Raw genomic sequence first — 288358 nt, forward strand, 5'->3', positions numbered from 1 at the left:
CAACTACAACTAATGAGAAGTGATTTCTTTCTAGCCCGGATGCTGTCAAACTAAGTTTTCTTTAACCATCTTTATCTGGTGGTGATGGGCACTCTCAGGACAGGATTGTATTCCTACCAGCCCAGTAGCACCTTATTTCAGTGTGACTGGTTTGGAATGTGAGGATGTGACCCTTTGCTTCCCTTACGGCTGCCCCTGCTGCTTAGCCAAAGGCCTTAGCCTAAGAACAGGGCCTCAGATTGTCATAGTGAGAGAAGGCCTTTTACGCAGGCAGATAGTGATTTTGATTCTTTCTTTTACACCTCTATAACTAGCTAAATGATTAACATATACCTCAATTCTTAAAGTATAGGCCTTTACAAGCAGGCCTGCATATCTATATCCTAACCATGTGCACCCACTTGTAATCAATTGCAGGATTGGGGCCATATGGCAGACACCTGGCTGCATACATAGGACTGAAAGAGACCTCTGGGGTCAAGACCAGCCCCCTGCTAATGCCACTGAAAGCAACACCCTCATATAATCCCATTCATAAACTGATCAAGCTTCTTATTACAACTAGTTTGGTTTCTTGCCCTCACTTCTGCAACTGGGAGGCTGCTCCAGAACCTCACTCTTCTGATGGTTAGAAACCTTCAAGTTTCCAGCCTAAATTGATTGATGGTCATTTTATCCCCATTTGTTCTTAAGAGCACCTCTGAGAGTTGAATCCAGAGCCATGTAGTCCGCCCTCTACCCCAACACATGAAAGTTCACTCAAGTAAATTGCTGCATTAATTTGTATAGGGCTGCTCACATGAGTCAAGTTACCCATGTGCCCAAGTGTTTGCGGGACTTGGCCCTGATGGCAACAGAAGTTGAGAGGAGCTGTGCCCCCAGTTTCATATGGACCAGTAGTGGGCTCTACAATAATAGACTGTCTGAGCTTTATGGGGTAACATTCTCCCCAGAGCAGTTTTCCCCTTGTTTCCTGGTCTTTCCCTTCTTCTCCCACCCATGATGCCAAGTGTCAGCCATCTTGTGTGAAACACATACCCAAGCCACAGTAGTGTTCACAGAACAGAAAGCTTCCCTGCTGGAGCCAAATACGGAAGGGCCAGGAGTGGCAAACAGCGTTGGTGGCCATTGGGACAAGATGAAGAGGTACTTTTCCTGCACCCCGGGCCTCAAGCACTTCCTGCAGTGTCCTAGGCAACCCCAACACCATGTTTTAGCCCTAGCTACTCCCCCCCAGCCACTCCCACCAGCCACCCCTCACCCAACTTCTTCCAAGAGACTGCCACCCTCCCCACCAGGATCCCCAGTTTCCCCAGCCTCCCATCCTGCTTCCCCAAAGACACTGCCTCCCTGACACCATTCTTGCCCCGCCACCCCATCACACTTCCCCCGCCAGCCCCCCTAAATACCCAGCAATAGTCTTCTTCTTCACCACAATCTACCTAATACTTCCAGACACGCTCCAGCATGTCTCCCCCAAGATGCCAAGTTTTGTACACTTCTGTGTCCTACCCCTGGCACCGCTTCAGGTCAGGGTTTATTGACCATACGCTGAAGTTTAGGGTTCTATGAATAATTGTTTGCATCTATGCAAACTGCCTTAATATATAATTTGCATCAATTATCACACCTGGATCAGTGCAAAACTTGCCCCTGACTGCGTTAACATCTGTGTGACAAATCAGGGAGCAGAGATTAGCCTATGATTTGAATGGCTGCTGGTCCCTTTTTCACTAATGACATGAAAATATTGGGAGTGGGGGGGACATAAAGTGCCATATCAGAGCCTGAACAATGTAAACAGGTTTTTCACAGAGGCTAACACTGAATCATAGAATCATAGAATATCAGGGTTGGAAGGGACCTCAGGAGATCATCTAGTCCAACCTCTTGCTCAAAGCAGGACCAATTCCCAACTAAATCATCCTGAAATGTGGTTCCTGTGTGTGAGGAGGTGCTACCACCTTGTGGTGTATGATTGTAAGCAATTCTATAATATGCAAAATTACCAGAGACCAATACACCAAGCTAGGTAGTCAGCCACATTTGGAGTGCCTAAATACAGATCGTGCCTAAATGGCAACAGAACATCCATTTGGAGTGCCTAAATACAGATCGTGCCTAAATGGCAACAGAACATCGGCCTTGGCCTACAGCTGATACTTCAGCAGGAGGGATGCTCACATTTCTCCCACCTGGCTTAAATAAAATTTAAACACTTTCTTACTGTCAGTCTGTCAGCTGGTGGGTTGTGACTCCTGGGGCAGACCCTAAAATGCAACCCGGCAGATCACAGTGTTGAAAAATCTAAAGCAAAGAAACTGTTGCTCCTCCCAGGGCCGGCTCTAGTTTTTTTGCTGCCTCAAGCAAAAAAAAAAAAAAAAATTTGGCTGCCCCCTCCGCCCTCTTTTTGGTGGCTTTTACACGTTTGCACGGTTGCCTTGTTTTCCACTCTGCTCAGCAATGGCTGCCGATGGCTCTTTAACCTCATTCCAAGGTATCATAACCTTAGTCCCAGATTTGGACCTTAGCGTCCAAAATATGGGGGTTAGCATGAAAACCTCCAAGCTTAGTTACCAGCTTGGACCTGGTACTTGCTGCCACCACCCAAAAAATTAGAGTGTTTTGGGGCACTCTGGTCCCCCTGAAAAACCTTCCCTGGGGACCCCAAGACCCAAATTCCTTGAGTCTCACAACAAAGGGAAATAATCCTTTTTCCCTTCCCCCCTCCAGGTGCTCCTGGAGAGATACACAGACACAAGCTCTGTGAATCCAAACAGAGTGACTCCCCCTCTCCGTTCCCAGTCCTGGAAACCAAAAAAACACTTTCCTCTTCACCCAGAGGAAATGCAAAATCAGGCTAGCAAATTCAACACGCACACAGATCTCCCCCTGATTTCTTCCTCCCACCAATTCCCTGGTGAGTATAGACTCAATTTCCCTGAAGTAAAGAAAAACTCCAACAGGTCTTAAAAGAAAGCTTTATATAAAAAAGAAAGAAAAAATACATACAAATGGTCTCTCTGTATTAAGGTGACGAAATACAGGGTCAATTGCTTAAAAGAATATTGAATAAACAGCCTTATTCAAAAAGAATACAAATCAAAGCACTCCAGCACTTATATTCATGCAAATACCAAAGAAAAGAAACCATATAACTTACTATCTGATCTCTTTGTCCTTACACTTAGAAACAGAAGATTAGAAAACAGAAACTACTTTTCCAAAGCTCAGAGAAAGCAGGCAGCCAGAAAACAAAGACTCAGACACCAACTTCCCTCCACCTAGAGTTGAAAAAATCCGGTTTCCTGATGGTCCTCTGGTCAGGTGCTTCAGGTGAAAGAGATATTAACCCTTAGCTATCACCCTTAGCTATCTGTTTATGACACAAGGGTATCTCTTAGACTCAAAAGAAAGATGGGGCTTGTAATCGTTGCTTGGTTTATTGGGGGCAACTTGCCTTATTAAAGGGGAATCTCTTTTGCATTTGCTCTTCTTTCAGTGCAGAACTTCACTTCCCACCCAGACTGGAAGCAAGATCATAGAGTTTCACTCCTTAAAGTCTAAAAACCACCAGTGTTTCCTTCCCTGCTTCTCTCTCCTTTAAGTAAAAGGCTCCTGGTGTCTTTCCCTTTCACCTTAATTGGAAGAAATGTCCCCTGATCCCCCCAAGTACCCGCTTTCCCATTACCACCTTCCTTCCAGTGACCTGCTCCTGTAGCAAATGCCTCACATGTCTAGAGTCGGGAAATATCCTACAGATCAAAAGGGAAGTGTGTGTGTGTGTGGGCGGATCAGGACAACAGGGTCTGGGGGTGCCACTCAGTCTGTCCCAGAGCCATGAAAAACCCTTACCTGGACAGTTCAGCTCCCAAATCTCTCTCTCCTCTTCCCCAACACTAGCAGGGTTTGCATCCAAGTAGCTGTGAATTACACTTACTGTTGGGATGTTTTTCTGTTTGTTGTTTTACCGCAGCTAGACAATAATCCGCACGAGTTACTGGATGCTCCTTGCTAGCAGGGCAGCACTTAAAGGCACCTGGGTTTGGGATCCCCCTCCCCACTTTGCAGCTCAGATCGCTCTGCAAAAAGACCAAAGCAGCGGCCGATCCTCAGCTGGTGTGAATTGACATTGACTTCAGCTGAACATTCCCACCATCTGAGGAGCTGCCCCCAAAGGTGTTTCTCAGCTACACCTAGCATGTGTGACACGGGTCCGGGACTCTTTCCGCCACCCGAGGCCCAGATCCTGCTCTCGTGAGAGAAAAGTCAGCACAGATCCTTGTTGCTCCCTCCATGACACTATCTGATTATGACAAGGGCAGCACCTGCCAGTCTCTCTGGGCCACTGCTTGGCAGAGGGGCTGTGTTCGGGGGGGGAGCACGTGTGGGTCCGTGGGTGCAAGCCAGCGCCACGGACAGCAGCTCAGGAAAGCGCTTGGTTCTCAGACAAGCAAAGAACACGCGGAGGAGTTAGCCTGGCCTGGCCTTGACTTGCCTCCTCATTTCCAGAGTAGCGCGGAATGAGCCCGGGATGGCGTCTGGGGTCACCTTTGTTAGGAGTGTGTTTGAGTCTGACAGTTACGTTCATATGAGTCTTTGCTTCTCCCAAAGCTGGCTGGGTGGAAGCAGCAGGGTGCTGCAGAAATACAGAGACACAGAGAGCGGAGATCGCCTCTCCTGGAAAAGTGCCTCTAACCAGTCCTCGTTTCATTAGAGTCAGGTCTGCTTTTGACACTGCTCCATCAGACCAGGTGCCTTTGGCTGGGGCAGCCTGCTGCAGCCATAGAGAGTGATTGTGGGAATTGGACTCCAGTGGTGATGGTGGGGCAGAAATGGGGCTGGCTGCATCAGCCTGACCCCCTGTGTCTGCTGCCTATTTGTACAGACAGGTCCCCTCTAGGTCTGGAATCTCTCTCTCCATCCAGACACACGAGTGTGAAAGCTCTTGAACTCTGTGTCAGCCTTGCCAAGGTCCAGTCCACGTTTGCTTAGAGGACAGCGGTGATGCACGTGGGATCCAGCTGTCAGGATAAACTTCACTCTGGAGATCCATAAACCAGGTGTTTGATCTCTCCCCTCAGGTGCCTCACTGCGTTCTGACATTATAAACCATTGTGGTTACAAGGTATCCCAGTGAAGGGATACGTCTGTGCTAGCCCCTATGTGATCTCCTCTTTCCAGATGTGATGGCCCCTTGCACAGCCCTGAAATTCAGGATTGAGGGCTTCTGAGTTTGAGGCAAACTGGTTAGCTTGGAAACAGTACCGATTTCCATTTAAACCCTACATGGATTTGAGCCCAGAGAGGCAAACCTGATTGGAAACAGTGAGGTCTGTGCTCCGAGAGATTCTTGGGGATTTTGAAAGTGGCTCTACAAACCCTTCCTAGCCTGAGTAATCCTTACCGCACAAATTGTTCCAGTGGAGCCGGTGGGTCAGTCCCATTAGTAAGTATGTCAAGATCTTAAAGAGAGCTAGACCCTGCAGACATTTGTCTGGTCCAGCCCCAGGCTCTGTTCCCAGCACCTAAGCTCCTTTTAGCTTTCCATGCGCCCAGCTTCTCTTTTCTAGCGGGAAACTGTACAGTAAATCCCCTGAATCTCGAGTAAGCACATGGGCCGGTGCTCTTTTCCTTGCAACACACGAAAGCCTCAACCCCTGGGAAGAGGATGGCCAGAATGCCGCCCCTGGAAATATGCCGCCCCAAGCATGTGCTTGTTTTGCTGGTGCCTAGAGCTGGTCCTGGCTCCTCCAGGCCTTCAAGGTCAAGCATGTTCTGTCAAGCTCTCCAATCTCTCTTGCGCACACCCACCCACCTCTCAATTACATAGGGCTAGCATTGTTAACATGGAGCATTTTCATTTTCATCTTACTTTGATCACAACTGTAAGAGGGACATGGTGATTTTTGACAGCGTAAGGGTGTGCCCAGCTGAACTGGTTGAATAACAGTTTGACCTAGGTCTTGTGCTGTCCCCAACCCAACCTCCATGGGGTGAATTTTGCCCCTAGCCTGGTGGGCAAGCCCTCCTGTCTGACCCAACAGCATTTTCACGTTGAGACGAGGAGTAATATGTTACAAAACTGGTCCCTTTCCATCATGCTTCAAGATATAGCCTGGTGTGTAGCTAAAATATAGCACTCATGGATCTATGGCTGGGCTGTGCTAAGACAACTTTGCCCAACTCTTGCCAATTCAAAGCTTCTGTGAAGTTGGCTTACCCAGCCACTGGTGCCTGACCCTTAAGAGAGGGGTCCTCAAGCTGTGTGCATATTCAGCCCTCCTCCCTGCCACCACACATAATCCCGATACCCATGCCCTACCTGTAGCCAGCAACTGAGGCAGAAGGATGTGGCTGAGGCACCCTGTGACCTGGCAATGACCAGTTGTCATAAAAACATGTGGGACCCTAGATCAAAGCCCAGGCTGTGGGCAGGCTGCCTAGTGGTTAGAGTCAGATGCCAGGAAATTTCGCACGCCCATTTCTCCCCGAGCTGAGACGACACCCCTTCAGCCATAGCAGAGGCTTTGGGCGTGCTGCTAGATTATTAATGCAGCCAAAAGCATAATCAGGGAGTGGCTTTGTGGTTTCTTCTACTGAGCATTACTCACCTGAATTAGATAATACTGGTCTAGATAATACCTAGTCCTGCCATGTGTGCAGGGGGCTGCACTAGATGACCTCTCGAGGTCCCTTCCAGTCCTATGATTCTATGAATTAGATACTGCAATATTGGAGCCTGGCCCCATTCAGGCCTCGTTTAACGTAGCAATACTTTGTAGTTCTCCCACATGGTGACTGATAAACAGCCCTAGCTAGCTGCATGACCCGGTATAGGATTTCTTTGTGATGCGCAGAGCACAGGCAAAGCTTGTGCTTTTTCGCTTTCTTGTCTGTCATAAGAGTTGTCTGTTCTGTCAAGAAAAATTCACCCCTGAGCAGGGAGCCACTGTAGCTCCGCCCATTGGGAAGCAGATTTTCTCCTGACCTCGGCTAGCTAGCTTGCACAAAACCTAGCCAGTCAATCGCATTATTCTACTTCAACTGCTATGGCACTGCATCCGAATCTACACCCTTTGGTTTAATTTACGGCTTTTGCTTTGTCATCGCTGAAGTCATTCTGCTGATTGTTTAACCAACACTACAGCCTTTGCCATCCTCAGCAGCTGCCCCAGCTACCAGACGCTGCCCCTTTGAGAGATGGAGGTTGACAAATGCAACTCACAGATTATGCCGGGGAGACAACGTTGGTGATTTGGGTCGAGATCTTCAAATATATTTAGGCACCTACCACCAGTATTATTCTGTTCATAGGATGGACTGGGACAACTGCCCCAGGCCCCGCACTTTGTGGGGAGCATGTGCTGGGGCCGCCTTGCGCTTTGGGGGTCCCCGTTCTTCATGATGCAGGGTCCAGGGTGGCCTGGGGGGTGACCAAAACCAGGACAGTTCATTTATATTCAATTTATATTATTGAAGGTCGCCTCATCCAGGGGGCAGAAAAGAACTGCCTTGGCTTTGGTCACCCTCCCCCGCCCCACAACTGTAAGTGAAATTAACAAGGATGTCGGAAATAGCCCCGAATCCCACATTCAGACCACAGAGTGAACAGCTAAGTTTAAACTGTTCCTATGCAGGCAGCAGGCTACCTGGGGAGGCTTCTCCCTTAAAAAGTCCCCCTGCTCCCTGCTATGTACTAGAGGAGAGCCTCTGCAGCCCCTGCTGAGTCGGGGGGCTGGGGGAACAGGGAGCCTAGCCCTGTCTGCAGCCTGGCTGGAGGAAGAGAAGGAGGGAGGACATGGAGAAAAATGTGACAGTGAGTTTTCAGTTTTTCAGGCTTATTCCAATAGTAAAGTTTTATTGCAGACAGTACTGGTAGAAGTAATAGTTTTATTTTCTATATCTAAGTCATGCAATGGGAGGGATCCATGAAGTATGTAGGAAAGGTGGGTTGCTTGTGTTTGGACTGTACGGGTAAGAAATGTAACTTACTTCCACCCCTGGCCCCACCCCTTCTGTCTGAGGCCCCACCTCTTCCAGAGAGGGGAGCAGAGTGGGACCCATACCGGTAAGAGCTGTATTTTACTTTCACCCCTGAACAGTAGTTTTTAAACCTGTGATCAGGATCTGCAGACTATGTTTAAGCGTTCCAAAGGGGTCCGCACCTCCACTCGAAATTTTTAGGAGTCCACAAATGAAAAAAGGTTGAAAACCACTGATGTACTGGACCACAATTGCAGGCCTATTTGTATACTGAGTCACAGGCAAAATAAGAGCGTGTGAAATCGACAAGAGGGGAAGTCTGCAGGATGAACCAAACAGCGAGGGGTGTCCTGTCCATGCATAAAGACAAAGGATGAAACCGATATATCTTTAGGGGCAAAGAAACACACTGGATCCTTCACCTGGGAGACAAACTAACAGTGTGTCTGTCTCATGAAAGGAGGATCACAGTCAAGTCTGGCGGTAAAATGCTGCAAGGATTCAGGCAAGCATTTCTCTACCAGACATGAAATCTAGGCTGTAGAATGCATGCTCTGGTTTTGTTTTATAGGCAAGCATGTATTTCCAATCCTTCTGCTGGCTATCACTTGAATCACTGTGCTTTGTTAAATAAACTGACACTAGATTTCATAATACACGTATCTGAGTGCTGTGTGTTAAGCCAAGCGGTGATCTGAGGTGGAACTGGTATGCTGGGATATGCTGTCCTTTGGAAGCAGAGACTCTGTGAATCCTGAGTATGACCAATGGCCACGGTGCTTGAAAAACTTGGGGGTGGGAGTGTGTCTATCACTAACAGGTGGAGAGACAGAAGGGCCTCAGAAACCTAGAGGGGAATGTTTGTGTTGCTGGTGGCATAGGGGAGCTGACCCCGAACAGGCACAGACAAGGCCCTCCTGCTAAGAGCAGGTGGTAGCCTTACAACCCTGGTACCCCCGGGAAGTATCGCTCAGAGGCAGTGCAGAGAATTCCCCTTCTCAGCATCTTGGCAAGTGGGGCTCACCCAGGGTCATATTAATCACCATTTTCAGGACTGGGAAGGAATTTTCCCCTCAGGTCAAACTGGCAGGGACTGAGGGGTTGTGTTGGGTTTTTTGCTTTCCCGTGAAGCATGGAACCTGAGTCCCTGGCTAGGGTCACATGGACCTATCTCACCAAGTCATTCTTTGCCATTACAGGGGCCTGAGGCACTGATGCACTGCGGTGTCTCCTATTCTCACCTGTGGCACACACTGCCTTAGGCTCCTGAGAGCTGTAATATTTTAGCCTAATCCAGGTAATTTGGCTCAATGAAGGGGTAACTGGCTGGGGTTCAGTGGTTTGTATTATATGGGAAATCAAATTACATGATCCCTTCTGGCCTTAAACTGTGTGCTTCCCAGCAAACAAACCACCTTCAGTTCCCAAAAAGGTAACTCTGCAGTGTTGGATCAGCCCAAGAGTTCAGTTTCATAGCAGAACAGACGTGCAAAAATGATAATACATTTATTGTGTCATCTACAGCAGTATACATGTTAAAATCTAGTACTGTTTCTCAGAACACACAAAAAGATTAGTCCAGTAAGCAGCAGCTGACATCTGTGCATTTCCACTTAACAAAATGTAATAACCCCAGATCCTGTTACTAATAACGATAAAAAGGCCAGTATTAGACCCAGAGGGCCAGTAAATTCATCCCTTGATACCTTCAAAAGTCAAAATACAGCTTTACATACATTAACTTGGCACATCTCTTCTCGGGAGCTATTGCATGTTGCATTGCTACTATAAAGGCAAGAAGTTGGGAGAGAGAATAGAGACACGAACAGGTGTTTTTACAGATTATGCAGGTACCTTGAGACCTCTGGAGACTCCTGTACAGTGATAAGGTCCATTGGTAAAGGTGTATGCAGAGGTCTAGGTTACTTCAGCTACTGAAAGACACTGCAAGGTTCATACCACACATTAACTCTTCACATGGATGAATTCCCCACAAAGAAAGAAAATGTGGAACAATAATAATATCCAGGTGAAAGGACCACCGGGGTTAAAACAGGGAACTTTGTTCAAGCTCTATAGAGGTTGAACCAGGTACAAGACACATTTAGCTGAATGTCGCTCTCTACCACAAAACCACACAGAGCTTAACATCAGAGCATCATTAGATATTACTGCATGCTTCGCACTCCACCGCTCTGATAGTAGATGCAATCCGTAGCTGGCTGTGCCTGTCTGACATCTTTAATGATATTGAGTAAATCCTGCCCTAACTCACTAAAGGTGCCCCCAGGTATAATGCCCCTGGTTTGGTAATGAGGCAGTTAACAAAGAGGCATAACCCAGGAGGTTGCAAACAGAGATCTCAACTGTAGCTGACTCAATGATGGCTCTGCACGCACCACATGTGAATCCAGCTGGTGGCATGTTTGGGGGCGTGCCCAGGGGAATCATGGTTGATAGCATCCTTTCCTCACTGCTACTAGTAGAATCACTGTAAGTCATCGTGTCTACTGCTGAAAGTAGCATCTACCCTAAAGGACTTGGAGACATGACACCAGTGGGTTTGCAGCTCCTCAAGAGAGTGATTGGCTGGAATCCTCTTGGGCTGTTTTACAGATACCTTTGGTGAGTTACAGGCTCCTGTGCTACTTTTCTCTCCCCCTCCCCACACTCAGGCAAGACAAGCAGGACTTTGCTCACATTAACTAGGGATGGGTACATTTAAAAAACGCGGCAGTCAGAACCCAGCAAACACAGAAATGTTCAGAAGTTTCTCTGAACTGCCCCAGCTTCTGCAGTCTGCAAGCACAGAACTGTGAATCTCCCGGGAAAACACTATCTCAGTGCATTTCTGATACTCCTGGGCATGGCTAGAAATACCATGAGACCAGCCTTTCCTGCGGTGCTTTGGCACCATTTGATTTTGGTTGGGAGCAGGAAGTGCAGTGTCAGCAAAATTGAAAGGATGATGGGAGGGGAAAAACCCAGCTAATGAAATGTTTCAAAGCCAAGTCTTGAAGAAAATGCAACTGGGTTTGGGTCTAAAAATGAGAAAAGGGTCCAGGAGGGTCAGATGTTTTCCAGAAACGATTTAAATAGCCCTAATATGGCAGCATCACTGCAACTGAAAAGCCCCCCTATCTGAAACCCCATCATTCAGGCCATAATTCTTATTGCTCCTTTGGACAAATCACCTTGGGAACATTTTCATTTCAATGCTGTCTTCATGCAGTAACAAACTTCTCTTAATAAAGTGATTCAAAGGAAGGAAGAGGAAATAGCCACCATATAATTGTTGACTTGAAAGACTTATCTAACAAAGGACAAATGCTGTCCTTTCTGACTGGACAATTGGAGAAGTCTAGGAATTGTAACTTCTCATTTCTTTTCTTCTTGAGAGAACCCAATCTATCTAAAACAGCCCAACGAAGCCATGATCTCAGTCGTGGCCTCTCAGCACGACTGTACTACAGCTAACGGCTACTATTAACATATAGGAATGATAGCATGAGCTACCCACAAACAAAGAGCATGATGTATATAATAAGTGAACTGCATAACTTTAGAATGTTTGGCTAATTTTGGGGCAGCATAGAGAAAGCTCTGAATTGTATCAAACACTTTTCTGAACCTGGAAATCTTCTGTGAGCAGATATTGAATAGGAAGTGGTATTTTAGAGTACACGGAGTAATGGCTATTAGCTCAGATGTTCGAATGAGTGATATGTCAAAACATCCATATTTTTCCTGGTGGTCAAAATTCAAAATTTTCACTGACAAATCAAATTTTGGAAAATGTTGACCAGCTCCAATATACAGGAACAGCCTCCATAGAGTGAGTCAGAGCCCACTGACAGCCTTTGTTACTACAAACAGAGCTTCTAGGCTTCAGAGCTGGACAGTCACAGGGTTTGGAAACCAAGAAGATGGTCACTGAGTGGAGGACTGGCATTGCTAACTGTGAAGTTTAATGTCATCGTAGGCATTGGCAGTGGGAAGATCATCCTCAAAAGAGGAGATGAAAAGAACAGTGAACTACAAATAATAGTAGCAGTATGACGGGCCAGAGTTCAATATCTGGCAATGTAAGTTAGAGCGTATCCAACTAGATAGAGGAAAAGCTTGGAAATTCCATCAGGGAATACTGAACCTGTCAAAAGGTTTATAAAACCACTGGACCACATTTCATTATATTTTGTGTGGACAAGATTTTTAAGACTGCCAAAAATACGACCGAAAGTAAGTTTCCTCTCTTATTAATGTAGTAAGCAAAGTATATGATCAAATTCTCTTCTTAGAAGTGTGTGAGAAGTTACAAAATGCCTCAAATTCAACAAGCAGCCTTGAAAAAGTAGCCACTGTGGCAGGCTATGGTGAAATCTGTGCAGGCCATCCGATTGCCCATGGTGGGACTTTTCGAAGTGTGTCAGTTCTACTGATAAGACTGTTCTGTAATGACATGTAAACAGATGCTGTTAAACATTCTTCAAAGCCTTATGTACATGAAGGCTTGGCATGTCAAATATACAACAATGTATGGAGGGTGGGGGGGGAAGAAATCTCTAGTCCTGCTGAAACATAAATGAAACGGGGAAAAATAAAACCTCTTTATACTGCTCTCATTTACAAGCATGTAAATTGAACATGGTGTGGGGGGAAGTTACCATTTGGTTTGTCTTCTAAGCAGCTCACTGGCACGTAGCAAAAAGCTACAGAACTATGTTGTGGCTGTCAAATCCCAGTATGTTTGTGTGTGTTGGGAGGTTGCTCAAGGAGCACACACCAGTGCTGGTGCTGCAACTTCCTCTAATGGATGCAGCCTGTGCTTTGCCCTGCACTATTGCAGCTCCATTGGCTACAGCGGAAAGGAGAGGGGCATGGTCACTGCCCTGCCTTTGTCCTGACCCTGATGAAGAATCTAGCACTGCTGACCAAGAGGAGCACCTAGTCTGATTGTAGCAGGTTAGTCTACTTTGATCTTCCCCATCCCCAGAGCAAGCCACCATAATGTACATTGGGCACTTTCAGACTGTTCTGTTGTGTTAACTAAAGATCATCTGAAGCCATGGAAAACTCCATCAAAAGTTCTACTTAGAGACAGTTTTGCTGATTCGAGGACTTCATGGTGAAGGCATTAACCAGAACTGCGGTTCCACGCTGACCCTTTCAGCTCTGAGATATTGCCTCTGGCATCTTGGAAATAAATACTTTTTTAAGCGGTGAAGAATAAAAAGCAGAACATGTAAGAGATTCTCAGGAGAAGTGACAATTCAAAGCTTCCAGAAGGTGAACATTTTGAACATTACACCTTCCTAGCAGGAACAAGAGACAGCAGCGCGTGCATTGTGGTGATGTGAGTTAAACAAGGAACATTTATCTGTGTTGAGACTAGACTCTGTCCAGATGTGACTCTATCTAGTTCCCTCTATTATTTTTGCTGTTACAATGTCGTTAAATCATGTGAATGGCTTTGCTGGATTCCCTACGCTGTCGGCATCTATTTTCTGGCACGTATGGGCCCGGGAGATAAAGTTAAGATCTGGACTCATACTAGTCAGAGGCCAGTTCACTTTGGAATCTAAATCATGGCTGAGAGTCAACTTCAGATGCGACACTGCTGAAATCTCATCAGCTGATCCCGTGACATTTCTGCCAACTCAAATGCTGGAGATTCCATGAGACCTGTGGAACTAATGAGATTCCACCACCTTGTTACAAGGTTTCAAGGCAGCCATGTGCCAGTTCCGACCTCACATCAGCATAAGTAAAGTCAACAGAATTGTGCCAGATTTACACCAATGGTGCTGAGACCAGAATCCAGATTAGGGCCTATAATGTGGGCCTGTTAAAAAGCTCACTGAAGTTAGTGTCATGACTCCCTTTGATTTCAGTGAGCTTCAGATCTGATTCCACAATCATAAAGAGCCTAATTCCATTCCCATTTCAAGGGCAAAACTCCCATAGACTCTAAGCAGAAGGATACTATCATGGTCCAGGTAGGCTTGCTCTTATAATTCCAGCATATTATTATTTACTGTGTCATAGTATGAGGTCATACTGATCATGAATTTATATATTAGAAGAGATAACGTGCTTGCTGCAGTTAAAAATAATCTTAAATTGATTTCACCCCCTTTGACACCTCCCTCCCGCCCCAAACTGCTGTCTGGTCCTAAAAGGCACTTGAGGAACCTCTATTCTGATAACTGCCACAAAAATATAATTTGTCTAGCCCTCTTAATGTAACAACCAGCAATGTAAGCAACATAGACATATCTTGTCACCTTTGGGAATACACAGAAAGAGAGTTTGAATTCTAAGTTTTACATCCAGGAGAACTTTAGCTTTGATTAACTGATGTTCACATTCAATGGGAATCATGGCATGGATCTTCCAAGCAAATCCTAGCCTACTTCATGTTGTCCATTGGTTTTAGTGTTCTGGTAAAGCCCTTGTAGAAAAAAATAAATACTAGGATCCTGCAAACTGATGACCTCAGCACCTTTGAAGACTGGTGCCTTAGAAAATAATGGCCCATAACACTGTATTAACAGTGCTGCACACATGCAGTTCTTTGTGCCAGTACTGTAGGGACATGGTTTCTCATATTGTATCACAGAAACAACTTCAGGTCTGATCTACTTCTTCTCTGAACCTACTACAGTAACTAGGTAACTTCCATTAGACCTCCATATCCAATGGGAATCATCTGTCACAGACTAAAAAGAGAAGTGAGAGTCTTTCCTGAAGGTCACTGAGATTGTGCCATTAAAATCTTAAGCCCAATTTTTTCAAACATGAGTACTTAAGTTATGCAAAGCGGCCGTATTTTTCAACCTTAGTGCTTCTGAAATTCAGGCTTCTTTTATTGAGGTACCTAGATTTTGGCACCCAGGGTCTCATTTTCAGAAGTGCTGAGCACCCACAAATCCAAATAAAGTCCAAGGGAGATAAGGTTGCCCAACACCACTGAAAAATCACACCTCTCTTACACAGTATGTCTTTCAGGATTTTAAAATACATCTCATAGCAGATCTCCCCATTCAACAGCAGACAACAAAACAGTAGCTCTATGCACTACAGACCTACAAAAGCTGCAGTACAGAAGATTTTGTACATTTACAAAAGCCAAATAAGAAAATTAGACAGGAAACGTATTATTGGCATATTATAAAAATGGCTCAAGGAGCATAGCACACATTTTTTTAAATTACATTTTGTTTTAATAACATGTACTTTCTAACCCTAAAATATATTTCACAGTAGAAATAAAACAAACACTGTTACACATGAATAGATATTTACACAGGCTTTGAAGCAATTCTTCCTTTTGGTTCCTTCTATCTTGATGCTTAGTTATGATGGTCACCAGAAGTGGTGACATACATCTAGCATCTTCAATTTACATTTGACATAAAAATACCCCAAGAGCATATTTTGTGCAATGGCATTAGAATCTTTGTTTAGGTAACTACTGGTTTCTCTATATATACCTGAAGTATGATCTTTCGAGTAACACTGAACAATAGAGTGGCCACATGAATGCCACCACTGTAAGAGTGGTCAGCACTTCCAGTAAAAAATCCCACTAGAAGGGATTTGCCTGAACTTTGTAGAATATATTAAGTATATAGAGAGCTACAACTTCTAGTAAATTCATTGCTGGTGAACGATACTGGATGGAAAATCTCAAAGATTGAAGTCCTCTCTCGGTCTACTGCAGTGGTTCTCAACCTATTTGCCATTGTAGGCCGCATATGAAGCTCTCTGTGTGTTATGTGGGCCGCAGCCACACAATATATATACTGCCTGCACGGCCCTGAGCATGTCACATGAGCAGCCGCTGTGTGCTGATTGGGCCGCAAGCAGCCCGCAGGTTGAGAACTACTAGTCTATTGAACAAGTACAGCATATAGTGTGGAAGCTTCCAACACAACATCCCACCAACCTGCCTCAATCCTGAGTTTGGGCTCTAAGAATCAAGAGGTGAATTCAGTCTCCAGGACCATTCAGCCCTTGATCTCTCTTGCTGAGACTTTCAAAAATAATAATGTACCCATGTCAGATCCTCGGCTGAGGTAAACCGACATAGTTGCACAGACACCAATGGTGTTGCACTGATTTACACCAGCTGAGGATCTAGCCTCCAATGTGTGCCAATTGCAAGGGTGGTTTTGTGATGTGGACACTTGCCCACAAGGCACTGGACTGAGACACACCAACTCAAATAGGAGAGGATTTTAGAACTGCCAGAGAAAAAACTCTTGCTCTGGATTGAAATGTGGCACAAAAAAAGGCCTCCAATCAGAGGCAAGTTTTAAATATGGTGATCAGTGGCTGAAAATTGGCTAGTAACCATTCATGCAAAATATGCTTTGTCCATTATTTCTTTTTACAATACACTTACAGCATTGTCAGTATTAACCTTGTGAAAGTCCATACTACAGAAAATACAAAACTAAATTTCATCTGTTCATTTAATTTTAGATAGTTTTGTTTAAAAAATTATAAGTATATATTTACCGGATATATCTGACTTTACCCCTCTCCCTCTTCAGTGTGTTTCTGGTCCATTAAGAACACGATTCATTGGGAAACTTGCTAAAATAGCTATTTACAGCATCTGATGAGAGAAAAGTTTCCAATCTAGCAGTTAAAAAGTACTTACGTAATTTTTGCACAACGTCTGGAACATAGTGGGCCAAATTCTACTCTCGGTTAGGGTCAACCCCATGCAGAGGACTGACAAAAAGCCTGTACATCATATAAATCCCACTTAAGATCTCAAAGTACATTTAAGCCGTACATAGTCCTTTTACTGGTCTTCTGCACAGGAGTGAATTTCACCCTTATAGTGGTGTGAATCTGGAATAATTATCTGCTCCTGCACCCACTGTAGTCAAGGCAGCACTCCCATTTGTTTCATAAGACCATAAAAATGGCCATACCGGGTCAGGCCAAAGACCCATCTAGCCCAGTATCCTGTCTTCCGACAGTGGTCAATGCCAGGTGCTTCAGAGGGAATGAACAGAACAGGTAATCATCAAGTGATCCATCCATTTCAATGGATTGCAGGATTGACCCCTAATTCTACTGGGATTATTTTAGATTTACACTGCTGTAACTAAGAGCAGAATACGTCCCATAAAGCACTAGTGTTAAGTATTATAATTAATACTTCTTTCATAACTTTTCATGACTTTTTCCTTTTAAAAACAAGGAAACTATTTTTAAAAAAAACACTATATTTAAAATGACATTACAAGTTTTGAACTAAACTAACAAAACCTAGTGAAATCAAAATCTCTGCTGACAGGAAAATGTTGTGTCTATATCTCCCCCCCCACACACACACTTTCTTTTTCATTTCAATTAAGAACAAAGAGCTAACCATAATTTTGAATTCCCTGGTTGCTGTTAGTTTGAGTCCAAACCATCATATTTAAATGTCATTTTGTTTTTTAATACCCTCACATATAAATCCACAAAGAAATAAGAGCAAATATAGTCCTTAAAGCCTCTATGCACCACATAAAACCTCTCAAGAAATAATTGACATCATTGATGTTCGACTGAAGTAGATATGTATCCAGTCGTGGCTCTACTGCAAGGCAAAGTTGGAAAGGACGTTTTCTTTTGTCTCTCTGACATTGGCATTCATAATATCTGTTGGTGAACAAACAAAAGATCCAATGACAGAAGAAATGGCCAGATATGGTCAATCATCCAAAGTCTTTATCATTCCCTTCCGTAGTGTCTGACTGTTCACCTTAGTTGCTCCACAGACACTGAGGACATTAATCTTCCTGCACCACCGTGTTGGACCCTTGTTGAGTCTCTGGTGCTGGCAAACAATGTCAATGCCAGCCTGATCGCAGAGGTCACACACACACGTCGTGCTACTACCAGTCGCAGTGCAATGATCAGACATTGATGCAGGAGCTTCAATGTAATTCAGAGAAAGCGAGACTCCTGGAACTGACTTTGCCTCTGGGGGGTGGGGGTGGGGAATGTTTGTTCACATTACTCAAAACTCCAACCTATCAACCTCAAAAATATAGATCTCTCTCAAATGGATGGCCCTCTTATAAAATTCACAGCTTAGCTAGAACCTAAAATAGCAGCCCCCATCTCTGCTGCATGGATTCCTCTCTCTGGAATGGTGACAGGTATGCTGTCTCACACAGTCACAGCAGATGTTCTAAGTCCGCTGAGTTCTTCTGACCAAATCCAGCCATGAAATCCATTTCTGGAGTCCTTGGTGACCTGGCCGGCATTATTAACCCCAATGCTATAGCTATATCCTAAGACTCCAAAGAGACTGAGAATATTCAGACACCAAAGATGAGAATGAGGCTTAGCGAGGATGCATTGGATTAGAAAAACAAACAAACCCAGACCCCAAAAATAACAACAATGAAGTCCATGCACAGAGAGATTTATATCAGTTTGGCAACCAATGTTAACAACTGCACAGCAAACACTTGGCTGACAATGGATTACTTGCAGATGCTCAAAATGGATATGCGGGGGTGAGCTTGGCGTTTTATTGATTTTTTTTTTGTCAATGGCATGGATCTTAGTGGTTTATTTACAATGATAGTTAAAAAAATATCCTTTTTTTCTTCTCTGCAAAACGCCAGGGATGTTTTGTTTCATGCTTGTGGACACATCTTACATTTAAAAAATCATAATAATAATCATTAAAAAAAAAACCCAAACCACCAAAATTATGATTTTTTTTCTTTTTAAAGGGGTGTTTTGGGTTTTATTGTGGGGAGGGGTTATTTAGTTGCTCATGTCGCTAGATTCTCCGCATTTATGCTGGACATCCGAATCTGAGAGCTGCTCTTGCTCAGAATGGAGAGTTGTGTCCCCCCGTTCACTCCGCTGCTCGCCAGAGACGGATGGCGATGTTTGAAATCCACAGCAAAATACCGGTTGACTTTCCAGCTCCTCCATTTTCTCTTTATTTCCGATTGCACCTTTAGGGAGAAACTTTAAAAGGTCATTTTTTTATGTACTTAGCCGCTCGGGTACATGCTGACAGACAATCAAGTTTCAAAAATAAACAATGCTTGTTTAAGACCCATCTTGAACTTCTCCCCTCAGTGAACTCTAGGGAGAATTCTAGATGTGCACAGTGTGGAGGCAGTGGGGAAATGCAATGCAACCCTATTGTATACTCAGTCTATGCTCACTGACATCAGGGAACATGAGTTGCCACCATGAATCGAGGTCCTGTCATGTCCACTGTCTACCATGCTGACTACTGTCTCACTGATTTCTTATACTCCCTCATCTGCTGTCTCTTATCTTACACTGAGATTGTAAGCTCTTTGGGGACAGGACTGTTTTGTTTTTCTGTGTTTGTACAGCACCTAGCACACTGGGGTCCTGGTCCATGACTAGGACTGCTTGGCATTATGATAATACAATAATAAATAAAATGTAAAAATAACATTAATAATGTTCCTAAGCCCACTGACTCCTACAGTATCTGGGTCATGACTCTGGTCCAGTATTCTGTCTACGACAGTGGCTAATACCAGATACTTTGGAAGAAGCATAGCCAGGAAATCCTGTAATGGACAAGTATGGACTCCTCTGCCCTTAGTGGTACTTTCTTCCTAACTCCAGGCAGTTAGTGGTTAGCTTGGATACTCCAAATGAAATCTTGACCTTGTTGAAATCAGTGGGAACTTTGCTATTGACTTCACTGTGGCCAGGATTTCACGCACCATTTCTAGAGCAGAGGGATGATACGGTCAGTGATAATATTTTTTTTTCAGTTCTAAAACAATGGGCTGCAACTTTGTGGACACACCATCCTCAAATCAGATTGGAATCTTTCCCTTATGAGTGGAAACAATCTGCAACACCATGCTTGCATTTTTTGCTCTCCATTGCATTTGGCACTTATTGAGTTAATCTTTCCTTGGGCATGACTCGCCCCTGCCCAGTGAAGTCAATGGAAAGATTTCCCCTTTGATTGGCACTGACTTTGGATTGGGCCCTTGGCAAACCATTCAAGATGGAATTATGCTTCATTCACATCTCATCCCATCTTGTTCCCAGTGCTTCCATCCTCCTTTTGTGGATGTGTGGCTAATGAAAACACTGCATCCTCCTCTATCATTTCCCCACAAAGGGGTGACAGCAGTCAAATATGAAAGTGTGCATGCTACCCTTTCTAGCATCATCCTGGAATGCCACCTAAATGACACAACATAGCACATGCTATGACAGGTACAGTTGGAAGATGAACAAGTAATTAGGTTTAACTCTTCTTTATTAACCACATGATGCTCGCTGAACTTGTTGGGTGTATACATGACATGTACACAGTAGGCTACACTCATCTGCCGTGCCGCTGAATACCCAGGTATACCTAATTGTCACTGATTGCAATGGGAATGTAAATCAATTTAGCAACTAATCTTCTATCTAAGGGAAACTCACTACTTAAGAAATGTAACGATGGATAGCTCGTTATAAATGCTAAGCATTATTAGGATGCTGCACATCAACTAGACAATATATCCTCAGTCTTAATTCATGACTGAGATGCACAGACAAAGTTAGAGCATAGTTTTATTGCATTGAAATGGGATTTCACACATGCACAATTACTGTAGATTGCATATGTAAAAGTGCAGAATGCTGCCTAAAACTTCCCTGTAAGCAGTGCCTTGGCGAGGCCAGTTTTATATATGCTTGGGAGAAATTATATATATATAATTTTCCCCCAAGCAGCCTTTCATTATAGGTCCAGATCAGATAAAGTAAATCAGCATCACTCCACTAAGAAAAGCTGATTTACACCATCTGAGGATTTGGCCCTATATTTTTAATTCTCCCCCCGCACCCTACATCCATAGTAAATGGCACTCATATGGAAAACCACAATGCCTGCAAACCCCAGAGACCAATTTGGGTTAAAAACAAACAAAATAACTGTCAAATCTAGGATCAAATCTACAAATCTGAAAGGCAAGAATCATAAATGACATGGCCATGAATGCAATTCATTCCTTTCCACTCACTGCGCCAAAGGCCAAAATTGAGAAAGTGCCCTTTAAAATAGAACTAAGTTATTTAACAAAAATTAAAGAAACTGCAAATATTACGCACAGCAAAATGTTGGAAATAAATATTAAATATTGTGTTGCATCTTTAGAGGAAAAATCCCCTATTTCCATTCAAGGATGTCAAGTCATTTTACAAGCAGTAATAAAAATAGCTCCAAATCACCTCTGTAAAGTATGGAATTATTATTATTATTCCCATTTTACAGCTACATTGTAACATAAGGATATTAAAGAACCCAATCCTCCACTGGTAGTAGGAGTCCCAAATGACTTTCTGAGCAGTTGCAGGGTAAGCCAGAGGCAAAGGCAGGAAGAGAACCAAGAATTATCTGACTGCTAGCCCTGTACTTTGACCAAAAGACCATGCTTCCTGCTTTGATGAAGGCATTCTGAAATTTGGATGCAGTCAAGGAGTAGCTAGCTAATGAATTACAGCTGAGAGATGGGTTAGAAGGTGTGATCACAAGCAAATATTATGCTAAACAGATGGGAGTGGAGGGAGAACAGGTAAAAATATCAAAAATCTTACCTCCCCATTCAAGAAACAATAGAGAACAGCAACAACAAAGCCCTGGATAAACAGCGGAGAAAAGATCTTAAATTAAAATCCTCTAGGAACTGATTGAAAATAGGAGGGGCGGGAGAGGAGAATTGCTAGTCTACAAAGCACACATGGTAAGTGAATGAACACACAGTCAAAGAGAGATCCATGCACAGCAGTCATAACAAATACAGAGTCCTCTTTTCTTTCATTTTTTAAAAAAAAGCAGAATTGGTATAATCATAATCATATATAATATGGTATAATAATAATGGTATAATCACCTGGAAAGATCCCAGTCCCAGTTCAAACACTAGTCTCTCCCGTTTACTGACATTTTCAGGAGAAAAGGCGAACACAGTGTAGTGAATTCCAAACAAGGGGATAAGCAGCAGAGTGGAGCGGGCCAGCCTCCTGTTACGACAAATTGAAAGAATGTTAATATATCTTTGCAGGGACAACTTGAGCTTTGATTAACAGTTTGTGTGTTGTTTCATTTGCAAAAATAATAATAATAAAAATAATATATATAAAATTTTCCCATTTGTTCCCATCCCCTGATTTTGCCCACATTTTACTCTGCCCCCTTTTTCTGACACTTGGTACAGTTTGAGTATGAATATGTATCAGTAGTTTAGAACTGTGGACTATCGTATTCTCTTATTTTGCTTGCATGTTCTTCTGGACAGGGACTGTCTCTTACTAGGGATATGTCCAGTACCAAACACAATGGGGCTTTGATCTTAGCAGTGGTCTCTGAGTGCTACCATAATACAAATAAAATCAAGAACAATAGCACCACCTGATTGCCTTCTTTATACGCAGCACCCAGAATCTCCTCTCTGTGTGTTCACCTCTTCTTGAAAGAGAAAAGGCCTCCACTGTATTATGCAAGCACGACTCTACTGCCCAGGGGCCTGATTCTGATTTCATTTACACTGGTGGAAATCATGTGTAACTCCACTGAAATCAACTATGTTGCACCAACATAAAATGGTGTGAGAGGAAAATCGAGCCCAGTGGGTCTAGATAAGAATACCGGGAACTAAATATGTACTAGTGAGCAATTGATTCTATATGGATGAAATTCACGCCATATAGAGGGCCAGCACAATGTCTATGCATCACTCAAGCGCTAATTAAGTAAGCCTATGCTTGGTGAGGCAGCTTGCCACCTGAGAAACCATCTCTTGCGTTCTGCTACAATACAAGTTGAATTTTTATGGGTAAGCACACAAAAGGAACAAGCCAACTGAATGCCTATCTGCAAACAAAGCGGGTATAGCGGTCACAAAGAATAACTTCTGGATTGCAAAGGTTAATTTCCTCCAGTAGAAAGATGGTGGCTGAGAGACATCTGATGGGGACACAGGAACATATCCCTTAAAACGAGCTGGCATACAGGTGGGAATAGAGAAAGAAAGAGGCCCTAGCTGAGCTCTGGAAGAACTCCCTGCCATTATTTCATTGGCAGTGCTGACATGGCTATACCGAATGCTCCTGCAAAAATGTGACACTGGCTCATTGCTGGCAGTATTCTTGGCAGTATCCCCTCCCCATTCTCTGCAGCATTCCTCTTTGTCTGACACAGCTTGAGTGAGCCAAAGTACCCATAGTCAACAGGCTGTGGCTGTGAGTGTATACAGGCTTCATCGGTCAATTCACTACAATGGGTCAAGTTAATAAGGTGGCTACTAGACGTTTAAAGGGAGAAGGATAGCTCAGTGGTTTGCTAAACCCAGGGTTGTGAGTTCAATCCTTGAAGGGGCCATTTAGGGATCTGAGGCAAAAAACAATATGTGGTCTTGCTAGTGAAGGCAGGGGGCTGGACTCAATGACTTTTCAGGGTCCCTTCCAGCTCTATGACATAGGTGTACCTCTCTATATATCTATATCATAAACCTCAATACACAGTTTTTATGGACTACAAAAATATCACAGAGGATAAGACAAGTGACAGAAGCACAAGAAGAGAGATCAGGCTAACAGAATCTTCAAACCCATCTGACACTACAATATTTAAGCTCGCCATGAAATGAGAAGAGATGAAGCTGAGGCATGAAGATAGACAAGGAGATATCTCTCTCCAAAATCCATCATTTTAGAGACAAGATGTTTTAAAAAAAAAAACAGCTTGAATGGAAAGTATACTGTTTCACAATGGATGGAAATGGCCTGCTCTAATGCAGCCCCAAGTTACTGGGTTCAATGCAGGAATGCTTGGGTAAATTTCTATGACCTGCACTAAGCAGGAGGTGTGTTAGCTGATCAAAATGGTCCCTACTGGCTTTAAAAACTCAGAATCTGCAACTGCAATGCCATCTCAGGATTGGAGGATATTGTCTTTAATTAACCCCATGAAAACCTTGAAGGAAAAACATGCACAGAGAACACTAAGAAAGATGTGTTTTACATACACACATTTATAGAAGATCAAAAATTGGCTCAAAACAAGTTAGAAAAGGAGATTGTAATGGGTATAAAAGAATTAGATGTTGTTAAAGAGTCTGTCTCGTCTGACTGAAGCATACTATTCCTGAATCAGGCTGTCAAGACAAAGGGCTCTAAGCTGGTTGGTGAAATTTTTTGAAATACTAAATAAAATCATGCCTTAAACATAACAAGTTTCCTCACTCTTTTAAAGAAGGAGTCATGTGCTTTCATAATTGTGCTTCCATTACTGCTATGGAGAAAACACGTGAACTAACAAATGAACTTTGCAATGTGATGGTTCAATGCTCCATATTCCGCAAATGTAAAGAAAAGAAACAGAAATGAACGAAAGAGCAAGCCTAGATGAAAGACAACTTGAAGTATCCGGTGCAATAGACTGGCCATGTCACAAAAGGACATTGGAGAAGGACATTAACAACCTCCAATCTGCAAATTTGACACCATCAGCTCAGGATTAAACAAAGACTGTGAATGGCTTGCCAATTACAGAACCAGTTTCTCCTCCCTTGGTTTTCACACCTCAACTGCTAGAACAGGGCCTCATCCTCCCTGATTGAACTACCTCATTATCTCTAGCTTGCCTGCATATATATACCTGCCCCTGGAAATTTCCACTACATGTATCTGACGAAGTGGGTATTCACCCGCGAAAGCTCATGCTCCAAAATGTCTGTTAGTCTATAAGGTGCCACAGGATTCTTTGTTGCTTTTACAGATCCAGACTAACACGGTTACCCCTCTAATACTTGTGCAGATCTTGTACGTAACAAAACAGCTGGTGAGGAAACCAAAAGCCAACAAACACAAAATTAAAACAACTGATGAAACAAAAACTATCCGTAGATGTTATCCAGCATTGGCAGCCAGCTGTCACATCTGCAGATGGGTCACAGCCAAAACCTGGGATCTCACTAACCATGAACTTGGGGAAGTTTGCACATGAATCTCAATTTCACAGCTAGCCCTATTGCTACAATAAGCTAAACTCAAACCAGTTCTGAACATCCCCTGGATTGAGCAGAAATTTGTATCCAGGTACAATTTTTGCAGCTCTCTATAGATGTTTCTGATTGAGAAGGCTTGGCAACACGATGGCGAGTAGTCACCATGCAACGGGCAGAAAGAGTCTGTTTTGGATGAAGTGATGATTCCTGTTGTTTTATCAGAAGCAGCAGCAGGAAAGAAAAAGGAAAGCAGAAGCAGTGATGGAAGCAAGACTGTTACAGAGTGCTGCCTCCATTTACATTAATGACTACAGAACTTAATAGACATGCTACTGAAGTTGCAGAAACACTAGCTCGCCAACCAAACATTACTTGGCTGTTTGGAAGGGAGACAGTCTCTAAGAAATGCGACTAAGCTCCTGGCTACAGTCCAACCCTAAAAATAGCAGAGTTAGCTAAAATGCCCTGTTAAACAATGAACAAGGCAGAACATCTATTGTTTTGACGGCGGTCTTCAATGAAGCCTTAAAAATGAGAGATTTTGTTATCACAGTTTCAGGGATGGGTTCTCTCACTTTTATAGTGTGACTGGGAGTCAGAGTAGCAATGGAGTTTTACTGTGAAAAAACATGGATTCATTTTTTCCTTTTCTTTTTCTTCATCTCCTGATTGATGAGGTTGCCTCAACCAACTTGAATTCTAATGCCCTAAGTGAGGTACATTTACAATAAAAGGGAAGAAATAACAAGGAGGAAAGTTCCATAACTTTGTCCTCTATATGGAATCTTTCATTTGCATTAATGGGCTTGTTTGGAGAGAGGTTGCTGAAGCTCATGTGCATTGCTGGGGGCATAGGTCTGCATGAATCAAAGATGGAAAAGCAACTATGTTAGATGAATTTAGTGCCCGTTCCAGTGATTTGTATTGAATATTCTACCCTATTAATATTTCACATTTTAAACAAGATTTTAAAACACATGATTGGTCTTTGCATGTGCGGTTGGGAAAATAAACACCTTAATTTGAGAAAATCAGAGATTTTGTGTGTGTGTGCTATGATCTGGAATGGAGTTCTAAGGAAATAATAGAGAGGTTTTCAAAGCTATCAAAATATTTTAATGACCATTAATTTCTAATCATAAATCTAATTCTAAAGGGAATGCCTTACATGGCTTTGAAAATTCCACCCAAAATAACCAAATATGTATAACAATGACTAAGTGGAGTTGGGTGGATAGGGGAATGATAAAGGTCTATAAGTATTTGAAGTATTGTAAAAACATGCCTATAGAGGAATTATGTAGAGTGGTACAAGAGGATAAGAACTAGGAGTAAAAGACTGAAATTAATAATATGATTATTAAGACAGAATATAAATAAGAAGAACATATTGACTACAAGAGCTAATACAATGCAGAATTGTCTCACCATTGCTTAGGGCATTAAAAACTGGATTCGACAATAACATTCTTGTTAGTCACAAGGTGGCACTATTACAGATTGTCTCAGTTGAATATATAGGTAGGTAGAACTTGGAGAAATGGTATATAGTTGTGGTGCAGATCTTCCAAGAAGTAGAGCATAGCTCCAGAAAAGTTTGTCTTGAGAAGCTTTCTAACAGTTGTTTTTTTGTTTTGTCTGACTGAAATAATTACTTAGGTACTGCACAGACCCACAGATGCAAAACAAACATTACCAGGGAAATTACCCAGGAATTTTTCAAAAGCACCTAAGGGAGGGAGGCAGCCAACTCCCATCCCCCTTAGACATTGCTGAAAATCCCAGCCTTTGTGGGTTAATAAAAAAACCAAGAAAATCATTACTGATAAAGCATTAGGAAACAACTGCCAGTAGGGAGGATGAGCTGTCCTAAATGTTTTCTTCCATCTTAATTAATAAGATTCAATACAGACACATTTTGTGACTTAGAAATCCTGGCAGGTAGAATGGTGAGAGAGACATTGTGAAGGCTTGGTGAGTGAGTGTCCTTGTCAGGCACATAGACAGCCCCCAAAGGGAGGACGCCGTGACTCTGGAACGGATTCTGTGAGGAAGCTCTGTTTATCTGTTCTTCCTCCTTCTGGGAAAGAGGGAATCATGAAAAAACAGCAGCTGAAGGCTGAAAGCTGCCTGTCTCTTCTCCTCTAGATGTCTTCTGCTTACTGAAGTTGTGTCTGTGTCATGGTTCCCAGGACTGTGCCTGCTTTCGCCAGTCTGGTCATGAGGCCACCTAACAGAACTACATCCTTGTCATATATATAAGCTTAAGGCAATGCTACTCTATGCACATTAAGATTGAGACAACATTGACAATTATTCAAATTTATGAACAGACTGATTGAGGCCTATTGCTGAGTCCCTGGTTCTCTTCTCTTGACGACTTTCATATAAAACTTCCGGGGTCCCCCAAGAATCTCTACTGGGACCAGTGCTATTCCACACATTCATAAATGATCTGGAAAAAGTGAGGTGGCAAAATTTGCAGATGATACAAAATTACTCAAGATAGTTAAGTCCAAAGCAGACTGCAAAGAGCTGCAAAAGGATCTCACAAAAGTGGGTGATTGGGCAACAAAATGGCAGATGAAAATCAGTGTTGATAAATGCAAAGTAATCCACATTGGAAAAAATTATCCCAACTACACATACAAAATGAAGGGAACTAAATTAGCTGTTGCCACTCAAACAAGAGATCTTGGAGTCATCATGGATCTCATGGGTGGTGGATATAATAGGCCAGTGGAGGCCCAGCATACCTTGGCACAGCTGCTGCCGACACACTGCTGGACTTCGAGGCCCTGCACTTCGCCTTTTCTCCTTCCAGCTCCATCCCTTTCCTGAGGCCCTCACTGCCCACCACTGCCTGGTGAGTGAATCCTTCCTCTCCTCCACTCCACCCCCCATCTCCTGAGGTCCTTACTGCTCACTGCGTCCCTTCTCATTCCCCACCCCGAGACCCCCCCCATGCCTGCCACTCACCAAGTCCCTCCTCACTCCCTGCCCTCACCAGATCCCCCTCCTGCCACTCGCCGCTTCCCTCCTTTTCTCCACCCCCACTCCCGTGAGACCCCCCACTGCTCACCGTGTCCCTCCTCACCTCCTTGTCCCCCCAGACGTGCTGGAGTGAGCAGCGAGGAGGGATGCAGCAAGCAGCAGGCGGGGGGGGTGTCTCACAGGACGGGGCCTGAGGAAGGATGCACCGTGAGGTGGGGGTGGGTGGGTGAGGAGGGATTCAGCCGGGGGGGGGGCCCTCACGGGGCAGGAAGGTGAAGAAAGACATGATGAGTAGAGGGCGTGGTGTCTCTTGGGACTGAGGGAGACAAGGGATGAATGGCAGGTGAGTGGGGTCTCACGGGACGGGGGTGCATCTCACAGGAGAGGAGGCTGAAGGAGGGGAGAGACACGGTGGGCAGCCTCGCGGGGGGTGGGTGGAAGACAGAAGGGACATGGTAAGCAGCAGCGGGGCAGGTGAGCGGGCAGGGCACAGGCGCCAACTTTTCAAAGTGCCGGGGGGTGCTCAGTCCCTAGCTTTATCCCATGCTCCATGCCCACCCTGTGTCTTTCCACCCAGTTCTGTCCCCTCCCTTGAGCACACCGCATCTTCGTTCCTTCCCTCCAGAGCGTGGCAAAACAGGGCGGCATGGGGAGGCACTGGTCTGCAGGGCCCGCTGGCAGAAGGGAGGTGCTGGGCAGTTGCTGATTGGGGGGCTGCCAATGGGTGTTCAGCACCCACCATTTTTCCCCTTGGGTGCTTCAGCTCTGGAGCACCCACAGAGCCGGTACCTATGGGGCAGGAACTGGGCTAACAGAAAAGTGCTAACAGAATGTTAGGAACCAATTAGAAAGGGATAGATAATAAAATAAAAAAGATCTTAATGTAAATCCATGGGATGCTCACACCTTGAATACTCATAGAATCATAGAATATCAGGGTTGGAAGGGATCTCAGGAGGTCATCAAGTCCAACCCCCTGCTCAAAGCAGGACCAATCCCCAACTAAATCATCCACCTGTGTGCAGTTCAAATCACCCCATCTCAAAAATGATATATTAGAATTGGAAAAGTTAACAAGAGGGGCAACAAAAATGATTAGGGATATGAAACGGTTTCCATATGAGGAGAGATTAAAAAAAACCTGGGACTGATCAGCTTAGAAAAGAGATGATTAAAATGGGATATGATAGAGGTCTACAAAATAATGAATGGGGTGGACAAGGTAAGTGTTATTTATCCTTCACCTAACACAAGAAATTAATAGGCAGCAAATTTAAAACTAATATATGGGAGTACTTCACACAATGCCCAGTCAACCAATGGAACTCACTGCCTGGGGATGATGTGAAAGCCAAATGTATAACTGGGTTAAAAAATGAATTAGAAACGTTCATGGGGGAATAGGCCTATAAATGCTATTAGCCAAGATGGTCAGGGATGCAACCCCCTGCTTTGGGTGTTCCTAAACCTCTGATGGCTAGAAGCTGGGACTAGAAGATTGGGGATGGCTCACTCGATAACTGCCCTGTTCTGTTCACTTCCTCTGAAGCCACTGGCACTGGCCACTGGCACTAGACAGGATGCCGGGCTATATGGACCTTTGGTCCTATCCGGTGTGGTCATTCTTATGTTAAGCTGTCAATGAATCCAAACCATTTGTGAAGCTATAATCTTAGAAAAAGATTTATATAATAGTTATTATGCTATTTGGGACCCCTCCTTTGAAGAAAAAAAAGGGCTAAAACTGGTTTCTAGTTTAATTTGGAATATATACAAGAAGCTCAGGATGAGAAAATTGTATTTTAAAGAGGAGGAGAAGGGGCTACAGACCTACTTGTACACTAAGTAATGGAGGAATGGGATGCTGTAGGTATAATTAAATGATTCGTTTATGCTCCGCTGCTTGTGTTTGTATTTTGGAATATTCAGAATCTATTTATTGGAGACATTGGCAAGTTTTAATAAAAACCAAGCAATGAAGGCAAAATCTGAGACGGGTGGATATGGAGACGGTATGGTTGTTTGGGAACGCAGCAATCTCCTGGAGGGAGACATTTTCTGTGTATTTCCAGAGCTTTGAAATATAGAGGATTCAGTCAACGGCCTGCCTATCTCTGCTGGTCTGGAAAACAGACCACTTAGATCTGCAGGGCCACTCCTGAAATCGAACAGGGCAGCTGGTTACATCTCTCTTGTTTGGCATGCCAGTGAGAATGCTAGTACTTAATGCCTTCAGCCTAACAGCTGAATGGCATGAATACTAAACTAACCTGTCACAGCTAGATAGCAGTTCTCATGAACACGCTGGAGGTATGTTACTGGGATGGCATATGGAGAGCTAACATTGCCTGCTGCCTGTGCTGGGTTTATATTATGGTAGTTAGAAGATTTCAGCTGTCAATCTGCCACCTTTCAACTGCTCTGAATTCACTTAGAGTGAAATTCACCGCTATGCAGAGGCTCAGCATTAGGCCTGTCCACCATTGCGCTATGAATTAAACAGTGAATTTCATCCTTAAAAATTATTTTAGCTCAGAAATGCAGATTTCAGTTTCTATGGTGTTCTCAGATCACTACCTTCTCTGGACTGAGCAAATACCTTTTGCCAATTTTTTTAAACAATTATTTTCTTCTTCTTTTCCTACTTTTTATTTCTTTTGTTTGTTTTTATTCAGGATCTGTTCCTTGGCTAAATCTTTTTGGGCAGTTCCTCTGCTCTCTTTTTGTAAGTAACCTGAGAAGAGATCCAGTCTCTAAACTAGAAAAAAATATATTTTCAGGCTTAAAATGGGATAGGTTAGAAAGCAAAGGGAAAAAATGTGCAACCATTAAGAAGGGAAATTTCCCTGACCTTGACAAAAGGCTGTATTGTGTTTAGATCAGTTTGACAGGCCATCTTTGAGAGTGCAGGTTCAAATCACAAGACTTTATTATGAAATTCCAGTGAAAGTTGGGCTGTACATCATACAGCATAGCAAATATACATAAACACATTTTAGGCCAGATCCGTAGCTGGCATAAACTGCTGTAGCTCCATTGACTTCAGTGGAAGCATACCAATATATACCAACTGTGGATCTGGTCCATACTTTTCATATTTATCTTTTCCTAACAAAGTTTCAGGCAAAGTACTTTCTTTCCAATGTGCATAGCACTCCCTTGCTACATAATGATTAATAACTTTTTCTTTAAAAATGGGCAGGTTTGTTAAAAGTTTTCATAAAGACTTTGTGGGTATATTACACACGGATTCAAAAATCACCTGAACTCAATAAAAACACTCCCAGTGACTTCAAAAGGTTTTGGATTAAGCCCTAATGTTGCTATTCATAATCATAAATCGTGTTGGTCAATAAACTGACACATTTCAAACAAATAAGCTTAACATTCTTGATTGTGATGTATCAGCAGAAGCACACAACAAAAAAAACCAAAACCAAAATCATCCACATGCAACAAGAAATAATAAACAGTTTCCCTTCTGCCCCGCTGCTAATATAAACCATTTATTTGCAACATGCCTCACAAAAACACAATAATGTCACGGGATTGTGTACACTTACAGGGTAATGGTGGATAGTTCTGACATCCTGCAAGAGTGCTGGTTAGCCCTCTTGGGCTTACAGTAGCATTTCTGAACGCAGCTGCTAAATATGACAAGATTAGCATTTTTTTCAGAATACCATGAAAAGGCCAAAGTAGGTCAGTTTCAACACATTTCACAAGACACGGCACAAAGATGGAAAGTGAATGCAACTAAACGCAAATGCGGCGCAAACCAGCTCTTTGATCAAAGCAAAAACATAAATAAAATGCATTAGCTGCCACTGGCAATTGTGGTGTATTGAGTCACAGATAAGTTAAAGGAGGAACAACCTGGCTGCAGGTGATTACAACATTTATGCATTAAAAAAATATACATGACTTTGCTGTCAGATACTGCACAGAGAATGAAAGAACAATATACTTAATTGAAACAGACGATAGGTATTATGCAAAACAATTGAATAGTGGTATCAAGTTATAAAACAGAACTTGCTGTAAGTCTGTGTTGTTGTCTGACCAGCCCCAAATTAAAGGCATGTGTAATTCTGTAACCACGTGTAATTCATTATTAGAAAGCGGTCATGGACAACAATGTGTTTTTTTCAGTTTAGCTTCCTCAAAACCATGGGAATTCCTTGGCAAACTGTGTGCACGACTGGCTCTGCTCATTGGGACATATCTCACGCTTTGTCAGTGTGCATACGCTAAGAGGAGTATACAAGTAAAAACGGCAGCCTTATTCAGTATCGACAGTACCACACCTTCTCCTTGAGATTCCGGCTAAGCCCCATGGAAGAGGAGGTACTCATTACACTCCCATGTGTGCCTGGGAAGCATGCCCACTGCTGGTAAGAAAGGTAGTATTGGGGCAAATTGGGGGAACATTTATAAGGAGTCAATGGCTAACAACTTTATATAGCGTGTGCAGGTGGCTTCTGCATCACTGCTTCCCCTTGGGGGTTCTGTCTGGGGAGATAGCTTTAACTTGTGGCTGAGTCTCCATCGATGAAGGCTGCCCTGGGGATGTGCTGCGTGAAGTACCTTGCCCCAGCAAGTCCCACCCAATTTGGGCAAGCAGCGTGTGGCAAGGAGCAGGGCTTACGAATGCTTTGTGTTGCTGCAACCCACCTGCAGGTGGACTTTTCACTTTGTCCCAGATTACATTGGTGGCATAACGCTGGTATGAATGAGCCCCCAGAAGCCCATGTGATTGCTTAGTGGGGCTTCCCCAGAGACCCTGTTACACAAGTGCTCTCTTCCAGTTTGCTTCTGGTGGGAAATCAAGGGGTTGGTTTTGATGTATGGATGGTATATCACGCACGCTACCTAGATGAATATTTGAGAGGAGGTCTTCAGACAACAGTCACTGTCTTTCTCATTTCCTACATCAGGAGAATTGTCCCTGGCTGGATTCAGAACTTTCAGGGATGCTTGATGCTCTTCCAACCCTTTCATCTGTTCTCTTACCCTCTGGTGGTTAAGATCATCTGAGTGCTCTAGCTAACAGCCCACGGATTTGTATTTCTTGAGTCAGGTGGCAAAGCATTTCCAGGGGAGGCCATGACTACAATTTGTTTCCCAACCTGACCTCACAGATGCAACTCAGCTCTCTTGATTGCAAAGCCTACTTATTTACTCAGGCATTTGCCCAGGGAGGTGGCATGGGAAGGAAGGAATTTTTATGACAGTTTGGGGGACTTTTTGCACTGACAGCATGTCTTTCTCTAGCTGTGTTAATATATTATTATTTCGTGTTTTTGTGCATCTGCCTAGAGGTGGCAAAGTCAGAGCTTGCCAGCCCTAACGCTCATTGAGATGACTCAGTTCAGGCCCATTAGTTTGCCTAGAGATGGCAGAAAGGTGCATTTTATAAAAGGAACAATAAAGTAGAAAAAATATTTTGTATCTGGACCATATTCATTACCGCAGCTAGCACTGTTGAGTCACTTATTAAAGATACTTCTCTCTTTTTGCACCTTTAACAACCTTGACAGCTACATTCCAACTGCAGAACATTATAGGTGATGATGTAAGAGCCAGAGAAAACAGAGCAGGAGTTTTCGATCTTGTGGCACATACTGTTCTAGCAGATAGAAAAAAATAATCATGCTTTGACTTGTAAGCAGAGCTCACTTACTGTGCATAGTGCTGAGAGTAAATAAAGAACTGCATAGTGTTATTGTTAGAAAATCACTTCTCAGAGTATAACTGTTCATTGCATCATGTATCTTGTCTGTTTTGACTATGCTGTATTGTGCATTGTTTGGCAACTGAAATCCATAGTGAGGAATCAGGAGACAATTTTAGAAGATTCAGTCAGTTTGTTTTTATGAGTGCTGAAATTTTCAAAAGTGACTAGTGATTTAGGGTACCTCGCTGTTTGATTTTCAGAGGGCCGGTGCTCAGCAGTTTCTGAAAATCTGTCCTTTTATAGTTTCCCAAATTGGGCATCCAAAAATTGACATCCCCAAAATTGCTTACCACTTTTGAAAATCTTAATCCTGGATTTAATTCTTCCTGACACGTTTCCATGTAGCACCTTCTTTGAAGCATGAGAAATGCTTTCCCTTATCACGTCACTCCTTTTTTCCTTAGAAATAACATCTTTTATTGGACCAATTGTCTGTCTAATATCCTGTGACTGACACAGCTGTAGCTACACTCTTTTTCTAGTTGGCAGATTAATTTTTCATTGTGTGTGTATATATATATCATTCTGGTGGATAAGAAACCAACATGATTCTGCTTGTTTGCTAAACTAGCATTAGCAGCAGGAAAAAACACAGCTCTGAAAATAATATTTCATGACAAGTGCTGCTGCAAAGCCAGGAAAGAGCATTACACGTTGTTTGGGGATAATTAAGGAGAAGGTCTGCAGAACGTCATAAAAAGTAGCAAAACCTTTCCACAAGTTTTCTTTTTTTTCCAACTATCCTACTGAACTTAATAGAGAATTATATCCCTGCTATTGTGTGCTACAAGATAAACCAAACATATGTAGAACATAGATCTGCTAGAAGCTTTTATACCACTATTGCTTGTGTGGTTTTTTGGATACCATGCAGTTGTATCCAAATCCATTACCCCTGTCCCTTTTGGATAACTGAAAAAAGGGGAAGAAAGGAACACAAAAACTAAAAAAAAAAAAGAAGCTTTTTCTTAAAATAAAACTGGATTTTTTTTCTCCAAAAAAGCTCTCAAAAATCCCCAATTATTTCCTCTTAAAACGTACTAGAGTTTTACCTGATCTAATTTGACTTATTGCTTTTCTAAACAGAGAGAAAAGCACATGAGGTCAAACCATTTCTTAATGTTTAATAAAAATGTATTGTGCTCCAATTCTGCATAGCATCAGCACTTTGATAATACATTGACAGTGGATTTAGGAAGGCTGATAGATCAGGTTTGTTCACTAGAATGGGACTGAGCAGTGTCATTCAGGCAGATGGAGATGAAGAGGTAGTGCTTAACTCAGACTTGCACAGGTGTAAGTGAGGGAGAATTTGTCTTATGCACGATTGTAAAGATGAAAAACAGGAAACTTTATAACTTAAGAATGATGCTATTAAGAATTCCTGGGTAAATCCTTTTGGGGGTGGGGGTTCGGGTGGCTTGTCTACTCTACTGCTTATGTCGATGTAAGTTATGTCACTCGGGGTGTGAAAAAACCACACATCCCTGGGCAACATAACTCACACCTGTTTAACGCAGTGTCTACACTGTGTGACGTCGGTGGGAGATGCGCTCCCGCTGGTATAGCTTCCGCGTCTCATGAAGGCAGATTAATTACAATGACAAGAGAGTGCGCTCCTGTCAACGTAGCGTATCTTCACCAGGTGCACTAAATCAACACAGCTGCCTCAATCACAGCGGTGTTGATTCAGCGCCGTAGTGAAGACTAGCCTGGGAAAAGGAGACTGAAAACATATCGGAAAGGAGGCCAGAGATAATAATGCAGACAAACTGTGCAAAAAGGAGTGGAGCGGAGGAGTTATCTAATGAAAAATAGACACAGTGTACACCTCATATTCTAAGCACTTATTTGTATCTATTTAGCTTTTTTGAAGAGGCTTGAGTTGGATTTTCTTCTCTTGCTACTGAATAGCACAGGATTCACTGTAGCAAGGAAAATAAAAAATCACCCTTGCAAAAAGTATGGTTTAAGGGATCAGGAAGAAATGCTTGCAAAGCTAAAGTAGTTTTGCATTTGAAAAATATTACTTGTGATGCCTGCAAAACTTCAGTTTATACAAGTTTTGAGCATCCATCCTACTCAGGGAATCTATATTAGAACTTGCATGGTGACAGGTTTCAGAGTGGTAGCCATGTTAGTTTGTATCAGCAAAAACGACAAGGAGTCCTTGATGCACTTCATGCATCTGATGAAGTGGGTTTTAGCCCACAAAAGCTTATGCCCAAATAAATGTGTTAGTCTCTAAGGTGCCACAAGGACTCCTCATTGTTTTTATATTAGAACTATGCATCACCCAATCCACGCAGGCAGAGAGTAAGCTGTATTGCGTTTCTCCTGCCCTACGGACAAACGTTTTTGTGCACTTCACAAAGATAAATCTGCCTCTCAGCTGGATTTCTCAGTGTGAGTCCCGTTCCCCAGAACTCTTGGCCAGATCCAAACTCTCTAACATTCTCATGAGAACTCTTAGTTCAAAATCTCTGTGGATAAATTTGTTTCTGGTCTTTAAGCTCGAGGAGCGTGAGAATGGTTTACACTGTGTATTTCTATGGGCTTGCCAAGTCAAAGTCAATGTAAAATCCTGGAGCTGCTGGGCAGAGGGCAGCTAATGTGACCAGATGCCTGTGAAGAGGCTATTTTTGTTTTCAATGCTTCCCTGGTACCGATGACATGGGGCTCAAATGCTGCTTAAAGCTACATGAGTGTAAATCCTGATTAGCCCCACTGAAGTTAAAGGAGTTTACACCAGTGTAAATAAAAGCAAAAGTTACTCCAGGTTTACCCCATGGTAACCAAAAGCAGAAGTTGATGCATGGGCTCTGGCTGCCTGGGGGGAAACCACCCCGCACTGTTCCACAGGCTTAGAGTTACTGGCCCTGTTCAGCATACCGCTGCTACTGACACTGGCTATTCGTAAGGATAACCTGTGCCAAAGTGCGAGAGCAAAGCGGCTGAGTGAGCTACTGAGGGAAGGAGAGTTTGGCTGCTCAGGGAGGAAGCTGAGAGATTCGAAGAATCCAAAAGGCACCAGGTCCCCAGGAAAAGTAATAAAAACGCCAAATAAACCAATGCCTCTAACACACATACCCTAAACTAAGGCTACATAAAAAAAGCCACAAGAGTATAAAAAAAAATGCAGGCAAGAGACCATCAGCATGTTTGGGTCTCCCCAGTTTATTGAAACATGTACAGCTACCTGCCTCGTGGGCGTGCAGTGCAAGCAAACCACAGCCCTCAGAGACTGAGAATTGGCTCCTGAGGTCAGAGTGGCTGAACTGGATGAACAAAGGGAGACAGAGGTACATAAGGGAGACTTCTGGGGGCATAGTAGAGCAGACCCACCTCCTGACAGCCCCTGTGCTGTGGAGGAGGATGAAATTCTCAGGGCAGGACAGTATCAAACTGGACTAGAGGATATCAATTCCATAGTTAGGACCCGCCTTCTGTCACACTGAGGATATCTCTCCAGGGGCAAGAACCACAATTATTAGGAAGAGACAGGTAACAGTAGCAGGGAATTCAATTATTAGAAACATAGATAGTTGGTTTTGTGATGACTGGTGAATTGCATGCTGGGTAAGAAGGTAGAGGATCTTACGAGACATCTAAATAGTCTTAGGTATAGTGCTGGGGAGGAGACGCTGGTTGTGGCACATGTACATACCAGTGACATAGGGAAATGTCGGAGGGAGGTCCTGGAGGCCCCATTTAGGCTGCTAGGTTAGAGATTAAAGTCCAGGACCTCCATGGTAGCATTCTCTGAAATGCTTCCAGTTCTATGCACAGGGCCAGTAAGACAGGCATTATTGCAAGGTTTAAATGTGTACATGAGATGGCATCAGAAGGAGGGATTTAGGTTTAGGAACTAGGGAACCTTTGAGAGAAGAAGGAATTTGAGAAATAATTTGCTAAAGACAGAAAAAAATAACAGTGATTTTTTTGTAAAGTGCATGAGAAGCGGGAAACCTGACAAACAGGCAGTGGGCTGCTAGATGACAAAGAGATTAAAGAAGCAATTAAGGAAAAGAAAGTCATTGCAGAGAATCTAAATGAATTCTTTGCATCAGTGTTCACTGCAGAGGATGTGGGGGAGACACCCACACCAGAGTTATTCTTTCTGGGTGAGAAATCTGAAGTGTTGTCCCAAATTGATGTGTCAATAGAAGCAGTTTTAGAACAAACTGATAAATTAAATGGTAATAAGTAACCAGGACCAGATGGTGTTTACCCAAAGGTTCTGAAAGAGCTCAAACATAGAATGACAGAACTACTAATTGTAGTCGTATTCATTGAAATCAGTTTCTGTATCAGATGGCCGGTGGATAACTATTGTAACCAATTCTTAAAAAGGGCTCCAGAGGAGATCCTGGCTGTTATAGGCCAGTGAACCTAATTCCAGTAAGGAGAAAATTGGTAGAAACTACAGTAAAGAACAGAATTATCAGATACATAAGTAAACATAATTTTCTGAAGGAGCATCCACACAGCTTTTGTAAAGGGAAGTCAAGCCTCACCAATCTATTAGAATTATTTGAGGGAGTCAACAAGCACATGGATAAGGGTGATCCTGTTAATATGGTGTACTTAGATTTTGAGAAACCATTGACAAGGTACCTCTGCAAAGACTCTTAAGGAAACTAAGTAGCTATGGGGTAAGAGGGAAAGTCCTCACAGAGATCAGTAACTGATTAAAAGGTAAGAAACAATAGGTAGAAATAAATGGTCAGTTTTCACAATGAAGAGAGGCAAACAGCAGAGTCCTCAAAGGAGTTGTACCTGGACTGTGCTGTTCAACATATTTGTTAATGATCTGGAAAACGTGGTGAACAGTGAAGTGTCAGTTTGCAGATGACACAAAACTATTCAAGATAGCTAAATCCAAAGCAGACTGTGAGGATTACAGAGGGATCTCACAAAACTGAGTGACTGGGCAGATGAAATTCAACATTGATAAGTGCAAAGTAATCAACACTGGAAAACATAATCCCAACTATACATATACAAAAGTTGGTTCTAATTTCATAGTTACCACCCAAAAAAGTGATCTTGGAATCACTGTGGATAGTTCTCTGAAAATTTCTACTCAAAGCACAGCAGAGGTCAAAAAGGCCAACAGAATGTTAGGAACTATTAAGAAAGGGATATAAATAAGACAGAAAATGTCATAATGCCACTATATAAACCTATGATGCACCCACACCTTGAATACTGTGTCCAGTTCTGGTTGCCATCTCAAAAAGAATAAAGTGGAACTAGAAAAGCTTCAGAGAAGGGCAACAAAGATGATCAAGGGTATGGAACAACTTCTATATGAGAAGTTTAGGACTGTTCATTTTAAAAAGATGACTAAGGGGGGATATGATAGAGGTCTATAAAATCATGAGTGGTGTGGAAAGAATGAATAGGGAAGTGCTATTTGCCCTTTCACACAATACAAAAACCAAGGTCACCAGATGAAATTAATAGGTAGCGGGTTTAATACAAACAAGAAGAAGTACTTTTTCACACAACACACACCTAACCTGTGGAATGTGTCACCATGGGACATTGTCATTACCAAAAGTATAACTATTCAAAAAGAACTGGATAAGTTCATGGAGGATAGGCCCATTGATGGCGATTAGTCCAAATGGTAAGGGATGCAACCGAATATTCAGGGCAACTGTGAGCCTCTGACTACAAGAAGCCAGGAGTGGAAGAGGGGATGGGTCACTCTATAATTGTCCTGTTCTGTACACTCCCCCTGAAGTTCTGGTATGGACCACTGTTGAAGACAGGATACTGGTAAGATGGACCATGGTCTGACCTAGTATGGAAGCTCTCATGTTTCTCTGTTTTTGGAGATGGGCTCACAGTGGAACCATTTGTCTGGAAGTCCCAATCCCACTCAGCTGGGATGAAATGGGATTTGGGTCCAAACCACCACTAGTTAGCAATAAACTACACCCTGGAATCATTTTTGTTGTCCATATTGATAGGGCAGGCAGGCAGCCCTGAAAAAGGCAGTGGGTTTCACTCAGAGATCAAGTAGCGGAAGGGAGACCATATCGTAGGGTAGCCCTTGTTTGGCCAGGAAGGCTGGGAGCAAAAAGAAGCAGCGAGCAGACACTTAAGCCTAGACTCTTCTTTACTTAATGTGCTATCGTTTCAAAGTTACATCATTTCGAGCTTCCCTTACATTGTTTCATGTGATCCCATTTAATCAAGTGAATTGTTCTCGGTGATCCAAAGGGGTGTTGTACATTGTCATGTACAATGGAGTGATTCTGTTATAAATGAACTGACCTAACTGCAGAGGATATGAGAGTAATGAGCCAATATGAAAAACATACTGTACTAGATGAAGCCTATGTGTGTTGGAATGCAATTACAGAAAGGAGTACTGACCTGATGTGAAGAGCACTCATGCCCAAATTCACACATTGAAGATCAGGGAATTCTTAATTAATTAATGAGTCACTACTGTTTTTTTTAAAGATAGCACTTAATGCCCCAAATCAGCATAAGCTGAAAGTCTAACGCTAATGGCTGCATTTTCTAAGGGGCCCCGAAAATTTAGACTATCAATTTTGCTGAATTGAATTGAATTCCCACAAAATCAAGCATTTGCACATGCCAACAAGATTTTGCATTCCTGGATCGGTGTGCACAAACTCCCATTAGTGAAAGCACAAAACATATAGCAGGAATCTTAGAGCGTATGTGAACATGTGACACTGAGGGCCAGATGGACAGCTGGTGTAAACTGGCAGAACTCCATTGACCTCGATGCAGCTATGCCAAATTGACAGAAGCTAAGAGCAGGCTCTGTGGGCTCAATTACCCTTTCATCCACCCTAGTTGTACCCTGGCATAACTCCACTGACTTAAATGGAGTTACTCCTGATTTACAATGGTGTAAATGAGAGAATCCACCTTAATATGCTGTATAAATAACGATCAGATTGACTCAGACATCGCATGAGGTCAAATTCTATTCTTGTCTCCGCTTTGTGAAACCCCACTGCAGTCAATGGGCCAAGGGATCTTTGCTACATCTCTTCAACCCAGTAGTATCAATGGCATTACTTGGGTGGAAATGAGGAGAATGTGACCCAGTGGGCTGCTGCATGAAGTGTACAGGCCTGCGACTGCAGACTCTTATTCATATGAACCGTCCCATTTACTTCAGTGGAACTACTTATATGATTTGCAATTTGCAGGTTCCCTTCCTAAGAGAGGGAAGAATCTGGCCCAGAAAATTTAATTAACTGCATAATCACCAGCGCGCAGTTCCTTTCATGCACACAGTTCGATGATTACCTGTTCTGTTCATTCCCTCTGGGGCACCTGGAATTGGCCACTGTTGGAAGACAGGATACTGGGCTAGATGGACCTTTGGTCTGACTCGGTATGGCAGTTCTTATGTTCTAGATATGTTAGTCTCATGAGAGACAGGTTCATCAACACCTTTCCACACCACAGTCTTACTCAACACAAACCCCACATCATGAAATGCCTGCACGCTTGTCCAGCGCACCAATTTACAATCCTTAAGACACTCCGCACAAAGAGCGTCAATTGCAAAACAGAGGGCACAAGAAATCAAGGACAAGAAAAAAAGAAGAGCCATTATTGGCAATTAATGCTGCTTTCATTTTTCATATGATAGAAGCCTAAAGGCGAATGGCGACCGATGTTTGACAGAATAGCACGTTGTGCTGCAAGCTTTGAAAGAAATTAAAAGCACATCTTAGCTCAAGAGATGTCAGAATTATTCCCCATTATCTGCAGTCAGCGAACAACTGCAGCATGAAGACCCGATTCATTCAGCCCCGTTAAGCAAGTGACTCCAAGAAACAAGGAGTGGGCATCAATTTGAAAAACAAAACTCAAAATCCCTCCCTCTCCCCACCCCAAAAAAACCCAAGAACAAGCTTGCCATTTTGTCCTAGCCACTGTGTCCTTCAGTTCATGGCTTGACACACTAGCCCTGGCAAAGGTGGGACACAGAGTGCCTGGGGAAGCTCGCACTCCTGCTGCACTAAATCCACATGTCAAAATACCATCTCAGAAAACTGTGGCAGATTGAAAGGACTGGGCTACCCAATAAATAGGGAAGTATCAAATGACCCAGCAGAATGTAATGGCTTCAAGTGGAATCTACTGGGACATCATCAGTGCTCTCTTAATTTCAAAAATAGCCAACCCATTCACAACAAAGCCTGCCTGGTGATTATACCCCTTCGTCTCTACAGCCACAGGCCAACATCATGGAACAAATACATTGGAGCAGAGTTTAGAGAATGCAATGTTTAGAGAAAAAAAAACTTGTTTATTTTCCATTGCTACTTCAAAATAGAAAATAAAGCCCAATTGGCCTACATAACGGCTCTCACCTGTGCTGAGTGAGTTCTAAAGGGCATGCCTCGAATTATGACACCCCCCCCAAGCAGAACTGTATTTTAAAATGTCATGCATTGCAGGTGACCTTGTAACTACCGACATGTGAGCAGTGCTGCTGTGATTTACAATATCAAAATCAGAGGATACCAGTGTTGTATGTAGGCACAGTAAAGTGTTTGTGTTTCACTGGAAACTAACAGGATTTTCTTTAAACTTGACCTCACTGACAACGACAAATCTCTTGTCCCTCATATGGAATGCTGCACTGGGAAGTCACCGATAAAATGGCAAAACCAAATCCAAGATGGATGTGGCTTTAGGCCTGCTCCTCCCATCACTATTAAAATAATGCAAGCGGGATATGTACAGAAGAAGGATAGATGGGTAGTTAGGGTGCTAACCTGGGACTCAGTAAACCTAAGTTCAATTATCTTCTCTAACAGAGGCTCCCTGTGTGACCTTGAGCAAGACACTTTGTCTTTCAGTTCCTCATGCGCTAAATGGGGATATAGATCATAGGGGCACTGTGGGGAGAAATGCATTATAGATTGTGAGGCTTCAGATACTCTAGGAATGGGACCATCTAAGTATCATACACAGATAGCTCAGTGGCAGGCCAGAGACTTCCACTGCTTTCTGCAATTCGTTTTGGGGGCAGGAGGGGGTTCACCTTAATTACTCCTAGTGTGGTGCAGAGGTACAGAAAATCATCTGTTTAATGGTGTTTAAAACAGATACAACCCAATATTTGTGAAGGAGGTATTTTTTCGTTGAACAGTGGGTAACTTTTGTAAGATTTAGTCTTTAAAAAAAATAGTCAGAGCAACTATTTTCAATATACTTATTGGATGTGCTAGAAATGAGACCTAGGACCCCATTGTCTCATGTGCTGACAAGTAAACAACATTCACTGTTTCCATAATCTTTTCCTAGTGCTGGAATGGATAAACCTTTGCTTAAGAGACCCCTGCATTCCTGGTGTTAGTGGGAGTTCCACCCTGCCCCCATTAATAATGTACATGTTTAAGCAATTAAAGTGCCGTGCCAATGGACAGACTGCTCAGCAAAGGAGCTGCAGTTTCCATTATAATTGGGGTTTATACCAGAAAGATCCTGTTGGAAATAACTGGCACTGCTAATTTGAGCACTTGCAGCAAGACAAAGCAGTAGCAAAATGAATCACTGAATTTCCAGTGACTTTGTCTGTGAATTGCAGAGGAGTGTTGTTTACCAAAACACTTGCTTTCGGACAGTGATTCTGCTAACCTAAGCCCTTTAGATTGGACCATATGTAAAATCATACCTACCTATGGTATATGCCATGTTTCTCCTTTCTTTCCAGCAAGGTGCTGATTGGAGGAATGACGTAGACCTGAATTAGCTAGATAGATGTGTGGTTTTATTTTTTTCTTTTGAGTTTTCAACAGGCATGACACAAAAGTCAGGATGAAGGATTGGTTAAAAAAAGCAAAAGCAGAAACAAACCAAAAAAAATTATACTATGCATTCATGAGCCAAAACCAATATATGTCAATCAAATGTCCCTGAGCAATGAGTGAACAAGCAAAAAGCTTAATGGAAATGCTTGCACTATTTTAGTCTTATGGCTCAACCCAGCATATGAGTGATTCATGCATCTCCTGGGTTTTTTTAACCTATCGTACTGATATAATTACATTCCGTTTCATATATAAATAAACCTCTCATTAATAGTAACTTTGGTCATGAATACAGTGAAGTGAATTTTAGTTAGACACCTCAATGTAGTTATTTCTGCACTACAGGTGTATTTACTATCTCTCGAACTCTAGAGACAATTCTGTGCTCAATTATACCTGGGCAACTGAGTGCAGAATCTGCCCCACTGTCTTCATCATATTACTTGTGTTTGCCATGCAATGGATGGAAAAACCTTGGCTGTTCATCGTGTTAAGCATTTCTTGGCTTCCTATTCCGCAGCTGATTCATGAAAAAATATATGAATGATGCAGGCACCAACTGATCTGCCATGGATTGTGCCAGTCAAAGCAGGATTCTAAATAGTAGATACTTGTCTCTAGTCCACAAAAGGAGAGTTAAAACAGATGGTGAGAATTTAGTTGCCCATTTATAACTTGGTACATGGCTTTCAATATGTAGATGTAACAATGCCCCTGGATGGGTCATCTGTTGGAATGCTACCTGGATCACTGGATATAAAAGCTGAAGTTGCTATTGTCTGAGCTATAAAACCAGCTGCTTTAGCTTGGAGGCAGTAGAAGACAAACGTTTTTACATAGTTCAGCTACTAGAAGGGGATATCAGCTCACACTGGGTTCCTGTGTGTTACACGGGCAGTAATAAAAAAGAAATAATACATAAAATTATGAAGGTTAAAACATAATCAACACTTCACCCATTTATCTGAGGTTCTCAAAACTCTAACCAGGTTCAATCCTGATTTAATTTACTTTGGTGTCAAACCAGAGCAACTCTAGTGAAGTCTGTGGCACTACTGACGACTGACACCAGAATAGAAAGCAGACACATGGCCCAAGGACCACAAGCCTGAACTTTCTGCATGTTTGCCTTTGACGGCTCACTTCTGCCTGTAGGCAGCAAGGAAAATTAACAAGTGATGATATTTGGGGGGAAATATGGTCTAATAAGCTAGCAAAACAAAGGAAGAACTCTGAAAAAAAGAGTCCTGAAATATTAAAGGGCATTGACAATGAAGTCAGTGCCCCCCTCTCAATGGTTGAGATATTTTTTCATGAATCCGGCCTTCACTGAAGTAAAATGGAAGGAGAACTTTGGGTTTTAAAATAAACACTGAGTTGTTTGTTCTGTCCAGGTCTGTCACAATTAGAACAACTCAATCTGAAATGGAACGAGCAGCACGCAGGTAATGTTGAGCCCGAACCAAATGGAGGATGACAAATTGCCCAAGGCTGGTAATGAACGGATGGATGTACAACTGGATAAAATTGGAGATATCGCACTCGCTAAAGCATTTAACTTGTCTGCAGAAACAAAATCAAGAACACCGGGAATTAGCTAAATGTTTCTAACCTTTCTTTTCAACTTGAAAACATAGGAAATTACTTCTTATGATCATTGGGAAGGTTATTTACCGTGAATGTCTAATTTTGATGATAATCACTCATATTTGCGGAGTTGAATATATTTTAATGTGAATGAAGCAGGTCCCACAATCATGGTGGCTACAATAAACAGATTTTAGCATCAGTACTATCGCAATATACTTCCTCTACAATGCATCTTGCATCCAGCAAAGAGGCCCTTATGGGGTAGTTATAGATGAATGCAGTGTGACATCATTTTATAGTGAAGCAGTTGGTCTGTGAACAGAGATACATATGACTTTCTGGCATGCTGGTAAAATTAGTTTGTATGATGTATGAACCATAGTGGTACCTATTTACTGGTGGTTGATATTCAGGACAAGACCCTGCATTCTGGATGCACTCTGAGCTCCCATTAACTTCAGTGGGGTACCCAAGAAATGAAGAATTGGGCCACCCAATATTCATATGAGCTAAGCAGAGAAAATAAATGAATTTTTTGTTAAATATTTCTAGGACGAATCTAGGAAACCTGATAAACCAGATTGTTAAGGGCACCACTGAATGGAGTTATGCCAGCAGAGAATTTGGCCCACTTTTGCACAGGTAGAAATGACTGCACAAGGCCCAAAGGCAATGGGAAACTAGGCCCCCTGAGACCTGATTCAGGAAAGCAAGTAAGCACATGCTTAAATTCCATAAAGTCAAGGATGTGCTTAAGTGTTTGACAGAATCAGAGCCACAGGGCTAGAGTCGCAAAGAAAGTTACGTGTAGCGATGCTGAGCATCACCGTGCCTCACTTTTAGATACCTAAAAAGTCACTGGGATTCACAAAGCCTGGGTTAGGCAGACAATGAATGGGGACAGATAGGTGTCTCAGAATGGACTTCAGAAAATCCAGCACTGGGGATACGCCTAAGCTGCATTGTAAACCTGGGTCTGTGGGACCTAGGCTTGTAGGCTCGGAGTTACCCAGCATGCACTTGAGTGTCCACACTGCACTGTAGGACCCGGGCCTCACAGCTGAGCTAATACATCCACACTGCACTATGCAGACATTCTCACATGGGTCTGCAGTTTGAGCTGCGTCCACACTACAAAGTCCCAGCCATGCTTGGGCTCTGATCGTCCCCTCAGTAGGATCCTAGGACCCTGATCCCGAGTGCCTGATGGTCTAAAGCCGACTGTTTTCTGTGTGGATGGAAGGGGGGTTTGTGCACAAACCTGTGTCAGACTTTAGGCATAGTGTGTAGTGTAGGTGTACACTTGGAGGTGCCAAGCCAGCTCTCTTTTGGGAGTAGGTGCTTAAGTCCAGGCAGCAGAGAGGCACTTCCCTCTGCTTGTGATTCTCAGCGGAAAATACTCTCTGGGCTTATCCGCAGTGACAAAATGAGAATTTGCTGTAATATTTTTATGAAGCCTATGTGTGCCTCAGTTTCCCGTATATTTTGCGTGGCTACCCAGTGGGAAGAAAATGACCAAGTTTGCTCTCAGGGCAGGCTAAGAGTCATAGCAATGCCAGTTGCCTAGCTACCTGATTCTGACTGAGTCATTAAAAAAGACTGTCTGAAGCCAACTCCACAACAGTGGAAAATCCAAGACAACAATGGAGAACCCAGTCACCAGAAAATTGACACATAGCAACCAAGAACCCAGAGGGAGATGGATTTCCCCACCTCTCAGCAGGGAAGCTGAGCAAAGACCCCCAGCTTGAGAGCAAAGGACTGGAAGGTATGAGGGTTGGGGGATAAAGGGTTGGCTTCTGTGTTCATGTGCATGAACTTTAATATATAAGGAACTATTTACATATTAATTTATATATGGGTCATCTACTGTTTCATCTCAAATAAATCCAACATATAAAATTATCCTAATGGATGAATATAATGTAGGGAAACAATTTTTTTTTGTCCCATATGGGTGAAAGAGTATTTGTCTTTACAAAAAAGATACATGTGCTCTTTAATATGGAAATGTATGAATTAACTTATCCTAAAGTACTGTATGACATTTCTTTTTCTCTCTCTCTGCCTCTGTGTGTGTGTGTGTGTGTATCAACATATTCACAGGGATCTTTTTAGGGCAACACAAAGAGGCTAAATCTTGTTCATCTTATTCACATGAGCAATAGCAGTAACATAAGTAGTTCCACCAAACTGAATAAGCTAAATTCTGCCCATAGATATACTTGTGAACCTCCAGTTTATTAGTGCCTTGATTCAACAAAATATTTGAGCATGTGCTTAATTTTAAGCATGTGCTTATACCCCATTGAAGTCAATGGGATTCAGCCACATGTTTAATGCCTTTTCTGAACAAGTTAACGTGTGCTTACGTGCTTTGCTGAACTGGGGCTTGAGTACGAGTTGACCCCAGTGGGACTGTCTGAGTGGGAATTTTGATGGCTTGTCTCATTTTAATAATAAAGGATGAAATTCTGGCCCCAATTCTTGGTCCTATACCGAAACTCCTATTGAGGTCAGTGGGCCAGGATTTCACCCAAAGTGTTTTTTCCAACCAGTATTCAACAGTATGAAAATTTATTTTTTCGTCCATGTGACTCATGTCTGTGGATTCACAGCTGGGATACAGAATGAGCTTCCATGTCTTTCATTCTCATTTAGCCTGACAGTACTGAATTCCACAGACCTTTTCTCAAAATGGTACATTAGAACAAAAAGATAAAACCCAAACAAACTGCTTTTAGCATGTTTGTTGATGTGAGGTGTGTTCAGGCTACTGCAGAAATGGATGGAAGTGTTTCATTTTTTGTTTGGTTAAAGAAATGGGCAAACTAAACATTTGTTAGTCTGAGATAACAGAATAGGGCAGGGCAGATATTTATTATGGGCTCTAGGATAAATGCCATGGGAGTTTTAATATGTTGACATAACCATACCTCTGATGTAACAACAGATTTGTATATAGTATGCAGCGTATATATATACACATTATATCTGCCTGTGTATATCTGTGCATACATTTTTAATTTCTTGCGTCACTTTTACACGCATTTGCTACTGTTAAATCTGTTTGGATAAACAACACTCCACTTCATAACACGTACATAAATGAAGGATATATTTACACATGTCCATTTATAAAGTTGCAAACAAATATGAAAAAATAAAGGCAGCGAATGAAACAGAAAATATGATGTTTTCTTGTTCTGGTTGCCAACTATACACATAGGAAAAATATCAGTGAAACCCAGTAACCGCATTGACTGAAAAATGGCAAGGATGCTTCATAGCCTAATCTGATCATTTGAATTTATGGCATGCTTTGCCTCATATGTAATAGATGTGCAGCAAACATGCGCTTAGCTATTCAGAGGAAGAAATGGCCCTGCACATCTAGATTGCCATTTGAGATGCAGTGGGGATTTCCTGCAAGCAATTACATGGGAAGTCTTCATGCACTGGATTGGGCAAACCATGAGGGTAAGACAGCTAGCCTAGCCACTACAGGTTCTCCTGAGTGGTAAGTCTCAGCACTGTGTATCTGCAGAATGTATTTAAAGCATTCTTTAGGTCTGCGGGTATAAAGCTTACAGCTTTGAGTGAAACACCTTAATTAAATGGCTGTTCCATTTAGGGAAGACCAAAAGGAGGAAGTGATCTACAGAAACACCACCATTTCATGCAAACATAATAGGATAGGAGGAAAAAATTGATCTTCATAAGTGAGTCAATGCAATTCACACAATGAACTATGGATTCCTGTAGTGACCAAACCTGCAATGCTTGCTTAGGCAAATGTTGATTTTGCAGTGTTTTGTCATAGACACAAGCCTCCATAGCAATGAATGCAAAAAGCTTAAAAATGGTCACTACACAGGATCTCTCTATGCTCTGTTCAGGACTTAACAGTGACAAAATGAACTGCTTACTACACTACAGACCTCAACGGGATTTTTGTGTAAGAAAGAACTTTTGCACTGGGCTGTGCAAATGTGCTGCAGTTGTAGCTATCAAAGGTACAGTGGAGGCATTAGATAGAAATTTTAAACATAATGCTTAGACATCTCCTCCTGTAATCTGTTAAATTGGATTTTTCAGTGCTAAGCAGAGAAGCCAGACTAATAATCAGGGTTTTAACATGCACAAAATGCTTGGACTTTGGAAAGGTGCAAGGGAAACCTGTTTAGTCCTTAGGCAGGAAACTGGGGGAAGCACCAGACATGTTGTACCTATTTTTTTTCCTTTTAACATTCCGTAAGTATTTAAAAGAAAAACAAAAACCGTTCTAATGGGAGACACAAACCAGACATGGGGATTTACAGACAAATCAATGTTAACAACAACTCTCTAGAAGGAGGAAGAAGTAGGAGCTAATGGACAGGATATATGTTTTGGAAAAAAAAATTGAAGGGGAAAATGAAAACAAGCTCTGATCTAAAACCTCACATGGAAATATTTAAGATTAGTTGTGAGCTTTGAAGCAGTTTAAAGAACAATAACGATTGTTTAGTTTATGTTGAATGGATTCAAAATTACCTTCGAAAAATGGGAATATATGTTACTTCACACAGACTTGAGTAACTGAAGTTAACAGAATGACTCTCATTGAATTCAATGGACTCTGGATCAGGTCCTTGGAACATATGAAGCACAGCAAACTGTCCCATAAATATAATAATCCTCGAAGCCTGGACAGTACGTTAATTTCCAAATAACTGATCTGAGCATAATCCTTTATATATATATAGCATTGAAAATTATTTTCTAAGAGCTCTAAAGAGAGATCAAAGGTGGCACTAAAAAAGGTATTTTGGTGGCCGTTGGATTAAAAAAAAATCATTAACAGACTCTATGACACAGCCAAACAAGTCAATTGAGTTCTGTTGAGGGTGTTTTTCCTATGTGTATATTAGAGATTGGAATTAATTACTGCTTATTTGACAGTCATTGTACTTACAAGTAAATGCTGGATTCGTTGCCCCCGATATCAGGCGACTGAAGTTTCTGCACAAGGATAACGATTATGCCAATGAAAAGAACAAAGTTTATCTGGGCAGAGAAGAAAAAGAGAAGTGAAAAGCAATCCTGGCTTATGGGGAGAATGCTATTAGCCATGCCATATTTCTCTTACTATGGCAAGGAATGTCTGACCCGTTGGCCCCTGTTGCCTCACTCCCCCCAAATCTGCGGAGCTGGAACTTTGCAAAACCTCTGTGGAGAGAGGATCTTGCAGGGTCATGACTAATAGTGGGGCAATATGCCCTATGGCCAGATTTTGTCGGCACAGACTCCCTTGTCGGCCTGAGCATGCCTTTGCCAGCAACAGTTAATGAGAGGCTTACATAAACCGTTTTCAGCATTTGTCATGATCAAAAACGGCAAGAGAAACAGATCTTTGAACGCCTGTACTTGGCTGGCCAGAGTTTAGTCCTGAGAGGTACTGAGTACCTTCAACTCCCATTGACTTCATGCACTCAGCACCGCTCAGAATCAGGCAATATGTGAAGGAAGAGCTGATTTGTTCTCTTACTGAGTGAGGGTAAGGCAGGTGGCTTTGCTGTATTGCTCCTTGCAGCCCTGAGGCTGATTCAGCTCACAGATCCATGCAGGCTGGGAGGGGAAGGAAGGGGCTGTGGTGGAATAACATTCACAAAAGGGAGCAGGTGTGGTGGAATAAAATGGTTGCAACCTCCTCTACAGAAGGACAGACAGAGGAACGGTTTGCAGAACCCAAAGAACAGGCAGTGCGGGCTAGTGAGGAGCCTTGGCCACTGAGCTGGGGAATGCCCTGACCGAGCACTAGAAGTGATAGAAAAAAATAAAATCCCATTTTATTTCTGTTAAAAATGTCAATTTTTTTATTTAAAAAACCCATGGAAACAAAAGCTAACGTGGTTCCCGGGCTCTGAAATTCTTTTTTCCATATAAAAATCGAATGTTTCATCCATATGGAGATGTTTTAAAAAAAAATTGATTTTAATGCTGCTGCATTTTATTTAAAAAAAATAGTCAGAAATTGCAACCAGCTCTGCTCAATGCATCCCCCAGACTGCATCCACCATCAGAGTCCCAGACATAATTTTTAGCTTTCCCTTCACTGAAAACCCCAAGGGAGGGGGGTGGAAATACCATCACCTACATATCCTCTAGAGTGAATCCCCCTTAGTGATCTGTCACCAGGAATTGCAGGATCCGTACGATTTCATTTTACGCTCCTCTACCTGCAATTGTTGCACTATTATTTTCTGAATTCATTTTAGTCTCTGCATCTGCGCCCACATAACTAAGCCTTGTAGCCAGTATGGCTCTACTATAGAATCATAGGACTGGAAGGGACCTTGAGAGGTCATCTAGTCCAGTCCTCTGTACTCATGGCAGGACTAAGTATTATCTGGATCATTCCTGAGAGGAGTTTGTCAGACCTGCTCTTAAAATTCTCCAGTGATGGAGATTCCACAACCTCCCCAGGTAGTTTATTCCAGTGCTTAACCACTCTGACAGTTAGGAAGTTTTTCCCAATGTCCAACCTAAACTTCCCTTGCTGCAATTTAAGCCCATTGCTTCTTGTCCTATCCTCAGAGGTTAAGGAGAACAATTTACCACCCTCCTCATTGTAACAACCTTCTATGTACTTGAAAACTGTTATCATGTCCTCCCTCAGTCTTCTCTTTTCCAGACTAAACAAAACCATTTTTTTTTCAATCTTCCCTCACAGGTCATGTTCTCTAGACCTTTAATCATTTTTGTTGTGCTTCTCTGGACTTTCTCCAATTTCTACACATCCTTCCTGAAATGTGGCACCCAGAACTGGACACAATACTCCAGCTGAGGCCTAATCAGCGCAGAGTAGAGCGGAAGAATTAGTTTGTGTGTCTTGCTTACAACACTCCTGCTAATACATCCCAGTTACACTGTTGATTCATATTTAGCTTGTGATCCGCTGTGATTCCCAGATCCCTTTCCGCAGTGCTCCTTCCTGGGCAGTCATTTCACATTTTGTACATGTGCAACTGATTGTACAGCTGATAGAGGCAAAGAAAGCCTGGTGGGCCTATGACAGCAAGTATACACTGCCTAGGACAGAGTCATCCTGATGCCCTGCCTAAGACTTCCATTGGCTTTATAGAGCTTAAGGACAGAAGGGAAAACTACGATCATCTAGTTTGACCTCCTATGTAACATAGGCCAGATAATTTCCTCCAGTTATTCCTGTTTTGAGCCCAATAACTTGTGTTTGACTAAAGCACATCTTCCAGAAAGCCATCCAGAAGACAGAGAATCCACCACTTCCCTTGGTAGTTTATTCCAGTGATTAAAGAGACGTGCATGATTTACTATCCAGAGCCAGAAAGAGGCCTTTCATGCTAAAGGTGTCTGTGAATCCGGGGAACAATAATACCTGGGTACATGCGTGCTACATAATAGCAGGCATTTTCCAATTTGCTTAGGGCAGAGTAAATTCTAGCCAGCCTCGTCCTCTGCTATGTGACAACCTGTGGAGTCATTGGCTTTAATTCGGTGTTAGCTCATATGGAGAGTCATGAAGAGACATGTCTTATATATGTTACTTACCATTATTGATCCAACCACGGGGCCCTTTATCACCCACCACAGGGCAGTGTTATCATTCATGTCCCAGCAGCTAAAATAATTAAAAATAAAGGGGGATTCAGGGGAAGAGAGAGAGAGAGAGAGATAAAGAGATCACTGGACACGCTGGTGCATTCATATTTTCTCCTATTAGAACTTTGTCACAAGAGGGAAAGGAAGATCTTGCAACTAAAGTTCAAGACTTTGCATCAAGAAATAAGAGTTCCCAGTCCTGTCTCTGACACTGACTTCCCTATGCAGCCTTAGCCACATCACCTGGGGCCAGATGTTCAAAGGTATTTAGGCACCCTAATATGCAAAGAGGTGTCTCTTAAGATTTAAGTGAGTTAGGCACCTAACTGCCATTTAAATCAATCACAGTTACGTGCTTCACCTGTTTAGGCACTGCCGGAAATCCTGCTAGCCACTGATCTGTGTCCTCCTTTGAAAATCTGGTCCCAAGTGTCTGTGCGCATCAGTCCATCTGTCTGCAAAATGTGTATTCAAGCACTTAACTAGCTCAAGGGGGTGTTTTGAGGTCAACTGTGCAGAATAGCAAAGTGTTATTTTAGATGGTTAAGACTGAGTTTTGGGCAAACATGTAGGTCAGTTCGTATTTTAACTGTTGTAATGTCCTCTGCAGCAATCTATCATTAAAGCAAATGTCTGTCCATTGGATCTGCATTCTGCCTTCATGTGCACAATTGGCTCCTATGGAACTGCAGGAGGACTACATACAGACACTCATTTGAGGGCTAAATTGGTCAACAGAAAGTTTGGGTTTTCAGGCCTTGGACATGTTTCTAGAATTGGGCAAACAGTGCAAACTTTTTTCTCTTGTACATGCATCTGACCTTTCCCCCCTGCACAGCTTTTGATCAATGTTTTTAATTTTAAAACAAACCAAGCCTGGTTATCCATTGGGATTTATTTTTCCTAGCATCCTCAGGCATCATAAAATGCTTTGCACTTGAAGTCGTGAGCTTTCCTCCCCTGTAAATCCTGGTTCTTGTGATGTGTTGTTGGATTCTAACCAACAGTGAAAAGAACTCAGAAGAACAAAATGTTAATACCGTGGAAGTTTATCTTTACCTTTTATGTATTTCAAATGCCTGCCTGCAAAACATTGTGGGGGGGTGGGGTGGAGAGGAGGAGAGTAGAAACCTGTACATTAAAAACTATGGTCCCTTTGTTGTGTGTACATGTGTGGGAGTAGACAAAATGTATATGAGCCAGATTCCATCTTCCACGTGTATGTCACATGTGTATGTGGTGCACAGATATGAAATTTCCCCATCACACCCACAAATGAACTACTCCATAAGTTGTCTAAGACAGGAAAAGTATATATATATATATATATATACACACGTGGGGTGAAATTCTAGGGCAGTGTCTAATGGGTCAGACACAAACAATGGCCTGTATTTTTTCCCCCAACACACACAGTGAATGGAATTTTCAAAAGAGCCTAAGTGACTTAGGAGCAAGAGTCCCACTGAAAGTCAACGATTCTTGCGTCCTTAAGCCACGCAGGCATTTGTGAACATTTCAGCCAGGATCTGTAAAACTGAATTTGTCAGGACCCTGCAGAGATTAGTCCTGGTCTGGAGGGCTTGTGCGGGGGACCATGTCGGTTAGCATATGAACATAATTGAAAGTAGTTTTGCAGTGTTAAGATGCATCATTTTGTGGCTAAGAGTTTGTCTATAAAGGAATAAGATGTCAGGGATCAGGGCCCGGAACAGAGTCTGTCTTCTGGCACCCCGACAAGTGCAGCTGGCTTGCAGCAGGATCCCTGACTGACTGCTCCACCTAAATGGCCAGGAAGAGCAGCTGGCTGGCTGTTAGCCCGGCAGCAGCTCTCTAGCCGCTCCATGAATTCATGTCCACAGCTGTGATCCTCCCTGTGCCTGCTGCTCCTTGCCGTGCTCCAGCCTTGCTCCTGCTATTGCTTTGTTCCACGACCATGTTCCTGCTCAGTCCAAACTATCTCAGCTTGCTCCCGGCTCCAGCTTCCTCACCCTGACCCTGATTCTTGACTCCGGTTCTGACCCTTGCATGGCTACTGGCTTCCAATCCAGGTTTTGACCCTTGGCCTGGCTCTTAGCCCTGGCTCTGACTCCTGGAATGGCTACTGGTTCCTGACTCCAGCCTGGGCCTTGGGACTGGATTTGCTTCCCAGTTCCTGCTTTGACCACTAGGCATGACTCTTGCACTCTCCATTGAACCTGACTGCCCATGGGCTGGTTTCTAACATAAGCAGTTACAAGGGCAAAATGTGCATTTCCCAAGACCACTTTAGCTCAACCTGTGTGCCTCCCACAGAATGGAAGGGGTGGACGTCAGTGACGTAAGAGCACATTAGAATATGAAAAACAATGAGAAAACAGCAGGGCATGTAAGTATTGACTTAAAGACTGCACTCCTCAGGCAGGCTCTGTTACAGGTGCAAGTGGCTTGCTGCTGTGGAGACCAGAACCACATGATTTCTTCTTTTGGGGAGAAGGCCCTTTTCCATTTTAAGATGTCAAATTCTGAGCTCTGGTGAAACTCCATTCCCTTCAGTGGTATTACTCTGGATTAGCAGACAGAGCCATCTAGTCCCAGAGACCCAGTTCCCTTCTCACTTACACTGGGCTGAATCAGGAGTTGAAGTCAGTGTCTTTAAATTTCAGACCTTTCCCTTTCTCTCGGTGGATTCCTGCCCCGTAATTTCTGAAATGTTTTCAGACTCATGCTGGCTTTTCCTCCCCACCTCTGAACAAACCTAGCTGATTTAAAAAAAAATAGTCACTGAGAGACTCAGCTAGACTCCATCTAAATGTGCTGCATGTTAATTAACTTCTAAGAAAGAAAGCAGCAAAGGTTTTTCCTCCCATGAGATATTTACTCCCCAAAACAGGGACCATCTGGATTTCTAAAAGAAATTAATGCATTTAGGACCAGTGCTATAATCATCATAATGATACAATAGGGATTTCTGGCTTGTTTTGCATGGAAATAGGTGATTTAATTTGTTTTATCATCAAAACAGAACATTGGATAAAAAAAAAACCCAAATCCTCCATGGAGAGAGGTTTTTATGTGTAGTCAGTCACTGAATCACTAGGAAGGGAATTTAAGAGAGATGGATCTGAGCCAGAACCTGAGATCCAAACATCTCTGGTGAAGTTGGCATCTAATATTCAGAGATGCTGAGCATCTGTAATTCCCACTGGCTTCAAAGGGCAGCCACTCGGAACACTGTATCATGTCTACTTCTGTGCTTAAATAGGTATTTAGGAGTCCAACCTTAGGTACTCAACAGTTTAGTTCAATGGTTCTTAACCTATTTACCATTGTGGGCTGTATAACAGTGGGTTATGTGGGCCACATCGAATACTACCAGTATGGCCCTGAGAATGTCACATGGGCCACAGGTCTGTGTTGACTGGGTCGCAAGTTGAGAACCATTGGTTTAGCCTAAGCAAATTGCCCAAAGTTACACAATGAGTTAGTGGCAGGGCAGGGAGCGGAAGCCAAGCCTCCTGGCCCACATTCCCCTTCTCTAGCCACCAGACCTCTTCCCTTCTGTATTTCACTTGAAAATGAGGTCACTGGAGAGTTTCTCACCCAATGGTACCTACCCAGTATCATCAAAGTGATGTCTCAGCACAGCCCAGACAGTGACACAAATTGTTGGGGTGCCTACAAAAGACAAGAGAGAGAAATAATTATTTGTTTATTGTTATTTATTGCTCTTATTTGCAGATCACATATCGATTCCATTTGACGCACAATCTTTCTCCACGGAGGTTTTATGTTTCAATGGCTTATAGGGAAAAATGCTGCTAGGAATGACCCCAAACCCTACAGCTTACAACAGGATTGTTCTAGAAATGAATGTAGCAGTCCTTACTCTGTAAGGATCTGGCATGCGAGTAAGGACTTCAAGTCCGAAACCAGAGAGGGTGAGTTGACTTCAGTGAGGTTTCATGAGTATAAATGACGACATGGAGGGGTCTATAGTGTTTTAGGCCAATATCATAGAATGGTGTAGTATTAGATTGTTGTGCTGTTGATATTGTTCAATCACCACACAAAACACTGGAAATAAGCCAGGTTTCCTATACTTAGAGATGCTCTGGTATGCAACTGCTGCCCAGAGGCAAATGTTGAGTTTTAATGGCATGCACTGTATTTCTGAAATGGGGCAAATGAAAGATTCAACCCCTGGTGGGAAGATTAAGGAGAGAGACTGACAGAAACCACAAGGACGTAGATAACTTTAGGGTCTAGCAGAAGGTGAGACTGAGAGCCGCAAGTAAGCTTCATACATTTTGCAAAGCTGAGTTGGTGTCACTTTCGTTAATAAGTAGAATTAATCTTCTCAGGTCCTGTCTTGAAGCTACTAAAATTGAGAATACCACTTTCTACACATATTTGGTTGAGCAAAGCAGAGCTCTGTTAAAGAAGAACATATCCAGATATTCTCAAAAATTAAAATGGGGAGAGATTGAACAGCAACAAAAAAAATGTTCTGGGGAGAGGAAATAAAATGTGTTAAGCTGAATCCAATTTTAATATTCTCAATCTTATGAAAGACCAAGGATCTTGGGTGTATAATGGATGTTTCTAAAATTTCAAACCAAAACATTACATTAAAAATGAAGATCTGATGAAAGTGTAAGCATGAGTGGATCAAACTGGTCTGCTGTGTCTCTTGCTTACAATGGCGTAAATCAGAAGTTATTAAAAAAAAGTTCGTGGAGCTACAACAATGAAAAGTAGGTGTGAGATCAGAATCGGGACCAACGTATCAATTGCAAATGTAATCCAAACATTGCTTCCATACGGGGGCATACACAAGGGCGGGGGCAAGCAGTGGCGCAGGCCCTGAGGCCATGGCGGGAGCTGACAGCTCCTCCAGCTGTGAGACTGAAGAGGGGAGCGAGAGCACAAGCTCTTCAAGCCCCAAGAGCTTCCTCTCTGCCCCTGATCTGGCCAGAGAAGCTCAGTGATCCCACTGTAGCCAAGTACTTGTGGATTCATCTATTGACCTAGCTCCATGACACATGGATTTGCATTGAAATGATGAGTATACTGCTGTTTGTTTCCACACATATGGTGTTTGTGCGAGTGTTGATATGGTTTAATGCATATAATATGTGTGTGTTCTATGTGCCCCTTCAACAGGGGTCAAATTTAAATTCCTGTGCACTTCCCTGCTTCTGTATTGTATAAGGCTGTTCTGATCTGGGATCACCTGTAATAAGAACACACACATGCACACCAGGAAAAAGTTATGTCATCTCCTTTTATCATTTCCTCCCCTGCATGCTTCTGCCTTCCAGGTTCCAGGCAAGATCAGAATAAAGGTATCATCAAAATGCCACTGAAAGGCCTATTCTTGCAGAGAGAATTTCTTCCCTTATCAAGAGCAGAAATTACAACAAATCTCATGAGAAGATAGGCTCTCTCCTGAAATCACCAGTCCTATTTTGCAGGGCTAAGAGGACTGAATAGTTCAGAAAAGCATCCACATTTATACTTGTCATTAATTTTGTGCTGAGTGCTGACAATGCACTCGGGGCCCTCCAAAACACTGGTGAAGGCCTCAGCCCTGCAGAGTGTGGACCATCCTTCAACTCCTATGCATGCAGCCCCCTGCACCTTGAAGTGTTGGACATCTTTTGCTCTGGGGAATTTATGATCCTGAAATCAAATATTCACCCGAGAGAGGGTTGCACTATGGACTGGTAAACACATATATGTAGTTCTTTAATGATATAGCCTGACAATCCCTTTTTCACTATGTCTGTATGCTATCTTATCTTTTTCTCATATTTAACACTATATTCAGATGCGCTAACAGACATAGGCCAAAAGATCCTGCACTCAGCTCTGTGGGGATGGAGCTTTACGCCTGCAAGGAGTTTCATTAAACTCAGTGGGCGCCACCTAGGCACAGAGTCCTGCTCTTTCAGATTAGATGAGAAGCAGTGTTGTTGAGTGGTAGATACGCTGGAGGGTAGGAATAGGATACAGAGGGACCTAGACAAATTAGAGGACTGGGCCAAAAGAAACCTCATGAGGTTCAACAAGGACAAGTGCAGAGTCCTGCACTTAGGACGGAAGAATCCCATTCACTGTTACAGACTAGGGACCGAATGGCTAGGAAGCAGTTCTGCAGAAAAGGACCTAGGGGTTACAGTGGACGAGAAGCTGGATATGAGTCAACAGTGTGCCCTTGTTGCCAAGAAGGCTAATGGCATTTTGGCTGTATAAGTAGGGGCATTGCCAGCAGATTGAGGGACGTGATCATTCCCCTCTATTCGACATTGGTAAGGCCTCATCTGGAGTACTGTGTCCAGTTTTGGGCCCCACACTACAAGAAAGATGTGGAAAAATTGGAAAGAGTCCAGCGGAGGGCAACAAAAATGATTAGGGGGCTGGAGCACATGACTTATGAGTTGAGGCTGAGGGAAGTGGGATTGTTTAGTCTGCAGAAGAGAATGAGGGGGGATTTGATAGCTGCTTTCAACTACCTGAAAGGGGGTTCCAAAAAGGATGGATCTAGACTGTTCTCAGTGGTGGCAGATGACAGAACAAGGAGTAATGGTCTCAAGTTGTAGTGGGGGAGGTTTAGGTTGGATATTAGGAAAAACTTTTTCACTCAGAGAGTGGTGAAACACTGGAATGGGTACCTAGGGAGATGGTAAAATCTCCTTCCTTAGAGGTTTTTTAGGTCAGGCTTGACAAAGCCCTGGCTGGGATGATTTCATTGGGAATTGGTCCTGCCTTGAGCCAGGGGGTTGGTCTAGATGACCTCCTGAGGTCCCATCCAATCCTGATATTCTATGAGTTTTTAGGGCTCTGGTTTAGCATTGCAAAGACCAGAGTTCTATACCTGGCTTTCTCACTTCATCATTCTGTGACTCTGTTTCCTCTCCCACTCTTTGTCTGTTTAGCATGGACGAGTTCCATACCTGGAGCTGTCTCTTATGTGTATATATGGAGCCTAGCACAATGGATCCCTGAACCCAGTTGGGACTTGTAGGTGCTAGAATAATACAAACTGGAAGAACCAGAGTTGTAAACATTTTCAGATTTCTTTGCTGTTTTTTAAATTACTCTAAGAAGTTATTTTTATCCATGATCAGTTTTGAAGGGAACATGTTTTACAAAACATAAAACATTGGGCCTAACCTTGAGAATATGCGATTAAACCTGAGACAAGCAGCTGCAATAAAAGGTTTCTCTTGTGTCTGGCATCTTGGATTCTTTGCCAAAATGTCAGTTACATACTGTCTGGTTAACATGCATGAAAGATGAATTCGGTCCCAGAAGTTTCACATCCAAAATAAGCACATTGCATATAATCATAGGATTCTCTAAAGCACAGTTTGTTTCTTTCCAAGATAACCAGCTCTTATTTACCTATCCATCCCTGCATTGCGAAGCAGGCCTTACTTGGACTGCTTTCCACTCAGCCATCAGCTTTCAGACATGACTGAAGCCTCAAGGAATGGGTCAGAGCTGCTATTTTTGATTTGTATAAGCAGAAGACTTCCTATTAAGAACATCAACAGCTCTTCTTGCAAGGAGAAATCCTCTAAAGGAAACAGTATGATTGCCAATGATGCAAAATCCTCCTTATTTTAATGCAGGTCTGGCTAGACTGGGAGACAAGAAGCAGTTTGATTTATAATGGCAATACTGATATCTGTAATACCAGTGCGAGGCAAAAAAAACCTTACCTCAGTTATTCCACGTATAATGGAGAAGTGGGAGTGGTTTGGTTTGCTTCTTTTTTGACTATTAAAACACTTCTTGGACTGCTACAAGAGGCATGTTGGTTTTCTTCAGAAAGAAAGACTCTTGGGTCTACATGGTTCTCCAGCCAACCACATGACTTGCCTATGAGCACTGCTGAGGACCCCAAAAGGAGGTCTCATTCATCTCAAATTGGGCAAGGAAGATGGTTGTGATGCTGGGGCTTTGGGGTGGGAGGTAAGGAAGCCCTCCATTTAGACTACATGTCACACACACTTGTACACACAAACACATGAAAAGAACAGAAATGCAAGTGCCTGGAGTTGGTGATTGAAAATACCAGGTGGCTTCTGCTTTGATTACACTCATTTGCTTGTTCTCAGTCAACTCCTCATTTCAAGAAAAAAGTAGGGGGAGTAAAGTCTTTCGCATGCATTAGGGTTAAAAATAAACAAAGTCCATGTAAGAAATGCCACTCACCCCAGCCGATGATGGTGTACCAATAAAAATATCTCCTCTCTGGGAAAAAGGTCTCCACCAGTAAGGTGAAAAGGTACAATCCCTCAATGAACAGCCAGAAATAGTTGGACATGACGCAATAGTGGAAAAAGATCATCACTGCTTTGCATTCCACCTACAAAAAAAAGAGCACAAATAAAGTTATTTTGCTGTTTCACCCCTGTTTACGGGGATACGAGAACTAGACACAGATCCCGAAATCCTCTAACAACAAGTAAAACAATCTGGCCTTTTATTTTATAATACATTCATCTAAAGAGTTTATGAAAACCATTAGAAGCCACTTAAAGAGTGTAGCTCTAAAGGGCAGAAAACCATTTTTTGCAGGTAGGTGGTATTTTATGAGTGCTTTCAGGAAGCTTAAGACTTTCTACTAGTAGTAAGGTGCATGCCGACAATGGCAGCTAATTGCTAGATTACAGTCCTCCATGCCTTAAGTGCAGGAAGAAAAAGAATCTAGTTTTGTATAGAGAAATCTAAGGAAGGGTATTAAATAGAAGAAAAAGTGTGGAAAGGCCTGAGATTGCTAAGAGGCTCATAAAGGATGCACCCTACTGTGCAAAGTTCAGAATTTTACTTCACTGCAATTTGGTGGAAGCTGTCACTCAGTACCAGGAAATGAAAAGTGAGGATAAGTGTGAAGAAAGCTGAATGATTTACCATGCAAAGCAAATGGGGAAAAGTTTTAGACAAAACTACAAATCCACTCTGTCAAACTCTGCTGGAGTCTGCTGAACCCTACACAGACATTGTGTTGGGCAGACTTGTCTTTGCAATGTTGCATGTCAACAAGATGGTATTGAACCTTCAACATCGCCCACTCACAAAACGACATCACAGAATAGCCTTGAAAACTGGAAGCTCATCCCTGGATCTTGGGGAGGAGAAGACATCTGGTTGCCTCCCATTTACACTTCAACCTCTGGACACATCCTCAGCTAGTGTGAATTGGAATAGCTTCATTCACTTCAATGGTGCTACACCCATTTATGTCAGCCAAAGATGTGGTCACCAGAATGTAGATCTGTGGGACTCACCACTTGTGATTTGAAGTTCATGGAAACTTTGCAACTACTCAAGTAGGGCTGAGTTAATGGATTTTTGGTTCGGGAGGGCTGAATCAAATTTAAAAAAAAAACAATTCTGGTTTGATAGGAACCAAAAACTTTTTTTCACAAAGTTTTCACCAAATGCAAAAATGCAACTCTTTCATAAGCATAACTCTTTCAGCCAACTCAAAATGTTTTCAGTGGCCTCAAAACTATGCTGTTAATTTTTTGGTTGAGCATTTCATTTTTAACTGGACATCTATGGTGGTTTCCCCTCCTTTTTTTGCCATTTTTTTTAATTAGCCAAAAATTAATTTGAAATGACATTTTGAGTCAACAAGTCCAAACAAAACGTTTCAAAAGGAAATGGTCAAAACAAAATGTTTAATCTCTCTAAAAAATTTTTTTCAACCAAAACCATTTGTCAAATTCAATCTGATCTAGTGTCTCTGAGCTGGAAATTACACCGCCAGCTCAAAGTATAGACATACTCTTAGAAGCTGGAATCTGTTTAAGCGAGAAAGAAAAGGCTGACGAAGAAAATAGAGTAACACTCTCTTCCTTTGGAAAAAAATCATGGGACTTTACATCATAACTAGATAGGCAAGAGAGACCTCAGTTTAGTAACTCATCTAGATGTTCATCAGAATGATGATGGGTTTGGATAAAGTAAGAACCAGATCAATAGTTACCCATAAAATCGAGCCAAACAAACTGAACTTTTCCTGAGGTTCAAAAAAGTTTTGATATATTTTTTAAATATATCTGTATATATTTTATTGTTACACACCATTCAGTGACCCCTACAGCATGGCACTGCAGTGCCAGCATTAGGCATGGATCTATGCTGCTGCGCAGAAGCAAAAGAGCTATCCTCACTAAGTGAACTTTACTGGGGTAGTCTACAGAAGCAGAGTCATAACTAGGCATTTTAGCACCCAGGGCAAATCAAGTATATTTGCATCTCCTACTGCACCCCCATCTTTCTCTGCCCCTATGGCTTTGCGCCCTGGCAGCTGCCCCGCTCACCCTGTCCTGATTACGGCCACAGTTTGAAGTTCTAGGATATTTTTAAGTGTCTATTAGAACAATCTTCTTTCTTCCCCAACCCAGATATGTTCAAAAAAGACCCCCCACATCCGAGGTCCAGGGGCACTTGGTCTCTTGTGCCCCTCAGCCCCATCCTCTTCTAGCCATCCAGGCTTGGGGAATGTAGAAACTGCCTGGATGGAGCAAGGCTTGAGCTACAGCAGTGAATTCTCGGCTCTGCTGATGGCACCAGACTATGCTTTTTAGTCTTAATTCTGGACATAAGAATGGTCCTACTGGGTCAGACCAAAGGGCCATCTAGCCCAGTATCCTGTCTTCTGACAGTGGCCAATGCCAGGTGCCCCAGACGGAATGAACAGAACAGGGAATCATCATGTGATCTATCCCCTGTCACTCATTCCCAGCTTCCGGCAAACAGAAGCTAGGGACACCATCCCTGCCCATCCTGGCTAATAGCCATCTCCCTTGTGATGATTGGCTGATTACTCCAACTCCCTCCCTCATAGTTCACTCCAGGCTCCTCTTTCTCTTTTATTCCTGCCTCCTCTCAAACTGCCTTGAACTCATTCTCTTCCCTTTGTTTTTCCTTTAGCTGTTCACCTTCTGCCTTCCCTCCTTACCACACTCCTATTCCAGAACCCAAACTCACAATACGGGTGTGTGAATAACAATAAGGTTAATAAGCAAAACCAGCCAAAAAGGTCTCGCATCATGGAAGCAACAGGACGTCTGCAAACCACCATCACTCTGTTTTTATATGACATCCCTTTCTCTCATTGTTTATTGTTAATAAAATTACTTGTCAAGTTTTAGAGGGGTAGCCATGTTAGTCTGGATCTGTAAAAAGTGACAAAGAGTCCTGTGGCACCTTATAGACTAGCAGAAGTATTGGAGCATAAGTTTTCATCTGACAAAGTGAGTATTCACCCACGAAAGCTTATGTTCCAATACTTCTGTTAGTCTATAAGGTGCCACAGGACTCTAAAATTACGTATGTTATTATTTGTAGCGCCTAGGAGCCCCAGTCATGGACCAAGACATTATTGTGTTATGTGCTGTTACACTGGAAGCTGATCATGATACAGGTTTGGATTTTCTCTTACTATGCATTTGTATGAGTCAAGGACAATGAAGGACAGATCTCAAGTGGCGCGTCCAGGAGCAACTGCAATAGAATCATAGAAGATCAGGGTCGGAAGAGACCTCAGGAGGTCATCTAGTCCAAACCCCTGCTCAAAAAAGGACCAATTCAACTATTAATACAAATATTTAACAATCATTATCTTCTTAGAGAAAAACAATGGACGCCAACTTTGGTTCTACTTACAGTAGATATAAAACAATGGTTGCTTTCCTGTTCTGCATACAAAATCCCATCTTTGATGAAGACTGATATTGCTCGTAGAATAAATGAAATAAAGAGGTTCATGTGAATAAAGTTCCGAGTGCAGTGAAGCTTCCTAGGAAGAGAAGAGAGGAAATGGTGCTGGCGGGTGGATGATTGATTTCTCTCTTAAGAATACAACATCAAGACTGGTTGTTTCACGTCTGAACATTTGTGATCTCAGCCAATCCAGCAACTCAGGAAACAGTATTCTGTGCTTTCCATGGGACTGGGAGACCTCAGCATTTTTTTATATCTTACTGATCTCATGGTCTTGATGATATTATATGGCAATGAATTCTACCAGCTAACTGTGCATTGTGTGACAAAAAATATTTTATGTCTATGGAAGATTTTTAAATGTATTTGCTCTAATGCTGGCATCTCTTATTGAATTTTAGCCAAAATTTTGATTCCATTTTTAACCTTTGCATTGTAGGTTTAGGTTTTTAGACAGAGGGGAATTTTGCTTTCCTGGTTTAAGGGATGATACTCATCAGAACCTTGATAATGTCTGTGCTTAATTTTCCTGGATAGTGAGTACACAGGTGTGAAAGTTGGTTCCTACAGAACTTTCCATGAAGATTTCACGGGTGACACCTTCAAACGTGCTCAACCTAACTACTCACATTGAAGTCGATGGTAATAGTCCCATTTACCTTACTGGGAACAGAGGTAGGCCATTTTACCATTGACTGCAAGATTTCATTAATCAGTGATTTGGGAGAGGAAGGATGGTAACCTAAGGTAAGTTATTACGTTTCTCTGTGCTTCCTTTTCCCATCTGTAAAATGGGTATGATAGCACTGTCCAATTTCCCAGGGATATTGTGAAGATAAATATCTTAAAGATCACGAAGTGTTCAGATACTATGGTAATAGAGGCCAGATAAGTACTTAAGATTGATCAGAATTAGGCCAATGCTGAGTGCTTTGGAAATTCCAATCCCATGTGCACTGAAATATGAACAAAACCAAGACTCAATGACACTGCCCGTTGGAAAGATCTGATTTTTAAGGGATGCTTGCATCTTATTTTGGTAACTTCTGAGGTCGAGGACTTGCTTTTTTTCGGTCCCCTGGGCCTTGATATTTTGTCCCCTCTACAGAGATGAGCGATAACTCATTCCTGGTGACTCACCTGAAACGACACAGAATAACCATTGCTGTGGTGAGGGATACAAGGGACGTGCTGTATCCCACTGTGTACAGAGCCTTCACGGAGAGGTAGTAGTAATCCTTGAGAAACAAACACATGGTCACCAATATTACTGTCACGTAGGGCCAGATCTTGCTCACCTCACTCAGGGGAGTAATTCCACTCACCTCAGCTCTTAATAGGACTGCTTGGATGAGAAACACGAATGGGACTGGGCTCACACATGATGTTTTCATTTACTTCTCCCACGCCATGTATAATGACCAGGGTTAGCGTAGGTTTGGCCCTGTCTGTGGTGTTAGTGCCTTACTGAGGTGACTGAAAACTAGAATTTTGCAATTGCACTGACTACTTCCTAGGTTGTTCAAAGGCATAGCAGCTTATTTTATGGCAGACTATATGCCGTAGTAGCTATAAGGATTAATAAACTAATGTTTATAAGAGCTACATGCTGCATAAGCGGTATGTATTAATAGTATGGAAATATGCAGTATAATGCTAGAATACAAGCAAAGCCCTACCTCTTTTGAACTCATATTTATGGATATGAATAACATGAATAATATGGATGTCATATGGCTCAGCCCTGAACCATACAATTAACATGTGTGCACTGTTTTTCACTTGCTCCTCATTTTGAAGGGTTCCTACCTGATTTTCAGACTCCGTTTCATTTTCATCAAACCCGCAGGCATCATAATAATGAGGGAAAGGTTCAGACCAGCCATCCTCTGTGCAGTTTCTGCTGATGTCCCCTACATCTGGAGTGGATAGAAGCATCATATAAAGTAGGTCACAAGGAAAATGCTATTGCCAAACCAAACCACAGGAAACATCTTCCTTTACTGACTGGATCATTACCACACAGTTCCTGGCCTGACAACTTCGTAACTTAAATCTTAGCTTCAGTCCAAAGACTGCAGTTGTGGAAGTATTTAAGAGGAGGATTCTGAAGCCAAGAAGGATAGCTAACATGCTTGTTCACATCTCCAATTACCCAGAACACTCTACCAGCACATGGCTCTTCCAGAGCAGTAGCTCTTGTGACATCACTGAAAAATTAGACCAGTGCATGTGGGTGCATTGAATTCTTTTCTGAATGCCCAGCAAGCCAGAACTGTAGAATGCTTTCTATTTATTGAGCCATTATGTTTTCTTCTGTTTGGATTGAACCTCAACAGATCAGAATTGATTACAATTTCAGCTTCTGCATGAGGATTTTCTGCTGCTCAGTATTTTTCATTTTTAGAGCAATTTTGTTAGGCAGCTCATCATGTCAATGGCACTGACCTTATTTTATAGTCATGTAATTCATCCATAAATGGAACCAAATGCAGCTATTTAATCAGTGCATTCTTTTGTGAGCATACCATTACTTGGTGAATTTCAGTACGATATTGTTGCACACCAGCTCCCAGTTCTCTGCAGAAATAGCTACTAAATCACAAGGTTGGGTTTCTTCAACACTATTCAGTAATTATTGTTACAGTAGTAAATATAATTTATAATTATATCCTTGTTAGACTGTAGCATTCAGTTGATGAATAGATCTTCATAATGCTGCTAAAAGTAACACACAACCAAGTGAGGCACTATAATTAGAACTGATCTGAAAAATAATTTCCAGCTGGCAGGAGAGAAAGCTGGGTTATTCCTTTAGAACAGAGCAAAAATAAATAAATAAAACATCCTTGTTTCTTTTCCTTACCTAAGGGAGTTTGGCCTGTGCTATCCAATAGGTCAAAATCACCTACAAAACCAGAAATATAGTGAGGACATTTTGTTTACAGCTTCTACAATATGGTTTGATCCAATGTCCAGGAAAGTCTCCTTCCTGATTTCCAGGGTATTTGGATCAGGTCCTAAATAAGTAGCCTGATTTGTTTTGCCTTTGGGAAAGATGGAATTGCAAATATGGGTCCACTTCTAGTTTGAATGTTGGACGTATTTATGTTAAAGTCTACACACACACATTTTAAAATGTACAATAAGATGGAGTTAAGGTTGAGAGTGCAGATCAGTAACTTAGGATAAAACACTCACTACATTCCTGTAATGTATCCTCAAGTCAAGCGGTATAAATCCAAGACAATCAGAGTTAAGATAACATTTAAAGGCAATCCAAACACGTTCAGGTATGGAAATGCACACTTAAGGCACCCAAACAACCTTAGTTCTGACCTGTATTATGTAATAACCATATGGTTTTGAGTAAGACATTTTAGCATTTAGATTAAACTGATTTTAAAATACATCAATTTTTTTTTATTTCCCCTCATGAGTGCTATTGTACTACTAATATTTACTAAGTACCAAAATAGCAGGTGTCTGTGTAAATTTTCAGTCTGAGGCATATCATAAACCAGAGCGATTTAGAGAGATGAGCTCTGGGAGAAGATGTATAAAAGATAGGAATCCAACAGAACTGCCTCCTACCTGGATGAATTTGCCCCATGTTATCCACTTCCCGACCTGGAAGGAAATGACATCTGGTTAGCCCAAATGATTTTTTTTTTTTTTACTGGTTTGTTTCCCATAACAACAAAATGTTATTGTAATGTCTGGGAAAGTTCTGTGATCACAGTGGTCCCTTCTGGCCTCCGAATCTATGAACATATGTCTGACAGGGAAAAAAGAATGCAAGGATACAGAATCATACAAATGTAGAGCTGGAGGGACCTAGAGAGGAATCGTAGAATATCAGGGTTGGAAGGGGCCTCAGGAGGTCATCTAGTCCAACCCTCTGCTCTAAGCAGGACCAATTCCCAGCTAAATCATCCCAGCCAGGGCTTTGTCAAGCTGGGCCTTAAAAACCTCTAAGGAAGGAGATTCCACCACCTCCCTAGGTAACCCATTCCAGTGCTTCATCATCCTCCCAGTAAAAAAGTTTTTCATAATATCCAACCTAAACCTCCCACACTGCAACTTAAGACCATTACTCCTTGTTCTGTCATCACGTACCACTGAGAACAGTTTAGATCCATCCTCTATGGAACCCCCTTTCAGGCAGTTGAAAGCAGCTATTAAATCCCCCCTCATTCTTCTTTTCTGCAGACTAAACAATCCCAGTTCTCTCAGCCTCAACTCATAAGTCATGTGCTCTAGCCCCTTAAATCATTTTTGTTGCCCTCTCCTGGACTCTTTCCAATTTTTCCACATCCTTCTTGTAGTGTGGGGCCCAAATCTGGACACAGTACTCCAGATGGGGCCTCACCAATGCCAAATAGAGGGGAATGATCACGTCCCTCGATCTGCTGGCAATGCCCCTACTTATACAGCCCAAAATGCCGTTAGCCTTCTTAGCAACAAGGGCACACTATTGACTCATATCCAGCCTCTTGTCCACTGTAACCCCTAGGTCCTTTTCTGACTAGCACTGATCCCAGGACTGATCCTACCCATATACGCCTACCCAGTTTGACTGCAAACCATTGATAACTACTCTTTGAATAATCTTTCAACCAGTTGTGCATGCACCTTATAGTAATTTCATCTAGACCCAATTTCCCTAATTTGCTTATGCAAATGTGTTGCGGGACTGTGTTAAAAACCTTATAAAAATCAAGATATATCAGGTCTACCATTTTCCCCCATCCACTATGCCAGTAACCCTGACAAAGAAGACAATTAAATTAGTTTGGCATGATTTGTTCTTGACAAATCTATGTTGCCTATTTCTTATAACTCTATTATCCTATAACTGATTGTTCAATAATTTGTTTCTGTATCTTTCTAGGTATCAGCATTAGCCTAACTGGTCCATAATTCCCCGACTTCTCTTTGTTCCTCTTTTCAAAGGTAGGTAGTATGTTATGTCCAGTCCTCTGAGACCTCACCCAATGTTCATGAGTTCTCAAAGATAATTGCTAAAGGGCCCGAGATTGTTTCAGCTAGTTTTCTGAGTATGCTAAGATGAACTTCATCAGGTCCTGCTGACTTGAATACATGTAATCTACCTAAATATTCTTTGACCTGTTCTTTCCCTATTTAGGCTTGTGTTTCTTCCCGCTTGTTGTGACTATTAATTTTGTTGAGTATCTGGTCACATTAAGCTTACCATTTTCTTCATAAGAGCCTTTAAGATACTTGAAGCCTGTTATCAGCTCCCCACCCACTCATCTTTTCTCAAGATTAAACATGGCCAGTTTCTTTTAAATCTTTCCTCACAGGTCAGATTTTCTAAACCTTTCATCAGTTTTGTTGCGCTCCCCTGAACCCTCTGATTTGTCTACATTTTTCTTAAAGTGCAGTGCCCAGTACCAGATATGTTTACTTCCTATATATTATTCAGTCATTAGATATCTCTGTGTGCTGTATAGCATTCCAGGCAGGGTGTAGCTCCCAGAAAACTAGAGGCACAAAGCAGGTACTCGAATGGTATGTAAACCTGGTTGGTTGGTTGGTTGGTTATCTGTAGCTGATTTTCTTAATAAGCAACTCGTTGTTTAAGAAGGTCAGTGATTCCCTATATCATGATAAGCAGATCTAAGTTTTATTCAGGTCTCCTCCACTGAGTTGCTGTGTAACCTTGGGCAAGTCACTTAACCAGTCTGTGCCTCATTTTTCTTGTATTTAAAATGAAGCTACCTCCCATGTTAAAAAACAAATTGAGAACCAAATTCTGCCTTCATGTACACCTCATACAACACTGAAGACTGGAACAAGATTGTATAGGATGCAAAGACAGTATTTTAAGCTATGTCTCTTTATGCTTTAGTGGGAAATGAGACCCAGATTCTTTTCAAATGTGTTAGGTACAGTAAAGAACGAGTAGTTGTGGGTATTTGTGGTAAGCTGGCAGAGGAGCCTGTCTCTGGATCTAAAATTCTCTAATTTAATATATACACAGAAGGGCTTCTGCTGTTGTTTGCAGGGTGGCAAAACCCACCCCAAGACACCAGAGAATAAACCATTATTCACACTCTTCCGCCTTTGGAATAAGTATGGAAAGGTAGGATCTTTCTTTCACTTTTACTTCCCCAATCAGTTTCCTTAGCTGTAATTTGTCTCGACATCTGCAGCCCGGGGCCGGTGCAAGGATGTTTCATACCCTAGGCGAAACTTCCATCTTGCACCCTCCCCCGTCCCCGAGCCTCCACCCTGAGGCACCCCCCCGCCCCAGCTCACCCCTGCCCCGCCTCCCCCCAGAATATAACATCGCTGCTTCACTTCTCCTGCCTCCCAGGTTTGCGGCACCAATCAGCTTAGGCACCGCAAGCCTGGTAGGTGGGATAAATGAAGCGGTCACGGCGTGCTCAGGGAGGAGGCAGGGCAGGGGTGACCTGGGGCAGGGAGTTCCCCTGCGCGCCGCCCCCTGCCTTACTTGCTGCAGGCGGCCCTCCCCGCACTCCCCTGCCCCAGCTCCCTTCGCCTAAATGCTGGCGGCCACCGGGGTGGCCGAAGATCTGGCCGCCGCGGTCACTGCCAAAGAAAATGGCGCCCCCCAAATCCTAGCACCCTAGGCGACCGCCTAAGTTGTCTAAATGGTTGCACTGGCCCTGCTGCAGCTAGCAGAGAAGAGTGGATGGCGAACTGGGGCCATACGGCCAATTGGGGCTGGTCTAACACACATCCACACTCCCTGGAAGCTGGAATTATTAATCCTTGCACAGTACTGGACACATCTGCTCTGGAGTGCACATTGGGACAGACATTCAGCTTATGTAAATCAATGTCACTCCAGTGTAGTCACTAGAGCTACAGTGACTTATGCCAGCTGAGGATCTGGCATACTTTTCAGCAGCCTGAAAATGCTGTCAGGTTAGTTCATATTTTGTCAGACAGATCAACCTGCTGTCCTACTGCGCCAAGGGCTTGGGATTTCAACTACTGCTTAATAGAATACAAGGTACTGGGTGTGGTGCGAGTGTGTGGGGGTTGGGGGATAGTGGCCTGGTGAGAAAAGTTTTCCAGCTGTACAGCTTCCCCTATGATGTGACACCATCCTGAAAAAAAAAAAATCCAAGACACTGGAACAATTTTGGTGCCTGGAATGCATGATGATGCAATGCAGATGAGACAGACAGATTGGAGGAAATCTGAGGAGTGCATGGGTGGATCAGAAGCCTGTTGATTTTCTGCCATCAAGTTGGAATTGCCCCCTGCCAGCCTCCCATCAACCCTACTTGCTGCCTTAGTGAAGCTAAGGGCCTGATCCAAAGCTTACTGAAGTCAGAGTCCTTCCAGTGAAGTCAGTGGGTTTTGCAGTAGGCTCTGTGTCAGAGAACCGAGCATACCAGTCAGATAAAAGATGAGCCATATGTAGCCACAAGATGGTAGTGTTGCACCAGAGAAGAAGCGTCATGGTGGAACGCTAACTGATCCTCATGATGTTCAGGCTAGTTCCGTCAATGCTCTACTGAACAAATACATTTAGTGAAAAGATGTGGACAACATTTTATCTGTCTTTTGCAGGCTAACTATTGAGATTAGCGTAGTCCTTTAGAACATGAAGTATCCCACTGCCCTCAGATTGTCCCACACTAACGCTGAACATGACCTACAGCTATTAACTGGGGATTGGAATAGCCACACACCTACCTTAAATGGAGGTCTTTTATAAAAGGAAATTATGTAAAATGTTGAGAGATCTGTCTAGCTCCTGCTGAAAAAGGAACAGCAGTACAGAACAGAAATAATGCCTGGGCCCTTGTCAGCACAACTACAGAGGAACTTTAAATAAATACATAATATGAGATATACCTATTGCCTAAAACTGGAAGGGACCCTGAAAAGTCATTGAGTCCAGCCCCCTGCCTTCACTAGCAGGACCAAGTACTGATTTTTACTCCAGATCCCTATGTAGCCCCCTTGAGAACTGAACTCACAATGCTGGGTTTAGCAGGTCAATGCTCAAACCACTCAGCTATCCCTCCCCCCTTTGTACTTTAGGTTTTTTTCAAAAGCCTTGGGAAATAATTTTTATTTCCCAAGGCTTTTGAAAAAACATACAATAATTTTTATTTTACATTTTTGCTCTTAAAATAAATAGAAATGTCACTTTGGAGCAACTAAATGGGAAATCAAAGACTTCAGTGTTTAGGTTACAGGGATTATGGGGTGAGTTGGGGGCCAGGAAAACAAATCAGCAAGTCTAAACATCCAAGCCTCTTGCATCATCATCATCATCCTTCTATTCAAATCCCTTTCAGGCAAACTGGGCTGCTGAGGTTGCTTGAAACCTGTATTCAACATCAAATGTGTGTACTCAGCTCACTAGTCATTTTCAATGATTAATCTCTAACTCTGTGAGCAGAATGCCAATACCATCACACGGCTCTTTGCAGAAATCCATCAACCTCTATTCCTTCACTTGTCATATTTGTTGCATATTTTGAAACACTGGGTAGGTTTGCAAATAGCGGGACTGGTTGGCCAACATTTTGTGTCATCCAAAATCACTGAACACTGTTCTTGTCAAATGGTGTATGACTAAATCTCACAGCACAAATACTAGATCTATCTAAGAGGGTCAAAGGCACAATCCATCTCCCATTGGCATCAATCGGCGTTTTGCCACTGATTTTACTGGGAGCAGGATCAGATGCAAGCCAGGGGTTCTCTGATTGCTGTCCCTCAGTAAGACCCTGAACCTGCTCTCACTGAAATCAATGGCAAAACTTGCCCAGGAATTGCCAGACAGGATTAGATTCATGGTCCATCTGGTCCAGTATCCTGTCTCTCTGCTTCAGAGGAAGGTGCACAAATCCCCACAGTAGGCAGATGTGGGATAACCTGGCCCACACGAAGGTCTCATCTTACTCCCTAATAAAGATTGGCTTAAATCTTAAAGCATCAGATTTTCTAGCCCTTCTAATATTATTTTTCTCCTACCATTAACTACTGGCAGCAGACTCTCTCTCTCTCTCTATTTCTCTCTCTCTCTCAATTAAACTATTTTTCCTAGAAGCTGACAAGGAAGAAAGATAGATTCCCACTATTTGTGTTTATTTCTGACTACTCAGATGGCACTCAGATACAGTGGTGATAGAACATCGGATTTTGGTTCATTTTGAATTGCATGACATTTGCAGTCACAGGGTATGTCTTCACTACCGGCCGTATCGGCGGGTAGCAATCGATTTCTCAGGGATCGATATATCGCGTCTCATCTAGACGCAATGTATTGATCCCCAAACGCACTCCTGACGACTCCAGAACTCCACCAACACGAATGGCAGTAGCAGAGTCGACAGGGGGAGCTGCGGATATCGATCCCGCGCAGTGAGGACGGTAGGAAACTCGATCTAAGATACTTCGACTTCAGCTATGTAATTCACGTAGCTGAAGTTGCGTATCTTAAATCGATCCCCTCCCCTAGTGTAGACCAGTCCACAGACACAACATTACACTAATGTAGCTCTGTGCAATGAATAGCCTTTTTATGTTGAAAAAAAATCCCTGTCTAGCCAAATTACTACTGCATTTTTACCTGTGCTGGACATAGTTAATGGATTCATATTTTCTATAATTTTTTGCCTGTCCTAATAGCACATTTCCATTTTATTAACATTTTTCTGCAGTCCAGAATTTGCTAATGCATTAGAGAAAGTTCCAGGAGAACCTTTTACTATCTGGAGCTTTTAGACTTTATCCATCAACCTAATATTCACTAATGCGTTAAGCCACGGGAAAGTCAATTAGATTTATATTCTACCTTATGCTCTGCATTGTAACTAGAAGTCAAAGCCAATCACATGAGCGTATGGATAAAAAACATGTTGTAAATATAATTGCAGGGAAGCTACAGGCCACAGTCTGGCTTTCCCATCTCAGGATGCCACTGTCATTGAAGTTTGTGGCACCTAAGTGTGCATGTATCCAAACCTAGAAAATGACCTTATGACCTTGATCCTACAAACAGTTATGCAAGTGAGTAAGGCCAGGTCTACACTACAGACCTATTTCAGTAAAACTATGTCGCTCAGGGGTGTGAAAAATTCACTCCCCTGAATGACATATATACTGACCTAACCCCTCTGTGTATACAGTGCTAAATTGGCTGGAGATCTCCTCTCGAGATAGCTACCGCCTCTAGTGGAGGTGGATTAACTACAGCAGCGGGAAAAGTTCTCGCATAGGAGCAGCTTCACTAAAAGGCTACAGTGTCGCTAAATGAGAAGACAAGCCTACGTTTATTCACATTATTCACGGAGTTCAGTTGGGTTACTCCCATTCTTAAAGTTAAGTAGGGTTGCGGCCTAAATCTGAATTTGGATAGGAAGCTTGAGATTGCTGACTGGATGGTGTCCGATCCTCTGAGCTTTCAAATAGGGCAGAATTTTGCTCTTAGGCCTGGTTTACACTGCGGGGGGAAGGGCAGATTGATCTAAGATACGCAGCTTCAGCCAAGTGAATAACATAGCTGAAGTCAATGTACTTAGATCTACTTACCATGATGTCTTCACTGCAGTAAGTCGACGGCTGACACTCTCCCGTCGACTCCGTCTGCGCCTCTCGCCCTGGTGGAGTACCAGAGTCGACGGGAGAGCCCTTGTCTCTAGACTAGACACAATAAATTGAACCCCACTGGATTGATCGCTGCTCATCGATCCAGCAGGTAATGTAGACAAGCCCTTAATATGTATGCTCTCAATAGTATGTAGTTATATGGACTCCCATCACCATATCAGCAGTACACATTCAATCTGACTCAAATTCTCAAAGCCCTGTTAAAACAAGAACAGAGTTTCCTTTTCAACAAGAAACCCAGAGTTACAACCACAACATTCTTTGGCTTTCTCCTCCTCTTCCTGGCTGCACAGTGCACAAAGAATGGGTGCAGTACTCCATGTCCCAGTGAGCATTCACAGAGAGACTGATTTACCACTGCTTTGTTTCAGCGGTAGGCCTTTGGAACTCCATGGAGATCAATGGATTGACACTGGGGTTTAATGGTGTAAGGTCGAGCAGAATTAGTCCTGAAGCATCCACGCCATGTCCCAATGAAGCACAGCTTGACTTTGAAACTCACAGGCTAAAAAGAAGAACTGCATTGAAGACCCAGACAATGACCATTCTGCAGCTGATGTGCTGCCTTTTTGTAGAACATTTCGCTCTCCTGGCTCCCACCCGAGTCCTCCTATTATATTATTCTCAGCACATGGACAATGAGGGCTCTGATGCACTAGACTTTTCAAATAAATCAAAGGAAACACTTGAGATGATTAAAATGGGCTAGATTCATCAAAGGCACTACAGAGAAAACACATTTTCAAAAACGAAATCAGTGAATCAATAGCACTTCCTCTTCATTAGAGATTTCAATTAAAGTCTTACAGTCATGGTTCACATTGAAGTCGGTTCTATAAGTGTAGTAAGTAACAGCACAAGACTTGATGAACAGTATCCATCAAATAATGTATTTGAACATTTATTATTCAGTCAGTAATTGCTTACACACGTCAATAAGATCTATAGTGGGTCTAATAATCTCCATCCAATCATACATTCAGCAAAGTGTTACTTGTCTATTATATTGTTTGTTGGATAATTCTGTCTAGTGTTTGACACAATAGTTTATAGTCTCCAGAGGGCCATGATATTTTGGCCAAACCCTGCAGGGATAATTGGGTTGGGTTTAGTGGCCTGTGATGTGAAGCAGCTCAGAGTAGATGATCAGGTGGTCCCTTCTATTGTTATTACTATTATTTATTATTCGTATTACTGTGGCTAACAGGCGCCCTAGTCATGGACCATTGTGCTAGGCACTGTATGAATAGAACAAAAAGAGACAGTCCCTGTCCCAAGGAGTTTACAAACCAAGCATAAGACAAATGACAACAGATGGATACTGGCAGACCAACGCGGGGGGTACAAGGAATCGTTGAGACAATATTAGTCAGCCTGAAAGGCATGTTCTCTGCACATGAACAGCATTTTGGCCTAACAATCTATGGCCAACTCTGATACTTACGAAGTGCCACTTTTTCAAAATTACAGAAAATCTTTCATCACCACTATAACTATTTATAATTACTAGTATCACAATACCCCCTAGAGACCCTAAACACACTTCAGGGTCCCATTGTGCTAGGAGCTCTACAAACACATGGTAAGAGATAATACTTTGGGACACAGACTTACACTCTAAGTTGACAAGACAGACAAAGGAAGTATTGCTTATCATAATTTTATAGACGGGAGAACCAAAGCATATAGATGAAGTGACTTGCTCAAGGTCACATGGAGTGTACAGCAGAGATTGGACCCAGATCTCCTGAATCTCAGTCTCCTGTATTGGCCACAAGAACATTCTTCCTCTTTGTTGGTCATTTATGTAATAGAGTTTTCACAAATGAGAAATGCCATTATCTATTGCAGATAGACAATCACAACTACCTCCTCGCTACCATCTTGATGTGTGTGAATCATAATTCTCAAGTAACTTCTAACTGCTTCTCAGGCAGAATGGAACAGAAGGCCAAGAAATAGTATAGAATACGAATTAAAGCCTCAGTACATTCTTTTAAATTGTCTTCTACAAATTGACTTTCTCCCCCCTGCTCTCTATGTTGGCTGGCATAGGGATTGGTTTACCTCGTGTACATGTTTATCTGGGGATAACTTCTATTTAACCCTTTGCTCATGGCGCAGCAAGTATGGCTAGAGGGAACAGAGGCAGTCAGAGCTCATGTTGTTCCAAAGCACTTCGATAATTCTCATTCTCCCTCAGTAAGTATTTTGGTTAAAGGGTCAGCTCACAAAAGGTAACTCTCAAATGGATATGATCCTGAGCCAACTGGAATCAATGGGAAAGCCCACATTGATTTCAGAGGGTGCAAGATCAGCCCTATATAAATGTAAGGGGGGAGGAAGGAGAGAGAGAGAGAGAGGGACAGAATATGGATAACACTTTCTCTAGAAAAAAGAACAAGGAGTTCTTGTGGCAACGTGGGTTATAGCCCACAAAAGCTTATGCCCAAATAAATGTGTTAGTCTCTAAGGTGCCACATGTACTCCTCATTCTTTTTGCTGATACAGACTAACACAGCTACCACTCTAAATTTTTCTCTAGACGTTCTCTGTTGTGTTCTCCACCTAGGTAGGGGGTGAGCTTCTTGGACAGGGACCATATCTTCTGTGTCTTGTACAGCACTGATTGTACTGTTAACACCTTGCTAATAAATATCAGAGCTAACTTCTTTTAGGTTCTGCTGCAAGATGCCCTTTTCCTCCCTCACCTATTGTGCTGTGCACGAGATCTTGCAGCAATCTGTTCAGCCAGCTTGCGAAGCTACATCAGGGAACAACAGTCCAGTTAGACAGCAGCTTTTCTGGGGTCTTATTCTTGAGCTTTTCCCATGGCTAAGCTCACCTTCTTGCACACTGTACCTGCCCCTCTCCTTGCTGATTCCACTGCCCTAAGTCCATCCCCACACAGTAAGTACTCCAGCTCCCTCACCTTCCATCTTTTCTGAAAGCAATTCAGATGGCGATTCCTTATTGTCTCATTTACAGTTTCTATGCAAAGCAGCAGCTCAGCAAGGTTAGAGAAGGCATTGGTTTAGATTGCTATTTCTGCCTGGAATTCTCTGAGGGGCAGACACTATTCAATGGCTGGGCACTTTGCTGAGATCTGGTAGCACATTATGATTATCCTTTGTGCTCGGATAGGGTATTGCGAGAGACCTTTCACACGCTGGTGTATTGATGAAGCAGGGAGAAGAGGCGGGAGCACTGGTGGTGGTGATCACACTTTGTGTTTGATCACTGGTAGCATAGAGACCTCTTACATTCCCATGCCAGGGTAGTGGGGAAGGCCAGCAAAATGTTCTTGTCCTCTAACACAGCATCTGCCAAGGCTAGACCAAGGGCACTGTATAGAAGTTTGGATAGTTTTTCTTGGATACAGAGGTGATCCTTCCTTGCTGTGAATTCTCATCCCCCTCCCCAACTGGACTGCCTGGTGATGTGGGAGCAGGGTCATAGTGAGTTTCAATCCCTCCTGCTTGTTAAGAGGAGCTGGGAGAGTTATAGTCTCCATCTGCGAACTCACTGGTAATGAAAGACCAGCCCAAAAGAAGTGTTCCCCTGTTAATAGCAATTGTTGATGTCCTCCTGCAAGAATGCAGGCGCCTGGCTTCCCTCAAAGAAAAAGTCATCAAGACCCCAATTAGAAATGCTCCTGGAATCTCAGAGAGACAAAGTGGGTGAGGTAATCTCTTTTAGTGGACCAACTTCTGTTGGTGGAAGAGACAGGCTTTTGAGTTTACACCGAGATCTGGAATCTCAGACAGTTAGCAGTGACCAAATATATTCTTTAACACCCCCAATGGTCAGGAATTTGTAACCTTCTTTCTCAAGTAAGGGTGGTGTGACTGGGGATACTGTCCTCTCAGGAGTGCCTTCTGTTGGTCAGGTGCAAACTTGACCACATTCTCTCTCCTCCAGCGCCACCTTTGGGCTTGCTGTTAACTGCATCAGGTGGGTCCTCAGTGGCCAGCCCTCTGGCCAACACAGTCTCTATGCATGAACAAACAAACCTCTTCTGGGGTAATAAAAGTCCAACTTGGACCTATCAGAGTGCCCTGGTTTGTGTCTGCAGCCCTGTCTCTGGGCTCAGATCTCAGCCCCTTCTGGGCTAGTTTTAAGTCTGTATCCTGGTACAGTGCAGTGCCTCCAGGGCTTTCTCCTGCCCTTCACTTGGGCCTCTAAACAAGCCTTATCCCCGTTCTCTGGTTTTAGGCAACCCAGACCCACTCACTACTCCAGGTCCCAACCCAGAGACCATACAAATAGTAGCCATGTGCTGCTTCAATTAACTCCATCACTGCTGCTATTCGCTGGGCCACTTTCCATATAGCTCCTTCCTCTTCACCCTTACCTCAGGGTTCTCTGTCTGTTCCCTGCTTGAGCAGGGTCTCTCTCAGGCCATCTCGCCTGGAGAGTTTCACAGCCTTCCAGTCCTTCCTTTTTTGCTCTTCTGGTCCCAGCCAGCAACTGAATGTCTCAAGCCCTGCAGTGCCTTTTAATTGAGCTTGCTGGGGTTGGATTGGCTGCTTCTCTGAAGCCTTTCTAGGCAGGCCTGGAGAACCCACCTTCCCTGCTCCTTTTCCCGGGGCAGGGTGTGGCAGAACCCTGAGGTCTCCAGCAGGGGCATCAAAGGGCCTGGTACAGATCATCACAGGTGGGTTTTTTTGGCATTTGATTAACTCTAGCCAGGACTACTGAAGGGCATTCTGTCTGGGATTATCTTCAAAAAACACCCAAAAGTTTCAGTAAAAAGCAACAGCTTGCTTTAGTCTGGATTTTGCTTCTGAGTGCCATGCAAGATGCTGGTGTCAAGCTTAGTATGAAGCCCTGTGTGACCTACATTCTGGATATCTAAAGAGGCCACCTCTTTCCCTGTGTATCCTGATGCTAGTTGCACTCAATTGCAGTATTTTTTTAGTGGTCTGTACATTTGAACTATAGTGGACTGGGGAACTTTATTTTTCCAGTGGAGATTCCTTGTTTTTGGAGTTTGCTTCCCATGTCAGTTTCCCTCACAGGAGTCTGACAAATCCACCAAGAGAGAAATTTGGACTGAAAAGTCAGACCCAGCTACCTGATTCTTCAGCCACACTAATTTGCCAGGGGTGCTTGACTGCCGCAATGCTGACATTAATTTCGGCTGGTAACAGAGAAAGCTTGCTTCTCCGGGCTCAGTAGAAATGCGTATTTTCTCTAGCTACATTTTATTGCTTGTAAAGTCTCTGATCTTAAATAGTCAGCTTTACTGCCTCTCTCTATCAATAACATTCCAGGACTGTCAACTGTCTATGTCACTCTGAAGCCTAAAATGTCTCCTGAGTCAGTGTGAAGCAATTGAAACAGCTACAAGCATGGTGGAGAGCTCTTTTTGTTCAGAACATCACCAAGTTCAATCACCATTGAGATCTGTGGTCTGTTACTATGCAATTTTAACATTTTCAGCCATTTTGACTTCATGAATTACACGGTGAGACAGCAAGACATGTATCTATGCAATGCCAAGAGTCCAAACCACTGTAATCTCAGAGGTAACTGAGCCCATCACCACTTTCACTCTACAGCTAATTTACATGCAACAGTTTCATTGGTTGCATGCAGGAGACTCTCACACCCTCGTGAGAAGATGGGTGTTCAGCTAGTAATACAATAATAAAGCAGCCAAAGTAAGAGATACTGTCGCTGGCAAATGTTCTGAGCAATTTTCAAATTGGGCAAGACGAAGTACGTAAGGTCTATCTACATATGATCAGATAGATAGATATGTCACAGTATCTGAATAAGCAGTGGGCCCTTTTCCATACACAACTCATCCTGAGAAAGATATAGGGATAGCATAGCTTGCTTGCTCTCGCTCTCTCTCTCTCACACACACACACACACACACACACACACACACACACACACACACACACACACACACACACACACACACACACACACACACACACACACACACACACACACACACCCCTACCTACCTACCTTTCTTTTCCATTTTTTCTGAAATCTTCAGTTTTCCCAAAAGAATGATGTATTTCAAAATGAGGAAGACGGCAGACTATTTCCTGAATCCAACAGATTTAGTTGCCACAGCTAAGCCCACTGCCTAGGAAGCAGCAGTGCCTATTGTAACTATAATGCAGTAGATGTGGGAATGACTTGCAGCCTGATTCTCTTATGGCAGAATATGTGTAACTCCCATTGGTTTTAATGGAAACTTATTCACATCCTGTAGTGGGAGTGCAGTTTCGGTGGTTTCTAGCTCACTAGTATAATAAAACTTGGGCAGGACACATGGGAGACAAGTCTGGGGTTACAGCGGATTGTAGAAGTGAGGTGAAAGCCTTGAGCAGACCATTAGTACTTCTTTCCCCACCCATTTCATGAGATGGAATTGGCCTTGTCCTGATGAAAAGGTCTTATATAAATTTAATAGTGAAGGAAACGGTTCCCAAATAATATTTTAGCCATCCAACGGAATTAGTTCTATCCCAGCCATGGAACCCGATATGATGGTTCAAAACACCTAGGGAAAGGATATCATTTGCCATTGAATTCCATAGTATTTTAGAGTAATTGCTATAGAACTCTAACTTCTAACTAGAGAGTTTCTTATGGGTGGTACACACTACACTCTATCTATCTAATCTATCTAAACTATTATTTTCTCTGTTTTTATATACAGTAAATAAATGTATCATAATCATGCTCTTTTTAATGCAGTGTATAGCTTCCTAGGTTGAGCACTTGTAGGGGGAGGGGAATTCATTCTGACTAGAGAGAAGACCCAGCAAGAGCCAGTCATAGCTATCTTTTGGTCTCTGTGCAGCCATCTAGCATCGCTGGGGCTTTTGTGACAGCCCTTTGTGCAGCTGTGGCACAACACAGACGATGATGCACATTGTTGAGGAATGCCTGCTGACTAGGTTCAGCAGTGGCCTAGAAGAACTGAAGATGCCATCATTGGCTAGACGATGATGCACACGCAAAATAAATAAATGTCACAATGTCTAGCAGATGGCAATCCCTGAACACTGCAGTCTGTCATCTGTACTAGTTTTTACTCAACTCTGATCTACTAATCTGGACCAACAGAATTAATTGCTCCAAAACTTCTCAGTCATGCCAAACAGAATTGTGGGTGCTTTCTGGACTTCAACGGACTTCTTTTGAAAACCAGCATTTTCACTGGGGGAAAAAAATGGAAAATAAGAAATAGGTCGACATTACTATTGAGTATCACAGCTCCTTAAATTACATCCAGAGGGACCAAGATGCTTCACTGTAGTGCCTTGACCTCCTTTGTTACACAGCAGTGCAACATCATAGCTTTGTCACACAACACCACAATTTATTTACCAAAGATGAGCTGGGATGCTTTGAATGGCCTATAAACTAGGACATGTCAGCAGCAGAGTCAACACTGGCACTGTACTACAAAAATCATGACAAACGGCAACTTTATGCCTAAACCTAAATGTCCAGCTTAAACCTCCCTTGCTTCAATTTAAGCCCAGTCTTCTTGTCCTATCCTCAGAGGTTAATGAGTACAATTTACCTCCCTCCTCTTTGTAACAACCTTATAGGTACTTGGAAACTGTTATCATCCCCCCGCTCAGTCCTCGCTTCTCCAGACTAAACAAACCCAGTTCTTTTCAATCTTCCCTCATAGGTCATGTTTTCTAGACCTTTAGTCATTTTTGTTGCTCTTCTCTGGACTTTTCCAATTTGTCCATATCTTTCCTGAAATGTGGCACCCAGAACTGGACACAATACTCTGGCTGAGGCCTAATCAGCGTGGTATAGAACAGAAGAATTACTTTGTGTCTTGCTTTCAACACTCCTGCTACTACATCCCAGAATGAGATTTGCTTTTTTTTTTTGCAACAGTGTCACACTGTTGACTCATATTTAGCTTGTGATCCACTATGACCCTCAGATCCCTTTCCACAGCACTCCTTCCTAGGCAGTCATTTCCTATTTTGTATGTGTGCAACTGATTGTTCCTTCCTAAGTGAAGTACTTTGCATTTGTCCTTGTTGAATTTATCCTATTTACTTCAGACTATTTCTCCAGTTTGTCCATGAGTGCAAGGGACTGGACTAGACGACTTCTTGAGATTGCTTCCAGTCCTACAATTCTCTGATTTATAACCTCCCCTAGAAGACTAAAATGAAATTAAGGTCTCTTGATGGATTGAGGTCACAAACATATTTTCAAGAAAGAAATGTTGCATCCTGGAATCCCAGGAGAGTGACAGCTCAAAAAACTTGATCTGTCCTTAACATACTAGACTAGAAGAGATTTAGGAGTGATTGCATAATTCTCAGCCAGATGGATCTTGAAATATCATTTTGGTTACTAGTATCAGAAGGGTAGCTGTGTTAGTCTGTATCCACAAAAACAACGAGGAGTCCGGTGGCACCTTAAAGACTAACAGATTTATTTGGGCATAAGCTTTTGTGAGTAAAAAAACAAAGAAATGGGTTTTTTTACCTATGAAAGCTTATGCCCAAATAAACCTGTTAGTCTTTAAGGTACCACTGGATTCCTCATCATTTTGGTTACTGTTTTCATGTCATGTGAAATGTCATATCCTGTTATGTCTGGTGATTAACCAACCCTTTATAAATGGAACAGTCATGTAAACATGACTATTTCTCCACTCTGCTCCTACTGAAACAAAAATACTGGACAAATAAAAATAAACAAGGTATAAGGATGATACCAAAAGATTATGGGGATCTGAAATGGATGTAGATTCTTCCACCTTTGGGTCACTAGTACAAAGCCAGTCTGAGTTAGTAGTGGCCTCAAATTGTTAACAGTCTAATAACTGTTTGGTTACTTGATGATTTGGTAGGTCTTCGACTTGCTTCTGTTGGACAGGTTTACACATAATAACTGCAAGTGATGCCACTTGGCACCTGTTAGCGATTTTGATATGGAGACCAAGAGAGCTGAATGGGTTTTTACACTGCATTTCTTCTCACCCTTCCAGGTCAAGGTTGAGAGCTCAATCAGCCAAGGACCAACTGCAGAAGGCACCATGTGACAAAAATCCTAAATGCAGGACACAAAAGTATTTATGCAGAAGATTTAAAAGTACTGCTGGATTCATCCCTTTGTGGTACATAGCTCTGTCTGTAAGTGCAGTTCCACGGCTGTTTATTTCCAAAGCAGAGAGAGCACCAAATTTGGGTGGAATGTTAATAAAGGCAGGACTGAGGTTCATAATGGTGAGGGATAGTTGGTAGGTTTGGGGTTGAAGCATGTTTAATATAGAGAAATCTTGACTGTCCTGTAGATAAACATGACATCACTCTGCATTGCCAAACCAGCAACATCCATGAGCAGTGCACTGGCATAAAATAAGAAAAGATCTTCTACGTTGCCAAGCTCCAGCTCAAGGATATTTAAAGAATGTCATTACAAACCACTCCAAAATCGGGGCTTCTAATGGAAAATCTTCTGACAAGAACCTCTATTGAAAGCCGGGCTGCTATAATTATATCAGAAGAAAATGATAAATCAGCCGCCAGTTGGTGCACAATAAACATCATAAAAGCACTCTGCCTTCATAGCGCAAGCACCCCATGATTATTGTACTGGAAAAACTGTTGGTTGAGTGTAACTGCTGCTCTGGAGATGAACTGAATGAACTAGTTTGGCCATCAGATTGACTGTGTGTGTGTGTGTGTGTGTGTGTGTGTGTGTGTGTGTGTGTGATGCAGATGGGTATCCGTGTCTCAGGCTGGTCAGAAATCCACGGCGAGAGCAAGAATTTTCTTGCCTGTGTTATCTCCATAAAACTCTGGCATGTTGTTTTGCTATCATCACTAGCCTGTGATGATTTATGAAGTGCATCTCTGAGTCACTACAGAACCAATTCCTCAGCACTATTGAGGCTGCTGCAGCTGGTCTCATATATTATCGGACATCAAAAACAAGGTCTTTGTGATAACATTTAGACATATAAAATCCTGTGTAGAGTTTTTACAAGAATAAATGACCAGGACACTGAAGCAATCACAACAAGGTAATGGGGTTTAGCACACACATGTATTTGTGCATGAAGTCCTTACTTGCTCAGATATACAAAGCTTTTTCTGTACAGTGTTTCCAGGTGCAAATGTGGACTTTACTATAGAAGAATGTATGTGAAAAATTTGCAAAATAGCAGTTGGGATCAGGATCGAGTTTTGTTAGCACTCCTCTCAGTAGGAGCTGCCATTTAATGGATATGTCATTGGATAAGGAGTAGTGCTGGGAGGAATTGTCCAAAATTGGGCTATTTAACAGCAGCAAAAATGTGATTAATGGATTATTATTAAAAACAAAACTTGCCAATCAAATTTGAAAGCCTGCCGCTCTCATGCATTCAGATGGGAACCTCATTTCCTGTGCGTTAATATCAGTAATCAGACTAAATAGTTTAACAGTTTATTATAACTTGCTCAAGTCCTGAAGATTTTACTCAGGCAAAATTCCCATTGATTTCATTGGGAGTTTTGCATGAGGAAGGACTGAGGGCTTGATTGGGATAGTTAGGCACAACCCTTCATTGAAGATGATGTACAGCTGTACTGCCCCAGAGGGAACACCAAGAGGTATCAGTCTCCTGAATGCCTCAGGCTGCATATTCACTGCTACTGCAACTCTTGATTCACCTATGCGCCACCAGCCAGCTACACCAACAGATGTCTGGGGTAGTAGGACCATGGCCCCTCCCATTTCTACCTTTTATAGGAAGCATAAATAGAGCCAACCCCACCCTTGGGTGACTGAAGGCCCTGGAATTCTTCCTGACCTTTTCATGGGCTACACAAGCGAGGAGGTTCCTTCTACCCTCTCCCCCTCCCCACTACACACATGCATGAGGCCAACCAGAATCTGACCCTGAGTTTTGACTTCAAGACCTGTCTCTCTCACTCTCTTTTTATTTTTATTTTAATTTTGTATTAATAATACAAGGCCCTTAGACAGCAATCACAATTCCCATTAGCTTCAATGGTTATCTAAAGGCACAGCTTTCTATTTTGTAATCAGTGTAGTGATTCTCTCATCTTGTACATTATGTGAAGTTTTCCTCCACACACACATAAATTCTGGAAGCCTGATGTATTGTTTACCCACTCTGCCTCCAGCAGCCCCAGTCCACTAAAGGGCTTTTCATCCCCTTTCATAGTATCAATTGCTTGGCTGTATGATCAGCGTGACTGCAAGCAGCAAGAGGCTGCTGAATCCAGCAACCACATGGAACAAATGAAGAAAGGAGAAGAGCATTTTACCGTCTTCAGAGTTAATAATTCGGAACAGAGCAGGACACTTGACAAAGACGATTTCGCCCACACTCGCTGACTTCCAGCATGTAATATTATCCCACATCCCAGGGCATCCTAGAGAAGAGAAAGAGAGAAATATAGAAAGAGTTGCAATTAAATCCAATCCCCTTTCAATTTGCGGTAGTGCTTTATAGTTACCTTCATCTCACACCCATAAACATACTGTCCATTACTCTAAAGGAGTGTAACTCTTTCATACAGGCTTAAAATAGGTGGGGTTATTTTGTACTGACTACAACAGTATTAAACAGGAGGCATTATTCTGGTACCGGAACAGCGATAATGGCGCCATACTCTCTGCGGGCAGAAACTGAAGCCAATTAAGCTGTGCCAATCCAGCTGCACCAATTTATTCCAACGGAGAGTCTGGCCCCCAGATATGGCATTCTGCTCTGATGTAGCTGTCAGTGAACACTATGGGCCAAATCCAGAGGCCTTTCATCAGTTTTCCCCTCAGGCAAATAAAATCTGAGAGGTCCTGAAGAACAGAAACACTCCAAGAGATCAGCACCTCTCAGGATTTGGTCCAGTCACTCCAGCAGGAGGTTGCCTAAGGACTACATGAAAAATGAGGGTGAGGTCTGGGAGTGGGAGTGCAGGGCTCAGTTCCCCAAAAGTATTTAGGCACCTACCTCCCACTGATTTTAAGGGACAATAGGAGTCTAAATACCTTTTGATGGTCTAGGCCCAAGAGCCTTTTCTCTTTCACCTTGTGCTCCCTGCGTAAGGGCAAGGCACCGATTAGGGATAGCAAGGAGGCAGCAAGGGGTACCACCTTTGAAATGCAAAAAAACCCAGCCTCTCCTCCACCCAAGGTAAGCCCGCTGCAACCCCAACCCGAGGGCAACTCCGCAACGCTCCCCTCCACCCCCTCAACAGCCACTTATAATATCTAGAGAAAGAACACGTAGAAATAAGATTGATGACATCACTCCTCTCCTCACTCGTGTGACTCAAACCCTGTCACACGCACACGAGCAGTGCACTCGCGTGTTGGTGGGTAGACAGCTGCTGTCTTTTTAACAGTGTTGATCTGTTATCACTTAAACTGCAGAAGTGGGAACACTGCAGCATCTTTAGCTGGACACAGAAATAATGCAAATCTTTAGACCCAGGTAACAAAAAATGCAGCGGATTAAATTTTTTTCTGGCAACTGGCCAATCCATAAAAAAATCAGACAGGCCAGTCAAATACTGACCAGGTGGTCTCCCTGGGAGCAAGCCGTACTCCCCGTCCCCCAGCTCCCATGCAGGTAGTATAGATTCATATATATTAAGGCCAGAAGAGACTATTATGGGCATCTAGTCCAACCTCCTGCATAGCAATAGCCAGAGAACCTCACCCTATATTTCCCCTGCATCCAGCACATTATTTCTGGTTAAGGTAGATATCCTTTAGGGATGGAGAATATACTCCTCTCCAGGTAAAGTGCTGCAATGTTAACAAATATGCACCTTATTTCCAATCTGAATTGCTCTAGCTTCAACATCCAGCCAGTCAATGGATCTTATTATACCTTCATCTGCTGGATTAAAGATCAGATCATGATCAGAAATCTCCATGTGTAGGTATTTAGATTTTTAAAGGCATTTAGCCATTGCTTTGCTTAGCATTGCAAGGTATAAGGGATTTAGATGGCTAAATCCCAATTTGAAAAGTGATTTAGGCAGGTAGGGCCAGGTCTTTAAAAGTATTTAGGTGCATAACTCCCACTGATTTCAATAGGTGTTAGATTCCTAACACCCAGATCCTCAAAGGTATTTAGGAGAATAAGTCTCATTGACTTTCAATAAAAAAAAGCTCCTAAGTCACTTATGAAAATGGGACTCACCATCTAATTACATAGGCCTTGCTACACTGAATGCAACAATGCCTAAATACCCTTTAAAAATCTGGGCCTTACAGGCTGTGATCAAGTCACCATTTAACCTTCTCTCAGATAAACAACATTGATTGAGCTTCAGAAGGCAGTCACTCAAAGGCATGTGTTCCAGACCTCGATTCAACCTTTAGCTCTTTTCTGAACGCATTTCCAGTTTGTCAACATCCTTTTTAAAGTGCTGACATCCGAACAAGACAGGATTCCAGCAATGGTCTCCCTAATGCTGTATACAATGGTAACATCACCTCAGGATTTCTACTCCACATTCCCCTGTTTTCAAGTTGGTGGTGCTCCAGCCATAACCCCCACCCCCAGGGGGTCCTTTGCCAGTGTGTCAGAGCCAGAGCCAACCACTGTGGTTTAAAGCATCCTTGAGGCTGCTCTAAACTATGGTAAGGATTGGACAGGCAGAAAACTGGCTACAGAACTGGGATACCATAACCTATTACTTCTGCCCACCATCTTCAGCTGTGCTTAGCAGATAGATGGTTGGATCCTCAGCTTATGTAATTCATCCTAACTCCATTGATTTCAATCCATCTGCCCCATAGCATGAAGATGACAATCTGGACCAGCATCTTTTTCTTATTATTCAAGTAAAACAAACTTTGTTTGCTTGTTTGTTTAGGATTATGGGCAGCAACATAACCCCCTGAGAAGATAGAAAAAAAGGCTCATTCTTATTAGCTGCTGGAGATAAGGTAAAACAGCTCAGCTCCTGTCCCTTTCTGAGCACTTCTGTCAGGAACCCGACAAGCTCTGAACATTTTTCAAGGAGCATCTCACTGGCAAGGAAATTCTTTAGCATGACCGCCAATGAAATTCGTTAAATGTAAAGTCCCCAACTTTCAGGGTTGTAAGCCTGAAAGGCTTGCCAGTTTGCAGAAGAGTTCAGAGAAATCCCTCAAATTCCCCATTAATATCCACAAAATGATTGTGCAAGAGGCCCTCAAATTGGAATTGTGCTCTGCCTCTGTGTGAAAAGAAGGGGACAGAAAATCTAACCCTCTCTGCTACTGCAGGATTGCTTTCTGGTTCTTTGCGTTTGATGTTGAATCTGAGTACATAATCTTATCAAATTTTAAAGGGAGCACTGTACTTATCTGAATGGCTCTGCTGCTAAATTCCCTCTCACGCTGTGAGTGAAAGAAAGACCTTCAGTAAAAGGAGACAATTCTTTAGAATGCCATTGTTGCGTGTAGATGAGTGGATGCACCCCTGCGGCGCCTCCTGCTGGTAACTTCCAGGAATTAGCTCATTCCAGCTCCAGAGCGCCCTCTGCAGGCAGATGAGCTGCCTGTCCTCTAGCCCCCGTTTCCCTCCCTGGACCCAGGTGTCCTTTACCTGTGGGGCAGAAACCCCTCAGTCTTAGTGTCTCCCCTCCCCAGGGAACCCCCTACCCACTATCCCCACCTTGCCTCAGTATCAGGCTACTGTCAGTCATTGTCTAGCCCCATGCCCTGGGGCAGATTGCAGTATCAGCCTACTCATCACTGGCAAAGAGGGTTTGGACCTGCTGCCCTAAGCAACCCTTAGTACCCCTTGGCCTTCTGCTAGGCCACAGCCTGGGGCTTTCCAGGCTGGAGCTCCCCAGCTCCTCAGCCTGTCCCCAGGCCTGCTCCACTCAGGTACCCTGTCTCTAGCTCCCTGCAGCCAGGCCCTTCTCTCTCTGAATGCAGAGAGAGACTGTCACTGGCTCATTGACTTTTATAGGGACCAGCTGGGCCTGACTGGGTTGTGGCCCAGCTGCAGCCACTTCCCAATCAGCGCGGCTTAGCAGCTCCCAGCCACAACCTTCCCCCAGGACTGTTTTAAGCCCTTCAGGGCAGGAGCGGGGTAAGCACCCCGCTACATTGCCATTTGGGTACAGATACAATACAGGGCAGATCACTGGCTGGAGTAAATAAACAAAGTTCTATTGAGCTATGTTAATTTACATCAGCTGAGAAAATATGTCCACAGGACTGGAGTTGCTCAGTGGGTTTTTCCACTCACTTCAATGGTAGTGGGATCAAGCCTTATGTTTTCTTACTGAATAAAGGGCAGATCCTAAAACATATAATGGCTGACGGGTTAGTAAAGATTGCTTTCATGAGTGTTTGGGTCAGGTGTTTGAATGGTATGGGTCACACTGATTCATAGATTATAAAGCCAATCTGATCTCCTGCTTAGCACAGGCCATTGGACTTTCCTGAATTAATTGCTATTTGAATTAGAGAAGATCTTTTAGAAAAACACTCAGTCTTGATTTTAAAATTGCCAGTGATGGAGAATCCACCTCAACCCTTGGTATGTTGTTCCAATGGTTAATCAACCTCAATTATGTGTGGAGTATTTCCAGCCTGAATTACTCTAGTTTCAACTTCCAGCCATTGGATCATGTTAGACCTTTGTTTGCTAGATCAAAGAGCCCATTAACAAATTTTAAACTTATAAACTGTGATCAAATCACCCTTTATCCTTCCCTTTGTTAAGCTAAATAGATCAAACTGCTTGAGTCTGTCATGATACAGCGTGTTATCCAATCCTTTATATCATTCCTGTGACTCTTCTCTGAACTCTCTCCAATTTATCAACATTCTTCTTGACTTGTGGGCCTTAGAACTAGACACAATATTCCAGAAGGGGTCACGCCACTGGCAGCAGCAGAGAAAATATCACCATCTTACTCCTACTCAACATTCCCCTCCTTATACATCCATGGATCAAATTAGCTCTTTTGGCCACAGCAACACACTACAAGCTCACATTCAGCTGATTATCCACCATAACCCCCAAGTCTTTTTCAGACTCACTGCTTCCCAGGCTAGAGACCCCATCCTATCAGGACAGCCTGCACTTTGTTCCTAGGATGTACATGTGACGCTGGCAGATCAAGTGCCAGCTCATGCCGAAACCCCAGGTCAATTCTCTGGTGTATTAGTATAGATCAAAGTAATTGTTCAAGCATATTTGGTATTTAAACTTAATGAAAATTAAGCATGTTACTTGTCTATGTCCCGTTATGTAACAGCAAACATTTACGTTGGGTATACCCCTGTAACCAAATAACCCATCAAAGGAGAAAGAAGCCTTGTGGAATGCAAATGAAGAACTTGAACAGAAAAGTGCTCATTTCAAAGCCAGTGGTCATTGTGGGTGAGCATCAGAGGTCAAAGACTCAAAACGCATTCCTCACGTTCTGTCCTCAAAGGAAAAAGCCCACGTCAGTAGTGACACCTTCAGCTTGTTTTCTGAGAAGAAGCTATAAGAATGGATTCAAGGAGAGATCCTTCATCACTGGATTGTTTGGATTCGTACAGGGAAATGTAACAGCAGAGATTTCCAGAGACAATCTGGGTACCATGAAAAGACTTTTGTGAAACTAGCAGTTTATTACATCTCTGCCACCATTGGGACTTACAAACTGTGACTCACCTGTGCATATATTTTACCTGCTTTAACCTCTCAATAACTTTCATTTCATTTTCTTAGCTAATACATCTTTAGTTAATTTACTATAGAATTGGCCACCAGCATTGTCTTTGGTGTAAGATATAAAGCACAAATTGATCTGGGGTAAGAGACTGGTCTTTTGGGACTGGGAGCAACCTGATGTGCTGTGATTTTTGGTATAAGTGACCTTTTATCACAAAGTCCATTTTGTCTGGTGGCAAAATAGGCTGGAGAGTCTGAGGGGACTGTCTGGACTCTATGGTAAGACTGGTACAGTGATCCAGGAGTTCACATTTGTTACTGGCTTGGTGAAATTTAATTATACAACATACAACCAATTTGGGGTGTCTGCCCTGTTTTATGGCAGCCCGCCCTGAGATAGACAGTCCCAGTTGTTGCCATTCCAGACAACATGACAGTACACTTTTATATTTGGCCATATTAAAAACACATAATGTTGCTTGCACCCAGTTCACCAAACAATCCAGTTCACTTTGTACCAGAAACCTGTCCTCTTATTTACCACTCCCCAAATTATTGGGTTATCTGCAAACTTTGTTAATTCTGATATTATGTTCTCCTCCAGATCACCGATAAAAAATATTAAATAGCAGAGGACCAAGAACCAATCCCTGGGCCACCTGTGAGAAACATACCAAATCCATGATCATTCCATTTACAATTCTATTTTGAGGCTTGTCAGTTAGCCAGTTTTTAATCTAGTTCATGATTGATACAAAATTAACCTTTTAAATCAAAATATGATGCTGCATCAAGTCAAATGCCATCTAGTAATGGACCACTACCAATGTCAGGATTCTTTTTGTTCCTAATATACTTAAAAAAGTGTCAAATAGCAAACTGAAATCATCACTAAATAATGCTGGAATGGCATTTGAAACTTTATTCAGATTTGCTGACCACAGCATACTCCAATGTTGCTGCAAATCGTCTCTCTAAATCTTTTCTGGGGTTTGAAGAAATTGCTAATTGAGGCCACCTGTCTGCCTGTGTCAGTCCATTTGCCAGATGGAGGCTTTCCTCTAAGAATGCTGTTGTCTGCTATTGAGAAACGCAAACCTCATTCTCCAGAAGGCTCAAAGACATCAACTTGCAAAGGTTAATTATATAATCAGGATGATGAAGATGGAAATCCAGATCAAATTATACATTGTTAGCTTTGGTAGGCTGGGATGCCCACTGTCTGCTCACCCACTAGGAATGGTATTTGTCATATAAATCTTAAAGTCATTAAATAATATGCTCTATAATGTGGTGCTATATGACAGTCAATACAATACCAGGGGCTACGTAAATATGCATGATAATGAGACATTTTCTTCCAAGAGATGTCTGAAACAATCAAAAAGACTAATGAGGTTTTATGCAAACCACCTGCTCCATTTCCCCCCTAAATCAAACACCTTTGGTAGAAATGAGGTAAACTTTTTCCTCTCTTCTGATTAGTATTCTTGTAATAGAGACCATATACACCATGAGAACCACATGTGTTTGGCAAAAAAATGAATAGGGGATAAATGCATTGTAATACTTAGTCCTGCCATGAGTGCAGGGGACTGGACTAGATGATCTCTCGAGGTCCCTTCCAGTCCTATGATTCTATGATTCTAATACTGTGTTTGAAATTCAATGCTAATGAATCTCTGCCATTATTATTTATATTATGATAGCACTCAGCACAACAGCAGTCCAAGCTCCGTTATACAGGCACTGTACAAACACACAGCAAGAAATGCCTGGTTAGCTTCCAGGCAGGGGCAAAGACAGATAAAGGGAAAACAAAGGGAGAGTGAGGTGATGTGATTGGCTCAAGTTGACATAGAAGATCGGTAAAAGCCAGACATAGGTGCTGGAAGTAGGGGTGCTGCTGCAACCCCTAGCTCAGAGGTGGGCAAACTATGCCCTTGGGGACCGTCCTGCCCGGCCCCTGAGCTCCCGGCCAGGGAGGCTAGTTCTCAGCTCCTCCCCTGCTGTCCCCCCTTCCCTGCAGCCACATTGCTACATGGGCAGCACTCTGGGTGGCGGAGCGGCACACTCCTGCCAAGCAGAGCAGCAGCGTGTCTAGCTCCGGCCGGGCGGCACGGCTGCCAGACATGCTGCTCTGAGTGGCATGGTAAGCGGGCCGGGGCCGGGAGGTTGGGTAAGGGACAGGGGGTTCTGGAGAGGGGGAGTCAGGGGACAGGGAGCAGGGTGGTTGGATAAGGGGCAGGGGGGGCGGTTGGATGGGGTGGAGGATGGGGAGGTGGTCAGGGGATGGGGAAAAGGTGGGGTTGGATAGGTGTGGGGTCCCAGGGGACCTGTCAGGGGGTGGGGGTGTGGATAGGGGTCGGGGCAGTCAAGGGACTGGGAGCAGGGGAGTTGGATAGGGAATGGGAACCCGGGGGTGGTGGTGGTTAGGGGAAGGGGATCCCAGGAGAGAGCAGTCCCAGGACAAGAAGCAGGGGAGATTGGATGAGTCAGGGGTTCTGAGGGGGGCAATTGGGGCGAGGGGTCTGGGGGGGGCGTTGGGGGACAAGGAGTGGGGGCAGGGGTTGGATGGGTCAGGGGTTCTGTGGGGGGCAGTCAGGGAGCAGGAAGTGGGAGGGGGCAGATAGAGGGCTGTGGCCAGGCTGTTTGGGGAGGCACAACCTTCCCTACCTGGCCCTCCATCCAGTTTTGCAACCCCAATGTGGCCCTCGGGCCAAAAAGTTTGCCCACCCCTGCTCTGGCTTGAAGTGGTTTCTATTATAGACAAGATTTACAGTTTGGTTCAATAGCTCTCAGCAGCCCCACTACACACATTATTCCAGCGCCCCTGGAGCCAGGAATAGGACATAGGCCTCCTGTGTCTACTTCACTGTACCCAGTAAACCCTAATACTGCCCCATACCGTGAAAAGAATATCTTAATGGGATAAACTCTTTGCTGCCAGATCACAGGGAGTGCGATAAATGAAGAAGAATACGGTAGCAGCAGAGAGAGGACGCACACATTGCTCAGGGCCAGATTGTGTGAATCTTTTACTCACATAAGTGACCTGTCACTCACCCTAGTAATCCCATCAAGAGGACCACCTGGGTGAGTAACTGCTCACCAATGTAAGTAAGGGGTTCATGATTTTGCACTAAGAAAAGACATGTGCTGAGGCTCTAAGCTGCCAAGCCAGGAGAAGCCCAGAAAAACTTTGTTCACAGATGCTCTCTGTAATATGTTCATACTCTGGGACACAGGCTTTACAGCCGCTGTACATATGCTACTAGGATCACGCTATATATGTTTCTTTACCATTATTGGTTTGTTTCTCTTTGTTTTCTAGCCTATACAAATAAATGTTTCCTCTATTTAAGATAATCAGATGAGCAAACGGTGGCTGATGCCTCTGAGGGAAGGAATATTCCATCTGACCTTCAGAGGGAGAAAAGTGAGTATGAACACTAAGAACAGAATCTGGTGCCTAAATACGTCAAAACTCGGATGGGTCGGGATCTCTTTCCCAAACCATGGCATAGGCCAGCGAGGGCATAGGGAGAGATGAATGGGTGCCAGCTGGAGTTACATAGATCTGCTACATTAAAAAATAAACTTAGATTGGCCAGGAATGGTGTCCCTAGACTCTGTTTGCCAGGAGCTGGGAATGAGTATCAGAGGATGGATCACTTGATGATTACCTGTTCTGTTCACTCCCTCTGGGGCACCTGGCACTAGCCACTGTCAGAAGACAGGATACTGGGCTAGATGGACGCTTGGTCTGACCCAGTAGGGCCATTCTTATGTTCTAGATTCCTGCTGAAATATTGACCAGAGACCCGAAGAGATAGAAAAGTAGCAAAATACCACTACCCACTCTCTACTGGCAGCCTGGTTGTCGATCCGATCAGTCAAACAACTCTTGGGTAAAGATTTAAGATCAGATCCACAGCTGGTGTGCTTTGGCACAGATCCACTGAAGTCAATGAATCTATGCTGATTAACACCAGATGAAGTCTTGTCTCATCGTTGATATAGTAAAAGTCAGGTTTCCTCTTATACTTCCAACTAATGACCAGCATTGTCCTTGTAAAGGGCATCTCAAAAGCAGATATGCTCTACTTATCCTCCCACAACCCCATCATCTCCTACAGGCCAACAGGCTTCTGTTTTCCCAAACCTTGGTTTTTGCAACATTGGTGTTCAGCTCTGATTCTTTCATTGCTTTAGTTCTTAACTTTGTCATCAGGCTCGAGGCAAATAAACTCAGTAGTGACCATGATATCCTGTGAAAATACTGTCCAACCCTATATTACCAGAGAATAATTGTATTACAATATCATTGAAAGGGTCCAATCAAGTCTGGGGATCCATTGTGGTAGGTGTTATATAAGCATAGAGAAAGACTCCATCCCTGCCCCTCCTTACAGCTGAAGGCCCCGATACAGCAAAGATTTATCTGCATGCTTAACTTTAAAGAACTGAGTAGCTCCCTTGACTTCAGTGGCAATACTCATGAGCTTAAAGTTAAGTGTGTCCATAACCCACAGGGTGAGTGTATGTTACAGTCCTCCCTCCTGTGCCTGATCCATAGAGGATATGATTCTTTTATAGTCCTCAATCAGGAAGCTTGGTATTTCAGCTCAAACTCATGGTTTGAGCTCCGGAGTCTACAGTTCAAGTCCCACAGTTTTGGCCAAAACAGCAGCTGTCACAGAAGTGTGGACTCATCTGGGATTTGAACCCATGAACTCTCACACAAAACATGGCAAGTCTGGAGCTTAATTTTACACAATCAAGCTCATCGGTGTAGCCTTTGTGTGAGCAGTTTCCAGTGCCTCCATCAGGAGAACACCTACGACAGCCTCTTCACATTCCAATGTAAAAGGCAGCACCTCTTTTTAAATCCCGCTCTTGAAACGCTCCACCGCTGTCAGGGTCCTTGTGCTGCACATCTGTGGCAGATTGTTCGGCTCCCCCATGTCAAAACCGAATAAAAACTTCCTTGTGGGCCCTCCGGACACAATTGGGCATGTTTTTAATTCAGCATTTCTGGGAAACGGAAAGAAGGCAAGAGGTGCATTGTACAAAGGAAACGTTTAGCAAGAAATTGAGTCGGTTTCTGGAAGTCATGGGCTGAAACATTTATGACAATGCTGCCTCCAAGAATCTCCACTTCCTGGTTTTGAACATCTTGGAGAAGTGTATTATTTCACTGCAGGGTGTGTGTTTTATAGAAAGACCCTACACTTGAATCCTGATTGTTTATTATTTGACACTGACTGCTCTCAGTGCTGGATGATCAACCAAGAACCAAAAAACAACAACAACAGAAGCCTGGCCCAGATGAAAAGAGAGAAGAGAAGCACACGCTGCATTCAGAAGGATGTTCTTGTGGTTAAAGGCACCATGTGAGTCTTGGGAAATCTGTGCTCCATTTCCAGCTCTGCTAAAGTCTCCTAGGATGACCTCAAGCAAATCACTTAGGATATGGGTAGACAGCAATCACAGGGTGCGATTTGCAGGTTGTGTAGACATACCTGAGAGAGCTTTAATCTAGCTCGCTGAAGTAGCAGAGCAGTGAAGACCTGGCATGGGTTTCAATGTAGGCTAGCTGACCGAATAATAACTAAGGGTTTGCGGCAATTTTTACAGCCCATGCTCCCATAGCTTAACTGGTCTGGGACTTGAGTGAGCTAGATTAAAGCTATCTCAGATACCTCTACACAAGCTGCAATCACACTCTGTGTCAGCAGTGTAGATCTACCAAGAATTTCTCTCTCCCTCAGTTCCCACTCTGTAAAACTAAGATCATAACACTTTCTGTCTGCCATTCTTTCTTTGTTTAGACTGAAAGCTCTTCCGTGTGTGTATGTGCAGTGCTTAAAACAATGGAGCCCTGATCTCAGCTGGGCACCTTTGACACAACTGTAGTATAATTATTATGGCAATTCTATATTAGACCAAATTCCCTATATTAGAGACAAATTCAACTTTGGTTTAATTCCAGTAAAATCAAGCATGGGGGTTACGCCAAGGATGAAATTGTCTTGCAAACTGCTGACTAAAGAGACAACATGAGTCTAGAGATGCAAGACTTCACTACAAGTTGAAAACTATGGAAATGTATCTTTTTAATGTCTTCTGTCCAAAGAAGAAATTAAAACCAAGGAGACAGCACCAAAAGCCTTCCAATTCCCCGCCAGGGCTCTCACAAGCTTTGTTCCCATGTCTAGCTTTGAATGAAGCCTCTCTCCGAGCGATGTGCTTTCTTTTTGCTCTGCTATTCCTGGCAGCAGAACGACTCCCTTCATATCTGAACCAGTACTTGAGAGAAAACGACTCAGAGCTCAGGCTGAACAGCAATGACAAAGACCTCTTTCGCCACAGTGCTAACCCTACTCTTCACACAAGCACTGGCCAGGGAAACAGCCATGACATTTAAGCACGCTCTCTTCTCCCGCTGCTGTCTCAAAATCCTAAATTTTTGATACACGGCAAATATAGACCCAGATTCTCAGCTGGTGAAAGTCAGTATAATTCCACTGACTTCACTGGAGTGATATCAAGGATCTGGCCTATATTTTTTAACCAGTTACAATAACTGTATTATTTCCTTAAATGAAAAATACATTTAAATTACAGACCAGAGATGAAACTCACCCAGTTTGTTCTACAATGCTCTGTGATTTTACTTCTCTCCTCATTCATTGCTTTAAAATACCATCTTCAAAGTCAAGTTGCTTCAGAAAAATAATATCAAAGGAAATGTAATGTTGAGAGCTAGCATATTTAAACTCAATTCAGCCATGCACAATAACTTTTAAAGGGCATCTTGAGAATAAAGCCTTTTATAGGTAGGGTGAATGTGATCTTGGGGCTTCCCACACTGAAATATAGATCACATTATTTCAGTAGTCAAAGACATACATGAGTATGTGAGCAGGGGTCCTAAATTTTTTAAAGTTATAAGTGAGTTTTGGTGGTCAAATTGAGACACCTAAAAAGGGGCCTGATTTACAGAGATGGGGGTCCACGCTTTCTGATGATCAGGCCTCTTGCAGGTCTTTCAGGTTGGGTATTAAATGTTGTGTGCTGAGAATTTGTTTGACCTCTTGCAAGAAGCAACGATCTTACGGCACGTACAGGATAGCCATAGGCATTAGGGCACCATGGGAGGCTCAGAGGAGAATGACTGGGACATTTTTCTTAAATTTATCATCATTTTTTTTATTTACTTCTTATGGGCATTAATGAAAACATGAATCTTTTGGATGGATTTGAATGGTGACTGGTTGGTGGCCCAGAATACATTGGTCATTCCAGATATCTTAACTTCTATACCCCTCCATTTTTTAGTAATACAAGCATTTGAAAGAAAAAGGTATCACTGTTTATTTGGAATCAATCTATTCCTGAACTAATCCTCTCTTTAGGACATAGACTCATAGACTTTAAGGTCAGAAGGGACCATTATGATCTTCTAGTCTGAAAGGAGGTGGAAATAAGTTATGAACAGAAGGAGGATTATGACTTGAGGGACAAAAAGCAGGAGCCGATGAACTGTTGAGCTGCCAGATCAGGAAATGCAAATGGCCTGAAGGGCATGGATATATCCATCATGTGAATGTCCCTTAGAAAGAAAAAGTTAAAGAAGAAAAAGTGAACAATCTAGGGCATGGTTTTCAGAAGTTCATGGGATGCATCAAGTATCATTCATAGATTATCAGGGTTGGAAGGGACCTCAGGAGGACTTCTAGTGCAGTGCCCATGCTCAAAGCAGGACCAATCCCCAACTAAATCATCCCAGCCAGGGCTTTGTCAGGGCTTTGTCAATATATAATTAATATAGTGAACCTGAACTAAGGACCACCTCCAATAGATAAACCCATACCTAAAGCACCTTCTGCACTAGCTAAGTTTCCACACGGCCTTTAGGTATTGTCCTTGGCCAAATGCATTGTAGTAATCTAATATTTGATGTGACAAAAGTGTGGATAAGAATTGAGAGGTTACATGCAGAAGAAAAAACATAAGCAAACATCTTGCCATGGGCAGAAGGTAACGAACACTGGTGGGCACTGATGCTACCTGGCTAGCCAGTAGCAGTCAATAATACCCACCTCCTAGATATGAGTCTGAGTTGAGGAACTTGAAATGATCCCTGCCTCATTCTGCACGCTCTGTCTTATCTGGGCTGAGTCTCAGCCAGCTCACTTCCAAACTCTTAACTCAGCCAGAAGCAGAATATTCCCCAGTGCATTATCCATGTACGATAGCCAGGCCTACAATTGGATTGACAGAGGTCTAGGACATTTAACTGCTCCAATCATTGCCAGAACTATCTTACCAAAATCTTCTTCACAGTCTGCTCCCCCAAAGTGAGCTCTGAATAGAGTTTTTCTCCATATCAAGAACTGCTTATTAGTCCTCACCTCATTATGCTTGATAGGACTTGCTCTGCTGAAGGGAGACAATCTCCTCCAGTAACTGACCTGATACTTTAGTGCTGGATTTCAGCAATCAAGAAGAACAAGAGTTTGACTCAGAGGTCAGAGCCTGAAGCTCGCCCAGTACTTCCAGAACTTCCGTGGTCAAGGAATGTCATACCAATCCATCTAGTCGTAGGTCTGTAACTATGAACATATGACTCGGTTCCAAAGTAGAACAATTTTATTTACAAAGGCCAAATGCTCATGCCCTTCATTACCCAACCTTTAAAGGCATTAGAGCAGATCCCAGCTGGTGCAAATTGTCATAGCTCCTTTGACATCAATGTAGCTGTGACAATTTACAGCAGCCAGTGATCTTGCCCCTTACGTCCATATTCTGTCACCCTTACTCCCATTGACTTGAGTTGTACTCTTATGAATACATCTACCTGAACTCAGAGGCCCGCAGAATGGTCTTAGCTGGCTCAAATCAGATGACTTAGTATTGGGCTGCAGGGCTAAAAATTACGGTATAGACATTTGGACTCGAGCTGGAGCCTGGGTTCTGGGTCCCAAGAGCCTGGGCTCCAGCCCGAGCCTGAATGTCTACAACACATCTAAACAGCCCCATAAGCCTGAGCCAGCTAACAAGGGCCAGCCATAGGCATTTAATTGCAATGTACACTACTCATTCTGAAGTTAGGTCATCTAAAACCTGAGCAAGAGGATCAGAATCTGGCCCTTCTATCGCTTTCCACTGCATTTCTTCATACTGTAGTGGTCTGTTAATGAAATATCGGGTCTGCCTAGCTGACAGCCAATTAACAGCCTGACAGGGATAAGGAAAAATGCTTTATTCTGCAGAAAAAGGAGAGCCTGTACCTTGGTAGAAAAGACTCTGTCTTACACAAATTTCACAAACCTTTTATACACATTCAGACAAAGACCCTTGCGTGTTAATACTTGATTGGTAAGTGTAAAGTCTCATGTTTCCCTTATCTAAGTAGAACTAACTGGTTAGGAGCAGGATCTTCCTGCCTTGAGGCAGAGGAAAAGAGATAGTGAAAAAATGCAAGCTACTGTGTCCATGAGCAGTACTTACTCCTCCCCACCTACTGGCCGCTTGTAATCTATTAAGGGGGGTCAGCCAGCTTTCACAGGTCCATTGGTATGGAAATATATTTTCTAGCATATATTGAAATGACTTAAAATGTATCATTTATGCAACTATAGTTAAGTCTGTGGCAGCATTTTCAATTCAATCTTCTTTCTGAGGGAGGCGGTTATAATTCAGAGGACATCATTTTCACCAAGCTAAGCACAGGTTGTTTTTTTTTAAAACAAAACAATTAAAATAAACAGTTTTGTTTAAGTAGAAAATAGAACATCACAAAAAAGTGATTCAAGATGTTTGTTTTTTATCTGAAAAATGTGCCATCGTTAACACTTGACTATTTGAGGGAGATTGAGGGGAGGAGAAAAGGACAAAACTGAGTTTGGTTTGCTATTTTGTGGAAATGTATTTTAAGACACATGAAATAAAAAAGGGCGTCCTTTGGAGACAGTCTGAAGATGGAGAAGGTTTGGGTTTTGCCAGACTTAAAGCACATCTATGTTGGAGCAGGGCCCTATTTTATTCAAATCAAAGTTCAAGGGAATTGAGTTCTCCAAGTTCTTAATGGCTCCCCATCATCAAAGCACTCAGGTACTATTCAGAGATTTCTCCTCCCAACATTTCTGTGAAGTAGGCATGTGTCTTCATTCCCATTTCATAGGTGGGGAAACTCAAGCAAAAAGCAAGCAAACAAAAAAAACACCATCACACACACGCAAAAGGTCAAACAAATTCTCAGCACACAACATTTAATACATAATTATTAATAAAACAGCAGCCTTCTCCCTTAATAGAAGGTCTTCCATCAGCAGGTCTCTCATCTACCATTAACCAGAGGAGCATCCTTCCTCCGTAGGCTGAAAGGCTTGTGTTTCATCCCTTGTTTGTTTATCATGTTAATCTTTCATACCCAATAAATAAAATAAGGAGGCTAGGTTTTTATTTATGTGCTAGACTATTTTGCACATGAGAAATGCAGTTTTTTAAAGGACAGGAGCTGTTATCTGTCAGGAGAGAGGCACAAACCTTGTATTCTTTTAACATTGTTTAAATTCTTTACAACCGTTGGATATTTATTCTGAGCTCATGCTCAGCACTGCAGTTGCAATCTCACCTGCCAAGAAAATCTTGTCCAAGAAAAGCTCCGGAATCCTTTAAGTCCTGCCAACTAATTGGCAGTAGGTGCATTTTGGAGAGCTTAAAAGGGAAACGGCAATTTGGACAAAGATTCTGGAACCATTCCTTCATCTAATTACATAGAAAAGTAAGACACCAATAAATCTGGGCAGCGTTGTTTTTAAAAGGAGTTTTTTTTTAAATATAATAAAAGTGAATTATTCTCATCAGAGGAAGTCAGCTATTACTGGTCTGGAGGCATAGGGCCTGTTGCTGCAAGCCTTTTCTCACATCCGACACCCTTACTGCTAGAATCATAAGAGTGTAGGACTGGAAGGGACCTCAGGAGGTCATCTAGTCCAGTCCCCTGCATTCAAAGCAGGGCTATGTAATAACTAGACCATCCCTGACAGGTGTTTGTTTAACCTGCTCTTAAAAATCTCCAATGATGGAGATTCCACAGCCTCCCTAGGCAATTTATTCCAGTGCTTAATCACCCAGACAATTAGGAAGTTTTTCCTAATGGCCAGCTGAAAACTCCCTTCCTGCAATTTAAGCCCACTGCTTCTTGTCCTATCCTCAGAGGTTAACGAGAACAATTTTCACCCTCTTCCTTTTAACAACTTTTTATGTACTTGAAAACTGTTCTCATGTCCCCTCTCAGGGCAGGTCTACACTATCCCTTAAGTTGTTCTAACCTACATCCCTTGGGGATGTGAAAAAGACACACACAACCCGAGCAATGCAAGTTACAGCGACCTAAGGGCTGTCCGCACCGCTGCATAGCTTCTGCCTCTCGCAGAGGTGGAGTAATCATGCCGACGAGAGAGCGCTCTCCTGTCAGCACAGAGCGTCTTCACCAGATGTGCTACAGTGGTGCAGCTGTACTGGTGAAGCTGCGCTAATGTAGCACTTCTAGTGTAGACCTGCCCTCGGCCTTCTCTTCTCCAGACTAAACAAACCACATTTTTTCAATCTTTCCTGCTAGGTCATGTTTTCTAGACCTTGAGTCATTTTTGTTGCTCTCCTGTGGACTTTCTCCAATTTGTCCACATCTTTCCTGAATTGCTGCACCCAGAATTTGACACAATACTCCAGCTGAGGCCTAATCAGCATGGAGTAGAGTGGAAGAGTTATTTCTTGTGTCTTGCTTACAACACTCCTGCTAATACATCCCAGAATGATATTTGCTTTTTTTGCAACAGTGTTACACTGTTGACTCATATTTAGCTTGTGATCCACTAAGACCCCTAGAACTTTTTCCGCAGTGCTCCTTCCTAGGCAGTCATTTCCTATTTTGTACATGTGCAACTGATTCTTCCTTCCTCAACCGAGTACTTTGCATTTCTCTTTATTGAATTTCATCCTATTCACTTCAGACCATTTCTCCAGTTTGTCCAGATCATTTTGAATTTTAATCCTATCTTCCAAAGCACCTGCAACCCCTCTCAGCTTGGTATCATCCACAAACTTTATAAATGTACTCTCTATGCCATTATCTAAATCATTGATTAAGATATTGAACAGAACCAGATTCAGGACTGATCGCTGCAATACCCTGCTGGATATGCCCTTCCAGCTTGACTGTGAACCACTGATAACTACACTCTGGGAATGGTTTTCCAACCAGTTATGCACTCACCTTATAATAGCACCATCTAGGCTTTATTTCCCTAGTTTGTTTATAAGAAGGTCAGGCAAGACAGTATCAAAAACTTTACTAAAGTCAAGCTATACCACATCTACTGCTTTCCCCCGCCCCATAAAGCTTGTTACCCTGTCAAAGAAAGCTATCAGGTTGGTCTGACATGATCTGTTCTTGGCAAATCCATACTGACTGTTACTTATCACCTTTTTATCTTCTAGGTGTTTGCAAATCCATTGCTTAATTATTTATTCCATTATCCTTCTGGGTACTGAAATTAAGATGACTTGTCTGTAATTCCCTGGGTTGTCAATTCCCTTTTTATAGATTGGCAAAATATTTGCCCTTTTCCAGTCCTCTGGAATCTCTCCCGTCTTCCATTACTTCTCAAAGATAATTGCTAATGGCTCAGAGATCTCCTCAGTCACCTCCTTGAGTATTCCAGGAGTAATATAAGTAGTAATATGTGTATTCATATCAGGTCCTAGCCCACCTCAGATTCTACAGTAAAGGGCATGGTAAAAATTACCTGGAGCGGATTAGACAGACACCAGGGGTTACAGAAAGAAAGCAAGACAAAGCAGAGAGAGAGAGATGCAGAATGACATTCATCTGCTCAGCAACATATCTCTTTTCATAAACTATTTGCTCAGCATTTGTCAGATATTACTGAGGCAGAATTCCTGCAAGTGAATTTTACCTGGAGATAATTTTTACCATAAACTTAACTGAGGACTGTAGGACTGGGCCCTCTGTCAGCCAACAGGACTGTGGGGAAGTCATATTAAAATGGCGGCCCTCCTTGAAGAACATCAAAACTAACCCCAAGTGTGGAGATAGTAGGGCAGTGCCATATTTCTAAAAAATGTTTTAATAATAGCTGGATTCCTAAGTCCTTTATTTCCATTCACAAGACCATCTCTTTCTCCATTTTCCTGCTCTTTTGTTTAAAAATAGAATTATCCATACTGAAATGACATGTATCTCTGAGCAGAAGAGAATTGTTAGTAGATCTTGGGTCAAGTTTATCCTTGATGTAACCCCACTGATGTCAAAAGAGTGATACCAGGGATGCATCTAGCTCCTTGTGTTTACTCCCCCAAATATTACAAGTCTGAGAAATGAGTGAATTAAATAACCTTTTTTTTTCTCTGAGAAAACTCCATAATTGCTTTACTGGTGAGTCAAGCAATTCCTTATTAGAACCCTCAGGACAGGATGTTTCAGTGGAGGAAGACAAAAGAGATCAACACAGTTAAAAAGCCAGTTCATAGGGTCTGATAACAGGCATTTTAACATAACCCATTTCATACACCTGAACAGGAAGGCGGACACAGTGATACATTCAAACCACTTAAAAAGCTGTCAGTGATGGAGTGAGAAACCTGAAGACAAAGGTTTGATTCAATTAAAATTACAGAGTCTGTGCATCTTGCTTTGGATTGAGCTTCCCTGATTCAGCCCACTTTGGACTATTCAAAGAACAAACAAACAATCTGGACCTACATGGATATGTACATGCCCAGGGGATTTTGATCAGTATGATACAGACAAAAACCTCTCATTTTCTTTAACAACTGCTCAAGAGTGTGGTAAGTGCCACACAAACAAAAATAAACCCTCACTTCCTGCCCTGAACACCTTGTCATCTAACTGGAACATGACCCAAAATGAGGTTCATTAAGGCAGAAAAATTGGAGTGTGAGTGAAAGATAAGGAAAATTATATGGTGACACAAATAAGGCATGTGTGCCTCTCAATTGTTTCACTAACGTGGGGGCCACAGTTGGTTTGTTTTTTATGTTAATTTCATGCTTCATAGGCAAAAAGGGAGAAGTTGTTTTTTTAGAAGGCGGTTGAAGGAGGTGAGGGTAGTGGCTAGGAGACTGAGCCACTGGAATCAATGGGGAAACTTTCATTGACTTTGTCAGGGTTTGGATCAGGTCCCTGGTGAACAAGTTTGGTGGCTGCAGCTCTCATCACATATGGGTTAGCATGGAAGGAAGCACTGAGGTGAGAATGGGAAAAGGAGACAGAGGGGCCACCCAGGCTGCTATCGCTGATGGAACACGTAGGGGAGAAAATGCAGTGTTCAGTATATAGCATATTTGGCTTCCCATGTACGCATCAAACCACCAGGAGAATGGTTCTGTCTTTTGGAATGGTGAGAGAGTATATTTTACGCATAGTCAGAGACTAATTCAGAGGCCCTGATTTTCCTCCCCCTTATTCCAGTAAATCAGGAGTCACTCCACTGAAGCCAGTGTGTCTAGATGGTGGTAAGGCTAGTGTAAGTGAGAGCAGATTGAAGCCTAGAGAATTTAGAGTACAGCAAGAAAAAAAAACATGACAGTGCTGGAGAGGCGGACTGCCATGGAAATCTGAAAGGAAGTCAGGATTGCTCAACATACTACTGGGCCACATATATTTGTAGGATATGAACATCAAGGAGAGAGAGAAATTGCTTGGTGCTGGCAAAAGCAGGTATAACTAAGAATAGCGGTATGAACTTTAGGGTGAATATTATGAATACCCTCCTACCAGTGAGATCTATGAGACTATGGAATAATATACCAAGAGAGGTGGTGGAAGTCCCATTAGTTGAGCCATGTAAAAATACACCAGACAAGGTACAGGAACCTTGATCTGGGAATAATCCTGCATCAGCATGGGATGGAGCAAATGGCTAAATATTTCTTTTCCATCTGTAGCTTCTGTGTTCATTTGCTGACATTCTGACTTGCAACATCGCTGCCAGTTCATCCTTGCATGCCTCATAATCAGATATAAATTATGCCAAATGGCATCACAGTGTTGATGTGCACAGATATCCAGTAGAACATAAGGATGAAGTCCATCCTTGCGTGAGAACCATGGAGCACTTAAAACCCAGTTGCACCTCCAAATAAGACTTAAGTGGTACACAAACCTTGTGTCAGCCTTCTGCGCAGGGGTGAACTCCATCCTAGTAGAATATGCCACGTGAAGGTAAGTGCAAAATAATTAGAAACCCACCAACACATCCTTCATTTGAGACCTGAGCAAGAACTTCCATTCAGATGTACAGAGGTGAACGGCTCTTGTACTTTGAAGCACTTGAATCTCTCTTTTTAACTTCTTCAATTTGAAAGGGTAATGGAAAATAAACAGAGAGCTTATGGTGTATCCTGTATGAGGGATATTATGATAAAGTAGTACAGACTGGGAGTGCTGTATTTAATTTTGCTCTCACTTATTACATTAGTATAACAATAGCTTGTGTTTTAAGTAGTTTGCAGGTTCACAGAGAAGGGGTAGAATTACATTAGTCTTTCGGCTGTATGACCAGAAAGCGAGAGCTAGTTCAAAAGCCTTAAAGTCTAGGACCCAAAGATAATGCTTATTCTCAAAATGTATAATTCTCCATTGCATTTTTAATGAACTGTTTGCTGTTATCCCCATATTAGCTTTACTGTTGGCGCATCCTTTGGGCAGTTGTATGATCAGTCTCAAGTTACACATCCCTCAAGTCAGTATTGACTTCCACATCCTGCTCCTGTTAACATTTGAGCCATTGAATCTATGGTGAAAGTCATTTAAATTATTCCCATGTCCCTTCCCCCCCACCCTTACTTCCCAAATTCAGAATTGTTCTTTCCTTGATTTTTGTTTGTCTGGTGCTCTATGTCTGCTTTGCTGTGCTCTGCTCTTCAATCCATTCCTGCAAGTCCAAGGACCACGTATGCACCAGACACATAGCTTGATTTTCAAAGGTGCTGAACGGGAGCTGGGGGAATTCAGCACCATTACAGAGCAAGACGTGCACATAGCCAACAAGACAGGAGAATGTCACCAGATTGGAACTGGCACAGCATCTCGACGTGACTGTCTTCCACGGTTCAACAATCTGCTCTTAAACAGTGCGTCTTCTTGTAACAATAGGGCCAGATCCAGTGATTCATACACACACACACCTCCTGCTGAATCAGTGGGTCTTCCATGTAGATAAAGAGTGAAATTGAGCATGAAAATGGCTGGTACTGTTCATGGTGCTGACGGCAAAGCCCTCGTAGGATCCATTTCCCTTTTCCAGAACCTTTCTCATAAACTGTTTGTATCTCTTTAAATGCTATAAAACATTTCAAGTCTGTAATTTGTTACAGATGCTGGGGAGGGGAAACCAAGTCAGCTATAATTATGGATGCCGTATCGGCTGGAATAAATGAGAAGGTGGAGAATCTGCTTGAACTCTTACATGTTGCCTGGGCCTCCCAAATACCTGCCTCAAAAGCAAAGCTCCTGTGCTTTCAGTTGGCCCCTAAGCCACAAATTTTCATTACAATGCAGGATGCAGGTAACTGCCTTGAACCACCATTAAATATCTAAAGTACCAATCTATTTATCAAGCCATCAAACCAAGCATCAATCACGTTGGCTCAGCTGTGCTAGCTAGCAATCTGTGGATAGAGCCAAGGACCCACCGACTCCCCATCCTCCTCTGCCATCCCGCTGGAGTTGGTGGGCGGAGGACGGAGCATGAGTGCTAGGCATGCAGTCCCTGCTCCCCTATCCTTACCATTCTCCACAGAGCCATGGGGATGTTCTCTCCCTTTCAGGCTCCTGTACAACCAAATAGGCCAGACCACAATTTGACACTTAGTTATTTCCAGCAGGAAAATGATCGCTTAACACTCCAATGAAGGAGAGAAAGAAGAAGGCAGAAAGTAAACAAACAAATAAAAACAAAAAAAAAACCCACCTCAATATCGTTCTTGCTCTGAGAAGTCAATTTTGCTGAAGAAAAAATATGCAAAGTCTGCCATGAGTCCAAATTATTATACGCAGTCAACAACATATACTATTACTGATTATGTAATTGAATAGAATGAAGATCTTGGCTTAACGTTTTAAAGGAGTTATATTAAGAAGTGGCAGCTGGAGCTCCGAACAAGAAACAAAAGTATAAAATAAGGCAGTTTTAGCCACAGCCCGCCTAAACAAGAGATAAAACAATAACGTCGACAAGAGTGAAATCATCAGCACATTAAGCCTGATTCTACCAACACCAAATGGAAAAGGGCCACCCTTGCATGTCTAATTCTCATGCACAGCTGTTGCACAGATGCAGGATTTGCTCATACAAATGAAGAGTGGTGTCAAACTGCTCCTGGATGTGCTGTCACTGTAATAATTCACACAACTCATGCACACAGTCACAGGCATCTGAGTGTGCTGTGTGCGTCTGGTGTTCTGAAAACTAGACCCAAATTTGGAGGAAAAAAACCCTCAAGGAATCATATTTGTCTTCACTTTCAAGGTCCTTCACAGCCTTTCCCCACCTCCACTATCATAGTGAAATTCTTTAACAAAATGTTGGCTTCCACCTCTGACTGACCCAGGATACCAGCCTTCGTCATTCACTTGTTAAATTTTCCAACAAGCAGCTTTGAGCTTTCTCCTATGCTGTCCCGCATGCTCAAGAGGCCCTCCGCATAAACTTTCACAAAACCACTCATTGCCCATCTTCAAACCCCTCCTTAAAACAGTCATTTGCTGGGATGCCTACAAAAAACATCTTGACAACAGTCAGATGGCTGATGTGCCCAGATGACTGCCTATCATCCTGATCAGTACTGTCTCTGTTTCCTTCTCTTCCCCCATCCATCTGCCTCTATGCTTCTATGGCCTCTTGTTTACTACATAGATTGGAAACTCTTTGGGGCAGGGATGGCCTTTCTGTTCTGTGTTTGCAGAGCACCTACCTCAGTGGACTCCTGGTCCTCACTGGGACCCCCAGGCTCTGTGGTAATACAAATCATCCTTTGAGGTCACACACTCTACTCTAAACCAGAGAGTTACACCAGTGTCAGATCACTCAGCTGGAGAAGTGACTACACTAGGATCTCACTATCCCACATGGTTTATAATTTGTATGCAAAAATTATCACCCTTTACTTTGTCATCAGCAAAGATACCATGGCAAGGGCTGTATCACCTTTAAACTCTCCTCTGCCGTGATGTCTACAGCATACTAATAGACTCATAGACTTTAAGGTCAGAAGTGACCATTATGATCATCTAGTCTGACCTCCTGCACAATGCAGGTCACCCACCCACTCCTGTAACAAACCCCTAACCTATGCCTGAGTTATCGAAGTCCTCAAAACATGGACAATGCTTAGGCAGCTGGTGTGCTGTGACCACTGTTGACTATGCTGACTGGTATAATTTCATTGCTTCCTTGTGCTTCCCCATCTTCTGTGGTCACGTGTTTTCTGAGGGCTTGTCTACACTACTGCGCAGGGTCGATCTAAGATACGCAACTTCAGCTACATGAATAGCGTAGCTGAAGTTGACGTACTTAGATCCACTTACCGCAGGATCTTCACTGGTGGAGTATCAGAATCGACACGCAAGCGCTCAGCGATCAATTTATCGCGTCTAGTATAGACGGATAAATCGGCCCCCGGTGGATCGATCGCTGCCTGCCAGTTTGGTGGGTAGTGTAGACAAGCCCTTATACTTAGGCCAGGTGCACTCTAGAAGTTTTTGCTGTTATAGCAATGTCTGTTAACAGTGCAAGTCCCCCTCTCCCCCAACACATCCCCTCCCCAAACAACTCTATACTGGCAAAAGCCCTGGTGTAGCTGAAGTTACATTGGTATAGAAGCCCTTTTGCTGATATAGTTTAGTTTGCTCACTGAACTGTGATAAGCTATCTTAGCAAATGCATTTTTTTGGCTGGAACATGCTGCCTCTACACTAGGAGGGTTTTGCCAATAAAACTATACCGGCAAAACTGTACTGTGAAGTCACCCTTCGATTGTGTAAATTGCTCAGGGTGGGCTGTTGCTTGTACAGCACCTAGCCTAACGGGGCCCTGGTCCATCACTGGGTCCTCTAGGCTACGGTAATACAAATTAATAATAATTAGCAAAGTCTAATGTGATAATCGTGTCATTTCTAAAAAAGTGTAACTGAATGTTTACTACTATATTGTCATTGTCGTACATAATCAAAAGTTAACGGTAATGATCCTAATAAAATGGACATGGTGCATTTGGTGATGTAGCATGTTTGCCCTTTCATTATCTGTGTTCACTTTGGGGGAAATGCAGCCCTGTGCAGAGAGCCAGCACATGGAATAATAGAATCATAGAATATCAGGGTTGGAAGGGACCTCAGGACGTCATCTAGTCCAACCCACTGCTCAAAGCACAATATCTTTGGATTATTTAAGTCCAACTTCAACTTCCGTATAGGACCATATTCACTTTGCTTGTATTGTCCAGAGATATTCTTCAGACAAAAATTGAGATTTTAATAATGAGGTTTTATCCCCAGGTTCTCCAAAAGAAGTATGGACAAGCAAGGTACTTTCCACTGATGAAAACATTTCTTTTGAGGTCTAATAACAAATTGACAGAGATGGCATGCCAATTAAAACAGTTATTGAACCACAATGAATTGCATCGTACAAATCTTGCAGGAGTAATACCGTTCTCTTGATGTATAGGGAGGCAGGTGCTTTGGGCTCGATTCAGGAAAGTCACTAATCACGTGGTTAAATTCAAGAATGTGCTTAAAGCTCATTGAACTCCCTGGAAGTTTAAAAACATGCTTAAGTTCCATGGAAATCAATGGGACTTACGCACCTGCTTAAAGCTAACCCCATGATTCACTATGTTGCTGAACTGGGGTCTTGTATCGCTGCCGACTGAGAGGAGGTTCTGTCACCTGGTATTGAAATAAAGTAGCAGAATGAATGTAAACCCGTGTTTCTCTTTAAATGGACAAGATAGCGACTAGTAATTAAAGCTGTTTTATCAAGAACGTACAGGTTATATATATATACACCCACACAAAAACATGCCATTAATCCACCGACAACACCAATGGATAAAGAGCTCTATTCATGCAAATGCAGAATGGTTCAGAATGATGAACTAGGACGTTTTCAGCAAGTAACAAATTGCTTTTTTGCACAATTTTAGGACATGATCCTTCCTGTACAGCATCCCCAGTGCAGACAAGAGAAACTCCACACACACACTGAACAGATTCAGGCTTGATCCTGCTATCATGCACTCATCACACAAGTCTACCTTCACTCGAACGACTTCTAGTATTCCAAACAGAAGCAATTAACAGCTGCCAGTTTTACTCTGAAAAGCAGATGTCACATAAATGTTTTCTTATTTCCTCCCAAAGTTAAGAACAGGGGTTTAAAATTTCACTGGTCTGACTTTCAAGGTGTGATAATACTAATCGTGGACATTTGAACTGATGGTTGAAAAAAGGTCTCTGTATTTGCAGTAATGTTACAGAAAATATCTTTAGAAATGTTTTAAAATAACGTATAAAACATTGGGGTTACTTTCGTATCCTTCCTTCTCTGGCTTTGGAGCTGGAGGAATGCAAAAACAGGTCTATTCTAAAATACTCTTTTTCTGTAACTTGTGGCATATATAGAATACACAGGCCAGATCCTCAGCTGGTGTAAATCAGAGTAGATTTATTGATTTCAAGAGAGCTATGCTCATTTACACCAACTGAAGCAATGGTTGCATTGTGCTGTGTGATCCAGCCAATAATGTTAGGATAAGCCACATACCATAATTCGCTTTGCCACCCATCCCAAACTCATGATAGTAAAACCAATTACTTAGATTCCGGGTTCTGGGCATCGGTTCAGCTCACTATTCACACCATTCTCTGCTCACTGTGAACTTGATTAATCAACTTCTCTCCTGAACCAGAACTCCAGCACAGGCAGCTGGTCACAGTTCCTTCATCCTCAGGGCAGATGCTAGCCCTGAGCTTACCTAGAGCTATCTAGTGCTGGATCTAAGTTTCAGCACTGATGTAGGATCCCTATGGAGCCCATGAGTCCTCCCCACCCACTCCTACCCCACACACACTCCCTATGTAGTGGGGAAAAGGGACAGATATACAGAACAGTTACAATCAACAGGGAATGTCTTTACATGGAGAATTCTCAGCTGGAAATCTGCAGCCAGAGTATAGCTCCTTCATGCCACCAGAGTGGCATAGAGGGATCATAACAGACTAGGGAATCTGGCCCTATATAGGAACATGTTGAGAAACCAAACCCACTGTAATACAGCTCCTCACCGACGGCTAAGACTCTCTCAGTACCTGTCTTCCTGTATCTGCACAATTCCATTACACTTAGCACACTGTGCATGCAGAAGAAAAGGAAGTGCCCAAGGTATTACTGAAAAGGTCAACGCTTGTCTTGTCCTCATGAATCATTAGCATATACATCGGTGTCTTCTCCCCTTTCCTTAGCCCTTTTGCTTTTACACGCTCACTCAATCAGAGATAATAAATAACATCTGCACTAATGCACGGTCTTCTCCTTGCCCTTGTGTAATCCTTTCTAACAAAAAAACTAGCTAATAATACATTTTGGCTTGGAGTAATTGTGCGCCTTCCTTGCTAAAAACCATCCCAAAATGCCTCTGTTATTCATTGCCAGGGCCCATTCAAGTGCAGAAATCGTCTCAGAAGAGACTCTGTAAAATAATATTGTGGCTTTCACACATTATTATTAATCACTTGCATTGCAGAAGCACCTAGGAGCCTCCCCTCCAGGGCTAGGACTCCATTGTAGTAGGGACAGTATGAACCCAGGAAAAAAAGACAGTCCCCTTCCCAAAAAGCTTACTGGCACAGGACTCTTCATCCAAGGGGTTCGATTTACAAGTAAAATCTAGGGTTGGCCTGGGTTTGTATTTGCTGTCAGTTATTATTAGGATGAAGGGCTAATGAATTACAAAGCATGTTTACCGACGAACGCACTCCAGGGCTGGGGATCACATGGTCGGCAATCAGACCATCACTAAAAGCTTCGGTGGTGTGAGATGATTGCCAACAATGGACATAAACTGAATATCCAGCCAAACCCTCTTCAGGGCCTGGTAGGGGAATTCCTACATTCCTATGGAACACACCTAATGCATCCATGCGGAATATATCAGCACGGAGGCTGATCATACTAAATATATGCAAGTAGGATGTTCCTCTCGTACCCAGAGTGTACCAGCATGACCACACATTCCACTTGCTTGTAATGGCATCTTGCTAGAACAATGGAAGCACTGCAGGTGCCATGGAAGATGAGCAACAAAGTGGTTAGTGAAATCGAGAGGATGATCATCTTGTGGTTAGGGAATAGGACTCATGAGATCTGGGTTTAGTCCCATTCACTGCCAGGACATTCTGTGAGATCTTGGGCAAGTCACATCATTTCTCTATGCCTCCATCCTCCAGCTGTAAAATGGGGATAATAATATTACATGTCTTGTCTATTTAGACTATAGGCAATTTGATGTGGGAGTGGTCTTACAGTCCATCACAAAATGAGGCTCTGACAGTAAGTGAGGCCACTAGGTGTTAATGCAATACGCAGGAACATAGGATCTGCCACATTGGCTCAGATCTATGATCCATCTAGCCCAGCGTCCTGTCTCCAGCAGCGGTCAGCATCACATGCTTCAGAGGAAGGTGCAGTAAAAACTCCAGGTGGCAATTATGGGATAACCTGTCCATGTGGAATGTTTCTTCATGTGAGTTTATACCCCTTCCAGTATGAATAATAAGAGTGAATCTGCCAAGTCTGGCATCATGTAGCACCTAGTTTTACCCCAAGTCTCTAGCCCCATGCTTCTGAACCTGGTATTAGATTGTCAGTGGATGCTCTGCCCTGCTGTGGAGAGAAATCTAACACCACCAAAGCACTTCTGAAGAGCTAATAGCCAGGAGAACAACTCCAGTCACGTTATTCCCACACACGGCTGCAACAAGGAGGGAGGCGCATGCACAATGAAATAACTTCCCTCCAGTGCTGGCGAGGGCAATAAGAACAGCTCACTCAAAAGCTCTGAAAGAATGGGAGACTGATGAGGTATTTCAGGAAAAAAAAACGAGAGCAAACTCTCCCTCTCCAGCACAACACAGCAGTCCGGCTCCATCTTCCCATCCAGACGGGCTCCTTTTCAAAGCGCACATCTGTGAAACTCGCTCACCCGCTGCATTTGGGAAAGTGCAACCTGATCAACTCTCTCTTCCCCGCCCCACACCTTTCATTTTACTCTATTACGTTAAAATGACAACAGGGCTCTGGCTTGCGTGATGCTCCTGCGGGGGAAGATTGCTGCACATGTATAGCCCAGTAAAGAGCTGTTGATAATACCTGATGGGGCTGGAAATGTGCAGCTGTCCCTTTAAATATTTCACCAGGAGGTGAGGGTGGGATGGAAAGCATGCCACATGCTAGAAGAGTTTACTGGGGCAGCCAGAATTAAAGAGTGATTTTACAATGAGACATAAAACCAGAGCCCTGACCACTTCCTATTCCATTCAGCTTCTTAGACCGTGCCTGCCACTATGGTGCCTGGATGCAGCCCAGAAGTGCATTAAAACATCTGTCATGTGTGTCTCTTTTTTGTGGTCATGAAAGATCCCAGGGCACTTCGGATAAGGAAGGAGTATAAGCTCTGGTGTGTTCTCCAAATATTACGGCTACTAAAATACACCCTGCAGTTTCAACTGGCTAGGGTATTCCTAGTCAGTCCCTGTGCTAAACTGTTGTGGAGTGTTGCTATGCACGGATGTATACCTGCTGTGCTCAGGGTTGTTTGTCATGTGATCACTCGGTCCCCAACACACACCTCTGAAAGGCTGTGAGGAGGCGGTATGGCCTAGAGGATAAAGCACTAGACTGGAGGCCTGAGTTTTACTCTCAGCTCTTCCATGGGCCTGCTGGGTGACCTTGGTCAAGTTATTGCCTTGTGCCTCAGTTTCCCCAGTTGTAAAATGGGGATAATGATATGGACTTTCTTTGTGAAGTGCTTTGAGATCTACTGATGAAAAACACTCTGTAAGAGCTAGGTATTACTATATAACAGTCATAAAACCCTCTGAGATCTTGGTATGAAGGACACTGAAGAAGTGCAGGTATCATGACTGTTGTACTACAGGCAGAGTGTAGACCCCTGCCTGGAATGGCAGGTCCAGGGAGACAGGCATTGCCCTACAAAGATGGAATCCAGTGCACTGTGGGCCCAGAACAGACCTGCATTATGGCCATGGTAGACCTAGGAACTTTATTTCAGAAACTGTAATTACTAAACCAAGGGATCAAACCAGTAAAGTGCTAAGCATCATCAGCCCCTACTGAAATCACCTCCTAAGGGATCTGTATTGGAACCCGTACTCACATGAGTGTTTCCATTGTAGCTACGTGAGTAAAGGATGCAGGATTTGGTCCTTAGACTTTAAAATGTCTTGCAGCCGGACTCATGGGCCAGACTCTGTCGTGTGCTCTAGCCCATTTGTTCCAATTCTGGCAGCAAAAAGAGGTCAGATGCTAACTGCACCCGGCCTGCTGAGTATTCCCCTAGTAAGGGGAACATTTCAGTTGCTGTACAGACAATCTAGGCAACTCTCACGCCATCCTCACTAACTCCCGGGTGATGGAGATGGGATAGAGAATGCTGGGAGCAGGAGAGAGTTTGGCCAGAGTCCAGATGTGCATTGCCAATTCTCAGCTAGTGTACTGCAGGGGTGATGGGCTGAGATCAGTGGACTGTAGACTGTTGCCAGCTATCATAGGTTAGAGCAGCCTGGAAGCTGCTCTAATCTGCTCTAGGATTGAGGCTGGAACATGGCAGAAATCAGGGAGATATCATTGTAGGAGAGCATTTGGTCTCATTGCAGTGCATGGCCGCCCTTCCTTCTCTCCTGTCTCCTCCCCTTCATTCTCCTACATTGTTTTTCCCTGTAACATTTTCTCTCCCTCCACAGTCCACTAAAGGAGGATTCTGGCCCTAACTCAAAATCTGTGTATGCATCTCCTTTTATTCAGGCATTGCACATGGGAGGCCAGGACTGCAGGGATGAGGGGGCGGGGTCAGTATTTCGCCTTATTTTCTTTCTTATGAAAGCCCCTGAAAGACTGAAAACCCTTTAGAGTAAGCAGCGATCATGGAGGGGCTGTAAAATAAACATGAAAAGCTCCATTGTTTCCCAAGCACTTACAGACACCACAAAGCAGCAGAGGGAAGAAAAACACAACCCAGCGGAGAACAAAACAACAGCAAACATAACCCAGAGGAGGGGGAAGATCTGTTGTGCCAAGGCATGAATGCATCCGCAGGCTGGCTGCTTGGTAGGATATTGTTAGCATTAATCTGAAGGCTCCGTGGCGACAGCTGCAGCGTGAGCATTGTGCACATATTGCAGCTCGCTGCGGGGAGCCCTAAGGACCGGCTGGGGAGCCAACTCCTCTGCAAATCTGGAAGCAGGAGCCAAACACAGCGGGAGGCAAAGCGAGGGAGGACTGAGTTAATATGAGCGGTCTGGAGCATGCAAAAAGAGCCCTCATTGACTTCTATGGGATTAATTTCTTTGGGGGAAGGATTTAAAGCATGAGGATGGGCTGGAAGGAACAGCTCCATAGAACTCCCCATTATTTATTTGCATCACCGCAGCCCCAGTCATGGACCAGAACCCCACTGCGCCAGGTGCTGTATAAACACAGAACAAAGGCTTAATGAAATAAACTGCCCCTATGCCCACTAACTCAGCCCCTGCCTCAAGGACCTTACACTCAGCCCTTCCAGGAAGAGAGATTTCCTTCAATAGAGGATTACTCGTGAAGTAGGTTTTGTTCCATGGCTTTGTTTGGATGGGAAATCAAAGGCTATATCTAGGTTTCTACCCCTCGCCTCCCTCTCTGTTTATTTACCAGTCAGAACGCATTTCTTCTTTCTCCCATCTGCCTCTGAGATGCACATAGGTGTTTTCTATGCTGCTCGGTTTTCCAAAGGAAACAAGCTAACAGTCCATTTCTCTAGCAGCTGTCACTTTTAATAAGCCTTATTTTTTTAGCCCAGTAATGAGAGCGCAGCACATTCTCCCAGCTGAAGAACAGGTTGGCTGAGGTGAGTGGAAGGAAAAGGAATCAATCAAAGATGAAAATGCACTGCAAATGCCCCTGGCCGCCTCCACCTGCAGGCAGGTATCCCAAAACGAGGAGTTTCAGGGCAGCGAGAACTGAAATGGGCTCGTCTTTTATATGAGGCTCTTGATAACTATGAACAAAAGGCCAGGTTTGGTGATGCTGAATATTGCTTTACCCCAAGGGTCAGCAACCTTTCAGAAGTGGGGTGCCGAGTCTTCATTTATTCACTCTAATTTAAGGTTTCAAGGGCCGGTAATACATTTTAACCTTTTTAGAACATCTCTTTCTATAAGTCTATAATATATAACTAAACTACTGCTGTTTGTAAAGTAAATAAAGTTTTTAAAATGTTTAAGAAGCTTCATTTAAAATTAAATTAAAATGCAGAGCCCCCCGGACCGGTGACCAGGACCTGGGCAGTGTGAGTGCCACTGAAAATCAGCTCATGTGCCGCCTTCGGCCTTATTGATTGCAGTAGGAATCGTTGTGGAATAAGGGAGTACTCAATACGAATAAATGTGGCAGAGTCTGGTCTGAAATATGTACCACACAGGGCTGGATGAATCAGATAGGCCTAGATTATGGCTTTATAATCTGCCCCAAATATGGGCTAGCAGGCAGCAGAGCTATTCGAGGAAGGACTGCTAGGAACAGATGGCGTTCACCTTTCGAAGAGGGGAAAGGCCTTATTTGCGCACAGACTGGCTAACCTAGTAAGGAGGGCTTTAAACTAGGTTCAATGGGGACAAAGCCCACAGGTAAGTGGGGAACAAGACCTGGGAGATGGGTTGGAAACAGGAGGGAGCACAGGCTATAATGGCAGAGAGGAAGGAGGGTCAGGGCAAAGCTGGGAGACAAGATCAAACCAGTATCTTAGATGCCTATATACAAATGCAAGAAGTATGGGTAATAGGCAGGAAGAAAAGACGGTTACTCACCTTTGTAACTGTTGTTCTTCGAGATGTGTTGCTCACATCCATTCCAGTTAGGTGTGCGCGCCGCGCGTGCACGTTCGTCGGAAACTTTTTACCCTAGCAACTCCAGTGGGCCGGCAGGTCGCCCCCTGGAGTGGCGCCGCCATGGCGCCCAATATATATCCCTGCCGGCCCGCCCGCTCCTCAGTTCCTTCTTGCCGGCTACTCCGACAGTGGGGAAGGAGGGCGGGTGTGGAATGGATGTGAGCAACACATCTCGAAGAACAACAGTTACAAAGGTGAGTAACCGTCTTTTCTTCTTCGAGTGATTGCTCACATCCATTCCAGTTAGGTGAATCCCAAGCCATACCTAGGCGGTGGGGTCGGAGTGAGAAGTCGCGGCATGGAGCACTGCAGTTCCGAAGGCCGCATCCTCTCTCGACTGCTGTACCAGGGCGTAGTGGGAAGCAAAGGTGTGGACCGATGACCAGGTCGCTGCCCGACAGATTTCCTGGATGGGCACACGGGCAAGGAAAGCCAGCGACGACGCCTGCGCCCTGGTAGAATGCGCAGTCACACGGCCCGTAGGGACATGGGCCAAGTCATAACAGGTCCTGATACAGGACGTAACCCACGAGGATAACCTCTGGGAGGAGATAGGAAGCCCTTTCATACGGTCCGCTACCGCCACGAAAAGCTGGGGGGATTTGCGGAAGGGTTTGGTCCTCTCTATGTAGAACGCGAGAGCTCTACGGACATCCAGCGAGTGGAGCTGCTGCTCCCTGCCTGAGGAGTGAGGTTTTGGGAAAAAAAACGGGAGGAAAATCTCTTGGTTGACGTGGAAGGCTGAGACCACCTTGGGTAGAAAGGCAGGGTGTGGTCTAAGCTGTACCTTGTCTTTGTGGAAGACCGTATATGGGGGGTCTACCACAAGGGCTCGGAGTTCCGACACCCGTCTAGCTGAGGTGATAGCTACTAGAAAGGCAGCCTTCCAAGAGAGGTAAAGCAGGGAGCAAGTAGCTAACGGCTCAAAGGGGGGCCCCATGAGCCGGGACAACACCAGGTTAAGATCCCAGGTTGGAGCAGGGGGACGGACGTTAGGGAATAACCGTTCCAGCCCTTTAAGAAATCTCGACACCGTCGGGTGAGAAAAAACGGAGCGACCGTCCGCACCCGGGTGAAAGGTGGAGATAGCTGCCAGATGGACTCGCAACGACGATAAGGCCAGACCATGTTCTTTGAGGGACCAAACATAGTCTAAGATTTCGGATACCGAAACTTCCATAGGGCGGAGATTTCTCTCTACGCACCAACAGGAGAAGCGTTTCCATTTTGCCGAATATGTGGCTCTTGTGGACGGTTTCCTGCTGCTCAAGAGCACCTCTCTCACAGGCGTGGAGCAGCGCAGCTCGGAACCAGTTAGCCACGCAGGAGCCACGCCGCTAGGTGCAGCGACTGCAGGTCTGGGTGACAGAGGGACCCGTGGTCCTGGGTAATCAGGTCCGGATGAAGGGGCAGGGGAACTGGGTCGGCTACGGCCAAGTCTAGCAGCATGGTGTACCAGTGCTGTCTGGGCCACGCCGGGGCCACCATGATCACACGAGCCCTGTCTCTGCGCACCTTCAGGAGGACCTTGTGAACCAGAGGGAACGGAGGAAACGCATAGTACAGGTGGGTCGACCACTGGATGAGGAAGGCATCCGCTATCGACCCCGGCTCCCTGCCCTGAAAGGAGCAGAACGCTTGGCACTTCCTGTTCCCCTTGGACGCAAAGAGGTCCACCCGGGGATAACCCCACCTCCGGAAAATGGAGAGAGCGACGTCCGGGCGAAGGGACCACTCGTGTGACAGGAAGGATCTGCTCAATCGATCCACCAGCGTGTTCCGTACTCCGGGAAGGAAGGAAGCCCTGAGGTGAATGGAGTGGGCTACGCAAAAGTCCCAGAGTCGTATCGCCTCGAGGCACAGGGAGGAGGACCTGGTGCCGCCCTGCTTGTTGATATAATACATGGTCGTCGTGTTGTCCGTGAACACGGCTACACAACGACCCTGAAGCTGATGACAAAACGTTTGGCAAGCAAGGCGGACCGCTCTCAACTCCCTCATGTTGATGTGTAACCCCACCTCCTCCTGGGACCATAAGCCCTGCGTCCGCAGGGTCCTTAGGTGGGCCCCCCAGCCTAGATCTGAGGCATCCGTTGTCAGGGATACCGAGGGCTGAGACGGGTGAAAGGGAAGACCCGCACACAATACGGACTGGTCCAACCACCAGCCGAGGGAATCTAAGACCTTCTGGGGGATTGTGATTAACATGTCTAACGGTTGCCTTGGCCTGTAATGACTGATAAGCCACAGCTGGAGAGGCCTCATGCGGAGCCGAGCGTAGTCGGTCACAAAAGTGCACGCCGCCATGTGGCCTAACAGGGTTAGACATGTCCTCACTGACGTCAACGGGGCTGACCGCAAGCGTTGAACGATCGCCGCCATGGTCTGGAACCGCTGCCGAGGCAGCGAGGCCCTGCCCACAGTGGCGTCCAGGACGGTCCCGATAAATTCCACCTTCTGAGTGGGCCTCAGGGTGGACTTGTCTGTGTTTATCAAGAGGCCCAGACTCGCAAACATGCCGGTGATCACGCGGACATGGCTGTTCACCTGCTGTTCCGACGTGCCCCGAATCAACCAATCGTCCAGATAAGGGAACACGTGGACACGGTTGCGCCGAAGATGCGCCACGACAACTGCCATGCATTTTGTAAACACCCTCGGGGCCGTGGACAGGCCAAACGGGAGGACCGCAAATTGATAATGACGAGCCCCCACAACGAAGCGGAGGAAGCGTCTGTGGCGCGGCCAAATGGCAATGTGGAAATACGCGTCCTGCATGTCGAGGGCGGCGTACCAGTCTCCCGGATCCAGGGATGGAATAATGGTCCCCAGGGATACCATGCGGAACTTCAACTTCACGAGGTATTTGTTGAGCTCTCGCAGGTCGAGGATAGGCCTGAGGCCCCCCTTGGCCTTGGGGATCAGAAAGTAGCGGGAATAAAACCCCTTGCCTTTCTCGTTTTCGGGAACCGCCTCTATAGCTCCTTTGCTGAGGAGCGTCTGCACCTCCTGCCGAAGGAATTGCTCGTGAGAGGGGTCCCTGAAGAGGGACGAGGAAGGAGGGCGGGAAGGAGGAAACGAAACAAACTGCAGGCGGTACCCCGTCTGCACCACGCTTAAGACCCAGCGGTCCGATGTTATTTGGGACCACGCCGGGAGGAAAAACGAAAGGCGGTTGGAAAACGGGGGGGGAAGGATCCATAGGGGAAACTGTTACTGCGCCCTCGAGCGCCCCTTCAAAATGAAGGCTTAGGACCAGGCGGGGGTTTTGAGGAGCCTTGGTTCTGCCCCCCTTGGTTCCCCGACTGCCTGCGCCTCCCGTTCCTGCCACGGCGCCTGTAAAGGTCCTGCCGCTGGCGGAACTGGGAAAACGGCCTGCGTTGCTGTTGTTGTTGTTGTTGTGGCCGGAAGGGTCTACGCTGCGTCACGGGAGTGTGCATCCCGAGGGACCGCATAACGACTCGGTTGTCTTTCAGACTCTTGAGTCTGGGGTCTGTTTTGTCAGAAAACAGGCCCTGGCCTTCGAAAGGAAGGTCTTGAATAGTATGCTGGAGTTCCGGCGGAAGGCCGGAAACCTGCAGCCAGGAGATGCGACGCATCGTAACTCCTGACGCAAGGGTACGGGCAGCCGAGTCCGCAGCGTCCAAGGAGGCTTGCAAGGCCGTGCGTGCGACCTTCTTGCCTTCGTCCAAGATGGCCGTGAACTCTTGGCGAGCATCCTGTGGCAGCAGCTCCTTAAATTTGTCCACTGCCACCCAGGAATCAAAGGCATATCTGCTCAGCAGGGCCTGCTGGTTGGAGACCCTGAGCTGCAGCGCCCCAGCCGAATACACCTTACGGCCAAGGAGGTCCATCCGCCTGGCCTCTCTGGACTTGGGGGCCGGAGCCTCCTGGCCGTGACGCTCCCTATCGTTCACCGATTGCACTACCAGTGAACCGGGAGTGGGGTGAACATGTAGATATTCATAGCCCCTAGAAGGGGCCATGTACTTTCTCTCGACTCCTTTCGCTGTCGGAGGGATTGAGGCCGGGGACTGCCAGATAGTATTGGCATTGGCCTGGATGGTCCGTATGAAGGGCAGGGCGACCCTGGTGGGAGCATCAGAAGAGAGGATGGTAACAATTGGGTCCTCTATCTCCGAGACCTCCTCTGCCTGCAGATTCAGGTTTTGAGCCAATCGCCTGAGGAGGTCCTGGTGCGCCCTAAGATCCAGCGGGGGGGGACTGTTGGAGGAGGTACCCGCCACCGCCTCATCCGCGGAGGAGGATGATGAGACCCCAGGCACAATAGTGTCCAACTGAGGGTCTTCCTCAGCCCTCGCCTCTGTCTCCGGAGCCACAGCGGAGTCCTGCTGTTTGGACCCTTCGTCCCCTTCCGGGGAGGGAGGGGGGCGAGACAAGGAGGCTTCAGGGGCCCTACGCTCCGCAGTCGCCGGCCTAGCAGGGAGCTGCTGGGGGCCCTGGGCCTGATGGTACGCCCAGGGTGTCCAGAATCCCCACTGTTGTGGGCCTTGGTCCTGCAGCGGCGGATCAGCAAACAGCGCCGCCTGCCGGTCGGTGCCCAGCGCATAGCCGCTGTCCGTCTGGGAGGATACGGACGGCTGCCTCGAGGGCCACGGTGGGGCCGACCCTGGATAGTACGGGTCTGCGCGGGCCGGCACGGAGGATCGTCTCGGTGCCGGGGACCGGTGCCGGGAGTCATATCGGTGCCGGGATCGGGACCGGGACCGGGATCTGTCAAGGTGCCGGGCGCCGCTTCGGTGCCGGGCGCCGCTTCGGTGCCGGGACCTACTACCAGCTCGGTGCCGGGAGATCGACCGGGACCGGGACCTGCCACCAGCTCGGTGCCGGGAGGTCGACCGGGACCTGCCACCAGCTCGGTGCCGGGAGGTCGAGCGAGACCGGGACCGGGACCTGCCACCAGCTCGGTGCCGGGAGGTCGACCGGTGCGGCGAGTAGCGTCGGGACCTGCTCCTGGAGTCGCGGTGCCGGTGTCGACTGGAGCCTGACCGCGACCGTCTCGATGCCGACCGGTGCCGCGAGTGCGACCGGTACCGCTGAGGGGAGCGGTGTCGGGACTGCGAGCGGCGTCGGGATCTGGAGCGCCCAAGACGTCGGGACCTGGATCGGGAACGACTGTCTGCGGGCGGTGCCGACATCATGGGCTTGCCTCTGGACGCGACCCGCACCGGAGGTACCGGGGGTGGCAGCCGAGTAGGCTCCGTCAGGGCAATAAGGTCCCGAGCCGAGGCGAAGGTCTCCGGTGTGGATGGGACCACTATCTCAACCCCAGGTCTCATGGGGGAGCTCGGCGGCACCGGACTCAACGGACCCGCCGGGCCCGGAGTCAACGGTGCTGACGGTGCCGGCGGCGCCGCGGCCGATGTCGAGGCCGGGCGCTCTAGCCGGGTCTGCCTGGCCGGAGTATTAGACTTCGACGGCCTTGGCTCTGGCTCCAGTGCCGGAGAGGGTCGGTGCCGAGGAGTCTTCTCGGTGCCGGAGCGATCCGGTGCCGGTGCCGATACCACGGCCTGCGAAGCCGTCGGGTCAAGTGCCGCCTCCATCAGGAGAGTTCGGAGCCTTTGATCCCTCTCCTTCTTTGTCCTCGGCTTAAAGGCCTTACAGATGCGGCACTTGTCAGATCTGTGCGATTCCCCGAGGCACTTCAGGCACGCTTCGTGGGGATCGCTGGTAGGCATGGGCTTCTTGCAGGCCGCACACTGCTTGAAGCCCGGCGAACCAGGCATGAGCCCGGTGCCGGGTGCCGGGAAGGGCTAAGCCCCCGGCGAAGAAGTACTTTACAACTAATTAACTTAACTATCAACTTAACAAACTATTTAACAACTGTAATAGAACTAGAGAATAACAATAGATAACGATAGATAACTAGGAGAGCTAGGGACGTGGAGGACAGCTATGCCGCGCTCCACAGTTCCAACGACCGACACGGCGGTAAGAAGGAACTGAGGAGCGGGCGGGCCGGCAGGGATATATATTGGGCGCCATGGCGGCGCCACTCCAGGGGGCGACCTGCCGGCCCACTGGAGTTGCTAGGGTAAAAAGTTTCCGACAAACGTGCACGCGCGGCGCGCACACCTAACTGGAATGGATGTGAGCAATCACTCGAAGAAGAACTGGAAGTGCCAATAAATAAATACAACTATGACATTATTGGCATTACTGAAACTTGGTGGGATAATACACACGACTGGAATGCTGGTGTGGATGGGTATAGTTTGCTCAGGAAGGATAGACAGGGAAAAAAGGGAGGAGGTGTTGCCTTATATATTAAAAATGTACACACTTGGACTGAGGTGGAGATGGACATAGGAGACGGAAGTGTGGAGAGTCTCTGGGTTAGGCTAAAAGGGGTAAAAAACACAGGTGACGTCGTGCTGGGAATCTACTACAGGCCACCTAATCAGGTGGAAGAGGTGGATGAGGCTTTTTTCAAACAACTAACAAAATCATCCAAAGCCCAAGATTTGGTGGTGATTGGGGACTTCAACTATCCAGATATATGTTGGGAAAATAACACCGCGGGGCACAGACTATCCAATAAGTTCCTGGACTGCATTGCAGACAACTTTTTATTTCAGAAAGTTGAAAAAGCTACTGGGGGGAAGCTGTTCTAGACTTGATTTTAACAAATAGGGAGGAACTTGTTGATAATTTGAAAGTAGAAGGAAGCTTGGTGAAAGTGATCATGAAATCATAGAATTTGCAATTCTAAGGAAGGGTAGAAGGGAGTACAGCAGAATAGAAACAATGGATTTCAGGAAAGCGGATTTTGGTAAGCTCAGGGAGCTGATAGGTAAGGTCCCATGGGAATTAAGACTGAGGGGAAAAACAACTGAGGAAAGTTGGCAGTTTTTCAAAGGGACACTATTAAGGGCCCAAAAGCAAGTTATTCCGATGGTTAGGAAAGATAGAAAATGTGGCAAAAGACCACCTTGGCTTACCCTTGAGAACTTGCGTGACCTACAAAATAAAAAGGCGTCATATAAAAAATGGAAACTAGGTCAGATCACGAAGGATGAATATAGGCAAATAACACAAAAATGCAGAGGCAAGATTAGAAAAGCAAAGGCACAAAATGAACTCAAACTAGCTATGGGAATAAAGGGAAACAAGAAGACTTTTTATCAATACATTAGAAGCAAGAAGAAGACTAAGGACAGGGTAGGCCCACTGCTCAATGAGGAGGGGGAAACAGTAACGGGAGACTGGAGCAGGTAATCAAAGAAATCATCTGCAAACACTTGGAAAGTGGTAAGGTGATAGGGAATAGCCAGCATGGATTTGTAAAGAACAAATCGTGTCAAACTAATCTGATAGCGTTCTTTGATAGGATAACGAGCCTTGTGGATAAGGGAGAAGCGGTGGATGTGATATACCTAGACTTTAGTAAGGCATTTGATACAGTCTTGCATGATATTCTTATAGATAAACTAGGAAAGTACAATTTAGATGGGGCTACTATAAGGTGGGTGCATAACTGGCTGGATAACCATACTCAGAGAGTAGTTGTTAATGGCTCCCAATCCTGCTGGAAAGGTATAACAAGTGGCGTTCCGCAGGGGTCTCTTTTGGGACCGGTTCTGTTCAATATCTTCATCAACGATTTAGATGTTGGCATAGAAAGTACGCTTATTAAGTTTGCAGACGATACCAAACTGGGAGGGATTGCAACTGCTTTGGAGGACAGGGTCAAAATTCAAAATGATCTGGACAAATTAGAGAAATGGTCTGAGGTAAACAGGATGAAGTTCAATAAAGATAAATGCAAAGTGCTCCACCTAGGAAGGAACAATCAGTTTCACACATACAGAATGGGAAGAGACTGTCTAGGAAGGAGTATGGCAGAAAGAGATCTAGGGGTCATAGTAGACCACAAGCTTAATATGAGTCAACAGTGTGATACTGTTGCAAAAAAAGCAAATATGATTCTGGGATGCATTAACAGGTGTGTTGTAAACAAGACACGAGAAGTCATTCTTCCGCTTTACTCTGCGCTGCTTAGGCCTGAACTGGAGTACTGTGTCCAGTTCTGGGCACCGCATTTCAAGAAAGATGTGGAGAAATTGGAGAGAGTCCAGAGAAGAGCAACAAGAATGATTAAAGGTCTTGAGAACATGACCTATGAAGGAAGGCTGAAGGAATTGGGTTTGTTTAGTTGGAAAAGAGAAGACTGAGAGGGGACATGATAGCAGTTTTCAGGTATCTAAAAGGGTGTCATAAAGAGGAGGGAGAAACCTTGTTCACCTTAGCCTCCAATGATAGAACAAGAAGCAATGGGCTTAAACTGCAGCAAGGGAGATTTAGGTTGGACATTAGGAAAAAGTTCCTAACTGTCAGGGTAGTTAAACACTGGAATAGATTGCCTAGGGAAGTTGTGGAATCTCCATCTCTGGAGATATTTAAGAGTAGGTTAGATAAATGTCTATTAGGGATGGTCTAGACAATATTTGGTCCTGCCATGAGGGCAGGGGACTGGACTCGATGACCTCTCGAGGTCCCTTCCAGTCCTAGAGTCTATGAGTCTATGAGAATAAACTCATTGACACTGCAAAGGAAGGTGTTGTGATCTTGCAGTCTATATGATTTATAAAAATTTGATAATGAGTGAATATAATGTAACTGGAATATGCTTCATGCAAAAGGTCTCTTGTAATGTATCATTACAAAGCTTATTGTCTACTGAATGTGGTCATCTTATTTGTATAAATGTATCACTCTTGTATCTGAAACTAGAAATATGAAATATAACTCTGAGGGACTATTGTGATTATGCAAAGTGTGGGCCATTAATGGTGGTTTGGAATCTTGATGGCTCCCATCAGTAGGACAATGGACTGGGGCTCTGTTTGCAGGCAAGCCTTCCTCTGAGTCAGGCTGGAGGAATGAAGGCTTGGGGGTCATATAGTGACATGTGATCATGTCACATGAACTGGAATACATCTTTAACCGGGTGCTTTTCCAGTAAGGAGCGGTAGAAACTCAGAGGGACAAAGGATTCCCACCCTATGCAAATGATATATAAAGGGGTGGTAGAGAACAAAGAGAGAGAAGAGCCATCATGAAGAATCCCCTAGCTACCACCTGAGCTGGAACAAGAGATGTACCAGGGGAGAGAATTGTGCCCAGGCCTGGAAGGTGTCCAGTCTGAGGAAAAAACTTACTGAAGCATCTCTGAGGGTGAGATTACCTATATTCAGTTTGTTTAGACATACATTTGCGCATTTTATTTTATTTTGCTTGGTGACTTACTTTGTTCCACTTAAATCCTACTTTCTGTATTTAATAAAATCACTCTTTACTTATTAAGTAACTCAGAGTATGTGTTAATACCTGGGTGGGCAAACAGCTGTGCGTATCTCTCTATCAGTTTTATAGAGGGTGAAATATTATGAGTTTACTCTGCATAAGTTTTATACAGGGTAAAATTGATTTATTTGGGTTTAGATCCCATTGGGAGTTGGGCATCTGGGAGTTAAAGACAAGCACACTTCCGTTAGCTGCTTTCGGGTAAACCTGAAGTTTTGGGGCAAGTAATTCAGCCCCTGGGTCTTTCTTGGAACAGACGGGAGTGTTTGGCTCAGCAAAAGAGGGTGCTGGAGTCCCGAGCTGTCAGGGAAAACAGGAGCAGAGGTAGTCTTGGCACATCAGTTGGCAGCTCCCAGGGGGGGTTCTGTGATCCAACCCGTCACAGGTGTGTCTGCAGGGAGAGTAAGAAAACACTGCCCTCCCCCCCAGCATTAATCAAGCTGGCACAGGTAACCGTGGTGGGCTAGCTACCCAAGAACAAGCCTGCTGGGGATTCTGGGTATGTACTCAGCTTGCTAGCCACCACCAGGGGCCATGCTCACCATGCCTTCGGTGCTATTGTTACCTGCACCAGCTAGATTAGAAGCGAGTGCAGATATGCTGAGCATAAAACAATCCTGGCATCATTTGCAGTGGAGATCAGGCCTACATGTGGAACTGAGGGTGTGAGGCCAAGCTTGTGTAGACATACCCACGGTAGCTCTCCTCGAACAAGCATACTAAAAATAGCAGTGTAGCGAGGGCTACGGGGTGGTGGCTCAGGCTAGTCACCCAGGACCCAGGGGGTCCAGGCAGGTATGGACTCATGTGCCTACATTGCTATTTGCAGAGAGCCAGCTTGAGCCAGGCTAGCGTAATTGTGACCCCTAGAGTCACAATTCCTCCCCTGGCTCCCAAATGGGGCAGACGGAAGGTGGCAAAGTAAGTTACACACACACACACACAGAGTTCGTGAAGGAATTTACTCCACACTGGGTGCCAGTGGCCATTCCCACTCACTGCCTTCCTCCTCCCACTGCACTCAGGTTGTTCGGGTGAGTCGCTCCAGCTCTTCCTATGCCCCCTAATTGGAGTCACAAACTGAGCAAGGCCAATCAGGGGACAACAAAAGATCTCATTCTCCCCAGTGCTGCTGAGGATGAGCTGGGGGGATCTCACCTGTGGTGATTTCCATGAAAGATGCTTAAGGAAGGAGAAAGGGGGGAGTTGGGCCCCGTTGCCAAGGCACTTGTAAGGCAGAGAGAAAGGCCATGCAGGCAGGGGTTGCTTCCCTCCCATGTCAGGGATGGATTCGCCAGATGCAAAGTCCAGGAGAAGTAGAGTTTGTGGCATTGGCTTCAGTTGTAACTCTGCCTGGGGGCACGGCCTGATATGCTGGTCTGTACGTTCAAGGATCTGAGAGTCAGGATCCAGGAACCAGGGGCAACTGGATGAAATTATCTGGCCTGTGCTGGTCAGGAGGTGAGACCAGCTGATCCAACGGCCCCTAAGCTCTCTGAATTCCTGAATCCAAACAACAGCCAATTGGCTCATTGTTAATAAAAGGTAACAAGAGTCACAATCAGCTGCTGCTATAGCTCTGCAGGGGAGCAAAAGATTCTCCCCCTTGCCCACATTAATGATTCAGAGGCTCATCTGCCAGCGAAGGGGCCGCCCTCAGAAACAACGAGAGAAGCCTGTGAGTAAAAGGAAAGGCCTGACCTGTGCACTCTCCCTGGTTCCATCAAACCATTTGATTCATTCGCGAGGCGCTGGACAGCAGGGTCCAGCCGCTGCTTCGTGAGCCAGTTTGCAAGCCTCTAGTGTGGTTACTTTGCATTGTGCTCCTGGCAGATTTCTGCCCACAAAGCCATCTGAACCGACCATGGGAGGAGCACCCTCACTTTAGGGCATACTCTGGTGGAACAGAGTCGACACAGAGGCTCCTGCATCCTCCCGCTTGCTTCCAGGATGGAAAATATGGCCAGGCAGAGGCGGCACAATCAGGATTTCACCATGTTCCCCAGTTTGGCCAATTTTGTGCTGCCTTTATACTCCTCCACCCCAAATTCCACCACCAGGAGTTTGGCTGGAGCCCTAGAATTGATGCCTGGCTTCCAGTAATGCTCCACTGGTGACTTGCTTTACAACTTCAGATGAGTCATGGAGGGCCTGACTTTCAGAGGTGCTGAGAATCCACAGCTCCCACTGAAGTCAATGAGAAGGAGACAGTGCTCAGCACCTCTGCATTGCAGGATCTGCATCTCTCTGACCCTCAGTTTTTCTGTCTGTGGCTCTGAGGTAGTGGGAGGATTCTGTCTATCAATCTGGCACTCATCACAGTAGCATATGATTAATGTCTGTAAAGCACTTTTGAGGTCCTTTGATCTGGTGCTCCACTGATGCAAATTATTACTGAAATGAAGACAGAAACATAGGAACTGCCATTCCAGAACACACCGATGCTCCCGTATACAATTTCCAACAGTGGCTGATGTCAGATGCTCCAAATGAAGGTGTAAAACCCCATGGAGCCTGACCCAGTCAATGCCTATTGAAAAGTCTTTCCAGTGACTTCTATGGGCTCTGGATCAGTCCCATAAATATACCTTATTGTGTCATCCTGTACTATGGAAGGAAGTATATTCCTGACCTTGGCTGGTCATCAGCATTTGCCCTGAAGCATGACAGTTAATTGCTCTTATAATGTTTATCCTAGCTAATTTAAATTTAATTGCTAAATCATATTCTAGTAATCCTTTGGCATCAATATTCTGTGTGTCACATGGCAGATCACACATGTAATAAGAGGGAAACTCTGGAAGGCATTCATTCAACATACATATCCATCCCAGACTGGAACTTACCTGGGGAAGACTCATTCCATGGATTGAGGGCACTTGCTCTCTTGATTTTCTCCAGACAGGCCTCCTGCTCCTTTCTGATGATGCAGTCTGAGTGCGTCGCTGCAACCTGAAAGGCAGAAAGCAGAACAATTACAAATACAGCAGTCTATTGAACTCATGGGAAAACCAGTAAATCTTGTGATCATCCTCTTGGGGGGAAAACAGCCCTGGAAGGTGAAATAAATGCACTGTAAACTCACTGTCCAGTGCACAAGACCTAAAGCTAAACAATAGGATTACAATGGAGATTAATTATTGCAAGGAATATCACTGGTTTTATTTTTCCTGCTATCCACTTCTAATACACTGCTTTTATGGAGTCTGAAGCCATAGGAGAAGGATCATCAAGTGGTTAAATCATTGAATGGGGACTCAGAAGCCCTAGGATCAGTTCCTAGTATTACCATTTACTCTTGTGTAACCTTGGGCATGTCACTGAATCTACCTCTTTCGTCTAGTTTTCAGCCAGGTAAACACTTTTGTAAGCAGAGTCAGGATGAGCTCTACCCTGACATCTGGTGGTGAATTATGGCAAGTGTGGAAAAGAACTTAGGGGGCTGATCTTGTTTGCATAGGCAAACCCACTCTGCCTAGCATGAGCCCACGGCAGCCCAAAATGGTCACTTTGACAGCTGTGAGATCCCCAAGTTCTCGGTTATTGAGGTAGGAGGAATAAAGTATTGCTACCCTGATTATGTTGAAGGACTATGAGACTGTTTTATGACAGAGGATCTCACCATCAACTAAGTATCACTTGCTAGACAAGGGACAGGGGTTCCAAAACCCAGTGAATTGGGAGAGGTTGGGGATAGATGTGTGTATCTGATGGTATGGGCCCCTTTTTAAGGCCTGGCATACCAATAGCATCTTCTCCTCTCTCCACTTTTGAATAGCAGAGCTAAATTTGATTCCACTAGGAGTCTTGCTAGAGGCTGCTGAGCTGAATTCACTTTGGGCCAATGGTGCACCAGCACTGGGGCTCCCCTACCACAAGGTGAAATCATGAAGAGCTGAAACCACTAAAAGAGCTAAAATTACTGAGCTGAGATCACTGAGTGCCGTGTTAACTAGTGGGGGAGCCTGAAGATATATTGCTAAGTGCCTGGCAGAGCACAGCAGTTTGCGGGACAGTTGGAGTGGAGTGGAGCAGTTTGCGGGGACAGCGGGAGTGGTTCATGGGACGGCTGGTAGAGTGGAGCAGCTGGCGGAGCAGAGCAGCTTGTGGGACGGTTGGAGCGGCCCACGGAACAGCAAGTGGAGCAGAGTGGAGCAGTTTGTGGGGGTGTCTGGAGCGGCTCACGGGATGGATGGAGGAACGGAGCGGCTGGTGGAGCGGAGCCATTCGTGGTGAAGGCTGCAGCAGAACTCGATGGAGAGGCGGGGCAGTCGGCCTCAGCCCACGTAAGGTGCCCCTTAACACCCTGTGTGCCCAGGCTGGGTGGGGGGGTGGGGGGGGTTAATACTCTGCAGATAAACTTTTGAACTCTGGGGTGGCACTGACCAGGGACAGAGACTTTTGAGTTGTTGGACTTTGAGGTGATTGGACTTACCCTAAGGGGAAAAGGACGTTGCCAAAACATACTTGGGTCTTTTGCTCATGATTTGTGTTAGGAGTCCTGTTTGTGGTGTTTCCCCAATGTAATGCCGCATTGTTTCCCTCCTTTATTAAAAGGATTTTGCTACACACAGACTCCGTGCTTGCGAGAGGGGAAGTATTGCCTCTCAGAGGTGCCTGGAGGGGGGGTGATATGTAATTGTCCCAGGTCACTGGGTTGGGGCTCGAGCCAGTTTTGCATTGTGCTGTTGAAACGGAACCCCTGGATACTGAACCCGGCCCTTGTTGCTGCCAACTCAGAGGGACAGAAAGGTTACACTTTTGTGGCTGTGCAGCCCATGTTTCCTCCTTTCCTCTCTTCTCCCATGGCTACAAGATGGTTTTACAGCCAAAATGAAATGCAATCCCAGCTAAACTGAGCTGTGTTGATCAAATCTCTCCTGGTACTAGCCACTGTCTTTATATCTCTACAGGAGTCCACGGTAGGACACACTCCAAAGGAAGAGAGAAAAGGAAGTCACCTGTGGTTTGTATATGCAGGGTGGTAATGCAGAGTACAAGGGTGTGATTTCTAAAGCGTATTAACATGTTGGGCATTAATTGGTCCTGTTAGAGGGCTTTCCCTTCACCCCCTCCTCTGGTTCTTGTCACGCAGACAGAAAGCAGAAGACCAGAAGTCCGAAGTGCAGGCAATGCGATGTTTATTGGGGTTAGTTCCGAGCAAGCATGTCCATAGCTCTACACGCTGGCAGAGTCTGTTTCCCAGTGTTCCTTTCCCAGTTCTGACGCCGCACAGCCTTGCCTGTTTCCCCCATTCCCAGTTCTGATACCGCAGAGCCTTGCCTGCGTCCCAATTCCCCCTTCTTAGCAGGGCCAAATATACCTGCAGAGCATGCGCCCAGTCCCATGCCTTTTGTACCCCATGGGAGGGGTGAGGAGTGAGGTTGTGCTACGGTCAGGGACAGGCATTTCTTTGGTCTTTTAGTGTTTTATACCTTCCTCCCGCCCCCATTCCTCTTTGCTCTTCCCGCCTGATTGCTTGACCATGCCTTGAGATGGGGTTGAGGCAGCCTTAAAGTGTGCTCATATATATTACATTCCCACCATGCCCTGTAACACTTTAACTGCTCTATCCCTTATCTCTTCCCATTGTACTCACAAACCATCGGCCAGGCAGAAGCAACACACACAGTGTCTTTGTTCTTTGTTCACACATCTTACTAAGGATATAAGGGTATCAAAGGTCAACCCCAAAATTCTATCCCAGGCTGACAAACAGGCTTATATGCTAACAGGTCCATGTAGACCCTGCTGGTAAGAACTAAAAGTTCCCTAGTAGGTTTTAACAGTGGTAAGTGACCGAGAGGTGACTTGCCAAGGTCACTCAGCACACCAGGGACAAAGCTGAGCAGAGAACCCAGGTCTCTTTTTCTTTTACTCATCTAAAAGAAGCAGGGAGAGATAAAAAAGCATCTTTTAAAAAGTGGAAGTCAAATCCTAGTGAAGTAAATAGAAAGGAGCATAAACACTGCCAAATTAAGTGTAAAAATGTAATAAGAAAAGCCAAAAAGGAGTTTGAAGAACAGCTAGCCAAAAACTCAAAAGGTAATAACAAAATGTTTTTTAAGTATATCAGAAGCAGAAGCCTGCTAAACAACCAGTGGGGGCCCTGGACGACCGAGATACAAAAGGAGGGCTTAAAGACGATAAAGTCATTGCGGAGAAACTAAACAAATTCTTTTCTTCAGTCTTCACGTCCGAGGATGTTAGGGAGATTCCCAAACCTGAGCCGTCCTTTGTAGGTGACAAATCTGAGGAATTGTCACAGATTAAAGTGTCACTAGAGAAGGTTTTGGAATTAACTGATAAACTTAACAGTAACAAGTCACTGGGACCAGATGGCATTCACCCAAGGGTTCTAAAAGAACTCAAATTTGAAATTGCGGAACTATTAACTATGGTTTGTAACCTGTCCTTTAAATAGGCTTCTGTACCCAATGACTGGAAGATAGATAGTGGAATGTCAATATTTAAAAAGGGCTCTTGAGGTGATCCTGGCAATTACTGACCAATAAGCCTAACACCGGGCAAATTAGTTGAAACAATAGTAAAGAATAAAATTGTCAGACACATAAAAGAATATAAATTGTTGGGCAAAAGTCAACATGGTTTCTGTAAAGGGATATCATGTCTTACTAAGCTATTAGAGTTCTTTGAAGGGGTTAACAAACATGTGGACAAGGGGAATACAGTGGACACAGTGTACTTAGATTTCCAGAAAGCCTTTGACAAGGTCCTTCACCAAAGGCTCTTATGTAAATTAAGTTGTCATGGGATAAGAGGGAAGATCCTTTCATGGATTGAGAACTGGTTAAAAAACAGGGAACAAAGTGTAGGAATAAATGGTAAATGTTCAGAATGGAGAGGGGTAACTAGTGGTGTTCCCCAAGGGTCAGGACTAGAACCAATCCTATTCAACTTATTCATAAATGATCTTGAGAAAGGGGTAAACACTGAGGTGGCAAAGTTTGCAGATGATACTAAACTGCTCAAGATAGTTAAGACCAAAGCAGACTGTGAAGAACTTTAAAAAGATCTCACAAAACTAAATGATTGGGCAACAAAATGGCAAATGAAATTGAATGTGGATAAATGTAAAGTAATGCACATTGGAAAAAATAACCCCAACTATACATACAATATGATGAGGGCTAATTTAGCTACAACTAATCAAGAAAGAGATTTTTGAGTCATCGTGGATAGTTCTCTGAAGACGGCAAGGCAGTGTGAAGTGGCAGTCAAAAAAGGAAACAGTTTGTTCAGAATCATACAAAAATGGATAGAGAATACGATGGAGAATATCTTATTGCCCTTATATAAATCCATGTTACGCCCACATCTCGAATACTGCATACAGATGTGGTCTCCTCATCTCAAAAGAGATATACTGGCATAAGAAAAGGTTCAGAGAAGGGCAATGAAAATGATGAGGGGGTTGGAACGGTTCCATACTAGGAGAGATTGAAGAGGTTAGGACTTTTCAGCTTGGAAAAGAGGAGACTAAGAGAGGATATGATAGAAGTATATAAAATCATGAGTGATGTGGAGAAAGTGAATAAGGAAAAGTTATTTACTTGTTCCCATAATATAAGAACTAGGGGCCACCAAAAGAAATGAATGGGCGGCAGGTTTAAACCAAATAAAAGGAAGTTCTTCTTCACACAGCGCACAGTCAACCTGTGGAACTCCTTGCCTGAGGAGGCTGTGAAGGCTAGGACTATAACAGGTCTTAAAAGAGAACTAGATAAATTCATGGAGGTTAAGTCCATTAATGGCTATTAGCCAGGATGGGTAAGGAATGGTGTCCCAAGCCTCTGTTTGTAAGAGGGTGGAGATGGATAGCAGGAGAGAGATCACTTGATCATTACCTGTTAGGTTCACTCCCTCTGGGACACCTGGCATTGGCCACTGTCGGTATACAGGATACTGGGTTGAATGGACCTTTGGTCTGACCTAGTATGACTGTTCTTATGTTCTTATGTCTGAGCCCCAGTGCAGTACGCTATCCCCTAGAACACACTGCCTTTCTAAGGAACACAGCCTTCACTTTAAGAAAATTAAACAGTGTTTGGGATGCACTTCAAAAGAGGTGTCCGTGTTTAAATGAGTTATACTGAGATGGGCTATATCATCTAATCCTGTTTCCAGGCTGAGAATTTCCCGGCAGGTCCCTGGAAATCACAGATTAAGGCCAGCATGCATGACATTTCTCAGATCACCGTATGCCACTAATGCATAGGGATGCTATGTCCCTAGCCTCCCAAGAATGACCAAGCAGCACCACAAAATGTGCATGAGTTTCCCAGGTGTAACTTCGGTCTCTTTCAAGGTGCAACAAACCTTATGGATTCTCTGAGTGTTCCATGAGAGGGCTGGGCACTTCAGGGCAGAAGTTTGGCAAAAATCCAGGGTGGGGAGTGTGTTGGGGTCACCCTGCAAGTAGTAACCTCAGTTGATGGAGACCCTGGTGAGGCTCCTGTGTTGTTGGCAGGCTGCTGGGGTCAGAACGCTGAACCAGGGCTGCAGAGCTCTGAACCAGATGCTCAGGGAACTGTTTTTGTCCACTGGCTGTTGGTTTCCAATCTGTGAGCATTTAAGGCACATAGGGCTACAGGCAGTGATACACCGCTGCACTGCTGAGGGTCGAACACCCAAAATGTGACACAAGGGTCACAACCTTCTCTGATCTCATCTCTTTTGCCTTGAGGTTATTTGTGCTCCCAGACAGACTGGTTGCAGTTTCCCTGAAAACACCAGTGATACCTGCAGTTCTGGCACACACTGATGGATATCACGAAACCTAGAAGCCAGGCAGGCAGCACGAGAAAGATAAATGAATTTTTAGAACCAAAACCCAGAAATCCCAGAGAACCAAGCAACTGGGACTCCTCAAGCTTCTAGGGAGGCAGGCAAATTTTTGTTTAGTATGCAATGAACTAAAAATTAATCAAGTAAAAGGAGTATGAAACCTGAACTGGTGATGCTGAAGACAAATAAATGTAGACTGATGGCTTTAAAAACAGATGCTGGCTATTTAACTTTGAAGAAATAAGATAAAAGACACATGTTGCTACGATGGCAAAATGGCCCAGTGGATAGTGTATTGAATCCTGACTCTGGTAATCTGGGCTCTATCCCCAATTCTGGTAGCTGCATACTGGGCAACCTTTGGCAAGTCACTTTGTCTCTACTCCTCAGTTTCCCTAACTAATAGATAGTCATATTGACTTTCCTTCATAAAGCACGATGAGAGATATAGGAATTATTAAAAGCACTTTAGAGACATGGAACACATTCATGCTATTTTTGAGCCTTCATTTGTAAAGATAAGTGATAAGTTCTGGGTACTCCTCTGTGTTTCTATAGTGCCTAGCACAGGAAGAAGCCCTGCTCTTCATAGGTCCCAAGGTATTACAAATTAAATCATCAGCATTGCTAAATGGCATCAAATAAGCAAATGTAAGGCGGGCTTGTGCCACAAAGACATGGCCTGTAGTCAGGGGCAGTACATTGCTGAGCTGCTCGAAAGGATCCCGGTGAAGGAACTGCGGCTCAGTCAGTAACAATCCGCTCACTAAACCCCTTTGCTCAAGGGAGCTGATGCTTTGTTGCTGGCTTATTCCACAAACAAATTATGACACCTCCTCTCCTCCTGCTCTAGGTTAGCTGCATCAGCCAATGCTCTGGGGGGAATGGTGCCATGGCTTCTGCACATCAACCCTCCCCAGCTCCGGAGGGTGTAATAGTGGATATGGAGTAGCAGATACCCATCATTGTTTACTTCTGCACACTGGGGCCCCAAGGTCTAGCTAGCCCATGCACAGGTGTAAGGAGGGTACCCCTGAGCCAGTGAGATGTCCATGGACCAATCTAGCTACGGAATCAGGTGGAGACTGGTAGCAAAAGATATCCAATCCCACTCATCAGGGTGAAGAACTCTAGAACACTGAAGAACTCTAGAAATTAAAATGACCCAGTGCCACATTTGTAGCCATTGATCAACACTTATTTTAGAAAAAAAGATGAATGGAAAGCAATAATAATAATTTTGCCGATCACAAGTAGAAATCAAAAAAGCTCTTCATAGCGTATTAATGGATTTCAGAAGTCTCAGTGTGCCCCCACTGAAGAACTGGTTCAGAGACAAAAAACAATGAGGATTTCCCCCCAAAGTATAGAATTTATGGCTAGAAATGCTGGTATAAAAATAGAATATTCCTTTCAATGGACATTCTATGGGTCGATCCCGCAAACACTTAAGAATTTTATTCACATGAGTAAATTGAATGTGACTACCCGAGTAAGTAAAAGTTACTCACGTGCTTAAGAGTTTGCTGGATCAGGACTTATATTTGTAAAAGCAAAGTCCCGATGTAACAGGAATTGGTACAATACCCTTGGTACGTTCATTGCAACAAAGGAATGATTTAAAAACAGTTATACAATAGCATTAGCTTTCTTTCCCCTTTGATCTCTGTATTTCCTATCTATAAGGGCCTGAGTCAAAGATTACTGAATCGAATTGGAACCTTTCCACCTACTTCAATAGTATTTAGATCAGGCAGTGAGGGAGAGACAGAGACTGTGTATATGAACATAGTTGAGCCCTTTGGAAACAAAGTCATCTACATCAAAAAACTATAAAGATGAAATGGAGTCTGATTCATCTCTGGTACAAGGCTATCATCTTCAGTGATGTTACACTAGGGATGAGTTTAATCCATTCGGTTTATTTTATCATTGACGTCATACTGAATTACATTTTTTTACTATCTCTATTCTGATTCTCATTTTTTAAAAAGCCAACTCACCAAAACGATGAATACGCATGAGGGAATTACAGAAAGGAAGCTTGTTTGCAATGGAAACAATGTTACTAGCTTTCATCCCCATTTCTAACAAGCAGCAATTGGTCCAGCCAAAGCCTGGAGTTGTCGATCATTTCTCAGCCTACTTGTGGGGATGCTCAGGAATTATCTCTGATCAGATAGATTTTCTTGGTGCTGATTTATGCCATTACTGCTTCCTACAACATTGGCCTGACAACTCAATACATTGTTTGCTCCATAAAGGCCACACGTTGTCATTTGATTGTGCTTTTGTCAGTTGGCCTAAATGGAGACCAAACGACTGTAATTTCAAAACACTTCACACAAAGTTAAAGAGGAAAGTCGTTAGAAAGCTATTCAAAGCAAGTCACAAGAACACAATTGATGGAATATTTTTTGACACTCGGTTTAAAAGAAATTGCACCAAAATGACAGAGCCAGCTGGCAAGACAGATCATTGATCCCTTTCAATGGGTTAATGTGTATGTAAGATGTGGTTACCTTCTGAAGCTGAATGACTCCCTGGGAGATGCATGTCTATCTGCACACTAGAAAACAGCTGCAGTATAATCACGCATAATTCACTTAATGGATGCCTTCTGAAGCAGTAACTCTGGATAAAGAGGCGAATTATGCAACCAGCAGTACCTTCTATTTCTTGAGTTTGGCATATGCAGCCTTTCCTTTTCTGGAGAAGACAATTATCAAATCTGTCTGTGAGCGTGAGTGACATGAGGCAGGTATTCTCTGTGCCATCTCTGGGGTACATAGGAATTACCATTCCAAATTAGACCCAGGGTACATCTTTGGGGGTCCCCTGGCTGCAATAGCAGCCAATACCAGCTGCTTTAGAGGAAGGTTCTTGAATCCCTGTCTTCAATGACTATGCAATTACACCTCTACCTCGATATAACGCTGTCCTTGGGAGCCAAAAAATCTTATCGCGATATAGGTGAAACCGCGTTATATTGAACTTGCTTTGATCCACCAGGCTGCGCAACCCCACCCCCCCAGAGCACTGCTTTATATCCAAATTCGTGTTATATCAGGTGGCGTTATATCGAGGTATCGGTGTACCTGCTATCCGGGGATGTGTCTTACTAACCTCGGCTCTTCGAGGTTGTGATGTATACCCTAAAACACGAGGCCATCTGTTCAACTCTCTCATTTTTAATCTTATTCTGTATTACTGTGGATCTCATTATCCATTTCAATATCTAGCCCTTCCTAAATCCAGTTAAACCCATTCTGCTGTGACCCTACCCCTACTCTGGTCCTTTATGCCAGGTAAAAAACTACTAACCCCCTGATTTGGGCTGAAGGGGTGGGGAAAGATTCCTCCAGCGCAGGCATTGTAGAGACAAATGCAGGTTGCTTTCGAACAAGCCCTTGCTAACCTTGTTGTAGGGAGCACCCTGGAACATGTGGAGGGTTGGACCATGGATCTGTGAAGAACTTGGATGGTGTTGCCACCAGTAGGGCAGTCCAGGGAGGCTGCTGTAATGTCATCAGGCCACCAAGGCTGTTTAAATTAACTCAGTGGCTGATCAGGGGATGCAGGAATGTCGTTTAAAACCCCCTTAGCTCCTCCTCCCCATGGTCTGCACGTTCTGTGCTAGTGCCTCTGGGGGTCTGTCTGCACTGGAATTATGGGGTATGATTACAGCTCATGGAAACATACCCACGGTAGCTTTCATCTAGCTAGCACTGGTGCTGAAGCAGTGACACTGCGGCAGCATCACTGGGGATCCCCTTTCAGATCCCCAAGCGGCCAGTTTGCTGCCTGTGTAGCCCCTGAACTCTGGCAGAGCTCATGAGTGGCTGAATGTGGGAACCATGCCAAAATAACCTTGAAGGATATTAGCATTCTAAAGCAGAGCAAATCCACCCGTGTGCAAACCTAATTCTCCAGACGTACATTTGGAAATAACGTGTCTCTTGAGACTTTCGACTTGTGGCTTTGCTCAACTCTTCATTTGTTTGCAAAGCAAAGTACTGTTCTTACCCATTATATATGTGACCATTTACACTTAATTAAACTTAAATAAAACCCAATGGAAATATTTCAGGTGGGAAATGCCCTTTGTTTAGAATCTCAGCAAGAACTCACCATTCAGTGGGGTCATGACTCGCTCTCAAGCTTGCCAGGGTACAGAACCCCTATCAGGAGTCTGATTTGTCTTCTGTACCCCCAAGTTTCACCTCACTTGAAAACTACTTGCTTACAAAATCAGATATAAAAATACTAAAGCATCACAGCTCACTAGTACTGAAAAATTGCTGCCTTTCTCACTTTGATGGTATAATTATAAAATAAATCAACAGGAATATAAATATTGTATTTACATTTCAGTGTATAGAGCAGGATAAACAAGTCATTGTGTGGAATTTTAGTTTGTACTGACTTTGCCAAGGGGTTTATGTAGCCTGTTGTAAAACTAGGAAAATCTCTAGATGAGTTGATGTACCCCCTGGAAGACCACTGGGTACCCCCAGGGGTACGTGTACCCCTGATTGAGAACCATTGATCTGAGTCACAATTAACAGAGGTGAGCAACAACTACCACTAGATGAGCCTGTAGAAACCCATCCAGGGAAAAAAGCTTTAATTAAATTAAATTAAAGTTATTTGCCCTCAACTTTACCAGATATCCTTACCCGGTTCTGACCCAGCGTCCTGCTAATGCTCTTATGTTCTCCGAAGGGGCTTCAACATTTAGGAGAATATATCGAATTGTGATTAGAAAGAAGGGTGCTTAAGAGTAGGGTCATAGCGTTTGCTATAATGGTGGCCATTCATAATGGCAGAACTTTTTAATGCTACCATTGTAAAATTCATGTGAGTTCATTTCAGAGCCAGAAGATACTGGTTCCCGTGTTGTGTCAAAGTGGGAAAAGGCTAATCTCTTAATGAATCCATTATTTGGAGGACTGAGGCCAGTAATCTGCAAACCAGCCTTCTCAATAAATCTCTCTCCATAGATTTGCCTCTGTCTCACAGCACATACTTGGGGTGAGAGGAACAAACCTATTCAGAAGCTTGTGGAGGAGGAGGCTGAATGGTGTGTCAGAGTAACAACACAATAAAACTGACCAGCTTGGAGACTAACCGAGGGAAAAGTAGAGGGTGAAGATCTGGAAAAGCTTCCCAATGATGAACAGTTAGAATGCAGAATAATAATAATGCTTCGAGGAAAGGGTGGCCCCCACCTCTGGAGATGTTTAATATTGGTCTGGAAAAAGCACATGGGGATGGAAATCTTGTTTCTCTACCCTGCTCAAGTACTGTTTGGGTGGAGCACACAGTAGGGGGTACAGTTGCCCCAGTGCCCAGACCGGGTGCCAGTTAGAGCTGCCCTGTGCAGCCATAACTTAGGCGGTGGAGAACAGGGCATAGTTCTGTCTCCTCATGCCCACTCCCTAACCCAACCTTCTATCCCCTACACATCTCTTCTTCCCCATAAACCAGGGGAGGAGAAGAGGTGTGGCTGGTTGAGCTGCCTACATCAGCTTTCTGCTGGCAGTGATTTCCTCTGTGCAGATGGGAATTCTCTCCTGGCCTCCCCTGGCTAGTTTTTGGGCTGCTTCCATGACACAACGTAGCCTTAGCTGACTGATGAGTCTAAATATACCAAAGGGACTAGTTATTTTAGCTGCTTGTCTTGAGATGCTTTAAAGTGGCCTATTTTTCAGTGAGTTGGATGCTTAGTATTTTCAGAAAGTCAGCCCCCTTCAAGGTTGCTCAGGTGGGGCCAAAAATGCTCACTAGCAGAGCTGGTCAGGAGTTATCTTTTCAAGTCACTTAAACATTGAATTGCATTTTCCTGTGGTGGCTGATTGCCTTATGGGCGATGAAGTTCAGGGTCCCACATTTCCCCATTCTCCTATGGGCTGGGCTCCCTGGCCAAGATTCCATTTTCCATGATGTAACATAGTCTATGCTCTGGCATGGTGCACCATGGGAGCCACCTGGTTGTTTGTGCTAACTACACAGGTTACAGTTCCCGTGAAGCGCCCATATGGAAATGCAGTTTAATGTGGAACTGACTCAACACAAAGTTGAATCACAGAATCATAGAATATCAGGGTTGGAAGGGACCTCAGGAGGTATCTAGTCCAACGCCCTGCTCAAAGCAGGACCAATCCCCAACTAAATCATCCCATAAAATGCCACGTTCAGTGATGCACAATTGTCTCAGTTACAACATGAGAGTTAACAGGTAAATTCTCAAGAACCAAGGCCCAGGTTTCACTTCATGAATCCCATCATGCACACAGGAAGATACTCTCTTGTACAATGACATCTGCTCAGTTACACCAGTGAAGATCTTACCCAGTTGAGAAGGATTCATGATAAATCCTATTTCTCCCATGTTATGCTCTCCTGCTGTTTTAAGTCTCAGTGAAAACAAAATGGAAGATACAGCTAAGCGTTAAGCCTGCCATCGAGACTTGGAGGTCTCAATACAGAATATAGTGGCATGGGGCTTTCCCCAAGGAGAACAGAGAGGGCAACTGGCACTGTTTGCCAAGCAGATGTCTGATTGACTGCAATGTACAGACATTTCGGCCTGATGATCTTCTGCTTATTTATACAAGAGACACTTTTTCAGTGTCAGAGGGGAAAATACCCCAACACCCCAAGTATGCAAAGCCATTAATCTACATTAACCATAGACGACTTGGGCCAAAATTGTCAACCTGGCTTCTTAAATTTAGGCTGCTCAAACTGCAGTTGCTTAGCATCTTCGAAAAAATCAGGCCACATTTATTTGGGAAGATAAATATAGATTCAAGAGCCTAGCTTTAGCTCCCCAGGTTTGAAAATTTTGGTCTGGCTTCCTATAAATGTCACTGGTGATCTTATATCTTCACAGATGCTCAGCTTCTGATATCTGCTGCAATCCACGATCCCTGCAGTCCTGCTGCATTACAAATCCCAGCAGGACAAGCCAAGTTTTGTTTCTATATCTAACCTTGACAGTCGCTGCATTAGCACCATGCAGCATGCTCTGTTTGACTGATCTTTCTTTTCATGCCAACTAGGCATTGATACAGAGCACTTCCTCTTGGAGGCTGAAGTAAGTGATGAAAGAACCTCAGAAAGTTTGGAGTTCAGGTTCAGCTAAAGTCGCCAAAGCATGGATGCTTGCCAAGAACCTGAATTATCCAAAACATCTGAGATGCCACCCCGCCTCCAACTCCCTATTCGTATCCCTTCCTTACAAATGACTTTGAAGCATGGCATTGGACTAGATGATCTCCTGAGGTCTCTTCCAACCCATATCTTCTACGAATCTATGATTCTACGACCCGGTTCACCTCTGCTCTTGTTGCCTTCTTGGTTATGGGGACAATAGTCAGCTACCATACTTTTCTGTCCCTCCCCCTGCATTCCGGGAGATGAAGACGTGTAAAACACTTCTCCTCCCTCTGGGTAGTTTCTAAGGAGAAGTCTGGGATCTCTTTCCTTCCTCCAAGACATTGTTTCTAGGGGGAGATCCAGGACCTTCATCCTCCCTGCTTTATGTGATAACAAAATTTAGAAGGTGAGGGCTACAGTCACAGTCCTCCATCCTCATTTCTCTCTGGGCTGCAGCTTAGTTATATAGCAAGAAGATGCAGGATGGCAGCGAGAGGGAAGGGGTGGAAGGGAGCATGCATTTTAATCTACTTGGTTCACCCATTCCTTATGCCAGCTGTGCAACCTGTCCCCACCTTACCTGTCATCTCTCGTTACCTATTGAGATGACGTCTCGTTCCTCCAATCAGCCCAGTATGCCGACTTCCATAGCACACTTGTTAAATGTTCCATCTTGGTGCTTTCTCCCATGCTGCCCTTCACGCTTGGGAGGGACTCACTGAAAAAATCTACAAAGCCACTCATAGGTGATGAAACCAGGGGTCCTGGGTGCTGCCGCCTCCCCACCCCCAGCTCAAAATGGCTTCCATTGTATACAGAGTTTACCGTTTGGTTCAATGACTCTTGTGCTCTCATTGCAAATTGTCCCAGCACCCCTGAACCAGCTCATTGGCCATCTTTGGCCCTTCCTTAAAAATGTCCCCTTCTATGAAGCCTACAAATTTACTAATCTCCTGCCATGGGTAATCTCCTGCCATGCTGTCATCCTGACTAATATTGTCTCATTGTTTGCCTGCACTCCCCTACCTGCCTAGGACCATCTGTTGTCTCTTCTCTTATACTTAGATTGTAAGCCCTTTGGAGCAGGGACAGTCTTTTCCTTTCCTGTGCAGCATCTAACACTATAGGGGCCAGGTCTGTGCTTGGGGCTCTTAGGGGCAACAATAACAAATTAACAATAATGCACATTCGGCCACCTGAATTCTGGATGCCAACTAAGTTATGGAGATAAATAAGGTGGATCCCTCTGTGACCAGAGAGATAATATTGCAGCTAAAGAAAGAATTTAAAGCATGAGCGGGGATGTACGATATTTTATATTAATCCTCATGGGTTGGTCCTAGGTGACGTTAATACATTTTTGACTGTCTTCTATCAGCTTTTCAAGGTTATTGTATTTAAATTATACGCAGTAAGCTTTTACCAGTGCAATTTTATAGGTATATTAAAAAAATCCCAAAACAAGCAGGGTATAAAAGTAAACACTGTACAAAAAATAAGGAATGAAGCAATAATACTGAAGATAGAGATTTCTTTATATTAATCATTATTCATTGTGATCCCTATAACGCATCACCATGGTATCAAATATACAGATCCAGATTGTCCCTGGTTCTAGCCAGGGTAGGAGGAGCATTCATGCACCCAGGACAAGAATCAGTCCTTGTTCCCGCTGATTAAATATATCAGTGGAAATTGGTCTTAAGCTATTGGTTTTATCTGCATATTAATAGCTTCATCATACAGGGACTGAGGGAGCAGGCAGTAGGCTGCGGCTGCAGCAAAAAAAACAACAGAAACTAATCAATAGTCAGTGGTTGGTAAACAACAGGGCAGGTCTACACTAGAAGAGCCACATCTGGTGAAGATGCTGACAGGAGAGAGCTCTCCCGTCATCATGATTCCTCCACCTCGGTGAGAGGAAGAAGCTTTGCCAGCCAGAGAGCATCTTCCACCGACACAACGCCAGTGTGGACAGCGTGTAGGTTACAGTCATTTGTGTTGCTCAAAAGGGTGTTTTTTCACACCTCTGAGCAATGTAAGTTAGATCAACTTGAGCAGTCGTGTAGACCTGCCCATAGCAACATGGATGTTATCAGGAGAGACATTATTGGCCTCAGTGTAGACATTTTATTCACAAAAACATCCCAAAGGAATCTCCTAGGCAGTTGCAGAAGAAACTGGATGAACAGAACAAGCGTGCTGATGTGCATTGAGAAGGGAAAGGGTAGGTAAACATAAAGATGAGGTCAGATTTTTTTAGCCTTCTTTTTAGCCTTTAGCGATGTTAGAAAACTTCTGGGATGGTTGTTTCTTCATGATGTGCTGCAATACGTTAGATCAGGGGTCGGCAACCTTCGGCATGTGGCCCATCAGAGTAATCTGCCGGCAGGCAGCGAGACATTTTGTTGACGTTGACCGTCCGCAGGCACGGCTCCCCGCAGCTCCCAGTGGCTGTGGTTTGCTGTTCCTGGCCAAAGGGAGCTGTGGGAAGCGGCGGCCAGCATGTTCACACTACCACACCCTCACCAGGCGCGCTTGCAGAGTTTTTTGTCAGTGCTGGGCATTGTGGGAAGTCTGAAAGCCAGCAACAGTCAATGTAAGCAACTCAGTGTCTACACTGGCACCGCGACAACCGAACTACATCAACCTAAGTGCTACACCTCTTGTGGAGCTGGAGGTATTCAGGCAGTGTAGCGGGCAAGTTATATTGGCAGGAGTGACATTGTAGTGTAGAACTTACAGAGTTAGGTTGACGTAAGCTGCCTTGCATTCACCTAACTCTGTAGTGTAGACTGGGCCTCAGCAGTTCCCAGATATGTATTTTGTGAGAGAAGTGTTGCTTCCTGTTACGAAATTGGGGACAAAGTGGGATTAAAGTGAAGCTGTTCACCTCCTGTCCAGAGAAACAAATAGAGGGCTTTGTTGAATTGGGCTATTTACTCTTGGGGCCTGCAGTTGTAACTACGCTGGGCAATTACATATGGCAGCAATATATTTCTTGATGGGCTTTACAGAGTTTGACTAATGCATCCCATACAACATCCCAGTCAAGCAAACAAGTGTTGTGCTTGAGATGGGGAAACTGAGGCCCATAATGTATAGATGCCTATCAAAGGCCGTGGATTGAACCAATGAGAGAGCCAGTCTTAGAATACCTGAGTTCCTGACTAATGCCACAGAGCTGTAGTAAATGACAGGTAAGCAATACAAAGAAAATTTCCTTTTTTTGCTCAGACCCTTCCTTTCTACCCTTTGGCTTGCACTCCTGTGTCTTTATTAACACAACTAGCAGTCTGCACTGAGGCTGTCTCTCTGAGAGCTAACTGTACAGTAAATCTGCACAGGCTGCTGATTCAGCAATAGAAAGGAAGCAAAGCCCAGCAACACTTTTGTTACAGACTTGAATAATTTCCCTCCAGGAGCTGGATATTAATAACTGAACAACATCAAAAAAAAATCACTGAATCTGACATTTTATTTTACATGCTCTTTCCCAGAGAATCTAATATTTTATTTTTATTTAACTGTTCATCCAATAGTCCTCCAAATTTACAAATACAAAACAAGAGGGAAAAATCATAATAAAAGACCCTAAATCTCTGTAGGCCCCACGCTGTTTGCTTGTCACAGATATCATTATGGCTACTACCAGACTGGGGGGAAGGTTTTAATGTAAGGCAACCATTTTGTGCTTTGTTATCTGCTACCAAACAAACATTTTTAAGACGCAGATATCTGTTAAGCCTAAATAAAAAAGTATCAATGTTTAGATAGCTATGTGTGCGCATAACCAGAAGCTTATGAAATGGGTTCAGATCTAGATGTTTTGCAATTATGGATGTACAGAAAAAACAACATTATCTTATATAACAACTTTTATCTTAATCGTGTCTGACATTCTATCTATATCTATATGTCTATTGCTTTTATCGGCATAGCAGCTCAGTCACCTGCAGGCCCAGCTGCCAATTGTTGCATAAACAGACAGTAAAAAATCATCTCGACCCAAAGAGTTTATAGTCTAAGTAGACAAGATAGTATTATTAGCATCCTTGTACAGATGGAGAACACAGGAAATCTGACTTTCCCAAGGTCACACAGGGGACACCGTGGCAGTCCTTGGAACTGAACCTACATCTTTTGAGGCCCTGTCCAGTGCTCTAATCCTCAAGATGATCTTCTAATACTATGTATTAATTAATACAGATTTGAGATCTTCGGATGAAAGATGCCGCATACGTGCACAGAGAGCGAAACTCTGCTTTACACGACCTCTGCAAAGTATCCCCATGTGGTTTCTAGCATGGTCTTGTTTGAACTTTATTTAAACACTGGCCTCTCCTAGGCAACCTGATATTATTCACAAGCCTGCAGTGAACTTTGGCACAGTTCAGCTTGTGTTATTCTAGACTCTTGGACCATGACTCTCCGATCAGAACAGGTCTCACCAGAAATTGCTCAATCTTCTTCCTGTGAACCACCTTGCTTGCGTTGTGTGCCCAGACCGATTATTAGCCACAATGGCATATGTGTGTGGGCCCAGCCAGTGTCTTGTTGATTGCCTCTTACTCCTCGGTACACCTATAGCACTATCTATATGTGTTACATATAATGGCAGTGGTAGTAGCAATAAGTAGGAGCAGTAATAATACTTAGTTCCCTGAGGTTTTCCGCTGTGCAATGCATATGCTTCTGGCTCAACCCTGGTTCTTATTTGAACAGGGGACCTTGGAGATATATAAGTGTATTTATATGAAATGGTTGGGTCCCAGGCACATCTGTGTTAGGGGTTCCTGTGGCAGACAATATCCCACCCCACTTGGAGTCCTCGACCTTTCTAATGGGAATACAAGATCTTGAGATCAAAAACATCTGAATGGAGAAAAGGAAGAAGAACTGGTTCACGGTGTGGAAGTACAGAAAGAACTGACAGGGATTTGTAGGGGAACTTAATGCCTGACAGTCTCTGTTAGCCAGAGTGAGGCTAACTGTAACCCTAATAACGCGAGATTTGTAGAAGCGAGGATTGTGTGAGGCGAGCAGAAAAGAACTGTGTGAGAAGTGGTTTTGACCTTGTGTAGATAATGTGTAGATAGACTGGTGTCTCTCAGAAGTGAGAAAAACAAGATATCAGGATGACCTATGTATAATGTTATTGTCTGTAACAAAAGTATAAATGCTTGTTGTAATTGTTTACCTATTGAGAGACCTGTCTAGGAAGGGTGAGACCCTATGTCCTAGTGCACTCTCTCCCTGTTGTAGCTGCTAAACAGAATAAAGTATCTGACTCTGCTGCACCCAAACAAAACATGAGAACTGAGTTTTTCTCCGACAAAAGCTACTTGGTAATAGCCAAGCAAGGAAACAAAGGTAGTCGGAGGAGAGGGGAAGAGAACAAGTGCCTTTATTTGCACTCATCACAGTTGGGAAGAAGAGGAAATTGCGTGTCCTCAAAGATGCATCAGCAGGGAGGAAGAGGAACTAGGCAAATGAAGCAACCAAGAATGCCTCTAAAAAGAACTGCCTCATCTTAAATCACAAGAGGCCCAAGTTTATATGATCCCGTCTGAATTTATCCCAGTGTAATAAAAGGACAGAGCAGAGCTGTAAGTGGATTATGGAGAGCAGCAAGAAGGTCAGGGGACAAGATGCCCTTAAAAAGATCTAGCAATCTATCTCCTCTCAGCCAATAGGATTGGAGAAAATATGTCTGGGTCCTTTCCTCGCCTTAGTAAATGGAGGTTTGACGCTGTCAGATACAGCTACAGAGCTCTGATCTCGTAGAGGTTCTCTGCCTCCCCCAGCTTATATTTACCTTGCTGTCTTGCACACCTCACTATTAGTATACAAGGAGAATCAATTACACCTTCCTTTGTCAGGGACTTCAAGGCACATCTCAGTAATCCAACTAATCAACCATCGGATGGAATATTTTACCATCTGGACTTTCAAGCCATGTGGCATTCAGAGTGCATCCACAGAAAACTCCAAGCATTAGCTCAAGAAATACATCTGACTGAATTATTACAGACAGTTAAAATACCTGCATTGCAGTCGCATTTAAGATTCAGTTCAAATCCAAATGCAACTTTGTGACTCATGAATTTCTTTGTTTCTCGAGTGCTTTTTGTACCAGACAAAGGAGCCATGTTTTAAGACACCATTTTCTCAATAATTTTATGATGACTTTGTTAACGTTTCCAGTAAAAACACCCCTACTGCATTTGCAGATATGTGCTTAAATAAACTTAGTCAAATGACAAGGAAAGTGACAGCAGAGAGAAAAGGGTGCAGGGAAATGTTGGACAAATGAAAACAAGGCACATGTAGGCAGGACAGAGAAAGGAATGAGAGAGAGGTTGAATATAAATCTGATAAAGTGACGGCATCCATGATACCTCATCAGCTCTGACCTTGCTGAGGACACAGATAAAAATCAGATCCATTTATGTTAAAAGCACTTTAACCCCATTAGTAATAATGCCTCTATTGTTTGCGTTACTATAGTGCCTAGGAATGTCCAGTAGTGCCTGGATCAGACCTGAGATCCACCTAGCTCAGTATCCTGTCTCTGAGAGCCACTAGTAGCAGATGCTTCAGAGAAAAGTGCAAGAACCCCACAGAAGGCGAATATGGGATAATCTGCCCTCCACGATAGATCTGCTCCTGGTCTCTAAGGGTAGTAGGTCTACACTGCAGCCGGGGTGTGATTGCAGCTTGTGTTAGCTTTAGCTTTAATCTAGCTCGTTCAGGTAGCAGAGCAGTGAAACTGTGGCAGCCCAGGCTTCAGCCCAGGCTGTACAAGCTCACCTGCTTTAATCTAGCTAGCTTGGGTAGTGGGAGCAGTGAAGCTAGCTCAGGTAGGTCTACTCAAACTGCAGTCACACTCCATGACTGCAGTATAGACATACACCACTCGTTAGAAATGGGCTTACGCTCAGAAGCATGAGGTTTAATAACAACTTTTTCAGTATCCATCCTAACTCCGGGATCAGGGCCCCATTGTGCAGGTACTGTACACACACATACACACACCATTAGAGATGTATTCCATGGCCACGGATGAGCTGTAGAATTCATGCCACGGATGATGCTTCTCAAAGCGATATTGACTTCCTCCTCCGAAAGAGACGGGGAGGCATTGCTGCAATCAGGGAAGTTGCCAGGAGCAAGGGCAGTCTAGAAAAGCAGGGATATGCTCAGCTCTTCCAAAATTCATGGCACTGCTGTCCAGGAGTTCCCAGACATTCATGCTCCATGTGGTGAAAAGAGCGCATCCTCTGCCCTTTCTTTGTCTCTTCTACTGCCTCCCATGAGTGAAGGACAAAGTGATAGGACTCTATTCTATAGAGACTCTTCTACCCCCCTCAACACTGTAGTATCTGAGCACCTTCCAGTAGCGCATCACATTAATGCCTAACATCTGTCACATGCGGCTTGTTCTCTCTCGCTCGTTCCCACCCCACACAGGTGACAATTGTGAATGCAGTAGAAGATTTGGGTAGGGTTTGGGGGTTAATGGATACACTACTCTGGGTTTATGTTACGGAAGGGAGGTCAAAGAAAGGCACCTTGCACTTGAAGTGGAAGGTAGTGAGGTCTGTGGTGGCCCTTAGTCCCTGGAGGCGTTTGTTCTGATGAGCTCTACTCTTACGGATTTCCATGGGAGGAAATAAGCAGAGGATTTTTGGATATTTTTTCCCCTTTCATCCTCTCCTCACTGGAAGGGGATCACATGGCCTTGTCTATAATTGGTATTAGCCTTGATTCTGCAATCAGGGACCAGACATCAGTAACTCAAAGAGGTTATGGGCTTATTACAGGAGATGTGAGGTTCTGTAGCCTGCAATATGCAGAAAATAGACTTTAAGGCCAGAAGGGACCATCATGAGCATTCAGTCAATGAGCTGAACAGGTGCAATCTCCAAGTGTAGACAAGAAAAGGCATGACTTGCACTGGTTGAGTTCACCCTGACTTGAAACAAGGAATGTTCAACCAGTGCAAGTCATGGCTTTCTTTGTCTATAATTTGGGGTTTGCAGTGGTGTGGCTACATTGGTTTCTCCCAGTGCTGGCTTTATTCTAAGTATAAAAGAGGACTATGAATCCAGTTCATCCCACTGCCTTATGGAATTTACGTCATGCCAAGAGATGCCAACACTCCTGTGAAGCAGGGCTATTATTCCCATTTTACAGATAGGGTACTGAGGCACTAAGTGACTTTACCACTAATTAGAGTGCTAGTCTGGGATTCAGGAGACCTGGGTTTGATTCCCTGCTTTGCCACAGACTTCCTGTGTGACCTTGGGCAAGTCACTTAATCTCTATGTGCCTCGGTTCCACATCTGTAAATTGGGAATAACAGCTCTGCCTCACAAGGGGGTTGTGAGAATAAAGACATTGAAGCTTGCGAAGTGCTCAGATACTACGTTGATGGGAGTCATGCAAGTACCATACAGATTTATCAAACATCAGTGGTGTGGGTGGAAAGGCAAAACAAAGCAGCAGGGTGTGGGAAAGAAAGCATTTTAGAGGGGGCCTCTTAGTCTGTGGCAAGTAAGAAGGAAATTAGTTTGCTCTAAAACTTTGCAGTGATATCTGCAACTGACCTAAGAAAGGAACCTGATAAAATTCAGCAAGAGAATGTGATTGGCTTCCAGACATCGATACTGTACAGAGCAGGGAGATCCAGGAGTGAAGGGGATCCATGTCACTTTTGATCAGAGAGTCAAAGCAGAGCAAACCCACTAGTACAGATACTGCAATGCAATTTGCGGCCACAACAAGGCACACAGTGTAAATAACATTAGTGCAATATGCACAGGCTCCAGCTTGAGAGAGGAAACTCGAGGGAGGAAGAATGAATGAATAATTAACACACAAAGAAATTATAATAAAAACTCTACCTGGGGCATAAGTCTTTCCAATAACGAGGGGGGGGTGGAATCAGTGATGTTCCTCTCTGGAACCCTCCAGGAGACTATAGCAAAATCCTGCACTGTCAACCAGTACAGAGCCACTGAAAAATAATATGCATGAAAGACGAATATTCTACTCTATTAACCCTGGTTTGCCTTCTGGTCGTTGATTGTGACCAAATGAGTGCCGCTCATTACAGAAGCCACAGTCAATCATTAAATTATCCATAACTGCGATCATAGCAACTTACTGTAATGCAAGAGATAGTAAGCAGTGGCTTCTTGCCTTTTGACACTTACCAGGAAGTCCATTCACCTGGAAGCTCAAGAGAGCTATTATATAGTTACAAGAACAACACAATTCACCTTTAAAAATGAGGGACAAGATTTTTGTTTTAAAGTGACTAGTAATTTCGGGTGTTTCAATCTCTGGGTGCCCAATCTGAGACATGTGAAATGGGCCTCAATTTCTGAGCAGCAACCCTCTGGAAATCAGGCCACTTTAAATGTGTCCTTTGCTGGACGTTCAATATTGAGAGTCAGGTTTTTGAAAATCTTGTCAGAAGATTCCCACTTCAGGGGCCCTTGGATGGCTCCTTCCTAAAACCTTTTCTGGGATTCCTCTAGACACGCCTCTGTATCAAGGTCTGTGGAGAATTTCTCTAGCAAATGGAATGATTTAAAGAAGTTATGGTCTAATTCAACCACAAGTCATTTGGCTGGATGCAGAATCACTGGATGAAATTCTACAGTGTGGGTTGCAACACTGAATGGGGTCGTGCCGTCAGCAGATGGGTTTGTACCAATCCCTAGTGTGCTAAGGACACCCTTTTGCTCTGCAAAGCGTGAGCTCGCACGCACAGTGTGGGAAAGGTCACATCACATGGTGGGCACTATTTTGCTCTACAAAGTGCCATCATCTGCACAGTGTGACATGATATGTACTGTGCGTGCAAAGTTACGCTGTGTGGGGGACTCCATATTGCTCTACAAAATGGTGTCCTCAGGGGCGGCTCTAGGTATTTTGCCACCCCAAGCACGGCAGGCAGGCTGCCTTCGGTGGCTTGCCTGCGGGAGGTCCCCGGTCCCGCCGATTCAGCGGTACACCTGTGGGAGGTCCGCCGAAGCCATGGGACCAGCAGACCCACCGCAGGCATGCCGCCGAAGGCCACCTCCCTGCCACCCTCGTGGCAACCGGCAGAGCGCCCCCCATGGCTTGCCACCCCAGGCATGCGCTTGGTGTGCTGGTGCCTGGAGCCGCCCCGGGTGTCCCCCATGCTATCTGGGGTCCCAGACAGAAATAATTAATTAAAATAGGGTCATGCTTACAAAAAGTTGTGGAACCGCTGTTATATGACCTATGTTGTGAAGGAGATTGGATTAGATGATCATAATGATCCCTTCTTGCCTTGAAAATCTGAGTCTACAAATCTCATTGAGCTTGTCATTCCCAATTCCTCATCTTATCTAGCATCAGCCTCCCCTCAGTTCCCTCTTCCAGCCTCACTAGCACAAGGGCAAGAGGCTTTTTCTTTGCCACCTTGTCCTGCCATCTTAAATGCCTCCTGTATCTCGTCAGTTCAGCAGCTGCCTGTTTGAAGAGACAGGGTTAGAGCACTGCCTACGTACAGCTTTTGGACTTTGTCTGATTTTAGGGACTTTATCTCTCTGTCAGACTGGAAACTCCAATTTGATTGTAAGGCTGGTCTATGCTGTCCTGATGTCTTTTTACCTCTTTTTATCTCTGTCTTGGACTAACAGTGGTGGCAACAGGGTCGCCGGGGGGGGGCGGGGCAAGAGGGGCAATTTGCCCCGGGCCCCACAGAGGCCCCCACAAGAGTTTTTCGGGGCCCCTGGAGCAGGGTCCTTCACTCTCTCCGAGGGCCCCGGAAAACTTTCGTGGGTCCCAGCCCCGGAGCTTCTTCCGCTCCCAGTCTTCGCCAGCAAAGGGTCCTCCCTCTCCGGGGCGGAAGGACCCCTGCCGGCGAATTACCGCCAAAGCGGGACCCGCCGCCGAGGGTCTTTGGTGGTAATTCGGCAATGGGGGGCCCTTCCCTTCCGGGACCCACCGCCAAAGTGACCCGAAGACCAACGGCGGGGGCCCTCCCGCGCCTGGTTGCACTTCAGCGGCAGTCCCGTTTTGGCAGTAATTCGGTGGCAGGGAATCCCACCGTGGGTCTTCGGGGCACTTCGGCAGCAGGTCCCGGAACAGAAGGGTCTCCCGTCACCGAAAACCCCAGGTCCCTGGAATCCTCTGGGCGGCCCTGGGTGGCAAAGGGCTAACGACAGAGGGTTGTTAAATATTGATGATTGCCCTTTTTAAAGGGAGCATCCTAGGACAAAAAGAGATAATTGCCACATAAGTCAAACCACCAAATCTGAATTCAAGTGGGGAGATATGTAAGCAATCGATCACCTGGTGAAGGGCTTTGATAACCAGGTAAGGCTGAGTGGGGGTTACCTGACAAAGAGATGGTCTTTCACTTAATATTTTAGAGAGAGCGAGAAGGGACCAGAGAGACTCCATGATCTGGAGAGGAAGCCATGTGCAAGAGGAGAGAAAGGATCCAGGACACCCCAGAGGACAGTCTAGAGGCCTCTGAGCTAAACCCAGAGAGCACTCAGGAATGTTCAAAAACCTGAAGCTGGGAAATGTATATTGGTAGTTTCATTGTTTTGCCTAGAATGTGTATTTCTCAGGATATCGAAGTAAAAAGTAATTGCATTTGGAAACCCTTACAAACCCTGTTTATTTGTGCTTTTTCCACTATCCCACGTCCCTAAAAGGGGAACTGCAAACCCAGAGTTCCCACAAGATTCGAGCTCTGAAAAAATGACTGGCATATCTTGGGGCTTCAGCACTGGTCCTAGGGGCATGGGGCAGCTGAGCTGTAGAGCCCCAACTGTACCAAGGATTCATGCCAGGAAGGCCAAAGGGAAATACAGGGCTGCTGCCTGCTGTGTGGAAGGAATGCTTGAGAGCACACAGGTCCAGTGCATTGGGACCCAAACAGCAGCCTGGTGAGCATCTGGCCAGGAGAGCAATTCCAGCGCTGCGTGTGAAATCCTGGCCCCACTGAAGTGAAGAGCAGAACTCTCATTGACTTCAATGGAGCCAAGATTTCACCAAAAATGCCTTTAGGCAGGACAGAGCCCCACACCTGGGGTCACAGTGCTTGGCTGAATCTCAAGCCAGGGAGTTTATCTCTTTACTTTTAAATATGTGAAACTCCTTTTCTGGTTACAGACACTAACCCGTGACAGGGATTTTTTTGTCATGCGAAGTCATTAAGCTAACGGTGCAGTGTTCCACGGTGGCATTGTAATAGCATGTATTGGATCTCATTCCATTCTTCTTGCTGTTAATTTTCCTTTTTTTTTTTTTTAAAGTTACCGTGCTGATTTCCACACTCGAGAAAACATGCAGGAAAGAGAGGTCATTTTCTTTTCGTTCAAGTGACATGATGTATTTGTGCACACCACATGGGATGTTGCACATCAGCTGGCCCATGTGGACACTGCTGGCACGTGCTAACGTAGGGAACTTTTAGCACATGTCAACAGGGTACATATGGGCCAGTTAGTGCATGACCCGCTGGTGTGCTCTTGAATTTACAGCCCAGCTAGTGAGCACTAACATACCATGTAGACCAGTGGTTTTCAACCTGGGGTCTGTGGACCTCTGGGGGTCTACAGAATATGTCTAAGGGGCCTGAAAAAGGTTGTTGTTACCATAGAACTGCGGTTTTCAACTTGAGGTCTGCAGACCCCTGGGATCCACAGACTATGTCTAAGATATCCAAAGGGGTCCGTGCCTCCATCTGAAATTTTTTAGCGGCCTACAAATGAAAAAAAGGTTGAAAAACGCTGGTGTGGAAAAGCCCTTAATAATTAATTATTTTAAAAATACGACTACTATTGGGACAGGTTCAAAAAGTGACTAATGCTCAGTTTTTGAGAACCTGGGGATAAATCCTGACCTCCGCTGAAGTGAATGGGAATTGACCCTACTTTCTTAGAGAAAGAGAGGTAAGGTGTAAGAGAGCATTAAGAGACAACAGCATGCTCACCATTTAATCACTCTTTTGAACCTTTCAGGGCCCACGTGATTCCTGTACCCACACTAACAAGGAATCAAAGTGAAATTTGCCTTGCTCTGGAGCTTTGCAGTTGAATATAGATCCTTTCATCTTTAAAATTGTGGTTCATATCCAGTCCAATGCCCATGATAACAGCATGGGAGGAGAGAGTGGTGAGTTTCTAGATCATTGGAGCTTTCTTTTTCACTGTTTTCTTCTGTTTTGGTAGCCTCATTGTACATTAACAATCTCCTTCCCATGTCCCCATAATCTGATGTTCTTCTAGTGTGCTATCTTGTTTCACCTATTATCTATCCCAGCCAGTTGGACTTTGGAGCATCCAAGTCAATTCACACTGGAACAGAAAGTGAAATGTGTTGTTTCAGTATCTGATGGATGCCATTGGCATGGCTTTCCTGTTTCCCAAACCAGAAACCGGGATTGTCCAAATGACGCCTGCCTCATTCCAGCTGATAAACTCCACATTTTGGAGTGTGAAAGTAATCTCTGAAGAAGACCTGAGGCGAAAGAATGTACATCTACATGTGTTTAAATAAAGGAGTATAAATGGTATGCTGTGTGCTGTACCTTGTGATCCAGATGTTGTAAATTCATCGTATAGCAGCAAAATGTCTATACGAAAAATAGTCAAACACCTGGATCAAATAGCTATTGTTTAATGCATTACATAATCTTATTTTAAGTAGCCTTTTACAATGCTTAGCTTGTCTGGGTGCATTAAAATGTAAATATCTAAGCAATTGTGTAGCATTCTGTATTCAAAAGTTACTGGGAGCTATTAATAAGGCTGGGATTCAGGGTTTAAACACAATATATCCCAGGGACTCGCTCTATGTAATGTTTTCTGAGAAACCCCGAGAAGTCACTACTCTAGTAAAGAGCTGAACTGAAATGCATGAAGCAGTGTGGCAGTATCTGTAAGTAATTCGCTACAGATACAGCTGTAAATAATCTGCTGCAGCTACATCCTTACCAAGCATCTTTCGCCTACAGATCTTGTGATACCTATAATTCTTGAATACAGCTCAAGAGTCTTAAAAAAGTGACTAGTGCCTTTGGGTGCCCAGCTTGACACATCTTAAAGTCATGGTTTTCAGCACTTTCTAAAAAGCAGGCCCCTTTTTAGGTTGTCTCAAGTTGGGCATCCAAAAACGGAGGCCTCCAAAAACGCGAGTGGCACTTGGCAATCTTGGCTGCTGTTTTAACCCTGACCATGTTCCTTTATGACCCTGCCTTCTTCCCATTTCAAAAAGGGCGGTGAGCATCATTCTACCCCCATCTGCCCTAGGCACTGAAAGTGGTTTAATAGCAGCTAAGGGGGAAGCTGGAGCACCATCAATCATTGTCAGCAACAGGCCCTTCTCCTAGTGTGGGCTGACAACCCCATGCATTTAAAAAACATGCACCCGCAGTACGCCATTACAGAGACATGCACCCATTGTTCCTGGGATTCCATACCAGAGGCAGGAGCACAAGAGTGAAGAAGCAGATCTCCAAGGAGATGGCCATCTTCTCCTAATAGATATGTAGCCAATTGGTAGCAACTTAGAGCTGGTCTACTGGCTCAAGCACACACCATCTGCCGATCCCAGTGTTGCTTTCTTCAAGACTCAGCTCAGGTCTCTGCAACGAAACAGTACGAGAATTATAAATAATGAGAAATAAGAAGGGGAGTTGTGAGAAAAAGGAACAGGCCTGGAACAGAGGTTATACTACCTAGATTGTGAGCTGAGTAAGTCAAGAGCCAACCTCATGTTACTTGTGCGTACAGCTCCTAGTACAACAGGGTCCTGATCCTTGAATGAGGGAGGGGGCATGGACACTATTGTGCTATCGATAATCTGGAACAAAGGCACTATTGAAACAATATAAATGATAAAAGCTAAACACCTCCAAAGAAAAGTAAAGGGACTGAATGTAACAATTGGCACAAGGCCAGGGATTGAAGGGGCATGAACACTGAACTACCCCAGGACTAGACTGAGTCCCCCAATGGACGTACTGGGGAACTTTCACTTCTTGAGCTGAATCAAGGGGCTGGACTCTTAGATCCAGTGAAGTCATCACCAGCCATGTCAATTGACAGCAGCTGGGAATCTGGCCCTAGTTCTCTGGAGATATATGGGAGACACAATTTCCCCGGGCTCTCAGTTTGGCATACCGTTCACTAACATGACCAAAAAAAGAGGGGGAAAAAAGGGAAAATCTAACAGAGGGATCAAAGATAACACAAAAACCATATATCAGAGGGGTAGCCATGTTATTCTGGATCTGTAAAAGCAGCAAAGAATCCTGTGGCACCTTATAGACTAACAGACGTTTTGGAGAATGAGCTTTCGTGGGTGAATACCCACTTCATCAGATGCATTTAGTGGAAATTTCCAGAGGCAGGTATATGCTTGCATATATATACCTGTCCCTGGAAATTTCCATTACATGCATCTGATGAAGTGGGTATTCACCCACGAAAGCTTATGCTCCAAAACGTGTTAGTCTATAAGGTGCCACAGGATTCTTTGATGCTTTTACAAAAACCATATATATGATGGGCGAAAAAAGGAAAGAGAATTCAAAAATGAATACCAGAATCATACATGTTGTGGGGAAAGAAACAGTTATTGTTACAAAAGAAAAGAATGCAGAAAAAAGTGTGGGCAAAGTCTAGTAAACGGAGAAATAAAAGGAAGACAGGGAGGGAGACGGGTTGCAAGCAACAAGATAAATAAATAAATGACAAAGACAAATATGAAATAACTCTCCAATCGAGGGATGTTCAATATTCCTTCCAATTTCAACCTTGACTGCAGCTTGCTGGCAAGATATCAGCATTCAGGAAGCTGAGAGCCTTTCATTTAAAAAAAAAAAAACCCTCTCCTTCTACATTAGTCATCTCAGTCCAGGCCTCCACTAAATGGAGGAGGAAAAATGATTCACAAAAACCTCTCCATACTCACCCTCCCTTTCTTCCCTCCCGCCTTCACCTCGCTCTCTGCTCAGGTTCTGAATTTAATTACTTCTGCACTGTCTTCCTGATTTTTATCAAATAATAAAAGAGAGATAAGACCTGAGCCGAGGAGGACAGAAAAAGTCCATCCTGACATTTAGCGGTGAGGAGGTGGAAAATAAGAGTCACTCCATTAAAAGGACCCTGTGTACATGGGAGCCAGGCAGAGACAATGGCTCCGACTGGATTTCAGATTGTTAGCTGGTAATTGGTTCTCCTGTGGGCAGCCTCGGCAGAGAAGCCCAGAGAAGGGTATAGAGATGGATCTCTACCCTCTTACTGCAAGACATGAGGGATATTAGGAGGAAAGTGTGGGAGAAGATTGAAGACCAGTTGATGACTTACTCACCTGCCTGGCATTTAGTCACCATGGTAATGCATGCATTAGAAATATGCTAGTTACATGATGGATGGATGGACGCTCTGTGTTAAAATAATTGCCATCAGGACTCTATTATTGTAATTATTTAAAAGAGATGATGAACCAACACTGCTAGAGACTGGAGCCCTCTATGTAGCGCCACACCATGTTTCTCACAGACAGTGGGAAATTTCCCTACAGTCCTATGGTAGCAGTGTTTGTTCTCCATTCCCCGGCCTCTCTGCAGAGAAGGCCAACAAAGGGGCTAGGTTTTTGTGCCAGCAAGACATGGAAACCTGCCCATCTCAAACTGCAACGAGACTTCCAAATCTAATCACCTAGGCATTAGACAAGGACAACTTTCAGTTTCTCATGACCCAGGGCCCCGATTCTGCAACTGAATCCACATGGGTGGAAGCTCACACATGTTAAATTCAATAAGAAGTCACTGAAAATGCAAACCGTGTTGACAGAAATACACAAATTGGTGTAAAATTCATCAAGTTGTTTTGATACGAAAAATCTATAAACATTTTTCCAGAACAACTGAAGTTTCATTTTGACTTTTTCAGAATGAACTCTTTTTTTTAATTCAAAATGATTTCTTTTCGAAATTTTTCTTCAGTTTTATTTATTTATTTATTTTAAAGGTTAAACCTCTAAAGCTAAATGAAACATTTTGTTTTGGGTTAAACAAAATATTTTGTTCAGTGACCTGAAACAATGTTTTTTGATTTTTTGATACAGTCAGTGAGCCAAAAAAAATCTATTTTCACATCTCTACACATGACCATTTTTCAGCTTTATTTAATTGTCTATTTTTCCCCTGCCTTTGACTTTTTTTTTTAATATGCAGTAGGAGTCTACAACAAGGCAAGCAGAAAAACTGCACACCAGTCACTCTTTGTAAAGGCCTCCTGTTTGAAACCTCGGTTAATGGCTAGAACTGATCTCTGCTCACGTTTTTCCATAGGGAACCCATGGTAGGAAGGAAAACAACATAGCAGCACACGCTTAATTTAATCTCCGGAAGACATTCAACTCAAACATTTCCATAATGCACACTCCATTTATAAGAGAAATGGATGTTTTCATTCCCCTTCTTGGAAATATATATTGAGTATCTCTGTTTCAAAAATGAGAAACCAATATGATGGAAAGAAGGACATCTGCAAAACAATCATGTAGAAAAATATAGGGATGACAGTGATACCATAACTATAGTGACCAGGATCAGCATTTAGACTGGCACTCAGATATCACGGTGATGGGCAGCCTCATAGACACATAGAAATCCATTTATCTACCTTAAGTTTTCTAATGACACCCCTCACCACAGTCCTAATGCACCCTTCCTGTAAAATCCCGAGAACTAGTGAAGACCTTACCTTAGTGGACATTATAGAGTGTCTGGAACGTCTCCCTTTACAGGGTCAGAACTCCGCTTGGGGTAGGATTTCGGGGTTTTGATTTATTTAAATGATTTATGATCAGTAGAAGGAGTGTCAGTGTTGGGAGTGTCATTTTTAGGGTGGACAGGTTGTTGGATTGATACCAAAGCAATATTTGCCTTTCTTGGCTGGATTGGGACAAACAGGATCAGAGTGAGACAAAGAGGAGGATGGTCTTGTGATTAAGGCACTAACAGACTTGGGACATGTTGGTTCAATTCTCAGTTTTGCTGTAAATTTCCTGTGTCATTTAATCTCAATTTGCTTCGGTTCCCCATCTTTCTCCCACCATCTGTCTGTCTTGCCTACTCTTGTAAACTCTTCAAGGCAAGGAATATTTCTTACTCGGGTCATGTCATAACATTTTTCCCAGATCTGGACCTTAGCGTCCGAAATATGGGTGTTAGCATGAAAACCTCCAAGCTTAGTTACCAGCTTGGACCTGATAACGCTGCCACCAGCCAGGTATTTTATACAGTGCCTAGCTCACTGTGGTCTCCCCAAAACCTTCCCTGGGGGACCCAAGACTCAGATTCCTTGAGTCTCACAACAAAGGGGAATAAACCATTTCCCTTCCCCCTCCTCCCCTCCAGGTGTTCCCTCCCTGGGTTCCTGGAGAGATATACAGAAGCAAGCTCCGTGAATCTAAACAGAGGGACTCCGCCCTCCCTGTTTCCAGTCCTGGAAAACACAAGTACCGAGAGAGCTAATCTCTCCTCCTCCTCCCCCCTCACCCAGAGGGTATGCAAAGTCAGGCTAGTAAATCTAACACAAAGAGATTTTCCCCCGACTTCTTCCTCCCACCAATTCCCTGGTGAGCTGCAGACTCAATTCCCTGGAGTCCCCACTAAAGAAAAACTCCAACAGGTCTTAAAAAGAAAACTTTATATAAAAAGAAAGAAAAGGACATAAAAATGGTCTCTCTGTATTAAGGTGATAAATACAGGGTCATTTGCTTAAAAGAAAAAAATGAATAAACAGCCTTATCCAAAATGAATACAATTTAACACATTCCAGCAACTACACACATGTAAATACAAAAGAAAACAATATAAACCTTATTGTCTTACTATCTTTGTACTTACAACTTGGAAACAGAAGATTAGAAAGCCAGAAGACAGAAAGATCACTCTCAGAGCCGAGAGTGCACAGACACAAGACAAAGAACAAAGAACTCACACCCAAAACTACCCTCTACCCAGATTTGAAAAAGTCTTGTTTCCTGATTGGTCCTCTGGTCAGGTGTTTCAGGTTACTCCTTTCCAGGTGAAAGAGACATTAACCGTTAGCTATCTGTTTATGACAGGTCATGTATGGTACCTGGCACAGCTGGGCCCTGATCAAAATTGGAGGGTCTAGTTTCTACTATAAAACAAATAGATAAATAAAATAACAGCTCTACAAATAGTATTAATAACATTGTAAAGTTACAGATACAAAGAGCACATCAAGTAAATCCTGGTGAAACGAATATCATGTGAATGTCTGGGCAACTCAATCTCATTGATTAAGCAGAAGAAATTCATGGAAGAGAAACAACAACAGAGGGTGGAGTGACTAATGCACAAGGAGCAACTTAAAAAAGCTTAGTTTGGCCAAATCATGACTAGAGGGGCTCATATTTGGTGATAGTCTAGAAGTATTGCCAGGGGTAAAAACTAAAGAGTGAGAGGGATTGTTTAGCTAAAGCAGTGGGATGGATACCAGGAAAAACAAATCCAAATGAGGTCTATTGAGATTGGAATCATTTCCTCCAAGATAACCTGTGAAAGCACCTGTGAAAGCTTAAACCAGTGAAAAATGCACTGGACAAAGCAATGGAGGGAATTCTAATACATTACCTGGAACAATCCTACTCTGACAAGACCATGAGTTAATGGGATTTTTCCATGTCCATGTCCCGCAGACACAAACTGTTATCTAGGTCTCATCCGAGTAACAAAAGCAAACTCACCTGCATGGCTCTCAGTTTATTTACTGCTGAGATTTGAACCTGTGGTTCCTAATTATGGAAGTATTTCAATCTGCTTTTTTATGACTTATAGTATAAGAGGTAGCTGGGGCTGCATATGTTATTGACTGGGTTTCAATTATTCACCTTCAACACACACTCTCTCTCCCCCCGCTCTTCCCTCCCTTTCTCTTTATATATATATATATATAAATAAATAATATTAGGAACCCACCTCTGCTAGCCCTGATGATGGGATTGATATGGTTATAACCAGGATGTTTTAGTGGGAAACTAAGAAAACCCATTGGTTCTCCCAGTGGCTTTTCTTAGTTCCCTACTAAAATACACTGCGTATAACCACACCAATCCCATCATCGGGGCTAGCAGAGGTGAGGTTCCTAATTCATAGCACACAAGTATGTTGTCTGCAGCTTCAGGAATTCCTTCCAGACTCCCTCTTAGGTCAAGCGAGGGCGGCAGGAACTCACCTATGGTGAGAACATCTTTAAAAGAGTGACCAAGTATGTGCAGCTTAGCTCAGCAACAACTAAAGAAATCACCTACAAGTGTAGGAGAAGGAAGAGAATTGGTTAGAAGTGGCTATAATGCAATACAAGAGTATTGAGGAATATAGGACAGGAAGGGGCCTCCTGGTACTATCTCAGGCAACTGTGTCATATAATCCCATTAATAAATGTATCAAGCTTCATCTTAAAACCATTTAGGTTGTTAACCTCCACTCTTGCTACTGGACGGCTGTTCCAGAAACTTATTCCAGTGATGGGTGGTACTGGGGTATTTAGACTGAACGTCAAGTAGGCCTTGATATCAAGAACAGCTATATTATACAAGAGTTACCCAGTGGGAAAGTGGTAGATGACTAATTGCTTAGTAAACTAGACTGGACACTAGAAAATATAGAATAGGGGACAATCTTGTAAGGCAGCAGGGAAGGACAACATAATAGATTTTTTCATCTCTATCAGCATTTACTTGGTGGGGTTTTAAGTCTGGAGCCAGATCCTCAGCAGGTGTAAATCAGCCTAGCTCTACTGAAGTAAATGAATCATAGAATATCAGGGTTGGAAGGGACCTCAGGAGGTCATCTAGTCCAACCCCCTGCTCAAAGCAGGACCAATCCCCAACTAAATCATCCCAGCCAGGGCTTTGTCAAGCCTGGACTTAAAAACCTCTAAGGAAGGAGATTCCACCACCTCCCTAGGTAACCCATTCCAGTGCTTCACCATCCTCCTAGTGAAATAGTATTTCCTAATATCCAACCTAAACCTCCCCCACTGCAACTTGAGACCATTACTCCTTGTTCTGTCATCAGCCACCACTGAGAACAGCTTAGATACATCCTCTTTGGAACCCCCCTTCAGGTAGTTGAAAGCAGCTATCAAATCCCCCCTCATTCTTCTCTTCTGCAGACTAAATAACCCCAGTTCCCTCGGCCTCTCCTCATAAGTCATGTGCTCCAGCCCCCTAATCATTTTGTTGCCCTCCTGTCATAAACAGATAGTTAAGGGTTAATGTCTTTTTACCTGTAAAGGGTTACAAGCACTGAACCTGGACCACCTGACCAGAGGACCAATCAGAAGACAAGATACTTTCAAATCTTGGTGGAGGGAAGTCTTTGTTTTGTGTTTGTTTGTCTGTTGTTCTCTCTGGGTTCTGAGAGTGACCAGACTTACCTAACAGGCTCTCTAATTTTCTGTTCAAATAGTAAGTACAAGTAGAAAGGTGGTTTAGTCTTTTTGATTGTTTTCTTTATTTGCAAATGTGTATTTTGCTGGAAGGATTTTAATTTGTACTTGTGCTGGGGGGAAGGCTTCTCTCTAGTGTCTATAAGCTGAAAGACCCTGTAACCTTTACCATCTTAATTACAGAGACAACTTTTACTTTTTTCTTTCTTTTATTAAAAGCTTTTCTTTTTTAAGACCTGATTGATTTTTTCCCCTTGTTGAGGCTCAAGGGAATTGAGTCTGTACTCACCAGGGAATTGGTGGGAGACAGGGAGAGAGAAGGGGAGGGGGAAGGTGGAATTCCTCTGTTTTTTTAGATTCATGGAGCTTGAATCTGTATTACCTCTTGGAGAGGGGAAAAGAGGAGGGGGGAAGGTGCATTCCTCTCTGTTTTAAGATTCAAGGAGTTTGAATGACAGTGGTCTTCCAGGGTAACCCAGGGAGGGAAAGCCTAGGAGAGGCTGGGGGAAAGGGTTTACTTTCCTTGTGTAAGATCCAGAGGGTCTGGGTCTTGGGGTCCTCTGAGAAGGTTTTGGCGGGACCAGAGTGTACCAGGCACTGCAAGTCCTGGTTGGTGGCAGTACTACAAGATCTAAGCTGGTAATTAAGCTTAGGGGGATTCATGCTGGTACCCCATCTATTGGACACTAAGGTTCAGAGTGGGGGTTATACCATGACACCTCCGCTGGACTCTTTCCAATTTTCCACATCCTTCTTGTTCTGTGGGGCACAAAACTGGACACAGTACTCCAGATGAGGCCTCACCAATGTTGAATAGAGGGGAATGATCACGTCCCTCGATCTGCTGGACTGATGGAGCTAGACTGATTTACGCTAGTGGAGGACTTAGCCCTCAGCCTTTTTTTAAAAATGAAACAAATGCAGTTTGTTTATTCACCTTTGTTTATTCCATCTGTGACAGTCAGCAGCGACCTCCGAACAGCTAGTAGCCTTTAATAGCTGGCAACCATTAGGGGAAATTGGACACCTCACGGACACATAGCCTGAACTTTTGAACGGTCTTCCCTTATCGGTCTTGAGGCAGTTGAAGCTGGTCCTAATCCGTTTTTTGCTGAGCAGATTGCAGAAGTGCAGGGTTTGCTAACCACCAATCAAATGCTAGCACGACCGAAGCCTGTGTGAGAGTGTGTATAAAAGATTCTTGGTTTCTGTATGGAATAGAGGGTTTTTTGTACTAAGGTATAGAACTCTCCTTTCTTCTGCAGAATAAAGCAACCTTTCCTTATCCCTGTCTGGCTGTCACTGGCTCTCAGCTAGGCGGACCCAACATTTCGGTAACACATCCCTAAATAGCAAAGCCCTTGAATGAAATTTTCTGATGGCAATGTCTTTCGTTAGCTACAGAAGCACAGAGATGGAAGGGTTACTGCACGGGAGTTCTAGTCAAATAGCCAAGGTTTCAGCAGGGTTTTCAAAAGCACCTAAGTGAGTGAAGAGCACAAATCCAATTGACTTTCAATAGGACCTGCACTCCTGTACATGCTTTAGGATATCTGTTGAGAGGCATTTTGTGCAGACAAATGGCAGGTCGTGTGCCATACCTTTTCATGAGATATGGTGACCAAAACTGAACGTTGCATTCCATTTTGTGCAATGGCATTATAATATGTTTTCACTCAACTGTCTGCAATTATGCTTACTGTGGGTCTTTTTCCTGAGTGGTTACAGTTATTTAGGAACCCAAAAAGTGCAGGGGTAGTCCAAATTGTTCCTTCAAATGCACATTACCTAGTGTTCCTCTACAATAGCTGTTGTGTTTCCTAGTCCCCTCGATTTATACAATTATTCAGATATTCCAAGAAATCCTCTCTAGACATAACTATTCTAAATGGGCCAGATCTTGAACTGACTACTGACTTTGATGGTGCTCCCCGAGTTTTCATCAACTGAAAATCTGGCTCAATTTTCTGACCATCCACCCCTTCTTTCAGATTTTCAATAGTATAAACAATAGCAGACCTACTTTGGCTCCTCAAAACACTCACTATTAACCGCTTGCCATGCTTAATATTCACTATTTATTCCCAACACTTTGTTTCAAAAAGAGTTTCTAACCCATAACAAAACTCCATCTCATCTCATGACAAGATTCCTTAGAAGACTCTCAGAAAGGACTTTATCCAAAGCTTTTATAAAGTCCAAATCCGCTATATCTCAGAGACCTGTAAATCTAGGACTATTGTGATCATCCAGCCCAACATTTCCCAAAATTTAAAAATTTTAAAATTTAAAATCCCACCCTTTTATCCCCACCCATCTCTTGTTAAGTCTATCTAAGATGAGTGGAGACCATAGATCTTTATAATATGATACTTCCTCTCCTTTCTTACATGCTTGGATAAGCAGTCAAATAGCTAACAATGTTGACATTTAAAATATCATCACTGACATCTGAGTTAGCACCCATTATACTCAATGGAGCACTTCATATCTCTCAGAGTCAGTGCTTCAGGCACTCTGTAAACTCAGACGGACACAGATGCATTGATTATAGGCGGGTCAGGTTTTCATGTGTTTCCTCACAACCATAACATCTAGAGAGTTTTATGAAAGCTAAGTCACAGAAGAATAATTAATAGGCTTATCCATATACCCTGCCTGCAAGAGGCATACTCTGCACCTTGGGAAACACTAGTCTATCTGATTTGCTGCATAATATCCACTCAGTAATTCCTGTGTAGAGGAAATTTTTCTACTACACCGCCTATCAGTTCTCTTTTATGCCATTATTCTGTCAACAACCCTCAAAAAACTTCAGTCAGTTGGAATGGCACGACTTTCTTAACTAATGCACGTGAACAGTCAATTGCAAGGAAATATTTATAAAACTGTTAAGGTGCCTTAGTAGGCCAAGTAAAAATAGAATGAGACTTTTCCTTTTGTCCTTACAGATGGGTTAATTACCCTTTTGCAGTATGTGTGATGTAGTTGTCCTTTTCTAACTAATAAGCCTGATGAGATCACAAAGGTAAGAATACACTCAGTTGCTGTACTGTATTAGGAGTACAAAAGGAAACTGTAAAGAACTCTTTTCCAGCCAGTGAGGTGTGTTCTAGAGCTGGTACGTCCAAGTTTTGCAACTGCTGTTTGACTGAATTTCTGTTTTCTCCTTAGTTCTGCAGTGTGCCTATTTTGTATTTCTGTAAGAAGGAGCAGCTATCACAGACTCTAGAAGCCCTTCTTCCACTCCCTCAGACAGTGGAGATGTCAGAAAATAGATCAAGTTTTTCATGAAAATTGTTGAAATTCAAAATTTTGATGAAAAGATTCAAAATATTTCAACCATCTATATCCCACAGCCAACAGAGTGAAGCCCCCTACAAGACACGCAATCTTCCACAGATGTAAACCTCACCACGTCCCACCCTCTTTAACACCCAATGCAAATAGATGTGTACCCTAAAAGTCAACAGACAAGAGTTATTTCTGACCAGGGCATAGCTTGCTCCAGAGCCAAGATCCTCTCAGGACCCTTTCGTTTTAAATCACACTCTGACCCATGCTAGGGGTGGTGTAGACCCAGGTGAATCTAGAGGCAACTTTGGTAAACTGGCCTGAAGGGGGTTTCATATTCACTGCTACACCCCCTCAGGGCCACACCTGCTGGTCAGGGAAGAGATTAGTGGGGTCACAGATCTGTCTCCTTCCACCCCCTTTCAGTTATCCTAGGTGTGCTAGCAGGGATTGCAGTTGTGCCTGGCTGAACCTGGAGAAGCGTAATGAGTCGGGAAGCATCCTTGAGTCGGCACTTTAGGCACCTTTTGGCCCATGTTCATGAACTCTAAGCTGGACTCCAGTGCTACTCATTCCTTTTTTCAGCTACGCATGTTCACTCTGTAAGAGAACTTAGGGCCCAAGCCCTCTGAGTATGTGCAAATCTGAAGGAGTCTAAGATGCATAGTCCGGAGCATGCTTAACTGAGCAACATGCAAGCAAGATCCATTGTACAGATACCAAGCCCCAAGTTCATCATTAGTGAGGTGAGGAAGGTAGAGGCAGGACAAGAAATACAGTAGTGGCCTGGTTCATTGATACAGCTACTCCAAAAGGCCAGGAACCATAGCCTTATGGGAGTGACCTATGTCAATATTGTGATGTAGTTATTACTGCTTTACCCTCAAATCTCTTGCCCCTTCCTCTGAAGCAGCTGGTCCTGGCCACTGCTCTGGCCCAGGACAGGATAAATCCTAAATTCATGAACCACCTCTATATGAAAATAATGCTTAGAAGAAAGGAACACAATGTGTAACACAATACATAGCATCCTCATTACCTTATTTCATGTCCCTCTGCTACCAGGCCTCCCTTTGCCCTAGGGTATTTCCCCAGCCTCTCAAAGCCTTGCCATTGTAAACTCCTCTAGACCAGGACCATTCTCTAAGTTACCAGGCTAGTGATTTTGGGAACCTCAGTTTTCAGGAGCCCACCCTAAAACAGCTTCCAGGGGCCTGAATTTTCAAAAAGTGCTCAGCACTTACCCTCTGAAAAGCAGGTCCCTGCAGTGTCTCGACTCAGGCACCCAAAAATTACCAGTCACTTGTAACAATTGAAACCTGTCTCTTTAATGGCTATGCAAAGCTCCATGCACACCTACCGGCATGACATACATGTGTTAACTAACTAAAGAATTAATGATACATTATCTGTGGGCAGTTGTTTTTATGAGCAAGTGTTCTGCTTGCATAGCTTCTAGAACCAGAAACACGCAGTTCATAAGGTGCAAAGAAAACATAAGCTACAATGTGCCACCATAATGAAAGAGCCAATATTACTATACAGAGAAATCAAATGCAAAACCCAGGTAGTGAGAGTGCCACTCTTCATGGTCCTGAAGCAACCTTACATAATAGTCACACAGTTGCATAAGGCCCCTTTAAGAGAGAATAATGTACTTCTCCTTTAGCAGCATTTTACGGAGCATTCACAAACCACAGTTGGATGGTGGAGTCTATTGCTGGCGGCTAGGCAGTAAGGTTCCCAGTAGTGCTGTAACCTGAAGCAAATACTCACCAGCAACCGCACTCCATACAACATAAACACTAACCCAGGAACTTATCCTTGCAACAAAGCCCGATGCCAGCTCTGTCCACATATCTATTCAAGTGACACCATCATAGGACGTAATCACATCAGCCATGTCATCAGGGGCTCATTCACCTGCACATCTACCAACGTGATATATGCCATCATGTGCCAGTAATGCCCCTCTGCCATGTACATTGGCCAAACCGGACAGTCTCTATGCAAAAGAATAAATGGACACAAATCTGACATCAGGAATCATAACATTCAAAAACCAGTGGGAGAACACTTCAACCTCTCTAACCACTCAGTGACAGACTTGACGGTGGCAATTCTGCAACAAAAAAACTTCAAAAACAGACTCCAAAGAGAGACTGCTGAACTCGAATTAATATGCAAATTAGATACAATTAACTCAGGCCTAAATGGAGACTGGGAATGGTTGGGTCATTACACTAATTGAATCTATTTCCCTATGTTAAGTTCTCCTCACACCTTCTATGGGTCATCTTAATTATCACTTCAAATTTTTTTTTCTCCTGCTGATGATAGCTCATCTCAATTGATTAGACTCTTCCTGTTGGTATGCATACTTCCACCTTTTCATGTTCTCTGTATGTATAAATATCTCCTGTCTGTGTGTTCCATTCTATGCATCCGAAGAAGTGAGCTGTAGATCATGAAAGCTCATGCTGAAATAAGTTTGTTAGTTAGTCTCTAAGGTGCCACAAGTACTCCTGTTCTTTTTATAGGCTCTGAGTGGTTGAGGATCCCTTAAGAATGCAATTAGACCTGATTATCCTTCTGTATGCACAAATGGTGCCTGAGGGTCAGGATACTGAGCTGTAAGCAAGCTGCATGCACAGGCTATCTGGGAAGTAGTACATTTGCAAGACAAATCTGTGTTTCTTTTGTGGTACCATCAAAAGGGGCTCATTCACTTGTCAACATACCTGGAATGTCGAGCATAACTCTGATTCCTAAAACGTAGGAAGAATACCGAAAAAAAAAGCTAGAGGAAAAGAATGAGCACAGAAAATTAGAACTATAGATTAGGAGGAAAAAATAACGAGGAGGCACTAAGTAACCTGGATTTACATATGGTAGAAAAATGCTTACCTAGAGCATCTCATCAAAGTATCACTGTGCCATGAACCAAAGGTGCAAATTGAGGTGCTGAGAAGTTAAGGATCTGATTTTCAGAAGTGCTTTCAAAACACACTAACAACTTTATCACCTATCAACGACGCCAACTGAGACCAAAGGGGGGAACACCTCTGAAGAATATGCCCTAAGGGACTCATTCAGCATTGAGTAACAGACTGGAAATAAAACCCATGTCTCCCAACACCAGAGCATTCTGCCTCTTAGGCCTGGTCTACACTACGCATTAATATCGATTTTAGCAGCGTTAAACCGATTTAACACTGCACCCGTCCACACAATGAGGCCCTTTATATCGATATAAAGGGCTCTTTAAACCGGTTTCTGTACTCCTCCTCGATGAAAGGAGCAGTGCTGAAATCGGTATTACCATATCAGATTAGGGTTAGTGTGGCCACAAATCGACGGTATTGCCTCCGGGCGGCATCCCACAGTGCACCACTGTGACTGCTCTGGACAGCAATCCGAACTCAGATGCACTGGCCAGGTAAACAGGAAAAGCCCCGCAAACTTTTAAATTTCATTTCCTGTTTGCCCAGCGTGGAGCTCTGATCAGCACAGGTGGTGATGCAGTCCCAAATCCAAAAAGAGCTCCAGCATGTACCGTACGGGAGATACTGGATCTGACCGCTGTATGGGGAGACAAATCTGTTCTATCAGAGCTCCGTTACAGAAGACGAAATGCCAAAGCATTTGAAAAAAATCTCCAGGCTATGATATAGAGTCCACAGCACAGTGCTGCGTGAGAAGCGTAACGGAAAGCCAAAGAATCAAATGGACGATCATGGAGGGAGGGAGGGAGGGAGGGGGTACTGAGGACTCCAGCTATCCCACAGTCCCCGCAGTCTCCGAAAAGTATTTGCATTCTTGGCAGAGCTTCCAATGCCTGTAGGGTCAAAAACATTGTCCAGGGTAATTCAGAGTATAGGTCGTCAATTTACCCCCCTCCTCCCCCCGTGAATGAAAAGGGAAAAAAATCGTTTCTAGACTTTTTTATATGTCACCCTATGTCTACTGCATGCTGCTGGTAGACACGATGCTGCGGCACTGAACAGCAGCACCCTCTCCCCTCCCCTCCCCGGTGGCAGATGGTACAATATGACTGCTATCCATGGTCATCATCAGCCCATAAGTGCTCCTGGCTGGCCTCAGGTGAGGTCGTCCGGGGCGCCTGGGTAAAAATAGGAATCACTCCTGGTCATTCCTAGTAGATGGTACAGAACGTCTGCATCATAGCAACTAGGGGCTGAGCTCCATCAGCCCACTCCTTTCATGTCTAAAGAAAAGATTCTGTACTGCCTGGACTATCATAGCAGCGGGATGCTGGGCTCCTCTCCCCCCTACCATTTAATGTCCTGCCTGGACTATCATAGCAGCTGGAGGCTTCCTCCCCCTCATTTTATTTCACTAAAAAGTCAGTGTTTCTTATTCCTGCATTCTTTATTACTTCATCACACAAATGGGGGAACACTGCAACGGTAGACGAGGAGGGTTGGGGGAGCAGGGGAGCAACGGGTGGGGTTGTTGCAGGGGCAACCCCTAGAATGGCATACAGCTCATCATTTCTGCGGGATCTGACACAGAGCGGCTGTGCTTTCAAGTACACTGGTTCTCTAGCACACTTGCCTCATATTCCAGACAGGACTGACTCTATTTTTAGATACAACATAAAGGAGGGAATGACCCAGGGGGTCATTCCCATTTTTGTCTTTGCGCCCCCGGCCAACCTCAGCCAGGAGCACCCATGACAGCAGCAGACAGTACAGAACGACTGATAACCATCATCTCATTGCCAATTTACAATGGCATGGCAGATGGTACAGAACAAATGATAACCGTCTCTGCTATCTTGCAAAGGCAAATTAATCCTGCTGTGTAGCGCTGCAGTACCGCCTCTGTCAGCGGCATCCAGTACACATATGGTAACATGTAAAATCGGAATAATCCCGTAGTGTAGACACAAATGGCCATGCCTTTCCCAAAACTTCCCCTCTTTCAATAAAATCAAGGTAACAAAATGAACAAAGGAAGGGAGTTATCTGTTGTCTGAGAAAGTGGAAATCAGTAACAACTGCTTGAAGCTGAAGAGGAGAAAAAACACACATGAATTTGATATAAAAATAAAAGAGTCTCGTGTAACTTTGGCAACCAGCAAGAGAGATGATCAGAATTGCAGCAAAATTGAAGAGGGGATGCAGACTGGATGAGCCAAGTGATCTTTGCTAGCCATCTATGTTGGAGTCCTTATTATTTTCCCATGCAATCTGCACTGTCTTTCTGAAACTAATTGCCTCTTCTTCAGTGCGCAGACTCGGCAAGTCTACAGTGATGTCCCAGATGAGGATCTGTTAGTCTCTCCAAAAAATCTGTGCCACAATAAGCAAGCTTGCACAGGCTAAAACTCACCAGACTTGGGTGAATATTTCCTTTTCTGTTGCCTTGCTTGGTAAAGAAAATTATTCCCATCCATGAGACCTGGAAACCTAGAGAGCTCCAGCATCAGAGAGATGCATCTCAGAACAGGCCTGGTGCTGAAATTTAGTTGCTTACATCCTTCTGAGATATTACGTGCTGTTGTTTTAGAAGGAGGGAGAACAGGGGGGAAACAAGCTATGCAAGAAAGATACTGGATTTTGAGACAAGATCTCCGGTCACAAAACACATTGGTGAGAAAGGATGGTCCAATACTTAGATTGTAAGCTTTTTGGGAAAGGGGCCAACTTTTTGTACTTTGTGTGTACAACACCTAGCACAACGGGGACTTGATCCACGGGTGGAGTTGCTCGGTGTTACCACAATAGGATTAATAAATAGGAGTTAAGACACTAGTCTGAGACTCAGGAGATCTAGGTTCAGTTCCCAGCTTTGCCACAGACTGAATGTATGTCCTTGGGCAAGTCACAGTCTCTGTCAGTCGATTCTCCATCTGTAAAATGGGAATGATAATATTCCTTTCTTCTCACTCTTGTCTCCATCTAGATTGCAAGTTCTGTGGGGCAAGGTCCATCTCTTAGTACATATAGGTACTAGAACAACACAGACTGATTTCATTGGGGTCCCCAGTTGCCACCGTAATACAAATAATATAAACAGACAGCCAGTCGGGGTGAAAGTAACATAGAGGACTTATTGATACAGAAGCTTGGCTCCAGGCCTCCGGAAGGGACTAGGCCAGAGGCGGAAGAGGCAGGGGCTTGGGCGCACGGGGTGGGGTTGGGGGTCAGCCTCCCCCAGCCAGCCCATCCGTGCTGCCTGGCCCGCACCACCCAGGGCTCTGCTGGCAATTTAAAAGGGGCTCCGGCCACTGCTGTGGTAGCAGTGGTTAGGAGCCCTGGGCCCTTTTAAATTATAGACTCATAGACTTTAAGGTCTGAAGGGACCATTATGATCATCTAGTCTGACCTCCTGCACAAAGCAGGCCACAGAATCCTACCCATCCACTTCTATAGCAAACCCCTAACCTATGTCTGAGTTATTGAAGTCTTCAAATTGTGGTTTGAAGACCTCAAGCTACAGAGAATTCTCCAGCAAGTGACACATGCCCCACGCTACAGAGGAAGGCGAAAAACCTCCAGGGCCTCTGCCAATCTGCCCCGGAGGAAAATTCCTTCTCGACCCCAAATATGGCGATCAGCTAAACCCTAAGCATGTGAGCAAGACTCACCAGCCAGCACCCAGGAAAGAATTCTCTGCAGTAACTCAGATCCCATCCCATCCAACATCCCATCACAGACCACTGGGCATACTTACCGGCTGATAATCAAAGATCAATTGCCAAAATTAAGCTATCCCATCATACCATCCCTTCCATAAACTTATCAAGCATAGTCTTAAAGCCAGATATGTCTTTCGCCCCCACTACTCCCCTTGGAAGGCTGTTCCAGAACTTCACTTCTCTAATGGTTAGAAACCTTCATCTAATTTCAAGTATAAACTTCCTAGTGTCCAGTTTATACCCATTTGTTCTTGTATCTACATTGGTACTAAGCTTAAATAATTCCTCTCCCTCCCTAATATTAATCCCTCTGATATATTTATAAAGAGCAAGCATATCCCCCCTCAACCTTCTTTTGGTTAGGCTAAACAAGCCAAGCTCTTTGAGTCTCCTTTCATAGGATAGGTTTTCCATTCCTCAGATCATCCTAGTAGCCCGTTTCTGAACCTGTTCCAGTTTGAATTCATCCTTCTTAAACATGGGAGACCAGAACTGCACACAGTATTCCAGATGAGGTCTTACCAGTGCATTATATAACGGTACTAACACCTCCTTATCTTTGCTGGAAATACCTCGCCTGATGCATCCTAAAACTGCATTAGCTTTTTTAATGATCATATCACATTGGCTGCTCATAGTCATCCTGTGATCAACCAATACTCCAAGGTCCTTCTCCTCCTCTGTTACTTCCAACTGATGTGTCCTCAATTCATAACTAAAATTCTTATTATTAATCCCTAAATGCATTACCTTGCACTTTTCACTATTAAATTTCATCCTATTACTATTACTCCAGTTTACAAGGTCATCCAGATCTTCCTGTATGATATCTCGGTCCTTCTCTGTGTTAGCAATACCTTCCAGCTTTGTGTCATCCGCAAACTTTATTGGCACATTCTCGCTTTTTGTGCCAAGGCCAGTAATAAAAAGGTTAAATAAGATTGGTCCCAAAACTGATCCCTGAGGAACTCCACTAGTAACCTTCAAGCCTGACAGTTCACCCTTCAGTACGACCCATTGTAGTCTCCCCTTTAACCAGTTCCTTATCCATCTTTCAATTTTCATATTGATCCCCACCTTTTCCAATTTAACTAATAATTCCCCATGTGGAACTGTGTCAAATGCCTTACTGAAATCAAGGTAAATTAAATCTACTGCATTTCCTTTGTCTAAATAGTCTGTTACCTTCTCAAAGAAGGAGATCAGGTTGGTTTGGCACAATCTACCTTTTGTAAAACCATGTTGTATTTTGTCCCAATTACCATTGACCTCAATGTCCTTAACTACTTTCTCCTTCAAAAATTTTTCCAAGACCTTACATACTACAGATGTCAAACTAACAGGTCTATAGTTACTCGGATCACTCTTTCTCCCTTTCTTAAAAATAGGAACTATGTTAGCAATTCTCCAGTCGTATGGTACAACCCCTGAGTTTACTGATTCATTAAAAATTCTTGCTAATGGGCTTGCAATTTCATGTGCCAGTTCCTTTAATATTCTTGGGTTAAGATTATCTGGGCCCTCTGATTTTGTCCCATTAAGCTGTTCAAGTTTGGCTTCTACCTCAGATGTGGTAATATCTACCTCCATATCCTCATTCCCATTTGTCATCCTTCCATTATCCCTAAGCTCCTCATTAGCCTCATTAAAGACTGAGGCAAAGTATTTATTTAGATATTGGGCCATGCCTAGGTTATCCTTAACCTCCTTTCCATCCTCAGTGTTTAGCAGTCCCACTTCTTCTTTTTTTGTTTTCTTCTTATTTATATGGCTATAGTACCTTTTACTATTGGTTTTAATTCCCTTTGCAAGTCCAACTCTACATGGCTTTCAGCCTTTCTCACTTTATCCCTACACGTTCTGACCTCACTAAGGTAGCTTTCCTTGCTAATCCCGCCCATCTTCCACTCCTTGTAGACTTTCTGCTTTTTCTTAATCACCTCTCTGAGATGCTTGCTCATCCAGCTTGGTCTGCAACTCCTGCCTATAGTTTTTTTCCCTTTTCTTGGGATGCAGGCTTCTGATAGTTTCTGCAGCTTCGATTTAAAGTAATTCCAGGCCTCCTCCGCCCTTAGATCCACAAGTTCTTCAGTCCAATCCACTTCCCTAACTAATTACCTTAATTCTTTAACGTTAGCCCTTTTGAAGTCAAAACCCTAATCCCAGATCTATTTTTGTTTATCCTTCCATCTAGTTTGAACTGAATTAGCTCATGATCACTCGAACCAAGGTTGTCCCCTACAACCATTTCTTCTATGAGGTCCTCACTACTCACCAAAACCAAATCTAAAATGGCATCCCCTCTTGTTGGTTCTTCAACTGCTTGGTGAAGAAATCCATCAGCTATCACATCCAGAAAAATCTGAGCCCTATTATTGTTACTAGCACTTGTCCTCCAGTCTATATCTGGGAAGTTAAAGTCTCCCATGATCACACAATTCCCATTAGTGTTTACTTCATTAAAAACATTAAAGAGGTCTCTATCCATATCCAAATCAGATCCCGGCGGTCTGTAGCACACCCCAAGTACTATCTCAGGGGAGGCTCTAGTAGCTTTCTTTCCCAGTGTGATTTTTGCCCAGACAGACTCTGTCTTATCCATTCCATCACTTCTTATTTCTTTACAGTTAACTTCATCACTGATGTACAATGCTACTCCACCACCTTTGCCTTTATTTCTGTCGTTCCTAAACAGCACATAGCCTTCAATACCCGTACACCAATCATGACTTCTTTTCCACCATGTTTCTGTTATCCCTATAATATCTGGTTTCACTTCTTGCACCAGTCCTTAGTTCCTCCATTTTGTTACCTAGGCTCCTCACATTAGTGTACAGACAGCTTAATTTTTGCTGTTTGGCTTCACTGACATTCTTTACCCGGTTAGGCACAGACATTGTACCACCAGCATCACCTATTAGATTGGTATCTACACTACCCTTCCTCCTTATGTCAATTCTTCTGTCCACAGCTGTATCCTCTCTTACTTTGTTTTTTTCCCTCTCAAGGTGAAGTTCCGGCGTGGAGAATACCTGGACATCTCCCAACCATCTCCCCCAAATTCCTAGTTTAAAGCGCTCTTAATCAGTTGGGCAAGCCTCCATCCTAGAAGTCTATTTCCCTCCTTACTCAGGTGAAGTCCATCCAGAGAGAACAGTCTTCTGTCCATAAATGCTTCCCAGTGGCCGTACATCCCAAAGCCCTCCTCATAGCTGCACTGCCTGAGCCATCTGTTGATCGCCATAATCTTGTCACACCTTTGTTGTCCTTCTCTAGGAACCGTCAGAATCCCACTGAAGATCACCTGAGCCTCGATTTCCTTAAGCATCTTCCCCAGTCTGGCATAGTCTCCCTTGATACGTTCCAGCGAGAATCTAGTCGTATCATTCGTTCCCACATGAAGGACAATCAACGGATTCTTCCCCGCTCCCGTTAGGATCCTTTTCAGCCTCAGGTCCACATCCCGTATCTTAGCACTCGGCAGACAGCACACCTTCTGTTCTCCAGATCAGCTCTAGTTACAGGACTGTCTATTCTTCTCAGTCAGGACTCCCCAATCACGTAGACCTGCCTTTTCCTGGTGACAATGTGATTCTCTGGTCTATCCCCTGCTCCCACTGGCTGCAAGTTCTCTCGATTCCTATTCACCTTTGCAATCCTCCGCAACCCTTCCTGTATCCTCCTGGGGCTCATATTTGGTGTTGTCTCCACTGACTCCTCCCCTCTTCCTGTAGGACTAGCAGCTCTTCTCTTTTTCCTTGCCCTCTCTCCTTCAGTGACCACCTGCTGTGCCCCTTCTTCATTTTCCAACTTTGCAAACCTGTTCCTGAGCTCTATTTCTTCTTCACTGGCCTGTCTTTTCCTCTGCCTGGTTCTCTTAGTCACATGCTTCCACCATCCACTTTCTTCACCCAGCAGCCTCTCCTCAGAATTCTTTGGTCCTGCTTCCATCTGCAAGTCTGAGCTTATCCCTTCAGCCTCTTCATGTCTTTGCTCCACCATCTGCTCAAACCCCCTTCTAAACTCAACCAGAGTTTCCACCTGCATCTCCAGTCCTCAGATCTTCTCTTCCATCAGCTCTATCAGGCGGCACTTCATGCAGACAAAACTCTTTTCAGGTACCCCCTCCAGGATCTTGTACATGCCTCAGCTTCCACATCCAGTCATCCTCATTGTGTCTTTCACTGCTGCCTCTGTATCGGTCATAGCCTTCCCACCAAAAACCTCTTAGTCCAAGAAACAAAACAAACCCCCAACAGGCACCAGAACACTGGCAGACCACCACCCACTCCCTTCACTAGCCTGTCGGTTCCTCTGCCTAGGTCTCTTAGTCTCCCCCGCAACCTCCCCCTGTAGACTCCCAGTGAAACTCTGCTGTTTACAGCTCTGTTTGCTGGCTGCTGTGCCTCTGCAGCTGTCTATGCCGCTGCCTGACTGGCTGGCTACTTTTATAGGACTCCTAAGCAGACAAGCCCTGCCCCCCTAAACAGGGCTCAGCTTCTCTCCCAGCACACAGCTCCTAGCAGCCTCCATATACACAAATACACAAATACAAAAACCTGCTCCTCCAAGAGAACTCCCTCTGAAACTCCCCTGTTTACAGCTCTGTTTGCTGGCTGCTGTGCCGCTGCAGCTGTCTACGCCACTGCCTGACTGGGCCACGGGGCAACTGCCCCTTTTAGCCCCCCCCCCAATTGGCGGCAGTACTGCTGGTAGGGTCCCTAGGAGGCAAAAGGGGCAGTGACATTAAAGGGTCCTTAAAGCGCTGCCACAGCAGCGCTTTAACATCAGCTGCATACAGGTCGGTACCAGCGGCCACTTCTTACTGGTACGGCATGCCAGCCCGTACGGACCCACTTTCACCCCTACAGCCAATTAAACAACAAAGAAAGCCCCAATGGTAGGGGAAAGGGGATGTGGAAATGTATTCAACCAGCAAACTCTTTCATACAAAATTCCACAAAACAGACTTTTGCCCCTTCCACATCTCTAATCTAAAATGCTATTTCCCTCCCAGATCACACCTGAAAGGAGAAGCCCATGGGCCTGATTCTCCTTTTGCCAGGCCAGGTATAAATCAGGATTAATTACATAGAATCACAGAGTTGTAGTACTGGAAGGGACCTCAAGAGGTTATCTAGTCCAGTCCTGCACTCAAGGCGGGACTGAGTATTATCTAGATCTTTGGTGGGCAATCTGCATTTACATTTGAACGGCCACTCACAGCTCCCAGTGGCTGCAATTTGCCAATCCCGCAGCAACCATTGGCCGTGCAAATGTAAACAAACTGTCTGACAGCCAGCGGATTACTCTGATGGGCTGCCTGCGGCCTGTGGACCACAGGCTACCCATCACTGATCTAGACCATCCTTGACAGGTGTTGGTCTAACCTGCTTAAAAATCTCCAATGATGGAGATTCCACAACCTGCGTAGGTAATTTATTTCAGTGCTTGACAACCCTGACAGTTAGGAAGATTTTCCTAATGTCCAACCTAAACCGCCCTTGCTGCAATTTAAGCCCATTGCTTCTTGTCCTGTCCTAAGAGGTAACGACGAACAATTTTTCTCCCGCCTCCTTGTAACAACCTTTTATAGACTTGAAAACTGCTACATGTCCACTCACTCTTCTTTTCTCAAGTGTAGCTTCACTGATGCCAATGGAGTTACACTGGGGTAACACTGGTGTGAGAAGAGAATACAGCCCATAAGCCCATGGATTCAGGCAGCTCATATCACTTTTGCCGGGAAAACCCATGATTACATCCACTCCCCATCAGTGACAGAAACTCTGCCCAGATTTGGAGGAAAGAAGGGGCTACATGCAACCTCCACTCCAGTAGCAGATTGCAGTAGATCGGAAAACCCCATTAGGGAATTGCAGATAGTTAGAGCGCTTAGAAAGTACATAGGACTGACCAGAGAAGGGTAGAGGGACAGGCTGCTTGGGAGATGTTCAGTCCAACCTACATGTCCCTAAGATTGGTTCCTAGGAACCTCTGGGCCGAACATAAAGCTGTCTTACCATGACTTCTATGGTAGGTTAGCAGTAGTACTGCCCCCTGCTCTCCTCTAGGAGTGAATTTTCTCTTGAGTACAAGCCACACTCCTTGAACCCATGGGGGTTAATCAAGCGCACAGATACTTAGCAATGGAAGGGACCAGCGTCTCACCAGCGTTTGCTTAAATATTCAAGTCAGCCAGGCAAGAGGCACGAATGGCGCTGCTCCCTGCAGTACCAGGCTGAGACCCCAGTACCCTAAGATCCACTGGAGTTCAACGACAACACTTTGCCCATTCCATGGAGCCACCGACCGAAATAGCTACCACACCTGGAGCGTGGCTTTGAAGAGCAATTCTTGTTCAAACAAGGCCTCGTGGATTCTAGGAAACAAATCCAGCTGCTTCAGATGGGATGCCAGGCCTGAGAGAAAGTGACAGCTCAACCTCCTCTGCCCCATAGGGCTTTGGAAGCATGGCCATAAGGAGTACAGCAAATGAAGTCCCTGGTTTCTGAAAACCACTAAAGCAAACCTTTGAAGTGCAGATCCCTTTGATCAGCTCTGCCCTCTCTGGAGAGCTGTGAAGGCCACAGCAGGTAGCGCTACCTACAGCAGGAGGGCATAATAAACGCATGGTACCAAATTATTGTTTACACAGTAATTCATTCTCTTCCTTGTTATGTGCCTTTCCCAGAGCCATGCATGACTTTAGTGGGAGCTGCGGCAGCTAAACACCTCGATGATGAATGCAGTATAATAACTTGGACGGTTAGACAGATAGGAAGCATTCAGCCCCTCATAGCATTGGGCCCCCAGCTGCATAAAGAGCAGCATCCTTCCTTTACTTGATACAGTGAGAAATGAAACAGAACCTAGAGGAAGCCGGAACAGTGTGTTTTCCCTTCAGCAGGGAATAAAGGCCTTTTCACCACCTATTACAAATATATATTACAAATCCATGCTATGCCCACAGCTTGAATACTGCATGCAGATGTGGTCGCCCCAGCTCAAAAAATATATATGGAATTGGAAAAGGTTTAGAAAAGGGCAACACAAATGATTAGGGGTATGGAATGGCTTCCATATGAGGAGAGATTAATAAGACTGGGACATTTCAGCTTGAAAAAGAGACCGAATATGAAAGAGGTCTATAAAATTATGATTGATGTGAAAATAGTAAATGAGGAAGTGTTATTTACTCCTTCTCATAACACAAGAACTAGCCGTCACCAAAGGAAATTAATAGGCAGAAGGTTTAAACCAAACAAAAGGAAGTATTTCTTCACTCAATGCACAGTCAACCTGGGGGACTCTGGGGAACTCTGTCAAACTGGGACTTTTCATCTCTCCTAATATGGCAGCCATTCCATACCCCTAATAATTTGTGTTGCCCTTTTCTGAAGCAATATGATATTTTCTGTCTTATTATCTATCCCTTTCTTAATGATTCCCAACATTATTTGCTTTTTTGACAGCCAGTGCACATTTTGAGTGGATGTTTTCAGAGAACTCTCCACAATAACTCCAAGATCTATTTCTTGAGTGGTAACAGCTAATTTAGACCCCACCATTTTATATGTATAGTTGAGATTATGTTTTCTAATGTGCATTACTGTGCATTTATCAACACTGAATTTCATCTGCCATTTTGCTGCCCAGTCACACAGTTTTGAGACATCCTTTTGTAGCTCTTCGCAGTCTGACTGGGACTTAACTACCTTAAGCAGTTTTGTATCATCTGCAAATTTTGCCACTTCACTGTTTACCCCTTTTTCCTGATCATTTATGAATATGTTGAATAGGACTGGGCCCAGTACAGACTCTGGGGGACACCACTATTTACCTCTCTCCATTCTGAAAACTGACCCTTTGTTTCCTATCTTTTAACTGGTTACCAATCCATGAGAGCACCTTCCCTCTCATCCCATGACTGCTTATTTTGCTTAAGAGCCTTTGGTGAGGGATCTTGTCAACATAGGTGCTGGAACTAGGGTGTGGGGGGTGCTGCAGCACCCTCTTGCTTCAAGTGGTTTCCATCATATACAGGGTTTACAGTTTGGTTCAATGGCTCTCAGCATCCCCACTATAAAAATTGTTCCAGCACCCCTGCTTGTCAAAGACTTTCTGAAAATCTAAATACATTATATTCATTGGATCCCCCTTGTCCACATGCTTGTTAACCCCCCTCAAAGAATTCTAGTAGATTGGTGAGGCATGATTTCACTTCACAAAAACCATGTTGACTATTCCCCAACAAATTATGTCCATCTAGGTATCTGAAAATTTTGTTCTTCACTACAGTTTGAACCAATTTGCCTGGTAATGAAGTCAGGATTACCGGCCTGTAATTGCCACAGTCACCTCTGGAGCCCTTTTCAAAAATTGGCGCCACATTAGCTATCCTCCAGTCTATTTGGTACAGAAGCTGATGTAAATGATAGGTTACAGACTACACTTAATAGTACTGCAATTTCACATTTGAGTTCCTTCAGAACTCGAGTGAACACCATCTGGTCCTGGTGACTTATTACTGTTTAGTTTATCAGTTTGTTCCAAAACCTCCTCTAATGACACCTCAGTCTGGGGACAGTTCCTCAGATTTGTCACTTAAAGCGAATGGCTCAGGTTTGGGAATATCCCTCACATCCTCAACTGTAAAGTCAATGCAATGAATTCATTTAGTTTCTCCGCAATGGCCTTATCGTCCTTAAGTGCTCCTTTAGCATCTTGATCATCCAGTGGCCCCATTGTTTTTTTAGCAGGCTTCCTGCTTCTGATGCACTTAAAAAAATTGCTATTACTTTTGGAGTCTTTGACTAGCTGTACTTCAAATTCTTTTTTGGCCTTCCTAATTATATTTTTACACTTAATTTGCCAGAGTTTATGCTCCTTTCTATTTTCTTCATTAGGATTTCACTTCCACTTTTTAAAGGATGCCTTTTTGCCTCTCACTGTTTCTTTTACTTTGTTGTTTAGCACGGCGGCTCTTTTTTGGTTCTCTTACTATGGTTTTGTTTTTGTTTTTAATTTGGGGTATACATTTAAGTTGAGCCTCTATAATGGTGTCTTTAAAAAGTTTTCATGCAGCTTGCAGGGATTTTACTTTTGGTGCTGTACCCTTTAATTTCTGTTTAACTAACCTCCTCAATTTTGTGTAATTCCCCTTTCTGAAATTAAATACTACAGTTTTGGGCCACTGTGGTGTTTTTCCTGCCACAAGGATGTTAAATTTCATTATATTATGGTCATTATTACCAAGTGGTCCAGCTACATTCACCTCTTGGACCTGATCCTGTGCTCCACTTATGACTAAATCCAGAATTGTCTCTCCTCTTGTGGGTTTCAGGACTAGCTGCTCCCAGAAGCAGTCATTTAAGGTGTCAAGAAACTTTATCTCTGCATCCCGTCCTGAGGTGACATGTATCCAGTCAATATGGGGATAGGTTTTTTTATTTTAATACCCTCTCAAATCTCCCTGAGCATTTCACAGTCACTATCACCATACTGGTCAGGTGGTCCATAATGTATTCCTACTGCTATATTTCTTATTATTCGAGCTAGAAATATTATCCATAGAGAGTCTATGTTACAGTTTGGTTTATTTAAGATTTTTATTTCATTTGATTCGATGTTTTCTTTCACATGCAGTACCATTCCCCCACCAGCACGACCTGTTCTGTCCTTCTGATATATTTTGTACCCTGGTATTACTGTGTTCCACTGATAATCCTCATTCCACCAAGTTTCTGTGATGCCTATTATATCAATATCCTCATTCAATACGAGGCACTCTACTTCACCCATCTTATTATTTAGACTTCTAGCATTGGTACATAAGCAATTTAAAAACCTGTCACTTTTTAGCTGACTCTCATTACATGATGTAATTGAATATTGGATTCTTTATTATTTTCTGACTTTCTGAAACTAATTGCCTCGTCTTCAGTGAGCACTGACTCAGCAAGTCTACGGTGATATCCCAGATGAGGATCTGTCAGTCTCTCCCGCAAATCTGTGCCACAATGGGCAAGCATGCTCGGGCTAAACCTCACCAGACTTTGGTGAATATTTCCTTTTCTGTTGCCTTGCTTGGTAAAGAAAGTTATTCCCATTTATGAGACCTGAAAACCTAAAGAACTCCATCACCAGGGAGATGCATCTCAGAACAGGACTGGTACTGCAATTCAGTTGCTTCCATCTTTCTGAGATTTTACGTGCTGTTGTTTTAGAAGGACAGAGAACGGGGTGGGGGTGGGAAGACAAGCTATGCAAGAAAGATGCCTGGAAACCAGTAAGATCTCCAGTCACAAAACACATTGATGAGAAAGGCTGGTTGTAAGCTTTTTGGGGAAGGGGTCACCATTTTTTTCTTTGTGTTTACACCACCTAACACAATGGGCACCTGACCCATGGGTGAGGTTTCTAAGTGTTACCACAACAGGATAAATAAATGAGAGTTAAGACACTAGTCAGAGATTCAGGAAGATCTAGGTTCAATTTCCAGCTTTGCCACAGACTGCATGTATGTCCTTGGGCAAGGCACAATCTGTGTGACTCCATTCCTCATCTGTAAAATGGGAATGATAATATTCCCTTCCTCGCTCTCTCTTCTCCATCTAAATTGTAAATGCTGTGTGGCAGGATCTGTCTCTTAGTATATGTAGATACTACACTCCTCTCATCTCTCTTTGCTATGCAATTCTGTTCTATCCTGCGGTGCATTGACTTACCCTCCAATTTTGGCGTGTTGTACAAATTTGATCACAGTGGAAATGACATCAACGAAACACCCAACAGAGGAGGTCATAGACTCATAGACTCATAGACTCTAGGACTGGAAGGGACCTTGAGAGGTCATCGAGTCCAGTCCCCTGCCCTCATGGCAGGACCAAATACTGTTTAGACTATCCCTGATAGACATTTATCTAACCTACTCTTAAATATCTCCAGAGATGGAGATTCCACAACCTCCCTAGGCAATTTATTCCAGTGTTTAACTACCCTGACAGTTAGGAACTTTTTCCTAATGTCCAACCTAAATATCCCTTGCTGCAGTTTAAGCCCATTGCTTCTTGTTCTATCTTTAGAGGCTAAGGTGAACAAGTTTTCTCCCTCCTCCTGATGACACCCTTTTAGATACCTGAAAACTGCTATCATGTCCCCTCTCAGTCTTCTCTTTTCCAAACTAAACAAACCCAATTCCTTCACCCTTCCTTCACAGGTCATGTTCTCAAGACCTTTAATCATTCTTGTTGCTCTTCTCTGGACTCTCTCCAATTTCTCCACATCTTTCCTGAAATGCGGTGCCGAGAACTGGACACAATACTCCAGTTCAGGCCTAACCAGCGCAGAATAAAGCGGAAGAATGACTTCTCGTGTCTTGTTTACAACACACCTGTTAATGCATCCCAGAATCACGTTTGCTTTTTTTGCAACAGTATCACGCTGTTGACTCATATTAAGCTTGTGGTCTACTATGACCCCTAGATCTCTTTCTGCCATACTCCTTCCTAGACAGTCTCTTCCCATTCTGTATGTGTGAAACTGATTGTTCCTTCCTAGGTGGAGCACTTTGCATTTATCTTTATTGAACTTCATCCTGTTTACCTCAGACCATTTCTCCAATTTGTCCAGATCATTTTGAATTTTGACCCTGTCCTCCAAAGCAGTTGCAATCCCTCCCAGTTTGGTATCGTCCGCAAACTTAATAAGCGTACTTTCTATGCCAACATCTAAATCGTTGATGAAGATATTGAACAGAACCGGTCCCAAAACAGACCCCTGCGGAACCCCACTTGTTATACCTTTCCAGCAGGATTGGGAGCCATTAACAACTACTCTCTGAGTATGGTTATCCAGCCAGTTATGCATCCACCTTATAGTAGCCCCATCTAAATTGTACTTTCCTAGTTTATCTATAAGAATATCATGCGAGACTGTATCAAATGCCTTACTAAAGTCTAGGTATATCACATCCACCGCTTTTCCCTTATCCACAAGGCTCGTTATCCTATCAAAGAACGCTATCAGATTAGTTTGACACGATTTGTTCTTTACAAATCCATGCTGGCTATTCCCTATCACCTTACCACCTTCCAAGTGTTTGCAGATGATTTCTTTAATTACCTGCTCCATTATCTTCCCTGGCACAGAAGTTAAACTAACTGGTCTGTAGTTTCCTGGGTTGTTTTTATTTCCCTTTTTATAGATGGGCACTATATTTGCCCCCTTCCAGTCTTCTGGAATCTCCCCCATCTCCCATGATTTCCCAAAGATAATAGCTAGAGGCTCAGATACCTCTTCTATTAACTCCTTGAGTATTCTAGGATGCATTTCATCAGGCCCTGGTGACTTGCAGGCATCTAACTTTTCTAAGTGATTTTTTACTTGCTCTTTCCTTATTTTCTCTTCTAAACCTACCCTCTTCCCGTAAGCATTCACTATGTTAGACATTCCTCCAGACTTCTCAGTGAAGACTGAAACAAAGAAGTCATTAAGCATCTCTGCCATTTCCAAGTCTCCCGTTACTGTTTCCCCCTCCTCATTGAGCAGTGGGCCTACCCTGTCCTTAGTCTTCTTCTTGCTTCTAATGTATTGATAAAAAGTCTTCTTGTTTCCCTTTATTCCCATAGCTAGTTTGAGTTCATTTTGTGCCTTTGCTTTTCTAATCTTGCCTCTGCATTCCTGTGTTATTTGCCTATATTCATCCTTCGTGATCTGACCTACTTTCCATTTTTTATATGACGCCTTTTTATTTTGTAGGTCACGCAAGATCTCGTGGTTAAGCCAAGGTGGTCTTTTGCCATATTTTCTATCTTTCCTAACCATCGGAATAACTTGCTTTTGGGCCCTTAATAGTGTCCCTTTGAAAAACTGCCAACTTTCCTCAGTTGTTTTTTCCCCTCAGTCTTAATTCCCATGGGACCTTACCTATCAGCTCTCTGAGCTTACCAAAATCCGCCTTCCTGAAATCCATTCTCTCTATTCTGCTGTACTCCCTTCTACCCTTCCTTAGAATTGCAAATTCTATGATTTCATGATCACTTTCACCCAAGCTTTCTTCTACTTTCAAATTCTCAACAAGTTCCTCCCTATTGGTTAAAATCAAGTCTAGAACAGCTTCCCCCCTAGTAGCTTTTTCAACTTTCTGAAATAAAAAGTTGTCTGCAATGCAGTCCAGGAACTTATTAGATAGTCTGTGCCCCGCAGTGTTATTTTCCCAACACATATCTGGATAGTTGAAGTCCCCCATCACCACCAAATCTTGGGCTTTGGATGATTTTGTTAGTTGTTTGAAAAAAGCCTCATCCACCTCTTCCACCTGATTAGGTGGCCTGTAGCAGACTCCCAGCACGACATCACCCGTGTTTTTTACCCCTTTTAGCCTAACCCAGAGACTCTCCACACTTCCGTCTCCTATGTCCATCTCCACCTCAGTCCAACTGTGTACATTTTTAATATATAAGGCAACACCTCCTCCCTTTTTCCCCTGTCTATCCTTCCTGAGCAAACTATACCCATCCACACCAACATTCCAGTCGTGTGTATTATCCCATCAAGTTTCAGTAATGCCAATAATGTCATAGTTGTATTTATTTATTAGCACTTCCAGTTCTTCCTGCTTATTACCCATCCTTCTTGCATTTGTATATAGGCATCTAAGATACTGGTTTGATCTTGCCTCCCAGCTTTGCCCTGACCCTCCTTCCTCTCTGCCATTATAGCCCGTGCTCCCCTAATGACATGAAGCAGCCATGCAAGATGCAGAGAGATTATTTAGTTTAGCTGGTAAAAAAAGCCTACATAAATCCTCAGTCTTGGCATGGATCTATCACGTGGCCTGGCCACAACATAACATAAAAATGGCCATACTAGGGCCAGACCAATGGTCCGTGTAGCCCAGTTTATGTCTTCCGATAGTGGCTGGTGCCAGTTGTTTCAGAGGGAATGAACAGAACAGGGAAATTTTTCAGTAATCCAGACCCTATTCATAGACTCATAGATTCATAGATTCTAGGGTCAGAAGGGACCAATGTGATCATCTAGTCCGACCCCCTGCACAAAGCAGGCCACAGAACACTACCCATCCACTTCTATAACAAACCCCTAACCTATGCCTGAGTTATTGAAGTCTTCAAATTGTGGTTTGAAGACCTCAAGCTGCAGAGAATCCACCAGCAGGTGACCCATGCCCCACGCTGCAGGAGAAGGCGAAAAACCTCCAGGGCCTCTGCCAATCTGCCCTAGAGGAAAATTCCCTCCCGACCCCAAATATGGCGATCAGCTAAACCCTGAGCATGTGGGCAAGACTCACCAGCCAGCACTCAGAAAAGAATTCTCTGCAGTAACTCAGATCCCATCCCATCCAACATCCCATCACCAACCACTGGGCATACTTATCTAGCGATAATCAAAGATCAATTGCCAAAATTAGGCTCTCCCATCATACCATCCCTTCCATAAACTTATCAAGCTTAATCTTAAAGCCAGATTACATTGTCCAGTCCCAGCTTCTGGTCAGTAGCACTGCTGCTTGCAAATGGACAGATGCTTCTCCAATGGACAGAAATGGCTCCATGGACCACAGCTGCAGAAGCACTGGAATAAGGTATTGGGCAGATCTTAAAACAGGGCTATAAAACCAGAATTTAAACTGATCTCTCGTTAGTAGGGACCAGGATTAAACCTACATGAGGGTGTGGGGGAGGTGAGAATTATCCCACATCTGCCTACTGTAGGGTTTCTTGCACTTTCCTCTGAAGCCTCTGGCACCGGCCGCTATTGGAGTCAAGATAGTGGACTAGAGAGCCCCGGCATCTGATCCAGTCTGGCAATTCCTATGTATTTATGTTACTATGCAGAGATACTTTAACCAAAACAGTCTCCATCTCTTCCATGTTTTGAATAGCTGCTGAAGAAAATCTGGCATGAACAAGTGGTTCCTTGCTCTGCACTTGTCAAATACTCTTGAGGTAAAATCCTGGTGCCATTGAAATCAGTGGCAAAACTCCATTGACCTCCAGGGGAGCAGGATCTCACCTGGAGGCCCGGTCTACCCTTAAAAATTAGATTGACATTGCTACAGCACACATGGCTGTGAAAAATTTTGCACCCTCAATGCTGTAGTTAGGTCAACCTAACCCCCGGGGCAGACGCAGCCAGGCTGACAGAAGGATTCTTCCATCCGCCTAGCTACCGCCTCTCAGAGAGGTGGATTAACCACACTGATGGAAAAATAACTTCCTTCAACACAGGAAGCATCTACACTATGACGTTAACACTAACACAACTACAGCCAGAGCTCTGTCATTGGGAAGGCTGTAGCACAGAGATGGCCCTATTATTAGTTTTCCAGGAATAACTCCTTTCCCCCTCCTCCCTGCCCCCATATCTTCTCCAAAACCAAATTTCTTTGAATGTCTTCCGAACACATTTACGAGGGTAACTGCTGTCAACATGCCTGTTTTCACAGGGCAGCGACCGTTCTCACATGACAGAGGAACAACTAGTCCTATTCAGTGCTTGAGAGATAGAGAAAAAAAAACCCAAATGCAAAGCAAAACATTATTGATTGCCAGCACTAGGCGATCTACTTTAGTCCTCTCCAAAGGATGCAATTTATTAAGATGAGAAATATACAAGTCCCGAAGCCCTCATTTCCACTTGCTCCATTATTAATGGCTCTTGCAGCCTGCAGATGGTAGGAGCTGAGGAAAGAGTCTCCCATCGCGAGGGTAACACTGGGGCTGGGGATCTGGGACATCACCCATCTCCAAGGAGGAGGAGATCACCAGTTCTCTGTGAATACTTAGCTGACAACACACATTCCAAAGGCTGACCTGTTTATATGTCAACACTGAAGAGCCTTTGAGGCATGTGGGACTGCAAGGTCAAGTGCTAAAGGCACTTCAGGAAATACACACTAATGCATGCAAAGCCTGTGACAAACTCTTTGCCCTCAGTCCCCCTGCTCGGCAGGGGATCTGCTGAGTGGCTGGCTCAGAATCCCCAGCTGGCAGCGTAAATTGCATCAAGTCAGTCAGCAGCTTTTTATGACCACCCGGCAAACAAAAACACACACTGAGTCGTGGGTGCATATTTAGAATCGTTCTTTTTCATTGAGTCTCAGTGTTCACCTCTGTCCCAAGTGTCTGTGGCCAGCTGGAGTGAATGAGGCATAAGACTTGCTTTTATACCAGCTTGAGATGTGTCACTCATGGGGGAAAATAATCCCTTTGTCTCACTAGATAAGAATGAACATCTAGTGGCCCCAAAGGAAAATTGCATAATGCTGTTTCAGGCAAACGGAGTAAACTGCGTGGTAGATATTTGATATGATAGTACACATAAGTTGTACAACCAATGGCAGGATTCTGCCTTGCATATAGTTTGGATGTAATTAGATCTGTCCAAAGACTTAAGTATTTTAGCAAAGATTGCCTGTTCAGGAAACAGCCACGAAACAAAAAGTCAGGAGATTAGAATGAAAAAGTTTTCTGAGAACACTTTGCTTGTTCCCCCCTTCCCCACCATTATTAAGACGAAGCTAGAATTTTGTGACACATTTTAGTTACCTTCCCCCTCTGGAGTGGGTTGGTTGTGATTGGTCACAAAATTATTGTTTCTGGATCCTTAATCAGCTGGGATCAGGGAGGTTGGTAGAAACAATTTTGGCTCATTTTCCTGTGAGGGAGCAAGCTAGTCAGAAAAGCAATAGAGTAGAACAATAAAATAACAATAAACAATGATAGGAGATAAAGAATAACTGGTAATAAATATGTAGACTACTGAATCCCCAACCCATCACCTTGTTATACAACATTTTATCATTTAACTCAGGGGTCTCCAATGTAGCGCCTGTGGGTGCCATGGCGCCCTCCAGGGCCTCTAAGTGCACCCGCATACTGGCTGGCGGACGAGCATCCGCCGAAATGCCACCGACAAGCTGCATCATCCAGAGGCGTCACCACTGAAACGTTGCCGCTTGTCAGCGGAATTTCGGCAGATGCTTGTCCACCGCCATGGTCCTCCATGGCTCGTCGTCTGGTGCCTGCCAGGCGAAAAAGGTTGGGGACCACTGACCTAACTCAAACCATTCAGCCTTAATCATCCTTTTATTCTAATACACAGTTGAAACAATCCTGAATTTCTCCAAAATTGGAAAACATTTTTGTAACAGTTCTTCAAAACAAGCTAATTTTCCAAGTAAACACACACACACACACACACACTCCTACTCTTTCAGTGACTTGTCCAGCTACAAAGCCATATACATAACACTAATGATGCTATCCATTTTTTTCCCTTGGGATTCTACTCACTTTTGTCATATTAATGCAAGCACATAGCAAAGTAAAGATCTGTTCCCGTGAAGAGCTTTTAGAGTTGAGGGCACTCGGCTCTTCTCATGATTGAGTTCGGCATTTGATTTAGGTATTACTATACCACATTGGTCTAATTTACCACAGGCACACATAGACACAACCCCTCTGAAGTCGAAGGAATCGAGCACCTCTTCTGCCAGCTGTTGAATTTGGCTAGATGTCCTTTGCTGTTCTTTGAATAACATTTGTTATATAACGATTGCATTGTACGGCCAAGAATTAAATTCTTTGAATTTTTGAAGTGTCAGAAAAATTTATTGCTATTTCAAAAAAAAAATTGCAGCGATATTTTTGGTCTGTTTTTCCATCTATTCTATAGAGTTGACTAACATTTTATTCAAAATTCAAAAATGAAGGAGATTTTGTTCCATGAAAAAATAAGTGTTGACATTTCCCCCCCGCAACCCACTCTACAAATTATATGCCCAACATCCCATGTAAACCCTCCAACAATTGCCACTATCATTGATAACATTCAGTATTAGTCTAGCTGGTGACTAGTGGCCATGGTGAAATGATTGGTATTGCTTATATTTACTGTAGCCTCTTGAGCGGACTTGCAAAGAAACCTCAATATGACATTTTTTTTTTGTAAAACTTATTCCTCGTTGTAGCTGTTCATTGTTCTAGCCATCAACTGCTAGATTATCCTATCACGGATGGCAGGGGCATGATAATCCAGTCATTAGTGGCTAGAACACTCAATATTTATGAAGAGAACCCAGATTTACAGGTAAGAGAAAATGCAGTAAATCTTCTCTTGCTGTTTCAATTGTGAATTACTCTAGATATTTTATCATGTGTATTGCCAGTTTATTCCATGCAGTTTTATTTTAGACTTTTCCACTTCTCATCGTACATAATCATACATTTTGCATCCCATGCAGGGTTTCCGTGATTTAACCTGGTAAAGCTTTTAATTCTCAATCTTGTATTCAGCTCTGATACATTCATCCATGATAGAGCCCGGAAGACTGAAGCTAAGAAAAAAAATCACTTTCATTTTCTTAGACACTGCGCAGTGGTTTAAATGTAAACTACATGAACTGCATGGTCTGTAACCTTGGAGTTTATCATCCATTCATCTCAGGGTTTAATTGGCCTTCTCTGGACCAGCTTTCTGATGTAAGGATAAAGATTACTGGCCAGATTGGGAGTTACTTGCTCATACTGGTGAGCAATTATTAACAAGAGTAATCCTACTTAAGTGAGTAACTGCTAACCAGCATAACAGAGTTCTGAAATCTGGTCCTTAAACTGGGTTGACCTGACATTTTTATCTCAACAGAAGTGGTTCAAGAATGGTACTTCAGTTTATATATATTAAAAAACCAACACACACACACACACACACACACACACACACACACACACACACACACACACACAGACACACACACACACCCCTAGTTGCCTTGTTAGCCAGGGATCAAAGATTCAAAAGATGTGGAGGCTGCATTTTGAGGGGTACTCCCCAGCCCTCTCTTTGGACCAGATCTGGCATTACAAGCTGAAAGGTTTGTTCAGCAAACCTGAGGATTTTTCCTTCACATAATTTGTCAGTAAATTTTTTGAGCATTGAATGGTTGAATAACATTCATTGACTTCAGTAGAAACTGAATTAGAACCTGACCTCCTGGAAAGTTACTTGTGTTTTTAACTTCTGAACATTAGGGCTGGCAGTGTCAGTTCTCAAGCCTGAGCAGCGCACAGAGATTAATCTGATCAGCATAAAGGCTGTTACTGATTGACACAGGGATGTACAATGCTCACAGGAAGCTCCCAGTTCTCACAGGCAGCATGGTAGCAACAGCCCAGTCACAGGGCAGATATAGCAGAGAGAACTGGAATGAAAACCACTGACCTATGGAAACAGGCAGTCTGAAATACATTCATTTTTGCCTGTGATTCATAGATTCATAGACTCTAAGACTGGAAGGGACCTCGAGAGGTCATCGAGTCCAGTCCCCTGCCCTCATAGCAGGACCAAATACTGTCTAGAACATCCCGGTCAGACATTTATCTAACCTACTCTTAAATATCTCCAGATATGGAGAGTCCACAACCTCCCTAGGCAATTTATTCCAGCATTTAACCACCCTGACAGTTAGGATAGTGATGCTCACAGGCATCGACCTTCCAAAGTGCCAGGGCGGGCTTGATCCCCCAGTTCTGCCTCAGACCCCGCCCCCACTCTACCCCTATCCCCAACACTCCACCCACGCCCTGCCTCTTCCTGCCCCCTTTCCACCCCCACCCTGCCTCTTCCCGCTCAGTTCTGCCCCCTCCCCCAAGCACACTGCATCTTCACTCCTCTCCTCTTCCCCCCAGAGCCTTCTGAACGCCGTGAAACAGCTTTTTGTGGTGGATGGGAGTCACGGGGAGGAAGGGGGAGGCATTGATCAGTAGGGCCCACTGGCACGTGTGAGGCATTGGGGGGTGGGAGGGAGCTGATGGGGGGCTGTTGGTGGGTGCTCAGCAGCTATCATTTTTTCCCTGTGGGTTCTCCAGCCCTGGAGCACCAATGGTGATGCTAGAGTCATACAGGCAGTGACAGCCGAGGCAGTACACACTGTTCTCAGGTGGGTTGGTACTCGAGACAGCTCGGCCACACCTCCAATGGCACTGCCCATGCTATCAATACAACATTGTTATTTATCCTTGCACCAGCTCTCCTCGAGCTACTCTGAATGGGTCTACCTGAGCAGGAGACGTACACCCCTAGCTCAGAGTGTAGATGCAGCCTGTGAGATGGTACTTGGTACCTTTCCGAGAGGCCCCAAAGCTCCTAAATTTGCAGATTTGGGCCATACATGGGAAATGCTCGGAACATTAAAGAAGATAGCTTGTTTATGACTAAAATATATCTCTGAGCTATAGAAAAGAGAAGGATGATACATTTCCTTCTGAGAAATGCCTAAGTTATCCATTTAGTTGCCTTCTGAACACGTCCTCAGAGCCACTAAAAAGAGACAGGAATAAAGTCTAAAATCTTCCATGTAATTATTGTCCCTAAGGAAATCACTGTCTAGGGATCCACAAGTTCAGTATACAGGCTCTCAGACATTCAGCCAGCCTTCCCTTCAAATACACTTTTCAGCTGTATATTTCCCACCTTGGGAGAATTCTTCTACTGTATCCACTAACGGCCTTATTCCGTGTTGGTGTTTGTAAGACATATGCCTAAGAATCCCCTCTCAGGGCACACTAGACCTAAGCCCAAAACCATGGCACGTGGAAGTAATATACCCAATGAGCAGCATTACACAGAGTTAGAGAGGAAGTGTTGAAACAGATTGTTTTGCCAGAGCAAAAGAGCAGCATGCACAAATCCTGGGAGATTAAGGAAGAGGGAAATCTGAGTATTTACACTATTGTATCCTATATTTATATTGTCCATGGGGTGCATGGATCAGAGTTCACATTGCACTCCCTGTCAATACCCAGCCAGAGCCGGGGAAGCTAATGATCCAATCAGCAGACAAAATTCCATGATGAATCCTAGTTACGTGCCACCTGAGGCACGTTGCGCATGCGCTAAGAAAAAGGAGTCATCCATGGTATTCTAGCCTGTAACTTTCTGACATAAGAGTATTTCACATTCATATGGCACTTTTCATCCCTAGACTTCACCAATTATTCACCTCACGGCAATGCAGTCAGCTAGTAGGCAGAGGGTGTCAATGAATCAGCACACATTTTGCTGTAGAGAGGCAGACTCAGAATATTAGCCACATACATCGGCACTCAACTCTTACGGAAAGGAAGATGGACTCTTTAACATCCAACACACAGCAGAGAGGACGAGGCTGTTAAAAAAAATGTTTTACTACTTAGGCTCCATCGTACCTTTGAGGCAATGGCCCACATTTGGGGCCTGGTCCAAGGGTTATGGAGTACCCGAAGAAGAGCTCTGCGTAGCTTGGAAGTTTGCTTGCAGAAGTTTGCAGAATCTGGTCCAATAAAAGCTATTACCTCACCCACCTTGTCTCTCTCATATCCAGGGATCAACTCAGCTACAATAACACTGCAGATTTATATTAAATTGGCTGTAAAACCAAAGCTAATCACTCCAAGTACCCAACCAGATCACACTGTCAATTGCTAAAAACCGATAACCATCAAGCAGCCCATCTACGAATGCAACATCTATCTATCCAGTCAGCAATCATTTGCTCTTATACTGTGATCACCGCCACAGCACTGCAGCACCTTCCAACAATTCCCCACTTGTACAAAGAACTGGAATAAAAGGGAGCTAGAGGAAGCAAAATAAACCAACAATCACCATCAACGAAGACTTCACAAAAGTGGTCAAGAAAAAACAATCAAATTGTTTTAAACTCTAGGCATTCCAAACCTGGATGGTGTGTCTCCTTATGTATGTGTGCACACTGGTACCTATGCAGGCATGTATGGATATCTCCCCTTCTCCCCCAAAAAACCTTGGTCAACCTAGGTCACTATAATCCAGTCATTCTCTCAACAGCAACTTGAAAAGGGATGCATTATAAATGGTAATTGGGAATGAACAAGCTAATAAACCTTCTCTGGAAGATGCCAACACCCCAGCACTCCCAGAGCTTCAAACTAAGAGCATAAAGAGAAATCTGGGTTGTCAAAAACTTCAGGGAAAGGCTATAAATTGAAACACAGGCAGTTAAGACATAAAAAACAGACCTAAGAGGATGGATGGCTCAATTTTCCTCTCTATGTAGCCAAGCTCTATGTAGCTTGTATCCAACTCAGATGGGAAATGTCATGTGACCAGGAAGTGGGCAGTCAGATCTCATGGTCAGAGCAGGAGACAGCAGCCAGTTGCCAGAGTCAAGGACCACAGCCCAAGTCAGGAGCCAGGAGCTGCAGGCCAGTTTTAGAGCTGGAGTCAGAAGCCATATGCCAGAACTAAAGGTCAGAGTAAAGGTCAGAGGTCAGGAATCAGAGTTGAGGGTTAGAACTGTGTTACATGCACTGAGGCAAGACAGGGGCCACGACAGGACCTACCAGAGCCACAGGCAAATGCTTTGAGCAGCTGCTGAAAGGCTGCTGCTACTGGGCTTAGGACCCAATCTGCTGCCTCTACCAACCAATCAGGCAGTATAGCTACACTCATCAGTTTGCCCACAGACTGTCTCTGTGGGCCCAAGAAGAAGCTGCCACCTGCGCCTCTTTCAAGGACTGTGAGCAAGAGTGATTCATCTCAATTCATTCGTAGTGGCAAGGGAGAAGCCTCCAGAATGGCACTCCATCTCAGCCAAGAAGCCAAGACCTGAAACAGGCTAGAAACTGAACTGCCCCTCCAAGGTCTGACATTGGTCCCCCTTGGTAAGGCTGAAGTACACGAGGAAGGCAGTGCATGGGAAGCTTGTGCTGCTGTTGCTTCTGCTGTTCCTATGGATAAAGAGAGGGACATGATTTCCCCAGGGCAATGAATCTGGCACCTTTTCCAAGTACTAAATTCAAACATACAAAAAATACCCAGAGTGGAGGAAAAGATTCATGCCAGAAGGACCAGGAACAGATAAATCTAGATGGAAATGTCTTGGTAGTGTTCTAGAGTATAAGCGCATCGCTAGAGGTCCCTCTTCCTAATGCAAACCCATGACAGACACCAGTTTACTGAAGGTAAATGTTTAATACCAGTGAAAGTAATCATCTGATGAATGGATATATTAAGAATGCTCAGATTATGGTGATATTGAAGGCTGAAGTGAAATCCAAGATGAAATCCTGATGCTACTGAAGTCAATGGGAGTTCAAGCATTGATATCAGCACGGACTGATTTCAGGATTAGTATTTCACCCCAAGAATTGAAGACCAGAACCTACACCCATTGACATCAATGAGGAAAAATCCCATTAGCTTTATGGGAGGAGAACTGAACCATTATTGCTGGTACTGGAGAAAATTACCTTCCATGGACATAAGACTTGGCTAAGAAGTCACGAGAAGTTCACAGAAGACCCTTCATACAATCATAATTACTAAGTTATATATATGGAAACCCATTTGGAAAGGAAATCCTTCAAGATTACAGCATCTAATGAAAATGATTATCTATTCTGCTGACTACACACTAGTCTAATTACCATCCGTTTCGTGGGGGAGTTAAGCATGGGCACCAATTATTTAATAGATCCCGCTGAAAGGAAAGAGTCTTCACCTCAAGGGAGATGCTTTTTGCCTGCAAAAGCCAACATAATTCTTCCTCACTGTCATAACAAAAAAACAAAAAAACAGGCAAGCACATTGCAAACATTAGCAAATGACAAAGGTTTGCAAGTGACATGCTGGTTTTCAAAGCACACAAAGTTCTGCGTTTGGACTGTTCAGCAGCTAAGCTTCATGTCTCTTCATGGTGATGATGATGACAATGTCATGTTGATAGACATCTGCTTGGGTGGTGGGAGGTGGGAAAGCCCTAAGTGTTTGGCTAATTGCTTTTATAAATTTAAATAAAAAAAATCAAATCTTTGCTTGTATTTAGTTAGCCTAAGATGTGCAACTCCTACTCTGGATTTTAAAAATATGTATTTGATAAAGGTCTACTCGCGAGAGGAAGGCTGTGTTGTGGTAAAGACTCTGGATTGGGTCTCAGGAGAGATGCGCTTAATTCTCAGCTCAGCTGCCAACTTCCTGACTCCCCTTGGGCAAGCCATTTCATCTCTCTGTGTCTCACTTCCCCCTCTGTAAAATGGGAATGATACTACTTCATTTTCAACCTCCCACTGTCAGTCTTATCCATTTAGATCAGAGGTCCCCAAACTGTGGGGCATACATACCTGGGGGCGGAGGAAGGCTTGGGGGGCCAGGACTGGGGCCCAGGCCAGCCCCCATAGGGGGCAGGGAGGGAGTGCCACTCAGTTCTGCTCCTGGCCCGGGACCCCGGCTGCCGGTCTCAGCCCCTGGCTCCCAGATCGGTCCCCACCCCAGCTTTGGCCCCAACCTCAGCTTCCTTATCCCTGTCCACGTCTCCTCTCCCGGAGCTGCAACACTGCTCCTGGCCCCAGGGGGAAGAAGGGTGCATGGATGGGGTAAGTGGGGGTATGAGGAAAAAAGTTTGGGGACCAATGAATTAGATTGTAGGCTCTCCGGCTGTCTCTTACTATGGGTATACAGTGCCTAACACATATCAATTGGAGCCTCTAGGTGCTACTGTAATAACAAATAATAAGTTATATGGGCAGATCAATTAGAAAGACCGCATACAAAAAAATCAAAGGACATTGATAGAACGCTTGCGGAGATGTACAGCAAGAACAAAAGAACAGCTCTAGCTGAAGCCATAGTATCTTAGCATGGATGAGCTACAATAATTAGTGAAGTTCCTGTAAATCATTTCTCCCTCACCCACATTAATGACTTAAAAGATGAAGAAAGGGTTCTGGAAACTTAACGAGCCTTTTGTAAATCGTGGGATGAAAATAGATGGCAGTCAAGCATGTAGCTGTTTATCTCAAGGTTGGCCAAAGCCATGGTGCTGGCAAAAAAGTGCTAAATCACATTGAATGAAGAGAACACAAATTAAAAATGCTACAGAAAAAATGCATGCAAACAAGAAACAGTGGAAGGTTATTTGGGGACACTGTCGAAAGTGGTGCAGAAAGCTTGGTGCATGAAATGAAAGGATGAGATATCAATACTTTGCTGGGGTGTGTTGGGGAGGGCTCTTCTAAGGAGCTTTCAGCAGCAACACTGAAAATGATTTGCCATGCTCATTGACTACTGGCAAATCTGAAAATCGCACAAAGGCAGGTGACATTTCAGAAAGGAAATATTTTTATGATTATATGTTTTCTTTCCTGCTGTGAGGAGAGAAAGCCAGATATTTCTCCCTCAAGTCCAGCACTGAATACTGATATGTGAAAAGAATGAACCAGCAACAGAGAACCAGCAGAGAAGATATTGTGTGAGAAGAGTAATGTCTGTACACTGATACACACAGATGAGAGGGGCAGAACCATGCAGCACCAGAAGACAGTGCTAATACTAACAGAATTTAGATCAGTTCACACAATTCCATGTTTTGTCATCTGTTAATTCTATCATTTGCCTCAAACGTCTTGATCTTGGAGAAAAAGTGTTTGAAGTCAGGGCGATATCCCGGTTACAAATAGGGGACATCAAGGGAGGAGATACAGGAGGTGAAGCTGGGAAGCAGGTCGCTCTTCTTGCTCAGCAGCAGCTATTCCGTCTTTCAGCCACCGACAGAAGTTGAAACAAAACCTCAAATGCATCTGCTCGGAGGAGAGATGCATATCAATAAGTACAGAAGAACTGCACAGTTGCAGGGAACATTAATACCAACACAAGTTTCGTCCTATATGACCCTTGCTGCTTCATCCGTCTCAGTTCCAATGCAAATAGTATCCTGCTCATGGATTGCAAATTCTTAGGCTCTAGTCTAAATCCTCAGAACTGTCTAATGCAGGGTTTCTCAAATAGGGGTCACCGCTTGTGTGGGGAAAGCCCCTGGCAGGCCGGGCCATTGTGTTTACCTGCCTCATCTACAGATCCAGCTGATCGCAGCTCCCACTGGCCCAGAGCAGCGATCCGCGGCCAGTGGGAGCTGCGATCGGCTGGACCTGCGGACGGGGCAGGTAAACCCACCGGCCCGGCCTGCCAGGGGCTTTCCCTACACAAGCAGCGACCCCTGTTGGACAAACCCTGGTCTAATGATTTATGATGCCCAACTTGTAGCATGCTAAAGGGGCTTGTTTTTTCAGAGTGGTTGCTGAGCCCTTTCCAAAAATGAAACCACTTTAAAAAGCATTGCATGTCCAAATTGAGATGTCACTAAAGAGGGTTGTTGTTGGGTTTTTTTTAATGTAGGCCTTATACATTCTTAACATGAAGAGTAATGCAGCGCTTAGAGAAGAAGGATGCCCCACTGCTTAAGGTGCTAGCCTGGGACTCAAGAGCTATAGCTTCAAGACCCTATTCTGCCCCAGGTGTCCTGAGTGACCTTAGCTAAGTCACTTTGTCTCTGTGTGTGTCAGTTCCCTATTGGTAATATGAGGATAATAGCACTGCCCTACCTCACCGGGGTGCTGAGAGAATAAATACATTACAGATTGCGAGCTGCTTAGTTACTACAGTAATGAGGGGCATATATGTACCTAGGATAGACAAATGTGTCTTGACATTTGTGACTCTGTTCAGTTTAAAGCAGAAAACCCAAACATAGGATCAGTTTATATTGCAAAGCAAAGTTGTTGGAGAAAACGGTGCCAAGGTATTTTAACATTCATATATTAGGATCACCTGTAAAATCTGGAATTAGATTTTTCTGTTATTAAAAAAAAGTGTACATGGTTTCCTTGTTGTGCATGGAATAGAAACAAGATTTAGCTGAGCACATCAGTGGATGAAATGGACTGCATCTGAAAGCATCCGTGCTAAGATAGCAAAGCAATAGATGCCTTAGAAATAGCGAGATAGCTCAAAAGATTTCCCTTTTTGCCTCTGAACAAAATAGCCATGTATTATAAAATGGACTGACTTGAAGTTTTATGGGTAAGCCACCACCTTGCTATATTCTCATACTATTTATCCATATGTGGGTAAGTAATAGATATTGATCAGCTGGAAACTCCCAGTGGTGATGTACAGTTCAGACCATGTGCTTGATTTGGTTCCATGCATAGTCAGATGAGCCATTGTGTTACAGAATGAACCATTCCGAAGAGAAGAGGTATGGATGATTTCTGAGCTCATTCCTCAAATGCAGAGCAACCCTCACTTAAACACAGACATTCACAAGTACAAGGTGTAGTCTCTTTTACAAGTTTTATTAAAGTTACAGTTAAAATTATGATTACCCAAGTATACAGAAATTCTATACAGACCTATCCACAAGGTACAAATGTAGTTATACTCACATCCTTAACCATAGTGTTAGGGTCTGATGGGTCTCTAATGGCATGATCATCAGTAGAGGGATGGTTCCTGCTGAAGTCTCCTATAAGGAGTTCAATTTTCCTAATCTGAGCTTCCCCTTTTTATAATGTGATTCTGTCTAAACCTACATTCTGTGCATGTCCATAAAAGTGTCAACCCTCTTTTCTCTTATTGGTCTGTGTTCCCTGGAAATTTAAGGGACCCCAATTTTCTATAAGCTGTGTACATTCCCTTTATTCTCATTAGCACTGATGCACAACTTGTATCCTGTAGTGAAGACACATGGAGACAGATGCGCCTTTATGATATTTTTATGATCTAATATTAATCTTCTGGGTAATTTTTTGTAATCTTACCAGATGGCACCTCTTTCTCCATAATCTTAGGGCATCGGGTTATTTTCCAGTCACTTATGTCATAATTTCTTGTCTCCAAGACACGTCTTGCAGGTTTCAACCTGGAACTTGTGTTTCAGCTTGTCTTAATTATGTCTAATACTTGGTCCCTCTAAATACTGGTCAGTCTTATACTTTCATAATCCTACAAATTAACATACAATGAATATGAATGACATAACATATTGATTAATCATAACATCACACGATAATAACTAAAATAATTGGCTACAACTTGAAAACAAAGGTAGCATGTAACAAACATGGGGGAAGGAATAGAATGAGAGAAAGGACAGTCTTATGGGCAATGCATGGAACTGGGCCTTAAAAGATCCAAGTTCATTTTAGCACTGCCACAGACTCTCTGTATGACCCGAGGCAAGTTGTGTACACGTTCTGAGCCTCAGTTCCTCACACATAAAATGGGGATAGTAATCATTCCTTTTTCTGCCTGTGTATCTGCCCTGTCTCTTTGGAACATAATGTTTCTGGGGCAGAGGCTGTTTCTTCTTATGTGCATATACAGTGCCTAGCACAATAGCGCCCTGATCTGATTGGGGGCTGCGAGGTGCTACTGTTATCGAAACAATGACAGTGCTTTTATTTTGCTAAATCTGCCCCCTTTTGGAGCTCTACCATTTCCACAATGACGGCATTGGTGGAAGGAAATGGTATGTGTTTGGCACACGCACTGATTTTTGGTTTTTGCTGGTGGGTGGTCTTCTAGGCCCCTTCTCCCCCACCCCATGAGCTGCAGGTGAGGCCTCATGGGAAGGAGGCCAAGCAGGGGTGGAGCCTCGAGGCACAGTGTGGGTAAGGCCTTGGGGGGAAGAGGCTGAGTTGGGACGGGACCTCGATGCGGGGTCTCAGGGGAGGAAGAGGCCAAGACGGGATAGGGCCTCAGAGTGGAGCGGAGGTCAGGGCCACAGTTCGGGTGCCAAGACCTACCAAAGGTCAGTGCTTCAGCCCCAGAGCAGCCATGTAGTCGGCACCTATGATATTTGGCCTTCTATACAGAAGATGGCAACAGGGTAGAAGAGCACAAGGAGAGTGGACGGGGATGAAACTGGGGAAGAGTGTGGGGAGCAAGACCAGGAGAAAGAGAGGACAAGCAGTTATAGGTGAGGCAGAGCTATCCAGCGCCAGTGGTGCAGAGTAGCATCTTCAGCATAGTCAATGACGACCTTCCATCCTGCTCTCTCTTATGCAATTATTCAGTGCTGTTCTCACCAATGACTTTTCCTCCAGCTGCTCGCCCAGGGTATAAACTCATCTCCACTAACTAGCTCATTCACTAGCATAAAATACTCCCCAAATGCCAAACTTAATGCAACTCAAGTAAATGAATTCAAACTATGGAAGCCCAGGCTTCTTTGACAACTGTGGCACATTAATTAGTCATTAGGAGCTTAAGCATCTGTGATATTTCTGATACTCTCTCTTCTCCTCTCCATCTTAAGCTAACTACAAAACTCCTGGTAAGATTCCAAGGGTCTGATTATCCCCACACAGGAAATGAGTAATTTCTATTTACTTTAACCCAGGTCTTTACATAATGTGCTACTTCTAGCTTCTTTATAAACTTCTTCTCTAAACCAAGACAGAGAGAGGTGAGTGTACTAGTGTGCAAGAGGAAAAACACAGCAACTACAGCTGCTAGATCTTCATCTGGTTCATACCGCAGAAGCTGTAAACATTTAACACAATATATTCTGTAAGTATTCTCTTAATTTTGGTTTAGTAAAGGGCAATAAAAAATAAACTAGGCATTTAACTATAGACTTGAATGCCTCATTTTGTATATGTTCCTAAATTTAAAACTTTGTCTAAAAATAAAAACAGTAAAGGCTGCTAACTAAGTGACAACCGTTGTTATTTATCACATCATTTGCAAAACCCAAATGTTTAAAGAAAGCAAACTAGCTGTTAAGGACATTGCAAGTCTTACACTGCCCAAATAAAAACAAACATCATTCTTATCTAGTTTATAGAAAAGCATTTTTTCCATCACAACACAGTAACTTCAGCTCTGACATATAGATTGCCGAGGAAGGTTTATGTATCTTTATCATTGTGATTTCAGTAAATATTTTTTCCAAGGCATAATATTAAATGGGAAGCATTATTAGTTAAATATAATGATCAACTGACAGTAACATTGTTTCCGTTCAGTATGTTAGATGCTGGGTGTATTTTATGAGAACGTGTATGACTACTGATTTACACTGAGGAGATTAACCCTGTATGCATGGGTTTGCACTAGAAGGTGTTCAATGTGTGTATGACCTGGAAAATATGAAAATGAGGGTTGCGTTATGGCTTAATTTTGAAATTTCAAAACCCAACCATACTAAAAAAAAAACCTATTTGACAGTAAATAAGGTATGTCCATTATTGTCACCTCCCACCCTTCTCTTTTTTATTACATTAAGGTTTTTTGGTTTTGGAATTTAACAGGTTTCGTTAATCATTTTTTTTTATTTTGTGTAGGAAAAGTTCTAAAATGTTAAATAAATGCAGTTAAGTCTCCAGATTATTTAAAAAAGCCAACAACGGCTTCCGTGAAGCCCTGCCTCATTTTGTGCACATTGAACAAGACCTACATGTTCCTAGGCCATCATATCCCTACATTCATAACACAGCTTACCTTCACTCCGAACGCTGGTGAAAAAGTGAGGAGAAGTCATTGCAAATTAAATATCAAACTCAAGACTAGAATTTAGGTTACCTGGTTCTGTAACCTGTGTCTAAAACCAGTAGGAAATGCTACCTTCCAGCCAAGTCACTGAACTTCACTGTGCCATGGGTACCCCACCAGAAAAAAATATTTGGCTATCAATCATGCTTTCTACTCACATCGTGCTGTTCCATCTTCAGATCTCAAAGCACTTTATAAAGACGGGTAATTAGATTCAAAGCTTTTTGAGCCAGGGACTGTCTTTTTGTTTTGTGTTTGTATAGCACTTACCCCATGACCATGGTGCCTGTGTGCTACAGTAATACAAATAATAACCATTCTGCATTTGGGTTAAAAGAGCAGATACCTGAACCAATTTTTATGAGCTTCACTGTGGACTAATATATACTTGCCCAACATTTAACAAGCTTTGGAGCTAATCCTGAAGTATTTGCATATGAATTGTATGCCAGAAAAGTAGAACAGAAGAAATACTATAGAAGCAATGGCCCAGTTACCACCAGCTACCGGTGGGAGAGAACGTTAGATTTCTAACACAAAGTAGACGACAACCTGGCAAAGGAATAGGATGGACCATCCACACCAAATTCAGGTGTTGTAACCATGCTGAAGAGTCAGTTCTACAAGACGACACATAAACAAAAACACAGGACAAATAAGCCATTTGTGGAGGACATGCAGGAATGTGCTCCCACACTGACAGAAGTAACACATGCCCACCCAGTCACAAAATAACACACACCAATTCCAGCTGGCAAATCCACCGCAGTGGCTGGACACATTTCAGGGACTGGAAGTGGTCATCTGATCAGAAAGCCATTGAGGGTCCATGACCGATGTCCAGCTCTATCAACACTAAACTCCCAACACTTAAAAACTAATGCAACCAATAATAAAACTGCCTCAGTATAGAGGTGTAACATGATGGTCAAGAGAGATGGCACCAACCCTCCTATAAAACAAGGGATTTATTCTGCTTCTTATTGGCTAATCTGAGGAGCAGGGTGGGGAAAAGGCAGAGCTCTCTCCCCCACCCCACTGTGCTGGCTAACACAACTCAGCTAGCCTAAATATGGCTTGTGATTTACTGCTGGTATAGGCACCAGCAAGTTACTACCCCACTCTGGGGCAAAGGGGAAGCAATGGAATGTGGCCCAGAGAGGTGTCGCCAAGGCACAATGCCTCCGCTGCAGCTCCCGTGCTGAAATCAGGACCCCACTGAAGTCAACGGGGCCAAGATTTCACCTCTGGACTGGGGCAACTTAAGCACCTCCCCTCGTTCAGGGTTGTACCTAATGACATAATCTAGCTCAGACTCCATGAACCGGAGCGCTACTCTGGCACCTTTACTCATACTGAGTAGTACCTTCTTCCTCTTCATATCAATAAGACAGCTTGCAGAGTCACGTACTCCTCTGGGAGAGGATGCGTGGCAGAACTGGGTCCTGTATCAGAGAATTGAAAAATAAAAATCCATTTCATGTTTTATTTTTCAATCACTTGACAGTATGTAAATAAAACGGGTGGACTTTTCTCACTATCCATCAGTCCCATTCAACATTTACCGGAGACTATAAATAACAGTCAGTAAATTATAATGACTAATTAATTTCCAGGGACTGAGCACCTTTCATCCAAAGATCCCAAAGTGGTACCAAAATGCTACTGTGATTGTCATTTCATAAAGATTAGAGCACTGGATTGGACCTCAGGAGACCTCAGTTCTAGTCCCAGCTCTGTCATTGGCCAGTTGGTTGACCTTGGGTAAGTCATGTCACCTCCCCTGCCTTTAGTTTCCCCATCTGTAAAATGGGGATAATGCTATTGACCTCCTTTTTAAAGTCATTACAGACCTATTGATCAAAAGCCTCATATAAGAGCCAGGTATTATTAACAATGGATAGATAAATCTTAAATATCTGTGTCAGAAATAGTACTGTGCAATGGGAAACTTTTAAACCTTCATATTTCCAAAGTGATTAATTTAAATACATACCAAAAAACAATTAAGCAATGTCATTTCTGTCGTAAGGAAAAAGTTTAAGAGTTACATGAACAATCTAGATTTGTTAGGATTTTTTTAAACAAACATTTATAAAATCATCTGTTTTAAATAGAAGTTTTCACACTTTCTAAAATTTTTTTTAATGCACCCTAAAGTAATATCATGTCAAACATTTTTTTAAAAAATGTATTTTGTAAAGTAACATCATGTCTGAATAGTTTCAACTGAGATTCATAATATATGCTCTAAAAAAAAGAATTATAATGGAAAAATTGTCACACACTTACTTACCCACGGTGGAGCAAACGGTATCACTGAAATGAAGTGGTAATATGGTTTTCACATTGATTTGCAAAGCAATAATCTGGCTTCTGAGTGAAGAAACTAAGGTTCTAAAGGCTGAGTAGCTCACCCTGATAAGGCAACTGTATTAGAATAACTCAGATGGATAGTATTATTATCACAGACTCAGAGCAGCAAAACGCTGGAAGGGTACTATTAGCTCCATCCCTGTAACCGTGCATGATTGTTTCCCACATTATATTCTCCAGCACATTATCCATTCTCGTTTCAACTGTCTTGAACAAAGGGCTTCCACACCATCCTTTGGGAGATGGGACAACAAAACCCCTGATCATGAGATATACATTGGAATTATTAAAAACATATGGTGCTGATTCCGATCGTCTTGTCTCTCCATGTAGCTTCACCCACATACATATTTAAGGTATTATAGCACATGAATAAGGGCTTGGGAATCTGGCCCCTAGTAACTTTAAAAATGTTTCTTGAAGGTTTAAATTTTGTCATTATGTAAATGTCCAAGCAAGGACAGCTTGCTAGAAGATTTCATAAAGCGAGATAGCATAATTTATGAGAGCTAATCGGAAAATGACCAAACAAAAAACAAACAAGAAAACAGAAAAAGGTGAAAATTCTGCCAAAAATGTATGAATGCCTTACCCCCCTCATTTCTCCAATCGGCTCTAACAACTGGCATCCAAAGGGACACGCAGTTTTGCAGCCAGTCACAGCAGATGAGTGACTGCCCATGTCTAGTACATGTTGCGTACAGCTACCAAACACACTCAGGTTCAAAGAATTCCTTTGAAGTGCTGCATGTTAAAGTAAGAGGGAATTGTAAAGCTCTCTCAAACGATGCTGAGCTTCATTAAATATCAGAATAAAGGTCAGGGGGAATTAAGAAACTCAGAGTCATAAGTTTAGTCAGTGGTGTGGCAACTGTGCTTGCCTATATGCAGGGTTGCAGGAACAATTTTTGCAGTGGGGTGCTGAAGGTGGAAACCATGTATTCGGATTGTTATTAAGACTTCAAGCCGCGGGGTGTGTCAGCATCCCCAACACTCCTAGTTCCAGCACCTACGCCTGTATTTTGCCACAAAGGATGACTTTAAAAGTGGGGTAAGGACAAGGAGAAACAGACCCTCACATGTGTGACGTCACTGACTTCAGTGGCGTGGTTGCTCCAGATTTGCACTGGGGTAAAAGGTCACTCCATTCCTAGTGAGATGTCAATGGGCATTGGATCAGGCCCTAACGGAGAGGAAAATCACACCCTTCATGCCTAAAATGGTAATACAGGATGTTCAGATTTAAACATCAACGGGGCACAGGCAGTAAAAACAAGAGGGCATTAGCTGTTGGGAGAATACTCTTTGCTGACTTTAAGGTCAGACTGATATGCTAACAGAAATGACTTGTCACACATGAACTCTAGGGGCCATATCTTCAGCTGGGATAAATCCAAGTAAGAGAAGTCCAAGGAGCTACATCGATTTATACCACCTGAGGATCTACCCCACTGAATGCACTTCGGTTTAAATCAGTAGTAACTGTAAAATCTGACCTGTTCTAGGAAGACTTCCACCTAGACTGTAGATCAGATAAGAATTACAGTACATTACCTGCTTTGGATTTGCTTTGACTTTTCTCTGTTCCTCAACTTTAAGAACTGGGTTTTATGAAAAGATAACTTTGGAGTTACACTTACGTTGTGCAAAGTGCTCAGAGGGAATTTAAAAAATAATCCAATCCTCTGTATTCAAATGAGGCGGTATCAGGTCCCTTGCTAGAACAAATAGTCACAGGCAGAGGCACAGGAAAACCATCCCCAAAACACTGTTCCCAGAATGCTGGCTGCCATGAGAAAAGCCAGAGAGCAGTCAGGAACCAGTGGTTGAAAGTGGCCAGTAGAGTATTCCACAATCTCAGAGATATTGCTGTCTGGAAGGTTCCCCTTCACTTTTCATGTAATTGTTCCTAATTTTAATGTCACCCCAACCCTTCCAATTATTCATCCTGGTAGCATCCTGAACTATTCCTCTCCTGTCTTGGTGTTTACACCCTCCAGATATGTGCAGAGTAGAGCACTTCTAGATGGCTACGTGCGGCTGTAAATCTGTAGTGCAAACGGCAGATATCAAATGCATGAGGGAAAAGGTACACTCTAGGTCAGGGGTAGGCAACCTATGGCATGCGTGCCAAAGGCGGCATACAAGCTGATTTTCAGTGACACTCACACTGCCAGGGTCCTGGCCACCGGTTCGGGGGGCTCTGCATTTTAATTTAATTTTAAATGAAGCTTCTTAAACATTTTAAAAACTTTATTTGCTTTACATACAACAATAGTTTAGTTATATATTATAGACTTATAGAAAGAGACCTTCTAAAAACATTAAAATTTATTACCAACACGCGAAATCTTAAATTAGAGTGAATAAATGAAGATTCGGCACACCACTTCTGACAGGTTGCCGACTCCTGGTCTAGGTGTTGTGTTGTCAAGGAACGATGGAACATCAGAGCCTGATTATCCACTGTGTATTCCGTTATTGACAGAGCAGCCCTACTCAAAGAGAAATCAACTGGACCAACAGGCTTTCCTTCTGCTTAGCCAAGAGAACCGATCAGTGATCTAAATGTCGATTCAGTTCAAGCAGCAATCCTGCTCACTGCAACACATTTAAAGCATGCACACGTTCACATTAATAAACAGAACAAAAAGCCTTCTATGTAATATCCTCAAAAGTGATTGCCTGTGAAAACAGATCAATTCTATTTGAGCTTCAGTTTCAATACATCAACAACTGAAGCCCTCAGCCAAACAGAGACAAAAAACTGAACAGTAGCTAAGATATGGACAGAAAAATTTCAGTCCATGTCTTATCATTATGCCCCTAATTCAAGAAGGATGTTGGTCAGTGGGAGAAGGTTCAGAGAAGAGCCACGAGAATGATTATATGATTAGGGAAAAAAATGCTTTATAATGATTGAGTTCTTCTGAGTCTATCTATTTAGCTTAACAAAGAGATATGTAAAGGGTGATTTGATTATAGTCTGTAAGAACCTACACAGGGAACAAATATTTAATAATAGGCTCTTCAGACTATCACAGAAAAGAATAACACAGTCCAATGGCTGGAAGTTGAAGCTAGACAAACTCAATCTGAAATAAGTTATCCATTTTTAATGGCGAGAGTAATTAAGCATTGGAACAGATTACCAAGGGTCCTGGTGGATTCTCCATCACTGATCATTTTTAAATCAAGATGGGCTGTTTTTCTAAAAGATCTGCCCTAGGAATTATTTTGGGGACGTTATACAGCCTGTGTTGTACAAGTGGTCAGTATCACAATGGCCTCTTATGGCCTTGGAATCTACAAATCATTACATCAAATGATGTTCTTCAGTTCTTGATCAGAATGTAACTGTTTTGTTATGTCCATCCACTGGGAAACTTCTCTGAAGCACAAAGCTTCCAGGAGTGAATTTCTGCATTATATGAACACGAAAGCCTGCCAAAAGTAGTCTCTCTGTGTATTTATAGCTATATCAGGTTAAGGAGTTCACCTTCCCAATCCAGCTGATAGTAATAATATACAGCAAGCATCTATTTAATTTTAAAAAAATTATGTTCCCATCAATTGTTTCCCCAATTTTATCCAGCCTATGAGGTATAGGAATGCAGAAGGGAGACTGAGGCGTATCTAAACACAGTAACACACACAAAAAGCCATGTATGTGTACTTTGTCAGATTTAAAATAACCCGCTTCAATAAATTTATAGATGGATACAACTGTACAACATACGCCTTGTATAAGCAACCACAAAGGATATTAAAATATTATAAAGGCATTTACAATCTGACTGTGCTTGGATTGATTTTTGTCTGGTGGTTGTATCTGCAATGATACCCCCCATATGTTTTGCAAGTGAAGGGCCAGATTTTGTTCTCACTCCAGCTTAAACCCAGAGGAAATCCACTGTTTTCAGGAGTTCCTTCACATGTCCACACCCTAGCGAGATGTGCATCTGCCTACAAATATCAACATATAACTAAAAAAGAAATTTGCACACCTCTCCTAATAGGATAGCTATATCTCCAGATATTAAGTATTCTCTGCTATTGATGTAAACCGTAAGATTCCACTACAACCACAGCCCCAAACACTGCACATGACAGGTACACAGCACAGCAGAGCAATTAGAGAAGTCCTGTTTGTTAGCTCTGAGTCCCTTTAATGTGCTCTGCATAGAGATGGAAATATTGGAACAAGCTGTTCAAATACGGATAAGAGAAAGCCCCCCCGCGCGCACACACACACTACGATACAAGAACTGAGATTTTCGCTACTACTTCATAGTAAAACCAGAGAAGTCTCGCTAACCCTTTTGGCGCATTGGCAGAAGGGCGACTCAGAGTTGCTGCGGCAGGTGACCGAAGATGCAGAACTGGGCAAGGGAGTAGCTGAGCCAGAAAAATCCCAATCGCAGCTCTGGGTCTGTTAGCAATCAGGTTTTATTTACCAGCCATATTGCCTTAAAGCCAGACGTGATCCCCATACCAACAACCCGTTAGCCTGGTCCCCGTTGTTTGTTTTTAAAGAAAAAAAAAAGCCGCCGCCACCACCACCACCACACAGCTGTATGCAGTGGTGGCTGGCAGCAGAAAGACGCTTGTGTGTGATTCCCACCCAGGAGCTGGGGAAAGCGAGCAAACCAGTGTCACTCCTGCAACACAACACAATTCATATGATCGATTCTTTTACCGCTTCCCTGTTGCCCTTCACGCACTACAGTAAAGGCACCGACTCGGTCAAGTCAGGGTTCAACTAAAGCCTGGCACGGTTAGCTCTCAGCAGTCTGCAGCTAAGCCGTGAGCCCCAACACGCGAGGGGAGAACACGCACGGCAAGCAAGGGCAACGCGCGCCGGCAGGGAGAGGGAGCAGAGCTTACCATTGCCGCAAGGATCCGTCCCAATAGTGGAGATGCATTCTTCACCTTCCCAGGTGAGCAAGGCAGGAGTGGGGGGGGGGAGCTGGGGGAGAAGGCTGAAGGCAACTGCAGTCGCGATCTGCTTGAATCCAGGAGGTGGGGAGCAATCCAAGAGATGCAATGGACCAGAGGGAGCTAGGCTGCCCCTACACACACGGTCTGATTGCTCCCAAAGGAATTAAAAATCCCTCCCTAGTTTTCCCTTCGCTGCCTCGCGTCTGCAGGCGGCCCCTGCACGAGGCATTGGCGCGGTTTGGGCCATGCAGGAATTTCCCATTGCTACATCGCCGGGGGCGGGGAGAGGGAGGGGCTGCAAACTTTTTTTTTTTGTATTTATTTTTTTTAATCACGTAATTAATTTGCGCTTAGAGGAGCGGGGAGAAGGGGAGGGCGAGGGGGCTGGGTCAGATGCACAGCCCGCGAGCCCCAGCCAGCCTGCGCTCCCCTGGGTGTGAGTCTCATGCCCAGACAATGCGCTGCAAAGAGGAGAGCCGGTCCTGCGGAGAAATGCAAACACTCCCCCCCGGACACACACAACCCCCCAGCTCCAGACAAGTGCCCAAGAACAGGGGGGAGGGCACTGAGCCAATCCCCTCCCCTGGGCTTGCCTCATTAATATGGAAAGAGGAGGGAAGCGAATGAGAAAGAAGGATGGGAGGGATTTATCCAAATCAGGTTCCTTAAATCAAATTCTTCTCCCCCCACCCCGCCTTTTCCCAAGCCCCCTCTCCGCTGCTCCACGGATTCTGCAAGCGAGCAACAAGGCGCTGGTGTCCGCGGATGCAGCTTGGCATCGCTGCAAGGGTGGGACCAGGGGGGAGTGCAGAGGCGTAGGAGTTTAGCAGGAAATGTGGGGCTGTGCATTGCACAGGGCCCTGCAGAGGGTTTCATGGGGGGGCAGCGGGCTCAGGGAGGGGATGCAGCATCCTCTGATTCCTTCAGCCACCCTGGGAGGGAGGGGACTGCATGAACACAGCCGCCGCCAGACCGGACTTGTGGCTACACAGCTTCTTGGGTGTAGGGAAACACGCCGCTGGAGAGAGGGTGGGATTGGGCAAAGGATGGAAGTAGCCGGTGCCCAGAGAGGGGATGCCCATCTGGATACTTTGCCCCCATCCCTGGATGAAAGCAGATGGAACCCGCTACTCACAGGAGGTGACCCACCTCAGGCACATGGGCACAGGGGAGAAAGCCTTGCCCAGAACCAGAGAATCACCCCTTGCAGGAGTCAGAAGCAGCTGGCCTGCAGCCTGAGGGGAGGTCCACTCCCAGCTCTGAAGCTGATAGGGACCCCTGCAACAACCCCCCAACTGTCTCCCCCATCCCCCTAGCCAGGCAGGCTCCAGTAAAGAATCAGATCACAGTTCAGCACAAGCAGAGATTCACCCATCAGGAACTGGAAAGAGCCAATGAATGCCCTGGGACAAATGCCCCCATGTGGGCCCCGTCTACACTCAATGGAGGAAGGATTTCTGGGGCATGAACAGCAGCTACTTGGCACCTGCAGGAGGCAATGGCATCCACAGCATTAACACAAGTGGGGTGGTGAGATCCAGATGGGGTGTCTTCACCACCCCAGATCTTCACAGCCCCTTGGACAGCAGTGCTGTCATCTGAATTCCACATTTTGAGCCTGGGCTGTTTGCCCCATCCCTTCTCCCCTTCACTGTAAGCCCAATATGCCCCCTCTCTCACCCTATTCATCTCAACAAACCCCCTCCTGCCACCCCCCTCACTTTGCCCTTCCTTCAAAAAATATAAAAGCCAAACCAGTAACAAAACCTGTAACTCACCATGTGTGACAAACACCTCCATGATCATTTACTTGTATGTTACAGTCCATCAGAAGAAAGCTTCAAGACTGGAGTTACATCCATTTTACTCCAGTGTAATGAAGCAGAAAATCAGGCCTGTATTCACAAGCTTTACCAGTTCCCCTCACGCCACCCACTCAAATCACACCGAAAAAGTATTAGGAAATCAGACGGGCATGCTATTTTAGTGAGTTCTGAAGGCCAACAGACTCATGCCCTGTTGGATCAAGGGAAGAGAAAATTCCAGAGCAGTGTCTTTCACTGAGAATGTCTGGCCTCTGGATATACAAATCTAGGTAGGGTCACCTCAGGCTTTCTAGAGGCTCTCAGTTGAAAGTAGTTTTAGAGCTTTCTTAACATAACAGACTCAGGGCCGGCTCTAACTTTTTGCCACCCTAAGCAAAAAAAAAAAAAGAGCACCACCCAGCTGTAACAACCCCCCCTCCCGAGCACCACCAACCCCGCCCCCAAGCGCCGCACCGCCCAAGCCTCTTTCCCCCTTCCGAGCGCCGCACCACCGAAACACCCCCCCGAGTGCAGCCCAGCCGAAACAAAAACAAACAAACAAACAACCCCCCCCTCCAATGCCGCCTAGCCAAACCAAAAACCAAAAACAAAAAAAAACAAGCGCTGCCTCACCCCAAGGTGCCGCCCCAAGCATGTACTTGGTTGGCTGGTGCCTGGAGCTGGCCCTGAATAAACCACAGGCCAGTCTTGTAATTCAAAAGTTCTGTCCTCAGAGAAGACATTTTTCTTAACAAAACTGTTAGGCCCAGATCAAGCAAACCATTACACAGGTCATGTGCTTCAGTTTATGCACATGGGACTACCTACGTGTGGACCTACTCACAAACATAAATTAAACCCACGCAAAAACTGTTATTTTGGCATACACTGGGGATTTAACTGAGGCTTTCAGAGCTAAGAGCATGAACTCCTTCAGCTAAAGAGCCAGGCTCTGGATACACGGCCTGTAGCAATATCTCATCATAAATGTATCAGACACAGAAGGGCACACTGACCAGTGGGTTACAGAAGTGTTCCCAAACCTTAGATTGTAGGTACTTTGGTGGAAGGACCTTGCCTTTTACTTCTTTTAAATGCTTCGAACCCACCTAGTGCAACATAAATAATAGAATAACAAGGATTATTACAGCTGGTTGAAAATATTCAAAATTTCAAGATTATGCAGGGGTTTTGCAAAAAAGGTTTGCTATTTTACAACTAGCTGTAATAATAGTAATGATAAAATAAATAGTAATTAATGCTCATAATAATAATGAATAGCTCTCTAGGGAAGGCCTTATGGGACAGTATGTATCTTATATATAAACCCCTTCATTTTCAGTTTAAAACAATTTCCGGAAAAAATCCTAGGTTTTACAAAAAGTATTATTTGTTTTTTTCCAATTTTCACCCTCCTTTTATAACATTCAGCTATATAAAAATAACATGTTTTATTAGGAAAATGCTATACATTGCATGAAATATATGTATTATGATAATACATTAATCTGTGTGTATATGCAAAACTGCCTGTTGAAGTAAGGCCATGGATTAGTCTAGAAGATATACACAATACACAGACATGCATGCAAGCTCTGAAGTGCATGCCCATCTGAACATACTGATGAATCTCACGCCTACCACATAAACATTTCAAGCTGCTAGCAGATAATGGTTTAAAGATCTGACACACAATTAGATGGGAAGAAAATGAAAATCTGTCCTTCTTTCCACCAGAATAAACCCCAATATTTACCCAGAAAAATTATTAATAGTTTTTGCACTAAATTGCAACTGTTTTTGTTTTTGTAATAATAAACACAGATAAATTCCCAGGAAAAATTAAAATAAAAACTGAAAATGAAGGGTCCTAATGGAGTGATATTGAAAAGAAAAAAAGAGAGGGGAAAAAGAAGCAAAATGCTCGATTTCTTTACTGAACTATGTGGACTGGAATAAAGGACTGTTGGATTGTCAGGTCCTTCCTACACATAGCCTTACTCAATTATGTTGACAAGCACACAGCTCTGCAGCGAGAGAAAAATCAACAGACTGCATGGCTCATGTGGGCCCAGTAAAAAGAAGCTGCAAATACCTGCCTTGTCTATTTTTCTCTTCTCTCTAAACAGACTTTGTACAAGTATACCTATTTTGATTAAATTTGTGATTTTTACCAACATAGTTATACCAGTAGGAAGGAATCAGAAGGGCCAGTGGGAAAGGTATTGAACACATCTGTCTTTGGGCCTAGTCCCATTGACACTAATGGCAAAATCCTCACTGGTTTCAAAGGAAGCTGGCTTTGGCCTAAGCCTTTTAAGACAACTGGTGAAACAAGATAATGTTCAGATAACTCACAGAAGGTGACATTCAGGCCTGGTATACACTACGCGTTTAAACCGATTTTAGCAGCATTAAACCGATTTAACGCTGTACCCGTCCACACAACGAGGCCCTTTATATCGATATAAAGGGCTCTTTAAATTGGTTTCTGTACTCCTCCCCAACGAGAGGAATAGCGCTAAAATCGGTATTACCATATCGGATTAGGGTTAGTGTGGCCGCAAATCGACGGTATTGGCCTCCGGGCGGTATCCCGCAGTGCACCATTGTGACTGCTCTGGACAGCAATCTGAACTCGGATGCACTGGCCTGGTAGACAGGAAAAGCCCCACGAACTTTTGAATTGCATTTCCTGTTTGGCCAGCGTGGAGCTCTGATCAGCACAGGTGACCACGCAGAGCTCATCAGCGCAGGTAACAATGCAGTCTCCTGAGAATCGAAAAAGAGCTCCATCATGGACCGCACGGGAGGTACTGGATCTGATCGCTATATGGGGAGAGGATTCTGTGCTAACAGAACTAGGTTCCAAAAGACGAAATGAAAAAATATTTGAAAAAATTTCCAAGGCCATGATGGAGAAAGGCCACACCAGGGACTCAGTGCAGTGCAGAGTGAAAGTGAAGGAGCTCAGACAAGCCTGCCAGAAAACCAAAGAAGCAAACAGAAGGTCCGGGGCAGGGTGGAAAACATGCCGCTTCTACGCTGAGCTGCATGCAATTCTAGGGGGGTCCGCCACCAGTTCCCCACCCCTGTCCCTGGATTCCGAGGTGGGGGTGGTAATCTCAGCCATAGCTGAGGATTCTGTGGACGGGGAAGATGAGGAGGAGGAAGAGGAGGACGAGCTTGCAGAGAGCACACAGCACTCCGTTAGCCCCAACAGCCAGGAGCTTTTTCTCACCCAGACAGAATTACCCTCCCAGCCCTCCCAAGCCACTAGCACAGACAGTGAAGTCATGGAAGCGACCTCTGCTGAGTGTACCTTTGTAAATATAAAACATGGTTTAAAAGCAAGCGTTTTTTAATGATTGATTTGCCCTGAGGACTTGGGATGCATTCACGGCAGTACAGTTATTGGAAAAGTTTGTTAACATGCCTGGGGATGGAGCGGAAATCCCCCAGGGACATCTCCATGAAGTGCTCCTGGAGGTACTCCAAAAGCCTTTGCAGAAGATTTCTGAGCAAGGCAGCCTTATTCCGTCCACCATGGTAGGACACTTTACCATGCCATGCATGTAGCAAGTAATCAGGTATCATTGCATGGCAAAGCCTAGCTCCATATGGTCCCGGTGATTGCTGGCATTCAAGAAACATCCGTTCTTTATCTCGCTGTGTTATCCTCAGGAGAGTGATATCGTTCATGGTAATCTGGTTGAAATTCAGGAATTTAAGTAAGGTGACAGAGATGGCCATTCCTGCTGGGCTGTTCGCCTGTTGCTGAAAAGAAATCCTTCCTTGCATGTAGCCAAGCGGGGGGAGGGGAATAGCACTGAGCTTTTTTGTGTTTGGCTATCAGAGATCTTCCCTGCTACCAGCTACGCGGGGGCGGGGAGGGGAAAGGGGTGATTAGCAGTGATCTTCCATGATACCAGCCATGCAGTGGGAGGAGGGGTAAAGCGATCATCCCACAGAATTGGAGGGGGGGGTGACTTCTGCTGCTGCATGTTAACAGGAAAGAAGCATCACTGAACGGGATTTGCTTAGTATTTGGGAAAGGAGGGCACTGTGTATATGAAGGCTGCAGAAGCCGAAAGACAATGGCTTACCATGGCCGCATGCAAGCTGAACTCTGCTGCCCGGACCTGCGTCTGTGAGATCTGTAACACCCGAGCCGCAGGCACTCAATATTAAGATGCAAAATGCGACCTTGTAGTGAAATCACATGTGCTATGTAAGGTGAATAGTGTTGTTCACTGTGAAAGAGTATAAGCATTGTTCTGTAAAATGTATCTTTTTAAATACTTCTCTCCCTTTTTTCCCTCCCTCATGCAGCTGCACATTTTTCAAGTCTCCCTACTCCATCCTGAAGGCTATTCCAGATAAGGCGGAGGAAAAAGAAGACGCAAGATGAAATGTTCTCGAAAATCATGGAAGTGACCCACAATGAAAGATCTCATCTGAATGAGTGGAAGGACGTGGTATCAAATTACCGGAAAGATGCCAGTGAACGTGAGGACAGATGGGACCAGATGGGCTCGAGGTGAGAGGTGGCGGCAGGAAGATCAGAGGTGCTGGCAGGAAGATCAGCGGTGGCGGGATGCAACCCTGGGGCTGCTGCGTGATCAGACTGACATCCTCCGATGTCTGGTGGAGCTTCAGGAAGAGCAGCGGGGTCACAGAGTGATGCTGCAGCCCCTGTGTAACCACCTTCACCACTCACCATGTTCCATGTCTTCCTCACCCAGACGTGTAAGAACACGTGGGGGAAGGCTTCATGCACCCGCGCACTCCACCCCCGTGGATAGCCCAACCGAAAGGCTGTCATTACATTGAAATGTTTTTAGCAGCCTTTTCCTTCTTCCTATCCTCCTCCCAAACCACACCCGGGATACCTTGTCAGTTCTCTCCCTCTTTTTATAATGACTTTTTAATATAGAATACATGATTTTTAAACGGTAGTGACTTTATTTCCTTAAGCAAGCTGTAATCGAAGGGGGAGGGTGGGTTGCTTACAGGGAATGAGTCAATCAAGGGGGGCGGTTCATCAAGGGGAAACAAACACAACAGTTACACCGTATCCTGGCCCGTGATGAAACTCATTTTCAAAGCTTCTCTGATGCGCACCGCTTCCTGGTGTGCTCTTTTAATCGCCCTGGTGTCTGGTTGCGCATAATCAGCGGCCAGGTGATTTGCCTCAGCCTCCCACCCCACCATAAAGGTCTCCCCCTTACTCTCACAGAGATTGTGGAGCACACAGCAAGCAGCAATATCAATGGGGACATTGGTTTGGCTGAGGTATGAGTGAGTCAGTAATGTGCGCCAGCGCGCCTTTAAACAGTCAAATGCACATTCTACTACCATTCTGCACTTGCTCAGCCTGTAGTTGAACAGCTCCTGACTACTGTCCAGGCTGACTGTGTATGGCTTCATGAGCTATGGCATCAAGGGGTGGGCTGGGTCCCCCAGGATAACTACAGGCATTTCAACATCCTCAACTGTTATTTTCTAGTCTGGGAAGTAATTCCCTTGCTGCAGCCGATTAAACAGAGTAATATTCCTGAAGACGCAAGCGTCATGAACTCTTCCTGGCCATCCCATGTGGATGTTGGTGAAACATCCCTTGTGATCCACCAGTGCTTGCAGCACCATTGAAAAGTACCCCTTGCGGTTTTTGTACTGGGTGCCCTGGTGCTCCGGTGCCAAGATAGGGATATGGGTTCCATCTATCGCCCCCCCACTGTTAGGGAATCCCATTCCAGCAAAGCCATCCACTATGACCTGCACGTTTCCCAGAGTCACAACCTTTCATAGCAGCAGCTTAATGATTGCTTTGGCTACTTGCATCACAGCAGCCCCCACAGTAGATTTGCCCACTCCAAATTGATTCCCGACTGACCGGTAGCTGTCTGGCGTTGCAAGCTGCCAGAGGGCTATTGCCACTCGCTTCTCAACTGTGAGGGCTGCTCTCATCTTGGTATTATGGTGTTTCAGGGCAGGGGAAAGCAAGTCACAAAGTTCCATGAAAGTGCCCTTACGCATGCGAAAGTTTCGCAGTCACTGCGAATCGTCCCACACCTGCAAAACTATGCGGTCCCACCAGTCTGTGCTTGTTTCCCAGGCCCAAAATTGGCATTCAATAGCTAGAACCTGCCCCATTACCAGCAGGATCTCCAAAGCTCAGGGGCCCGCGGTTTGAGAGAATTCTGTGTCCATGTCCTCATCACTCTCGTCGCCGTGCTGCCGTAGCCGCCTCCTCCTCCTCGCCTGGCTTTGCAGGTCCCGGTTCAGCATAGACTGCACGAGAATGTGCGAGGTGTTTACAACGTCCACTATTGCGGTATTGATCTGAGCAGGGTCCATACTTGCCATGGTATGGCGTCTGCACAGTTCACCCAGGAAAAAAGGTGCGAAACAGTTATCTGCTGCTTTCAGGGAGGGAGGGGTAAGGCTGTACCCAGAACCACCCATGACAATGATTTTTGCCCCATCAGGCACTGGGATCTCAACCCAGAATTCCAAGGGGCGGGGGAGACTGCGGGAACTATGGGATAGCTACGGGATAGCTACCCACAGTGCAACGCTCCAGAAATCGATGCTAGCCTCGGACCATGGACGCACACTGCCGAATTAATGTGCCTAGTGTGGCCGTGTGCACTCGACTTTATACAATCTGTTTTACAAAACCGGTTTATGTAAAATCGGAATAATCCCATAGTGTAGACGTACCCTCATTCCTTCACCATCTGAAGGGGATAAACACCAGGCATAAAATCCTGGCCTCGCTAGATTCAGCAGCAAAATTGAAATCAGTGAGGTCAAGGATTTCACCTCACTTTTGAAATCTCTTCTGGCAACACACATTCAAGTCACAGGAGAGGAGTCTCAGCCCATCACTCTTCTGATATAAATCAACTGAGTATCATGCAGTTTACTTTTAGGCCTTGTATTTACTGCTAAGACCAGGTATGGTTGTTTTCCCTCAAGGTAACTAGCATGCATGAGCTATCCTGGGGTAAAAATCACAGTGAAGACAAGGCATTTTACTTTTATTGAAAGGTAAATTACATGAGGCAAGATCAGCCACAAGCAGGCAGGGGCATATAGTGTTCACCTCACCTAGTTTACCTCAGAATAAAATTTAAGTGCCTTCCCTTTACTGTTTTTTCACATCAGGATAGCTTGCGTGCAATAGCTACCCAGGGGTAAAATGAACAGACATCTTTTTAGTGGTGAAGTCAAGAGAGGAGGTTTTACAACAAATTGATGAACTAAACAGTACGAAGTCACCAGGACCGGATAGAATTCACCCAAGAATTCTGCAGGAACTCAAACATAAAATTGCAGAACTACTAACTGTGGTAAGTAACCTATCACAGAAATCAGCCTCTGTACCAGATGACTGGAAGGTAGCTAATGTAATGCCAATTTTTAAAAAGGGCTTGTAGCCTTTTCTTTTATTTAAAGTGAATTTTGTAATGTGGCATGACACCATCGTGGGTTCAGCTCTTCAGTGGCTACAGTTTCAAGCTTATCAGAGCAAAAGTCACCTCTGCTACTTGTGTCAGATTTATAGTCTCTAGGATCCCATAAAGACCAAAGGTAGTGTCCGTACATACATTCACCAGTACAAGGTCTCGTCTATTTTACAAATTTTATTCAAGTTACAGTTAAGGTTATGATTACCTAAGTATATTGAAATTCTATAGAGACCTAGTCACAAGTTAAAAATACAGATATACTCACATCCTCCTAGATAGTGTTAGGGTCTGATGGGTCCCTTATGGATTGATCATCAGTAGAGGGATGGCTCCTGATGGAATTTCCCATAGGGAGCTCAGTTTTCCTAATCTGGGCACCCACTTTTTATAATGTGACTAACTGTATCTAACTGTATCTCATTAGCACATCATGCACCCTGTGGTTACGATGTGTCAGAAAAATGTGACTGCCAGATATCTTGTAAGCAAAAAATTACTCTGTTAATTTTTCTCAGTATCACCCATTAGCATATCTTTTCCCATAATCTTGTTGCATAGGAACATTCTTCGGTCATTTACTTATGTCAAGCATTTCTTTAGTACATGGCCTAGAATAGCTAAACTAAAATCTTACAATCCTCAGCCTGTAGGCCCTGAGTTTCAGGCCTACTTACTTAGATAACTAATAAATAATTATCCCTCCTAACTACTTATCAATCTTATACTTCTATAAACCTACAATTTAACCCTATTCAGCATACAATGATTAAATATGACATAACATGTTAGTTAATCATAACAACACAAAATAAATGAACAATAAACTAAAATAATTGGCTACAGGCTCCAAAGGAAATCCTGATGATTACAGGTCAGTGAGCCTAACTTTAGTACCAGGCAAATTGGTAGAAACTATAGTAAAGAACAGAATTATCAGGACACACAGATAGACATGATTTGCTGGGGAAGAGTCAACCGGACTTTCGTAAAGGGAAGTTATGCCTTACAAATTTATTAAAATTTTTTGAGGGAATCAACAAGCATATGAATAATGGTGATCCAGTTCAATATACTGTACTTGGATTTTCAAAAAGCCTTTGATGAGGGACCTCTTATCCCATGGCTATATAGTTTTCTTGAGAGCCTTTGATGAGGGACCTTATCAAAGGCTCTCAAGAAAACTATATAGCCATGGGATAAGAGGGAAGGTCCTCCCACGAATTAGTAACTGGTTCAAAGATAGGGAACCAGTGGTGTTCAACATATTCATACATCAGGGCCGGCTCTAGCCATTTCGACGCCCCAGGCACGGCAGCACGCCGCAGGGGGCGCTCTGCCGCTCGCTGGTCCTGCAGCTCCAGTGGACCTCCCACAGGCATCCCTGCGGAGGGTCCGCCGGTCCCGCGGCTCCAGTGGACCTCCCGCAGGCGTCCCTGCGGAGGGTTCGCTGGTCCCACAGCTCCGGAGGACCTTCCGCAGGCGTGCCTGTAGGTGCTCCACCGGAGCCGCGGGACCAGCGGACCCTCCGCAGGGATGCCTGTGGGAGGTCCACCTTAGCCGCCTGCCGCCCTCCCAGCAACTGGCAGAGCGCCCCCAGTGGCATGCCACCCCAAGCACGTGCTTGGCGCGCTGGGGCCTGGAGCCGGCCCTGTCATACATGATCTGGAAAAAAGGTTACACAGTGGGGTGGCAAAGTTTGTAGATAATATAAAATTACTCAAGATAGTTAAGTCCAAAGCTGACTATAAAGAATTACAAAAAGTTCTCACAAGCTCACAAGAGCTTAAACTGCAGCAAGGGAGATTAAGGTTGGACATTAGGAAAAAGTTCCTAACTGTCAGAGTAGTTAAACACTGGAATAGATTGCCTAGGGAAGTTGTGGAATCTCCACCTCTGGAGATATTTAAGAGTAGGTTAGATAAATGTCTATTAGGGATGGTCTAGACAGTATTTGGTCCTGCCATGAGGGCAGGAGACTGGACTCGATGACCTCTCGAGGTCCCTTCCAGTCCTAGAGTCTATGAGTCTATAAGGAGTAAACTAGGAACAGAAACAGAAGGAAAACAGCCACAAAAGTTGCAGGAGCTCATCAACATGGCACTCTTCTATGCTCCAGAAAACTTCAGCTTTCACAAACTTTCACAATGAACTGACTGAAAACAATATTTTGCAAGGTTTTGCATTGCTACCGAGCTCCACAAGGAAACCGATGATATACAAGTATCTTTAATTTGTGCTGTGGGGAAGCAAGTAGAGCATATCTTTAAATCCTTTGACTTTACTGAAGACAGTCACAAAGATGACTATGAAAAGGCTCTGGCTATGTTTGATGCATACTTTATACCTCAGGGAAATGTGGTTTATGAAAGAGCTTGTTTCCACCAGACAATTCAAAACAAGGGGAAATGATGAATGTTTTACAAGAGCTCTGCATATATTGGTTGAAAACTGATTTTGGGAATGTAAATTATGAAAGTATCAGACACAGGTCGGTTATTGGGTTAACACAGCGGTTCTCAAACTGTGGGTTGGGACCCCAAACTGTTTCAGTGGGGTTGCCAGGACTGGCATTAGACTTGCTGGGGCCCGGGACTGACGCTGAAGCCTGAGCTTCGGCTTCTATTAAGCTTCAGCTTCCATTTAGCTTTGCACTCCAACCGCCCAGGGCAGGAGGGCTCAGGTGCGCTCAGGCTTTGTTCCCCTGCTCCTGGGGTCATGTTATAATCTTTGTTATCAGAAGGGGATCATAGTGCCATGAAGTTTGAGAACCCTGGAATATCTGTCACAGTTGCTACACCTGAAGAGAGATTTAACACTGGCCACAATGAGCCAGACAGAGCTTGAACAATGGGGACCAAATACAGCTTTGCTGGGCTCTGTGCTAATCAGAATGGTGTATGCTTTAACCTTCATTTCTCCATGCTAACCTAAGGACTTCCTGTGCTGTGTTCCAGCTGAGCAGACTAACAAACCCTACAATTTTGACAACACTGTTTGATTGTCACCGCAAATCCTTGGTGAGGTGCATTAATCCATGTAGGGTGATCAAGTGTCTACCAGGAGTCTTTCTCAGTTGGACTCTCTGAACAGAGCTAATGGCATGATGCAGGAGTGCTGAAGCCCCAGATGTTCAATCTAAGGAGGTGGTGAGGCTGTGGGACCTACCCTGTGCATGAAGAGTGAGACCCCTTAGAAGTCTGGCATACTTCAGGGGTTCCTCTTAAAGACTGTTCCAAAGCTGAGGGTGTAGCACCGATCCTGTGGATCCATGGGCACAATGGACCGTGGTCTGACCCAGTATGGAAGTGCTTCTGTTCTTATGATTTAGATGAGACCTTCCACTTTCAGGTTCTATATGGCTATCAAAGATCATGGCATTTTTTGTAAGTGTGGAGTCCACAGCCCTTAGTCCAGGTTTCTCTTCTCCTAGCCGTTGTTTCCAGTGCTGTATATCAATTGGTTGTACTTATACTCCTCCTGGTGCTGTCATTTGTTCAGTGCTTTGAGGTAAAAAGTTCTATGCAGATCTAAGACATTATTACCAAAGATAAAAAGATCTTTAGTGAATGAGCCTTACAGAAGGTTCTCAATCCTAGACCTGAGCAAATATGTTGCAAATATAATGTATCTGGTTAATTTAGCTCCTGGAATATCCATCATCTGATCTCAATTTCCTCAATGTTTTAGTTATTTGAATTTATTCAAGTAATTCCCCCACCCCATTTTTTTTAATCTGCAGTTTCATTGCAAACAGATTGCTGAGAGTATTTAGTTGATATTCAAAATGGAAGTTGGCTTTGGTTGTAATTGGTCAGATAAACTTACACTATGTTGTTTCTCTTCCATGATTGGAAGAGAAAACGTTCATGCTTGTGGATTTAAAATTCAACTTCCATGATTACTTGCAAATGTGAATTTGAAGCTTTATCTGTCAAAAGTTTGGAGAACGTAAAATGCACACACAGAAAGCAAATTCATTGAAAATTCCAGGAAGTATTTGTAAAATTTTTCCCCACACCACCCCTCTCAGCTAGTTTTGTTCATTTCCTGGAAGAGCAAAACATTGCTGGCCATCTTGGAATGACTGAAGAAGGGGAAATTTAAACATGAGTAGCATAACTATATACGTCATTAAGCCTCAGGGAAATACAAGGCAAAATCTTTAACCCAAATTTTAAATTAGAACAAACAAGTGACAAAAAAAGACAAATCCTCTGAGGCACTGAGCAGAATTGCTCTCAACTTCCATTGGTGTCCACAGGATTTGAGAACACTCCCTTGTCTATACGAAAGAGAAAAGTTGATCTAAACTACGCAATTTGAATTATGTGAATAGCTTAGATCTACTTACCTCAAGGTACACACTACGTGATGTCGGTGGAAGATGCTCTCCCTTTGACTCCCCTTACTCTTCTTGATCCGATGGAGTACAGGAATCAACAGGAGAACAATCAGTGGTCCATTAAGCGTGTCTTCACTAGACCCGCAAAATCGACCGCTGATGCATTGATCGCCACAATGTTGATCCTCTGGTAAGTGTAGACAAGCCCTAAAATAAGTTGCAGGATCAGGTTCTACAGAACACTTTCTGTTGTACAACTCAGAGTTGCTCCATGAGGAAAGGATTTTCTGCGGGAAGGAACCAGACACAGACAGCTTGTTTGCTCAGGAAGGCGCCCCGTTGCAAGGCGTGGCAGCCTTTTTATTCTTTTGGTTACAGTGTCATGCATAACTTACAGCCTTGTTTACTTGTTTCGCATTGGTGGAGGACTCTTTCTTCCCCTTTTCCCCTCACCCGCTGCATGTAGGCAGAACGTGCTGTGCTCTTCTAATCTTATGATAATATGGAGTCAGCATTCCGTGGCAAAAAGGGGGTTTTGCAGGGGGCGGTTTCTGGTGGCCTGCCAGCCAGGACCGATCCCTACAATTTTCCTATGCACTTGATTAACCTACTGCAAGTCGATCTGTGACCCAGATTCTGGTAGAACTGGCATCATAAAAAAGACCCAGCCAGGGTTACATTGCATCATCAAGTCTATTCAACCTTTTAGTAAAAATACTAATACTCTTGGCTCAGGTTGGTTAGGGAGCAGCAGTCATATCAGTGGGAAAACAGATGTTCTGTTATGGCAATGTAATTATCCTTATCAGCAAGCATGAGGGACAGCTTCAGAGACCAGAACTAACATGTTACCTTAAATAGGTGGCAACAGTGACAGCACTTAAGAAGCTGCTCCTCTGAAAGGAACAAAAGAATGAAAAACAGATGCGGTTGAGGAAGCGACAAATTCTGCTTCATTGGCTCTATGCTGTGCGAAGACAGAGACATAAATATAGCAGCTGGACTATGGCACAATAAGTATTATTTGGCAAGAGAAAGAAGCCACTGACCACAATGGCTAATACAGGCATTCAGTTGGGTCCCAGGCCTGCAATCATTTACACTTGGGCTTAATTTGGCTACCATGATCCTTCCACTTATGCCAATAGGACTATTCACAGAAATGAAAGGAAACACATGCTTAAGAGTTTGCGTGATTAGGGCCTAGATCCATATTTATATACAGCTGTGAAAATTAGAAGCTTTGTTATAGATGATAATTTAACCACAATATTACCTCCAATTGCTTAGAAAAATAAATAGGGCCAGTTTTTCGGGGATATTTAGGCACTTAAAGATGCAGATTGGTGCCTAACTCCCATTGATTTGAAAATTCCACTGGGTGCCTATGTGCATCATTAGCGTCTAAATAGCTTTGATAATGTGGGCCCCCAGAGTTGTTCGAAAATTGGAAATTTTTTTCAATGAAAAAATGAAAGGGGAAAATGTAGTTTTTCCAGATAATTTTTCCAGGGTGTTGTGGGGATTTATTTGTTTTAGGGGCTGTGCCTTTTTGTTTTTACTAAAACCCAAAACAGTCAATAGCTTTTCAGAAAAACATTTTTGGTTTTCCAGAAAAAATGGAGACTTTTTTTTTTGTTCTCTCAAAACAGAGTTTCAAACAAAAAATGTTCCACAAGATTTTTCCTTTAAAATTAGGGTTGGGGTTTTTTTTGTGGGGCAGGGGGAAATAGAAGAAAAAAGCTCTCAGCTCTAGAAAGAATCAGACAAACCAACATTAATTACAACAAAGCACAACGAGTAAATTGCTGACTCTGAAATGGTGATCCCTGGAGCATTTGCTCGTGGCCTGGAGAGAATTGTCTGCTTACTCTTCGTCATTTCCACCCGCTAAATTGACTAATCAGAAACTAAAAATACACAAATACTTCACTAATAGCAATTTCCCTAGTAAACAATAAGCATGTTACTGAAGGGATGTTACGTGATCATGGATGGGAGGGAAGGTTGTCTGCAGTGCTTCAAGTCAGGTGAAGAAAATGGTTTCTTTTTGCGGAGGAGGGTATCATATTTTGGAGCAACAGCTTTGGTAAGACCCTGCACCTCTCAACAATCCAGTTAAATTTTGTTTTTATTTTAACATAGGTCCGTGACCCCCCAGTGACTCCCCCCCGCATACACACACTTATTTTAATCACTGGTTGTCTGTGCAATTAGGTGTAAGACATGGTCCACAGGACAACCTCTGTTAGGATGTGATCCCAGTTAGGGCTAGGGCAAAACTAAAGGGAGTTTACAGCAGAGGTGCTGCAGCAATGCCACATAGCCAGCCCAGCGATGAGCAACTCAGCATAGAATGGCATAGAGCTGGTGTGTGCCACTCTCCTCTCTGAAAGGAAACAGGGCATAGTTGGTGGTGCTCTCCGGCTGCCATCCAGTTCCCCTGCTGCTAGTCCTGGGCATGAAGGAAACTTACAGCAACCAGGCAGGTGTTGGAAATGTGTGTGTACTGAAGATTGAACACTGCCAATGATTCACCTTTTCCCTTCAACCCTAGAAGAGTTCCTTGTCCACTCAGAATGCAACCCACCCTCACAAGCCATCATTAGCATTTAATTAACAAGGAGAAGGCTCCTCTAGGGGCCTGACAAGGGGAGGGGTCAGTAATTCCAGACTCCTCATTAAGCCACAGCAGAAGGAGGTTCCTTACAAGAGACCCAGTCCATAAAGTTGGCACCTGCTCAGCATGTGCAGGAAGACCAGAGCATCATGCATCACGTACTTTCTGCTTTGCGGAGGTGGAGCAGAGATGTTCTCAAAGCCTGAGCCTTAATCTAGATCATTTGCAGTTGATTAGAGCATGAATAAGAAGTTGGAGAAGCAGTGACTGGGGGCAAAACATTGATCTATTTGACTTCCAGACTTGATTGGCATAGCACTTCCATCACCTTGCTGACAGGCTTCCTTCGCATCGTCTGGAAGACTCATTACATTCCGCCTAGACACATGTCTCTAGTTATTAATGACCAGCTTGTGGCTAAATCTAAAGGTCTCACTTCCAGTCCGATCCTTATTGATTTATCAGATGCTGTTGTCACTCTGGATCACTCTCCCCTCCTTGATCTCCCTGGCATAGTCTCTTCTGACTCTGCATTCAAACATTTTTCTCCCAACTTATACGGCAGATCACTCGGGGTGTTCTGGGGTAATATTCTTTGCTACTCTCATCCATTTAGGTGAGTGTTTGTGTCACCCAGGGCTATGCTCTTGATCCCTATGTCAGAGAGTCAGTTCTGATTACTAACCTCTATAAAGAGTTACTCCAAAGTTGTATCTTACCTGGTGTGTGAAGGTTTCCTTGGGAAGGGGATTCTGATCTCTGCTAATGCAGTAGCACAGCTAGGAGAGATTTCTCTAGGAGCAGGGATGCAGTCTATTCTTCCTTAATGTAGGATTGCTAAGAAGTGAAATTGGAGGAAAAATCCATCCCTATAAGGAGTGGAACTCCAGAAGGATGAGGGCACTTGGCAAAGGGGCAGTGTCAAGGTAATATTGGGTGAATACAGCTGGTCAGGAATTTTTTGATTCAACTTTTTTTTGGTAAAAAAAAAAGTGCTGATTTGTCAAAACCAACACTTTTTGTGGGAAAGCATCTGCTTCTACAAATTTCTCCCCTAAAAAAAAATTGGAAAAAAGACTTTGAAATTGTCAAAACCTCTCATTTCAACATTTTTTAAATAAAAAATTCTAGTTCAGAACTACGTTTCTTTTTGAAATTTAAGCTGATAAGAGTTAAGAAATAAAGATTAAAATTGAAGGGAAACATTTGGAAATTATTGAAACAAAATGTTTTGATTGACCCAAACAATGTTTTTGGGGTTTTTTTTGCTTTGTTTTGTTTTTTGTATTGTTTTTCAGTTTGCAGAAATTTGACATTTACATTTTGTCCTGATTCAGGATGGGAAAAATTTTCAAAGTCTCAAAAATTTTCACAGGATGGGAAAACTATTCCCTGCCCAGCTCTAAGAGTGAGTTTCAGTGAAGAATACACATTGTCTGGGCCATGAGAAAAGGTATTTGTGTAAGCAAAGCACAGCTCCATTCACAACTGTATTCTCATATGAATTTGATGTATATATGTCATTTTTCCTCCTATACTTTTTGTTTGGCACTAATCAATCATCTTGCACCTGGAGAATGGACTCCCAAAAGATCTTTACCACCATAGTCCCCTATTCTTCTCTCCTATAGAAATACTTGTCCTCTTCATCATGCTATCTCATCTGTAGAGCCCTACCAAATTCACAGTCAATTTCACAGGTCATAGGATTAAAAAAATTGTAAATTTCATAATTTCAGCTATTTAAATCTGAAATTTCACAGTGCTGTAATTATAGGGATTCTGACCCAAAAAGGAGTCGTGTGTGTGTGGTTGGGAGAGGGGTCGCAAGGTTATTATAGGGTGGGTTGCGGTACTGCTACCCTTACTTCTGCACTGGTACTGGCAGCGGCGCTGCCTTCAGAGCAGGGCATCTGGAGAGCGGTGGCTGCTGGCTGGGAGCCCAGCTCTGAAGGCAGAGCCATCGCCAGCAGCAGCGGAGAAGTAAGGATGGCCTGGTATGGTATTGCCATCCTTACTTCTGTGCTGCTGGTGGTGGTGGTGGGGTGCTGCCTTCAGAGCTGGGCTTCTGGCCAACTGCCTCTTGCCAGTCACCCAGTTCTGAAGGCCGTGCAGACGTAAGGGTAACGATACTGTGACCCCCTCCTAAAATAACCTTGCAGCCCCCCTGCAACTCCCTTTTGGATGAGGACCCCCGATTTGAGAAACATTGATCTCCCCTGTGAAATCTGTACAGTATAGAGTAAAACACACAAAAGACCAGATTTCACAGTCCATGCCACATTTTTTATGGCCATGAATTTAGTAGGGCCCTACTTATCTGAGAGCCTCTAATAGCATTTGCTATCTGGATAATCAGCAGGGTTCAAACCTGAGACCATAAGCACCACAACAGATTCCTCTGCTGCTTAACTAAAGGGAAAACTCCCATTAGATATTCTCAGGAGTACATTGTTATCCTCTAGCAGTCCAGCTCCGAAAGGGGAGGCAAGCTTTGTCAGTGTGTTATATATGCTAATAATGGTCTTATATGTTCCTGTTTTATTATACCTCTGCAATTTTCTTTCTATCTGAGTCAGCTCCATCTCCTCTTGGCTAAAAGCCAATTTAATACAATCCAGACAAATATTATTTTATCCATACACCTCTCCTAGCTCTTTCCTCTTTTCTACTGCCTTCTCCCACTGTTGAGGATCTTCCATTGGTCACTTAAGAATCTTAACAGTTGAGGATACTCCAGTGACACTGCCAATGGTCACTGTTAAGAATCTTAGCAATATCTTTGGCCATTTTCTTTCTCTGTTCATATTCTTAATTTGAGAAGCTCATAGAAGGTAGATTGGGAACTTTTGTTCTCCTGGTTGTGTAACACAAGAACAAGGAGACTTGTAAAATTTTAAAAAATGCTTTGATGGGGGGAATAGACTGGGTACTAAAGACTCTTTAATTTAACAAGAAAGGCATAACAAGAACCAATGGCTAGAAGTTAAAGTCAGACAAATTCAAATTGGAAATTAGGCACACAGTTAACAAATTAACAGTGAGGGGGAATTAACCATTGGAAGAAATTACCAAGGGAACAGGTGAATTCTCCATCTCGATGTCTTCAGATCAAGACTGGCTGCCTTTCTGAAACATATGCTCTAGCCAAACACACGTTATTGAGCTCAATGAAGGAGTAATGGATATAAAGGAGGTCAGACTAGGTGATCTAATGGTCCCTGTTGGACTTAAACTCTATGCATCTATGAATAACAGGTGGGGAATTAATAACTACTTAGAATTCTTTTTCACACAATGTGTAATTAAACTGTGGAATTTGTTGCCACAGAAAATCATTGTGGCCAAGGATTTAAGATTCAAAAAGTGATTAGACATTTATATAGATATCAAGAGTATCCAGAATTCATGACAACAAAAACTTTGGTGAGTTTATTAAACCTTGTGGCTTGTGGATTGAAGCAGCTTCTAACTATTAGAGATCAGGATGATACCCTGATGTGATGGACATATTATCCCACTTCTCCCAGTCCAGCCCCTAAACCAAAAGGACATCCTTCCTCTCTTTTAGAAGGTTGTTCCCCTTGCTCTTTGTTGTAGCTGTCTCCTAATGTTTCCATAGATTTTCCTTGGACTAAGTTTTCTTGCATTTCAGTTCCAATCTCAGTGTTCATCCTTTTCATCTACGGCAAGTTTCTATGGCTACTGGTTCAATTAATCCCAATTACCTACTTTAACGGAAGATATATTCTTTTACATGCAAGTGCTCCAGTCCCTGAAGCTTGGATCACATTCAATATGGGCACACAAAGGAAGCAATGATTTAATTATACTGCAAGGATGGAAGCATGGTTTCATGGTTAAAGCACTGGGCTGGAACTAGGAAATCTAGCCTCGGTTTCCAGCTATGCCAGAGTCGTCCCATATGGCTGCAACTTCCTTTCTCTGTGCCTCAGTTCCTCATCTCTATAAAGAGGATAACAGTAATACTTCCTTTCCCCTATCCTTTGAGTGCCTGGCCTATTTAGGGTGTAAGTTCTTTAGAGCAGGGACAGTCTTTCCGTACGTAAGCCTAGTAAAATGGGCCCACTAGGTCTCGTGCTTTATAATATAAATATAATTTCAGAAGCCATATTTGAGCACATTTAATATATTGGGACAAATTCATCCCTGAGATAACTCCATTGATTTCAGTGAACTGTCACCAAGTCAGTCCACAGTCTCATAGAATATTTCTTTTAATGAAAGATGGTGAATTTTGCAATATTTCCAAAAGACTTTATCTAGCCATGAACCACTTCTGTGACTAAAATGTACGTTCTAGCAATCAGTGCATAAAGAATCAAGCTCCAACCAGTTATTTGGATGTTTACTCTCATACAAACACACACCAGCAAACATACAGCGTGAAATAATTCATGAAAAATGTATGTTGTTTTCCTGTGGGTTAGGGAAGTAGACCTTTGAACGATGCCTTTCGAGAAGCTTTTGTCTGCAATAATACACATTCCATTAAGGCTGTATCACTGAGGTGGGGGTGGAGGGGTTCTGTGTGCATGAGAATCTGTTACAACAATGGTTAGGGATAAAGTCTGCTGCTTAATATTTCAAGGACCCAAACAGGCAATAACATTGCAGTATTACTCAGGTTTTGGCAATAAAATAGACTCTAGCGCCAATCTTTCTGAACTCTCAATGTTCCTTTTACTCATCTCGAGTTTCTTTATGAGCAATAAAGCACATTGTTCTGTCAAGTCTCCCTTTCATGGCTTTACCGTTCGTACTATAATGAAAGGCTTTAAATGAGCACAAGTTGGAAAGCTGGAAAAACGAAGTATCATCAGTGACAGGGTACATGTTGTGAATTCTGAAACGATTCTTTCTCCAGGCATCTCTTTAATTTTTGAAAGAGCTTCACACATTGTCATAAAGGGTAAGTTTATTTAACAGAATCATTTTGAACTAGAGAGCATTCTCTCGCCGAACATTTAATCATCAACCGTTAGAAAGTGGCAAATGGCACTTTGGATCCCACGTTAGCCCACTCCCAATTCATATTTCAAGTAAGACAGGGACACTAGTAGATTGATTAAAGTGAGGATTTATTACTAATAATTACCTTTTTTGTTTGTAGCAGCTTTCATCTCAAAGGATTGTAAAGCACTGCATAAACCGAAAAACAGAGGGTTCACATCCCCCACCACTGAAATGCTTCCACCTCTGGGGCAAAACATAGAAGCTGTTTAACAGGGTTGTGATTTCAATCCTTGAGGGGGTCATTTAGGGAACTGGGGTAAAAATCTGTCTGGGGCTTGGTCCTGCTTTGAGCAGGAGGTTGGACTAGATGACCTCCTGAGGTCCCTTCCAACCCTGATATATTCTATGAAATCTGTGAAAGCAACCATTGGCGAATTAGCCATTTGAGTTATAGAAGTGCATCCAGGCAATAACCAAGATAAGGACCCCCTTACACACTACACACCATCCAAACACAAAGAAAGAAAGAGAGAGTCTGTGCCCAGAACAGTTTAAAATCTAACTAGACAAGACAAAGGCTGATAAATGGAAGTACTATGGGTCCGTCTACACTGTACAATACTCCTCCCGCTCCCCCCTAAGGCGTGAGATCCCAAGCCACATCATCCATAGTGGTATTTTTAATGCTCTAGTCTGTCTAGCCAGGCTGGGAGGGTGCAGTGTAGACAAACCCTATAAGATTAAGAGAGAGATTCTGATGGAGATTACTCAATGCATGTCATAAACAGATAGCTAAGGGTTAATGTCTCTTTCACCTGGAGCACCTGACCAGAGGACCAATCAGGAAACCGGATTTTTTCAACTTTGGGTGGAGGGAATTGTGTGTCTGGGGTCTTTGTTTTTCTGGCTGCCTGCTTTCTCTGAGCTTTGGAGAAGTAGTTCTGCTTTCTAATCTTTTGTTTCTAAGTGTAAGGACAAAGAGATCAGATAGTAAGTTATATGGTTTCTTTTCTTTGGTATTTGCATGAATATAAGTGCTGGAGTGCTTTGATTTGTATTCTTTTTGAATAAGGCTGTTTATTCAATATTCTTTTAAGCAATTGACCCTGTATTGTATCATCTTAATACAGAGAGACCATTTGTATTTTTTCTTTCTTTTTTATATAAAGCTTTCTTTTAAGACCTGTTGGAGTTTTTCTTTACTTCAGGGAAATTGAGTCTGTACTCACCAGGGAATTGGTGGGAGGAAGAAATCAGGGGAGATCGGTGTGTGTTGAATTGGCTAGCCTGATTTTGCATTCCCTCTGGGGGAATAGGAAAGTCCTTTTTGTTCCAGGACCAGGAACGGAGAGGGGGAGTCACTCTGTTTGGATTCACAGAGCTTGTGTCTGTGTATCTCTCCAGGAGCACCTGGAGGGGGGGAGGGAAAAAGGATTATTTCCCTTTGTTGTGAGACTCAAGGGATTTGGGTCTTGGGGTCCCCAGGGAAGGTTTTTCAGTGGGACCAGAGTGCCCCAAAACACTCTAATTTTTTGGGTGGTGGCAGCAGGTACCAGGTCCAAGCTGGTGACTAAACTTGGAGGTTTTCATGCTAACCCCCATATTTTGGACGCTAAGGTCCAAATCTGGGACTAAGGTTATGTCAATGCAAGTGAGGCTTACTCTGGGAATAGTCCTAGTAAAATCAATAGGACCATTTTTGGAGTGAGGTGCTGTTCAGCATCAGAAAGAATATGAGAATCTGGCCAGAAGTGATTTACCCCAGGTCACAGAAAGAATCTACATTCTAATCTGGAGTCACATAAAAAGTATCCCAGTTGAGAATTTTTCAATTTACCTTTGTTTTGCCCCCGAATGCCAATTCATTGAAACTGAATCTGTTGGCACATAAACATTCGAGTGAAATACTCAAGTCAAAACATTTTTGGTAAACAAAAAATTTTGAGATTGTCAAACTGGAAAATTTTGTGTTTAAGTCTAAACAGTTCTGTTTTAAAATTATAGTAAATTGGTGCACACGCACATACATACCTGGATTAAAAAGGTCTGCAGTGAGAAAATGTTTCAATGGATCCAAACTGAAATAGTTTTCAGATTTTCTGTTCGCCAAAAAATTGAAATAGACTTTTCATCTCAAATTTGGATGGGAAAGATAAGTTCAAAAATTCCCATGGGAAAACCTTTTCCCAGCCATCCCTAATATGAAAATCCTGTGAGTCCCGCTCCACTGTCTTAACCACAAGATCAACCTTCCTCCACTAAACCATCCTGCCTTTCCAAGACTATATAGACAAGCAAGTGAAGATCTCATGTCCAACTGAAGCTGCAGTGAGAATTTGAAGGAGGACAAAAGCAATAAGCAAAGCTAGATTTTGGCTAGGATGCCAGGGTTAACACCCAACTTTTATGAGGAATACTATGGCATTTTTAAGTGGCCTCATGCACATAAGGTCTTAGCTTTTTATTTGTTTCAAAATACTGCAGTTTGAACAACAGCATGCCCCCTATTGCCATAAAATGGAGACACAGACGCAGTACTGTCTCAATAAAAGGGCATCATCTACCAGATCATCCCTGCCTACAATACCTAGATTATTTTTTGGAGGTCTCCATCCAAATAATATCCAGTCCAAATCTTGTTTAGAAGACAAGACTTCAGTTTATGGCAAGAGAGTCAATCACTTGCTGAGAACTTATTGAATACTTTGCCTTACCCCTCTGCCTGAACTGACCTTGTTACAGGCTGGTTAACTTTTTAGTCAAGACTTTCCCTTCCTGAAGTAATGCCTCCTTCTGTGATGGGAGTTCTTCATAACGTTTCCAGTAATTATAGTCTCTGACATACATATAATGCCATTCATCCAGGCAGAGGCTACAGACTGAGAGCAAGCTGTTTGCCAATTTCTTTTCTCAGTTCTACCAGCGTAACTAGGAGTTTACTTGGATTTATTTCCTTCTGCTCCACTGAAACATTAGTTAGAGAGGAAAGTAGGATCCAGTGGCCACAAAAACTAGTGCATGTCAAAGCAATCTCTCCAAATTCACACCAGAGTAACAGATTAGAATTCAGCCTAATACACAGAAGAATCTTTTTCATGCACCACTGAAATGTAGTTCTCTGTGGTGGACTATAGCAGCTATTGAATGACCCACTGGAAACTTACATGGCAGAATGGGACAGGAATTGGAGAAGGCCATTGTGTCTTGTTGAAACTGCATGGAGCATTTAGGGAGACTGAACATAACTGTTCATTGAAATTTGGCCAAATAGTATGATAAGCTCTTTAATAACCAGGAGAGCTCAGCCCTCAGATACCATGTTATAAATACATAGGTAGGCGGGGGCCTCAGTTTCAAGTCACCTCCAGCAGAGCAACATCCGGAGAACTCACTCAGAGCGCTGACTCAGAGGGAAGAGTGACATCTACTGGAGCTGATCCTGAACAGCCACACCAGTGTCTGAGTGTGAAAAATGCTACTCCAGAGGGAATTCTGCACCAAAAAAGTAAATATTCTTCGCACAGTATTTTAAAATTCTGCATATTTTAGTTGTCAGAATAACACAATATAATCACACCATTTTCAGTTGTTTGCTGACAAATATTTTGAAATAAATTACCGAATTGTTTCTGTGACAATTAAAATAGGCAGATCTTTGCAATTTTAATTAAAAAAAAATTGGTGCAGAATTCACTCAAGAGTAGCAGGTTTCTGTGGGGCACAATCTGGGTGCAGGCAGCTCGGTGGGGGGAATCCTGATGCACAGGGGCCAAGGTTCTGGGTATAGGGAGAATGGGACCCTGCAGGGGAGTCCAGGTGAAGGTGGTTAGGCCTCAGTGTGTGGGACCTGGGGGAGTGGGGCTTGGTGGGGTGAGGGATCAGGGTGCAGCTGGTTGGGGCTCAGTGGGGTGGGTGTCCGGGTGTGGGGGGCTCATGATGAAGGGGGTAAGGCTGAGCAGGATGGGAATTTGGGGGACTCAGTGGGGGGTTTTCTGATGCAGAGGCAGCTCAATGGAAGGGGGGGTTCTGGATACGCGGTGGAGTCACTGTACAGGGAGGAAGCTGCTGCCCCTGTCTGCCCATTCCCCGTGCATCTGGACCCTCCCGCCCCCAATCCCTCTCCCGAGGCTCACCCCCACCCCCAGCCTCCCCTCCTGCAGTGCAGAGCTTCTTGCAGCCAGGGGAAGTTTCTGGGGCTTGATCTGACCCAGCCCTGGCTGCTCCTTGCGGGGAAGGGGAGGGGGAGAGGGAACTCCATCTCCATCCTCCTCCTCACCCCCTCCGCCCAGCTGGGACTAGAATGCCTGGGCGGCCTGGGCAACCCCCTCCCCCTCCCCCAGTGATTTACCTCTCTTCCCCCTCCCCTCCTCCACTGCCTGAACAAAGTCTGAGTGCCAAGCTGCTGGGGAGGGGTGAGTGAGTACTGGTGCAATGACGCTTTGCTTCCCCACAGGAACCATTTTCTGCAAAGAAGCAAAGGGAATCTGCGAGGGGCATGGGGCACAGTGAGGGCAGTTTTATGCTGCGCTGCAGTTGCGCCAAATTTCCCCCGGAGTAAAAAATGCCCTGTTGCATTTGTGGGGCTCATCAGGGCAGGGGCCACACTGGCAAGTGTTTGTACAGTACCTAGCACAATGGAGCCTCAGCCCTGCTCTGCAGCTGGGTGTGGTTTTCTGTGAGTGCTAATGCAATATGGATATTAAAAAAAAACCACAACCAATTCAAACTGCTACTTTTCCTCTAAGGGTTCGTCCAGACTACCCACCGTATCTGCGGGTAGTGACTGATTTTTTGGGGATCGATATATCGCGTCTCATCGAGACACGATATATCGATCCCCGAACGCGCTCCTGTCGACTCTGGAACTCCACCGGAGCGAGCGGCGGTAGCGGAGTTGATGGAGGAGCAGCGGACGTCAATCCCGCACCATTAGGACCCGAGGTAAATAGATCTAAGATACTTTGACTTCAGTTACGCTATTCACATAGCTGAAGTTGCATATCTTAGATCGATACCACCACCCCCCTGTGTAGACCAGCCCTAAGTGTTTGAAGTAGTTCTGGTAGAAAGGCTGGAGGAGACAGGCTTCTTGCCTTAAGAGATCTTTTAAATACAAAGGCTTCCTTTGCCTTGGGGAAAGGACTTGTATTCATATGATATCTGCTTAGGTGCAATATCTAGGGAGCTAAAACAATCTCTCTGGTACAGTAGCTACTGTAGACCATATTTTATGAAAGTCCCCTTCCCTAGAGCATAGTTACTTTTCCAGTTGCCTTCCAGCATTGCCAAAATGTGTTTGATCTTGCATAGGCAATAATTTATAAGCTTTCCTCGCATAAACCTTTGTCAGAGTAAAATTCATTTGCATGTTAAAGGATTTTTCCCTAGGAGTTGGTGCCTGTTTTTCTGAGTTAACATGCCAGTCTCTTTCAGCCTTAACCTGTAAAGCTTCCATCTTCTCAATAATTCCTTATTTCCCAATAAAATCCATCTATATGAAGAATTCTTTCTTGACAGACAATAGCTGATCTGTCACACATAGCTCTGGAATAACCTGGCTGGTGTGAATGTAAACAATTGGCCTCTGCTGGATGGAACCTGGAATGCTCAACTGTATGTGTATCACGTTGACAGTTGATGGAGATTCTCATTTAGTTCAAAAAGCTGCGGGCGGGGAGTGCTTTGGAAAAGGACCTGGGTGTTATCTCTGCTGTTGTCATGAAGTTCTAAATGGCCTTGAGGTTCAGAACTAGGGATACTGTGATATCCCAGGTAGTGAGGCATGTGTTTCAATGTTTTGATTTTCCATTCATATGTGGCCGTGTCTGAGTATTACATGCCGGTGCAGAGAAGGCCACAGCCGAGCAGAGCAATGGTTACACAGCAGCACTGCCTGAGTTCCCCAAGCACAGGGCTTGGTGTTTTGAACGTCAAACATCACTCACAATTGGCAGCAAGGATTCCTCTCAGACATGGATCTCATTTCCCTGCAACAGTGTAAGCTATAGGGATCACTCACACCTTTCACATGAGAGGGAAACGGGGAAGCTTTATTTAAACACTGTAAAAGAGACTATTAAAATATAACTGCTCAAGATCCCTAATTGGTAACAGTCTAGCACGTGTAGACTTAAACATTAAAGGAGATTAAAGATGTGGAAGCCATTTCAGCTCACAGCTGCCAGATTTAAGGGTTTTAAGAAGATAGGCAGGGGCTGATTATGGGATTTCTAGCCAGCTTGTTGTAGATAAGAGTAAAGCTGATTTGATTTGGAGACGCAATGAAATATTGCCTCAAACAAAAGCATTAATTAGAGCAGGTAGCTGCATACCGAGGAAGAAAGTCTGCTGGTGAGCTCACATGCAAAGCAGGGGAAGAGTATTATTGTACACTGACTTGCCAGCCTAGGAAGGAGAGCGTTAAGCTAGGTTCAAAGAGGGCAGACGACAAAAAGCCCACAGGCAAGTGTGAAAAAAAAAGGTGACCTTAATAGAGGGTTTGAGGGGGACATGGAAAATTACAGCTGGGTCACAGGAATAACAAGAGAGAAATCAGAAATTTGGTCAACATCTTAGACATCTATACCCAAATGTATTGGCTTTGGGGAATAAACAGAAAGCAGTGGAAGTATTAGCACATAAGCTAAATTATGACTTAACTGGCACCGCAGAGACATGGGGGGAATAAGTGCAGAGGGGTATAACTTGTTCAGGAAGGAGAGGAAGGGTAAAAAGAGAGGTGGTGTTGCATTCTACATCAAAAATATATATATATACTTTTTCTGAGGACCAGAAGGAGGTGGCAGGCACACCAGTTGACAGTTTCTGGGTAAATGTAAAAAGGGTAAAAACAGTGATGTCATCATGAGAGGGGTCTACCATAGATCACAAATCAGGAAGAGGAAGTGGATGAGGCATATCTATAACAAACCGAAATATCCAAAACACAAAAGCAGATAATAATGGGTGGTTTAAATACAGCCAACAAAATTTCCAGTAAGTTCTTGGAATGTACCAGGGACAACTTTTTGTCTCAGAAAGCAGAGGCAGTGACAGGCGGAAAAAGCCAGTTTAGAATTGATTCTGACCAACCAGGAGGAATTGGGAGCGAATCTGAAGATAGGAGGCAATATGGGTGAAAGTGATGATGAAATGATCGATTTCATGATTCTAAGGAAAGGAAGGAGAGCAGCAGACTAAGGACAATGGACTTGAAAAAAGCAGACTTTAGCAAACTCAGAGAATTGGTAAGTAAGGTCACATGAGCAAAAAATCAAAAGGAAAAAACAGTTCAGGAGAGCTTGAAGTTTCTCAGGGAGACAGTATTAAAGGCACCACTGCAAACTGTTCTGATGAGAAGGAAAGATAGGAAGAATAGTAAGAGGTCAATATAGCCCTATCACGAGCTCTTTACTGACCTGAAAATCAAAAAAGGAATCCTACAAAAAGTGCAAGGCATGGACAAACTGCTAAGGAGGAATACAGAAGAATGTCACAAGCATGTGGGAAAGAAATCAGAAAGGCTAAGACACAATATGAGCTACATCTTGCAGGGGACAAAAAAGGCAATAAGAGATTCTTTAAATACCTTAGAAGCAAGAGAAAGAAGAAGGCAAACATAGGCTCTTCATTTAGCGGGGAAGGAGAGCTAATAACTGATGACCTCAAGAAAGTGGAGGTGTTTAATGCCTATTTTGTTTCAGAAAATCAGTGAGGAGTCCAGTGGCACCTTAAAGACTAACACATTTATTTGGGCATAAGTTTTCGTGGGTAAAAACCCCACTTCACAAAAAAAGTATGCCCAAATAAATGTGTTAGTCTTTAAGGTGCCACCAGACTCCTTGTTGATTTTGTGGATACAGACTAACATGGCTACCCCTCTCATTTTGTTTCAGTCTTCACTAAAAAGCTTAATGGTAACCAGATACTCAAGACAATTCATATTAACAACAAGGGGGAAAGAACACAAGCCAAAACAGGGAAAGAGCAGGTTAAAGAATATTTAGATAAGTTAGATGTATTGATTTCAGCAGGGCCTGATGAAATTCATATGGGGTATTTAAGCAATCTCAGAGCCATTAGCAATGATCTTTGAGAACACCTGGAGAACAGGCAAAATCCCAGGATACTGCAGAAATGCCAGCATCACACCTATCTTTAAAAAGTTGAACAAAGATGACCCTGGGAAATTATAGCCCTGTCAGCCTAACTTTGATACCTGTAAAGATACTCAAACAAATCAGTTTGCTATCATCTGGAAAACACTTTATAAGTACAAATCATGCCAAACCAACCTAATTTCCTTCTTCAACAGGAGTACCTCTGTAGTGGAGAGGGGGGAAGCAGCAGATGTGATATCTTACGTTTAGTAAGGCTTTTCACCCAGTAACACATGATATTCTCGTAAGCAAGTTAGGGAAACATGATCTAGATGAAGTTACCATAAGTTTGGTGCATGACTGATTGAAAGATTGTACTCAAAGAATAGTTTTTGATAGTTCATTGTCAAACTGGGAGGGCATATCTAATGGGATTCCGCAAGGGTCAGGCCAGGCCTGTATCTGGTACTAGTCAATATTTTCATTAATGACTTGGATAATGGAGTGGAGAATACTCATATTACAAATCTGCAGTTTATACAAAGCTGGGAGGGGTTGCTAGCACTTTGGGAACCTATATTAGAGTTCAAATGATCTTGACAAATTGGAGAATTTGTCTGAATTCAACATGATGTAATTCAATTAAGGTAAGTGCAAAGTTCTCTGAGTTTGAGGGGGCTCAGGGCTGGGGTAGGGGGTTGGGATGCGGGAGGGGGTCAGGGATCTGGGCTGGGGGTGCAGGCTCTGGGGAGGGCCAGGAATGAGGAGGTTGGGGTGCAGGAAGTAGTTCCAGGTTTGAGGGCAGGCTAAGGGTTGGGGCAGGGTGTTGGGGTGTGGGAGGAGGTCAGGCCTCTGGGCTTCTGGTGCAGGCTCTGTGGTGGGGCTGGGGATGAGGAGTTTGGGGTGCAGGAAGGGGTTTCAGGTTTGGGGGGCTGAGGGCTTGGGCAGGGGTTTGGGGTGTGGGGTTGGGGTGCGGACTTACCTGCAGCAGCTGCCTGTCTGCAGTGCAGGCGGGGTGCAGAGGCAGGCTTCCCACCTCTCCTGGCACCAAGGGCCATGCTGTGCCCTGGAAGCGGCTAGCAGCAGGTTCGGCTCCTAGGCAGAGGTACACAAGCGGCTCTGCGCAGTTCTCACTCGCAGGCACTGCCCACCCCCTCACTTGTGGCACCCCTGCCTAGAAGCCGGATCCACTGCTGGCCATATCTGGGGCACAGCACAGTGTCGGAGCAGGTAGGCACTAGTCTGCCTTAGCTGGGCAGCACCGCCAATGGGACTTTAATATCCCAGTCAGCAGTGCTGACCAGAGCCACTGGGTCACTGAGCAAGGTGACCCAGGGCCTTTCAAGTCACGACTCAGTATGGGGTCACACCCAGAACTTTGAAAATAAATGGGCTATGGGGTGCTATGCCCTGGTATTCAATGACATGCTTGTATCTAACCCTGCCTGCACCAAACCTGTCAAACCAAGGCATGGAGTAAGATCTACATTTGTAGCTGTTGTGTTCCCGGGCTGGCTCTGAACAATGTGAATTAGTTGGTAATAATCAAAATATAGAAAAATATTAGATTTACAAATATTTACAGTAACCTCCATGCCTCAGTTTCCCACAATACTCAGAGAATCTTTTGGAAAGATTGGAAGAGGGGCGATTTTGTAACTGCACAGCATTACTAAATCTCCAGTCGTCTGTTACCTCTGGATATACATCACTACCTTATAAAATAATATCCAAAATATCTCGGTTGCCATCCAGCTACAACTGGATTCTGCTCCTCACAAATCATGCCCTTATTAATTAACATTTGTTAAGATCGCTGTTTTCTTCCATCTTTGAGAATGGGTGGGGGTAATACTATGCCTGATCCCCCAGAATCGTATGTGCTCATGCCCATAGCATGAGGGGGAAACCATGCCCAGAGGAGACCCTCCAAGTGGATCCTTTGAGATTATACCCAGTTAAAAGGAACAGGAGTACTTGTGGCACTTTAGAGACTAACAAATTTATCTGAGCATAAGCTTTCGTGGGCTACAGCCCACTTCAGCAGATTCATAGAATGGAACCTATAGTAAGAAGATATATATACATACAGAGAACATGAAAGGGTAGAAGTTGCCATATGAACTCTAAGAGGTTAATTAATTAAGATGAGCTTTTATCAGCAAGAGAGAAAAAAACCTTTTCTAGTGATAATCAAGATGGCCCATTCCAGACAGTTGACAAGAAGGTGTGAGGATACTTAACATGGGGAAAAAGATTCAATGTGTGTAATGATCCAGCCACTCCCAGTCTCTATTCAAGCCCAAGTTAACGGTATCTAGTTTGCATATTAATTCCAGTTCAGCAGTTTCTCTTTGGAGTCTCGTTGTTAGTCTCTAAGGTGCCACAAGTACTCCTGTTCTTTCTTGTGGATACAGACTAACACGACTGCTTACTCTAAAACCAGTTAAAAAGATTACACTAGACGCTGAGGGCCAGATCCTCCACTGGTGTGTGTTGGCGTAGCTCCACTGGAGGCAATGCAGCTACACCACTTTATACCTGCTGAGGATCTGGCCCAAGACTTTAGCTGCAGAGGAAAGAGAAAAGTGGGTAACATGTCAGAAATACTAATTGCCTATCCAAACTCCATTTAAAGTTTAATTCGCAAATCTGTCACTTGACAGCTCTCACATAATTCCCTTCTGGATGACTGTTATAAAGAGATTGCTACTGTTTTATCTAGCAAGCGTCAAGTCACAGAGACACAGTCAATCACAGATTCATAGTGCAGCAATTAGCAATGGAAAGACCTATTAGTTTATCTTAGCATTCCTTTGCCGTTGTAGGACTGTTCCCCTTAGTATTTCATTCAACCTACTTTTAAATGGACCAAGCAATGGATTTTCCTCCATTCCCTTTTATTCCACATACCAGCCCATCCATTTCACTGGCATTACTCATTGAGCAAGGCAGTTGTCATGGGACTAAGGTTATCAGAATCGGGTACACTTAGACAAAGGCCGGCCTTGTGTTTCTGGCACTGGGCTGGGAATGGGAGATTTGGATTCCTTTGGGATGATTAGTTCCCATGTGTTTGTTTGGCCAGCCGCAGCCTAATTACTTCTTTCAGCCTTTCCCTTTCAGATCCTCAAGCATTGTTGCTGTTCATCAATAAAACCCCTCCACTTTGCATGAAGTGGAGGCAAATAGCAAATAAGGCCCGGATTCGTGCTTTCCTGAATCAGGGGCTAAACCAGCCATAAAGAACTCTGTGACCCCTTCTTTTAAACTCACAGTGAAACAAATTATGAACGGCACACTTGGAAACACAAGTAATAAGAGCACGCTGCAGGAAGCCATGCGCCACCCTAAACTGCACTTTGTATTGACTGCATAGAATGAGTTCTTATGTTCTTTTCTTTATTGCCCTTAGGATCTTCCTTTTGCTGGCCCTGCACACTTGCAGAGATATATGGGAAATAAGCAAACATGATGTAGTGGTTACAGGACAGGACTTTGAGTTACTAGATAAAACATTTAACCTCTGTCACCAAGTCTCTCAGCCTGTAACACAAGAGTCATGGTTGGCTTTTGATTGTTTTAAAAAATCATGTAGTGGGGGTGTGGTGTGGAGCTCACTCACCTCCAGAGCACACCTTCTTGCTAGGGTGTTGAGTTACAGGAGTTCTTCCAATGACCTCCCTAGCAGACAGTTTACATTTATGCACATGTAACCATCACACCCACACACTGTCCCGTCTAGTGGCACCAAGACCAAGAGAGAGATTAATGAGTCCGCTACAGCCTTAGTTAAGGGGCATGTGGCTTTTCATTCATGCAGTAGAGACTAATGCATTTAACTCCAGAGATTTCCTGGATCAATCCTGCCTGACAACGACCAAGGTCTGTCAATGTTACAAGTGGGGGCTTCTGCAGGATTTCAACTGGGAAGTCTCTGAAGCTCAGGATGTGCTTCCTCAGCTAGGGGAAGTATATAACCCACACACCTCCTAGGTATGGTGTTATAGAATATAGAATATCAAGGCTGGAAGGGACCTCAGGAGGTCATCTAGTCCAACCCCCTGCTCAAAGCAGGACCAATCCCCGCTGTGTTCTGTCCCCGCTAGTGGCACCAAGACTACTGAGAGAAATTAATGAGTCTGCTACAGCCTTATCTAAAGGCCATGTGGCTTTTAGCTCATGTGGTAGAGGCTTATGCATTGAACTCCAGAGGCCCCAGGTTCAATCGCACACACCAATGACCTGGGTCTGTCGGTGCTACATACACTCCAGCCCCCTGGCTCAGAAGGGTGTAGTTCAAACCTCTTTTGGGGTAACAAAAGGTTAACTGAAGTCCAAAGTCCCAACAAATCAGCCTGGAATCTTCTCTCCAGCTCCAGTGGTTGGTCGCCACCGAATCCTTGATCTGGGACCTTCATAGGAGCAGTGTAGTTTCTTCCCCATACTGAACACAATCTTTTATGATGCCCCAGCAGCCACAGAGTTTTCCTTTGACCCTCTTAGTCCCAATCCCTTTGGCTGAGATGCAACTAATTAATTACAGCACTAGGGTTGCAAATATCACTAACTCACTTTTAACCCTCTCTGGCCTGTGTTGGGGTTTCAGCCCATCACCAGGAGGCATCTTTATCTAGTGTGTTGAGTGTAGGTTTGGAAACAGGCCATCTGGGTTCTATTCCTAAACTTTTTGCAAGTCACCTATGAACCTCTCCAGGCCTTGGTCTCCCATAATGTCTTACTTTTGAAAAGCTCAGAAGAAAGGGATGATGCAACCGACCAGCAGTATTAAATGTCCTGCCTACTGCATCTGTATTTGGATCACTATCACGACCTTGTAAATTATTAATAGCCAAAAGGTCTCAGTTGCCATCCAAACATGTGGTTTTAATTATGTTATAATTTGTTAATTATAGGAAAACAACCTTGTGTTTGACAGGACTTTTGACATTTTGTCAAACCCATCAACCTCGGGATAGGTGCTTATGCCCATTATCCATCTCAGCACCACAACATTATATTCAAAAAGATTGCTGACCAAGCCTGAGATTGTAATTTAGTTCATTTCTTTGCTGATAAGGACCGTTAAACCTATCCTAACGACCTTGAAGAAATAAGCAGTTGTAGATGCTGGGTGTTTCAACCATGATGCTAAATTTCCAAAGATTTTGAGTGCTCAACTTGAGGCCTGATTTTCAGAAAATGTCAAGCACCAAAGAGCTTCCATTGACTTCAGTTGAAATTGTGGGACTTCCAGAATTTCTGGAAATCATGGTCCCTAAATATCAGACTGGTTACCCAAAATATAGAAAAAAAAGAAGGCAGTAAAAAAATAATAATAATACAAAATTAGTGGCCACTCCTGTTTGAGTTCAATGGGTGTTAGGCACATAAGTCATTTTAAAAAATCCTACTTGTCTCCTATATGCATCTGTTGGCACCTAAGTACCTTTAAAAATCTGGGTCTTGCCTCCCAGTCTAGAGCCCTCACTACAGAATCTCCTCTTCTATTTGCAGTACAACATTCCCTCTTTGCTATTTTAATCCTCCATTGCTATTGTCAGTTTCCTTGGCAGCAGGAAAGTGGCCAGGGCAAAGTGTAGAAGTAAACATGGATTTGTGAAATGTGCTCAATTTGTGAAAACTATTGGTTTCTCTCGTCTCCATTTTAGTGGTCAACAGCAATGCAGCCACACCAATCATCTGCTACCAATAGCTGATCCGGGGCTGTTCCTGAATGTAGACAAGGCCTTAGTGGATATCTTGGCGAGGGCAAATTTGGAGGAAGGAAGGGCAAAAGGCAAAGGAACAAGAACAGAGTGATGAGGAAGAAGTCTATAAAGAAGGAGTAAAAGCACCAGGGGTGAAATCCTGGCCCTGTTGCAGTCAATGGCAGAACTTCCATCAACTTCAATGGGACCAGGATTCATCCTAGGATGTTGGCTGCAAAAGGCACAGGGAGATGAGATAAAGGCATTGCAGGGAAGGCAGTGGAGTAAAGGATTGCCAGAAGGCAGATGTTAAACACAAATAAACTTTGATGATGATTATACAAAATGGAGTGAATTAAAAATATACTTTTAATAAAAATGTTCTTTATAAAGCACCAGCTCCCAACCAAGGTATACCTAATGCTGTCAAAATATCACTAAAAACCCACACAACAGAAGGCAAAGGAAATATGTTAAAGATGAAATCCCATTCCCCTTGATCACATGTGTCTTCCATTTGTGCCAGCATATGTATCTGTTTTTGTTTTTTTTTCTATTTCCCACTTTGCTTCTGTGTAAGGAATTTCACTTGCAAAAGCGGCAGGGCAACAACGAAAGCAAGATGCTGCTTTTGACTGCCAAGACTTGGGCTTAAGTGTGGCTGAAAGATCAGCCATCAGGTCAGTTTCAGCTCTCATTAAGTCAGACATAGGTTCATAGATTCATAGATTCTAGGGCTAGAAGGGACCTTGAGAGGTCATCAAGTCTAGTCCCCTGCCCTCATGGCAGGACCAAATACTGTCTAGACCATCCCTGATAGACATTTATCTAACCTACTCTTAAATATTTCCAGAGATGGAGATTCCACAACCTCCCTAGGCAGTTTATTCCAGTATTTAACCACCCTTACAATTTGGAACTTTTTCCTAATGTCCAACCTAAACCTTCCTTGCTGCAGTTTAAGCCCATTGCTTCTTGTTCTATCCTTGGAGGCTAAGATGAACACGTTTTCTCCCTCCTCTTTATGACACCCTTTTAGATACTTGAAAACTGCTATCATGTCCCCTCTCAGTCTTCTCTTTTCCAAACTAAACAAACCCAATTCTTTCAGCCTTCCTTCGTAGGTCATGTTCTCAAGACCTTTAATCATTCTTGTTGCTCTTCTCTGGACCCTCTCCAATTTCTCCACATCTTTCTTGAAATGTGGTGCCCAGAAGTGGACACAATACTCCAGCTCAGGCCTAACTAGCACAGAGTAGAGTGGAAGAATGATTTCTCGTATCTTGCTCACAACACACCTATTAATGCATCCCAGAATCATGTTTGCTTTTTTTGCAACAGCATCACACTGTTGACTCATATTTAGCTTGTGGTCCATTATAACCCCAAGATCCCCTTCTGCCGTACTCCTTCCTAGACAATCTCTTCCCATTCAGTGACTATTCAACAGCATGGAACTAGTAAAGCTGCAAGATTGATACGAAGTCGCTAACTGGACCTGACATCTGCAATGTTAATAGGCTGCTAAGTTCATAACAAGTCCACAAGCAAGGAATCACTCATTTAAGTTGCACAGTTTTGAGGCGTGGTACACAGTGAGTCTTCCTCTTTCTTAGTGAACTTGCTAAATGATTAAAAAATTGAAAAGTGCCTAAAGAACTCTGCCACACTGTAGAATTCTGCACCAGTGCATGTATATATACACAGACACACACAGACACTGAAAAATGTAAACATTCATTACAAAGATGCCTGGAGACAGGCAAAAATCACTCACTTCTGGGTGAGATTTTCATCCCTTTTTTAGCTGGATCTCAGTCCTGCAGCCGTAGAATTGGTCAGAATATGCACATCATTTTCCACAAAACATTTCAAAAAATGTCACACGTTAAATTGTTTCAATTTGTTTTGAAAAACCAAAAGCCTGAATACCACCAAAATAACTTGGTGTTTGATAATCAAAACCTGAAAGTTTTCAGCTGCCCACAGATACCTGAAAAATTTGGATGGAAAACAGACATTGTCTCACAAAATTCTGTTTACTCACAAAACCATTATTGGGGGAGGGGTGAAAAGGAGAGAGAAGAATGAGATGAAAGTCATGACTGAATGAAAACAAATACAAATTAAAGTTATAAAACCGAGTAGTTGGGAGAAACTGACTGATCAACTTGTTCTGCCTCCAGCAGCGGAAAATCTAGTGGCCTGAAGTGAAGGACAAGGCCAAATCCTGGAGCATTCAGTGACATTGGGGCATCTCCCAGTTCCACAGATGAGGGAGTGTTAGGGATAAATGAGGGGAGAACATGCAGCAGAAACAAATTAAACCTTCCATTTCATTGTCCACTTGTTACATTTTCAAACAAGCACCCATGTGCTTTCACCCATGTGCCCCTCACCCTTGGGAGCAGCTCCCAGTAAACATCCACAAAGCTACCTCATTGGCCTCCTGCAAATCCCCTCCCAAAATTCTCCTTTGCTGCAATATCTGCAATCTCTTCCCAAAACTTGGCAGCATTAGGCAGCTGGTGTGTCAAGTCTATTGCCTGCCATGCTAACCAATATTGTCTCATTGTTTCCTTGTGCTCCCTCATCTGTCTGCATCCATCTGTTGTCTCTTATCTTATGTTTGTTTAGTTATATCTTTGGGGCTGGGGCTGTTTTGTACAGAGCCTAGCACAATGGGGTCCTGGGCCATGAGTAGCCATGCTAAGCACTAGTGCAATACAAATAGTAATACATGCTTTTTACAGTTACAAAAAACAATTACAGGAACAGAGTCTATGTAATATTCTGCCTTCCATTGATGTATTTTTGTAATGGGAGGGATAGCTCAGTGGTTTGAGCTATTGGCCTGCTAAACCCAGGGTTGTGATTTAAATCCTTGAGGGGGCCACTTAGGGATCTAGAGCAAAAATCAGTACTTGCTCCTGCTAGTGAAAGCCGGGGGCTAGACTCAATGACCTTTCAGGGTCCCTTCCAGCTCTGTGAGATAGGTATATATCTATCTAATGGATTTTAGTAAGTCATTTATTAAAGACTCTCACCAAACCTCACATACAAACCTAATTCCAGCAGGTTTGGATAGTACCACCGTTGAATGGACTGAGAATTAGCCAAAGGCTTGTAAACTAAAGGGTAATGAGTACATGGCAAGTTGATAGATGTCTGAAGAAGAACAAGATTGGTGTTACTTCCCGGCTTTATCAGGCCACATCCTCCTGATTGTCTAGTGGAGCTGGCTGGTAGTGGAACAAAATGTATATTTATAGATGCCTGGAGTTCTGTGTTTGTTCAAAGCAGAGACAGCTGTGGCATGAACCTCTGAATGCTGCCCTGCTCGTGTATCTCAACCCTGAGCCAGTGGTACAACTTCTAGTGGAAATAGAGTGACCAGATGTTAAGGGGAAAATATCGGGACCACCGCAGGAGGGAGGGGGAAGGCAGGGTTTTTTTGTTTTTTTTTACACTCACTCATCCAGGAGTTTGGTGGCAATTTGGTGGAGAGCCCTTCAGCCGCAGACAGTTTTTGGCGGTATTTAGGCGGAGGGTAATAAATTTTGCCACCAAAGACAGAAGCACCCATCACCGAAATACCACCGAAGACCATCCACGACTGAAGGACTCTCCGCTGAATTGCCACCAAAGACCAGGAAACAAAATATTGGGACAAATGGCATCCTGACCGTTCTCTGGTCGGGATGTGGAATAAATTGCTCAAAATTGGGACAGTCCCAATTTTATTGGGACGTCTGGTCACCCTAGGTGGAAAGGATGAGATACCAAACACCAAGCAACAGATGCTAGGCACATTGCTGAATGCACTGCTGGAAGGCACTCAGCGAGCAGGGTGAGGAGTGCCACAGGAGAACCGGAGTAGAATAATGGCAAGAGGGTAGTTTAGTCTTTGTGCCTATCTTCAGTCTTTGGCCTCTCAGTTGAGCACTAATTGTGAGAGTGCCTCTGTGATACGGGCACCTGCTTTATTTGAATGGGACCCAGCCCACTAACTCATTTCACATAGGTGAGCAAGCAGCCATCAAAGAGCAGTGATGATCCCAGGCTGGATGTCCATTGGCAATCTTCAGGAGAAAGACTCTGCCTCCCCTTCCCATTTCTCTGAATCATCCCCTTCCCCAGTCAGATTCTTTTCGAGAAAGGGTCCTATTTTTACCGGCAGCAGCCTGGAAATAGAATGAACGCAGACCGAGTTGAAATGCATACCAAGCTACACCCGTAATCCCTTCGCTGGCATTGGTTCAAATGTGCATGAGTGAAGAGCCATTGCCAGGCCAAAAATGTTAGAATTTTAGTCTATAAAAAAAAGTAGAATATCCAGCCTAGCGATCATTAGAAACGACGGTGAGAAAGAGCTTTGTTGTGGTATTTGCGGTAGAACTGACAAGACTGAAATGTGTCATTGTAGAAGAGAGCAGATTAGAGGATTACATGGCGTAATGAGGCTCAGCAAAGTGGCAGATGGTAGTGGTGCTGGGATGGGTGGAGGGGTAGGACCACCCATTAACTTCCAATGATATTTGGGTGTTTCGGATGTGAGGTATGCCTGAGGTTGGTCCTGAGCGACTCTCATGGTAGAGAAGAGACAGAACTCAGCTGCAAGGAGTTTAAAAACAAGTTCTTGGGGCTTCTATACATACTAACTATACCAGTATACAGGTGCTTACACACCAGTATAGCTATTCCTGTATGGGACGAGGGAATAAGTGATGTTGGTATGAGGTAGCTTTATACTGGTCTAACTGATTTCACCCTAGAGGTGGTACCTGTATCAAATATTTCAGCAAAAAGAAATCACACCCCTGACTGAAATAGTTATACAGGAACAAATAGTATGTGGAGACCAGGCCTTACACTGTGAATGATGTGTGGGTTTTGAGCTGTCCTACTTCACAGAAGTGTATGATTATAGTACTGCCTTATAGGAGCAAAAGAAAGTCTCATTTTCATTAATACTATGGTCTGTAAATGCCATAAGGCTTCCTAGAGCAAAATTTGGCACAAGAGCTAATTTCTCAGTGAATTATTATTATGAATTATTTGTATTGCGGTAGCACTTATAAGCCCTAGTCATGGACCAGGACCCCTGTGATAAATGAAGGGGAGAGGGGGTAGCTCCTTTTATGGACACCCAGCCAGCCAGTTAGCTGTAAAATCCCTCTTGGTGGCTGTTCTCTACTTGCTTTACCTGTAAAGGGTTAAAAAAGTCTCCAGGTAAAGGAAAGGGAGTGGGCATCTGACCAAAAGAGCCAATGGGAAGGCTAGAACTTTTTAAAATGGAAAAAAAAAAACACCCTTCCCTTTGTCTGTTGTTGTTCTCTGGAAAGAGGGGACAGAGCACAGTCAGGGCTGGGACTATGCTGTAAAACGCTTTTTGTAAGGTATAGAAATCATCAGATCATACCTAGAACTATCCAGATGTGTAGGTAGATTAGGAAAAGTCTAGAAAGACACAATTAGGGTTATTTCTTTTATTTCCTTATGGCACATGGACTCCTCTGTGCTAACCCCAAATGCTTTTGTGTTGCTTGTAATGTTTAAGCTGGACCTCAAGAAGGTTATTCTTGATGTTTAATTTTTGTAAGTGGGTTTTTTAAACCTAGCAAAAGCCTAAGTTCCAGATGTCTTTTCTTTCTTTTTGTTTTTAATAAAATTTACCTTTTTTACTAACAGAATTTGGATCTCTGCATCTTAAGAGGTTTGTGCACTTGTTTTTTAGTTAGCTGGTGGCAACAGCTGATTTCTTTGTTTTCCTTTATCAGCTCTTCCCCAAAGAGGAGGGCGAAAGGGCTTGAGGGAACCCCACAGGAAATAATGTGCCCAAACGCATGTTTCTGGGTCTAAGGGGTTTTGCATTTGAGTGGTGGCAGCATTTACCAAGCCAAGGTCAGAGAGAAGCTGTAACCTTGGGGGTTTAATACCAGCCTGAAGTGGCCAGTATTAATTTTTAGAATCCTTGCAGGCCCCCACTTTCTGCACTCAAAGTGCCAGAGTGGGAATCAGCCTTGATCACCCCATTGCACTAGTTGCTACACAGAATAAAAAGACTGTACCTACCCAAAAGGGTTTACAATTTAGAAACTGCTTTAATGCCTTCATGCCAGATTTTCCCAATGGGTTCAGTACAATATGATTTCTATCTTGATCATCACTTCAAAAGTTTTTTTTCTTACTTAATTGGCCTTTCAGAATTGGTAAGACAACTCCCACCTTTTCATGCTCTCTGTATGTGTATATATATCTCCTTACTATATGTTCCATTCTATGCATCCGATGAAGTGGGCTGTAGCCCACGAAAGCTTATGCTCAAATAAATGTGTTAATCTCTAAGGTGCCACAAGTACTCCTGTTCTTTTTGCGGATACAGATTAACACGGCTGCTGCTCTGAAATCTATGAATTCTCTATCTTCTCAAGATTTGCTCTATGGAATAGCTTTGTGAAATACCCTATAAATCTCATGTCCATGAGAGAGACAGCAGTCTCTCATGGAATCAAGTGAGGATGACTGAATATATTAAAATATAGACTGAAAAATGAAAAAAATATTTTGCAGATCAGTTCAAAATGTCAATGCTCCCTTTGGTATGATGGGCTCCAGTTTTCCTTTTGTATTGGTATTTTAGGGTGGGCAGGTGGTTAATGAAAAATGTTGAAGAAAAAATATTTGATTGTCAAAAATGAGTGATGGGGGAGATGAAGGGGGAGAAGAGGGAAAAACAAATAAAATTGTGATTAAAAAATTGTCACATTTGATTTAAAATATCAAAACTTGACAATTTTCCACACAAGTGTTCGGTTAAAAATGCCATTTTTCAATGAAAAACACTTGTTTGAAAAATGTTGACCTGCTTTACTAAAAATATCAGAGAAGGCCACTGAGCCAGAGTCCCATTTAGTTCATTGCACACAGTGCGGATTTAGAGATTTAAAATGTTTCTTAAAAAAACACCCAATGCTCTCCCTTCCCTCCCCCCAAAAAAACAAAACACCCCAGGAATCTTAGTTTAGCCACTTGGGGCAGAAATGAAGAGGGAAGCCTAAATTGGAGATGGATCAGCCTATGTGGTATCTGTCTGCATAATGCTGCTCCTGTTGTAGACTGAATGATACCAAGTGTGCTTGGTGCTGTACAAAACATAAAATGAAGATGTGGGGCCAGATAATTGTTTTTCATTCTTGATCATAGAACATCAGGATTGGAAGGGACCATCTAGTCCAACCCCCTGCTCAAAGCAGGACCATTCCCCAGACAGATTTTCACCCTAGATCCCTAAATGGCCCCCTCCAGGATTGAACTCAGAATGCTGGGTTTAGCAGGCCAATGCTCAAACCACCAAGCTATCCCTCCCAGCACTTTTATGTTGTTTTAGTGGCACAGAAGGATAGGAGAATGTTAAAATCGATCTAGCTGAGATTGGCATGAAGGAGCCCTCAGTTGGTGCAGAGTAGGTTGTCCCTATTACCCCAGTTGGCCACATTGGAAGAAACATGTGAGACTGAGGAGGAGGAGTATCCAGAATTCACTGTGCTCCCGCTATTCTTAGGGACCACAGTCAATTGATGGAAGTTAGCACAGTTTCTGGGGATTGCCCTAGCTCTACCCATGCTCAGATCTGCCCTGAGAAGTAGGGAGCAATAACATCTCCTGGATAGACTTTGTCTCTGCTGCATCAAGCAGAGAATTTGGTCCCCGAGCAAAGGATCTCACAATCTATGTTATCCACCTTTGGTTAAACTGTATGACTTAATGCCCAATGGCAGGGGCAGGATAGACAAGTGAAGTTTGCCTTCATCTTGGTAAATGAGATGCCAGTCTGTTCTCACTGCTGTACTTTAGCGCCCTGAAAGAAACACATGGTTTGCCACACACCATTTTTTCTTCCATCTGGATTGCATTAAAATTGGTATGGGGCAGGAAAAAAAAATACAAACACAATAAATGTTTTCAATAGAAAATTAATTGGAAAATGCTGGATATTGTATGCTTCAGCTGCAGCTATTTGTACTAATTACAATGACTGATTCAAAGAGAAAGGGGACACGGGAAGAACAAGAGCATCTCTCTTTCCTAAGACTGAAGGAGAAAGGCCCTGAGACATAGGAAATCTATCATAGACTTCTTGTGGGGCTTGAGAAGTCAAGTTGCTGTTCTGTGCCTCAGTTTCCCCATCTTTAAAATGGGGATATTACTACTCCCTTTCTCTCTCTCTTTGTCCTGTTTATGTAGCGTGTATGCTCTCACCTAGCACAGAGAGTTGAGCCCTGCACGTACTATTTAATACAAGCTCTACTAATCCTGTGACATTACAGCTGAAGTAATAGGTTGTAGACCAAAGAACCTGCTTTAAATGAAAGCAATGCTTATATTATGCAGTGTGATACAGAAGGGCCAGGGAACAGTGGGATAGTGGTAGAGGGGAAGTATATAAGCCCTAGGCTAATTAAGGTGTGGTTCCCTGAAGACTAGGGAGGGTTGCTACAGGTTAATAGGAGCACCTGTAGCGAATTAAGACCCTGTTAGCAACCTAATAAAACCCACTGCTTCAGGCAGTTAGAAGGAAGGAAAAAGTAAGTAAGTTTGTTGGGGGGTGCTGTGAGACTTAGAAGATCAGAACACTGGAGTAAGGGAGACCCTGCCCCAGTGTCTAAGGACTGAAGGTACCCCACCCAAGAGGGAAGAGGGTAAAAACCTGCAGGGGTTGAGAGGGGCTGGGACTCAGAGTAAGGAGAAAACCCAAACCCCTCCCCTGCTTTCCCTCTCCCTTTATCACCTTTCTGGGCCACTAGTGGGGCCCTTGGTGCCCCAAGAGCAGGGGCAAGAGGTGGCATCTTAGCCCTCCCACCAAGAAAGTGCAAGACCCCCATACTACATTGGCCATCCTTGTCACAGCAGCTAATTAGATATGTCCTGTGATCAGTGGCCAGGGCATAGGATGGGAAATCTGAGTACCTGAGTGCTATTCCTAGCTCTTTCACTGACTTCAGGTGTGACTTGAACAAGTCATTTGCCACTGTATCCCTGCCCACGTTCTGTCTATACAGACTACAATCACTCTAAGCCAGAGACTGTCTTTTAGTAGGTGTTGGTACAGTGACTTAAAGAATGGACCTTGATCTTGTTTGCAGACTTCAGGTCCTACCATAATACAAAACCAATAATGCTAGAAACTCAAACCATCTCCTTTGTTGTCTAAGTGATTTACAAGTATATTTCATATTAGGTGCTGATTCCTCTTTGGACACTTGTCCAGCCCATTCCCCATTCTGACAAGTGTTTTATATTTTGACAGTGAACTTGGGTCACACAGAGAGAGGAGACAAGAAAAGATATTCATTGGTGATCTTCACACTCACCTCCACTCTGCTGAACAGAGCATGGTTTCAACCCACTAGGAGCAATTTTTTGTAATGGGTGAAAAAGGGATTTTTGCTTATAACAAAGATGCCAGATTGAGAGAATCTTCAACTGACCCTTAAAATGACAAAGAAAAAGTCGTTTAATGCTATTTTTGGCAGGTGTGAAATGCAGCCCAAATAAAGTTGAATCTTCTTAAACTGGGACAATCTGGTGGAGAAGCCAATTATCTGATTAACTGGCTTTTTTCCAGTTTTAAAGAGAAATTTCACAAATAAAATCTAAAAAGCCTTCAAATAAATACTGCCTGTACTTAATGCAATATTTAAATGATGTCCTCTGCATTTTGAATAGGGGCGGCTACACTTGCCCATTATTATTAAAATGTAATAGGGCCTAGGTGCCCCAGCCATGACATGGACCCCCACTGTACCAGGAGTTGTACAAACACCAACAAAAAAAGTCCCCCCACCCACAAAGAGTTTAGAATCTAGTAGTTTCCTGCCTGGTTCAGTTGCCTCTCAGTGATAACTCTCCTCCATGAATATCAACCAGGACTGAAAGCAGAACTGTTCAGACGAATGCATGAGCCAGCTCCTTACTTGAGCTAAGGAACTGAAGCGGTATTGGTGGTGACAGATTTTTCCAGGTATTTAGGCATCTAGAGGTGCAGCTACACAATTACTGGGCTTTTCAAAAGCATCGAGGCACCTAACTCCCCTTGAAGTCAAAATTTTAGCAGATTGATTTCAGTAGGAGTATGGTGTCTGTGTTCATAGAATACTCCGGGCTGGAAGAGACCCTAGACACTAAACCTAAACCTCCCCCACTGCAACTTAAGACCATTACTCCTTGTTCTCTCATCTGCTACCACTGAAAACAGTCTAGATCCATTCTCTTGAAACCCCCTTTCAGGTAGTTGAAAGCAGCTATCAAATCACCCCTATTCTTCTCTTCTGCCGAGTAAACAATCCAGTTCCCTCAGCCCTCTCCTCTCCTCTTAAGTCATGTGCTCCAGCCCCCCTAAGCACTTTTGTTGCCCTCTGCTGGACTCTTTCCAATTTTTTTTTTGTTGAAAATTCTACTAGACACTTGTCTGTTAATCCCCAGTGAGTGTGTCTGCAGACTGGTAACAGAGGGGGGCTTGCAGTATACATTCCCCAGGGAGTTGCTTCTGCATTTTTAGACACCTGAAAGCCTGTACAGATCTGTCCCTGGCAGTTGTAGAAGACTCATGAATCTCCTATGCAGACCTGCCAGTGGTGCATGTAATGGCCTTCAGTCTGGATCTGGTTGGGGAGCATGGCCAAGTGGTCAGAGACACACCCCCTGACTGCCAAGGGGCTTGTGGGGAGGGAAGCCCAGGCACTCCCACTCCATCAGGCTCTGACCCAGGGCCCTTTAGGCTACCAGTGGTTTGGCAACCAAGACTGCCCTCCCTGGGCCTTGTCTTCTCATGCCCTCCCACCCCCAGGGGTTGGGCATAAAATATCAGGGTTGGAAGGAACCACAGAAGGTCATCTAGTCCAATCCCTGCTCAAAGGGGGATCAATCGCCAACTTTATTTTCCCCCTAGATCCCTTAAATGGGGCCCCCTCAATAATTGAGCTCACAACCATGGGTTTAGCAGGCCAATGCTCAATCCACTGAGCTATCCCTATCCCTTCCTTCCTCCCTCCCTCCCCACTAGAGAGCCTAGTCCACAGTTTTCCACTGGTGGGGAAGTCCAAACCAAAATAAGTAAGTGGGAATTAGCAATGTCCAGAGTTCACAGATGGGGGCAAGAGGGCTACATCCCTCTCTGATTGTCTCTGGGGTGGGTCATCCCTTCCCTCAGGGAGGGCCCCTTTGGGCAGCTGTGTCAGAGCCTTTAGGCTTCCCTTTGCTCTGCTCTGCTGGAGCTGTGGGCTGCCAGTCTGTTCACCTCCAGCTCTGCCACCCAAATCACCTAATTCCAGTGATGAGCTGCCCAATTATTAACAACCGGTTCCCTCCTCCGCAGCCCATGAGGGGTTGTGGCCCCCTCCAGGACTCCTGCCCCATCCAACCCCCCACGTTCCTTGACAGCCCCCCTCTGGGACCCCTGCCCCATCCACCCCCTTCCCTGTCCCCTGACTGCCCCCTGCTGCCCCATCCAACCCCTCCTCTCATTCCTGATGGCACCCCAGGACCCTTCCCCCATCCAACCACCCCTTCTCTCTGTCCCCTGACGGTCCCTGGAATCCCTACCCCTGACTGCCCCCCACCGCCCCATCCAACCCCTGCTCCTTCTTGACTGCCCCCCTGGGAACCTTGCCCCCATTCAATCCCCCTGTTCCCTGCCCTCTGACTGCCCCGACACTAATCTACCCCCCAACTCCTCTGCCTTCTATCCAACACTCCTTCTGTGCCCCCTTACCGCGCTGCCTGGAGGTGAGGGCCGGGCTGGGCCAGGCTGGCTCAGATGGGGTTGGGACCGGAGCTGGGGTGCCCGGAGCCAGGGTGCTCGGCAGGGACCAGGCCCAGGGCCCGGAGCCGGGGCGCCTGGAGCCAAGGCACCTGACCAGCTGGGCCCAGGCCCAGGGGCTGGGCTGGAGCTGCACAGCCCGGCTGAGGTTGGGGCCGGGAAGGAGCTGCACCGCCTGGCCGAGTTTGGGGCTGGGTCCAGGGGCCAGGCCGGAGCTGTGCCACCCGGTGGGCCGGGGTCGGAGCTGGGGATGGACACGTGCCGGCCGGGGTCGGGGGCCAGGCCGGAGCCGTGCGGGGCCTGGAGCCCTCCTCTCGCTTGCACCCCCGCCCCGCTGCCCCAGCTCACCTGTGGGAAGCCACTGCTTCCTTCTCAGCCCTCCCAGGCTTCCCTCGCGAACAGCTGATTCACAGGAAGCCAGGGAGGGGGAGGAGAAGCCTGGGGAGCATTCAGGGGAGGAGGCAGAGTCGGAGTGAGATGAACTGGGGCCAGGGGAAGGGCAGGGGGCTGCTGGAGCTTTTGCTAAATTTAAAAGCCCTTTTCGAACCCGTTGTCCCTTGCAGGACAACCAGTTCTAAAAGGGCTTCTAAATTTAACAACCAGTTCCCGCAAATCGGTGGGAACCAGCTCCAGCTCACCACTGCCTAATTCTGTCTTAACTCCCCCAGTAGATGGAGCCTTTGCTGCAGGTGTGGCAGGGCGGGACTGGCTGAGCCCAAAATAATCCCTTAACCCCTCCTTGCCTAGTGTGGGGTTTGTAAACCCCATCACAGGGTAACATGGGTTACCATAGCAACTGATAACTACTGAAGTGTGTGTGGAATGCCCTTCCCACTTCACCCTCCTTTCACTGCAGTCTTTTGATTTGTACATTTCCCATTAAGGCTACAAGAAGTGAGTTTATAATTTAAAAGCAGGGAGATGAGGAAGGGAGATAAATAAACACAAACCCATCTCTCTAAGGCCCTGATTCGGCAAAGCATTTAACCATGTGCATAGTCTAAGATCTTACATCCTTTCTACGTCTGGAAGTCTCATTTTACCTCCTTCTCTGCCTCTTTCTCTCAGAGCGTAAACAATTTGGGCTAGGGACACTCTGTATTTCCAAGTGCTCCACAGCACCAAGCATATTGTCAGCAATATGCAAAAGACAGACTGATAATGAGCATGACAATGAATCAAGTTCTAGACTGCAACAGCAGGTGCATCTTTGAGCACTGCTGTCCCTTTGGCTCAAAGGCTTAGCCAAAACTGCAGTTGTTCTTGTTAGGAGTCAGATATATTCTTTGGTACTAGAAGCTGGGAATGGGCAACAGGAGATGGATCACTTGATCATTACTTGTTCTGTTCATTCCCTCTGGGGCACCTGGCACTGGCCACTGTCAGAAGACAGGAGACTGGGCTAGATGGACTTTTGGTCTGACACAGTGTGGCCGTTCTTATGTGCAATTTTCTTTATTTACAAATAATGTCCACAAAGTCTTGCTTCCCTGAAAGCAGTAGAAACAAACAGCAGGCAGTTTCCTTGTTCATACATCCCCAGGTCTGCCACTCCAGCAGGTTCTGTGCTCAGGAAACTGTCTCTTTGCTTCCACTCAAAGTCCTGATTGCAACTGCTTCTCTCGGCTCTCTGCTGGGCTTATTGCTCTAAACCTCAAACCCAGGTAGGCTGCAAAACCAATATCCTTGCCCCTGCCTTTCAATCAGGGAAACCCCACAGCCACAAACTTAGCTCTCACTGGCCAGGTGTCTTGGTCAGTCCTATCCATGCTTTTAGGTGTCTCTACTACATGAAGGAGCTTAACTGCTCCTTTCACTGAGTCTGAAAGAGTGCTTGGAACACCCCTTGACTTAACTAGGTCTGTCATTTTCTTTGGATCAAGATTCAGCCGATGGCAGCCATTAGTACTTTTCAATTTAAACAAGCATAAATAATGCACACAGTTTCAAATGTAGAGGAGGTTGTGTAATCTGCCATGCAAATATATCCCCAAACCAAACCCAAACAGAGGGCAAAGGAGAAGAATCAACAAAGAACTTTTCGACTCATAGATGTTTTCATTTGCATGGGCATGGAGCATGGAAAAAAAATCTCATGAGGGTAATGGAAAAAAAGGAAGGGAAGAAGATTCTGTAACCACTAGTTCAAAGGCTGAGTGACAAAGGAACCAGTAAAGCTGGGGAATTTTCTGGTGAAACCTTGAAAATATTGATTCACAGAAACATATCTGGTTCAAGCAAACTTTTGATAGGTTTCCACAGGAAACTTGTCTTGTTTCCTGCCAGCTCACCTGGGCTACCTAAATCCACAACTCTGGGGCCCCACCCTCTGCCACAGAATCTGGAAGCTGCTGACTGAAACTGACATGATTTTTGTCAGTTTCATTGGTCCTAGTTAGTGATGGGCCACAGTCAGCTGCTGACAAGGTCCAGGGAGAGATCATGTTTCATTTTGGAAACATCATGTGTCGGTGTGGCCTTTAAGCAAATTGTGGCAATTTTCAACGAGTAAAGGCCAAATGCTGCTTTGGATTACATCAAGGATACATGCCTAAAGTCAGTTCCTCTGAACACATAATAGCACTCCCAGGACCCAATCAGGGCTGGGGCCTCCTTGTGCTAGATCTGGTATATGCAGCAATTAACACTGTCCCTGCCCCACAGAGCTTACAATTTGCAAGCCTGCTTCATATTTCCTAAACTCATGCACAAGTACTGATCACACCAAGTCACTGCACATGCAATTCCAAACCTGGGCAACTGTCCAGATAGGCTGCATCTCAACAACATTTTATTTAATTACTGGATGCTGCTGCCAGAGACCTACCAGCCGGCCTGCGTCAAGTAATAACTTTTTCCTGGCAAACAGAGCTGATCCATATCTGTTACATTCCCCCCTCTCCTGTCCTCCCTTCTCCTGCTAGGAACTCTGTTGTTTCTGCTAGCTAGGAAATGAGCCAAATAAACAGCCTGTCTCCCCTCTGAGAGATTCTGTGAGTTGCAGTTTTATGTCAGGGCTTTTTGGTCAACTGCTGAATGGGATTCACTCAGGAAACTCCCATTGACTTGAGGAGGAAGGACAGACGTTGCCTGGGACTTGGCCTCAATTCCTCCTGAGTGATGCTGGGCAAATCAACTCAATCTACTTCTGCCTCAGATGGAAGGTATAAAACCCCATAATGGACAATCAAACTGCACTCACTCCTGCACTGATTGTGTTTCCTTAGCAGTTTTCTTTGCAATGGACTTTATCAAATGGCTTTGAAAGTCTAGCTACATAATGGCTCCAATCTTGCAGGATGCTGAGTACTCTGGTGAAGTCATTGTGCAGCACAAAACTCTAGCTCTCGTTAGCAGCAAAGAGTCCTGTGGCACCTTATAGGCTAACAGATGCATTGGAGCATGAGCTTTCATGGGCAAATACTCATTTCATTGGCTGCATGTAGCTCTATCTTTTTTAGCTAGTTCATTGAGGCCCAGAGAACTAACAGATTAATGGGGCACAATTCTCCTGCAGAACAGGGGTAACCTAACCTTATAGCAATGTTTTTTCCAGCAGGTAGATCCAAAGGAAGAAAGTGTCATGATTCCCATTTTACATATGAGGAAACTTCAAGGTCTTCAGCATAGCTGGGACTCAAACCCAGCTCTCCTGAGTGCCAGTCCAGTGCTCCAACCATTAGGCTCTCTGGTTCATCTATAGTATATTATACTCATCTACTATATATTATTTATCCATTGGGCACCCAAAAATGTACTAAATGTCCCCTCCCTCCCACACACACTCCCGCTCAGTAAGAATTTCCATGACACAGTGAATTGGCAGTAGAAATTAAATAACTGTCAAAAGAAAATTTGGCCCTTTTCCTTTCTTGCATTGCCCTATATAATTCTATTTCTATGCCATCACCCACCCCATTGTAGTATCTGACTGTCTGTCAAAGGAATGCCAAATGCTACACACACCAGAAGAACAGGTACAAATGCTTATTGGCACATCTTTGTTGGTTTTAAGTCCATAAAGCATTCATCCCAAGAGACATGCTGATATCAGCTAAAACACGTTTTACCAAATTCGACCATTCAAAAATCATGAATCAGGTCCCAGAAGTCCTGATATTGGCTTAAAGATCATGAAATTTGGGTTCTTTTATTTGCCTTTTGTTTTGAGTCATTAAGTTACACTCGGGTCACATTTCCAAGCTTCTTTCTGCAACTTTTTGTTGTTCTGTTGGTTTTATTATAACTGAAAGCTGAGATTCTCGCATAAACCCTTGGCTCCAGCAGCTGGGGCTTTAAGAAAAAAAAACAACACCAAAACATCAGGAGACTTGTGACAAAAATCTGAAGAGTTGGTAACAATGTAAATCTATTTACTATATATTGCAGATGCTTTTTTCCCTCTTGTAGTTCCAAAAAGATTTGTCAGGCGTTTTCCACTTGGTGTCTGCTAATATAAATTGGGTAGATATGTATAATAGCAGCCAGGTTAAAAACCTGCTGATACCTTTCAGAGAACTTTGACATAACATTTTTTAAAGGCCTGATATTGGTATTAACAGTCTTTTTATTCCTTTCTCCTGCTTCTTGCTTTAATTACAGAGGAAGTTCAGATGTAGCTCCAAATGCAAAGTTAGAAAGCATTTGGATCTTGGGGTTTTGGTGCAGGGCTGTGTCTATTTTTTATTAACAGGAATATTTAAAAGAGAAGGCCTGATCCCAAGCCTGTTGACTGAAGTTAGTTGGAGTCTTTTCCAGGGGTGAAAGTAATACCAAAGGCTTACCAGTATGGGGGTTGGCTCAAGGGGCAGGGCCTGGAGAGGAAGGGGTGGAGCTGGGAGGGTCAGTGTTTCCCAACCAGCCCTTCCACGCTGCCTGGCCTGTGCTTCCCGGGCTCCAGCCGCAATTTAAAGGGCCCTGGGCTCCGGCCACCCTGGGCAGCTGCTCTTTTTACCCCCCTTCATCAGCGGCTGAGTAGAGGGCAAATGACCGATGGCATTAAAGAGGTGCAGCGGCAACGCTTTAAGTATGGTCCTTTGCCACGGCCCTTACTTTCACCCCTGGTCTTTTCTGGCTAACTGAAAGAGAACTGCACATCAGGCCAGACAGTATCTTTGTTGCTTAGATTCATGCCTCTGCTCCTGCTGCTTACTCTTCAACTTAAATAACAATCCTTTGTTTGTGAGTCACCATTAGTTACTGTGGAGATAATTAGGAGGCCAGAAAATGAGAGTGATGATTTTATGCAAGGAAGAGAGAGGAGGAGCAGATACATTCGTGAAGCAACAGAGATCCTGTTTGCTAGCAAGTTTCCTTAGTAATTACAAATAAATAAATAAAGACAACAGAAAATATTGGGCTAAATTCTCACTTGCCTTGTGAATGTGGGTGCAAACAACACAGAAACAAACTGTAGCATTGTCTGACAGAGGATAACTCCCTCAGTCCAGGCTTGTCTGAAAGCATGCTAAGAAGGTGCTCTGATGGTTGTGGAATGGTATAACATGCGATGGCTGCCATCTTGGACAACACACTGGGGACTGAACCAGAGATGTTTAGAGCAAAGCAAACAAACAACTACAGCTTGAGCTGAAGAGCCCAGCTTGTGTAATACTTTAATTGTAACAATTAGCGTCCGCTGTAGACTGGCACAGACAAGTGCCAGTAGCATGAAGTTGCCAGAAATTACACATGAATGGGCTAGGAGGCATAGTCATCATGTTCAGGCACATCAGCATAACAAAACTGCAGGCCCTTATACAAAACTACCACTGTGTTATTCCCAGGGAATCGACTGTGCATGGGTCTTTGGGTTATTTGGGGATTGCAGGGATAATGGGACATAAGTAACTCAGATTTTGTAGTGGACACAGTAAATGCATCTATTTCCATAGTTCATAGAATCACTGAATCATACAAGATTAGGGTTGGAAGAGACCTCAGGAGGTCATCTAGTCCAACCCTCTGCTCAAAGCAGGACCAACCCCAACTAAATCATCCCAGCCAGGGCTTTGTCAAGCCGAGCCTTAAAAACCTCTAAGGATGGAGATTCCACCAATTCCCTAGGTAACTCATTCCAGTGCTTCACCACGCTTCTAATGAAACAGTGTTTCCTCATATCCAACCTAGACCTCCCCCATTGCAATTTGAGATCATTACTCCTTGTTCTGTCATCTGCCACTACTGAGAACCGCCGAGTTCCATCCTCTTGGGAACTCCCCTTCAGGAAGTTGAAAGCAGCTATCAAATCCCCCCTCACTCTTCTCTTCTAAAGACTAAATAAGTCCAGTTCCCTCAGCCTCTCCTCATAAGTCATGTACCCGATCTCCCTAATCATACTTGTTGCCCTCCACTGGACTCTTTCCAGTTTGTCCACATCCTTTATATAGTGGAGGGCCAAAACTGGATGCAATACTCCAAATGTGGCCTTTCCAGATGTTCATTAAGAAACATTTTGGAAGGCCTGTAAAACCTCAGGCTTTAAACCAATCTTTAACTATGGGTGGCGGAGGGAGCGGGGGCAGATTATCCAACCTCTGCCTACTGTGGAGTTGTACGCACATTGGTCTGTGGCACATGGCACAAGCTGCTGTCAGAGACAGGTGCTGGATTAGATGGGCCCTGTGTCTGATCCTTTCTGCCAGTTCCTATGGTAGTAGGGAAAATAGCTCTGTTTTCATTGATGATGCAAAATTTAGCACATACGATACTAGAATTGCCTCTGGGTAGGATATTTATCCAAAGTTTCCAGTGAGCTAATTGTGGCTCTTTTTAGGCCAATCCCTGGTGGCCTTGGTCAGGACAGAACATAGATCTCAGAAAGTGAAACCCCCATACAGTAACGTCCATTGCATCAGCTATGAGCAAACAGCAGAATTTAACAAACGGTGTCAGGCAACAAATAATGAGAAAAGCAAAGGAGAAACAGTGGGCTTGAAATCACTATAGTAATAAAAAAGATCAAATTGGGTCAGATTCCCAGTTGGTGATAACTGATACATCTCCACTGAAATCACTGGAACCTGGTTAGTTTATACCAGCTGAGGATCTGAACTCAAAATTAGAAGAAGTGAACGCAGGATTAAACACAGGTTTAAAACAAATAAAAGGAAGTTCTTCTTCACACAGTGCACAGTGTTTAAAAGACAACTGGATAAATTCATGGAAGTTAAGTCCATCAATGGCTATTAGCCAGGATGGGTAAGGAATAGTGTCCCTAGCCTCTGTCAGAGGGTGGAGATGGATGGCAGGAGAGAGATCACTTGATCATTACCTGTTAGGTTCACTCCCTGTGGGGCACCTGGCACAGGGCCACCCAGAGGATTCAGGGGGCCTGGGGCAAAGCAATTTCAGGGCCCCCTTCCATAAAAAAAAAAGTTGCAATACTATAGAATACTATATTCTCGTGGGGGCCCCTGTGGGGCCCGGGGCCTGGGGCAAATTGCCCCACTTGTCCCCCACTCCCGGGCAGCCCTGACCTGACATTGGCCACTGTCGGTAGACAGGATATTGGGCTAGATGGATCTTTGGTCTGACCTAGTATGGCCGTTCTTATGTTCTTATGTAGGAAAGCAACAGCAGAGTGCAGCACGGCTTGTAGCTCGACTGAGATATTTTGCTCTAGTTTCAGTTGCTGAGTGTGGTGTACAGGTGCTGGGTGGTATTAATGGTCAGAAAGGTGTCGGAGAGCAGACCAGATGATCGAGTCATCCCTTCTGGCCTTGAACTCTATGAAACTATTATTAAAGCAGTTAGAGCATGGTAGTTTTTTTGTAAGAAGGACTAGAGAATATCATAGAAAGACAAAGGAAAGTGGGTGTTGATTCAGATAGACTTTGCATAGCTTGAGAAACTGCTCTGTGCACACTACATTTCTACACAGACACACTCACTACTTATTTTCCGAACATCTCTTTTCTCTCCCTTATCTCAAATTGGATTTTATGTTGGATAGCCATAACATGCCCTGAAAAGCCTCCATTTCTTCAACTAAATTCTATGGCCACCAGTCTATTTGGATAAACAAGCTCCTAGAATATCCTCCTCCCACCTCATCTTATCAATCAAAAATTAGAATATTTTGCTTTACAAGATTCTGAAATGTGAGACTGTCTCACTTCCTGAGCCTTAAGCACATTCTATAGCTCAGGCTTCTAGGAAGCCATTCAGTAGCGTTGCTTAATCATACTTATGCAGTTACTGTCAGAGGGTGACATTTTCCTTTCACCTTTGCTATTCCCTAAAGATTAAGCTATCAACCCTTTAGATCGTTACAGTTGTTTACATGCAGGCAGCAAAAGGATGTGCAAGCAGCCAGAATCTTTTGCTACAGCTGTAACATGAAAGATAAATATCATAGAATATAGAAAATATCTTTTCTGCAGTGGAGGCAGCATCTGTTGCACTGAAGGGGATCAGATACGGATATAGAAATGTTTGTTCGCTATGAAGTGTAGAGCAACAGTGGTATTATTAGCACTGTAGCTTCTCGTGGACGAACACTGGGAAAGAGGGCAGACTTAGGCCTGATTGTCCATTACCTCAAATCTTTTGTATTTCTATATTCATAGATTTTATGGCCAGAAGAGACAATTGTGATTATCTAGTTTGACCTCCTGCATAGCACAGGACATAGGATTTCATCCAGTGAGTCCTGCATGGGGCCTAACGTGGAGCTGATTCTCCCCTGCTCGGCATCTTCAGACATCATTTGGATGAGTGAAAAATGGGTCGAAGGCACTGATGGGCAATCGCATGCAGCCCATCAGCATAATCCACTGGCAGGCCACCAGACAGTTTGTTTACATTTGCATGGCCTCCTGCAGCTCCCAGCGGCTGCGGTTCGCTGTTCCAGGCCAATGGGGCTGTGGGAGATGGCATAGGCCACAAGGACGTGCTTGCTGCCGCTTCCATTGGCCAGGAACAGTGAACCGCAGCCACTAGGAGCTGCAGGCGGCTGTGCCAATGTAAACAAGCTGTCTGGTGGCCTGCCAGTGGATTATGCTGATGGGCCATGTTCAGTCCATGGGCTGCATGTTGCCTACCACTGGTCTAAGGCCACTACCAAATCCCAATGGCAGCGTTTTACACACCACTTTACCCTGGTGTAAGTGATGACACAAGGTGTGGAGAATGCAGAATCAGGGCCAGGATACCAAAGGAGACACAAAATGACAGCATGTAAGAACATTAGCATTTAATACCCAATCTCCACAGGGACGAATGGCCACCCAAATGTAGGCAGTACATAATTTGACCCAGTGTTTCTTAACTGATGTATGGCACTTGGCTACCCTGTGGATAATTCAACCCCAAACATTCAAAAATCATGAATCAGACCCCCCCCAAATCTTGAGATTAGCATAATAAGTCACATAATGTTAAGAAAGTAATAAAAATTGGATTCTTTAAAGGCTCAAACCAGAAGACAAAGAGTACATTTGGGTAATGCTTTAAACTCTTCTTTACACCCAGCAGGGTAGAAACTTTCATTAATATAGCTAGATATAGATATAGATCCACAAGATGAGATTCTCCTGTAATCACATGCCTCTAGGTGCTTGACTTTAAGGAAAGAACCACACAGTGAAAGACTTGCAAGTTAGGCCATGTCTACACTACCGCGTATGTTGGTAAATCTGTGTCACTCAGAGGTGTGAAAAAAAACCCACCGTCCTGAGCGCCATATGTTTTGCCAGCATAAGTGATAGTGCGGACAGTGCTATGTCAGCAGGAGAGCTGCTCCCGCCCACGTGGGTACCGCCGTTCGTTGCAGGTGGTTGGATTATGTTGATGGAAGCACTCTCTTCTGTCGGCATACAAGAGATCTTAGCGCGGCGCAGCTGGATCGGTACAGCTGTGCCACTCTAAGGTCTCTAATGTAGACACAGACACAGTTTCAACAAGAGTCTGGAAAGTTGCTGAGTGGACAATTGTTTTGTTAACAAGACGCCATGCAGCAGGCAAGCAGAGTTGTAAGAAACAGCTCCCTGCTGAGATCTACAGATCTCTCTGTTTGTCCAGTGGTAGCCTAGATGCCTGTTTGCAATGTAGAGCCCTGGCGTTGCATCAAACTAGATCCCTACTGACACCTGACTCTCTTTCTCTAGTTCCACTCATCATATTTAGGCTTGGAAGGATTAGATTTCCTTTGATTTCACTGCACACACACAAACCGATGAAAAAAAATTTCCATCAACAATAACTGAAATTTACAGATAGGCAAAGTAAGAGAAATGCTGCTTGGGGACTTTCTAGAATATGATTTGAGGGTATTTACTTTGTATGTTTTGATGTGAGGTGTTTTAAGCTTTGTAACTGTTAAAACTCAAACAGTCACAAAGCTTTAACTTTTTGAATCTCAGTGTCTACTGTTAACAAATAGTTATTTTCTTACCCTCCCAAAAAATTTTCCATGACTGTGAAAAATTTAAAATAAAAATGTCAACAAAAAAGGGCTTAAAAATAAACCTGGATATTATCCATCAAAATGCTAGAGAATTAAAAATCAAATTCTGCCAACCCTGGTCATACTGCGACACTGATGGCATCTAAGATGGGAATGCAGCTGAATAGAAGCTTTGGAACATGAAAGGCATTGTGCTGCGTCGCTCTGCGCACAGAGCACGCTTGTGTGGATGGAATGAAGAGGAGTTTGCTGATTGCAGGGACTTCTCAGATTGGAGTTTCAGAGGTTAGTAAAAACCAAGCCAGCGAAACCAAGAGAGAGCAAGACTCAGGCATGTCTACACTTACCTCCAGAGCGCTCGATCTAGCAGAGTCGATTTATCACGTCTAGTGATGCTCCGATACATCGACTACCGAGTGCTCTCCCGTTGACTCCGGTATTCCACCAGCACGAGAAGCGTAGGCGGAGTCGATGGGGGAGAGGCAGCAGTCGAACTACTGCAGTGAAGACACCGCCGCGAGTAGCTCTAAGTATGTTGATTTCAACTAAGCTGTTTTTGTAGCTGAAGTTGCGTAACTTAGACCAACTTAGCTTGCTTTCCCTCTCCCCCCAGTGTAGACCAGGCTTAGGATTTAGGCACAGCCCTGGGCAAAGAGCGGTGTTTAAACTGCACCACCCCAAAAGAAGCCTCAGGAAGCACAGCATCTTTGAGGCACAATTCTTCCCCTGCTTGCTTCCTTAACTCATGCTAATACAGTACTTGCGGTGCTCCAGCTTTCTGCAAACGTTCCCATGCCTAAGAACCTCACTCATCCCAATGCTTGCAAATAGAAGGAGTCTGAATAATCAGGATAGTGAGATGTTGGCTTTTAATAGAAAGAATATTAAATATCAGAGGGGTAGCCGTGTTAGTCTGGATCTGTAAAAGCAGCAAAGAGTTCCGTGGCACCTTGTAGACTAACAAACGTTTTGGAGCATGAGCTTTCGTGGGTGAATACCCACTTTGTCAGATGCACGCAAGAATATTAGAGAACACTGGCTTTTTCATGGCACTGGTAGGGTTTAAAACCAATCTCACTATACCATGGTGTCAAGCACCACAGTATTTATATGCCTGGGGTGCAATCACTTGTAGTCTGATCTCACTCTCTGCAGGTATTTCCCTCTGTCATTTCATGGCGGCAATGGTGTTTTTCTAGCGGCATTCACTACACACTTCACAGCTGGGTCATAGCAACCACTAACAGAGAAGGCAGCAGTGCGATCCCGGAACAACAGAAGGGGGCAAATCAATTCCCTTAGGCATCCCTGATTAGCCCATTTCACTATAAGTAGTCCCACTCACTATGTCTACACAGCCAGCAGCAGCCCATGCCAGCAAGCCTCTGGGTGTGGGTCAACAGCCTGGAGCTTGTGCTATTGCTCTAAAAAGAGTGGTGTAAACAGCACTTTGAAGTTGTATCCCAGGCTGGCGCTCTGAAGCCTAAGGAGGGTGCTGGCTTCAGAGCCCGAGCTCCAACCCAAGCTACAACATCTCCACAGCTCTTTTTAGTGCTGTAGCCTGAGCCCTGCAAGCCCAAGTCTGTCAGCCTGGGCTCGGAGACTTGCTGCAGCAGGCTGTGCCTGTGTGCAAGGGAAAGTGCTGCTCAGCGTGAGTAAAGGTGTCCCGACCTGGCCCTGTGTGATACAGCCAGCTCTGCTGGCGTGGCTCCAAATCCATTACACAGCTGAGAAACATTGCTACAAATTCCCTGGCACTTCCTCTCCTGTTAAAGGATGGGCACTGGACTGTTATCAGATCAATACCAGTTCCCTTATTAAGCCATTCTTCATCCTTCAGCCATCACAGTTCTTGTGTTACATGAAGCCTGCATATAAGAGACAGTGGCTCAGATGGAGAAAAAAGCAGACCCCAAGGATATAGAAACCAGCAGGCTCAGGTGGTCCACCTTTATTTTCATGTGATCTAAATGGTTTCTTCCCCCTCCTTATGACGTAGCGGAAGGGCAAAGCTAAGGGCAGCAGTCACTCAGTGACCAATTGGCAGTGAAGTAGCAACAGGCAATGAAAGATCAAGACATGAGAGAAAAGGAGTTGCTGCCAAAGCTCCCATTACTTAAAGAAGTATCGTGGATTTATAGCATCGGTGTCGTTTGTCAGCTGTTACCCTGTTTGACTCAGATAAGACAGCTCTTGCTCAGGGGAGACATCCTTACGAAGACCAGCTGACCTGTGGACGTTAGCAGATCTACCTGCTGAATAAGGGACTACTTGAGTGACACAAGGTTGCAGTATTGGGCCATATATAATTATTTTTAATATCACTGAGCCAAATTTGGCTCTCAGGTACATTGCTAGAACCCTAATGCCCCTGAAATCCCCTGCTTGCAGGGAGTGCCACTCTATCCCCCTCTTGTGGTGGCTAGGCCCACTAGAGAATGAACTTGCTACAGCCTTAGCTAAGAAAGATGATGCCTTTTAACTCATGCAGTAGAACCTCATGCATTGGCATCCCAGGTTTGATTCCTGCTGCTGACACCCCTGTGTGGGTTGGCGTTACACCACCAATATCCTCCAAAACATATTACAGGAAAGAAAGTTTCCATGATTTTTCTTTTCCTTCCTGAATTTCAGTGAAAGGAAAGGCTGGGCTGGGGAGCGCTTATATATTTCTCTGCAGTCATGTAAATGAAAGGATAATTTGCCCCACTATTTCCCCCATCTTGGATTTATTAAAGCTGAAAAAAACCCACTATGAAAAGTGATTTGATTTTTTAATTGCTTAGTTCATTTTGATTACGTTTGCATCTCACTTAGCTGGAACAGTTACAGAGCTTTAATCAGTTTCATATTCAGGGCCTGATCCTCCCTGATATAAATTAGCTCCTGGGGTCCTCTGCAGATTTGCACCAGCTGGAGATCTGGTGCTCTTTCTACTGTATTTCCCTTTCTGGTTCTCTGTACTGTATCGTTTGGGCTTCTAACATTGGCAGAGAATATGTAAATCCTAATAAAAAAAAACTCCAGTGACATTTAGAATGCAAATAAACCTGAAAACATTCTTGTAATAAGTTGTATAAGCCCCTTTTCTCCTCCAAATCTAAACTTTAGCTGAAAAATTATCAGTGTGACCCTTTAAACTGGAGAAAAACAGCGTGTTTAAGGGACCTAGTTTCTTAACAAACTCAGCACACAGACAATTCATAGAAAGTGCGGAAGTTCCTGATTCCTTAAAAGATGACAAGATAATAATATTACTGAATTTTCTCATGACAAAAATACAGCACACACTTAATGTGGCCGATCCAAGTTGTTTCAAATTCAAAGGAAAGCTCTCAATCCCTGCTTCAGCAAAGCACGTGAGCGTGTGCTAACTTTAAGCACAGGCTCATCTGAGCTTTTAGGCATGTGCTTAGAAACCTGATTAGGTAACTCATCTTGAATGGGCTTTCATTAAGAAGCTCTTTAGATATTACTGAGGCACAGTGTGTCAAAATGTGATGTTTCACACAAGGAAATACAAAAGGCTAACGGACAAAAGTAAGCTTTATCAGGGTCAAATTAATAGTTATACAAGTGGCATGCCTGATAAATGAGAGCAGCCGCTGGCTTGCTCATCCTTTGATTAAAATAGGTTCTCTATGTTAAAATGGGGGAGAAAAAGCCCAATAGATAACAAAGATGATTGATTAGTATTTACTATGGAAGTGTGTCAAATACATTCTGGGATTCAGGTGTTTTGAACAAGCCTTAATTATATGACTGGAAAAATTACAATGTGTCTGGGTCCCTAATCTCCCTTTGCTTTTGGATATTTTATGAAGATCATATCACCAAAATGCTCATTAACAATATGTAGTAAATAACGTGGGAAAACAGGTGGGAAGCAGACCGTTTTGTGAACTTCTGGTTACAACTCCATATATGGCATATTCTAGGTTTGGAAGGGACCCCAATGAGAGCGCTAGCTCAGCACTTTGGAAGAATAAGGCCCTGTATTTAGGTGCCCATATGTGGATATAGGAGCCTAACCTTAGACTCCTATTTCTGAATATCTTGGCATTAAATATTGCAGGTTGTAATATCCCTTTGCTATTAAATTAAACTACTGTTTTTTCAGCTTATGGCTCAGAGTATGTGGAACCTTTCATCTCAGGGGCTGTGATTCTGTTCTTTTCCTATTCATTCACCTCAATTGTAGGTTTAGTCAGATGATATGGCCTGGTCTGTAATCCTCACAAGATCTTCCATGGTGCACAATTCCTCCAGAAGCCAACAGATGTTCCATGGTTTGTGTTTCATTGCAGTCACATGTCTGGGTTGTTGGAATAGCCACACTTTTGCCTATTGACCTGTCAGATTTTGTTCAGAGGTGATTTAAACATCTCCAGGTTAACCAATCCTTCTCCATGCCTGCAGGAAAACATTCAATATCAGGGTTGAAAGAGACATCAAAAGATCATCTAGTCTAACCCCCTGCTCAGAGCAGGACCAATCCCCCAACAGATTTTTACCTCAGTTTCCCAAATGGCCCCCTCAAAGATGGAACTCACAACCCTGGGTTTAGTAGGCTAATGCTCAAACCACTGAACTATCCTTCCTTAACCTGTTGTAACCATTCCATTTTGCTTGTGACCACTCTCCTAATATCCAGTGGAGCAACTCTGTCAAGCACATAAATGCTGTTCACATGTTGGGTTTAGACATTCTGTGATATAGCAGCGGCTGTCATGCAGCATTAGGTCCAGCTTCTTTGTGACAGCCAATCTTCCCCACACCTGACACCCATATTTGGCTGACAAATAGCATAGGGCAACTGCAGGGGCTCTTAGTGTTGCAGGGTTGGTTCTCTATTTTGACTCGGCAAGTTAACGGAATACGTTGTTCCAGGTGCTAACTTTGCCTTTTGTCTTCTCTATGTGTGCCCTGAAGGAGAGAGTGCAGTCTAGTGTTGCTCCAAGGTAGACAGGATTCCAGCAGTGGGCAAGGGATACCCATCCCAATCCCAGATGATCCTGAGTTGCCTGTTGACCTCACAATTCCAACGATGGAAGAGACTCACTTGTGTTTTGGCTGGATTGGTGCACAATTTGTTCTTGATGTAACAGATGGAGAGCCCAGACCGTGCCAATGCGAACATAGCTTTGATCTGTGCAAGATCTTTGGCTTGAGCAGCGACGCATAGGTCATCTGCATATATAAAACTTCTTGTGCATTTGACCATTCATCTCAGCGTTGCAGAAGATTGGCAAGAGTAGGCTCCCTTGTGCTAGCCTGTTTTTCTGTTGCTGTCATTGGCTCTGCTTCGCCCAGAGTTCAATGCAAAAACATTGATTTCCTAGCAGAGATTGTATCCGTTTGTACGAGGAGACTTTGGCAAACCAGTAAAGAGCCTAAGACCTCTATGGCTTATTGTTAAAGGCAGCCTAGTCAGCAAGCTGTAAAATGGTCATTCAGCAATCTCAGCTTGACCAAGGCAGGAGGAGAGGGGGTTTTGGGCGCCACAGCAAGGGCAGCTTGACCCCGCATCCCCCCTGATAAGAATTGTGTTGAAGTTGCTGATACATGCTTTTAAAAAAAGGAGGATGCACTCTCAGGAATGTCTATTGGGGTCTCAAGGCTGCAGACCCTGGAAAGACCCACACCTGCTTAATCAATAATCAGAAGGAACCTCTTGCTGGATCATTAAAACTGTCTACTTAACAAGGTTTCTTTAAGGGACATGTCATTCCATTACTAATGTATAAATAAGAGGAAAAAGCTTGAAATAGTTGGACTCGTTTGGGGACTCTTTTGGATTCTCTTTGGACTCTCCCTCTGGATACATCTTGTGATCCCCACCAACAGATGGAAGATTTGGCCACCAGAAACCTGCTGCTGTGTCACTCAAAAGCCATACTCAGCTTTGGTAATTATCAAGGGTTGAGGGTGTTTTACTAATCTTTTTGTGGACTTGTGTAAGTGCATGAGACTAGTAAAGTTTAACTGTAAGTGAAAGAAGTCTTGTGTTGTCCTGTTTCTGCCAGCCATCTATTGGTCAGACGGTTGTGTCTCCCCTGATTTATTTCCTGACACCTCACTGAACAGAGTAAAAGTTACCAAGTGCTTGGGTTGAAAGAACCCCAGGTAACACGTTTGTACGAGATGGTGATCTTTCCGCACGTTGTATATTTCGTGAGGAGCCTGCTGTGGTGAGTCACTGTTGTTGTATGCTGCGGCTAAGTTGACAAACCTAGCACCTGTTACCATACTTGTACTAAGAACCAGGAAGGCAAACCCCTATGAGGCAGATGATAGGCTGTTTAACATCTGTACTGATAGTAGTTCAAGTGACTCCACCAGTTTTCAAAGCTTGTTACCAACAGCAGCTAGTATGCCAAACCTAAAAGAAAGTGTGATCTCCACTCCAAAAGGCTCAGGCCCAGAACCTCAGAGGTATTTAGGCACCTAAGTCCAATAGATTGAAATGAGAGCAGGTTCCTAAATACCTTTGAGGTTCTCTGTCTCAAAGTCCAAGGATGGACAGACAAATAGACAACACCTAAGGAACCAAATCAGGAAATCATCCCCAAGTTACATCAAACAACACTATCAGTCAACAAGTTTCTGATGGGCCTCGTAACAGACGAGTCAGCAGGAGAGACCTGAATGTGGATAGGGTAGGAGCCTTGCAAATGAGTTCCAGCAGAGATCCTCTCAGTCAAAAGGGTCAGCATAGAAGCAAGTCTGGAGACCATGGTGTCATGATCAGAGAGCACCTTCTGCATCTGTGTGCATAGAATGTGCTCACCTCCCCGGATGACTTAATCACAGAGTGGAAATGCTTCTGGGCGTGAAGGTCGTTGACCTGCCAGATGCTAGGGAGATGGTGGCTTACTGGGGGATGCTGGTGTTGAATTCTTGGATCCTTGACTGCAGCCTATGCTGCATGGTCTGAGTGATGTGAATAAATCTATTTTAGTCTCAATGCTGCACACTTCCTGAGAATGAATTGATAAAAAGCGTGTATATGGCTATGAACTACAATCATTGGAAACATCAGGTTGTCTTAAATATTTTAAATAATGCATTCTGGGTTATTTTAGAATTCAATTAACATAAAACAGATATTATGTAAGTAATTCTTCCTCCAAATCAAACAAGACAAAGCATTATATTTGAAACAGAGTTATGACTTGCCTATGTCAGATTAAGATCAATCTGTTGGTATTAATTTCTTAATTTTATGAAGAGTCATGTGGTTGTGGACTGAACTCAGGAGATCTCCATTCTGTTTTTTGTCCTGCCTCAGACTTCATGTGTGACCTGGGTCAAGCCATTCAGCTCCCCGTCTGTATAATGGGGATACCACTTCATTTCTCCTGCCCTTTTCCTTGTCTATTTAGATTTTAAGCTTTCAGGGCAGAAACTACCTTCCACTACATGTTTGTACAGTACCTACCGCAACTGGGGTTCCTGGATATTACAAAAGGCCATAGAATCATAGACCATCAGGGCTGGAAGGGACCTCAATAGGTCATCAAGTCCACCCCCCTGACAGATTTTTGCCCCAGATCCCTAAATGGCCCCCTCAAGGATCAAACTCACAGCCCTGGGTTTAGCAGGCTAATGCTCAAACCACTGAGCTATCCCTCTTATATTACCATTTATTATTATGAATATCAAGAGCCTCACTGAGGTAGGTATTAGACCTAGGTGTACACTGAAAAAAAGAAAGAAAAATTTGCTAATATTAGGTCTAGATTTTTAAGGCCAAAATGAACCATTATAACATCCAGTCTGACCTCCTGTATAACCCAGGCTAGAGAATTGCATCCAGTTACCCTTGTACTGATTTCAATAACTTGCTTGACTAAAGCACATCGTCCAGTTTTGATCTGAAGACATTAAGTGATGGAGAATCCACCGCTAGGTTTGTTCCTGTGGTCAATCACCCTTCACTTAAAAATTTATACCTTATTTCTAATTTGAATTTGTCTGGCCGTAACTACCAGCCATTGGTTCTTGTTCTGGTTTTCCCATCCTCCACCACCCCCAAAAGTAGATTAAGCCTCTCCCCCATCCCCGCACACCAAAAGTATTTCTGTACTGTAATCAAGTCACCCCATAATCTCTTTTTTGAGCTGTAAAATTAAGTTTACATCACTCCAAACCATGACTCTTTACTATTCACTTCCCATGTATATTCATGTAAATAGTTATTTGTGGCATAAGCATTCACAAAAAGCATTTATTAAAAAAATAATTATGTGTTAGTTATCAGAGGTGTAGCCATGTTAGTCTGGATCTGTAAAAAGCGACAAATAGTTACGGCCAGACAAATTCAAATTAGAAATAAGGTATACATTTTTAAGTGAAGGGTGATTGACCACAGGAACAAACCAAGCGGTGGATTCTCCATCACTTAATGTCTTCAGATCAAAACTGGACGATGTGCTTTAGTCAAGCAAGTTATTGGAATCAGTACAAGGGTAACTGGATGCAATTCTCTGGCCTGGGTTATACAGGAGGTCAGACTGGATGTAATAATGGTCCATTTTGGCCTTAAAAATCTAGACCTAATATTAGCAAATTTTTCTTTCTTTTTTTCAGTGGACACCTAGGTCTAATACCTAGGTGTCGCTTTTTGTCACATTATAGGCTAACAGACGTATTGGAGCATAAACTTTCGTGGGTGAATACCCACTTCGTCAGATGCATGTAGTGGAAATTTCTGGAGGCAGGTATAAATATGCAGGCAAGAATCAATCTAGAGATAACGAGGTTAATTCAGTCAGGGAGGAGGAGGACCTCTTCTAGCAGTTGAGGTGTGAACACCAAGGGAGGAGCAACTGCTTTGGTAGTTGGCCAGCCATTCACAGTGTTTGTTCAATCCTGAGTTGATGGTGTCAAATTTGCAAATGAACTGAAGCTCAGTAGTTTCTCTTTGGAGTCTGGTCCTGAAGTTTTTTTTGCTGCAGGATGGCTACCTTTAAATCTGCTATTGTGTGTCCAGGGAGATTGCAGTGTTCTCCTACAGGTTTTTGTATATTGTCGTTCCTAATATCTGTTAGTTGTCACAGTTCAGGTACAGTTTCCCTGTATTTTCCCTTGTGGTCCACCAAGGACACCCACTCTAGGCTCCCTGGTTCCTCAGCCGCCACCTCTCTTGGGCAGAGAGTCTTGTCTCTCTCCTTCCTGACTGGGATTTTCTGAGGCTGCACAGTTCCCTGTCTACACTGTGATATCTCCTGCAAGCCAGACTGCCTAACCAGACCAGCAACTGTGCTTTGCTTTCTCACTGAATGCTATGAACAGCTGTAATTGTCTGCAGTTACAAGTTACCACATAGTCCTGTATAAGCAAGCAGAAGTATTCATATGGTCAAAAAATAATGCATGCATCCAACGAAGTGGGTATTCACCCACGAAAACTCCTGTTCCAACACGTCTGTTAGTCCATAAGGAGCCACAGGACTCTGTGCTGGTCTTATGGTCAAAGAATTACAGAGAAAACATTAAAACAATAAAACAAAAGAACCTTAACATGCACGCTAAGAAACTTACCAGAGATCACCCTGAACTCCAACAAGGGCTCTGGTAGGAGTCAGTCCTTCAAACCCCAGTCAGGAGTTTTTCTGTGGTTACAAATTCATAATAGCCTTAGCTCCGAACTAGCTATGGGACAGTCTTTCCTTTATACAGCTTGGTGTTTTGATATTGAGACTCTGGAAACAGGTGATCAGCCGACAAGGTTCCTTTCCTCAAGGCATAGCTTCAAACGGTTTTGTTCTTGCATAACTCGGCATGACAAATTTGCATTCACATCCCTCTAGAGCTTCTCCTGGCAACCGCTTGACATTGTTTGTCCCAAAAGTCCACTTCTGTCTGGCACATTGTTCACTACAGTTCTTTGAGGAACCTAATACTTCATCTCACATCTCCCACCTAGAATAGAGGTTACATACAACCCCTCCCAAATACACAAAGCATTAATTTAATGCAACAGACCCCAAACATGCTTAAACTTAATTCAATCAGGTTTCCCAAAGTTACTGCAGGAAATTGCCATACCTGTCACATTAGCATCCAGAGAAACCAAATTTCAAATTTGTACATTTGCTTCACAAACTCCACCCCTCAAAGTAGTCTCCTACCTACTCATGTGTCCTACTTACTTAAAATGCAACTAACTAATGTAAGTGCTTATGATCCATCCAAAGAGTATAAACAATTGTGGGCTAACGTGTTGAAGAAATTTAAGGTAATCGCCATCTATTGATGGATAGTCTAATGTATTACTTAACATTCAGCATACAAACAGTTTGTGAATAACGATCTCCTCTCTGGAAAAAAATGTCCCCAAATTATAGATGGGAAACTGAGGCACAGAGATTTTAAGGGATTTGCCCAAGGTCTCACTGCAAGTTCCAGGCATAGCCCAGAACAGAACTCAGGAGTCCTGATCCCCAGGACCATATTCTGGATCTCTATTATCAAATGCTCATTATATTTAGAAACGAAACATGCTTCTGACATAACACCATTATGCTATAAGTGGTGGCTTATTTCACTACCCTTTCTGCCACAACCCTCACTATCTATCTATGTATATGGTTCCCATCACTTCAGCATCTGAACACCTTCCCCATCATTCAAGTAGATACCAAACTCTTCTTCACTTCCACATCTGTCAGAGAGACAAGGTGGGTGAGGTGATATCTTTCATTGCACCAACTTCTGTGAGTGAGAGAGACAAATGCAAGTCTCTCTCCCCAACAGAAGTTGGTCCAATCAAAGATATTACCTCATCCACCTTGTCTCTCTAGTATCCTGGACTACAATTAATTGGGACGGGGGTGGGGGTGGGGTAATAGGAGCCTATATAAGCAAAAGCCCCAAATATCGGGACTGTTCCCATAAAACTGGGACATCTAGTCACCCTAATTACACTACATACATCTGTCAGCGTCAGCACAGGGTTTAAATGATTCAGTAAGGAACTTGTGCCAACCAGAGTATGGTCCACATTTATATTGTGCAGGTCTTGCTTAGGTTAGATCAAATGAGGTTAGACTGAATTTTTGGCATACTTGTATTTGATTTGAGTCCTTTCCTTGTGCAAGGGACATTTTAGCCAGGATATTTCAGTGGGTACATTTTTGGATGCTTGGGCTGTCAGTTAATGGGACTAGCTAAGGAAGAACAGATAACTAGCTTATCTATTTGGGAACTTCTGTAATCATCATTGTTATTATTTGTATTACTGTAGCACCCAGGAGCCCCAGTTTTGGGCCAGGATCCCATTGTGCTAGGGCTGCACAAGCACAGAAGAAAAACAGATACTCCCCGCTCCCCAGATCTGACAATCTAAATATCTGAAAGCCTCACAAACATTGCAAGAATTTATCCTTGCAACATGCCTGTCAAGTCAAGCATAATTATCCACACTGGGAAAATGGGCAACCGAGATAGAGAGAATTAAGGAACTTGCCCTTGGCCACACAAGAAGTCTGTGGCAGTATCAAGAACAGAACTCCTTTTTCCTAAGCCTCAGTCTCATTTCTAGGCCACAAGACCATCATTCATCTCCAAACATTAGAGCTGAAAAGGGCTCTCATATTGCCAATTTTCATCTACAACATATTTACACATACTGTCAATTATCCTTTCACATACTTAGGTAAAATTGCAAAGGTCCTTGCTATAGAAACATGCTGGCAGGCACAAATGAGGTGGCCACTTTAAGTAGAGATAACCTCCTATGTCTGGTTCCTGAAAATGAACAGCTAGACTGCTGGCAATTATCTCTAATTACTGTTAGCATAAAGGGTTCTTCGTAATGGGCTCTTGAGTAGGGCAACCCTGAGATAAGGTACTGCTAGGGCTGAAACTTTTGGTTTCTCTCTTTTTTCTTAAGTGCATGACATTATTTTTGTATATATACAAGCTAATTGGATGAGCACAGAGAAAAAGAGAACTCTGTAATACAGTATCTTAACAAATAAGTATAACACTTTTACTTTGCACATAGATAGGGGCTTGAGTCAGTCCTCAACGAATTTTAATGACTACTCTTACCTAGTGCTCTTCATCGTTATATCCGAAAGTTTGAAACAAAAGGTATGATGGGGTGCACCCCCCCGCACACATTAGATTGGGAAAGATTAACTCTCCATTGTGGGCTGAGGAAGCCATGCCCACCAAGCCCTACTGGGCCTGCTTCAAGTGTAGCAGTACTAGAAAAGAGAGCATCTCAGCTCAGTCTGGGCTGACAACTGAAGAGGAAGGACACTTGCTGCAGGATTCAGCCCAGGAAGTGCCAGAGGCTCCGAAAGTGGGAGCCAGGAAAGTCGAGACCCAAGCGGAGACCCAGACACCAGCAGACGTCTGGGAGAACCCGGGATTGCTGAGAGCCCTCCGCACCAATGAGTATGGAGACCCCTGAATCATGATTACAGGGGACACAGAAGGAAGTAGCCTGGGGGAATGCCAGCTGCAGGGCTGAGAACAGTCAGCATGTTGCTCTTGGATCCCTGCTGACCCAGTGGTGGGGACCCTCGCCACTGACAGGGCCCTGGGCTGGGACCCGGTGGAGCAGGGAGGGTCCAGGTCCCCCTACCCCATTGCCATCCACCCCTAGGTGGTGACCCATTGTTTTTGACTTTGGCCTTTAGGCCTTACCACCCTGCAGATAAGAGCAACACAATTGACTCTGGCTACTAGGCCTTACTGCCTTGCAGAGAAAGGACAACTGTGGACTCTGCCATTAGGCCTTACTGCCATGCCGATAAGGGTAATCCTATCGACTCTGTCCATTAGGCCTCATAACTCTGGGCCAGAGAACAGTGCGGGAAACCAATTTGAGGACTAGAAACACCCCCTTGCATACAAGGAGGACAGAGTGTACCCACATGGACTAGATGAGGTACCCTGACACCGTGACAATGGGGAAACTAAGGCAAAGTGTGCCCTGCACAAAAGACCCCAAAATAAAACATCTGGTCTGACCTCACAGGAGATTGGGACTAGGAATTCCTAATTTGATACAGACATGCTCCACTCTGTCACAGTCACCAACTGGAGGCGTGACTTGAAACCTTGGTATCTGATCTGCAAAGCTCTGACACTCACAGCTGCAACGGAAGTCAGCAGGCACTGTGCTTTGAAGCTCTAACCTGCTATAACAATGCATGAATAAAAGTATTAAAGAGGCTGTTTGTTTAAAATATGGGCGGAGGCTTATTCACAAAAAATAGATATTTGCAAATCCCACATGAGTAACTGAAGAGGGGACTGACCCAAACCCAATGGCCTGCACCCCACTCCCCATCTTTCCTAGGGAGGGAAGCCAATAGGGTTTAGGAGATGGTCCATGTCCTCAAAACGAAGAACTTACTGAAAACTCACCCTAGAAATGGCAAAGAACGGCAGCTAAGAATATTAGAAAAGCTTAAATATAAACAAAAGAGAGAGAGGTTTTCAAAAGACTTGCAAAGAGGCCTATGTAGGGAAAAGTGTGTGCATGATGGGAGTGGGTGGGGTGTTGTACATCTAAATATTAACTAAAATGACCTAAGGTATTTACAACATTCTCCTTGTCCCAGAACATCTCCTTCTGGCAGCTGTGATATTTGCAGGAATCCTGCCTCAGTTTCCCACCGTAATCTTCAGCCTACACCAGCCATGCAGCGACCTCTGCCAAGCCATTTAAAGCATTCACCTGCTCCCAGGGTAACAAGGGCACTTAGCGCACATAACTCCTCAATCCAGCTAAGGATCAGCCTCCAGACCCCTTCCTCACAGGCAGGCTCCCAGCTATAGCAGCCTGTCTTCTCATTTAGCTACTGGCCCTCCCCTAACCAGCCATCCAGATCAAGCCTCCCCTCCCTGCCAAGGGGTTCAGCATGTCCTACAGTCCCTGACCCGAGCCAGCCTCCTTATCCACCTAGGAGCAGGCTGCTTGCTCGCCTTCACCCACAGCCTTCTGCTGCTGGGCTTTCTCCTCTTAAATCCAGCACCCAGTGCAAGTGTTGCAGGGTGGAGCTACTGAACCGAGTGCTGCCCTTTAACAACTTCCTGGCTGGAGCGAGATTTATCTACCTATCCTGTCACAAGTATCTAAACAGAAGCTGAGCCCTTGAATGTCTGGTCCTTAACGTGTGTGTGTTACCACAGGCACTGTTAAAATCCCAAGGTTTACTGCATCACCTGATGTGCGGTATTTACAGCATTCCCTAGACTGCTGCAAATGCTCTGATAAATGTAATTACAAGGAGCGGTAAATGTCAAGCTTTTAATAGCACTTGTCTCATGTCTCCTCTTAACTTGGAAATGAGTTCAAATGCCTCTCTGCTTAACAAAAAGCAAACAAAGGACCATGAGTAAAATTGTACATAGCTCCTCTTGGCTAGGATTCCCTCGATGTATTTTTCAAATGTTAATTACATAATATAATGACATCTCTTTTACAGATGGGTTAAGTCTGACAGACAGTTTAAGGGCTGGTCCCATGAAGGGCAGAACATGATTAATTGCCTTTGAAATCAGTGGAAACTGGTAACACTCAGCACATCATAGGGAATAGCCCAGTGAGACTTTAGTGACAGTGATAGCAGTGAAATCCAGAGTTCCATGTTCCCACAACTAGCGACTCTTCTTTTCTAGGAAAAAGTGGACTTGTCCCTGTAGCGGGGTGGTGACTCCACCCCTGCCTGGAAGAGCTTAAAGGAGCCTGGGAGAGGGCTGTGACAGAGAAAAGCTGGGCTGATGGGGAAGCCAGACACAGCTGTAGCCAGTGCAATCAGGGCCCAGCTGGCCCTTATAAGAGGGTGATGGGCCAGAAGCACAGACAGATTATCTCTAGCTTTGAGAGGGAGGGACCTGGCTGCAGGGAGATGAGAGAAGGTACCTGGAGTGGAGCAGGGCTGGGGATAGGCCAAAGGAGCAGGGGAGCTCCAGACTGGCAACTCCCCAGGCTGCAGGGCCTGGTCCTAGGCCCACAGAGGTACTGGGTGGTAGAGAAAGGCAGCTGGTCCAACCCCCCCTTGCCTATGATGAATGGCTTTTACACTGCAGTCTGCCCCAGTGAACGGGGGCTAGATGATGACTGGCAGTAGCCCATGACTGAGGCAAGGTAGGGATAGAGGGTTGGGGCTTCCCCTGGGTGGGGAGACCCTGAGACTTTGGGGGTATTGCCAGGGGGAAGCCCCTCAAAGACAAGGGGCACCAGGTCCCGGGAGGGACATGGGAGCCAGCAGCAGTGGGACACCAGCCAGCAGAGGGGCTCTCCGGAGCCTGGAAATGCTAATTCCCTGAAACAACTGTTAGGGGGCTTATTCCTTCACCCTCTTCCTTCCCTGGTCCTTCTCGCATGAACAGAGAGTAGCAATATCCAAAGTCCGAAGGTGCAAACAATTCGATGTTTATTGGGGTGAACTTCCAGCAAGCATGATTCTAGTTTCCTTCCTAAGTGTCCCCCTTCCCAGCTCTGACACCACAGAGCCTTGCCTGTGTCCCTGTTCCTGTTCCTGTTCTCATCCCCTGTTCACATTCCCCCTTTAGCAAAACATGATCCCAATTCCCGCATCCCCAGTCCGTTTCCATTCCCCCCACAACTTTCTGATTGACTGCAGACTATATAGTAAAACCTGAGTTTTGCTTAACTATTCCTTAACCAATCATTTTACTGAAATTTAACTAACCAATCCTAACATATTGTAACATGGTTATTTAACCAATTATATTCTACCACCTTCATTGGTTTACACCCAACAAAATTAATTATACAGCAGACAGAAACAATTACAGAACCAGAAAGAGACCATGCAAATAAACATATAAAACAATACAGAAATGAGGGTTTTACAACTACATCTATACAGACATAAGGGTTTTCCAGCTGTGTCTATTGATAAGTGAGTTCTTGCCAGACAGGATGCAATCAAACTAAGTTTCCTTTTACATCTTCTAGGCTCTTCCCTTTCTCTGGAGGTGATAGAAATATCAGGGCAGGATTGTATTCCTAATAGCCCAATAGCGCCTTATTTCAATGTGGCTATTTTGGAATGTGAGGATGTGACCACACATTTCACAGCTTATGGCTGTCTAACTACATCTTGGCTGAAGGCCTTAGCCTGTCACAGTAAGAGAAGGCCACTACACAGATGGTGATCTTTGATTCTTTCTTCTATACCTCTATAACTAGCTAAGTGATAAGAATACACCTAAATTCTTAAAGTATAGGCCTTTGCAGACAGGCCTGAATATCTATATCCTAACAATAACCAGCAGGAGGTGCTGCGGTGGTGAGTCCCTGCACCACGACAGTCCCATTGTGGCTTTTCAGCAGAACACAGTGTTTATCTTCTCGCAGAATAGTGCACAAAACCTGGACAATGATTCTATTGTACCAAACCTCAGGAGCTAAATTTGCCCATAGTCTATCAGAATGAGAAGAGGCAAACCTCAATGAAGCTCAGCCGCTCATGTCATAAGTGTTCATGAGTTAGCAAAATGCCCAATTGTCAGGAGCATAAGAGATGGTTAAAATAAATTAACTTGTTCATCTGAGTCCAAAGCCACTGCAAGCCACGACTGAGAGGAGAGAGAATATCATGAAGCAGTGCCGGGAAATGCCATTCATTGGATTTGATAGCTTCAGATAAGAGGTGGATTAAATTACCCATAAGAACACATAAGATCTATTACTATACAGCAGAAAGCTGTATTTCTTTATTATCCAGCATTGTAATAGCTTCAAACCACCAGGCTCTTGGAAACCATTATATGTTTTGGGCCAGATCCTCAGCTCATATTAGTTGCAGTGGCCGCACTGCAGTCAATGGAGCTAGGCCAGTTTACACCCACTGCGGATTCTGGCCCTATGTATTTCAACTCAGTTTAGGGGCAACTACAAAAATCGAAATATCGTTAGTTCAGGCATTTATCCTTGAGCCTCTGAGTTATAGCCCTGATATCATCACAGGGCTGGCCTGCAGAAACCTTTACAAGAGCACATTTCGCTGTGTACACTCCGTGTGAGGAACAGGATACACACTCTGCTTTTTCGCTCCAGCTCCAGGAAAGCTATTTGAAAGAGGCAGTCATGGATTCTCTAGACATAGAGGAGCCCCTGAGTACGGCTAAGACAGTGTACCCTGGCTCTATGGTGTAGGGAACACGCCCGGGGATAGGACACAGTGCAATGTATTCTGCCAAATGCCAGTGCAATTGCTGCTTGCAGCTGGGGTAGCTTAGATCAGCCCCAAGGTTGCTTTAAAGTCTCATTGAGGATCAGTCTGACCCCAGCCTGCCCAGGAATGAAGGAGGGTAAAGGTTTACTTAGGATTGAATCTATTATTCTCAGAAGTGATGACTGGGCCTCCACAGAGTGTGCCTCTGTCAGAGGCTCTCCCTGGACAAGTGGGCAAGGTAGCTGGCACAGACTTAGGGAGGTGTGTGTACCCCCTATTAGCAAAACTGTGCTTGGCCAGTCTAGGTTCACTTAGACAATACACATACAGTGAGTATGGAACCAACCTTCAGCTAAGGCTGGGGAAGGTTCAAACTCCCCCCACCACACTGGCTGCAAGGA

At 44.0% G+C, this 288358-nt stretch overlaps 1 protein-coding gene across 10 annotated transcripts; it reads right to left on the reverse strand.

Annotated features, from left to right (window-relative positions):
- Positions 1-9477: 9477 nt before the first annotated feature.
- On the reverse strand, positions 9478-214000 carry ADCYAP1R1 (ADCYAP receptor type I). Of its 10 annotated transcripts, none has more exons than XM_030549955.1 (18): positions 213470-214000; positions 158850-159014; positions 131245-131350; positions 86438-86545; positions 68109-68144; positions 67381-67422; positions 66324-66433; positions 65655-65752; positions 64458-64590; positions 60993-61146; positions 56384-56444; positions 52737-52806; positions 50122-50213; positions 43443-43484; positions 31574-31657; positions 21903-22032; positions 21607-21648; positions 9478-18984 (listed from the first exon to the last, which is right to left on the reverse strand). In XM_030549955.1, the coding sequence occupies exons 2-18, from the start codon at positions 158898-158900 to the stop codon at positions 18775-18777; spliced, it is 1569 nt and encodes a 522-aa protein (XP_030405815.1). In that variant the 5' UTR covers positions 158901-159014; positions 213470-214000; the 3' UTR covers positions 9478-18774. The 10 variants fall into 10 exon arrangements, with proteins under 10 accessions (XP_030405815.1, XP_030405817.1, XP_030405816.1 ...); XM_030549957.1 differs by having other exon boundaries at positions 9478-18971; positions 213470-213999; XM_030549956.1 differs by lacking the exon at positions 213470-214000 and adding an exon at positions 212901-213084.
- Between the last annotated feature and the right edge of the window lie 74358 nt (positions 214001-288358).

This window comes from Gopherus evgoodei, chromosome 2, assembly GCF_007399415.2.
Source record: "Gopherus evgoodei ecotype Sinaloan lineage chromosome 2, rGopEvg1_v1.p, whole genome shotgun sequence".
In the NCBI taxonomy this organism is placed as follows: domain Eukaryota; kingdom Metazoa; phylum Chordata; order Testudines; family Testudinidae; genus Gopherus; species Gopherus evgoodei.

Excerpts from the sequence above, each read along its gene's own strand:
- ADCYAP1R1 (XM_030549955.1), bottom strand. The coding sequence starts at position 158,900 with ATGGCCATCTCCTTGGAGATCTGCTTCTTCACTCTTGTGCTCCTGCCT. Across the intron at positions 67,423-68,108 it reads CATGGGGCAAATTCATCCAG|GTGATTTTGACCTATTGGAT; the intron begins GTAGGAGGCAGT and ends CTGGTTTTGTAG. Across the intron at positions 21,649-21,902 it reads TGGGACTGGGATCTTTCCAG|GGCTTTGTTGTTGCTGTTCT; the intron begins GTGATTATACCA and ends CTGTTTATCCAG.